This window comes from Lynx canadensis, chromosome B1, assembly GCF_007474595.2.
Source record: "Lynx canadensis isolate LIC74 chromosome B1, mLynCan4.pri.v2, whole genome shotgun sequence".
Classification (NCBI taxonomy): Eukaryota; Metazoa; Chordata; class Mammalia; order Carnivora; family Felidae; genus Lynx; species Lynx canadensis.
In genome coordinates, this window is record NC_044306.2 from 28,419,165 (window position 1) to 28,707,522 (window position 288,358).

The window sequence follows — 288,358 nt, forward strand, 5'->3', positions numbered from 1 at the left end:
ATTTTGTGTAAGAAATCAATAGAACATACAGGGCAAAGGGCAAAACAAATTTGCTTTATTTATCTTTGTGGAGAAAGTGAATTTGGTTTGAAATCATCCTTTTAAGGTAACAATGGGCAGAAATTCAAGCTTGATTTTTTTTTTTTTTTTTTGCAGTGAATGAATTTGCTTTGCTCCAACAACTTTCTGCAGTTTAGTGATGAGAGTGAGAGAGAAAGCCTCATATACAAACGTTAAGCACTTGGGCTGACCTGTCTCCAGTGCTACCTAATCAGCAGGCCGATAATGTCCAGAACAAGAAGGGATTGCCCTGAAAGAGAAGAGTCATCCCTTGCTGTTAAAGGGACTATTTCTGTTGGCAGCAATTTTCACAAAGAGAGAAAACACTCGCTAGATGGAAAGAGAAGTTTCTTTCCGTTGTCTGTTCCTTTGTAACGCCAAAAATAATCTGCTGAAAGGTACTGGGGGAAAAAATCTAATGGACAACTGGTGTTTTGTCTGTACTAGGGCCTGATATTTTTAATGAATTGACTGCAACGAGTGGTTGTTTTTGCATAGGGTGGAAACAATTTAAGATTTTAAGATTTACCAACTAACAGACCCTGTATGTAGCCTGGTGATGATGATGGCAGTGGTGATGGTAAAAAATACTATTTACTGAGGGTTTCCCACGTACCAAGCATTATTCTGCAGGTCATCTCATCCCCAGTAATCTAATGAAGGAGGCACATTTACTGTCTTCATTATACACCGAGGAAACGTCCAAGATCACACAGCTAATTTACAGCAGAGACAGACCATGAACCCGGGCTGATGAGCTTGAAAGATGTGTAAAACATGCCAGAAAAGAGCTCAACCTTGTGAAAATTTCACTTGCAAATGCCTAGAAAATTACGTGACTTGATACTAAAAGCCTAATAATAATAGGACAAAAATGCGTTAGATCTAAAGAACTCTTTTTTCCTGGATCATCATCTTTCAAAAACTTTTATGCCACAAAGACAGCTCATTTTGAAGAGACTACCAAAGGCACTTTTTACGTCTGAAAGTTCTTAAAAGTTGAAAGTGGTGTCCATCCATTCACGTAAGCTTTCCCTGCACGTGTAACATAATTTTGGATGATAAGATTGATGTGGTTGGGCAGGGGGATGAAAAGAAAATAAATGTTTGGAATGAGAGTAAGAAATAATGTGTCATATAAATGTGAGGTAGGCAACCCATTGCTTAGGGGTTTTACATACGTGTAGGCAGAGGTGTTTTATATGTGTATATGTAGACGTATGTATACATAATATAGTAGCAGAGGTTCTTGCGTTACCTAACATGGGTACATGAAGAAAAAGGATATGAGGTATCAGAAGCATTTACGATGCCAAATACACAGTTACTATGTTGTTGCATTTCACATATATGACACATAAAACTGCACTATATTTGTAAAGATATATTATCTCTTTTTTGGAAGGGATTCACCTTTAGACAACTGGGCACTCTTTTTTCTCTTGTATCTCGCATACATTATTCAAACCCTGTCGGCTCTATCTTTAAGATATACTTCTAGTCTTTCCACCGTTCATCATCCCCACTGTTACCCTGGTTCAAGCCACTGTCATCTCTTGCCTGGGTTACTCCAAAAGCCTCTTGACAGTTTTCTTTGCTTCCACCTTGCCCTGTTGTGGCTTATTTGATTCTATTAAAATGTATGACACTCTAGTAAAATCATGACATTCATAAGCTTAAAATAATGCTTTTCATCTCAGAGTGAAAGTCCTTATCGTGGCCTCCCCCACTGCTGCATGATCTTGTCCCTTTTACTCCCTCAACGCTCAGATCTCATCTACTTTCTTTCATTAACTCTGTTCCAGCTGCACTGACTTCCCTCTTGTTCCTTCAACATGCCAGGAACAATCCTGCTAGGAGGTCTTTGCTCTTGATCCCCCAGTAACGCTCTTCTCTCTGATATCCATAGGGCTCATTGCCTCACTTCCTTCAGGCTTTTCCATAAATTCAACAGATCAGAGAGACCTTCCCTAAGGGTTAGGACTTAGTCCTTCTCTCCACACTCCCTATTTCTTCCGTTCTTAGTACCTCTGATAACCGGACATATTCTTGTTTATTGTTTGTCTCTCTGCCCTATAATGTAAGCTCCTGAGGCAAAACCTCTGTTCAATTCACTGCTATATCCCCAGAACATAATAAACACTCAATAAATAATGTTTTTAAAAAATGAATGGGTGAGTTAGTCCTCATGGTAATTCAGGATTGAGAATAGGACAGGAAAGGATCTACCCTTTAGTTAAATTTTTTTTTCTTATATTTATTTATCTTTGAAGGAGAGGGAGACAGAGCGTGAGCAGGAGAGGGGCAGGGAGAGAGGGAGACACAGAATCTGAAGCAGGCCCCAGGCTCCAAACTATCAACACAGAGCCCAACACAGGGCTCGAACTCACGAGCTATGTATGAGATCATGACCTAAGCCAAAGTCAGATGCTTAACCAACTGAGCCACCCAGGCACCTGGGATCTACCCTTTAAAAAACTGGCTTGAAACCAGACTTCCATAACACAAATTTTGTTTGCATATCACTTACAAAATTTAACGTGATTTAAGAAAAGTGATTTGAAGTTTCCAACAGTTTTTTTTTTTTTTTATGAGTTGGTGATAACCAAAGTGATACAGAACAGGAGAGAAATGCATTAAACAATTTGATTATGTAAGCTCCACAAAAGCAGAAACTTTACTGTTTTGTTCATTGACACTTCCCCAGCACTTTGAACAGTGCCTAATATATAGTAGGCACTCAATAAACGTTTGTTGAACAGTTGTACACATTTTGTATATGTTCCCATGAAAATTAGTCTTATGGAAGCACATTCCATGCTCATGGATTGGAAGAACAAATATTGTTAAAGTGTCTATACAACCCAAAGCAATCTATACATTATCAAAACACCAAAAGAATATTTCGCAGAACTGGAAAAAACAACACTAAAATTTGTATGGAACCACAAAAGACCCTGAATAGCAGGGCACCTGGTGGGTTCAGTCAGTAGAACATGTGATTTTTGATCTCAAGGTCATGAGTTCAAGTACCACATCAGTCCTAGAGCTTACTTAAAAAAAAAAAAAAAAAGAAGAAGAAGAAGACTCCAAATAGACAAAGTCGTCTTGAAAAAGAAAAGCAAAGCTGGAGGCATTACAATTCCAGACTTCAAGTTATATTGCAAAGCTGTAGTAAATCAAAACAGTAGGGTACTGACATAAAAATAGACACATAGATTAACAGAACATAATAGAAAACCCAGAAATGAACCCACATTTATATGGTCAATTAATCTTTAGCAAAGAATATCCAATGTGAAAAAGACTGTCTCTTCACCAAATGGTGCTGGGAAAACTGGACAGCACATGCAAAAGAATGAAACTGGGCCACTTTCTTACACCATATACAAAAATAAATTCAAAATGGGTTAAAGACCTACATGTGAGACCTGAAATCATAAAAATCCTAGAAGAGTCTGGGGGCCTAGGTGGCTCAGTCGGTTAAGTGTCCAACTTTGGCTCAGGTCATGATCTCATAGCTCATGAGTTCGAGCTTCATGTCGGGCTCTGTACTGACAGCTCAGAGCCTGGAGACTACTTTGGATTCTGTGTCTCCATCTCTCTCTCTGCCCCTCCCCAGCTCATACTCTGTTTCTCTCTCTGAAAATAAATAAGCATTTAAAAATTGTTGTTTTTTTTTAATTTTTAAAAATCCTAGAAGAAAACATAGGAAGTAACCTCTTTGATATCGGATGAAGCAACTTCTTTCTAGATAGGTTTCCTGAGGCAAGGGAAACAAAAGCAAAGAAAAAGTATTGGGGCTACATCAATATAAAAACCTCTTTCACAGTAAAGGAAGCAGTCAACAAAACTAAAAGTCAACCTATGGAACAGGAGAAGATATTTGCGAATGACATATCTGAAAAAGAGTTAGTGTCCAAAATATATAAAGAACTTATAAAACTCAGCAACCCAAAAACAAACAATCCAATTAAAAAACGGGCAGAAGACATGAATAGACATTTTTGTCAAAGAAGACATACACATGACCAACAGACATATGAAAAGCTGCTCAACATTGCTTATTGGGGAAATGCAAATCAAAACTACAATGACATACCACCTCACGTCTGTCAGAATGGCTAAAATCAACAACACAAGAACCAAGAGGTATTGGCAAGGATGTGGAGAAGGGGAAAACTTTTGCACTATTGGTGGGAATGCAAACTGATGCAGTTGCTCTGAAAAACAGTACAGAGGTTCCCCCCCAAAATTAAAAATAGAACTAACCTACAATCCGGCAATTGCACCACTAGATATTTACCCAAAGGATACAAAAAAGGCTAATTCAAAGGGATACATGCACCCGGATGTTTATGGCAGCATTACCTACGATAGCTAAATTATGGAAACAGCCCAAACGTCTGTCGATAGATGAATGGATAAAGAAGTGGTATATATATGTTATATATGTAATGAAATATTACTCAGTCACAAATGAATGAAATCTTGCCATTTGCAATGATATGGATGGAGCTAGAGAATATTATGCGAGGCAAAATAAATCAGAGAAAGATATATATACTATATACCATATGATTTCACTCATATGTGGAATTTAAGAAACAAAACAAATGAGCAAAGAAGAAAGAGAGAGGGAGAGGGAGAGGGAGAAAGAGGGAAACCAAGAAATAGACTCTTAACTATTGAGAGCAAAATGATGGTTACCAGAGGGTGTGTGGAGGGATGGGTGAAAAAGGTGATGGGGATTAAGGAGGACACTTGTGATGAGCACTGGGTGATGTATGGAAGTGTTGAATCACTATATTGTACACCTGAAACTCACATTGTACCATATGTTAACTAACCTGAATTTAAGTAAAGACTTAAAAAAAGTATTCTTATGGAAGTGAATAGCAACCTACCTCTCTCCTACTACTAATGCCATTAGACAGTTTTCCTACATGGGTATTTGGATTGTCATGTAACAAGTCTAATTTATCAATTGAAATCTTCATGGCTGTGTCTTAAATATACTGAAGGACATATTGGCAACCAGTTGCTCCAGCTTTGTTTGTTATGTATTTTTTGATTTTGACTCCATTTTTTAGCTCACTTGATTTGCTCCCTGAAGTATTTGTTGAGTACTCACTTTGAGCAAGTTAAATGCAGTTACTGAGCATTTGCAGAGCCCCTGAGTGGCAATGGCCCAAACTAGATTACTGGCCATGAGACTATATGGAAGGAGCAGACATGAACTTAATTATGACAAGAGTGTGGCCAGGATTTGACAATTGATTGAATGTGAGGGCCAAGAAGAAGGAAGATTGACTTTCCTTGATCTTGTTGCCATAAGAAACAAGGAAGGTGTGAGGAAGCCGGCAAACAAGATTCAGATGGGGACTTGAGAAAACAGGGACAGAAAAGTTTCTGGTGCAATTCTCATGTTAGGATGTTTGTAATCTGTTTTAAAACAATTCTGTATAGGGGCACCTGGGTGGCTCAGTTGGTTAAAAGTCTGACTTCAGGCTCAGGTCATGATCTTGCAGTCCATAAGTTCAGGCCCCGTGTCAGGGTTCTGTGCTGATGGCTCAGAGCCTGGAGCCTGCTTCAGATTCTGTGTCTCCCTCTCTCTCTGCCCCTCCCCCACTTGCACTCTGTCTCTCTCTCTCTCTCTCTAGAATAAATAAAAACATTTTAAAAAATTCACCATAAAAAAATAAAACAATTCCGCATAGACTATCACTGTGCTTGTTACTTAGATTAAGCTACAACTAAGAGCAGCTGGCATTCTAATCAGGATTGCCAGAGATGGCTATCCTACATGGATGGTGTTTCTGTGATTGTCCATGGCTTGACCCACTCATACTAACTCTACTTACCAGGGTAAATGTCAAAAATGGTCATTTAATGGTAAACTTAGTGACTTACAAACTAGCATGAAGAAAGTTAGAAATGGGTAATTTCAGTGTCTTGATTGGTGAAATGTTTTAGAGACACCCTAGCACTTGCATGAACAGGATATAAAAAGCAACAGATTCCTGTAGAGTGTATTTCTTACGTATGTAACTTAGGCTCAGAGGATTCTTGTGTTATGTTCTGGAATATCTGCCTAGAGTCATTAGGGCATCTGGATAAAAGAAAAAAAGAGAGAGGAAGGAAAGAAGAAAGAAAGGAAGAAAATAAGGAAAGAAAAGAAAAGCAAGCGAGCAGGAATTTCTTTTGAGCTCAGAATAGGTTGTATAGGCTTTTGTGTTTGCCTGCTTCGTGAATCGTTAGATGGTGAATGTGTGTGTGTTGGCAGAATGTGGTCTGAGGGCTTCTTTCGTCACAGCCAGGCACCAAGGTTATGGGGGAGTGCTAATCTTTATTCCAAGCAAACTTCTTAGGTGGCTGCTGTCATCTTTCCGAAAGAACTTAAGTGTTGTGCATACTAAAGTGGCTGAAATCAGTTTGCAACACCTCACCATTGTGTGGTACAAAATAAAAGCAATACTAATCTATAAAATAAGCATAAGTGCAACTATTTTAAAATGTATACCATGACAGCTATCCGATGATTTTTGAAAATATTTAACATATGATTATTTAATTTTTTCTTCTTGATTGGCATCCCTGATTTGTTGGAGCCTTAAGCAAGGCTTAGTTTGCCTAGTACACAGCCTAGGCAAGCCCACAATGTTGAGGCTGTCACTTCAGGTTTCTGGAGAAGAAAGGGTCACTTGGTCATTTTTGTGCCTGGTTACTTGTGTTATCTTTCTCCACGCAAGATGCATCTGATGATAGGGAAGCAGATCAAGAGTAGGGAAAGAAGGTAACTGAAAGTCAAAAGAAGGTTAGATCAAAGAACCGTGAAAAGATCTATGAAAAATTGAGAAGAGTTAGGGGTGAATTGCTGAAAGATATTATTGCTGCCTGGTGCCCTAAGGGCAGCTGACAATAGGCATGATATTTTTCATGTTCCCTTTACACAATGGAAAACCCATGACCTTGCTTTATTTATGAGGCAACTGAATATTCTTACTCTAAAATGAGTTTTCAGACCTCTGTTTGGTATTTGATTAAAGAAAAGCAATTTCTTCATCAGTTTTCAGGCACCCATTTTCTTCAGCACTCCAAATTTTTTTCTTTGTGAATGCATTAAACTATTATCTTTCCATAATATCTCTGAATTTTCAGGAATGGAGAAATATATCACCAAATTTAACGTACAAAACATGTCTTATTTTAATTTTTTTTTTTTTTTCAACGTTTATTTATTTTTGGGACAGAGAGAGACAGAGCATGAACGGGGGAGGGGCAGAGAGAGAGGGAGACACAGAATCAGAAACAGGCTCCAGGCTCTGAGCCATCAGCCCAGAGCCTGACGCGGGGCTCGAACTCACGGACCGCGAGATCGTGACCTGGCTGAAGTCGGACGCTTAACCGACTGCGCCACCCAGGCGCCCCAAACATGTCTTATTTTAGTCTTTCTCTTTAATTATCATTTTCTGAACTTACACAGCTGTCTATCAAAATGTGCAAATTAAAAATCCTGACCTTGACACAGTCAAAACAAGATGTTTGGTACATAACTAAATTACGTGTTTATCTTCATTACACCTTATTCATTATCTCACAAAGAATTTATTTGATTTTTGGATATTAAAAAACTCTTCTTTATAAATGAAGTACTGATTCATGCTACAACATGGATGAGCCTTGATTCCATTTATAGGAAATGTCCAGAATAGGGCAATCTATAGAGACAGAAAGTAAGTTAGTAGTTACTTAGAGCCAGGAAGTGAAGAGGGTGGTGGAGGGGGGAGAATGGGGGTTGAGGGTGAATGGGTATGGGGTTTCTTTTTTTAAGGGAGGGGAAACGTCCTAAAATTAGATTGTAGGGATGTTTGTGAGCCACCCTCTTTTATTTCCTTTTTAAGCCTCGAAATTTGCATGAAGGCGTATATATCACTTTAAGTATTGACATAACAAAATCACATAGTTGCATTTAGAGTCACTTGGTGGTGAGACATACTTCTGTTTATAACGTATCTTTCATAAAGTTGGAAGATGGCCAGTGATTTCAAATCCATACACAGGGTGCAATGTTTTCTCATATAATTAACAAGTGAGAGTTAAATGACTGATGCTGTGTATCTAGTTTTAGCTCAACCAAGAAACCATCTTTAAAACCAGGAACTACAGCATAAAGAAATTATATTTAAATAACAATGCCCCATCTGTAGAAAATCAAAGCCAATTACACTAACCTTTCATTTTCTTTATCCTCATGGTTGAGGACCCCTACAAGTCAAGAGGGCTAAATCCCTGTTGGATTTTTTTCTCCTTCTACCAGTTGTGTAATGAATAAATGCTCACACACAAAAAGAGTTACATTAAAGGAAGTCACTTATGTGAAAGAAAATAACATAGTGTCTAGCATATGGCGGGTATGTGATAAATAAATGATACAGTAGTTTCTGAATAAGTAGGAGAGGGTGTTTTCTGCTAAACAGAAAGCAGGCTTCATCCTGAAGCTCTTCACTAATACATAATTGCTGCTGCTATATTAGGGATTCAGAATATAATTAGTGATTTTCAGTATTTAGACTTTTGTTTATTGGGCAGGGGCAAAAGGCCAGAAGAGAGAAAGCAGATGATCTATTTTTTTGTTAGTGCCTCCACTTTGTTAGCATGGAGGAAAGAATATCCAATCTGCTCGGTAGGTGTGTTGGTGTTTTCAATCTTTGACTCTGGTCTCCTGTGATAACTGTGAGGAAATTTAAAAATGTTCACTCCTCTGCTTTGAGACCTACAAATCAAGAAGTTATAGAAGCAGTGTCCTGAGAGACAAGGACATTTTCCAATTTAGCAGTCCTAGCCTTCAAGCTGATTTGAGAGAGGCGTTGAGTGCACAGACACCAAGCCAAAACGCTTTTAACTGCAACAGTAATGGGAGACAGAGAGATTAGAGAATTCGGAGAAATCACGAAGCACAGCAGGCCATCTCTGCAATTTCATTAAATATCACTGTGGTGTTGGTCTTTGTCTGTCCCTTTCCCGGCTCCTAAGAGCTCCTAAAAACTCTTGAAATTTCCTAAGTGAAAAGAGGTAATATGAGTGGTAAAGGTGTCTTTGGTTATTCACAACAAGTTCCTTTTAACTACACCTAAGTTTATGTTAATGACCTGACTTTTGGAAAGCCCCTTTGGAAGGGGGCTGGTTGCCAGGGGAAACCAGCCTTGCCTGGAAGGGCTAGAAATGGAGTTCAATCAACAACGGCTAACGCCTTAATCAATTGTGCCCATGTGATGAAGTTTCCATAAAAACCCAAAAGAATGGGGTTTGGAGGGCTTCTGGGTTGATGGACACGTGGAGGTTCTGCAAGAGTGGGGCACCTAGAAATAGAGACGGATGGATAGAGAGGGCGTGAAGCCACCCTGCCCCGGCCCCCATCCCTGTGACTTGCCCTGTGTACCTCCTCCATCTAGCTTTTCCTAAATTATATTCTTTTATAATAAATTGATGATCTGGTAAAACAAAAACAGAACAAACAAAAATATCCACATAGTGGGAAGCATCTAACAACATATTTCTCCAGCCAGGAGTGGGGTATCTCCAAATCACCTTTAGGGGACCTCTGCGGACAGACACTGGTGCTATAGACTTCTTAGAATCTGGGAGTGGCAACATTTGTTTTAAGGTTGCATGGGAAAAAAAACGAACTGACCTCCGAACAGAGTGCATTGTTTATTCACTCATTGCATTCTTTCATTTAGCTCAATACATTATAAGCATTAACCACGTGCTCGGCTCTGTCTTAGGTACTGCAGATACTCTATTAAATCAAGACATTAAAGTTGATAGTGACGCTAAGAAGGAGATGCAATAAAGAGGAAGTAAAATATATTAGATTATAGTTGTTTCTAATCTCTTCCCTCACCGCTCTGGAGGAAGAAGCTTAGGTTATTACTGGTCTAAGTTCATGGGGGTAAAGGTCAAAGTGAGAAAAACAAATAAAGAGACTGGAGAGCACTGGGAGATTAGTGAGATTTCATCAGGAGAAACAAGCCTTTACTAGAAGATGACAAAGAATAGATATGGAAAGGGGAAGTGGAGTTGGTCTGAAACTAATTTTGAAGATCTTGAAGATGGATGGATAAGGGCTTTTGTCGCAATCTCAGTGACTATGGAATTACAGATGAGAAAAAAGGACAAAGAAATTTTGTCTGAATAAATGACTCACTCTTTTGGAATTTTCTTTATTGGTCAAATCTATTTCTTCTAACTTATTTTTTTAACTCATACTGCATGGTTTCAGAAAAGGTAAGAGTATGTATGGTAAAAATATCTCATTCATAACCTATCACCTAGTTCTGCTTCCCTAAGGCACCAGTTATTCAGTGTTTCTGGTATACTTGCCAGGAATATTTTCTGTATATGAAAGCAAATATGAGTGTACATTTTCCCTCTTTTCATGCAAATGGTACAATACTATACACAGAGGAAAAATGTGGACACTCTTCTGATACCAAAATTATAATTTTGGGAGAAAATGCACTTTTTGGTACTGAGTATAATCAGGTAAAGAACCAAAGACTTTGCCATAGATAAGTTCCTTTGGGAAAAAGACTCTGAGATTTGTGTGTGGGTTGTTCGAGCTACTTGGTTTCTTAGTGTCTCTCCCTTGATTAATATTCTCTGGTGGAAATTAGTAAACAACACAAAGATCTCCACACTTCTTGCCTCTTCCCATATGTCCATCCACAAGCTTCTTCCCCAGACCTCCCTATCCTCGCTGGTCCAATCCTTCTCATTTTTAAAAAAATTTATTTATTTATTTTTAAAGTTTATTTATTTATTTTCAGAGGTGGGGGCGGGGGAGAGCAGAGAGCCGGGGAAGGGGAGGGAGAGAGAGAGAGAGAGAGAGAGAGAGAGAGAGAGAGAGAGAGAATCCCAAGCAGGCCCTGCACAGAGCCTAACATGGGGCTCGAACACATGAACTGTGAGATCATGGCCTGAGCCAAAATCAAGACTCGGATGCTTAACTGACCGAGCCACGTAGGCGCCCCCCAATCCTTCTCATTTTAAGCTCTTGACCAAACAGTCAAACCACGTGCCAATGGCCATGAGTCTGTATAGTCTTTCCTTGGGCCACTTTCCCTTCACGCAAAGTGAATGATGTGCACCAACAAAAGCTATGCCCATGGGGAAGACTTCCCTTCACCCTTGGTCTTCAGAGCCATCCCTGGGTGGATATGTAGTAGAGCAGCAGTCTGATTTTGACTTATACACACAAACTGAGCTGAATCATCAGTGAACTACGCCCTGTCTTTCTCCTTCTCTGTGAGCTGTCCACAGAGACCCCCTATGTAGCCATAGGTGTCAGCTGCAGGAGAGAGGGTGGGGCAATAGGAGTGAATTACATGGAGCCTGGGTCACCTGCTTGTGCTGCTTACTTTTGCCCTTTTTTCTTGCTTGTGCTCAATCCCAAATGCATCATTTCCATTTTAGAGTGGAATGCTGCTGAACATACTTGACCTTATAACTTTGTGGGTCTGACAGAGCCCATTTCATGATAGGCATTTCTGGATACAGAGTTACTTGATGTCCTATTGTCAAGCACTCTTGTCTTTTCCATGGAAGCTAATAACACACTAGGATCTGTTTTTCAAATGGTGCTCAAACTCCTGACCCAAAGATAAAGAGTCATATGCTCTACCAACTGAGTTAGCCAGGTGCCCCTCAAATGGGTTATAATACCTGCTGCAGATGGTATGATCATACTCCAGAACCCCAGGGGTCTGCATTGTGATTCTTATTTTGGGACTCGTCATAAAATCCATATGGCATACCATAGAGTGTGTTGGGTCAGATGGCAAAATGACAGAGCTGCTTGCAGCCTGGACTTGCTTTGGAGTCCTTTCCTACTCTGATCCTTACTCAAACTGGGAAACTTCCTTTTTATTTGGTAAAATGAGACAAACCATATTTCTAAGTGTAGAATATGGTGCTTCCAAGAACTGGAGATCCCTTCTGGATGTTATGGTTCCATGTTACTCATGAGAAGTGCAAGGCACATTAAATTGCTTTTCACTTTGGAGGTGATATCCTAACATGCCTCAGACCACTGGGTCCTGAATTCTTGCTGATATGGTGGGCCCTTGAATCTCTGCTGGGTTTATTTCCCACTACTTGGAATATGTGTCTTAATAAGGCCTCCAATATATTTGCCACTTCTTGTTCATATGATCATAATTGATGAACAATCATCAATTAATGTGATGTCATCCATATAATGGACCAAGGCAATATTTTGCAGAATGTCCAGGGAATTCAATTCCCTCTGGGCTTTATTTTGACAGAGTGAAATCACTAACAGTCCTGTGATAGGACAGTAAACACATACTGTTGTCTGGCCTAAGTCAATGTGAACTTCCTGATAGTAATGACAAAGAACACATTGAACAGCTCAGTGGTCACATGCCATGTACCAGAGGCAGTGTGAATATGCTCCAACAGAGATACCACATCTGACACTGTAGGTGCAATTTGGCCTACTATTAGGTTGAGTTTGAGGTAGTTCACTGCCATCTTCCATGATTCAATTTCAGTAGAAGCCAGATCAGAGAATTAAATAGATGTATGATGTGGACCACTAATACTTGCATCATTTAGGTCTTTAAGGGTGGAATTAATCTCTGCCACTGCTCCCTGAAATATATTATTTTTTATTTACTATCTTGGCTGAGGGGGTAGTTTCAGAGATTTCACTTGCCTTTTCCCATTTTTATAAATTTTATCCCACAAACCAAGGAACCAAATTAGGGTATCCTGCTAACTATTAAGTATATGTAGTCCAATAATACATATGCATACACATACACAGAGACAGATGTTGGCAGGGTATAAAATATAGAAAGTCAGTTGTACACAAAATATGCAAATATCAGTTGTATTTTTATAGACTAGGAATGAACAATAAGCAACTTAAATTACAAAAATAGCATGATTTGAGATGCCTGGGAGGCTCAGTTGGTTAAGCATCCGACTTCGGCTCAGGTTATGATCTCACAGTTCGTGAGTTCAAGTCCCGCGTCAGGCTCTGTGCTGATAGCTCAGAGCCTGGAGCCTGCTCTGGATTCTGTGTTTCCCTCTCTCTCTGCCCCTCCCCCACTTGCACTCTGTCTTTCTCTCAGAAATAAATAAACATGAAAATATTTTTTAATAACATGATTTATAATAATATAAAATTGGGAAATACTTAAATTTGAAAAATATGTACAAGACTCGTACATTTAAAACTATAAGTCATGAGAGATATTAAAGAACAATTTGATAATGGGTGGAAGACTCAAGATTGTTAAGGCATCATTTCTCCCCAAACCGGTGTATTGACTGAATGCAATCCCATCAAAATCCCAGTAGGCTTTATTGCGGAAATTGAGAAGCTGAATCTCAAATTCATTTGGAAATGCAGAGAACCTAGAATAGCCAAAATCACTTTATAAAGAATATGAAAGTTGGGAAACTAACACTTCCTGATTTCAAGACGTATTCATTAAGATAGTGTGGTATTGGCACCAAGATGGACACATATAACAATGGAACAGGATAGAGTTCAGAAATAGACTGACACATAAATGGGCAACCGATTTTTCAACGATGACGTGATGGTAAATAAGTAGCAAAGAATAGTCTTTGGAAAAAATGGTGATAGAGCAACCGGATATTCCACTGCAACACAATGAAATTAGATCCCTTCTTATAGCATGTACTTTTGTACTCTAAATGGATTATAGACCTAAATATAATACATAAAATTATACAACTTTTGAAAGAAAACATTGAAGAGAATCTTTGTGACCTTAAGTTAGGCATAGAATTTTTTGAAATGGTACCAAAAAAACAATTTATAAGAAAAAAAATGATACATTGAACTTCATCAAAATTAAAAGCTTCTGTTTGAAAGACACTGCTATGAAAATGAAAGGACTAGCCACAGAATGGGAGAAAATGTTTGCAAGTCATAAAGCTGATAATGGACTTGTATAAAGAACTCTTAAAGTTATAACGAAGCAGTAAAAAAAATTGGTTAATCAAAAATAGGCAAAGATTTGTAACTTCACCAAAGAAGATATAGAGATATTACATAAGCATATGAAAAAATACACAACATCACTAGGCATTAGGGAAGTGCAAATTAAAACCATATGAGACACCTTTACATACCTATTCAAATGACAAAAATTAGAAACACTGACCATACCAAGGATTGACAAGGATGTGGAGGAATGTGAAATGGAACAAGCCCTTTGGAGAACAGTTTGGCGGTTTCTTAAAAAGTTAAACATATACTCACCATGTGATCTAGTCATTCCATTCCATTACTAAAGAGAAATGAAAGCAAACGTGTATAACAATACTTGAACACAACTTTTCATAGCGGCTTTATTTTTAAAAAAATTTTTAAGGTTTATTTTTGAGAGAGAGAGAGAGAGAGAGAGAGAGAGAGAGACAGAGTGTGAGTGGGCGAGGGGTAGAGAGAGAGGAAGACACAGAATCCTAGGCAGGCTCCAGACTCTGAGCTGTCAGCACAGGGAGATCGTGACCTGAGCCAAAGTTGGCTCCTACTGAGCCATCCAGGCTCCCTGCAGCTTTATTTTTAGTACCCAAATGCTAAGAACAACTCAAATGTCCATCAGGAGACTAATAAATTTAAAAATCTACTACATCCATACAATGGAATACTATTCAGCAATAAAAAGGAATTAACTATTGATGCACATAATTTGGATTACTTGCAAAATAATTATGCTGAGTCAGAGAACCAAAAAAAAAAAATGAGTACATATGTCATGACTCAATTATATAAAATTCTAGAAAATGCAAACTTACCTACATTGATGGAAAGTAGGTCAGTGGTTGCCTGCAGATGGGGTAAAGGTGAGGATGGGGGTGGGAGAGGGAAGGAAACTTTGCAGATGATGGATATGTTTATTATTTTGATTGTAGTGAGGGTTTCATGGTTGTATACATAATCAGAACCTATCCAATTGTACACTTGGAATATGTACAGTGTATAGTAGGTCACTTATGCCTCAATCAAAGAATTAAAACAAGTATCTCTTTTGACCAAGTAACATTACTTGTCAAGATATGTGTAAACTATAATACAGGACCAAGTGAAACCGTAAAAAACCACGAACAATACAAAGTCTATTATCAGGAGATAAATAAGTTTTGATGGCCTCATGCAGTGAAATACTAGTTATTAAAATAACTATTAATCTCTATACACAGAAAGATGTCTAAGATATTTGAAGTATAAAAAGTAATTTGCTTGCTGGTGGGAAGGTAGAGCCATTATGGGCAACAGTCCTTAAAAAATTAAACACAGAATTACCATATGATCCAAATATTTTATTCCTAAGTGTATGTACCCAAAAGAATTGGGAACATATGTTCGTTTAAAAACTTGTACACAAATGTTCATAGCAGCATTATACACAATAGCTAAAAAAGTGGATATAACTCAAATGTCCATCAGCTAATAAATGGATAAACAAAACATGGTACATCCATACAATGGACTAGTACTCAGGCATAAAAGGAATGAAGCCAAGGTACATGCTACAACATGAGTTAACCTGGAAAACATTATGCTAAGAAAAAGAAGCCAGACATACAAGGCCACATATCATATGATTCCATGTGTGTGAAATGTCTAGAATAGGCAAATCCATAGACACTGGAAGTAGATGAGTGGCCGACGGGGCCTGTAAGGAAAGGAAATTGGGATTAACTGCTATTAGGTCCAGGGTTTCTTTTAGAGGGGGTGAAAATATTCTGGAATTAGATTGTGGTGATGGTTGTGCAACATAGTGAATGTCCTAAAAGAGCAGAAGTGTAAACTTTAAGACAGTGAAGTTCATGTTGTGTGACTAAAACCTCAATTTTAAAAAATCTTATTTTAAAAAACTCATAAAAGGGGCGCCTGGGTGACTCAGACAGTTAAACGTCTGACTTTGGCTCAGGTCATGATTTCACAGTTCCTGAGTTTGAGCCCTGCATCAGGCTCTGTGCTGACAGCTCAGAGACTGGAGCCTGCTTCTGATTCTGTGTCTTCACATCTCTCTGCCCCTCCCCCGCTCATGCTCTGTCTCTTTCTCTCTCAAAAATAAATAAACCTTAAAAATATTTTTTTTTAAACTTAAAAGAAATAAAAGATGCAATGTTAAAAAAAAGTAATTTGGATATTGAGTGAAATTGAGTATAGTGAAATATTATTTTTGTTTAAAGCATTATATGCATATGTTAAGATATGCATATAAATAAATTTGGGAGACTACTCACTGACCTGTTAATAGTTATCTCTGAGGAGTGAAGTTATGGAGGGTGTTTACTTTCTAAATAATTTAGATTATTTAGTGATTTACTGATTAGTACCTAATCATTTAGGTACTATTTGATTAAAAATTATGTAATGTGTATATAACTTGTAATTGTGTAAAATCAAATACTTTTTTAAAAAGTTTATTTATTTTTGAGAGAGAGAAAGTATGAGGAGGGGAGGGGCAGAGAGAGAGGATTCCAAGCAGGTTTCGCACTGTCAGTGCAGAGTGGTTGCGGGGCTCGAACTCACCAACCATGAGATCATGACCTGAGCCGAAATCAAGAGTCCGTTGCTTAACTGACTGTGCCTACCAGGTGTGCTCAAATCAGATCTTTTAAATGGTTAAAGAAATATGCTAGCAGAGTCTGCTAATAAATACATCATATAGGAAATCTGTTTGGTTTTTTTTTTAAGTAGGCTTTGTGCCCAGTTTGGAGCCCAACATGGGGCTCTAACTCACAACCTTGAGATCACAACCAGAGCCGAGATCAAGAGTCAGATGCTTAATTGACTGAGCCACCCAGATGCCCCAGGAAATCTTTTAAAAACAATATTTTGTTACACAAAAATCACTGTATTATTTACTTTTTGTATAAATTTAGCTTTTTTGTATTGAAAGATTTTTCTTTTCTTTCTTTCCTTCCTTCCTTCCTTCCTTCCTTCCTTCCTTCCTTCCTTCCTTCCTTTCTTTCTTTCTTTCTTTCTTTCTTTCTTTCTTTCTTTCTTTCTTTCTTTCATGTTTATTTACTTTTGAGACTAGGAGAGACAGAGAGAGACAGAGGTGTGAGCATGGGAGGGGCCGAGAGAGGGAGACACAATCTGAAGCAGGATCCAGGCTCTGAGCTGTCAGCACAGAGCCCGACACAGAGCTCGAACTCATGGATGGCAAGATCATGACCTGAGCTGAAGTCACACGCTCAACTGACTGAGCCACCTGGGCACCCCGAAAGATTTTTCTTTCAATATATAAGATGTGTATAAATATATATGAGATATTTGTATGTTGAAATATTTAAAAAACTTAAAAAATGTTTATTTGTTTTTGAGAGAGAGAGAGAGAGAGAGAGAGAGGAGCACAAGTGGGGGAGGAGCAGAGAGAGAAGGGGACAGAAGATCCCAAGGGGGCTCTGTGCCAATAGATAGGCCCCAACTTACAAAACACGAGACCATGACCCAAGCCAAAGTCAGACGCTCAACCATCTGAGCCACCCACACGCCCCTATTTTAAAAACTTTTCAAGTAATTTTTTTGGGATATAAATTTGACTATTGAGCTTGAGTATTCATAAATATTTTAATACTACTTTTAAATTTATTACTCATTGTCAGTTCAGACTCCAATTAGGTTAATCTTTTCTACAGTTTGCAGGATAAGGATCAAAATGATTCCTCTCTCAAACTGAGCCAGAAAAGCATCAGCATTTCAACAAGGGCCGAGATGGATTCTTTGTGATTGCAAATGCCTCCACCTCCATGCGGTGGCAGGGGTGGAAGGACGTGCGGAACATGACAGCCATGAGAACATGCCCCCCAGATCCCCTATTGTGGGGAGGATACTTACCTGAAGGCATCAGCTACTGTGCTCTGACTTTTTATCATTGTGTCCATGCCAAGGCCGCATTCTCCTGAGATGTTCCTAATGACTGCTCATGGCAGGGTTCCAAAGGCAGGTCCATTTCTCAAAGACACAGGACTTTTCTGAAGGACACTGTTGGCTTGAGGATTCCTGTTGGCCTTGCCAAAACTTTCTTAGAGCAGTGTTGCAGTCTGAGATCTTTCTTTCCTGCATAGGGGCAGGACCAGCATTGGTCTGAAGGATCTCCCAACTTCCTCCAGCTCCCCATTTTCCCTCACCAGCTTTTGCCCCAATAAATCTCTTAAATTTATCTAATTCTATCTTAGCTTCTGCTTTTCAGATGAGCTGGACTAACACAATAAGTACCAAGAATGATCCAAGAAGAGACTGCAGTTTGGGACCAACCCACTAATCACCCAGTGGGCAAAGAGGATGTTAACCTGACTGATAGGTGGAGTAAGGACAGTCCTAGCATAAAGTGATGACTCAAATGCTAAGTACTTCATTGACAGTGACCTAGGGAAATGTCCTGGCTGAGAGGAATGCTGTGGCAGATGTGATGATTCAGGCATTTGAAAGCTATGGTAAGAACAATGTCCTCAAAGATAGCAGAGTTGGCTGATTACTGCTAAGTTGTATTAATGCCAGCCGAGGGTAATGGGAGGCTCAGAGCCATTAATAAATAGTTAATGGCTAAGTGTGAGAGCCAGAGGGTCTCTTTGGTAGATTACAAAGAGGCCCTTGCCTGCTCCAGTGTGGGAGACAGACACAGTTGAACAGACTGAAAATCAAAGAGAATTGCAAAGACCCCCAGATGTTTGAATGTTCAGCCAAGACAGATCTGTTATATGAAGGTCAAGGTGCTGGTTGGGGAAACATGGGACCCTGAAGGACATGTAGATGGATGCTCCTGAGTATATTGTCTCTGCAGGATTCCCCTCCCCACCCCACACCACTAAATCCTTTAGACTTGCGGAAGTGTCCCAGCTTTCCCTGTTAAGAGCCAGTACTTCAGACACACTAGAAGATGCTGCAGAGACATTTCCCTCACAAGGAACACAGGCTTCCCTCCGTAGCTGCCCTCACCTCTCCCTGTCTGATAACTGAAGATCGGTCCCAGCATAGTCTAGATAGGTACATGCTAGGAATGATGAAGGAGGAAAGAGACTCTACACTAGAAGAGCTGCAAGAATTATCTAGCACATACAAGCTGGAGCCAGAGGCATATACTTTGGACTGTGTTTTCAGAGTGCTTGATAAGGGGCCTGGAATTTAACTCCATCGGGATCTAAGGTTTTATACCTTGGCAAGAACCTTAGGGAATGGGGCAAAATCACTGCTGTGGTAGTTCTTAGAAGTCTTGAAAAAACAATGACAGCAGTCAGTGCAGTGGAAATTTCTGAGTTGCCCTCAGGAAAGGATTCTGAAACAGGACCAGGCTGCAGTGCAAGTCACATTGCTCATTGGTCCCTATGATCAGCAGAAGGAATAAGGAGGCTGAGAAAAGTGGGAACTCTATTAGGTACCCTATGAATAATCAGGCTCCTGCCACTTCAGTGGTTTTTAGGGGGTCCAGTGGTTGAAAACATGCCAGGATATCTTTTCCAAAGTAAAAGACGTTGGTGCACCTTTTGTCCATAAAATATAGAGGAAGCTTAGCACCTGGTTAGCTTTTTTGAGCTCGGGAGACAACACATTCCACAGATAAGAATATTGTCCTTGCCCATATACTGTGTGACATGGAAAACTGTCAGCTTTGAGTAGTGCTCAGAGCAGGAAATGCTCTGTAAGAAGTATAGCAGCCCTGTTATTTGGTTCATATGAATGGGCAGATCCTATGGCTTTGGAAGTGTTAGTATTGAGAAGGGTGCAGTGGGAAAAAAGAGAGCTTTTGGCAAACCCCAGTGGGAGAGTCCCAGTGCAGAATCCTGGGATTCTGGAATAAGGCCAAGTCAACTCATAGAAAATTTGACACTTTTTGAGAAACAGACATTGGAGGGCTAGGGTACTGGTGGAGATGATGGTTGTGGACTATGGGTACAGAACTGCCCTTCATTATTTGGGTTCTGTTGAACCCTCCAAATCATGAAGTTGGATGGGCCCAAAGGTAGTTCACCAAGACATAGAAATGATATAGGAATGATCAAGCCTGAAGAGAACCAGAGATCATGAGAATATTGTATGAACAGGCAGCCCAAGGCCCTTATCTTTAGCACCCTCAAACAGGAGCTAAAGCATCAGCATCCCTCTCCCATCTCACACGTATGCACATATGGGGGTTCTCATAAAACCAGCTGAAGGAGGACGAAAAAGCTTGAGCATAGCTTAGGATGAAATGGCTAGATATATGGGTACAAGCTGAAAATGGGTGGGGTGGCCTTGAAAGGACCAGTGGAGGGGGAAAATCTTTCCAGCAGGTGAAGTTGTAAGCAGTGCACCTTGTCATCCCCTTTGTATGGAAGAAGTGGCCTGAGGTGAAAATATTTACACTTCCTGGACAGTGGTCATCAGCTTGGCTCTCTGGTCAGGGGCCTAAAAGGAAAAGAACTGGAAGATTGGAGCACAAAAGTCTGGGGTAGATGCATGTGGATGGACACATGGGAGTGGACATGAATTGTGAAGAGATTCGTTTTACATGTCAATATCCATCAGAAGGCATCCTGAACAACCAAGAAGACAAAATGACTCAGTCAACTGACATGAGTCAGACTGCCACTGGCCGCTTCACAACGAGCACAATGAGCACATGAACAAAGTAGCCATAGGAGCAGAGACAGAAGCATCCAACCAGGGGACCCATTTCCCAGTGGAGGTGGACGGAGTGGGCCTATGATCCAACTATGACTAGCACACTATCCAGAGAGAGCCAGCTCCAAGGAATGCAGAAATAGCTTTCTAAAGGCACAGCAAAAGGGCCAATGTGAGGCAATACTCTGAAAGCATGGGATGCCATCCTTTAAGATGCAGTATGTGCATTAAACCAGGGACCTCTATATAGTGCTGTGCTCAGTAGGAAGAATACATAAACCTGGGAATCAAGGGTGTGGAAGAAGCAGGTGTGGCTTTACTTACCATCACTACTAATGACCCACTGGGTGTTTGTGCCTCCTATCCCTGCAGCTCTGGGCTTTGCAGTTTGGAGGTTCTAGTCCCCAAATGGGGTGTATCCTTGGCAAAGGACACTGCTAGTATCCATTGAACTTCGAGTTATAGCTGCTGCCAGGACACTGTAGACTCCCTATGCCTAGGAATCAGCAGGTTAGGAGAGGAGTCACCAGCTGGACAGGGTTAATTAACCCTGATCATTAGGAGGAGATAACGATGCTTTACACAATGGAGGTAGGGAGGAAGGAATGTGTGCGTGATCCACTCAGGCAGCCTCCTGGTACTTCCTAGCCCACTGTAACTGCTGATGGACCTGTGCGGCAACCGTAGCCCAATCTGAATAAGCCAGATTCCTCAGGAATGAAGGTCTTAGTCATACCACCAGGCAAGTCATTGAGTCGTACCAAGGTAAGGGGTAATTTAGAAAGGATGGTGGAGGAGGAAGACAAGTTCCATTTGCGACCCTGAGATCCAATGCAACATCAGGGGTTGTACTTTATTCCCTAACTTCTCTTTCCTGAGTTTTTCCTTTAGGAAGAGAGGCCTGTGAGGACCACGGAGAGAGTGCTCCTCTAACTTAGGTGGACACGTAAGTCTGTGCAGTGCAGACAGGAGCCTGTGGGGGCCCTGAAAATGCATCTTTCAGATTTCCTACTTCAGGGAGCATAAGTGACCCACAGACCAGCTGCTATGCTCTGACGTCCATTACCATGTTTGTACTGAGGTTGTGCTTTGCCTAGGCGGCTCCCAGCTGATGACTGAGCATGGCAAGGATACTAAGCAGGCCCATACCTGTAAGACGCTGGCCTCCTCTGAAGGGTGACTTTGGCTCGAGGACTGCCCATTGTTTGGCTGAAATTTTCTTAAAACTGTGCTGAAGTCTAAGAAGTACCTTCTGTACTCCCTTCTTCCCTCCTCCTTAGTTTCTTCTGTCTTCTCCGGCATTGGGTACAGACCTGCATCACAGTCTGATGGCTCCACCAACTCCTTCTCCATTTTCCCTCAATGGCATTTCCTCTAATAAATCTATTGTTACAACCAATCTCATCTTTAAAAAATGTTTTATTTATCTATGTATTTATTTGTTGGTGGGGGGCCCGTGAGCATGGGTGGAGATGGGCAGAGAGAGAGTCCCAAGCAGGCTCTGCTCCATCACTGTCAGCACAGAGCCCACCGTGGGGCTCAAACTCATGAACTGTGGGATCATGACCTGAGCCAAAATCAAGAGTCGGATGGATGCCCAACTGACTGAGTCACCCTTGTGCCCCACATGTAACCCTATCTTGAAATCTGCTTCTTGGAGGACCCAGACAAATACAGATGGCTTCTTTATGTCCGTGAGACATCAGAGGCAGAGTGGCAAATACGCCAACCTTGTATACTAGGTCTAGTCAACTGGTAGTGGCTGCCGGGAGTGCTGAGTTGAAAAAGATTCCAGAGATGTATGTGGTCCACTGGAAAGAATGCCATGATCTATTGACATGTTCTGTCATGAGGGCAAGGGAAGAGGGTTTTGACCTTTCATTCATTGCTACTGATGATTTGGGATATTCCCAAAGTCTCTATCAAGAAAGGTCAAAGTCAGAGGGGTATCTGTTGTATAGGAAACTTTCATTAATGATGAATGACATTATGATAGTGAATGAATAATGCCAAATATAGCTAATTATTACTAATAATGATGACTACATTAGTAATAATGATATTCTTATTATATGAAATAATGATGTAGTACATAATGACTATACAAGATATGAATAACGATAATCCTTAATGATGAATGATAATGATAACATGATATTACATCATTAAGGAGCCTAAAGTGATGCAAATATACTATGTGGTTTGATTACATTGATAAGCAATAACATTTTCACACTGAAAGATGGTGTCATATGGAATTGAAAAAAAAAAGATACAAAACATAAGGATGTGTTAGTAATCTCGGTCTCTGACTTGGGGTGACTGCTCTGATGAGCTAGTGTGACTATTTCTGTTTTTTTAATGGAGCCCCATCATAACATGATTAATATTCATTAATATTTCCTTTTACCTGATCTTATACTTGTGAAGTGATGTTCTGACATTAATTAGATCTTATAAGCAGATTTTCCTACTAGAAAGAGAATATGCAACCAGTTGATGTAGGTATTCTAATTTGTTGAGCATTTATTTCCTTCCTCTAAGAATAATTTTTAGTTTTATTTAATTATTATTATTATTATTATTATTATTTTGTCTGTTTTTAGAGAGAGAGTGAGCACACAAGCAGGGGAGAGGGACAGAGGGGGAGAGAGGAGAGAGAGAATCTTAAGCAGGCTCCACACTCAGCACAAGGCCTGATGCAGGGCTTGATCCCACAACCTTGGGATCATGACCTGAACCAAAATCAAGAGTCAGAAACACAACAGACTGAGCCACCCAGGTACCCCTTAAAAAAATCATTAAAAATTTTTTTTAACATTCATTTTTGAGAGGCAGAGAGAGACAGAGCATGAGTTAGGGAGGGCAAAGAGAGAGGGAGACACAGAATCTGAAGCGGATTCCAGGCTCTGAGCTGTCAGTACAAAGCCCAACGCAGGGCTCCAACTCACAAACCATGAGATCATGACCTGAGTTGAAGTCAGACGCCTAACCGAGCCACCAGGCACCCCAAAAAATAATTTTTAAAAAGATAAAGTAATACATGCTTATCATTAAATAACATAAAGAATATAAGGTAAAAATAAAGATTACTTCTTATACAGTTTCCTTTCAGTCCTGCTCAATGGGAATAACACTTTATTTTTTGTTGTAAATTAATTTTCTTCACAGGATATCTCATGCTCAACATGTTTTCTTTATGACCTTGTTTAAAAGGGATCTCTTGTGTATTTACTCAGAATGAACTAACAAAACTGAGTTTCTTCATACCCCAAATGGAGGGCCAATCCTTTCATTCAGAGTCCTTTTTATTTTCAAGGTCTGGTATGCTCTGCAGAAAGTGTAAGCTTTAGCTACCATTCACAGCATCGAGACCAATTTGGGGAGAATATGTATGTTTGCTCACTGCATTATATGGTTAATTCAGTCTTATGAAGTACCACTCATTTGTTTTTATGTGAATTGTCTTACTTAGTTTTTAGTTATTTTCTAGGAGTCTTTTTACTGCCCCACGGATAAAGTGGAGAGTAAGAAAAGTGACGTTAGTCTTAATGAGAACTCAGTATGCACCTACTTCAATGGTTTTAAAAAAAATGAAGAAGACAAATCTGAAATGATATAGGTTATAGATTGGCTTAAAAATTTTTTTTACTCTTTATTTTTTGAGAGAGAGAGAGAGAGAAAGAGAGAGAGAGCAGGGGAGGGGCAGACAGAGAGGGAGATACAGAACCTGAGACAGGCTCCAGGCTCTGAGCTGTCAGCCCAGAGCCCAATGCAAGGCTTGAACCCACGAGCTGTGAGATCATGACCTGAGCCAAAGTCAGATACTTAACCAACTGAGCCACCTAGGTGCCCCTATTGGCTTTTAAAAAAATAAGGGCGAGATTATTATTATTGGTCATTTTCAAACTCAACACAATTTCTGATGAGAAAAATTAGTTCCCTAAGATGAGTAGGTTAGGTTTTTAATGTACATGAAATTTATTTCAAAAGATGTTTCTCAATGGAGAATATCTGGATCTTTATTGAAAGTGCTTTCATTCATGGATTTACAGATGACACCTTGAGGTTATGATTTCCAAGGGAAATTATTATTTTAGGAACAGAAAACACAACTTGCCAAAATAATGTTGATAAAACTAAAGACAAACATAATTTTGTAACTTTGAAAAAGCTTAAATAATAAAGAGGGAGAGACTACATTATTTTCATAAATGAACCAAACTTACAAAGTGTATTCATTTTATTTAAGGCTGAGTTTTAAAAATAATTTCATACAAAAAAAACCTGATAAATTTTGTGAGAATAATTTTTTAGGTGGGACAAACATGATGGTGAACAATAATACACAAATCTGGTGGCTGTAGGGAAAAAATGAGAGATTTTTCATGTAGATTAAAAAGCAGAGATTTTCCAAAAGCAATTTATCCTTTTATCCTTTCATAAAATTATAATTAAATTTTCTTTCAATTAACAGGCAAAATATTACCGCAGAAGTAAAGATACTCTAAAACATTCATAGATCTACCTACCCTCTCTCTCTTTTTTTGATTAAAGAAGACCTGGAATTATTGCCACACATTTATTATTTGCCAGTTTTCATAAAATGGCATGCTGTAAAGGTAGTTACAAAAATACACAGTAGAAATATCTTTGGAGAGGCTGTGATTTAGTAAATATTGCATTTGTTCAAGACAGTCATGGGGATGTAAGCCCAGTGCTCATATTGGCTCTATTTTTGTCAACTTTATTTTCTGATATTAGAAGTTAGACATGATTTAATAACTATTTGAGGCAGAATTACTGAATATATGCTCTTGATAAAATAAAGAACCCCAGCAACATGGGAATGTAGCCTCAGTCATCAGGCCCACTAGGACAGATAGACAGGTTTGCTCATCTCTTATTTGACATCAATGGTTGTTGCTTGAGGAGTTTTAATAGATTTATTTTGATCTTTTCTTTTTAAATTTAAGGTTACCCATGGGTTAGGCAAAATACCGAGATTAGAATGCAAATTTGCACACTGCCTTAATACTGACTTTTTCTCTAGCTTGGGAGAAACAGCCTTCTGCCCTCTCGAGGAGCAGCTTCACTCGTCCTAATGCTGTGATTCTTAGTGCAGATGCTAAAATTAAAAATCCAATAAGACTAGGCATGGGTTTATCTATTATGCCATCCTGGCATAGGTTATCAGTTTGTCCTGGAAAGTTCCGCTTTTATTATATATTTTTTTGTCTGTATTTTCATACATGTAAAGTGGAGCTTTTACTTTAAATATCAGCATAGAGGGATGGCCTTTTCAATGTCATCTGAGCAATAATAAAGGTTCTGAAGGCATACTAGTTTCCATGCAAATGCTATCTCATGGTACATAGATAATAAAACTTTATTAATAAAATACTAAAATACACAAAGGCACTCTCATGGTACATTTTTGGTTTTCTCAACTTACTAATTTCCAGGTCTGATAGGTCTAGTTTTTGTAGATCCGACATAAACTTGATTATAGAAGCCAGGCCACCTGGATTTAAATTCCCAAAGGTACCACAACTTTGGGGGCACAAAATGAAATAACACAATAAACACATAGTAAAATCAATTTCTGTTTGATAGAAGGAAGGGCCCAGTAGAGCTAATCTGCTTTCTGAAAAATAATTAAGAATCCAAACTAATCACACATATAAACCAGTTTATTAGATTGTCAGTGATACTTTGAGACAAATTCAAGTTATTTTATTTTACTTTATATAAACAGAGGAAGGGAGGAAAGTTTTAAACTTCAAGCTTTGTTCAGCATGTGTGCAGTTAGCATCCACAAAAGCACCATTGGATATGGAAGAATTAGCACCACAGAATTTTAGGACCTAACTGTTAACATGCATCACTGGAAAACTTGGAACATAAAAACTGAAGTGGTACGTGGTATGGTCTATTATAAACAATACAAGGCAATTTATGATTTGTTTCCATACAGTACAATACAATCACCAATCAATGAGAACTTTTTAAGTACAATACAGGACAAAAAACACTTTGTACCCTGTTAACACTAAAACAGTTACAGATTTAAAAACATGTTTCTTGTGAGAGGCAGTGGGTTGAAACTATCCCTCCTCCTCTTTTTAAATTGAGTTAAATAGTTACATGATCTCTTAAGAAAGTATTTTCAAATCTATGTCCCTCTACCTCAGTGCTGACAAATGGTTTTTTTGAAAACTGAAAGGCTTGATGAATTAAAACAAAACAAAACAAAACAAAACAAAGCCAAAACCTGGTAAGAGTCAATAAGTACTCCAGTGTGGTGGAAGATATTCCACATAAGATGAGTTTGAAAATGATGCCAGTGGTGTTGACACTTGTCTTCCCTTCGGTGGAGGGATGTCAAGTACAGAAGCCTTGCATTCACGGTGAACTTCGGTTCATTTCTTTCACACAGTGCCTTTATTCTGGAGTGTAACATAAGAGACTTATTCCTTATTCCTCAACTGTTTTTGTAGTGTCATAGGGCTGTTCCTTATGCTGGATTTGACAACAGTGAAAAGGGTTGGTATTCTCCCTGGATTTAGGGAAATTTGAGCTAAAGAAAAAATATTAATTTAAATTTAGCATATATGAAATTTTAAAGGGAGTTTCACTATTTTCACAGTACAAACCCATAATGAATATCATTGAAAACCTTTCTGTTAGAAAGCATGTAACAAACCCTCAATTTTAAGTTATGTCTAGGCCAATTTTGGCATATTAGAAGATACTGTATAAGAAATGTGCAATAAGAATGGATAGATACAGGTATATTCAGATCTCAATGCACTGATGCCAAGGAAAATATATTTTTACTCACCAAGAGAAGAATATACCTTGAAGCATCTATGCAGACACATGAATCAATCATGTATCTGCCCAACTTCTAATTCTGGAATAGTGATAACAGGGTCATTTAAGAAAAAGTATTCAATTACAGTATGGCAGCAATTTTATGTTGTATATATTTAACAGCAAAACATTTTTGAAAATAGAATCATTATTATACGGTAAGTTTACAATTCACCATTTCTATACTTGTAATACATGCGTTTGTTTTCCCAGTTTAAAAAAAATCCCACTAAGACCAACATCTTTCAGAACAACAATCTAACATTAAACAAAACCTCCTAAGGAAAATATTTAGCATCACAGAGATTTGAGAAAAGTCTGTTTACTCAGCATCACAAAATACTCAATAGATCTACATTTAAGATTGTTCATGCCATGACAATTAACACACCTTTGGGTTAATATATCTTATTTAAAAAAAAGATACCAAGATACAAACCAAAGAATTGACATGGAACTTATTTTTAGTTTCTCCTTGATAAGAGTAGACTGCTAATAAACTTGACTCCTGTCTGTACCATGTAATGAAAACTGCATCTATGAAGCAGCATTCACATTTAGCAAAACATTTAAAACTAGTGATAGAAAAATGGCCACCACAGAGAAAGAATTAAAGATAAGTACAATTATAGACAAATGTTTTCTTCTTAAGTGAACTGCCCCCAAATGAAAAGGAAAGCAAAGTTTGTTTGCTTTGAAATATTCTTGTGTTAAAAAAATTTCTTGGATAAAAGAAAGCTAGCCTATGTTTTATAAATGTCAGAAAGATGTAAGGTTGAGCTTCAGAAAAAATTTAACTTTTGAAAAAAATTATCCTAGGCTTTTTCTGCTGAATCACCTCCCTTGTATAAATCAACTATTAATTTTCTGAAGAGGGTACAGCTATACAGAGCAGCACACCCATAATACTGATTTAAATTTGATAATTTACCAGGCGGGGCTGACTTGAACATAGAAGAAACAAAACTAATTCTCAATGTTTTAGTTTAAAAAAACTCAACTAAACAAAACTGAGTTACGACAGGCTGGCATAATAATTTTGATTGCCCTTATATTTGACCAACACTTAAACACAAGGTAGTGCCAGTTAAAAATAAGATTTAAAAAACAAAAAGCTGACTAAAGATTGTTCAAGGAAAAAGCCTTCAAATTTTACATTTTTACCCCAAATGACTGTAGACTAACTTAGACTAACAGTTTTGCTATTATCACACATACTTTTGTTACTCTAGAGTTTTATTTCTGAATTGTTCATTGGTTCTACCATGTAACACAATTTTCTGTTAAGGTAAAATACTTTGAATTATTATATTATAAGAAGCTTTAGAAAAACACATAAGCAGGATAAATTTATAAAAGGATAAAGAATATTTTATGGGGTTTAGACAAATTCTATACAGACAAATAGCTAGTTTAAGGTAATAAAGTGCCTTCATTTCTAGGTAATTAATTTTTCATTAAAATATTTTAAGGCTTTATAAGAAACTTAACATTATTAGAAGTTTGATAATATACAGGGTTAGGCTATTAATTAGCATTCTTTCATAGGTCTTATTTCATTTAGTCTTTTAATCCATATTAGGTGCTTTTCAATAAACAGCAGCTTAAAATTATAAATTTGGATTATAAAGTCTGAATTCTTTTTGTGAGGAAAAAGAAAGATGTATAATTTCTAAATGCTCTGATTTGTACATAAGACTCGCATGTGGCTTATAACAACCTAGCTTATGTTGTAATATGCAACAGCCAATGCCCCTCAACAAGTTCAACAGAATATTTATCCTATGGCAAACAGGGCCATCATTTCACTCATTTATATATTCTGTCGTCTTTACATTTAAAACGATTGTACAGCCTTAAATGGAAAAGGCCAGAGGAAATCTCAGATAAATTCTTCAAATACAGGCACAATGAGTATTTTTTATTGCAGTAGCTTATGCATAATCTGCACTGATGGATGCCACCATCCAATGTTAAAGCATTTATATTTGTTTTTATTTTACTTGTACCACCCATGGGTGTATCACAGTAAAATACTGGAAACCTAACAGAAGTGTCTGCAATAGCCATAATCATACAGAATTCTATTTTTTTCTTGTCATTTCTCTTTGGAATGAATATACGAGGGTATTTTAAGCGATGCTGTGTAGTTAGTTATGTTGGCAGCCCCAGATTTTAAGATAAATTATGACTCTATGGATGTCAAGTTACTCAATTGGTTATAGTCAATAAAAACTAATTAAAATGATTGAATATTGTTTTTCAGGAGTTTAGCTATTTTTATGAGATTACTAAAGTCAGGTGCCAGATCAAATGGCCATGATACCCAAAATGCTTATCTAACTACCACTGGATTAATTTTAAATTAAAGGTTTTTGAGGTTAGGATGGAGGAGGAAAGTTAAACCTCATTGCAAAGAATGGTTTAAATTAAATGTTCCACATAATTAGAGAAACGGGAAGTACCAGGAGGAAAAAGTGCCAGTATTAAAACTGAGTTTGGTTTTCAGTCTAAAGCCTAGTAAGGGTAACTCCTGGCAATTAAAAAAAATTAAAACAGCATAAATCTCTATAATTGCACATTCCTTTACCAAAGTGCCACAGGTTACCAAAAATTTTTTTAAATGCATCCGATGCTACTTTTCAAAATCAAAGTACATATAAACTTTTACCTTTTTCATAACAGCATAGTAGTTTTACAAATTTATCATAAATATAAGCAGGAAGTAATTATAACCTTCTAAAAACAGTATAGTGTGTTTTTAAAAAATAACTGTTAGAACCTTTGTCATTATGAAGATTCAGATCCAGGTATAGCCAAAGCATTCCCATAATATCCCAAAACATCATGAGAATTTATTTAGGCAAATTTTATTAGTACTCTGCCATGCAGTGCACAGACACAATAGCTTTTTTTTTTTTTAATATTGGTTTAGTTATCTTGTTTGAATCTGACTACATATTATACTTACTCTCTTTAATCACTGAAGTGACAATATATGTGTAATAACTGAGTTCTGAAAACAGTATTAAACACTGAGGTTTCTAGCCTTAATTGCTCATTCCTATTAAGCACGGCAAAAATGTCTGATGCATGGGTTATTAATCTGCATGCTTCTGTCTCTTCATCTAAATGGAAATGTATAGCGATAATCTAATAAGGACAACAGGACATTAGAGACCAAAACACCCAATATATGGAATGAATAAAATAAGCAACTATATAGAAATTCTCCATATCATTAAATTTGTTAAATCAGGGAAAGACAATAAAAAATAAGATCTCTTTACCAAGTAATAATTATATTAATATATATTTGTAAAAATAAGTGGCATGCATATAATGAGGTTAAATTTTTAATGTTTTTATTGTTTGAATGTGATGAAGTTAAGCTACAGAGGTATGTCATTATAAACTGAGACCAAAAAAACAAAACAAAACTATATTCTTCAGAGGAAAAAGAGTGTGTAAGATCATGATTCTCAATGACAGGTCATCTGCCTTCTGTTATGCCACAGGCTAAACATAGCGGTGTAGTGCCTCATTTAATTAGGATGAAAATGCTGGTAAAATGTAAAAATGCTAATAATAAAATAAGTTACTTTGTAGTCATGGAACATTAAATGACTATTGAAAAAGAACTCCTTCCTCTTCCTACAGTTTGATAATCTTAATCTTGGGTGTAAGAATGTCACCATATAAAAGGATATGAAAGAAATGCCCAATTCTATAAATTCTTCACCTTCTGAGGATACAGAATAGGATGTAAATTGGTATCTTAGTCCTCTAGGAGAATTCACAAACTTTAAAAACATAAGTAAAAGCAAAAAGAATCAGGCATGATAAATCACTGATAACACCTCCCCCAAACCCAATATACTGATAGGTTAATCACAGAAAGGTAGACATTCATTCTACATAATTTAATGAACGTTCTTTTAGTTTCTCAATATGAAAATATAATTGCTTGTTGGTAGATAACAGTCTTGGATAGTGGCAGCATTTAAAAATTGTTAAAGAAACACTTCAAATAAACACTGAAATGCAGAAGATTCTTAATAGAAGGTGAAGAACGGGGAAACCCCATGCTATATTTAATTCTTGCATTACCCAAAGTAAGATTGCGCAATCTCTCTTGTCAATACACACAGATATTTTCTTGGCTTTGTAAAATCTACCTAGGAAATTGTATTTACCTAATTTAGCTTTTCCCTGGTAGTAGTCCTTTAGCGCTGACATAAATATTGAAGATACCTATAAGAACCATTCCTACCATATAATTTAATCTTGTTTTCTGTTACTCGGCTATTTTATAGCACTTGTCATTTCCAAAATGCTGCACAACTAATTATGATAGTTACTTCTCATTCTACAAGATGAGCCAAGTTAATAAATTGCTTGTGCAGTGGTGGAGCTATACAGGGTTTTCAGAGATCCTATGTATCTTCTCTGTTAGATAGGCAGTTATCTGCATTGCCCTCTGCTATGTATCTTGAGGCTATGCTCCTTGAGGCCAAAGACTAGATCTCGTTGTCTGCTGTATACCCATACCTATCAGAATGTTTAGCTCGTGTTGTATGCAAAATTAATGTCTGTTGATTTAATGACTGAGAAACAGGACTGAGAAAATAAAACAAAGAACCTCAGCACACTGCCCCTCTCACCTTCAACCTCCAAGTGAAGAGCCATGTTTACCTCACTCTTGCTTCTCCACTACAATAGGCTAAGAGGTATTACTTGTCTTACACAATAGGGTTGTATTACTCACTTTTAAATCTCCCTGGAGAAGACCTTACAGTATGTGTCCTCCAGAGTAGCAATAACTCGACTCTTTCTACAACTACTCCTAAAACAAAATTATTCACCTTTCTTTTGGTCAACTATTTATTTAAAAAAATTTTTTTAAGTTTATTTATTTTTGAGAGAGAGAGCATGCAAGTAGGGGAGGGGCAGAGAGAGAGGGAGACACAGAATCTGAAGCAGGCTCTAGGCTCTGAGCTGTCAGCATAGAGCTAGACTCGGGGCTTGAACTCACAAACTGCAAGATCATGACCTGAGCTGAAGTTGGGCACTTAACCGACTGAGCCACCCAGGAGCCCCTCTGAACAACTATTTAAATTAAAAGTTATGTTTCTGCACACAATAGACTATTCTTAAGCTAATTCAGGCATAAGGAATAGAGAAAATCCTCACTGTTGTAATCATTGGCATGAATATGGAGTCTATCAGAAGGTACCAAAAAGACAGACATACAGCAAAAGGGATTAGGGACTAGAGGTCCTTTAATTTTCTGGAAATTAGCGCAGAGAAGCTGAGATCCTTGAGAAAATAGTGATTTTAATGAACTAGGTTAATGTCACATTTAAACTAGATGATATTGAAAGTCTTTCCAGCTCTAAAATTCTACGTTGTGCTAACTGGTTCCTCTTCTGGTAAGATGAGAATCTACTCAGTATTCAGAGTATATTTTAAAGTAAAAATGATAAACTTGAAAAATTTGATGTTTTGGAACGATTGAACAACTGAGAATATTAAGTTTTTTTTAAACCACCTTTACTCCTTTTTTTCCCCCAACAATACCATGTAAAGCCTTTTAAATCCTGAATAAATATAATTAAATTATATCAATATAGTCTGGATATTACTTTGCTGACAATACTTTATATTGTTAGCAAAATTAGTAGTGAGGAGTTTGCTCCTACTCCTACTACTTTACATGAACATGTCCCCTAAAGAATAAATCTTAAGTACAATTCATGATCTCATTTCCAACTTCAAAGAGAGGAGGTGAAATTATTTCTTGTAAAAATTAGAATTATTGTTTTAAATCACAGTAGTGGAAAAAAACCAATGGCTATGACATTAAGTTTGAATTTCTAAATTACTGTATATGTTTATAAAAACAGCACTATTAATTAGAACACTTTGAGTAGCAACAAAAACAATACTAGTTTCCAAAACTAGGAAGCAAAATCTACTTTTCATTAGCCAGAACCTTAAAAATGTGGTAGAAGGAAAGATGATTCACTGTCAGTGTTAATTTCTGTTAAGCTAGGACTTCTCAACACCCTCCAAGCAGAGTGTATTCCCTGGGAAATCAGGTTTATAATTCTTTATTTCACAACCTAAAACCTCTTTACCCTTCTAACATTAAATTGATATCATTACTCATACTCAAATGGGAAGAAGGGCCATATTCTCATTTTTCCACATGGCAACAAACAGCATTGGCAGTTAATTAAAATTAATTACTACAACTAAAATGATGATGAACTGCTGAGAGAATTCATGCACACTGCTCAAAAGTAGTTAATCATCTTTATAGTTTAGAACATAGATCCTTGAGGTTTGGTATGGCAGCATTGTAAGTCCTCCATACAGGTTATATTATACTGAGATACTCTTTTTTTTTTTTTTAAGAATCTGTCTTTTTTTAAAAAACATATTTATTTATTTTGAGAGAGAGAGAGAAAAACACAGCATGTACACAGGTGGCAGAGGGGCAGAGAGAGAGGGAGAGAGAAATCCCAAGCAGGCTCTACACTGTCAGCTCAGAGCCTGACACAGGGCTTGATTTCACAAACCGTGAGCTCATGACTTGAACCAAAATCAAGGAGTGGACAATTAACCTGCTGAGCCACCCAGGTGCCCCACTAATGAGATACTCTTGATAATTTAAATGTAACTGCTTTTTTATGTAAAATAAGACGAATGAGAAGTAAGACTTAAGCCAAATTGTATACTAAAGTAGGTTGTGTTAAAGGGAAGTGTCACTTCAACATTTTTGGAATTATTAGAATGAAATATGAATGTGGTAACAGAATTTAGGAACCATATGAGAAAAATAAGTATGAGAGGAGAGAAGGAATGTGTATTTAGTGGAGGGCAGAAAGAAATGAGAAAATCAGTGGATGTGAGGGGTTCGCAGAATGGACATAATCTGAAATTTTATTCTCTCAGTAATCTGGCACAACTTCTTATTCGTTTGAGTGCCTTTTTCCATAGAACCGATGCAAGCACTATAGTACTTTATCGTCATTTCTCCCCTTACTGAATAGTTGTATAAACACTGAAAATGACATGATAACATTCCATAAAGCTAAGAAGGTGCTTGTTGTGTGTGTTGTTGATGTGTGCATTAGTGTTCTGGGACCTCTTTGTGGTTCTTCTTATTTAAGAATCTTAAAAGTGGAGATGGTTTGGGATGGACTAGCCGAGGGCCAGCTCAATCCTTGCCATTATGTAGTTAGGTCAAAATTCAGACTTCTTTTTGGTCAGAATAAAATTCTCTTGAATCTCAACAGCAGATAGCGACAATTCATCCTTTAGGATCTGTTGGTATGCAATTTACTACGACTTCCTAGAATCACAGTATAGTCTTCACTTAAACTTATTACTGCTCCCAAATTTTAAAGAATCTTTGCTTAAAATGGCAATTTTTTGGTAAATCCAGTTAGAACTTAAAAAAAATGCGAATGCAATCTGGATGTTGCTTTCATTGTATCTACTTTCCTTCCATTTGTATAAATTATGGAACATAGTGAGTTTGTAATAATAAAACTGAGCTCATAAGGTCTACGTTATTATACAATTTTAAGAGCACATAAAAGCTACCAAGGCATCACCATACTGATGAACAGTGAAAGCATTCCTTCCAGCATGTTTTGATCATGGACCTATCATCAGAAGCATCTTCTCACCTGGAATTATTTTTCACATTTGCTTTCTGAGGTCAAAGAAGAAATACAAAGGGAAAGAAACAATGACAGATCCGCGGCCATTGCAATTGCTGAAGTGCAGTTGCCCAGTGTCTTTGTTGTTAATAGAACAGTTTAGAATCTCCCAGAAGAGTACCTCTTGATGCACATAACAGTAATTAAGGTGGGAGCGCCATTTGAATGTTAGGAGTACTGTCACTTAATATTAATATTGGAGGGTATTTTGTCCCCTTCATTCTTACTGTGGTTTTGCTGCCCCGATTTCAAAGGTAGTCATGTATCAATTAAGATACTTGGTTAAAAAAAAAAAAAGAAGATACTTGGTGAAGATCTAATTTTTTTTGCCTGTTTTTTTTTACAAAAATATTATCCGTAATAAAAAGAAACTATTTAACTGGTAAACTCAACGACATGGATGATTTCAAAAATATTAGGCTAAGTCAAAGAAGCCAAGTACAAAAAACACATGTTCATTTATATACAATTCCAGAATAGACAAAACTAGCCTGTGGTGATACAAATCAGATCAGTGATTGATTTTGGAAGATGGGATTGGGGGAGGGTGGGGCTGTTGACTGGAAAGGGATACACAGAAATTTTCTGGTGTGAGAAAAATGTTTTATGTCTTGATATCCGTCAAAATGGATTAAATGATATATTAAGATTTGAGCATTTTACTGTATGTAAATTATAGCTTAATACAAAATGTGAAGGAGCATTGCCACTAAACACAATGTTCTTGCTGATGCATCAGAGATTAGGCGGCATTTTTCTTTTTTTCATTTTAAGACTTCTGCCTTGCAACTGTCCTATAAAGAATAACATATCCTAGAATGGGATCCACGACTAATACTCTACAGAGAACATGGATTTTATATCAGGGCACTGAACTAAACCAGATTTTTTATTGCTGGAGAAAAAAGAAGACAAATTCTTACATGGACCATACTGAATGTACTGGCTCTAAGAAAAGGATATAAAACCTTTCACGCTTAAAACATAGCCTAGAACAGAAAAAAGTTTTTAAGTTAAATTTGTCACCATGAAAATATTAATTTATAAAGCTATAAAAAATCAATAAAAAATGTGGCTCAAATACTACTTAGAAGTGATCATGGCAGTATGGCCTTCAGTCTTATTTCCCCAAGGATGAGTGAACACAATAGCTCAGTAGTATTCCACTGGTATACTGAGGGACTTAAAACATGGGAAGGAAACAAGATTTTACTTTTGCTACTTTGGTGCATAATCAAGTGTATTTATTGAGTATCACATTTTAAAACCATTTTGAATGCCAATGTTTGGGGCTTAATTTAGGATCACCTTGCCACTTCAAATCTAAGGGGCCATGTGTTCATCAACTTTAAAGAGGTTACATTATCCAATGAATATTCCAATTCCCTAAAGAAATAACCTTATTACCCTATCTGACAATTCAAAATAAATAAGCAAAACAATTCTATTAGTTCTGAGAAGAAAGTAGTCATGCCTTGAAAAGAATTTATCTACATGTGATGCCAAGTATTCATGAGAAAAATTAAAACTAAGATCAGGGGCACCTGGGTGGCTCAGTTGGTTAAGCACCGGACTTTGGCTCAGGTCATGATCTCGCGGCTCATGGGTTCCAGACCCATATTGGGCTTTGTGCTGACAGCTCAGAGCCTGGAGCCTACTTTGGATTCTGTGTCTCCCTCTGTCTCTGTCCCTTCCCCACTCGTGCTCTGTTTTTCTCTCTCTCTCTCTCTCAAACATTAAAAAAAACAACCCTAAAATCAAAAGCCAGATAATAATTTCTCCATTTCATTTCTTTCTTTTCCAATTCAAACCCACCAAATGTTTATATTTTAAACCCACATGTCATACAGCAAATCTAAAATACATAATTTTACTACTCATCAATATCTCCACCTGAGATTAGACAGAAAAAAATGAAAAAAAAAAAAAAAGCAATTTCCCTAGCATAATGCCTGGCCTATGGGAGCAACTCAGTATTTGTTGAATAAATGAATGAATGCTTTTGTTTCCCTTGATTACTATTTCTTACCTCACACAGGGGCTTCTTACTGCACATTAAAAATTCAGTATGATTGAAAAGGAAAAGCATAGACATTTACTTAGTAAAAGACAGCAATGCTCTGAAACCCCTAAACCACATGTCATTATTGCTTCTACTGCTTTTGTTCATGTAAAAATCACATAAATATAAAGTCAACACAATTGTGAAATAATAACAAATTGATAGAATATAACCTAGATTTTTGGCTATAGAATTTTCCTTAAAAACTCAGTTAATGACGCTAAAGGACATGGTTTGCTTCTCTATACTGAACAATAAAAACTTTTGTAATTAATAGAATGGATAGTTGTGAGACATTTTACATAAACATATCTGAGATAGAGATTTAGAGTTTCATTAAGTACCAAAGACAAACAAAATACCGAGTGCTAGAAGATAGAAAGAATATAGCTCAAGATTATATGAAATGAGAAAAGCTCAGTATCAAGATGATGGTCTGTATAAGCCTCTTTATGACAGTAACTGAGGCCAGTAACTATAATGGTTCCTTTACTATCCTGAAACCAAGGGTTAAAGTATGTATTAACTATTGAAAAGCTATTTTTTTTTCAGTCAGAAATGACCCACAACCATAATCCTGCAGTGTTTTCAACTTTAAAGTAAACAAGTGTGAAAACCCTTCCAGCTGACAGAAGAAAATAAATATTCTGAATAAAGTCCACATACTATCTCCTACTGATTTGCAAGCAAAATAATAGAGAAGTAGACTCTGAGTAGTGGAAGGACAACTTACTAAAACCTAGTTCTGGTTCTGAAATGACTGGTTAGATGATTACGAAAAAACCACACACTGTTATAAAATCAGGGTGTGGCATGATTCCAAAGACTGTTTCTGGTAGAAAAAAAAAATTAAAGTTAAAGGCAGATTTAGACAAGAAAATCTTAAATTGTCAAGTCACTAAGTAAACAGGTGAATATAATCCTTTCAGAAGTGGGGTCATTGATCCCCAAATCATGCAAACTAATGACCATCTTTTAAAAAAATATTTTATTTTTAAGCAATCTGTACACCCAACGTGGGGCTCAAACTTACAACCCTGAGATCAAGAGTTGTACGCTCTCCAACTGAGCCAGCCAGGCACCCCATGATCATCCTATTAAAAAATGAAACAAAGCTGTATTGATTCTCACCAGCAATACAATTATGCTTTGATATTTCCCAGCCAGTGGATAGTTTATTCAGTTTCTTAATGGTCTTTTGATAAACAGAAATTTTTAATTTTGGTGAAGCATTAATTCTTAATTTTTTTTATAAAAGTCAGTGCCTTTTGTTTCCTGTCCAAGAAATTTCTGCCTACATAGTTGTGCACTTTTATATTTGACTGGCAATAGCTTCAAGAGATTATAACTAGCTTCAAGAGATTATGACTACTGCTATAACCGAGAGTTTTTGTGGTAAAAGGAGGCTCCCTTCTAATTTTTTTTAATGTTCACTCATTTTTGAGAGAGAGAGAGACAGAGTGCCAGCAGGGGAGGGACAGAGAGAGGGAGACACAATCTGAAGCAGGTTCCAGGCTCTGAGTTGTCCACACAGAGCCTGATGGGGGGCTCGAACTCACAAACTGTGAGATCATGACCTGAGCCAAAGTCAGACGCTTAACCAAATGAGCCACCCAGGCGCCCCAAATTTTACATAATTTTGTTATACTTTCTGGGGAACTGTCCATGTTATGGGTTGGGAAGAATTAATAATGATGTTATTAGTATTTATTAAATGCTTATTATGTGATAGAAACTTTGCTAATTGCTTCAATTTTTTTAAAGAGAATTCTGGTTGGCTATAGTTTCTGTGAGGACAATAAATCTTATCTATTTTGTTATTGGTACATCCTCTGGACCAAGAAGATTTGCCCCAGAACAGTTTATAATAAGTATAAGCTGAATGCTGATTGAATGAATTTTCACAATAGCTCTACAAAGTTAATATAATTTTCCCCAAATTACACAACATTGACAGAATCTGGACTTGAACCCAGGACTGGCTGACGTCAAAGTCTGTACAGCCAAAGTCTGTACTGGGGCCACAAAGACTGCCCCCGATGACTCTGGGGGAATCCACAACCTAGAGATACAGCTAAAATTATTGCCATTACTTATAGGGACAAAGGGAATGGTTTAAAGTTATTGTTGTTTTATTCCTCTCCTAACAAAAAGCAGAAGTGGAACTTCTATGAAGCTCCTTCTTGATAATCTTAAGCATATTGATCTTTTTATATGAAGAACTATGTGATAATTTGTGCAGATTGAGCTAATATGAAACTATTACAGGGACAGAAAAATACAATCTGCATGCAAAATTTAGAACTCAAGTCTCCTAACTCCTCAGTGATGCTGCAAAACCATGGTTAATTGAGAATGCCAGGAGCAAGGTTATTTATTTAATGGAATTTCCTAGTCAACAGACCTTTAACTACAATACTTTTTAATCCTACTGAAATTGAATCCTATTGAATACTGAATGAGTACAATATAGTGAGCATAATTAAATTTTGTATGAATGAGGATACTTCAGTGCTCTAGAATCTATTGTTAACAACTATAATCACCGCAGGGACACCAAACAATAACAACAAAACAAAACTATAATCACCAGATAATGATGTAAATGAAGAATATGTAGGTTCCTGAGTTAATTTCATATAAACTTAGAATATCCTTTTCAAATTATTATGGGGTCATTTATCTTTGCTCCTAAGAGTTTATGAAAAAAATTCTCTAGTTGCTTTTTAATTGTTTACTGAACTGACTGTGAAAAAGAAGTATTTTTATTTCTTAAATTTTGTAAATTACACTTTTTGAAGGCTACACTGCAATCAATGCAGGTGCCATGACAAGATTTGTGATGACAAGACAGCTAGGGATCTGTATTCTAGTCATTAGGATCAAGTTCTGGAAGGTTCACTAAGGTGGGAGCTCAGGAAATAGATTAAAAAATAGTAATGGTCAAAAGAGGAAAAAAGGCTGAATCTAGGCAAATGACTTGTGTATACTGATTACCAAAATATGATTTGATATGCCTTCTGCCAGGGCCAAAACTCAGAATACTGAGTGCAGAATTGAGCCTAAAGATGTAATGAAAACAGAAAAATGTGTAGAATGCATTTCAAAAAACTATTTAAATTAGTTATAAAAGCATCTGCTTCTGTTGGTGGGAATGCAAACTGGTGCAGCCACTCTGGAAAACAGTATGGAGGTTCCTCAGGAAACTAAAAACAGAACTACCCTACGATCCAGCAATTGCACTACTGGGTATTTACCCAAAGGATACAAAAATACTGATTCGAAAGGACACATGCACCTCGATGTTTATAGCAGCATTATCAACAAGAGCCAAACTATGGAGAGAACCCAAATGTCCATCAACTGATGAATGGTAAAGAAGATGTGGTATATATATATACAATGGAATATTACTCAGCCATCAAAAGAATGAGATCTTGCCATTTGCAATGATGTGGATGGAGCAAGAATGTATTATAAGTGAAATAAGTCAGTCAGAGAAAGACAAATACCATATGATTTCACTCACATGTGGAATTTAACAAACAAAACAGATGAACATATGGGAAGGGGGAAAAAGAGAAGAGAGGGAAACAAACCACAAGAGACTCTTAATGGTAGAGAATAAACTATGAGTTGACAGAGAGTAGGAGATGGGCTAGATGGGTGATGGGTACTAAGGAGGGCACTTGTTGTGATGAGCACTGGGTGTCATATGTAAGTGATGAATCACTGAATTCTACTCCTGAAACCAGTATTTCAGGAGTATGTTAACTAACTAAAATTTAAATTAAAAAAAATGTGCCTAATTCACAGAACCAGAACAAATAATTCTGAAATTTGCATGGAACCCCAAAAGACTCTGAATAGCCAAAGTAATCTGAGAAACAAGAACAAAGCTGGAGGTATTACAATCCTAGATTTCAAGATATACTACAGAGCTATAGTAATCAAAACAGGATGTTACTGGCACAAAAACAGACAAACAAAACAGAGAACTCAGAAATAAACCTGTGGTCAATGGTCAATTAATCTATGACAAAGGAAACAGAATATACAATGAGGAAAAGACAGTCTCTTCAATAAATAGTGTTGGGAAAACTGGACAGATACATACATAGGAATGAAACTGGACCACGTTTTTACACCATATACAAAATAAACTCAAAATGAATTATAGATTTAAATACAAGACCTGAAATCGTAAAACTTCTAGAAGAAAACATGCAATAAGCTCTTTGACATTTGTCTAAGCAATATTTTTTTGGATATGTCTTCTTAGGCAAGGGCAACAAAAGCAAAGACAAATAATTTGAGCTACATCAAACTAAAAAAACTTTTGCACAGTGAAGGAAACCACCAACAAAATGGAAAGGCCTACTACTGAATGGGAGAAGATACTTGCAAATTATGTATCTGTTAAGGGGTTGACAACTAAAACACATAAAGAACTGATACAACTCAATAACAACAACACAAAAGAAACAATCTGATTAAAAGATGGGTGAGGACCTGAACAGACATTTGTCCAAACAAGACATACAGATGACCAACATACACACGAAAAGATGCTCAACATCACTAATGATCAGGGAAATGCAAATCAAAATCACAATGAGATCTCACCTCACACCTGTCAGAATGGCCATTATCAAAAAGACAAGAAGTAACAAGTATTGGTGAGGACATGGAGAAAAGGCAACTCTTGTGCACAGTGGTGGGAATATAAATTGGTGCAACCCCTATGGAAAACTATATGGAGGTGCCTCAAAAAATTAAAAATAGAAATACCACATGATCCAGCAATTCTACATCAGGATATTTATCTGAAGAAAACAAAAACATTTAAAAAGATATGTTTCCCTTATATTCACTGCAGCATTATTTACAGTAGCCAAGGTATGGAAGCAACCTAAGTGTTCATCGATAGATAAATGGACAAAGAAGATGTGATATGTATATAATGGAATATTACTCAGCCATAAAATAGAATGAAATATTGCCATTTGTGATAACATGGATGGACCTGGAGGGTATTATGCTAAATGAAATATGTCACAGAAAGACAAATACCATATGATTTCACTTATATGTGGAATCTAAAAAACAAATGAACAAACAAAACAGAAACAGACACATAGATACAGAGAATAAACTGGTGGTTGCCAGAGGGTAAGGCGGAAGGCAGATGGGCGAAACAGGTGAAGGGAATTAACTTCCAGTTATAAAATAAATACATTTTGGGGATGTGATGTACAGCAGAGGGGATATAGTCAGTAGTATTGTAATAACTTTGTATTGTGACAGATGGTAACTAGACCTACTGTAGTGATCATTTTGTAATGTATAAAAATACTGAATTACTCTCTTGTACCCTTGAAACCAATGTAATATTATATGTCAATTATAATAAAAAAACTATTTAAATTATCTGTAAAAACATGTGCTTAATTTTACCAAATTGTGATTTCAAGTTTACCATTTAAAATTTCTATAATGTTTCTTAAGAAGGCTGCAGTGAGAAGTGGGCTCCTTATAAACCTCGGAATTTTATTAGATTGCTAAGTGACATAGTAAATCATTTAAACCTGCCAGGTCCTGTTTTCTTCATCTGTTAACTGAGTTTAGAGATAATGAACAAAATTAATCTAAATCAGTATTCTCATCAGGATGAAATGAGATACAATATGTGAAGGATCTTTGAAAAATATGTGAAATTATATGCAAATTATTGTAATTGAAATTCCATATTCTTTTTACATTTAATTTAATTAGAAATTCCAGTTATGGAAAAACTTTGAGGACGAATGAATCTTTTGTATCAGTAGCTAATTGAATTTATCCATTAGTGACTCTTCTTTGCAATGTATCTACTGAAAATGATTATAGTTTCTGATTTACCAACACAGTAACAGTAGAATCAGGCTCATTTCACTTGGCTAAGATATTGGTGAGATTCGTAGCTGGGAACACTGATGGGTTTTTGTAAATCCAGACATATGGAGAGAAAAGGAGTTTGTGAAGATATTGTATGTGCAAAGAGAGTGAAATAAAATTAAAGTGAGGTTAAATACTAAAGCCTAGAGCAGGGAGGGCAAATATAGGATATGATGTTTACTACTTCTTGTCTTCCTCCACCTCTCCCCACCTCAGTCCCCCATGCACACACAGAAACCACAGCAGTCTTTTATGATGAACCTGCATGGGGCTTCACATTCATCTCCAACCTAGAATTTAGGAAATCATTACCTTGAATACAGTAGTCACATGAGATGAAACACAATCATTATTTTCATCCTTGGACATCAAAAGAGATTTGGAATGGATAAGACAAAATTATTATTTAAAACAGTGCTATTCTCTAAATCTGCATCAGTGAAATATATTTTGAGCATTATAACAGGATGTAGATAATTAAATCATATTTAAAGGATAAATTGTTAAAGGGAAAATAATATTTGGCATTTTATAATGCTTCAAACACACTTCTCATACATACCAACACACTGCTTAGCACATGGCAGATAATCAGATGAATATCCGTTGAATGAAAAATATGAAAGTTCAATTGGCTTCCAAAAGCTGCTCTGAATCAAACAATTTTGGACATGGCACACTTAAAGCTAATAGCAGTGGCATATTTTTCTTTTGTAAATTCTTGGATCTTTAGCCCCTAGCATAGCGCCTGGAACAAGGTAGCCACTCAACATCCATGAGTGAAAAGAACAGGATCATTTATCTATTGAACAAGGGAAAGAATATTTCTGAAGTAAAATTTAGGAGGTGCAGGAAACAAAAGGTCCCATATTCTACTGTATCTTAACCTGTGAGTCAGTCCTTGACATAGTATTTATCAGGTTTTAAAGTTATTGCTTTCATTCATACTTGTCGCCATTTTGATTTGTCTGTGAAGTACTGTGATCTTGAAGCAAGGAGATTTCAAAGGCAAAGCAGGAACAGGATCAGTGGTGATTAAGTGAAGAGAGATGATTTAAGCAATCAGCACAGTGCTAGGTATGGAGGGGAAAAGAAAAGAGGAAGAAACAGTCTCTGGTCTTAAACTCAATAAAAAAGGGGGATTGGGCAAATCAGACAGAGGAACAGTGCACTGAAATACTTCACTGAAGCAACCATATCTAAATGTGAAGGATGCCAAGGAGGAATGGATGGTCAATAAATGCCAGATGAAACAAAGACGATGCGGAGAAAAATATACCAAAGAAAGAAATTGAAGATAACTGTAATCGGAGTTTTTATGACTGCAGGGATAATAGAAATTGAAAGGTTCTTAGGAATCATCTGTTATGAGCCAATCCCCACAAGTGAGGAGTAAACAAGCTGGGGCCCACAGAGGTTAAATGCCTCCCCCTGGGCCAGCTACAAGGCCCAGAGTCAGGGCTTCTAACACAGAGCCCTGACCTCTATACCACACTGCTGCACAACGGGAGGGAAAAGGTGAGACCTTAGGATTCTTAAAATTCCATGAATGCTTGAAATAATAGTCTGAGTAATACGAATAAATTGGGGGAGGGGGACTTTATTAATTATAGCACAGATGTAGTGAGTAATTTGGCAATGACTTTCATTTTATAGTCATTTTGTGACAGAAGTTTTAAAACTAATCATTTAGAATTAAATTATTGAAAATCTAATGTAGGAATCAAATTCTGGGTTTAATTAAGATTGATTTTTTTCCATATAAACTATAAAAAATTTCCATCAAATAAAATGTAGATGTTATGTAGTATAATCTGAAGACAGAAGCAAATCACTTTAACAGAAGGTACTGCTTGAATCCCAGCTTGATATGTCATTAAATGTAATATTTGGGTCTTTTAAAAAAATAAGTCAAACAGTAAATGGTGATTAACAAACCAAATTGCACATAATAAATTAATGACCTGAAGGATTCCTTAAATAGGAGTAGAGTTTAATAATGCTTGGAGAACAATAATGCAAATTAGCTTCAGTTATTATAAATCCAATAGGCATTCTTTATTCGAAGTAAATTTAATATTATAATTGATAAAGTATGTAAATAATTGTCAAAAAATGCTCAGAACTTGGGGAGTTTTCAAGCTGAAGGTTTTACTATATTAGATACAGAGTCTTACTGACAAAATATTAGTGCCTAGCTTATGTTAGAGACGTTAGAGGAGAGGTTAAGTTCTAGGTTGTTGGCAGTGTGTGCCTTTGAGAATTGCGTGGCATGAAACGAATTTCTGTGATATTGGGGTGGTCATGGTGAGCAACGAAGAAAGATCTTAAATAGTGATGGGGCACTGGAAAGGAAAAAGAGTAATTGCTTACTATGTTACTGAACCAGATGCATTACAACTCTTTCACTAAATATTTTCAACTCAAAAATTTTTCCTCGTATTGAGAAAAAATTTCTAAAAAAAAAAAAAACAGAAACAAAAACAAAAGAAAACATTTCTAATTTTATAGTGGAGATCAAGGAAATGATGAGATTCAATTTTAAAGAATTTTCTTTGAAGTAAATATTATCAGTATGTTGCAATAGATCATTAAAGAAATATCTGGGTGTACAAAAATTATGAAATTATTTAAAATTGCTGTAAATAAATAGCATTTGTCTGAAAAAATCATATACACTCATATTATGAATTGCTAAATTCATAAAATGAAGAACGATTCAGTTATCATTATCCAAGAATCACTATCAACTGGTTTTTGTGTTAGTTCCAAGATAATTTAGGCCAAGAACAGGCACATTTTTTTCCATGTTAAAATCCAGCATAATACTCATAATTATAGTATTTCTGTTTATTTAGATGGAGATTGCTTATAGGATTTAAAACTTTATTCATTTCTTTACAAAATTTTAATAACAGAGGAAGAAGAATTTTAAAAAACTTAAAAAATAAGAATTTTAAGAATGTTTCTTGGGTTTGGGTTTTTCTTATTGCCAATGATTCCTGAACTAGCATTTGAAACACCCATTTGCAGAAATGCATTTTTATATATGCCTATTTCTCCCAGATTATATTTCTAATGAAGCTGCTTAGAGGTAAAGTTTCATATTGTACTCAGCAAAGATTTTGAAAGCATTTGGTGAACATTAATTCTGCCAAATTCCAGAAAAATTTCTAATCAACTTCGTAAGTAATGAGAAAATCCTAGAATGTACATAGGAAAAATCTACAGAAATTCCATGATTTAATTTCCTTGGTAATTCTAACCTCACACCTTCAACAAACAAACAAGCAAACAAATATACAAAAACTGTCCCTCTGGAATCCCCTAGGTCTCATGAGCAATAAAGGTTACTCTTCCTTGTAACTCAGAGGAAAGTTTCCAGGACAAAATATACTTCATTTGCAGCCACCCAAAGATTCTAAGGATTGCTTAATAAATATAAGCACAATTGCTTTGCAATTGTAAACCTTTTTACATGTGAGAATTATAACAACACAGGATATATGTATCATACCTGGAGAGCTAAGTAGCAATAATCAATAGCCATAAACCAATCCACTATGGATGGGCGAAGGTCTGGGCAAATATCTTGCTTATTTTAAAAAAGAGAAAAAAGTACACTGGTGGTTGCCAGGGGATGGGGTGGAGAAATTAGACAGTTTTTCAATGGGCTTAGAGTTTCAGTTTTGCAAGACAAAGAAGTTCTGGACATTGGTGGTACAACAAGGTGAATGTACTTAACACTAATGAACTGCATATTAGAAATGGTTAAGATGGTAAATTTTATGTTATGTGCTTTTTAAGCCACAATAAAAAAAATTGAACTAGACCAGAAAAGTGAGGTATTCAGACTGATTAAGGATATTTTATTGTACTCCTAATAAATTGTAAGTTTGTATTTAAAAAAGAAAATTGGGAAAGGTCATTTTTGAGACTTAGAGGGTCATCTTGTGAAAAGGTGAAAGACAAATCACCTATGTACTTAACTCAGGCTGGAAAGACAGAATATTTTGGTTTTGACATCTAGGGAATATGTAACTAGTGGTTACATGTCAAGTAGTTTGAATTTGAACATTGGAGGTGGGGGAGAAACTAGCATTCCCAGCAATCATTGCCCAGAAAGCTAGACAATATGATAGTACGACATCTTAAATATTTGGGTTTATGTATTTAGCCTCTCTGTGTTTAAAGTGGGCCCTAGATATTAGTTGTTAATAGGATAACCAAAAAATCGTTTTGGCTGACAGTATTAAAACCTAAACAATTCCAGCTGGAAAGATGATGTGGAAGAAAGAATGCAAGTCTAAGGCCATGACAAAGAATGGCCCCCACACCATTCAGAAAGAGCAAGATTAAAAAGCCAATTTCTGAACCCCACTCTGGACCAACCAAATCAGAATCTCTGGGGGCAGGGACCAGAACCTACATTTTAAATATGCTGTGTACACTGGGGTGCCTGGGTGGCTCAGTTGGTTGAGCTTCCGACTTTGGCTCAGGTCATGATCTCACAGTCGGAGTTTGAGCCCTGCATCAGGCTCTGTACTGACAGCTCAGAGCCTGGAACCTGCTTCAGATTCTGGGTCTCCCTCTCTCTCTGACCCTCCCCTGTTCATGCTCTGTTTCTCTCTGTCTCAAAAATAAACAAACATTAAAAAAATTTTTAAATATGCTATTTACATGAATGTTTGAGAATGACCAGACTAAATTTTAAAGGGTGAAACTTCTGTCATTTTAATGGCAGTTAGAACTCATTCGAGGCAAATACAGAGTTTAATGTTTAAGGATATTCTTGATGACACCATCACGGCCATGATTCTTTGAGTTCCTGAGAGGTACATTGGAGAGTCTCTCCTGTTTTAAAGGAGAGATTATTGGATTAAACTATCTTCGAAATATTAGAAGAGATATTCTTGAGTGAGTCAAATGGTAGTCTGTGCTGCAAGAACCAGCTGTCTGGCTAAGCTTTTTAGAGCTATAACGAGAACTTTTATAGCTCTAAAGCAAGGATAACAAATAGCAAATATTTGGCATGAAGGCTGTTCTTCTCTCTTTCCCTATAGATGCAGATTTCAAATTCTCAACATAGCACTTTAGGGCAGCCAATCAATTGTAGTAACAAACAAGATGAAACCAATTTGCCAGGACTTCTCTGGGGGCATGGAGTGGGTGGAGGGGGGAAATTGGGCTCTCTTTAAAATTTTACACACACACACACACACACACACACACACAGTCACACGCGCGCGCGTGCATGCACAGACACGTGTAATATTCATGCAGAGTAAAATTTACTTAGCTGAATATTTAGATATGTGTTAACAGCTTATAGACTTGGTGTAATACATTTTGACTTACTCAGATCTCTCTAAAAGATATTATTAGTTGTCCACTGAAATTTGGAAATGTTACAGTGTCATGAGAAAGCATAAGATGCCTGGAAGGAGTGACAAGAAAAAATGGACCCTGCAAGTGAGAATCGAGTTTCATATTGATTCATGCCAGATCCCTGAATTTAGATATTATTGCCACAGCTAACCTTTTGCCCTATACAAAGCCTTGAAAATCTCCAGGAGAAAATCACATATATTATTTGCAGCAATAATCAACTTACTTAGAATCTTGTTCTTTAATACAGAAAACTTAAGAGGAAATAGAGAATTTTGTTGTTTCTTTTCATCTTAAATTAGAAGTGCAAGAAAAAATAGAGAATGGAAATATTTTATTGCTTCAATCTTTAAAGAGAATTTAATCTCGACTTTTATGAAGAAAAACCTCATAATATGCAATAATTTGGTTATCCAATTTACTGTACCATCACTTATGTCTTCCCAAATAAACCTGTAACAGGTACTTTTGAAATAGCCACATAAGTACCAAGTACATTCCTTCATATGGCTGTTTCTGGGGAAAAAAAAAGACTAAAAGTGAAAAGTTTCTTATGAAAATCATAAAAGCTAGACTTAATTTTGAGGGGTAAATCTCATGAAACCTATCTTAACTAATTCATTTAATTAGTACAGCTCATGAAAATTTGAAAATGTCTTTTATGTTGTTTTGCAGTAACAAGGGGTAGGAGGAAGTCATTTTTTTTCTTAACATGTTTTCAGAATAATACCAGAAAATTTGAAATCATGCTTCTTTATCCAATGTGATAAATTAATAGAAGACCTGAAAACAAAAGTTCCAAGTATTCCCAAGAAATTCTCTCAGAGTTGAAAAGAATCTTCAAGGTAATAACAATCCATTTTTTTCTTGATTTATTAATTCCCTTTATGCATCCTAAACTAAGTGCATGTCTATTCTCTGCCTTAAATAATTTCAGCAACAGGGAAGGAACACTACTTCTTAAAGTTGGCCCTCATGTCGAGCTGAAATTTCCTATAAATCTATTCTGTCTGAAGCTGACTCAAATAATAAGATAAATTTTTTAACCTAAAATTTAAATTGTAGCTATAATACAACAGGACACAGAATTTTAAAAATACATTATACAGCCTATAATAATCCTTTTGACTTGGTGACTATCTCTGTTATGTTCATCTTTTTCACAATTAGGAATTCATTCATTGTTCTGGAGTACTCATCATCGAAGGGGTAGTAGTTGGAAACAGAAGTTAATGAACTTGCAGAACTGCCAAATGTCTATATATGAATGATTTGGTATTTCTGATAAAGCATGATCCATTAGAATGACAGCTAGTAAGGTTATATCATAGATATTAATTATATAGACTTATATAAAATATTGTTTTATTAATTTTGATCAATACATTAATTATAGAATGTCCACAGGTTAGCAAGCACAATATAAATTATTTTTAAGTATGTTGGTTATGTTTTCAAATATGCTCAATGAGCATCCAGAAGTTTCTCTAAATTTAAATCAATGGGTACCACTAAAAGTACCATAAAGACATTACAGTATATATCTATAGCTTCTCTATCCTACACACATAGATAAGACATAGGAAGATGATGAAAATATATGCATTTAAAAGAAATTAGTATATTTCTTATCGCTTATATATCCTAAGAGACAATTGGCATTTTAACCTTTAGCCTTTATTTTCTGTTTACTTACTTGGCTTATTTTACTAATTATGAACCATTTGAGCTACATGATACATGTCACAAAATGTAAAATTGAGGGACTAACCTAAGGTCCCTTCAAGTCCTAATGTTTAATATTTCCTAACAGTTGTATTAGTAACCGTTGAGTATAGAAATTATTTACTTTCCATTACTAAGATTTATATACCAGTTATTTGATAAATTAAAAAACATGTTTCAGTCTCCATAAATTTGAATGCTAGGCTTTTCATATAAGAATTCCTAATTATTAGTTCCTATCAGAGTTACCTCAAGATAGTTGTCAAAAAATCAGAAGAAAAGTTATTAAATGTCATGAAAGGATAAAGAGAGAAGAAAATGATTTTTACTCAAAGTCTAGTCAATTGATAAAAAATATTATTTTAGATTTGTAAATTTCTCAAGGCTGAATGAATAGCACTGAGACTTCTTTTTACCGAGATCTTACAGTTGTTATGACCACATTTCTCCTTCCCTGTCTTTTGTAGCTAAGGTAAGATCACATCAACCTGCAGCTATGGTTCTTAAAATGTGGTCCCCACGGCAGCAGCATCAGCTTACCTGGGAATGTGTCAGAAATGCAAATGTTTGGTCCCCTCCTCACCACACCAGGCCAACAGAACTCAACCCAGGAAGCGGGGCCAGCAATCTGTTTTAACAAGCCCTCTGGTTGATTCTCAATCAAACCAAAATTTGAAAACCACTGGCCTGGAGCAACAGAGGAAAATATGTGTCTGTAAATAGGGTCAGTTCAGTTTACTCTGCTGGGGATATGGAAAAGAAGGGGAGACTTGGTAACGAAATACGAAAATCAGTGGAGTGATATAGGAAGAGTAAGTTGGTAAAAAGAGTTTCAAAAAACAATAAACTTTTCACTGATATTGACACGACTTGTTTCCAGATCAATTCAACATGACCAGTTGATTTCGGGTCATGAAAATGAAATAGTAGATCCACAGTAAATAGTAATTTGTCTTCTCTCTGCACTTAAGGGTTAAATTGGGATGATCCATCTATATTGTCATGTGATCTCTTTCCAAAATAGACATTTATTTAAAACGGTTGAGACTAGAGGTTCAATCCATAAAGATCATATAAGTTGTATTTAATAGCACTGAACTTTATCAAACTAGATGAACACTTATATAAGGAGTGTCTCTTGGTGGTACTAGCCCCATATATGGGGATTAGTTTGGGAAAAATAATTCCTAGTAATCTGAGGCAGATTTACCAGTAATACATGGGGGTAGACTGTGCTATATTAGTCAGGGGGTTAGATTTTGGAGTAAGTCTTAAAGATAGTTTGGCCTAATTGAATGAACACAGTCTTTGGCTTGGTGTCAATTTGGGTTCAAATACATTAGTTCTGAAATACTGAACCAGTTTTGAAAATCTCTGGAAAATCATATTAAAATGGTGATGATAAAAAAATGGTGACAATAGGGTTGTTATAAGTAGAATAGTTACAGGGGTTCAGCAATGTTTAATATATGGTAGGTATTCAATAAGTAATGGTTGTTAATACTAATAAGATTGCCTCTTTCTTTTGTTACCACCTTCTCTTTAAAAATGGTCATGGTGCAATTTTCCTAGAGGCTACATTCGTTTCTGAAATTACTTGTCAATCGTGCTAGTCAAAGTATTTCCTGAAGATACAGTGTATACTGAAAAGTTGGAATAACTGACCTTTCAGTCCATACCTTCCCAAGTGAAATGTTTCTATTCATACTAAATTCCTGTACAGAAATACGGTAACAGTATTGATATTAGTTAAGTAGCAGTCCTTTCTGAGTCTATAGATCTAGTTCATAGGGCAATTTTTTCAGTCTTTATTGTGTTTCAGTTGTCATCTAAACAAATAAATAGGATGGAGAGGAGCTGTGGTGGTATTGGGAGAAATTAGTGTTCTTACTATGACAGGGGGGTAAAAGAAGGGAGGACATTTTAAAATTCTATTTTTCATATGATTATAGCATGGTTTAACCTTTAAGGAGAACAGCAATAGATAAAATTCCATAATAAATTCACCTGAACTTTCAAATTATTTTGTTCTATTGAAATTCTAGACTGTCAACCATTGGTATAAACCACATTGCTAGTCTGAAACACCTAGAAATAAAATACAGGAGTTTCTGAAGCAAATTAGCAAATGATAAGGAATTTTTTTATATCTAGGTGTCTTGTACATATCCTTATCCTTATTCCTAAATTATCTTCAAAAATTTTTTTAACGTTTATTTTTGAGAGAGCGAGAGAGAGCACAAGCAGGGGAGGCGCAGACGGGGGTGTGTGTGTGTGGGGGGGGGGACACACAGAATCTGAAACAGGCTCCAGGCTCTGAGCTGTCAGCACAGAGCCCGATGTGGGGTTCGAACTCACAAACTGTGAAATCATGACCTGAGCCAAAGTCGGACGCTTAACTGACTGAGCCACCCAGGCATCTCCTAAATTATTATCTTAATGGTTCTGTTGTTTTATTTTATGGGTAGTTTTGGCACTTATGTATGATCCTTTGGTATTGGTGCTCAGAATGTTTGAATGGGAAGCTAGGGACAATTTCTACAAAACGGCAAGGGCAAATAACTGCCAACTAAACCGTTCTCTCATATCCCACTTAGCTTTCAAACAGCATTGAAGAAGAAACAGTGAAGAACCTAAAATGTACCTGTTATATTGAGAAGAGGGAGGAGAAAAAAAATTTCTAACAACAGGCAATCCACTCTCAACAGAATTTGTTGCGAACTGACCAACAAGATTGCTATTGCAAAGCACCACCAGGCTTAAAGGCTGCTTTATCATATGGACTATTTCTGCAATGGAATTTTATGTGCACAGAGATTTTTGAAATTAATGAAATACACATGTGTATACACACTTCAAAATACACTTTGGTAACTCTTAAGCACGGTCTCTGATAAACAAATGGGCACCAGAAGGAGAGGTCTAGGGAGAAAGGTGTCACTCTTTTCCATGTGATCTATTGACAGTGGTGGCACTGTATACTGGAGGATTCGGGCGCCTAAGTAAAGCATCTGGGACAAAAACCCTTATGTGTTCTCTTCTCCTTCAATCACCAACCTTGGTGGTTTCTCAAGGCTAAAAACAAAACAAACAAACTCATTATGATGTTTTATCTTTGCACACTCTAGTAGTTACGGGTCCTCTAAAGTAGAACCATATCGTTCACAGTTCAGTGCCCTTCCTGATTTCCTTTGTTAAACATCATTATTTGTAACGTAATACGTTCAGTAGACCAAGGAAATAGAGGTCAAAGGTAGTATTTGATTCTCAGGGGCCCCTGAAATGATAGCAGTGGTGTATTACTTAGCCACGTAATTTAAGGTTGTTTCAGGTACAATGCCATTTCAGGGTGTGATGTTAATTTTTAAAATTCTTTTGTCATGCAGAATGTAAGAAATGATTATAGAATGTGTAGAAACAAGTAATGCTTCCAAAGAATAAGACCTCATACAGATAATAAAAGTATTTCTATAAAAAAATTAAAGCATAGGATGATTGTACAGTTAGTGTAAACAGTTTGATCTTAAGAAGGACCAGGAACAAAATTTCATTTTGTGTGGCTGAAGAGATACATACATGTGACAAAACTGCCACTTCTTCCTGTTCTTTTGGGTATAAGCACAGATTGCTGCATTATTTTGTTGTTTTTAATACAGATTGTCTTATACTTTCCAATTCTGGTATTCTGTTTTTTTCTTTCACACTTCATTGATACAGAATATTATTAGAAGTTTAGAGTAGGAGGGAACCTTAGCTTCTAGCACAATCTTGTTCATTTTTTATAAAAGGAAGCCATCCTACTGAAGTTAAATGGTTTACTGAGAGTCAGGCCTTACACTGGAAGAATTAGGTCTTATTATTCTTTCTCAAATGATCTTTTAAAGGTTAAACAAATAGGGATTTGGTCTTGAGAAGTCTTATTTCTTCCATTTTGTTATATTGATTTCTTTTGCTATAGGCAAACAAAATAGTAAACCACTACCTTTCTCTTCCTTGTGTATTTGTTAGCTCTAGGCAACAGCCTCATCAAATCCACAACAAATAATAAGTAAAATCTTGAAGAGTATATATTATACTACTCCAAGAAAAATAAGACACTAAGGATTTCTGAATATAGGTATCTCACAAGAAATTCTGTCTTTAATCAGATCAAATAAACAGATTTATACCACCATTTTGATAAAGACAAAAGCCCACAAAAGCATTTTTTCCCCTAATCTTACACTTGGGAGCAAGTCTAACTTTTAACTACTATGAACATTTTTCTTAGGGATTACTTTTCCTTTTATTTGCGCCTATTATTTCCTGGAAACCAATCAACACTTTGAATAGAATAACACAGAAACTATATAAGGGGGGAAATGAGAGGGCAGACAACTCCTATACAATCTTAGAAAAAAGTCAACAACAGAAAGGAAGAAAATGTATATTTCGTTAATAAGTATTTCCTTTACATTCACATCACAAATTCACTTCACTGTAGCAGCACTAATTTCATTATGAATATGTTTTTATTTACTGGTAGATGTCACTGGCCTTAGTAAGACATTTCTCACAAAGAATATTTGAAAGAAGGTAAAGTTTGGAAAACACAATTTACCTGAAAGCACCAACATGGGAAACTCCTTGATTAAGGATGAGAAATTCCTAATTTTTTAAGCAAAACTCATTCTTGCAGGAGAATTTACCTTCTTTTTGACCCCACTCCTTAAATAAGAAGCAATACCTATAAACCATTTTAAGCTTGAACAAGTAAATACTGGAGAGTTTTACCAATGTTATAGATTCTGTAAAGGATGATGGGTTATTCATCATTAAAATAAACACTTTTTTATGTTTTAAAAATATATATTTAAGAGGGTCCTGTCTTCTAACAATTCTCTCATTTACAAACAGGAAATTATGCCACCAATTACGGAGATATGTTTTTAATGTTTAAAACAGTGCTTGAATTTTTAAAACTTTTTAATATTTAAAAATTTTTAATATTTAATAGTTAAAACTAATTAAATTTAATAAAATTTAATAAATAAAATTTGCAGATATCAATTAAAAAATTCCTCCTTAACCCTCATATTCTTTAAGGTACTTCTAATAGTACTAGATCTTTTCCTCTGGTTGAATTTAATTTATAACTAGATAATATCCTTTAAGGTTCCAGCATGGGACTTTCAATTTTTCAGATAATTTTTTCTTGGTGGTTATTAGAAAAATGACTTTAAACATACACGTTTGATATGAATGAGAAGAGAATTTGATTTTGATTTTGGGGGGGAGGGGTTTTAAAAACTATTAAAGCACTATGCTAACTTTATTTTCAAACAATTTACTGTTTAATACTCTTCCAGCAGAGAATGGAGATGATTTAGTTGTACTTGTAACCTCATAGCCCCAAAGTTTTTACTCTCTCCGCAAATCATTATAGTACCCCTTCTGGTCCCAAAGACACCTGATGGACTCTGAGTCCTTCAGTGGGGAATCCATGCCTTAAACAATCAGGACTAGTGTTACCCCTGTGTTTAGTACTGGATTTGACTAGGTTGCTAAATGAATTATTCATTAATAACCTCATCATAATAAAGATAAAAGCTCATGTTAACAAATCAAAAGATTTCAACAGTCATAGCACAACCTTTCACTATAGTTCCATTACTTATTTGCTCTCATAATGGCAAGGTCTTTGGATAACAATAAGATATTAAAAAATTAGTAAAACTTAAGTAATAATTTATTAAAGCTTTAAATATCAGTGTTTTTCATTAGAGAACATAGTTAACCTAACACTTGGTAAAATAGTTTAATATCCTGCCAGTCCTCAACTGTATTACTTTAGGAAAAAGACCAAGTCTTTTAAGAGAAGGAACAGGGAAAGACAGGAAGGGCAAGGTGGTTAGGGACAGCGAAGGGAAATTAAATATTTATACACTTTAAATTAATATATACACATATTTGCATCTTAAGTTAATATTAATGGGATTCATTCAAAATTTCCTTGAGGTTCCCTTGGTGTAATAATATAATTCAAATTAAGTGCTATGTTAACTAGTACAAGTATGGTATCTAAGTAAAAGGGGAAAAATTCATTTAAAATGACAGATCTAAAACTGATACTACCAGGACATATACACAGGACAGTGTATATATTTTCCTTTGTATGTTTATAAAGAATATATGTATAGACACATATGCTTGTATATTCAGAGTAACTCTAGAAGGATACGCAAGAAATCGGTAACACTGGTTACTTTTCACTGTCTACCTAACCGTAGCGTTTAAATTTTGTACCATACATGTTTTCCCTATTCAAAAATACTGATTAAAAACTACCAAAATAAATTTAATTTTAAAAAACAAGTCAAATTAAGAAAAAAAAACTTTTTTTTAACGTTATAGAAGAAAATATACTAATACATATATTGTTTTTCCAAGATCCACCTACGTAAGTTTTGGTATCTTTACTTTGTGACAGTAAGCGTGACTTAAAAACTCAACTTTCACATGACCTTAAATTGGGAAAAACACATTTTCCCTGTACCTCATCGCTACAGCACTGTGGACTATGGTCTGTCTCAACAGCATACTAATATCCTTATTTTCTTCCTGTGATGGGTTAGCCATTAGCCACGTTACTTGTGAAATTCAAAAAACCTCTAAGAAAACTTCAGAAGGACTATAAGAATCTTTCTTGGCAGTGATAAGTATTACACCTCTGTTATTCTGTTGGCATAGGGTCAATTTTAACTTCTCTTTGTGGTTTACTTTAGATTTTTATCCTGCCAAAGATGTTTGGTGTTTTAGTAAACACAGACTTCAAACTATGTGGTGACTAAGCAAAGCCCTTACATAAAGCTTGGAATAGGATTTTATAAATAGTTCCAATGAAAGACATTTTGAAATAAGCAGGGAAAAAAAATCTCACGTTTATAAAAATTATTTTCAGAACGCCACTTAAAAATTCAAATTAAGTCCTAATCACTTAGATATTAAAATAAACCATAAAACAAAATCTAAAGGAGTGATAGTACATACACCAGCTTTCAATGGTAGCTGCTTAGTAAAAATGAGTGTCTGAGGGTGTATTCCAATTTCATCCTCTTCAAATTGTGCAGCTCAGATAAATGTTTATTTTACTGAAAATATTTGCAAAATTACAATATAAATACATGAATATATTAAGATAGGATGATTATATATAATGTATTCTTATCCATATATATAAAATGAATGCAGTAAATATAGCATATTCTCGATGAATTGTTAGTACACAGTGTTTCTTAGTAAAGTACATACAACCTATTATTAAGCAACAATTATCTAGTTTTCAAATGTACATCTCAGGAAGTTTTTAGGATGAAAGGATACACTAAATCTCCCAATACCCTTTTTGGTTGGTGAAAGTTAGTTCTGCAAATTTTGAAATAATACTATATTGATTTTAGCAATGGTTCTGAGGCTCTTCGCATTTTCTTAATTTGAAACTTTATTTCTTTAGTCTGGGTGTTTTCTTAATGACACTGTATCAGCCAACCATGCCTTTAATTCTTACACAGTATCATGTACTGTCTTTTCATTAGTTGTTTTAACACACATCAACAATGAAACAGAATTACTAAAAAATTTTTTTCTGCACAAATTCCCAAAATTAACTTTCAGGGTATTATGGGGAGTCTCAACTAGATATAGTCTCAACTGTAATACTAATCCGGGCTAGAAGTAGTTTTTTATTGATTTTAGTTCTTAAGAATACAAATATGAACTCTACTTTAAGTGTTCATTAAATGTATTGGGAGTTGTTTCAAAAGCATCTTCTACCCTTCTCCATTACACTGATTTAATGGAAACTTGTTATTATAGCAGTTCCAACACAAACATCTGCATGCAAGAGATCACCCTACAGATTCTAACTACATAGTTATTGAAACACATCCCACCTTTCAAGTGGCATAAATGTACATCTTCTATATACAAAAGGTAAAGTGCATTATTAAATTAGTGAACTGACAGATTGTCTGCCTGGACCATATAGCTTTCAAATAGACAAATGTGAAATTCTCCCATTAGAACCAATTATTTCAAGAGGTTCCAACTAGCTTTTCCACCCTGTCGTTTACTTTTTGGCCATGCTCTTTAGTGCAAATAAGCTTGTGTTTGACTCAAGTTTAAGGGACATGGCAGTTTGGGGTTTTAACAAGGAAAATTATAAAATGTGGCAGAACTTTTAATACTTTTATAATACATTGCATCTTTTGCATATTAAGCAACAGATTAGTGTTGCTTTCAATTGCTAGGAGCACACTGCCAACTATTATGAGGAACCCGTTTCCAAATTTCATACTATTAGCTTATATTACTACAGTTTTGAGTCTATACCACATTATGCTTGGGTTATGTGCAAACATCATCAGTGTTTTAGAATTATACAATGAACTAGTAATTTTGGTTACTAACTTGAATGTTCATTTTTTGACTTCTAACATCCAGTTGCCTTAAGAGTTTAATGTCTTCAAGGCAGGGATCCTATTATTTTGAAGAATACCATGTACACTTGCAGCTCCATTTATGTTACAAATGACAATAAATAAAATGTATATTGCACAGATAAAAATAGTAGCTTATTTTATAAGATACATGGCAATACATGTCCTAATACCAGAGTTTTGAACTGGATCTTATTTGATTATGGCTAATGAATAATTGGGAATTTTAAGTATCAAAAAATTGTAACATCATTTCATTTTTCAATGAATACATATAAAAAAGTGAAACAAAAGGACTGGCAGAAGGCTTAGTGATTCTAAAGTATATTCAATTGCCGGTATATATGCATCTACCAATCTATAGCTTTGAGATGGTAATAACTTTGAAGTATACATACAATGTAGAAGATTTGGCTACTTAACTAATTCTTTACTTAAACAATTAATGCAAAATTAATATTTATATACAATGAATTAAAGATATTTAAGTCTGACATGTATTGTGTATATGTATATATACACACGTATGTATGTATATAGACACACACTCTCAAATCTTATCAGACTAAAAACCAAGAAAGAAATCATTTAGACTTAATGGATATAAGTATTTTACGAGGGAAGGTTTTTAAGAGAGAGTATACAGTCATAGCAATAGTGATAGGAACACTCGAATACTGGAACATGCACAGCTCCAGTTTGCCAAAATCTGACAGGTTGATAATTATTAATAGGCACTATGATGGGCAGGAATAACAATCAGTAGTACAGTAATTCAAGTGCACATCACTCCTTCATATACCAAAAGCTACTTTTTATCAAGTCTACAATAGTTATTTTACAGTTAGGACTGTTTAAAGATCCTTGCTACTTTTAGAGTCTCAACACCCACCATGTGCTATTAACTCTAGTATTTCCAACTATCTTCCAACCTTCGGTTGTTCCATAGTAATCCAGATGGTCCACATTTATGATGAACTAATGAGATTCCTTCACACTACTTGGGGAAACGTGAAATACAATCTGAAAACCAATACCAGCATATATGTCTGGGTTACTGATTGCTTGTTTTTAAATAAGAGAGGCCAGTAATATTATTTTCTTAACTCATAACGTTTTCTTAGTGACCTTACTTAAATGTACTTGGGGACAAACTTCTGAAGGAAAAAAAAATTATTAAAATTATTTTGAACTACTTATGGTATATAAAAGGAGAGCTACATTCTGATCTCAATCCATGCAGCCAGCTCTCATAAATGAGAGCTATATTTGGGGGTTGAAATCAGTGTCTGGCTCTTAAACATGATTATATGGACTTAATGTGTGGGAGGTGAATAAAGCCAAGATAAAAGACAATAGTTTCAATCAGAATAAAATGCAGCTCAACAGATAAAATTCTAGTCAGTTAATACAGGGTGGGTTGGTACACATATACAATATATCCACTTGTTTAAAAATTGCTTAGGTGTTGAAAAATTGCTGTGGCACTTCCTGGAAAGCAATTTTTAATACAGGTAACTGGGTGAGTCTTGTGTAAAGTAAACCTTTTTAAGTATCATAAAGAGCACCTTGGAAAATGCTTGAATTTTCCTTTCAAATATGTTTATAACCAATCTAAAATATTTTCCCAGGCTGAAAATTTATACTCTAAATGCTTTTTAGAAAAAGAGTTGTTTGTTTGTTTGTTTGTTTTTCTGGAATTAAAATACCTGTAAAAGCCAGGTTTATATTGGAAGTGTTGACACGGTTTTAAGGGTAGCAATTGCAAAAGTGCTACTAAAATGTATTATTACAGATGTATTTTTGTATCAGTGAACTGGTGCACCAACCCCTCTGAAATAGTGCTAAAGAAGAAGCATAAAATAGAACACCTTGAGTCCACGATATATTTTGGGGGAAAAAAAAAAACAAACCTCTCACAACCTTCAAATTAGCATGAAAGGCTAAAACACCAAGATTTCCATAGCAAAGCCATAGGATGAAGCCTCCCACTCAACAGTGACATAAAAGTAATTCCTAAAACTTCGGAAAGTCAATAAAAATATATGGTACAGTAAGTAGAGGTAAAGATAGGGTTATAACTAGTTTAGAACAACCAATTAAAACTCTCCCACGGCTTTGATATGGCAACTATAAACTCCAGGGTTACCACAAAATTTGAAATTATAGAATACTGTAGTAGCTGTAAGATTTGACTCTTTAATGGTACGGTTTAATACTGTTATCCAATGAACAACTGATATATTTCTACATGTACTTTTATAAATAAATATATTTGTATTATACTTGAGGTCAATTTCTGTTTCTGTGGTAACTGCCCTACAGGTAAGCTTAGCAGCTTTTAACGAAGTAGGGATGGAATACTTTTTTGGGGAACTTGTTAAATAGAAATTCACACTTCCATATTAAGTATATGTATCTTTTTCAGGATTATGTCATAGTGCAATGTAAATCTTAGTTATGGTATTTAGAAGGTCAGAATGTCACATTTTGTGCTGATTTGCATACTTCAATGGTCTGGAGCAGTTGAAGCAGCTAAACTATTTAGCTCTGGGAAGATTGGAATTCCCATAAGAATTATAATGTTCTACGTATAACATGAGAATCAGACTCCTTGAAGTATAAACTACCAGAGGTATTACTAATAACAAAGGGCCAAAAAAGAGGAAAAACTTCTTCAAATGATTATGGATCAGTACTTTTAGCCAATTTTATGATTTAAAATTTTGCCTGATGGAGTTCAAATTCACTCTAGTCGAGGCATTCTTGTTCTTCACCACTGGCCCTTCTGCCATCCATTCTCTTTTCTTTATGGCTGTTGCAAATTTTCCTCATCTCTTCTTCATACTTGATAAAATTCTCCCCAAACCTTGTCCAAGCTTTGAATGGAACAGTAATAGTATTACGGTAAGGTGGCCTCACCTCACTTACCTTCAGGAAAATTCCATATTTATTAGAGCCCACATCAAAGTAGAACCTTTTATTGTCCACTCTGAAAGAAGTCCCCTCTGGGAGTTCAAGTGGGTCATCATCTCCACCTCTTCGTTCTTCTATGTCCCCTTCGCCATAGTCTTCAATTAGCTGAACCAAGGCATCACGAAACTCGATCATTCCTTGTGCTGGGAGCACAATAGTCTGTTCTTGGCCCAAACTGTGACCAAAATAACCTATCATGCCAGTCCCCCGCATCATGGTTTGTCTAATTCTTAGGAAGCGACCCCGCTGATTTTCCTTTAGGTCTAGATAGTATTTCCTATTGTCCCTCTCTATGTAGTCTGTTTTGAGGACACTATGAGGGTGCTCTTCGGACCCTACAGAGACTGGTGGGGAGGGTGCCGAGTGCTTCTGTCTCCTCCTGGACGCTTGCTCTTTGCCGTGGCCATGCTCCTGTCGGTGGCCTTTCAGGCCCAGGTGGGCGTAATGCTCGATGAAGTCCCCTAGACAGTCCTTCAGCTCCGCTGCCACAGACAGGGACAGAGTCAGTTTACTCTTTCTGATATTGTCCTGCCGGCCTCTCCCTATCCAGACTTCAGCTATCTTTAGGAACCGGCCCCGGGAGCTTTGCTTCACGTCTAGGTAAAACCTCTTTTTCTGGATGTCCACTCGTTTGGAGGCCAGCTCCTGGATTTCGGCTGCACCCCCAGCCTGATTAGGGGTGGCTGAGGCCGCGTAGTGGGGGTAGTGGGAGTGCTGGGCCTGGGGATAGAGTCTACTCTTGCTTAGGCCAGAGCCCCCTACATTCTTGCCGCCGCGGCCGCGGCCGCCGCCGCCTCCCCTTCGCCTGGCTCTTTCCATCTTCAGCTGCAAGTGACAAACAGACACACGGGGTGGGGTGGGGGAGGGGTGTTGAGAACAATCGCAGACGCCCCTCGGCCTGCGCTGCCCCCGCCTCCGCCCGGGACCCCCACACCGGGCCGCGGTGCACGGCGCCCGCCGCCGCAGCGCCCGGCTCCCGCCTCTGCCCGACCGTCGGCGGCGACAGGCGGCGTCTCCCGGCTCCGCACCGCGCACACAGCATCCCTCCGCCGCCCCGGCCTCCCGCTCGCCGCCGGGCCGCCGGCCTCAGGCTCGGCAGCCCCGGGGTCCCCAGCCAGTAAACACTCACAGCGACACTGCCATCACCGCCGCTACCGATGCCCTTCACGACCGCCGCCGCCGCCAGCTCTCGGCCCCTCTGCTGCAGCCGCCGCAGCCGCTGCCCCCCGCCAACTCCCCCGCCGCCGCCGCCGCTCGCACCGTCCCCCGCCGGAGCAGCCGGGCAGGGGCATCGCCTGCGGCGCCCGCCGCCGCCGCCGCCCCTCCTGCGGCCGCTGCGGGGGCCGCCGCCTCTCTTCGGGCACCGGCCCGATACCCGCCGGGAGGGGAGGGGGGGGTGGCGGCGGGGGGCGGGCCGTGGACCCCGCCTCCTCCAGCACAGCTCGCTGAAGGGAAGAGAAGGTCTCGCGCTCTTCCTCGGGGCGCGCCCTGACCGAAGCCCGGCGCGCGGAGATGGACTATGAGTGCGAGGTGACTGGACAGGTGTGAAGATGGTAATGAGGACGGAGGTGGCGAGACTGCTGTGACTTCTCCACGTTCCTCCGGGATGCAGGACTCTGGCGGCCCAGCGGCATCCGCACAGGGACTACATTTCCCGGAATGCTCAGCGGTAGCGAGAGTCCTTGCGCATGCGCGCCGCCTGGCCCGCTGGGCTTGATGGGAGGGCTGCAGCGCACCACGAATGGAGGACGGGGGCGGGGCGGACCTCGGAGGGAGGGGTGGAGAAGATAGGTCTACCCCAGCTGATAATGTGCCGTGGGCGCCGTGACGCCAAGGCGTGCGCTCTGCAGCGCGGGAATAAGGTCTGTTGAGTTGGTGTCCGGCCTGGATGCCTGGCTTCCAGGCCCTGCTGTTGTGGCGCTTCACAATTCATCCAGCTGAAGGAGGAGACCCGTTGAACTGGCTCTTCTCAGGGTAACGTGACTTCCCTACCCCTGTTTCAGCCAGCTCCAGACCCTGGGGTATCATTCTAGCCTTCCCAGACATTGGGGGTGCGTGCTCAGTCCCGAAGAGCAGGCCGCTGGGCAGTGTGTAGGAGGTGCGTTAAAACCCGCGACCTCCTGCCCCTTCCCACCTCCGGAGCATGCCGGAAAAGGGCCCCCACATGCCGCAGGCCTTCCCAGGGCTTCTGTCAGCCAAAAAGTGAGCTTTCCCATTCCCTCCCACCATCAGCTTGTGCCACCGGTTGCCTGTCTTGGGCCCTTGGGATTGTACCCTTCGGATCCAGCCTTTACTGCTGCAGAAATGGAGCCACTCCATATTTTCATAACAAAGTCGAGGGGAATAACCTATTACGTGTAATTTAGCAAATTAAGTTGGATTTCTTGAGTTTAAATCCTTTAACAGTAAGTTTTGAGTAAAGAGCTGAAGGAAAGCTAGTTCTGTGGCTGGGGTGGGGCGGGAAGTGCAAAGGCCCTGAGGAAGCCTGTTTGGCGTGTTCAAAGAGCAGTCTAGGAGGCCAGTAAGTTAAAGCACAATGAGATAGTAAGGGAGAAGTTGGAGGAGGTGAAGTCAGACGGGAAAGAGCTGAGGACAGATAGTGTAGGACCTCATAGGGTATTTTGAAAATTTGGGTTTTCATTCTGAGGGAAGTGGGAAGCTATTGGAGAGTTTCGCCAGGGAAACATCATCATCTGAATGATCTTTAAAAAAAAAACAAAAAAAAAAAAAAACTGGTAAGGGGCACCTGCCTAGCTCAGTCAGTTGAGCCTCCGACTTTGGCTCAGGTCATGATCTCACAGTTTATGGGTTCGAACCCCGACAGCCTGTCAGCGCAGAGCCTACTTTGGATCCTCTGTCCCCCCTCTCTCTCTGCCTCTCCCCTGCTTGTGCTCTCTATCAAAAAATAAATAAAACATTAAAAAAAATAGAAAACACTGGTAAAATATATGTAACAAAATGTGCCACTGTAACAGTTTTTAAGTGGACAGCTCATTGACATTAATTACTCTCACTATGTTGCACAGCCATCACCACTATTTAAAAAAAATTTTTTTTAATGTTTACTCATTTTTTTGAAAGGAGAGAGAGCACAAGCGGGGGAGGGGCTGAGGAAGAGGGAGACACTGAATCTGAAGCAGACCTCCAGGCTCTGAGCAGAGCCTGGCACAGGGCTCAAATGCACGAACCCAGAGATCAGGACCTGAGCTGAGGTCTAGTGCTTAACTAACTGAGCCACCCAGGTGCCCCCATCACCACTATTTTTAAAACTTTTTCACCCCAAGTTCTAACTGGTTAATTATTGAATAATTCCCCATTGCCCCTTCTGCCTAGCCCCTGATAACCTCTAATATCTCTCTCTATGAATTTGCTCATTCTGGAATCATATAATATTTGAGTTCTTAAACACTTTTTAATTTTAATTTTTTAAAAAAATATTTGCGCTTTTGCATCTGGCTTATTTCATTCAGCATAATGTTTTCAGGGTTCACTCATGTTGTACCGTGTATCAGAACTTAATTTCTTTTGGCACACCTGGGTGGCTTAGTCGGTTAAGCGTCCAACTTCAGTTCAAGTCACTCTCCTATGGTTTGTGAGTTTGAGCCCCGTGTTGGGCTCTGTGCTGACAGCTCAGAGCCTGGAGCCTGCTTTGGATTCTGTCTCCCTCTCTCTACCCCTTCTCCGCTCACATTCTGTTTCTCTCAAAAATAAACGTTAGGGCGCCTGGATGGCTCAGTTGGTTAAGCGTCCGACTTTGGCTCAGGTCATGATCTCACGGTTCATGGGTTCGAGCCCCGTGTTGGACTCTGTGCTGGCAGCTCAGAGCCTGGAGTCTGCTTTAGATTCTGCGCCTCCTTTTCTCTCTGCCCCCCCCAACTCATGCTCTGTTTCTCTCTGTCTCAAAAATAAACAAACATAAAAAAAATAAAAAAGTTAAAAAATAAAAAAGAACTTATGGCGGAGTAATATTTCATTGTGTGTTTATATCCGTTTTATGTTCATCTGTTGATGGACACTTGGTTTTTTTTTTTACCACTTTTGGCTATTGTGAATAATGCTCCAGTGAACACTGGCTTACAAATATCTGCTCGAGTTCCTGTTTCCAATTCTTTTGGGTATATATCTAGGAGTGGACTTGCTGGATCATGTGATAATTCTGTTTCAGTTGTTGAGGAGCTAACTGCCCAGTCACATTGGCAGCACTGTTTTACATTTAACCAGCGATGTGGTAAGACTTCTAGTTTCTCCATATCTTCTCCAAATAATTTTCTTACTCTTTCATATAATTCTTATTCCTAGGTGATGAAGTGAAGTGATATCTTATTGTGGTTTTGATTTGCATTTCCTTAGTGACTAATGATGTTGAGCATTTTTTTCATGTGCTTATTGGCTATTTGGTATATCTTCTTTGGAGCAATGTCTGTTCAAGTTTTTGCCCATTTTTATTTTTTAAAGTTTATTTATTTACTGAAAAAATTTTTAATGTTTATTTATTTTTGAGAGAGAGACAGAGTGTAAGTTGGGGAGGGGCAGAGAGGGAGGGAGGGAGGGAGAGAGAATCCCAAGCAGGCTCCTCACTGTCAGCGTGGAGCCTGATATAGAGCTTGAACTCATGAACTGTGAGGTCATGATCTGAGCTGAAATCAAGAGGTAACTGACTGAGCCACCCAGGTGCCCCTATTTGTTTTTGTTTTTAGTGGAAAACACTTTATCACAAAGTGATTGCATACTCAGGAAATATCTGGCCTCACTGTGCTAAATCAATGCATTTGGCTTGTCCTCTGCAGCCTAGTATCTATTTCCACCTTCAGCCATCTTTAAATGGGACGATAAAGGACAAGAGAGTAAAGAGCTGGATATGTTAATAGTCTTAACAGCATGGTGGTTGTATTCTATCAACTTAGTTGGATCCGTTCAGGTAACTTTTTTGTTTCCCTGTACAAGTCACAGTGCTTAATGAAGACTGCTGTGAAAAGCACTATTTTCCATTTGCACACAGCTTCCATATTCCCTGATCCCTCTGCACGGTTTTTAACAGTCACCCTTTATATTCAAAGTCTGCTTTGTATTGTCTTTCTCTCAAAGAGTTTTAAATTTCCTCCAAAAGTCCTAGGTGATCAGAAGCTACAGATATTTTGTAGCCACATCTACCCCTATGACTGGAAAAGGGAGAAATTGATTTTGTAACAGATACACTGAGAAATCAAATCCAGGATTCACTTTGTTCTTAAAACAGAGAATGAAACCACTGACTACCAAATGTGCTTTGATAGCGACTTTCAGTTTCCAAACTTCTGTTTCACTTTCCCAGATTAATTCAGTATTAAGTTTCAGGAAATAAAATAATTATGTAGTTAAACAGAGATACTTATACAAACAAGAACTGTGTTTACAATGTACCAATCTATTAAAATCAACAATAGACATAGATATTTAGAACTAAACCCCCAGCCAAGTAGACTAGCACTCACCATTTGCCTAAGCCCCATCCAATGACCGTAAACATCCTGTTGGAATCTGCTCCAAAAACAAAAGCTTTACCAACCAAATGTCAAAGTAAACAGGTAGTAAAGACCTATTTGATACTAGTAACCAGTGGTATCATTTTCACTCTTTAGGGTTTAAATACAAGTAAATGTTGGTATTTTTTCTTTTAAGTTGGCACTATTATAACTTTTTATTTGGTAGTTTTTAAGAAGTTCCCTAGGTTGCTGGTTCACATAGACTTAAATTTTCTAGCCATAAGCCATCTGAATTAAAGGAAGTACGTAAAGACATTCTACTATTCAGGAAAAAAAAAAACAGCCAAATTTACTATAGTTTACATGAAATGCTATTCCCCTCTCCCCCAAACTATGAATCCATATAATAAAAGCTGTGATAGTCTTGATGTCAAGGTTATAAGATTTTTCTAACTCTGTAAATCATGTAAAGAAGAAAAGTTAAGGAAAGTGTATTTTCAGCACTAAGAATGTTTTAATTAGGAACAGAGTTAGGTCTCTCTTGAAAGGGAGAGTCATAAAAGCTGGTCACATATCTTAAGTTCGCTGAAGAAGTTACTACTTCTGGCTCACTCAACAGTGGAGAAGAGGGTTTGATCAGCCATTTTGCACATAAACCCAAACGTGCTCAGCTTTTTGTGCTTGCTTTAGTTAGCTTGCTCTTGCTGCAAATAGGCCATGACTTTGGCCTGGACTTGAGGCTCATCTGGTTCACACTTCACGAGTTGCAGTATCAGATGTGGGATGCTTGCTGGGGAGCTTGTCTGGTAACTGTCCATGGAGGAATATAACCCGTTATTGACTCCCGTGAGCTGGTGTCAGGGTCTGGGTACTCAGACTTGATGGCCTGGCTAGGGGACTGAAGTATGTTTGGTAACCTTGCAGGCTGCAATGAGGTAGCATTGTCATGCTAATGGAGGATGTTACAAAGGGACTTCTGTCATAGTCTGTAGGAGGCAAGGCCTTTGGAGGCCTTTGGAGGTAAAATGCATGTTCTGAATTGCAGAAGAGATTCTGAGCTCAGAGGGCATTGCTTGGATCACGGGAAACATGGCTTCTAGCTTAAGTCCCCTGGCTCGGATGAGGGCTTTTTTCTGTTTTAGAGACCCATCTGTCTTGTACATTGGCCCAGATTTATTCCTTCCCCTGTGCATTTGGTTGGCCCTTTACTGCTTCTAGCTTCATTCCAACACAGAGACATTTTTTAGATTGACAGTAAGAACAACGCTTTCTCTTTCTCTGTGTTTTATCAATTGGGCAGTTCTGGTGTTCTATACATGTGTACCTTTTATTATTTTGGACTGTGCTTGAAAAACCCTTTGCAGCTTTCACAGGTGAGGAGCCCATAACAGTATCCAAACACTTTATTGCCACACACTGGACAGAGCTCTTCTTGATCTTCATCATAGGAGTAATTCACCATTTTAAACTGAGACACTTGCATGTTTTCCGGCATCTGCCCCTGTTCCCCATGCGACTGAGCCAGTCTCAGGGCTTCAGTCCCCACTTCGGGCAGCATGATAAGGTGGCTCTGGGTGGAGATAGGGACTCCTTGTCTGTCCAGAAGCCCAGCACCTCCCTTTCCTGCCTCATTTACACCTCTCGTGTGTCCAAGAGCAGTCCTTCCAGCCCCAAGGGTGAGGGTGCTGGGAAGAAAGGGGAAAGATGAGGAGAAAAGGGGAGGTGAGTAGGACAGAGGAAGGCTGGGATGAGGGGTGATGACAGTCCCTTTGCCCATTTTTAAATTGAGTTGTTTATCTTTTTGTTATTGAGTTGTATGAAATCTTCATAGTATATTCTCTTTATTAAACACTTACCAGAAATATGATTTGCAGATATTTTCTCCCATTCTGTGGATTGTCTTTACACTTTTGGATAATGTTCTTTTATTCATAAAAGTTTAAAAAATTTTTTTTTTCAACGTTTATTTATTTTTTGGGACAGAGAGAGACAGAGCGTGAACGGGGGAGGGGCAGAGAGAGAGGGAGACACAGAATCGGAAACAGGCTCCAGGCTCTGAGCCATCAGCCCAGAGCCCGACGCGGGGCTCGAACTCACCGACCGCGAGATCGTGACCTGGCTGACTGCGCCACCCAGGCGCCCCCATAAAAGTTTTAAATTTTGATAAAGTTCAGTATATCTATTTTTTCTTTTGTTGCTTGTGCTCTTGTTGTCATGTTTAAGAATTTGTTCCCAAGTCCAAAGTCATGAAGATTTACTTCTATGTTTTCTTCTAAGAGTTTTTTATAGTCTTAGTAGCTCTTATATTTGAATCAATATATTTTGAGTTAATTTTTGTATATGGTGTGAGATAGAGGTCCAAGTTCATTGTTTTTGCAGGTGGAAATCCAACTGTCTCAATATCATCTGTTGAAGAACTTCTTTTTTCACTGAATGGACTTGGCATCCTTGTCAAAAATCAGTTGGCCATAAATGTAAGAATTAATTTCTGGAAGCTCAATTCTGTTCCACTGATCTATATGTTTATTCTTATGCCAGTACAACACTGTTTTGGTCACTGTAGTTTTGTAGTATGTTTTGAAATTGGAAAGTGTGAGTCTCCAACTTTATTCTTTTTTTTTTTTTTTATATATATATGAAATTTATTGACAAATTGGTTTTCCAACTTTATTCTTTTTGAAGACTGTTATGGCTATTCAAGGTCCTTGGAATTCCATAAGAATTTGAGGATTGGCTTTTTCATTTCTGGAAAAAAGGCTGTAGGAGTCTTGATAGATATTACATTGAAGCTGTAGTTAGCTTTGGGTAGCATTGGCACCTTATCAATGTTAAGCATTTCTGTCCATGAACATGGATGTCTTTCCGTTAATTGGTATCTTTAAAATCTTTTTCAGCAGTGTTTTGGAAATATTCAAGTTTTTCACCTTCTTGGATAAATTTACTATTAGGTATTTTATTTTATTCTTTTAGATGCTATTATAAATGAAATTACTTTCATAATTTTTTTTCAGATTGTTCATTGCTAGTGTGTAAAACACAGCCGACTTTTTGTGTATTGATCTTGTATCCTACAACTTTGCTGACTTTTCTTATTAGATCTAGTGGATTTCTTGTGGATTCTTTGGGATTTTTGTATGTAGGATCATGTCATCTGTGAATAGAGATAGTTTTAATTTTTCATTTCCAATTTGAATGTTTATTATTATTATTTCTTTATGTCTAATTTCTCTGGCCAGAATTTCCCAAACAGTGTTGAATAGTAGTGGTGAAAGTGAATATCCCTGCCTTGTCCTTTTTTTTTTTTTTAATTTTTTTAAAGTTTATTTATTTTGAGAGAGATTGAGTGGGGGAGGAGCAGAGAGAGAGGGAAAGAGAGAGTTCCAGGCAAACTCCACACTGTCAATCTTTTCACCACTGAATATATTAGCTGTGAATTTTTTTTTTTATTATTATTTTTTTTTTTCAACGTTTATTTATTTTTGGGACAGAGAGAGACAGAACATGAACGGGGGAGGGGCAGAGAGAGAGGGAGACACAGAATCGGAAACAGGCTCCAGGCTCTGAGCCGTCAGCCCAGAGCCCGACGCGGGGCTCGAACTCACCGACTGCGAGATCGTGACCTGGCTGAAGTAGGACGCTTAACCGACTGCACCACCCAGGTGCCCCAACTGTGAATTTTTTTAAGTGTATTTATTTATTTCGGGGGGTGGAGCAGAGGGAGAGGGAGAGAAAGAATACCAAGCAGGCTCAAACTCACGAACCCTGAGATCATGCCCTTAGCCAAAACCAAGAGTTGGACACTTAACTGACTGAGCCACCCAGGTGCCCTGCTTTGGATTTTTGGTAAATGCCTTTTAACATATTGAGGAAGTTCCTTTCATTATTAGTTTTTTGAGTCTTTTTTTATCATGAAAGAGTGGTGGATTTTTCAGATGTTACGTGTGTGTGTGCGTGCGTGTGTGTGTGTGTGTGTCAACTGAGATGATTATGTGGTATTTTTCTTTCATTCTATTGAAGTGATACATTTGCATTGATTCATTTTCTTATGTTGAACCACCCTTGCATTCCTGTGATAAATCTCACTTGGTTATGGTGTATTATTTTTTAAATTGAATTATCTTTTAACAGAATCACTTTGGCCACTGTTTTGGGAATAGATTGTAGAGACAAGGATATAAGAGGTAATGTGGCTTGAACCAGGATTTTAGCTATGAAGGTGGTGAGAGAAGGTGGATTTCAGCTTTATTTTGAAGGTAAAATTTTTGCTGCTAGATTGGATGTGAAGTGTGAAAGGAGAAGAGTCAAGGATAACTAAGGTTTTTGGCCTGAGCAATCAGAAGAAGGATGGAGGTGCATTTACTGAGAACTGTAATTTATAGAAGGAGTAGTTTGGGGAGACTTTTATACATACCCACTGTGATTTGCCCATTAGACACTCAAGTATTTAGTAAATAATTGGACATACAAGATTGAAGTTCATAGGAGTGGTCTAGGTGGTTTATATAAGTTTGGAAGTTGTTAGTGTGCTATAGATAATTTTAAAGCCATCAGACTGTTACCTTCAAGGGAGTGAATGTAGAGAAGAGAATGGAAAGGTCTATGAACTGAATTTAGAATGCTATGAGGTTTAGAGATTGGGGAGTTAAGGAAGGACTAGCAAAGGTACTGAGAAGGATTCTTACTGATACAGGTGGAGAATAATTGTCACAGATGCTTAATAAAGTGTTTGAAGAAGGATGATGTGGGGGGTGCCTGGGAGGCTCCGTCGGTTAAGTGTCCAACTGTTGATTTCTGCTCAGGTCATTATCTCATGGTTTATGAGCTCGAGCCCCGCATTGGGTTCTGTGCTAATGCTGTGGAGCCTGCTTGGATTTCTCTCTCTCTCCCTCTCTCTCTCTGCCCTCACCCTGCTTGTATTCCATCTCACTCTCAAAATACACAAGCAAGCAAGCAAACAAACTTCTCAAAAAAAAAAAAAAAAAAAAAGAAGGTGGATATGACTAATTGTGTTATATGTGGCTGGTGTATTGAGCCAGATGAGGACTGAGAATTGACTGTAGGATTTGGCAACATGAAAGTCTTTGGTAAACTTAATATGAGCCCTTTTGGTGGAGTGGAGTGATACAGTGAGTTTAAGAGACAATGGAAGGAATAGAAATTGAGACACTAGTGTAGATGACTCTTTTGAGTAGTTTTTCTATAAAGGGGAGAAAAAGAATGGAGCAATTAGCCCAGAGTCAAGTTTGTGTTTTTAAGATGGAAGAAATTGCAGTATGTGTATATGCTGATAGGACTTTGGGACTTTTCTGGTAGACTAGTAGAGAGAGCAAAATTGGTGATTTGGGAGAGAAGTGAAAAGTGCCCGTGAGTAGATGAGAGAGTATGGAATCTAGTACACACATGGAGGGGCTGGATTTAGGCACACAGATAGCTCACAGGAGATATATAAATGTATATGTATCTATCTATACATATATATATATTGTTTCTATATATATATACATATATATGTATGTGTGTGCATATATGTGTGTCTGTCCTGGTACCTATGTCAATATTGATGTCAATGTGTACATGTAGATTTCTCTGCCTCCTTAGTAGCATGGGCAAGTTCCCAATTCCTTATTGTGAGAGATGTATACTATAATATATATATGATTGCATACATTATATGTTATTATAGATTTTATCATATGCATATATATACAGATACTATATATATACATCACCTACATACATATATGCATCTACATCTATATGTAATCTGCAGTTGGCAAGCTGGAGACATAGGAGAGCTGAAGGTACAGTTCTAGTCCAAGTCTGAAGGTCTGAGAACCAGGAGAGCTGATGGTATATGTTTCATTCCAAGTCTGAGTTTAAAGGCAGGAGAAGACTAATGACCTAGCTTGACTGCAATCAAGCAGAGAGAGTGAATTTTTTCGTACTCAACCTTTTTGTTCCATTTAGGCCTTCAGCAGATTTGAAGCTCACCCACATCAGGGAGAGCAATCTGTTGTATTCCATCTACTGATTGAAATGTTGGGGCGCCTGGGTGGCTCAATCAGTTAGCATCAGACTTCAGCTCAGGTCATGATCTCACGGTCAGTGGGCTCGAGCCTCATGTGGGGCTCTGTGCTGACGGCTCAGAGCCTGGAGCCTGCTTTGTATTCTGTGTGTGTCTCTCTCTCTCTGCCCCTCCCCCACTGGTGCTTTGTCTCTGTCTCTGTCTCTCAAAAATGAATAAACATTAAAAAAAAAAGCAAATGTTAACTTCATCTAGAAACACCCTGACAGACATGCCTAGAATAATTTTAACTAAATATCTTGGCTCAGTGTGGCCCATTCAAGTTGACACAATAAAACTAGCCATCATGGCAGAGTATATGGGCATAGATACAATTATGTGAATACATTTCAGGGTAAGGACATATGGAAGTTCTTTTTTAATTGCTTTTATTTTCAGTGAAATCTGAAGTAAGGTGGTCAGCTGAAAGTGAGGATGGGGGAGGAGATATGATAGGTTTAAGCAGAGAGGAAATGATATGAAATAGTTATTTAAAAATTTTGTTTTGAATGTTTATTTATTTTTGAGAGAGAGAGAGAGAGACAGCATGAGGTGAGAAGGGGCAGAGAGAGACGGAGGCAGAATCTGAAGCAGGCTCCAGGCTCCAAGCTGTCAGCACAGAGCCTGACACAGGGCTTGAACCCTTGAACCATGAGATCATGACCTGAGCCAAAGTTAGACACTCAACCAACTGAGCCACCCAGGTGCCCCTGAAATAGTTTTCTTGGAAGGAGAGGATAGGAAATAGATAAGTGAAAAGTTGTAGAATTGCTAGGAAGACATTTGGTGGTCATAAATTTAAGGTGAGACCAGTCAGCATGGTTGGGTTTTTCACTTGCTGCATTCAGTTAGCTGCATAGGTACAGGCATAGAGTAGGCAGAGAATTTGTTTTCTTCAGGCAGGGTGAGAGTTTTAACAGGAGAGAATAATGAAGCCAAAGATGCACAATGAAGTTAAGGGAGTATGAAAGTAAGTGGTTATAATTTTGCAATTTAAACTGCTCAAGGAGGAAGTAAGGACTACCTGGTGGTGAGGAGAGTGGAAAAGTAGGACCATTGGATTATAGGTCCTACTTGGATCAAAGGATTTTTCGAATTGAATTTCTAAAGGGAATGAACTTGGAAAATAGGAGATGTTGATTAGAGAATGAGATGCTTAGAATTGAGATTATGGAAGGATTCAGTCATTGGTAATGACATGGCATCCCTATGGGAACAAATGAGCAGAGCAGGATGTAGGCAAGACAATTGGAGACCTACTCAGAAAACTGAGAGGCACTATCTTTGGAAATTTTGCATCAAACGTTGTAAGCCCTTGGACAAGTAGAGAGGAAAAGAGGTAGGATGTAGATATAAATGATTATAATACTGATGGTGATGGTGATGGTCCATTAACATGTAACTCAAATATCACCAACTTGTTCTATATCCAACACTGAAAAGTTAGATATTGAGTTACATATGGATATATTGCAACTCATAGTCAACCCACAACGCCTTCATGGACTTCTGTTCTTTGACCAAAGTGTTCTTATAAGAGTGGCAGGTGATGGATGGCATCTTTTCTTAGTTGTTAATTTGAAGTCTTTCACCAAAGGCTTCTTTTTTTTTTTTTTTTTAAAGTCATCTTTTAATTTTTTTTTTTTAACATTTATTTATTTTTTTTGAGACAGAGAGAGACAGAGCATGAACAGGGGAGGAGCAGAGAGAGAGGGAGATACAGAATCTGAAACAGACTCCAGGCTCTGAGCTGTCAGCACAGAGCCCGACGCGGGGCTCGAACTCACAGACCGTGAGATCATGACCTGAGCCGAAGTCGGACGCTCAACCGACTGAGCCACCCAGGCGCCCCTCACCAAAGGCTTCTGTAGGAAGTTTTCCTGGCTTTCTGTGTAGTCTTCTTTGCCTTGTCTTCTCTCTCAGGGTTGTGAATAATTTATTGGTGGAAAGCAGGCAGAGAGGTAGGAGTATTCCATGACTTAGCAATTTCATGTCTAGGAATCCATCCTATAGAAATAATAATATGAATGCCTAAAGATACACATAAGGGTGTTCATTGACCATTATTTGTGATAAAACTTGTAAGTAAACTGTCATCAATAGGGAATAGTTAAACAAATTATGATAAAATGGAATTCTGTATAGTCTTTAAAAAATCAGCTCAAGAAGTAGTATTAGATTTTATTTATTCCATCCCATCAACAGGGATGTTATCATTGCAACTAATGAAAAACCCAAGTCAAACTGGCTTTAGCGATAAAAGTTTAGCTTATTTAATTGATATATCCTAAGATACAGTGGCCTGAAGGCAAGTTCAGTTAGAGCTCTGACTATTTTTTCTGGCCCTGTGCTTGACCCTCTTCCATGCAGAAGGCAAGAAAGTGCTTTACTTTTGGAGCAGTTTCTTGTATGGCTGTAAGATGGCTGTGCACATCAACCATGGTGATATATTTCTTCCTTCATGTCTAGCTGGAGCAAAAGCATCCCATCTTATACATTGTAAAGAGAATCCTGAGGACCACTTTGCATTTGACAGTTATGGACAAAGGATGGAGACCAGAGAACTGAGACCTAGGCTTTAGTTCCTGTCCCTGAATTGGTTATATGGTAGGGGGAATAGAATTTCCCCACTGATCTTAAAACAATTGGGTTTCATTCCTGGTACTGACGATGAGGTTATTCTCATCGAAAAAACTTTGCTGTTAACATTGGGGGGAGGGGGGGGAGGGCGAAATGGGTTTGTTACTTCCTTCTTTCTAGTGTTAAGGTAATCAGCCTATTTTTGCTCCTCTCATTCATGATTTTATTAAAACCATGAGAATTTGTTTATCCTCAGCATCCCAAGTTGGAAAAATATAAGTCACTATTGATTTCATTATTTACAGAGGCTCATATTACTCTCAGATTGAAAGAAGGAGGTAGATAAGAGGGAGGGTGGGAGAGAGAAATATGGTTGTTGAGAAACAAATTATAGAATCTTAAAACTCTCCCTTCACATACCTGACCTCAATTCCATTTTTTTCCCTATAGGGATCCCTATTAACTGATACATATCCTTCTGGATTGTTCTTTGCATTTACATTTTGTATTTTAAATTTTAAATAGAATTTCATTTTTATTTTTATAAGTTTTTTTAATGTTTGTTTATTTTTGAGAGGGGAGGTGGGGAAGGGGTAGAGAGAGCGAGGGAGACACAGAATCCAAAGCAGGTTCCAGTCTCTGAGCTGTTAGCACAGAGCCTGATGCAGGGCTCAAACTCATGAACTGTGAGATCATGTCCTGAGCCAAAGTCTGACACCTAACCGACTGAGCCACCCAGGCACCCCTCATTTTGTATTTTAAAATTTAAATGGTAACTACTACTTATACTTAGTTTTTCCTGTTTGACTTTACGTATGTTAATAGAACTTGTCAGTAGTTCTATTGTATTTTTTTATGAACTTCTTATTCTGTATTATGGATGTGTCATTGTTTATTTACTTTTTAAAATTTAGATTCAAGTTAGTATACGTTAACATATAACGTATTGGTTTCAGGAGTAGAATCCAGTGATTCATCACTTACATTTAACACCCAGTGCTCATCTCAACAAAGTTCCCTCCTTAATGCCCATCACCCGTTTAGCCCATCCCCCCATCCACCTCCCCTCCAGCAACCCTTAGTTTGTTCTCTGTATTTAAGAATCTCTTATGGTTTATTGCTTCTCGGCCTTTTGGCTGAGATCAAGTGAAGAATCTCATGGTTTGCCTCCCTCTATGTTTTTATCTTATTTTCCCTTCCCTTCCCCTGTGTTCATCCGTTGTGTTTCTTTAATTCCATATATGGGTGAAATCATATATTTGTCTTTCTCTGATTGACTTATTTCGTTTAGCATAATACATTCTAGTTCCATCCACATTGTTGCAAGTGGCAAGATTTCATTCTTTTTGATTGCTGAGTAATATTCCATTTGTGTGTGTGTGTGTGTGTGTGTGTGTGTGTGTGTGTGTGTGTATACACCACATCTTCTTTATCCATTCATCAGTCAATGGACATTTGGGCTCTTTCCATAATTTCACTATTGTTGATAGTGCTGCTATAAACATTGGGGTGCATATGCCCCTTCGAATTAGCATTTCTATATCCTTTGGATAAATTCCTAGTAGTGCAATTGCTGGGGCATAGGGTAGGTCTATTTTTTGTTGTTGTTGTTGTTAATTATTTTTTTTTCAATATATGAAATTTATTGTCAGATTGGTTTCCATACAACACCCAGTGCTCATCCCAAAAGGTGCCCTCCTCAATACCCTCACCCACCCTCCCCGGCCTCCCACCCCCCATGAACCCTCAGTTCTCAGTCTGTTTTTTTTTAAATTTTTTTGGTAACGTTTATTTATTTTTGAGACAGAGAGAGACAGAGCATGAACAGGGGAGGGGCAGAGAGAGAGGGAGACACAGAATCTGAAACGGGCTCCAGGCTCTGAGCTGTCAGCACAGAGCCTGACGCGGGGCTCGAACTCACGGGCTGTGAGATCATGACCTGAGCCGAAGTCGGCCGCTTAACCGACTGAGCCACCCAGGCGCCCCTGTTCTCAGTTTTTAAGAGTCTCTTATTTTTTGGCTCTCTCCCACTCTAACCTCTTTTTTTTTTTTTTTCCTTCCCCTCCCCCATGGGTTTCTGTTAAATTTCTCAGGATCCACATAAGAGTGAAAACGTATGGTATCTGTCTTTCTCTGTATGGCTTATTTCACTTAGCATCACACTCTCCAGTTCCATCCACGTTGCTACAAAGGGCCATATTTCGTTCTTTCTCATTGCCACGTAGTACTCCATTGTGTATATAAACCACAATTTCTTTATCCATTCATCAGTGGATGGACATTTAGGCTCTTTCCATAATTTGGCTATTGTTGAGAGTGCTGCTATAAACATTGGGGTACAAGTGTCCCTATGCATCAGTACTCCTGTATCCCTTGGGTAAATTCCTAGCAGTGCTACTGGTGGGTCATAGGGTAGGTCTATTTTTAATTTTTGGAGGAACCTCCACATTTTTTTCCACAGTGGCTGCACCAGTTTGCATTCCTACCAGCAGTGCATTTTCTGCATCCTTGGCAACATCTGTTGTTTCCTGAGTTGTTAATTTTAGCCAATCTGATGGGTGTGAGGTGGTACCTCAGTGTGGTTTTGATTTGTATTTGCCTGATGATGAGTGATGTTGATGATGTTTCATCATTTTGCCTGATGAAAAGTGATGTGAAAACACATGATCTTTTCATGTGTCTGTTAGCCATCTGGATGTCTCCTTTGGAAAAGTGTCTAGTCATGTCCTCTGCCCATTTCTTCACTGGATTTTTTTGTTTTTTGGGTGTGGAGTTTGAGTTCTTTTTTGGATATGTCATTTATTTAAGTGTTAATTTACCCTACTAATTACTTCTAGTATTTATGTTATTACAGACTGATATAATGTATACATCTTTGTGCATATATGCATGTATTTCCATAGGATAGATATCATTGCAGGCTTAAAGGGTATGCAGTTTAAAATGTTGATAATGTCTACAAAATGTCTTTGAAAACGATAAGGCTGGTTCCTGTTCTCTTGCAAATATATTGTATATGATTAACCTTTAAAATTTTTGCTGACAGTGGTGTATCAGAATTACAGACAGTTTTTTTGGCCTCATTTATTGAGTACTTTGTTCTTTCTAGAAGGTGAGAAATCTCCTTTATGGTATGTCAGATTTCTATATTTGCATGGATCTGTTTCAGAACATGGTATATTTTATTCTGTTGATTTGTATCTCTTTTTATACCAATTCCACATAATTTGAATTACTGTTGTTTTGTACCATTTCATATTCAGAGTGAGCTTCCCCTTATTGGTCTTATTTTTCAAAAAAATATTTACTACTTTCGAGCATTTTCTTTTCCTAGAGAACTTTAATATAAACTTGTGTGATTTGATGAAAACTCCTGCTGACATTTTTTCTTGGTATTACTTCTTGAGTGTACTGATTTAATTAATGTGGTTACAATTTTGAGACTAACCATCCAGAAACTAAAAGTGTCAAATAGCCCTTTTTGGACATCCTAGTAAACTTTTCTAGTTGTCTTTAAAATGGGTCTCTATGTTTTATGTTAGGTTTATTTCTTGGTAGGTTGTCGTTTTGCTTTTATTGATTTCAGATATAAATTATATTTTCAAATTGATTCTTGCTCATATATGAGCAAGTACTTACTTTGGGTAGGCTTATCATGAATCTGGTCATTCAGAATATTTGTTCCTTTTAATCAAATAAGATACCCTCATGATACTATGGAAAAAATTACTTATTTTAGGAGACTTTAGCTTTTTGATAAGAGTTAAGCTTGTCTCTTGTAAAAGCTGGTTAGTAGTAGCAGTCAACCTCTTTTAAAGTTGATCTTTTTTTTTGATAAAATGCTTAAAAATGGGAGAATTAAGAAAGAGGATGGTTGTTGAATAATTTCTTCATGGGAAAATAAGTAATTAGTATAATTTCACATTTTCCCAAAAATATGTGAAACCAGTGACCTTCTCTCCTAAGCCTACTTTAAATCTTTGTTACTTTCTGACTTCCATTTTCTTATTTCTACATTTTTATGATCTTTTCTTCCATCTTTAGTCTGATATGCTAGGGGAGGGCAGAGATTCACCCCCTTTTTAGGCTCGTTGAAACCCAGAGGATAGAGGGATGGGAGATATTCGTAGTCTGTGGTAGCATTGATAGACGCCATTGGAAAAAATACCAAAGCTTTGTTTCTTTTTCTAGAAGTTTTGACATGCAGCATGAGGCATTGCCTACTGGCACCTGATCTGCTTTTGCTGTTCATTCATAAAATGAAGGCACTGAAGTATGATAGAAAGACAATTGGACTAGACAATAACTTTTGCCTTCTAGGAGGTGTATAATCACAAAATTGCTGATTTTTCCTTTTATTCATTTAAAAGTTTTTCTAAGTTTATTTATTTATTTTGAGAGGGACAGAGACAGCATGAGTGGGGAGAGGGAGAGAGAGAATCCCAAGCAGGCTTTGTGCTGCCTGTGCAGAGCCAGACGTGGGGCTCAAACTCATGAAACCACGAGATCATAACCTGAGCCGAAACCAAGAATCAGATGCTTAACTGACTGAGCCACCCAGGTGCCCCTCTTTTATTCATTTTATATAAATTCATCCTGTTTTAAGAGGTTCTTATGAAAGATTTGCATTGGATAAACTTATGGTTGCTTTCAGAATTATGTATTAGTTTCCCAACGTCTTTTTTACCCAGTCTACATTTTTATTTTTCACCCTTCCTCCCACACTTACTGGTCTTGTGGTAAAATTTATGCATTTTTCTGTCTTTTTTTTTTTTTTTTAAGTCTTTAATGTTTATTTTTGAGGGAGAGAGAGAACGACCAGTGGGGCAAGAAAGAGGGAGGTGGGGCGAGAGAGAGGGAGACAGAGGATCCGATGTGGGCTCCTCGCTGAGAGTGGAGAGCCCGACGTGGAGCTCAAACCCACGAACCGCGAGATCATGACCTGAGCCAAAGTTGGATGCTTAACCGACAGCCACCCAGGTGCCCCATGCATTTTTCTTTCTGTGTGGCATTGCTGAATTTCAACGCAGTGGATTGCAGAGCTTTGCATCCTGAAGTTAAATATTACTCCCACTTAGTTGCTATAAGTTTCTGTTAAATTGCTATTTACTGTTATTTTGATTCTTATTGTTATTTTAAAAGTTTTCGAAACTCTACATATGAAGTTATGAAACTTTTGTTGTATACTTTGGCTATTTTATCTTTATAATTCATTTTTATTTAAGATAAGGAATTAAAAGGATTAACCACACAATTTTATTTTCAGTTATATTTGTGTTACTAGAATGTAGGCACAGGAAACTTCTTTCAACAGGCTAAAAAAATAAGGAAATATATTATTAAAATGTAACGTGAAGGCTAAGGCAGGGCTGATTAGTTAATCTGGCTTTGTCCATTGACTGTGACCCCACTCTCGTCTTTGCTTTTTTCTGTGTTTTGGGTTTCTATTTAAGATGGCTTTCTTCTCCAGTGACTTCCATTGTAGTAGCAGAATGGCTGTAGATGGCCCAGACTTCACATTCTCAAATCTCTTCAAATCACTTTCTTACCAGTGCAAGACAGTATTATCTTCAGGAACCTTCTTCTTGTGTCTCATTGGCCTAAATTAGGTTGTATATTTTATTTTTAAGCCAAATTTGGGGGAATGCCTTGAGTTTAACCCGAGTTTCTGAATCATCATTGTCCCAAAGGGCATGAGGTTACCTTTAGATCACTTGGGTTTCTCATGGGAGCTGGGAGTGAGGGCAGTTTTCCTGAAGCATACTGGCTTTGTGGGTAAATAACTAGTGTTTTCTAAATTAAATTTATGGTACTGTAAAAAGGGTGCAGGATGGAATGGATGGTGGGCAGGCAACCATCAATGTGTACTTGATAATGAGTCCGATGAAATTTCATCTCAGGCCATGTGAAGTAACAGGAATAAATGTGAAAGGAAAAATAGGCAGCCTAAGCAAGTTTTAAATTGACTTACTTGAAAACTTTCTCTGCAGTTTCTCCCATTTTATAATGGTTGATTTCAGCTGACTGGCTGTAGCTACTTACAGAACAGAGGAAATTCATTAAAAATAATGAATTATTCAGTTGGATAGTGAAATTCAGTTATAAAGCACTTCATGAGCTATGGACTCAGTTCAGGTCAAGTCGTGTTCCTGGTTTATGGGCAGTGCGGCTTCTCACAATGACACAGCATAGAGTGAGGCTTTATCCTTTCCCCTGTTGCTAGCGTTTTAATGGCATTTTATTATATTTGATTGGTTTCATTTACACTTTATTTCAGTTGACTTTATTAACACAAATTTTTATTTATACCTTATTAATATGAATCATATTATATAATATTTGATAGTTATGAAAATTTGGTAGGTATCTATAATAAAGGAATGAGTCTGTCAAAAAAACATTCTATTACTTTTTAAAATTTCAGTAACTTACTATAGCCAAACCAAATGCTAATAGGTGGTTTTATTTAGCTTTTCTAGTTTGCTTGCCTGGGTTATTTGGGAGGAAATGACGATTAGCAGAAGTCTAGCAATGGATTAATGAAAGTCTTGAAAGCCTCTTTAATTAGGGATTTAATGAGGGCTTTGTCATGGATTGTTTGGTTTCTCTTGTTTTCCTCTACCCCTTCCTATTCCTAGTAGTACATTGAAAAGTAGAAAGAATTCTCTAAAACAGTACAGAAGAATACCTTATAAATTACATCTTCTAAAATGAATTCTGTAAGTACCACATGCTAACCAATTGTACCACTGGAACTCCTAAAGTGAATTATAGATTGGGTATATGTGCATATGTGTGTGTGTATGTGTGTGTGTGTGCATGCACACATAAACTAGTTGCTAGTATATTACTAAGTATAGATACACTCAAAGGGTGAGGTTACAATTTTTAGAAAATATGTAACATAATAAATAAAAAGAAATCAAGCCCAGAATCTTTTAATGTTTGTTTGTTTATTTTTGAGAGAGAGAGTGCACAGGTGCTTGTGCTTGCAAGTGCGAGCTGTGCGAGGGGCAGACAGAGAGGGAGAATCCCAAGCAGGCTCTGTCCTGTCAGTGTAGAGCCCCGGGGTGGGGATAGGGAGCTTGATCTCATGACCCGTGAGATTATGACGTAAACCAAAATCAAGAGTCAGATGCTTAACCGACTGAGCCACCCAGGCACCCCTAAATCTAGATTTTTTTTTAATTGAAGTACGGTTGACATATAATATTATTAGTTTCAGGTGTATGACATAGCGATTCAACATTTACCATTGACCCTTGAGCAATATGGTTTTGAATGGAGTGCATCCACTTGTGCATGAATACTTTTAATAAATATAGCACAATACCATAAATGTATTTCCCTTATGATTTGTGTCTTTTTTCTTTCCTCTTTTTTTTTTTTTTTTTGAGAGAGACAGAGAGTGGACAAGAGCAAGTTGGGAGGGGTAGAGGGAGAGGGAGAGAGAGAATCTCAAGCAGGGAGCCCAAAGCAGGGCTTGATCTCATAACTGTGAGATCATGACCTGGACCGAAATCAAGAGTTGGATGCTCAACCAAATGTGCCACCTGGGGGCTCCACCTTACGATTTTCTTAATTTTTTTTCTAGCTTACTTTATACTTATGCAAAATATTTGTTAATTGTTTATAGTATTGGTAAGGCTTCCTGTCAACAGTAGGCTATTAGTAGTTAAGTTTTGGGGGAGTAAAAAATTATGTGGATTTTTGACTGTGTGGTGCGTTGGTGCCCATAACCCTCATATTGTTCAAGGGTCAGCTGTACACACATTACAAAATGTTCACCAGAGCAAGTGTAGTTACCATCTGTCACCATACAAAGTCATTCTAATATTATTAACTATATTCCTTATGTTGTACTTTTCATGCTCGTGACTTATTTATTTTATAATTGGAAGTTTGTACCTCTTAATCCCCTTTATCCATTTTGTCTGTTCCTCAGCACCCCTCCCCTCTGGCAACCACCACTTTGCTTTTTGTATTTATGAGTCTTGTTTCTGGTGTTTTGGTATGGGATTTGTCTTTCTTTGAATTATTTCACTTAGCAAAATACCCTCCAGGGCCATCCATGGTGTCTCAAATGGCAAGATTTCATTCCTTTTTATGGCTGAGTAGTATTCCATTGCACACCTTTTTCATTCTTTTTTCATTCATCCTTAGATGGACACTTAGGTTTCTTCCCTATCTTGGATATTGTATATAATACTGTGATAAAAATCGGGATGTATCCTTTTGAATTAGTGTTTTTATTTTCTTTGGATAAATACCCAGTCGTGATATTCTTGGATTGTAGGGTATTGCTATTTTTAATTTTTTGAGGTACCTCTATACTGTTTTCTATAGTGGCTAAATGTACAATTTACATTCCACCAACAGTGCACAAGGGTTCCCTTTTCTCCACATTCTTACCAACACTTGTTATTCTTGTCTTTTTGATACTAGCCATTCTGACATATGTGAGGTGATATCTCATTGTGGTTTTGATTTGCATTTCCTTGATGATTAGCGATGTTGAGCATCTTTCTTGTGTCTGTTGGCCATCTGGATGTCTTCTTTGGAAAGATGTCTGTTTAGATCCTCTGCCCTTTTTTTTTTTATCGCTTTTTTTTTTTTTTTTTTTTTTTTTTTTTGGTGTTGAGTTGTATGATTTCTTTGTATATTTTGGATATAAACCTTTTATTGGATATATCATTTGCAAATATCTTGTTCTACTCAATAGATTGCTTTTTTGTTTTGTTGGTGGTTTCTTTTACTGTGCAAAAGCTTTTTTTTTTTAAATTTTTTTTTTTTCCAACGTTTATTTATTTTTGGGACAGAGAGATACAGAGCATGAAGGGGGGAGGGGCAGAGAGAGAGGGAGACACAGCATTGGAAACAGGCTCCAGGCTCCGAGCCATCAGCCCAGAGCCTGATGCGGGGCTCGAACTCCCGGACCGCGAGATCGTGACCTGGCTGAAGTCGGACGCTTAACCGACTGCGCCACCCAGGCGCCCCTGTGCAAAAGCTTTTTAATTTGATGTAGTCCCAATTGTTTTTTGGTTTTGTTTTTTGCTTTTGTTGTCCTTGCTTGAGAAGTCAGATCCCCAAAATATTGCTAAGATTGATGTCCAAGAGTTAACCACCTGTTTTCTTTTAGGATTTTTATGCAAACCCAGAATGTTTAAAGTTCATTGCATTGTTGATTAAATTTGGAAGACATTTTGACTAGAAGCTGCCTCTCAGTAAAAAGAATATAACTATATAGATGAAACCCAGAGAGTCTAACCAAAATTAAGGCATTGATAACCAAATTGAATTGCTGAAGCACTTAAGCTGCTTTGGTTTTATAAGCTCTCTGTGTTAAATTATTTTGTAAATACTTATTAGTCCCATTTTATAACTTATAAGTCATTGAGACTTTTTTAATTCATTCTTATTTTGTATATACACAAAAAGGTGAGTATGTGACTATTACTGTTGTAATTTAGATTATATTTGGAAACCTCCTAAATATACTTTTACAGTATCAAAACTATATTTTGGGTCAGGTCTAATGGGTAAGAATGAAGTCTTTTTGGAAAATGAATCCATTTTCTCTCCTCTATTTGAATTTATCATTTAAAAGAACGTTCTGTTGATGAAGCACTTCTCTGCCTAATTAATTTTTAATAACTTTATATACCTTGTCTAGTTGGCATGGATTTGGTATCTTCACTTGATTCCTGTCAGTACACTGAAGGGAATGAGGTATAGTAACAGTAGAAGATCTATCACAATTTCTCTTGTAACTGAACTCAAGGGATTTGCCTCTTGGGGTGCATTAAATTGAACACAACCCAAGGAAGTGTTGAAGGCAAAGAACTTTTTATTACCTGTTATAAGTAAGGAGTCGGGGAGCTAGCTCTCAAAAGCACTGTCTCCCTGTGGGGTTGTACAGGAAGCTTTTATTCTGTGTATTTGGGGGTAGAGGCAGGGAGCTTGCATATACTTTAAGGAACTTACACATATTCTGTTACTTAGGCACTTTAGTTCAGTTGTGCATACCTAGCATGTCAATGTGCTAGTGCATACATACATCGTCTGTTCAAAAAATGGCAGAAAACCTCTCCCATAGGAGGAAATCTTTGTATTACAGTGAGCTAACCCAGGACAACCCGGGGCTTCAGGACAACCTGGGGCTTCTGTGCAGGTCCTCAACTCATCCACAAGGGCTCAAACTGGTTCACATAAGAGGCTATCAGATGAAACACCCCACAAGGGACCACCAGGTGAAACAACCTGGCTGGGTGTCTCCTTGGCCACACTGCTGGTTCTGTAAAGCTGAATACATTCCTTCCCTGCTTTTGTCCCTTCCCTTTCTCCCTTCTGCTTGATTGCTATCAGAACTGTGATTTGAGTAACTTTCTGTTGCATCCTAGCTAACACTATCGATATACCAACTTATGTATAACTGTAGATTAAAAGACGTAACGTCCTGTTTATCACTGCTTATCTTTATATTGATGCCATGGTTGGTAAGGCAAGTAATATAATATATAATAATAATGTAATAAGGCAAGTAATATATTAGGAATTTAATCCCATATTACAGATGAGGAAACGAAAACAGAAAGTAAAGTGACTTGTCCGAAGTCACATGGATACTAAGTGGCCAAGCGTCAAAGTGTAATTTTCCAAAATATTAAAGACCGATTCTCATACAAGTACAGAATCAACAGATGTCACATTCAGTTCACTAATGAGGGAACCAGCAGGAGATAAAATTTGTTCAAAGAGGAACAGAGATTATATAGTATATTAGGGTTCTCCAGAAAAACAGAACCAGGAGGATATATATAGATATACAGAAAAAGATTTTTTTAAGTTTATTTATTTATTTTGAAAGAAAGAGAGGGAGTATGCGCAGGAGCATGAGTGATGGGGAAGGGGCAGAGAGAGAGGAAGAGAGAATCTGTCAGTGTGGAGCCCAACACAAGGCTGGAACTCACAAACTGTGAGATCATGATGTGAGCCAAAATCAAGACTCGGACGCTTAACCGACTGAGCCAGCCAGGCACCTCTAGGAAGATATTTATTATGAAGGATTGTTTCATGCAATTATGGAGGCCTAGAAATCCTGCAGTTTGCTGTCAGCAAGCTGGAGGTCTAGGAAAACCAGTGGTGTGGTTCCAGTCTAAATCTGAAGGCCTAAGAACCAGAGGAGCCGGTGGTCTAAGTGCCCCTCCTAGGGGGGGTCTGAGAACTGAGGAGTGTGGTGTGGGAGGGCAAGAGAAGAAGGACGTCTCAGCTCAAGTGGAGAGCAGATCTGCCCTCTCTCTGCCTTTTTGTTTTATGGAGGTTCTCAATGGATCGGATTATACCTACTCTTGTTGGTGAGGGCAGTCTTTACAAAGTTCTATTCAAATGCTAGTTTCCTCTGGAAACACCCTCCCAGACACACCTAGAATTGATGTTCAGCCAGCTCTGGGCCAGGTAACCCCTTAGCCTAGTTAAGTTGACCTGTAAAATTGACCATTACATGTAGACATTGGAGAAATAACTTTGGAATAAGATTGCTGGGTCAACTACAAAGCTATCCCTACAGACATTTTCTTTTCTACATGACAGAATTCAGTTGCTTCTTAACCAGACAAAAACTTACAAGTTAACAAGTAACTTCACAGAGTCTCAGTTTTTAATCAGTAGTAAATAGCAAGTCATATAAAGGTATATTCTCTAATGAAAGTTATCTTTGGACGAGATTGTGTTCCTATATGACATTGAAAGGGTGTACTGCCTTCTCTTTTAACTTAACTTTTGGATAATTTAACTTTTGGATAATTTTTCTTGACACAAAGCAACGTGGGAGCCTAGGTTTTCTGACTCCAAGCCCAGATTTCTTTCCATTCTAGTCTTCTGCCTCTTCATAATATAATTTTTTTTAAGTTTGTGTGTTTATTTCAAGAGAGAGAGCACACACAAACAGAGAAGGGCCAAGAGACAGAAGGAAAGAGAGAATCCCAGGCAGGCTCTGCATTGATGCGGGGCTTGAACTCACAAACGAACCGTGAGATCATGATCTGAACTGGAAATCAAGAATCAGACGCTTAACTGACTGAGCCATCCAGGTGCCCCTTAATAGTATAATGTTTAATATGAGAGTAGTCTGCTAACTTTTGCAAAATCAGTTAGTCTTTGTTATTAGTTTTCCTTTGTGATAGAAATTCCTTTGTTATATGGTGATGGTCATAGAGTTTTCTTCCTCAGAGAAATATTGTGAAACTTAATGGATATTTGTAAAATTTGCATAAATGCCCAAAGTGAAAAATTGAAATTACAGCTTATATACCATGGCTACTTAAAAAAAAAATTTTTTTTTTTTTTTAGTATTTATTTTTGAGAGAGAGAGACAGAGCACAAGCAGGGGAGGGACAGAGAGAGAGAGGCAGACACAGAATCTGATGCAGGCTCCAGGCTCTGAGCTGTCAGCACAGAGCCCGATACGGGGCTTGAACTCATGAACCATGAGATCATGACCTGAGCTGAAGCTGGATGCTTCACCGACTGAACTACCCAGGCACCCCATACCATGACCACTCTTTTATGACATTCGGTTAGCAGATTTCAGAGTCATTGTAAACATTCTTGATTTTTGACTAAATCAAAATTTATAAAAACATTTTATCAGATTAGCCTTTACATATTTTGAACAAATAGAAGTGAACTATTTTAGATAGTAGGTAGAAATCTGTTCACGTTAAACAGTATAATTGCCTATCAAACACTGAACTACTTACTAAAAATTTTTTCCTGGACATGGTTATCTGTAGGTATCATGTAACTTAACAGTGTTTTGTTGTTGTTGTTTTTTTTTAAACACTTTTCAGAAAGGTTGGGATTCAGTTTAGCCCTCAAGCAGTTAGGCAAGTCGGTTACCATGGTAACAGTAGGTATTAATTTGCTTAGCTTAGTTAAAGGTTTTAGGAACAAAGACATCTCTGAGCTGCTCCACTGAAACCCAGCTTTCTAAGAAACAGGAGTTTGTCCATTTTCTAGAAGATGATAGCATTCTAAGTGGGAAAGTGTTGTCCTCTTTTTTTTTTTTTAAGTCTATTTATTTATTTTGAGAGCAGGAGGCAGAGAGGAGAGAGAGAATCCTGAGCAGGCTCTGCACCATCAACTCAGAGCCCCATGCGAGTCTCCAACTCACGAACTGTGAGATCATGACCTGAGCCAATGTCAAGAGTTGGACACTTAACCGACTGAGGCTGACCCAGGCACCCAAAATGTTGTACTCTTAAGACGAATTTCTACTCTGACAGAGTGAAGTAGAATGTGACTTAAAAGCTCTATAGATGATTAAAAAGCTATCCCTTCTTAGTTAATATGATGCAGTTGGTCTTAATTTTCCTGTATTTGGTCTGATTTAAATCTTGAATCTTATAGGTGTATTTCTGTTGCTGTGAACTAAAAGGCACTTGAACCGCCCTCAGTAGACAGCTTGTCCTACTGTCTAATTGATGTCAAATAAAATCATTTAAGATGAATGTTTTCAAAACATCATTTATAATTTCGGGAGATAATCTCTTAACATTTAATTGGCTAATATTACTAACCCTCTATAGTAAACCCACTCATTCTGCTATCATTAATTTCATTTTGCAAGTGATGTATCATAAAGATTTTACTAAGAAGTTGTATTCTTATTAAGTATTTTATCAGTGTATTATGGTAATTAAAAAATAGGTGTAGTTGTTAATACCAGTAGCACTGGACATTTTCCAGTCATCCACCATTTTGTTTGTCTTCTGTCGTAGGAGTTGGCTAACTTCTGGAGCACATTTGATTTGCTGCTTGCTTTTGGTTTGAGCTAAATGGTTTTCACTGACTATGAGCTAAATGGTTTTCACATTTTTAAGTGACTGAACAAAAATCAAAAGAAGAATAACATTTTGGTAAATTTTATAAATCTAGATTTCATTGTCTTTAAAGTTTTATTAGGACATAGCTGTGTTTACTTAAGTATTACTTATGGCATTTGTGCCACAATGTCTGAATAGAATATTTACTATCTGACTCTGTAGAGAAAAAGTTGGCTCTTATTCTATAGTACAAAAAAAATTTAAAAATTTAAAAATTTAAAAAAACAAAAACTTTTCCCTCTTTTATTGGTTTAGTTTTCCCTCCTGATTGCTGAAAGTAATACATGTTCTTATCAAAAATTTGGAACGTTTAGAAAAGTATAAAGAAGAAAATTGAAAACTATCTTCAGTGGTGGGATAACAACTAATATTTTGGTATATATTGCTCCAGACCTTTAAAAATTTATAATATGTAAATATATGTATATGTATGAATGGTTGTATATATGTATATGTATATGTACATGTCTGTATAGAATATGTATATATACACATAGAAAAATACACATTTATTGTGTAAATTTAGAGTCTGACTTGCTTTTTCACTTGATAAATTATAAGAATATGTTTAAAAAGCTTTTTTTATATTTATTTATTTTTGGGAGAGTGCAGGCAAGGGAGGGGCAGAGAGAAGGAGACAGAGGATCTGAAGTGGGCTCTGCACTGGCAGGCTGAAAGCAGTGAGCCCGATGTGGGGCTTGAACTCATGAGTTCGAGCTCATGACCTGAGCCAAAGTTGGACGCTCAACCAACTGAGCCACCCAAGTGCCCCAAGAATATGTTTTTAATGGCTGCATAGTGCTCTGTTTTATGGATGTACCATAATTCATTATTTAACTATTTTTACCGTTGTTGGACATGTCTATTTTCAACTCTTTATCATTATATATATTGTATATTACGTTATATAATATATACCTTAAATACTGTTGTATATAACAAGTATGACTATCCTTGTATATAAATCTTTCTGAGGAGTGCTGGTTTTTTTGGTAAGATTAATTCTTAAAAATGAAACTATGTGTAAAATGGTATGAGAACTAGACAGATATTTTAAGGGAAATGTTGGTAGTGTGGTAAAATACTTCCTTGGTCTGCCTTCATGAAGAAGATGGCTTATCTTCCATGTAGCTTCAGCTCTGGTTCAACATAGTAATTTTCACACCAGACCATCAAACCAGTCCTTTTAATAATTTGACTGATAAAACATATGGTTGATACTGATGGTAGGTGGATAGGAGGAGCTGGGTCAGTGCCTCACTCTGGGCTCATAGTTTTTACTCACAGTTCTACAGCTTGGGAAAGTAAATTTCTTGTGAGCGTGCTGCTAGCATTATTATGGAAGCCATAGAGAAAAGTGGAGTGATGCTCTAGGTTGGTGTGAGTTGACACAGTAGACTCAGAAATGGAGGTACAAAGGAGATGTGCTCCATTCTTAGGATAATTCACTTGCTACTGCCCTGACGAAGTAGGTGGTCCAGCCAACCTCTCTGTGGTCTTTGCATCCTTCTTTAAAGGAAACTCCAGGGGGGCCTGGGTGACTCCATTAGGGGTTTAGGCGTTTGACTTCGACTTCAGCTCAGGTCATGATCTCACGGTTCGTGGGTTTGAGCCCCGCATCGGGCTCTGTGCTGACAGCTCAGAGCCTAGAGACTGCCTTGGATTCTGTGTCTCTCTCTCTCTCTCTCTCTCTCTCTCTCTGCCCCTCCCCCGCTGACACTCTGTCTCTCTTTCTCAAAAATAAATAAACATTAAAAAATTTATTAAGGAAACTCCATTTGTTAGCATATTCCTAGGTTTTGCTACCACTCTTTCTGTAGTGTACCTACAAAAATAAACCCAAGTATTTCACTCAAATAATGATTTGTAACTGGATATTGACTTAAAAAAATTTGTAGGGATACCCACACCAGCTGCTAGTACTGACCTGTCTATAGCAGAGGTTGTAAATTGGGAGGTCTGCAGGCCAAAATTTGGCCTGTAGAGTAGTCTTGGGTATTGCTATCAAATGGAGGATTGCACAGGAACGTGCGTTATTCATGTTCTTTGGAAAAATTGGAAGGCCTGGCAACACTGTGTCCATGTTGACTATTGGCAAGAGTTAGCTGGAGCAGTTAGTTGCTTCTAATTTGTGCTGTAGCATAATGAATGGGCATGCAAGATTTTGATGGTTGCATACTTTTTATAGCGTTCAAACATATAAAAGCATTTTGTGAAACATTCAAAGATTCATAATAGGTGAAATTATATTTGAAGGTTATTCTAGATGGCGATCCTTTTGTAAACTACTTGAGTTAAGTAACATGCATGGCTCTGCATAGTAAACATGGTCATACAGAGTTGTGTGCTGTGGCTGTGTTATGTAGTAACTTCCTCCTGACTTTTCCTTTTAAATAATTTCCATTCTAATTATTATTTTATTTTATTTTATTATTTATTTTTATTCCTTTTAGGAGAGAGTGCGAGCGGGATGGGCAGAGAGAGAGGGAGAGAGAAAATTGGACAGCGCACAGCCTGATGGGGGGCTTGACCTCATGAACCATGAGATCATGACCTGACCCAAACTCAGACACTTAACTGACTGAGTCACCCAGGTGCCCCTCTAGTTATTATTTTAATTGTATATGTGTATGTTATTTAATAATTGGGAAAGCTATATGTGTTTGTGTACATGAAATTCTTTATTTTTGTCTCAATTTTCATAATTATCTTACTGCTAACAGAAAAGATCATGATTGTTAGCTAATTCTTATTGGATTATATTTAGTATTTTCTAACAGAAAACAATGAATTTTGTTAATTTTCTTGCTTGTTATTTAATTTTTATTTATTTATGATGGCCTTTTTGATGTGATAGTTTGTGAAACCCTGATTAGAATGGAGTTTCATAATATGTTTATTTAATTTAAACTATTGCTTATATCTAAAAATAATAATTGAACATAATGCAATTCCATTGATTCAGTAAGGGAAAGATAGGCCTTTGAGAAACTCACTTAAAGTATTTTTTAAAAGTTTTTTTAATGTTTATTTATTAAAAAAATTTTTTTTAATGTTTATTTATTTTTGAGAGAGAGATAGAACATAAGCAGGTAGGGGCAGAGAGAGAAGGAGACACAAGATCCGAAGCACGCTCCAGGCTCTGAGCTGTCAGCACAGAGCCCAACAGGGCTCAAACTCACAAACTGTGAGATCATGACCTGAGCCGAAGTTAGATGCTTAACCTACTGAGCCACCCAGGCGCCCCAGTATTTATTTTAGAGCAAGAGAGAGACAGAGCACAAGCAGGGTAGGGGCAGAGAGAGAGGGAGACACAGAATCTGAAGCAGCCTCCAGGCTCTGAGCTGTCAGCACAGAGCCCAATGTGGGGCTTGAACTCAGGAAGTGTGAGATAATGACCTGAGTTGAAGTTGGATGCTTAACCGACTGGGCCACCCAGGTGCCCCTCACTTAAACATATTTTTGATTACAGTGTATTTTACTTGTTTTAAAAATTTAAATTATTGGGCCACCTGGGTGGCTCAGTCAGTTGAACATCTGACTCTTGATTTCAGCTCAGGTCATGATCCCAGGGTTGTGGGATTGAGCCCAGTGTTGGGCTCCTCACTGAGTGTGGAGCCTGCTTAAAATTCTCTGTCTCTCTTCTTCTGCCCCTTTCCCTGTTCACGTGCTCTGTCTCTAAAAAAAAAAAAAATTATTAAACTAAATGAAAATAAATATTGCAGTATGTTGTTTTTGTTTACTCTTTTTAACTAAAGAAGTACCTTGGGATAAGATTTGTTTAAAAACTTGAGAATTCAGATAAACTCAATAATTGACAAAAAACTTTTCCTAAGGAATTAAAGACCGTATTTTAAGTACTTTATTTTTGAGTGCTTTATATTGAAATAAATTTTATTTCTGCAGATATTTACTTACCTACTGTAATGTCTAATTGATTAAAGCTGGAAAGTTATCTGATTCATGAGTTAAATGTAATAGTAAATATTTCTTCAATAATTAGGCTATAAAGTAAAGAAATATCTCAGAATTATATGGTGTTTCCCCAATTCTTTACTTTTCAGACTAAATCAAAACAAATGGGGTGTCAAACAAAATACTGTGGTATGTTTTCATAAATCTGAAAATAGCTTGAACCTTTGAAATCATCTTTGAGCACAAAATAAGAACAAAATACTTTTTAGATTGTGATAATCAGATTGAGCTCAAGAGGCTGGTAAAGCCCAGCCAAATTTGTTCTTATTTCCTGCCTGTGTAGAACACTGTGTTTGGGATCAATAAGGCAAAGGAAATGTAAAAGGTGCCATTTTAAATTATTCTATTATAAGATATGTTTAAGGGATGCCTGGATGGCTCAGTCGCTAAAGCATTCAACTTCGGCTCAGGTCATAATCTCTCACGGTTCATGAGTTTGAGCCCCACATCAGGCTCTCTGCTGTCAGCACAGAGCCTACTTTGGATCCTCTTTTGCTCCCCTGTGTGCACATTCTCTGAAAAGTAAAATAAACATTTACCAAAAAAAAGGAAGATATGTTTAAGATTTGTCAAAGACATAGAAGACAGTACTCATTCAAAAGATTATTTAATGAAAAACTTGTTAATTGCAGATGTGAATCCATCAATGTTGGTAATGGGCCTTGCTTAGAAAGCTGTATAGAATCCTTGAAGAAAAATGCCTGAAAGGACATTATTTGCTGGGCAAAGAAGTTTCAAAACTAAAATATTCAAGGGAATATTTGGAAACATACAAGATATTATGGAAACAGTGGCAGTTTGGGACTGGTAATAACAGTAAGGTTTAGGCTTTACCTTAAGTTCAATACTCTTCTAAGTATTAAGTAGTCTTATTCACAGACAAGCTCCTGTATATTAAAATTGGCCTGTAGTTCTGAGTTCCACATTGAATGAAGTCATAAAAATGATGAACCTAATGAAATCTAAGCTGCTATAGTACCTTCTCTTCAGCCTTAGGTGAAGAAATGTTAGCTATTTCAGTTATGAAGTATCTGTCCAAAGGAAGATTTATAAGCTCAAAGAAAATTTCAGATTATGAAATGGTGAATGGTTCTTACTTTGCAGATTTGTGGAAGTATAGTTATGTCTTCAATGAATGGTGTCCTTAACTAACCAAATTTTGAGCACCTGAATTAACTTAAAAGTACAACGATCGCGCGGAAAATATATTAACATGTACTGACAAAGTTTATGGCTTCAGAGTAAAAAATCAGCTTTGGGAGGGTGAAGTTAAAATAGTTTTAGAAGTGACATTTAATTGGTATCATCTGAATCCTAAAGATGAATTAATAATACGTATAGAGCAAACTCTGCGTATACCTGTGACAGAGCTTTAACACAAGTCTATTGAAATACTTGATATAAAAAGATCATTTGTATTCCAGACTTATTTGTATTATCAGAAGGAATTAACATATTTCTCAGTAGAAGCAAAGGAGAAGCTGTTAGATTTAAAGAATTTTAGCATTCTTGAAGTACAACTTAAAGAGGTTGGATTGTTGGAATGCTGGTTAATAGTGAAAAAGAAGTTTTCAGCCTTTTGGAACAAAGCATCCTCTTTTGCCATTTGCTACTACTTACGTTAATAAAGCTTCTCCGTGATGGTTGCTATATAGGATATTAAGAAAATGTTGTTAAAAGGTTTTAATCAGGAGTTGTATATAGTCATTTTAAGCAGAAAACCTGATATACAAAAGGTGTGTTCATCTAAACAATTTAGTTTCTTGTTTAAAAAGTTTAATTTTACAATGAAGATATAATGAAGATATAAAATTTTTACAAAATTTCACAGGTACACTCCCAGATCCCCTTCCCAGTATGCTATAAAAATATTTTCATTTTCTGAATGTGCTGTGAAGTTGAAAATGTTGTGGACTCCTGGGGTAGACCTACATTTCTAAATGAAGTGAGCATCAAGAATCATCATGTATTTGAGCAGAGTTGACAGCCATCAAATCCCTTAGCTGAGTTTTAACCCTTGATAAAAAATAATTTCTAAACAAAAAAAAGAAAAGTCTTTATAAGTATTATTGCTAGATTTAACAGGAAGTTGCAGGGTGCCTGGGTGGCTCAGTCAGTTAAGCATCTGACTTTGGCTCAGGTCATGATCTTGCGGTTTGTGGGTACGAGCCCGGTGTTGGGCTCTATGCTGACAGTGCAGAGTCTGGAGCCTTCTCCTGATTCTGTGTTTCCCTCTTTCTGCCCCTCCCCCGCTCACACTCTGTCTGTGTCTCTCAAAAATGAATAAACGTTAAAACAAAAACAAAAAACAGACTCAACAGGAAGTTACATTAATGAAGGAACCGAAGATGGTTGAAAAGGAAAGTTGCAGAGTAAGAAAGGAATTGAAACATAATTCCTTAAATAAAATACTCGGTGGAATTACTGTGGTAGAACAAACGTGGCTGAAAACAAAATAGTATTTGTTGAGTGAACTGAACAACTGGTTGGAGGATGCCTACTTGATTTTCCTGTCTTAGAGGCCTTCAGAGGAGTTGTAAGATCAGTGTGCTGGTGGGCTAGGTCTTGAGATTACAACTTGGGAGACCTGTGCATAGAGGAATTGCCTCTTAAGGCTTCAGTGGAAGACTTACAGTCTTTGTCCCATTCACAGCTTCCTGAGGGACCCTAAGAGCAGATGACTGCTGATGGTAAATAGAGTTTTACAAGCAAAGAAAAATAATAGTCCGACTAAGGAAGCCCCCATCAGTGGACAGAAGGCCAAAGAACACCAGAATGGGACATTCCTATTGGAACAGATATTTGAACTAAATTATAACTTTTACAAAAGAAAGAAATAATAAGCACATTTAGGGAGACTCAACTTGAGCACAAAGAAACTTTCTGAAACTAACGATCAAGTTCTTAACATTGTAAAAATCCAATAGACAAAGTGAAAGAGGACTATCACCATTGAGAGTGAAATTAGCATCTTGGAAGTCATGTGTAAGAAGTATCTTAAAATTAAAGAGTTGGTAGTCAGGAGGGAAAAAATAGAGTCTAGGAGATGAAATCCAGGTAAGAAATTCACCAGCATGTGAATAAATGCTGTAGCAGGAAAAAAAGGAATAGATAATGGCAATCAATAACTAGGAATAGGATTATATTGGTTTACTGAAGGTGCCATAGTTAAGTATTACAGACTGTGATTTAATTTATAGTAAATTTATGTGATTTAGTTTATAATGAATAGAAAGAAATTTGTCCTCGTAGTTTTGGTGACTAGAGGTCTGAAATCAAGTTGTTGGCGGAGCTGTTTCCTTCTCAGGGCTGTGGAGGAAGGATCTGTTTCAGATCTGTTCATCACTAGATGATGTCTCTAGATGACTCTTTCTCCCTGTGTTTCTTCACATCATCTTGCCTCTATGCGTGCCTGTCTCTGTCCACATTTCCCCTTTTTGTAAGAACACCACTTAGTTTGGATTATAGATCACTGTAATAACCTTGTTAAAATTTGATTTACTGATGTAAAGACTCTGTTTCCAAATAAAGAGCCACATGCTGAAGTACTTACTGGAAGTTAGGACTCCAACATATCTTTTTTGGGGGGAGGGATACAATTCAACTTACAATGAGGGGGAATTTTTCTGATTTGAAGAAAAAGATGTGAAAAGGAGTCCTGATCCCAGGGAGAATAAAGTTTACACTTGGGCCTCTTAAAATATAAACATCCATGAAAGTCTTTCAAGCTCCCAGATGGGAAATAGAGATTACTTATAAGAGAAAAGCCATCATGGAACCACTGGATTTCTTATTTGCAGCATCAAAAGGTAGAAGACAATAAGAGAATATTTATAGACTACTGAGGGACGGTTGTACTCAGCCAACACATCATTCTCCTATCTGTTTGAAAAAATACATTTTCACATATGCAGGGGATCAGAGTTTATTACCTACATATTCTACCTGAAGAAAATAATTTGAAGAGTTCTCTGTATTATGTTGAATGAAATAAGTCAGAAAGATATCATGATTTCATTCATATGTGGAATTTAAGATAGAAAACAGATGAACATAGGAGAAAGGAAGGAAAAATAAGATACAAACAGGGAGACAAAAATGATAAGACTCTTAACTGAGAACAAACTGAGAGTTGATGGGGGTGGGAAGTTGAGGGGGGATGGGGAATATTAAAATGGTTGATAAAATTTGTAACACAAATGTTTAGAAAATAGTAAGGATTCTTGAAATAGAAGAGCAATACTAAGTAAACTAACAGGCTATAACTAAAACCATATCATATCAAAAAACAGTATGTAGAAGGGTGGGGAAGTAAAAACACTCTGACTTTTGCCTTGCTAGGGAGAAGGACTGTGCAAATGTAGTGTCTTGGTGGGGAAGGGATATTGTCATGTTAATTTGCTGAGATAGTAGGATGGAAAACAAATGAAATTTTGTCATTGGTTGTGGGAAAAAAGTATGAATGGTAATTTTGGCCAATTAGAAAAAATGAAATAAGAGTAAAAAGAAACTGAAGAAAGTCCAAAGCAAACCAAATCAAAGTACATTACAGATCTTCCTTGAGTGAGGACTTCCCTGATAGACCAAAAGTCTGTCTTTCTCTTTCTCTTTCTCTTTCTTTTCTTTTCTTTTCTTTTCTTTTCTTTTCTTTTCTTTTCTTTTCTTTTCTTTTCTTTTCTTTTTCTTCCTTCCTTCCTTCCTTCCTTCCTTCCTTCCTCCTTCCTTCCTTCCTTTAAGTTTTGAGAAAGAGATAGAGAGCAAGTGCAGAAGGGACGGAGGGAGAGGGAGACAGAATCCCAAGCAGGCTCTGTGCTTTTAGCACAGAGCCTAATGTGGGGCTCAAACTCATGAACTGTGAGATCGTGACCTGAGCAGAAACCAAGAGTCAGACACTTAATCAACTGAGCCACCCAGGTGCCCAGACCAAAGTGTTTCTTATATCTAACCTCCTGAACATCATAGCTTAGCCTAGCTTAACATAAATGTGCTCAGAACACTTACATTAGCCTACAGTTGGGCAAAAATTATCTAACAGAAAGGCTGTTTTATAATAAAGTGTTGAATATCTCATGTAATTTATTGAATGTTGTACTGAAAGTGAAAACCAGAATGGTTGCGTGGTTACAGGATGGTTGTCAGTGTGTTGGTTGTTTATCCTTGTGATGGTGTTGGCTAACCGGGAGCTGTGGCTCCCCGCTGCTGCCCAGCATCACCCCAAAGGATCATACTACATATCACTAGCACGAGAAAAGATCCAACTTCAAATCTGAAGTGTGGTTTCTATTGAATATGTATTGCTTTTGCACTGTTGTCAAGTTGAAAAATCCTAAGTCAAACCATTGTTCATCAGGGACCATCTGTATTTATTTCAAAGAGGAATTTAAAGTCCTTTAATGGTACAATATGAAGTGTTATGAAATGAGAAAAGACTTCATTTTAGAGAAAGACTGGTCAAAGTGGTTCGTACTCAACAACATAACATCTAAATATATAAGTTAAAAATTCTATTAATCGATGACTTGGATCCCTCATGAGAATAGCCTTTATGTGATCAGTGATTAAAATTCTCATGTATCTTGGGGCACCATGGTGGCTCAGTCAGTTAAGTGTCTGACTTTTTTTTTTTTTTTTTTTTAATGTTTATTCTTTGAGAGAGAGAGAGAGAGAGACAGAGTGTGAGCGAGGGAGGGGCAGAGAGAGAGGGAGACACAGAATCTGAAGCAGACTCCAGGCTCTGAGCTGTCAGCACAGAGCCCGATGCAGGGCTCAAACTTGTGAACTGTGAGATCATGTCCTGAGCCAAAGTCGGTTATTCAACCAACTGAGCCACTCAGGTGCCCCATGTATCTGACTCTTCATTTCAGCTCAGGTCATGATCTCACAGTTCCTAAGATTGAGCCCCGTATTGGACTCTATGGTGACAGCATGGAGCCTGCTTGGGATTCTCTCTCTCCCACTCTCCCTCTGCCCCTCCCCTGCTCTCTCGCTCTCAAAATAAATCATTAAACTTTAAAAAAAAATCCTTATGTATCTTGAAGAATTTCCCTGTTGCAAATTATTCTACAACCTTAATTTTCTGTATGCTTTTTATCTGCTGAAAGCTGAGTAAATTTGAGAAAGATAATAGGTTTGTAAACAAGTTTACTTTCAAATTCTTTGCCTGGAAGCATCTAGACAGAATTTTGTGTGCAAAAGAGAGTATTTTACATCTGAAAACTAAGCATTTCAAGTTAAAACAATTTTAGTGTTATAGGTGGCAGTAGGGAAGAGTTACTGGAGTTTTATTTCCATTTTGGTAGTATGAATGAATGAATTACAAAATTACAAGATTTTGTAGTTGGTTTTATAGAGTTGTGTATTATTTGTAGGAACCTCAATTTTCTGGCAGTTTTGCAAATTATCTACTCTGTGTATAGCAAAAACTTGTTTTTCAGCTTTATAAAAATAATATTTTAAGATTAAGAACAGACCATATATAAAAGTAGACTTTGGGACTAACTTTTAACTCTCTTGTTAAGAGTTTTGAGTTTGTGACACATATACACATATTAATAACTACTAATGTTTGTAAAATGTTTTACAGTGACTAATACATATATTTTATATGTTTTATCTTAGTGCATATAATACAAGTGGTAACACCCATACTTGAGTTGTCCATTCTGATCCAGTGATTCATAGATCTTACCCAATGTCAAAATTTTGCTAATGATTCAAAGAATACAGGCAAGCACGAAGTGCAGATGGCATATTCTTTTTTTGGAGGAGCCCGAGACTGTCAGACACAGATTCCAAAAATGTCCTTTTCTTTTGCAATAGGACATGTTATAGTTTTGGATTAACAGAACAGTTTTGAGCATTGTGTGCAAAAAAACCCCCCTTTTTTTGCACAAAAGAAATTGTTTTGGTTTTGGAACTCCTCTGTTTTATATTGTCTTTATTACACAGCTTACTTGACTACTTCCCATTTTATAGCCATAAATTAATAAATCCATAATGTTAGGCGTATTTATGATAAGCAGTCAAGATAGTTGAGCTATATCTTGCGAACAGCACTTTCTAGATAGGTATTCTTTGGTATTTTTCTGCTAGTAAATGCCATTGATAGGTTTATAGGGCTACCCTCTGGTTTTAGGTCATTAGTGTTTTATTTATTGGGATCCATTGTTGAGATGGATCATTTAGGTCATTAGTGTTTTATTTATTGGGATCCATTGTCTTTCATTTACCCTTCCCCAGTTGGGAGAGTGTATTACTAGCTTCCTGTTAACCCTTTCCTTCCTAATGCATAAGAGTGGTGGAGTTGGTTCTATTTAGAAAATTTTGCTAGAGTAATCTCTAAACATTTTCCTTTATAAATTATCAGTATTCTCAGTTTTGGGGGTTCATGCTTGAGAAAATGAGCAATTAAAATGGATACCTGATAATGCTGTTTAATTTCTTCAGGGTTTATATTGCTAAGTATTAAGAGGGATAACAGGCTATCCCTAAATCATAAATAGTTGCTTTGATTATTTCATATTAACATCATGTTTCTTCATAAGAATCTTTAGGTATATATTCAAAACTGCTGTCCCTTTACTGGAAATTTGAGTTAATAGAAACTAAGGTTGGAGTTGGAAAGATTTTATTAAGAACTTAAAGCTACTTCAGTTTAGTATGTTAAGTCACCTGAGGGTATGGATCCATTTGCCATTAACAAGAAGAGTATATCATGGTTCTATTCATTGTGTTTTCCGTAACTATTCTTTTTTTTTTTTTTTAATTTTTTTTTTCAATGTTTTTTTTATTTATTTTTGGGACAGAGAGAGACAGAGCATGAACGGGGGAGGGGCAGAGAGAGAGGGAGACACAGAATCGGAAACAGGCTCCAGGCTCTGAGCCATCAGCCCAGAGCCCGACGCGGGGCTCGAACCCACGGACTGCGAGATCGTGACCTAGCTGAAGTCAGACGCTTAACCGACTGCGCCACCCAGGCGCCCCCGTAACTATTCTTGAAGTGTGGTTTACATGGGAAGAGCCCTCAAAGCTAGTAATAGATTTTTAAAAATATCCCCTCTAAAACTCTTATTCTTAGGGAAATTTGTTCAGTTACTAGGCCAAGAACTTAATTAAAACAAAAAACAAAAAACAACAAAAAAATCCCCTTACTATCGAAAAGCTGTTCTCAGTCTAAAAATTCATTTTTCAAGTAGACTTGTGAATAAGTCCAACAGTTTGCTGAGTTTACTTAGATCTTAGGAGAGGTGATAAGAAAATTAAACATGTCAAAAATTTGTAAGAATTTATACACCCAATGATTGTCTTTGGTAGTGAGATAAAGATTATCTTTGATCCTTTGAAAGGATCAAAGTCATAGAATAATAGGATTTTGAAATTGCTAGGACCTTCGAGCTCAATTAAACTGGCTCACTCATTTTAGAAAGAAGAAATAGTAAATGTATAGTTATTAGATCTAGCATATTATATCTGTTTCCTTTTGTTTTTCAATTCCATCTCTTAAAACCTATATGTGGGCCAAATGCCATAACTTTAAATATGCATCTTTGTTTCTTCATTCATATCCACAGGCCTCTCTCTGAGTTTTCTTTCAAAGATTGCACTGTATTTATTCACAGAGTAATTGTGTTTTGGATTTTGCTACTTGACCTTATTAAAGATGAATGAAAAAAAATTGGAAACAACTCCACAGCAGCGGAAACTTCCAGAATGGATGTCTATGCAGAATGAGAGATGTCATGTAGAAGAAAGAAAGGTATGCAGTTCACTAGTTCTTCTTTTGTTTTTTTTTGTTTTTTTTTAGTTTATGTTTGAGAGAACGAGAGAGAGAGAAAGTGCGTGAGCAAGTGGGGGAGGGGGAGAGAGAGAGAGAATCCCAAGCAGGCTCCTAGAGAACTCACGAATGGTGAGATCATGACCTGAGCTGAAATCAAGAGTCAAGCACTTAACCTACAGAGCCACCCAGGTGCCCCACCAATTCTTATTTCAGATGGGAAATTTAGTGAAATTTCACTGTAAATTGAGTCAGTCTTCACTTGTAAGTTTCAGGTCATTATTTTAATTACAGTTGCTGTTGTGTGATTTAACCACAACTACTTATTGAATGGTGGAATGGGATTAAATTTTAATTGGGCTTACAAAATGGGAATTCTTGCTGTGTACTTTACCTTTTTATCACATTTGTATGGTTAACCTTACTAGTATGTTCTAATTTAGATAATTTAGACAGTATTTACTATGGGAATTTTTGTGGGTATTAAGTTTAAGTTTTCATAGATTCAAGATCCACCAGCCAGTCTTTAGCATTTTAAGTCAACATTATTACATCTAGAATACAAATATAATTATAGAAAAACATTAATAAGTGCTCTTATGAAAATACATAGGATTATAAGTTTACAAATAAGCTCTTTAGAAAAATAATTTTATTATGGATGGCTTCATTTTTGCTACATTGTCCTTCTGACTTCATTAAGTCTCTAGAACATTAGTGATAAAACTTAGAACTATAATTTGAATGCTACACTGAACTTCATGATTTCCATAAACATTTCTTATTTAATGTGAACTTTATTTGTGCCTTTTGGAATTTTATTTAATTCAAGGCATCTGTTCAGAGGAGTATTTTTGAAGATGTTCTCCCCTTCTTAGAGTTCACTGGATCCATTGTTTATAGTTATGAAGCTAGTGATTGTTCTTTTCTGTCAGAAGATATTAGGTAAGAGATTTGAATTTCCTAGTTTCATTTGAAGATAACTGTTATGACAGTATTTGTCAGTATACTGAATTTTACAGTTAAGATATGTTCTATAGACAATTATTTCTACATGTGGAATATCACTTGACGAGTTCTAATTTTACATTAAAAAACCCTTAAAATCATTGGATTAAATGTGTAATGTGTACCTGTTTGTTCATTCATAAGCCTGTCTATTACTTTCGCTAAATTTTTGTTGCTTTTGCTACTTCAGATATATAGAACTATTTTTTTCAAAGTTTGTTTTATTTATTTTGAGAGAGAGCATGTGTATGTGAGTGGGGACAAGGGAGAGAGATGGAGAGAGAGCAGGCTCTATGCTATCAGCACAGAGCCCAACATGGGGCTCGATCCCATGACTGGGAGGTCATAACCTGAGCTGAAACCAAGAGTCAGATGCTCAATCAACTGAGCCACCCAGGTGCCCCCAGATATGTAGAACTATTGAAGACATTGTTAATTAATGTAAGACAAAAAAAATACAAGAATTATTCAACCTCCAAATGCTCCATTATATTTCATTAAAAATACCAACCTAGTAATATAGAATAGTGGTTGTGATCACCTCTCTTGCATTTAGTGAGCAAAAATTATAGTGAATGATTCTTAAAAAGAACATTAGAAATGACTGTTAGTATTTTTTTTAAGTTTATTTATTTTGACAGAGAGAAAGAGAGCACGTGGGGTAGGGACAGAGAGAGGGAGAGAGCCTTTCAAGCAGGCTCTGCACTAACACAGTGCAGAGCCTGATGTAGGGCTTGAACTCACAAATCATGAGATCATGACCTGAGCCTAAATCAAGTTGGATGCTTAATGATTGAGCCCCCCAGGTGCCCTAACTGTTAGTATTTTTTTTTTTTTTTCAGTTTATTTACTTAGAGCCAGTGGGGAGGGACAGAGAGAGAGGGAGAGCAAGAATCCCAAGCAGGCTTTATCAGTGCAGAGTCCAGTGTGGGCCCAGAACTCACAAACGGTGAGATAATGGATGACCTGAGCCAAAACCAAGAGTCGGACACTTAGCTGACTGAGCACCCAGGTGACCCCGGACTGTTAGTATTTTTAAAAATTGACTTGTTAAATTAGTACTCTGCATTAATACAATGTAAGGCACTTGAAGCATTTTATAAGGGGAAGTAGTAGAGAATTCATTCAGATCTTCTTTGAAGTTGTTACACTTTTTATTTTTTTTAACTGTTATACATTGCAGTGGTTAAAAGAAGCAGAGTTAAGTTTAGCTATTTATTATTATCTCCTGGTGGTAGATGAAGTCTAGAAATAGTATTCAGGTGTCCTCACTCCTACTGCATACAGTTAATTGGCCACTTTTGGGTCTCATTATATAGAACAAAATTTGTCTCACAGAGAAAGTAAAATTTGTCATTTACGATTGTATATTAACTCCACCATGTTAACAGTGCTATAGCATGTCGTATCTGAAGGCAGTAAGCATAAGTGATTTGAGGAATGTAGTTCTGAGAAATTCTGTGTGTGTTAGGAAAGACAGGCAGGTTTGTTTTTAGCCTCTACTGGCCACCTTAAAGATTTTTGCTATCACAGGTTTTCAACCATTAGATTATGATGTGCCAGGGGCACCTAGGTGGCTCAGTCAGTTGAGTATCCGGCTTTGGCTCAGGTCATGATCTCACTGTCTGTGAGTTCGAGCCCCGCGTCAGGCTCTGTGCTGACAGCTTGGAGCGTGGAGCCTGCTTCGGATTCTGTGTCTCCCTCTCTCTCTGCTCCTCCCCAGCTCATGCCTTGTCTCTCTCTTTCCCTCAAAAATAAATAAACATTAAAAAAATTAGATTATGATATGCCTTTCTATAGTGCAGTTTGTCTTAATCCTGCTTGGGGTTTCATTGAGCATTTTGGGTGTGTGGCTTTATAGTTTCATCAAATTTAAAACATTACTTTAGATTTTTGTTGTGTTGTTCCCATCCTGTACTCTCTTCTCCTTCTGGCAGCCTCTATACACATAGGTTGGATTGCTTAATCCTGTGTCACTGGTCTCTCCCCTTTCAGTCTTTTATTGTTTCCTTAATTCTTTTTATCTCTGTGCTTCAGTTTGAATAGTTCCTTCTGCTATGTCTGCAATTTCGCTTTTTTTCCTTTTGTAGTGTCTATCATCCCATCCTGTAAATTTTTCATTTTATTGTATTTTTCATCTCTAGAAGTTAGTTTTGTTTCTTTTTAAAAATATCTTCCATTTTGGCTCTCATCATATTCATGTTTTCTTTTAAATATTTGAACATATTCATATTTATAATGCTTGTTTTAGTGTGCTTACGTGTTAATTCAGTTATTTCAGTTATTTTATTTTTTTATGAAATGATTTTTATCCTGGTTAGGGGTCACATCTTCCTGTTTTATCCTAATGGCTGGCAATTTTGATTGGACATTGTGATTTTACCTTGTTGAATGTTGGATTTGCTTTTTTTCAAAGAAAGGAGCTTTGCTCTGTTAAACAGTTAAGTTACCTGAAGACCAGCTTTTACCTTTTGAGCCTTATTTATTTTGTTATTTATATTTTATTTTTTTAAATTTCTTTTTGGGAGAGCACAAGTGGGGGAGGGACAGAGACAGGAGGACAAAGGATCTAAAGCAGGTTCTGCACTGACATGCTGACAGCAATGAGCCCGATGTGGGGCTCGAACTCAGGAACTAAGATCATGACCTGAGCCAGAGTCGGATGTTCAGCCGACTGAGCCACCTGGCTGGATGCCCTGAGCCTTTAGTTTTAAGCTTTGTTAGGGTAGGTCTTTAGAAGTCTTTACTCTGGGAGTAATTTAGCACTATAATAAGGTGTGACCAGTCTGGCCTTTTTGCTGACTGCCCCAGGTGATCAACAGGAATCTCTGCTGTGGCTTTTCAGAACTTTAGTGCCTCTTCCCAGTATGGTAAGCACTAGGAATTGTTCATCTGATGATTCCCTGGTTGTTCTTTGTTCAGTTTCTTTTTTTTTTTTTTTTTTTTAATTTTTTTTTTCAACGTTTATTTATTTTTGGGACAGAGAGAGACAGAGCATGAACGGGGGAGGGCAGAGAGAGTGTCCAGTTTCTTTCTTACCTAGCTCCCTTTTCTCCAGAAACCACCCACAGCTTCTGGGTCCTCTGTGTCTTTGGCTCTGAACTCTGTCTCCCTGACTCAGTGCTCTGCTCTGGATTCTCCTCCCTGTTCTGTTGTCTGGAAAGTGTTCCACATAGAAAACAAGGGCAACAGTGGGGCTCCCCCCCCATTGTTTCCCTTCCCTCAGGGAGCAGATTCCTTTACCGCCTATTGTTCAGTGTCTGAAAACTATTGTTTACCTATTTTGTCCAATTTTCTGTTTGTTCATAGAGGAAACATATGTCTGATCCCTGGTACTCCATCTTGTCCCAAAGCAAAGTTTGAGATTTTTTTTGTTATGTACATTTTTAATTTTTAAAAATTGTAAAAAGGGCAAATGTAAACAGTAATGGAAAATAATATAACAAACCCCATATTCCTCCCACATAGCTTTAGCAAATCTTAATATCTGTTTTTTTTCCAAATCTCTACTAAGAAATGTTACAATGAAATACAGCTGAAGCCCCAGGTATGTCCTTCGTGATTCTCCCCTCCACAGCCCCCTGAGATAACTTCTATCATGAGTTTAGTGTTTAGCATTCTGTCATATGTTACATGTTTTCTGTTATATCTATACATTTTTTTTTTTAGAGAGAGAGAGCGTGTGCAGGTGAGTGTGCGTAAGGGGGGGTGGGGCAGAAGGAGAGGGAGAGAATCTTAAGCAGTCTCCACATTCAGTGAAGATGTTGCACTGCACTTGTGGGCACTTGATGTCCTGACTGTGATGTCTTGACCTGAGCCAAAGTCAGACGCTTAACCGTCTGAGCCACCCAGGCGCACCTGCAGTGAACATTCTTAAACATCTGTCTGGTTGTGCACATATGAGAGTTTGATACATTTATGAGAAAAACTTGCAGGGAACAGTGTTTGTACATCTTCAGCTAAGAGGATTTTACTAATTTAACGTTCACCAGTATATGAACGGTCCCACTGGTAGATATCTTTATTTGATATTGTGAGGCTTGAATTATTGCCAGTCATATATTTATGAAATTGTATTGATAAATTTGCATCTGATTTTGAGTGAGATTTTTTGTCTTCACATTATTTACTTGGATTTATTGGCCATTTGGGTTTTCTTTTGGGAATTGCCTGTTCATATATTTCATTTTCTTTATTTTACTGTATTATCTTTTTCTTAGGGACTTTTCAAGGAATTTTTAAGATTTTCTGGCTATTCATTATCAGTTATTTGTATTATAGATATCTTCTACCATATGTGGTTTGTGTTTTAATTTTTTTGAATGCAGAAGTTAAAATTTTAATGTATTTAATTTATACTATTTTTTCCCCCTTTAGCATGAGTCTGTCTTTTGGAGATGTGGTAGGATTTGACATGGAATGGCCACCAGTATACACTCCAGGGAAGCAGGGCAGAGTTGCACTGATTCAGTTATGTGTGTCAGAGAGCAAATGTTACTTGTTTCATATTTCTTCTATGGCAGGTTGGTATCTCTTTTCTTTGTTTCGTTTTTTAACTTTTTAAACTTTATATTTTTTAATACAAACTTTGTATTTTTTAAACTTTATATGGTTGATAGTTGTATTATGTCAACTTTATCCCTATAAAATTAAGCTTTTGAATTAGCTGCTGCTTCTTTCATTGGTTTATATTCATTCATTCATTTACTCCTTTATTTCTTTAAATATTTATTTTTATTTTGTTTTTTTAAATTTATTTTTGAGACAGAGACAGAGTGACAGAGGAGGGGCAGAGAGAGAGGGAGACACAGAATCTGAAGCAGGTTCCAGGCTCTCAGCTGTCAGCACAGAGCCCAATGCAGGGCTCAAACTCATGAACTGTGAGATCATGACCTGAGCCGAAGGTGGACGCCTAACTGACTGAGCCACCCAGGCACTCCTATTTTATTTTCTTAACTAGGTTCCACTCCCAGCATGGAGCTCCAATGTGGAGCCTGATGCAGGGCTTGAACTCATGACCATGACATCATGACCTGAGCTGAAATCAAAAGTTGGAAGCTTAACTGACTCAACCACCCAGGCAGTCACCCCTTTTAATTAATTAATTATTATTATTATTTTCTTATTTATTTTTATTTTATCATTTACTTTTATTTTTATTTTTATTTTTTAACTTGAAATTTATTGAAGTATTCATTTTCCACCTGTCTCATTCATATCCGTATTTTTTTTTTTTTAAAGATTTATTTTGAGAGAGAGCACAAGCAGGGGAGGGGCAGAGAGAGAGAGAGAGAGAGAGAGGGAAAGAGAGAATCCCAAACAGGCTCTGTGCTATCAGTACATGAGAAACATGAGATCATGATATGAGCCCAGATCAAGAGTCAGACTTGCTTAGCCGACTGAGCAACCCAGACGCCCCTCATATCCCTCTTTTATTTAATGTTTACAACATTCCCGTCAGGCATTGATATTATTCCTGTTTTAAATAATAGAGAACTGAAATTTAGAGAGGCTAAATGATCTGGAATATACTGTTAGTGTTAGCAGAGGAAACATTCAAACTAGTTGTTTTTGTTATTTGTCAGGATTTTGCTTTAGGTAAGAAAGGAAATACTCAAGATGAATGTGCTTCTGAATTTAAGCTTAACATAAATATAAATTTAAATATAAACATAGAGTGTGTAAGAAGTAGGAAAGAAATCAATAATACTTGAAAGGACCTATGGAAATAATAATAAAATGTTACAGTTTTTCCTCAGGGATTAAAAATGTTGCTTGAAAATGAAGCAATTAAAAAAGCAGGTGTAGGAATCCAAGGAGATCAGTGGAAACTTCTAAAGGACTTTGACATCAAATTGAAGAGTTTTGTGGAGCTGACAGATGTTGCTAATGACAAGGTAGGCATAAGGCATGCACTTTTGATGAGCCTGGGTGTTAAGTGTTGATTCACCATATTACACACCTGAAACTAATATTACACTGTATGTTAACTAACTGGAATTTAAATAAAAAATGGGTAGATGTAATACATATATTATTTTCATAAAGAAGATAAATTTGTGTTTCACCGAATGTCCTGTCTATCTGAATGTTAGATATTTTGAAAAAAATAATTTAAGCCGTATGTTAGTGTAACACTAAAGAAGTCACAAATGAGTATTCCAAAATGAAAACCTTTAGTTCTAACCTGTTACCTTAGCAAAGTTGCTTTAAGCTGGTTCCCCCCCCCCCCCCCCCCCCCCCCCGCATTTAGTACTCTTTGACTTTGTTTCATATATTTGCAAATTTAAGTATTGTATTTTAAGTTTTTCTCATTGATCCATTTATACCAATAATTTTTTTTAAGGGAAAACATAATGTAGCTCTTGTGGAATGATGCTTAGTGGAAGTTTGGCCATCAATTCCATCACTCTTATTTCACTTATTTTATTAATGTAGTCATTAGGTTGAATTCTCATGTTTGGCCAAGTATTCATTGGACTAGGTAGAAAGCCTACCAACCTATCTAACTTTTTTCCATTATAGTCCAAGAATTTTAACACCTACATTAGGGAAACTCCAGAGTTAAATTCATATAATATGGACTGCAAATGAGGTTTTTAATGATGGTAAGTTTATCAAGGACTATCTCTGCTAAATATACTATATATATATATATATATACACTATATATAAATATACTATCTATTTTAGTATAACATTTCCAATTTTATTTGTGACTTCGTCAGTTGGTGGTATCTAGGAGTACCTGAAAATGGAAATAATTTTTTGCAGTGTTGATCTTTCATTACTTCTAGCTGAAATGTAAAGAGACCTGGAGCCTCAATGGTTTGGTTAAACACCTGTTTGGCAAACAGCTTCTGAAAGACAGGTCTATCTGCTGTAGCAACTGGAGTAATTTTCCTCTTACTGAAGATCAGAAACTGTATGCAGCCACTGATGCGTATGTATGTACCAAAGTTCTTTAGACTATGATGTATTTTTTAAACTTTATAACAAATCACTGTAGAAAAATTTTGTTGTAACAGTTGCACAAACTCAAATATTTTATTTTATTTTTTAATTTTTTTAACATTTGTTTATTTTTGAGAGAGTGAGACAGAGCACGAGCAGGGGAGGGGCAGAGAGAGAGGGGGGACATAGATTCTGAAGTGGGCTCCCGGCTCTGAGCTGTCAGCACAGAGCCTGATGCGGGGCTCAAACTCACGGACCTCGAGGGGTGCCTGGGTGGCTCAGTCGGTTAAGCGGCCGACTTCCGCTCAGGTCATGATCTCGCAGTCTGTAGGTTCAAGCTGTGCTGACAGCTCAGAGCCTGGAGCCTGTTTCAGATTCTGTATCTCCCTCTGTCTCTGACCCTCCCCTGTTCATGCTCTCTCTCTCTCTCTCTCTCTGTCTCAAAAATAAATAAATGTTAAGAAAAAAAAATTTTTTTTTAAATAAAAAAAAAAACTCACGGACCGCGAGATCATGACCTGAGCTGAAGTCGGATGCTTCAACGACTGAGCCACCTAGGTGGCCGCAACTCAAATATTTTAAATCAGGTTGGCATTAATTGTCATGAAGCCAAAATAATGTCCAGTTTGTATGTAAAAAATGTAATCTCTCTGAAAACATGGAATAGTAATAAGCCCAGGCTGAGTAAACAACAAATGGTATTGATGATGTATTTGATTTATAAGCAGCTTAAGAATAAAAATAGTTTCTATACTGAAACTGGCCTTATTTCTTATATTTATATTTAAAACATGCTAAAAATTTAAGTAAATTGCCTCCAAATTTAGCTTTCCACTGCTGTCAGATGTATTTTCATATTTACATATTTGTACATCATGAAATTTGGACTTATCTTTATAGCATTATTTGTTTTTTGTCTTTGTTTTTTCAAGAAATACATCTTGTGTCACAGTGGATTTCTTATTCCCTAATTTATACGTTTATTTGTAGATGAATATATTGTTGTTTTCCTTTTTGCATCCGTTTTTAGGCATGGAGCCACCATTTTTTTATAAACAAAAAATTCAGTTTTTTTCAGGAGATAGGGTGTAATTTTCCTTTATGTTCTGTTAATAAAGTGGGTTTTTTTGTTCTTTTTTTTTTGTTTTTTGAGAGAGAGTGACTTGAGCCAAAGTCAGATGCTCAACTGGCTGAGCCACCCAGGCATTCCCCTTTATGTTCTGTTAAAAAAAAAAAAAAAATTGTAAAACTTGAGAAATTGTGCAAGTTCTGTAGCATTTTTATTCATGATAATTCAGTGTGAGTTTGTTGTTCCTCTTAACAGTGCCTTGAGTGAGGGCTGTTCATATGTCGACATTCCCAGCTGATTTAGTGAGATATGGGGAAGTGGATATGTGTTGTCAAAGTAGATTTTTCTTACTTGTTTGTGTTTTGTTGGAGTCTACTTATAAGTTATTTGATTTGGATAACTCCTTGTAATATTGAATGCTAAAAAGTAAAAACTTTGAACGTTTATTTTAGGGCACAAGTCACTTGCTTTCTCTGTTCTCATAATCAGTAAGGTGATTTAATGAAGGCATAGATCTTTGTGTAACATAATAAGTTGAATGCAGCCTTTTAGGTGCTTTGTGAGTCACTACTGTGGATTTTTCTAAAGATGGGACATATAGCTTCATTTTTAAAAAAAATTTTTTTAACGTTTATTCATTTTTTGAGAGACAGAGAAAGAGCACAAGTGGGGATGTGGCAGAGAGAGAGGGAGACAAAGAATCTGAAACAGGCTCTGGGCTCTGAGCAGTCAGCATAGAACCTGACACGGGGCTCAAACTCACGAATCATGAGATCATGACCTGAGCTGAACTCAGACACTTAACTGACTGAGCCTCCCAGGCACCTCATTCATTTTGGTTAGTTTTAGCAAAAATAACTTCTCTGTTTTGTTTTGTTTTTGTTTTTTTTTGTAGGCTGGTCTCATCATTTATCGAAAATTAGAGAATTTAAGTGATGCTGTGCAAATGTTTGCTATAAAAAAAGGTATGTGATGATCTAAAAATAAAAGAAAATTTGAATGTGCTCTTTTGTGAGGTTTATCTCCAAAAAGTCAATATTCACACGTGTGCAATCTATTTAGTATTGTTACAGCCTCTTGAGTGTCTGAGCCATGCTGATATTAGGGTGTGAGATCTGTCTGGCCAGAGATTAGAGTTTCAGGCATGTACTACTTTGTCACATTGCACTTCATTAGGCTTCTTCAGCTGGGGCTTTGTGGCTTTGATAATATCAGTGATACAGCCAGTTATCTCCCAGGCTGGAGATGATGTACATCCTTGCTATAAATATTTGAAGTGTACCAGTTACTTCATAGTGTCCTGGTTTAAATTTCTAAATTTTCTCTAGGGTAGGATAACCACTGTTTTTCTCCAGAAAGAATGACTACTTTGTTCAACTTCAGTGCTTTTCTTAGCTGTCTTGATAGGTCAGTGATAACAGACTTACATGGATAGTGGAAGAATGTGGGTTTCCATGTCAAAAAAGCCAAAGGGGAATCTATGCCATGTGACTTGAGATGTACGTGGTTCCCCATGTTTGAAATGTAGATGATAGCTAAATATCTATCACAAGCATAGAATACTTGTGAGCACTAAGAGGGACAGAATATTCCATGCACCTATATTGATTTGTATAGAGTTGTTATTCCTATTCTTGTAGCTTCTTTGGAGATAGAAAACAGTTGTGTTTAAGATGTTAATTAAAATAGTGATTTTGTTAAATAAGTTTAAAGATATGGCATGATCTCACTTAAAATTATATTGTACCCTTTATACGTGCCATTGAGAAGGGATCCATATCCTCTGTGGTAGACCCTCCTTCTTTACCTATTAAGGTAGAAGTCTCCTTATGCTTTCTTTCTTTCCCTGGAAAGCCACTGCTAATGAATGCTTGCTGACTCTCTATAGCCAAAGGTACTGTGGCTAGACATTACCTTGATTAACTGAGCACATGATACGTTTTTGAAGCTGATCTGGAGAATAATATAGAATTTATTTAAATCATAACAGACTTAAATGCAACAGAGAGGATTCATGGTTTTTTGAGTTTGTGGTTTGTGGAATTACTTCTAGTTTATGCTTGTAATTTTGTCCCCAATTAAAATGTTTCCAAGAGATGTGTAAGATATTTCTTATTAAGTAACATATAAATTGCCACTAGAAGTCCTGGTATCTGTGTACCTGTCATTGCAATACTGCATTCTTTGACTCTCACTTTTATTCTTTATTGTATTACGTGTGTGTGTGTGTATTGTGACATCTAAGGTGAAATACTTTGACTAGGATCCTAGTGAATTGTAATGAAGATTACTACTCTTTATTTTTTTCTCCCTCACTGGCTTCCTATTATGAAGCCAGAGTTATGCCAGCCTCATTGTCCTTTAATTTCCTTGGTGTATTTATAGATGATATTTTCAAATGACCACTTTTGGTTGTAAGATGGTATTTTTTCTTCTTTTTTAAAGAATTACAGTGGATTATAACATGAGAAAACAAAAGGATATTTGCACATTGTTTCTCACTGTTAAAATAGTCATTTATCCCAGGATGGTAGCTAATAAACACTAAATGATATAGCAGGTAAAAATGCACTTATTCATTCATTAAAAATTGTTGACCACTTTATGATGTGGAGTTACAGTAGTGAATAAGACAGTTATGATCTGCTTCCTGACAGGGAGACCTACATTTCTTAGGGGCTATAGAGATGAACAGAAAAAGGCAGTTGCAGTATAGGGAGAGGAGTCTTAGGATGTGGGAAAACAAGGCACTTTGGTTAGCACCTAGGAGAGTCGTCCAATGCATATTGTGGAAGTATTGCAGGGTTTCCTGCAGAGAGTGATGTTTCATGTACACCCTGAAATAGGAACAGGAGTTAGGTAGCTGAAGAGTAGAGGAAAAGTGTCACAGGCACAGGGAATAGCAGGTACAGAAAGAGATCATAGTATCTATAGGCAACTGAAACTAGTTCACTATGGTGAACTGTTGAGTATGACGAGTGAGGGATGAAGAGGAAGCAGACCAAGGGAAGCAGATAGGCCATGTTTACATTAGGAGTTTACATTTCCTCCTAAGAATTAGAGTTTTAAACAGGAGTGACATGAGTAACATTAAAAAAAAAAAGAATAACTTGGGCTGTAGAGTCGAAAATGAATTGTGGGAGGGCAAGGGTCATAGTGGGAAAACTTGTTAGGAGGCTGCAAGAGCAATCCAAGGGATAGGGGGTGGTGGCCTGGCTTGGATGGTTGTATTGAGGATGGAGAGAAGGAGATAGATAAAAATACATTGAATAGAGCAGTAGAATCAGCAGAATTTGGTGTGATGATGAGAGCCATGCATCAAGGATCATTCCTATGTTGTTGGCATGAGCAACAGGGATGAAACCCATTGAAGAGAAGGAGCAAGATTTGGAGCTGAGGAGTCAAACAGCTGATTTTAGATGTCTTAAAGGGAGGATGGCTGTGAGATAGCAGGTGTGGGTGGCCAGGCAGCACTTAGATATCCAGGCTGTATCTCAGAGGATGGTTTTAGTTAGAGAGAAAGAATTGAGAGTTAAAGGGGCCCCTGGGGGTGGCTCAGTCGGTTGAGTGTCCGACTTTGGCCCAGGTCATGATCTCACGGTTCATGAGTTCGAGCCCCACGTCGGGCTCTGTGCTGACAGCTCAGAGCCTGGAACCTGCTCCAGATTCTGTGTCCCCCTCTCTCTCCACCCCACCCCTGCTTGTGCTCTCTCTCTTTCAAAAATGAAGAAACATAAAAAAAATAAAAGAATTGAGAGTTAGAGATAAAGGACTGGGACTAAGAATTTTGAGGAACTCTTAGTATTTAATGTTTGCATGATGGGGGGTGGACAGCAAAGGAGTTGCCATAGGCAGAGAAGAAAATTAGGAGGTTTGATGTGCAGAAAGCCAAGTGAAGAGCATGTTTTAAGTAGGAGGAGCTATCTCTTAGTACGTTCTGCTGAGAGTTTGAGAAACTGAGGACTTAGAATTAATCACTAGTTTTGGCAACGTGTTAGTTGTTTGTAACCTTTTTACTCCAACAGCTTTGGTGTACTGAGTGACAAAAGAGTATTCCAGGGAGAGAGTGGTTATTTGTGCATTGTGCTACTAAAACAGAAAAGGGTCCCCAGGCTTTGGTAACAAGGAAGTGCTAAACCATAGCATGAGCAGAATGATGTGAATGGAAATCATATGAACATGATAGAGGACTTATTAGAGCTAAGAAACATGAGAAAGCATGTGTAAACAACTTTTTTTTAGATTGGTTTGGAAAGGGGATATTCATTCATATCACATATTTGATGGGTGTTTATCATGGGTCAGGTATAGTTTTGGTTGGTGGGAAAATGCATTGAACACAGGAGACAAGCGCTTCACTTCATTTCACAGAAATGAGGGAATGAGCCATGTGAATATCTGAGGGAAGAATGTAGCAGTCTTCGGAGGAAGAGCTGAGTGTCTGAGGGTGATTGCTTGCCTTATTTAAGGAGCAACAAGTATATGTTGTCGTTAAGCATCTGAGTTTGGCTCAGGTCCTGATCTCACAGTTTGTGAGTTCAAGTTCCACATCCCGTGAGCTCGAGCCCTGCTTCGGGTGAGCTTGTGCCCCGCTTCAGGTGAATGTGAGCCCTGCTTTGGGTAAAACACTAGCCCTGGGTGAGGCCCGCTTCTCTCTCTCTCTCTGCCCCTCATGAGATTCTCCCCCTCTCTCTCTTTTTGTCACTCTGCTCTTCACTTACTTGCACCCTCTCTCTCTCTCTCTCTCAAAAAAAAAAAAAAAAAAAAAAAGGACCAATGAGGATAACTGAAGCAAAATGCGTAAGGGTGAGAGTGGTAGAAAGTGAGGCTAGAAAAGTAGCTTGGGCCAGATCATTTAGGTCCTTATAGGTGATGAATGCATATTTTATTAAGATAAATACAAAGTAGAATGATGGGAAACCCAAGAGGATTTGGGACAGGAGAATGATATGCTTAAATTTTAATTTAAAAGGATTTTTTTTCTTTCTTTCTTTCTTTTTTTTGGCTGCTGTAAGAGGGCAAGTGATTAGGTAGGGAAGTCTATTAGGCTACTATAATAGTCCCAGCAAGAGATGACAATTAATTGTTTGGGTTAGGCTGGTAGCAGTAGAGATGGTGGGAAGTGGAAGGTTGTGTATATGTTTTGAAGGTATGTATTGTGAAGGATTTGCCGATGAATTCTCTGTAAGGGGTGAATTATAGAGACTGAGGACAATTAAGATATTTTGGTTGGATCAGCTGAGTGAATGGAAGGATCAGTTATGATAGGAAGGTCATAGGAAGAATGAGCTTGGGTGAGAAAAATCCAGGTTACAGTTTTGGATATGCTACATTTTAGATGCTTATTGATACCCAGGAACATTGTACTTGGAAGTGTGACTCGAGTTCAGGGGGAAGGGTGAGGTTGGAGATGTGACTTTGGGAATCATCAAGGTACAGATGGTAGTTAAAGCAGTGCAACGAGGAGCGCCTGGGTGGCTCAGTCAGTTAAGCCTTTGACTTCAGCTCAGGTCATGATCTCACAGTCTGTGAGTTCGAGCCCCGTATCAGGCTCTGTGCTGACAACTTGGAGCCTGCTTCGGATTCTGTCTCCCCCTCTCTCTGCCCCTCCCCTGCTCATGCTCTGTCTCAAAAATAAATAAAAACATTAAAAAATAAATAAAGCAGTGAAACAAGATGAGATGAAATAGAGAGTGAATAGAGAGAAAGCCCAAGTATTGATGTCAGGGGCACACCCACATTTAGAGATGAGGAAGAGGAGGAGAGTGCAGCCAAGAGGACCTGAGAAGGGGCAGCAGTGAAGGACAGAGGGAAACAGGTGTAGTGTTTGGAAGGCAAGTGAGGAATATGTTTATAAGGAAGAAGAAGTTATCAGCTGTTTTAAATACCTCTGAGTATTTGGGGGAGATGTGGAACTAGACCCAACAATTAGATTTGACAGTGTGGAGACCGTGGGTAACCTTTCCCAAAGCAGCTGTGCTGCATGGGTGGGGGTGAAGGCTTGGTTGGAGACAGATTAAGAGAAAATGGGAGTAGAAGGTTTGAGACAGTGCGTATGGACAACACTTTCATGGAATTTTGCTGTAAATGAGAGAAAATGCAGACTCATTAGCAGATTGGGGGTGGGCAGATGAGATAGTTTTCTTTTTGTATTTTCTTAGCGTAGTGAGAGGTGAAGTTGTTCCCCGAATGAAAGGAGGGGCAAGCAGGTGTTGGAGGCTTGGAGAGAAAGAAAGAGGTATGAAATGGTCATCTTGATAGTGGGAGAGTGGGAAATGTAGAATAATTAACAGTCATTACTTCAGTGGAGATCTGTGTTAAGAATTTAAAGCAAGCTGAGTCATCATGGCTGGGTTTTATTTTCATTTATATTAAACTCTTTGAGTATAGGCATCTAGTAGGTAAAAAAAGCTGGTTTTAATTAGGGTACGAGTTTTCCTACATAAGTACCATGGAGGGAGGAAGGAGCAAAAGAGGGGAGAGTCCAAACAGGGGAGTGATTACTAGAAAATGGGTAAGAAAGGAAAAAAAGACATGGTGGGGAGTGGATGTGGGAAGGATAGGTGTGTAAGGAAATTTTCATTCTGAAAGTGTGAAAGAACAGTTATATTGAGGAAGGCATTTTAGAAAGAAAGCCAGCATGCTGGTGTTTGGAGGATGGAATGCTTACAATTAAAGTTTGGAAGTAGTGACTTTATTGGCAATTATAAGGTCAAATGACTATAGGAATAGGTGGCTGAGGTCAGCTGAGGAAAAGATGGTTGGAAACGGAAGGATCAAAGCACTGAGAAGGCCACCCTTTTAGGCGGAACATCTGTGAGTGGTAATCACTAGGAATGACCACAGGAGTAGTAGTAAAGGGAAAGACAGTGAGCCAGGCAGTAAAACCTTCAGTGAATGAAAGGTTGTGATTTTGAGGTTACAAGGTGCAGCAAGCACGACTAGCAGATGGTGTAATCCCATGTCACATGCATCAGAGGAGCTGGACTTTTGAAGGACAAGAGAAGACAGTGAGGAAGTGTAAGAAATTCTAAGCAGGGGAAGGGTTTGGAAAGGAGGGCAGGTGTGGTGTGGATGGGGAACGATGCACCAGGCAGAATGAAGCTGAGGGTTTGGAAGATGATTGCTGATTGGAAAGGCTTGTATTTTATTTTGGTCCTAATAACTAGGGAAGTGAGGAATGGCAGTTGGCTAAGGTTATGTTTACCAAACTATTTTTCGTAAGTAACAGCCCAAGTGATGTTATGCTGATTTCCGATCTTGAAGTAATGTAGATGGGTTCAGATTCTCATTTCCACCGTCTTCTGATTAGGTTGATAACCACTGGTTGTAATATGTATGAATACAGATCATTTGAAATTTATTTAAAATTTAAGTAGTAAAAGTTTGAAAGGGATGTAAAGTGACTAAGGTGATGTGGAGATAGGATAAAGAAGTTCTTTTGTTGGAACTCACTTACAGAAAGAAAAGGAAAATGTGAGCCCTGCTTTGTGGTTTGAAAAGTGATGTTGATTGTTTTTTTCCAGAGGAAGAAATGCTATCTAGTGATGTGAAGAAACAACTGATTTCAGTATCTGAGGATATGATGGATCTGGCTAAGCGTCTTCCTGACACTTTGAAAAAATTGGAAGATCCACAGAGGTTAAATATTACCTGTTTTTACCAATTGTGTTTGTTCTTACTGTACATTCCTATTTATAAAGAATTACTTTTCATTAAGGTAGATTCATAGCAATTTGCTTGATTCATAGAAATATACATGGACTGATGTGTAAATTTGAGAAATACCTTTCCAGTTGTTACATTGCAGATCAAAAGCTTAAGGCTTTTCTGTCTGCTCTGTAGGATGTTTTATGAAACAAAGTAAAATAAAATTCAGAAGTTCACAGGAAAATATTTTAGATTCAATGTTGTCTTTTTCTTTTGTTTATGGGCATCTCTCATTTAATTATATTTACAGTTTGGTCACCTAAAATGTATAAATAAAAACACTTTTTATATTTAGTAGCTTCATTTTTCTGGTTTTTTTAATCTGATTATTAAATAGGAATTCTACCTAATCAGGACACTGTTAGAACAAGAGGCATTCAGATTTTAAATGTAATTTTATAGCTAAAGCCCTAGATAATTTGAGATATTTGGATTAATAGAGGTTGGATTACTGGTGCCTTGTAGCTGACTCTTTCAGGGACTAGGCCTTGCAGGAGCCTTAATTGCTGAATGACTTCCTCTAAAATCAGGAATACTCTTGAACATGGAATGATTACAATGTAGTAATATAATATTGAGGCAAAAATACTTTGTAGGAATGTCAGCAGTTTGTTGAAATAGAATTCTGATTTTGACAAAATGCAATGTTCATGTATTTTTGGGGGATGAGATTTGTGATATATGTTGACTGTGATATTTCAAAATATGATACAGAGAATCAGATCTTTTTCAAAGTCCTTTTTCCCCCTAGTTTGTTTTAGTGGTTTTTATGTAACAGAATTTCTGAAAGACTGACTGTCAAATGGGGACAGGTACCAGTAGAGCCATTTCATATTCAATTTTACATTTTTCCCTCCATGAAAGAAAAATAATCACTGTTTACATGGTATTTACATGTATTCCAGATTTTTGTTCCAGCAGTTAGACTGTCTATTAAATGTAGATTATGTCTCATTAATGCTTTGCTTTGTAATAACAAAGCTATATAAGTGTTGTTAAAACTTGAGAATAGGAAATACTGGATTCATCTTTAGTAAAGAAAGATCTTGTCAAGTTTCAGTGTCAAACAAGGACTAGTTAAATTTCTTATTTCAGATTCTTTGTGAGAAGTCTGCATAATACCTAACTTACCAAATTACACATTAGAACCAAGGGGGAGCAAAAAAGGCCTCTGAATGCCAAAATACATGCCCTAAGCATGAATTCAAACTCACTGAAGTACATAGTGGATGAAACCCATTCAGAACCTATTTGCTTTTTGTTTATAGATACAGTTTGATAAGCTTGGATATCCAGTTAAAGTGAAAACCAGGCATGGATAAGGAAGGGTGTGCACATGACCACACCTGGAAGTTAAAGGTGGCAATCTGTGAAAGAGTGGAAAAAACTATAAAAATTAGAAATGAGAACTTTAAAAGTAGAGTCAATTGAGGTCTGTTAGAGAAGGGGACAGTTTTATGCTTCAGTGAACCTGGAAGGTATTGGATTGTACAATACTTCTTAGCTGTTGATTTAAATTCATTGTACATCTCTTGTATTGCTGTCCTGTCCTTGGCATTCTTTTGGGTGCTGATGCTTTCTGTAGGCTACTAATGTGCATAATAACAATTCCAAGAGAGAAGGAAAAGTATATTATGCCTTACTGAAGAAGATAGCCTTTGATATTTATTAGAGTAAATAGTTACCTCACGTGAGGCATGTCATCCTCTGATGTTAGCACGGAATAAATAAGCTCTTACAGTCTTGTCAATCTGTATGTCACTGTTGCTGTATTTATATGTTACAACATTACCATGCATTTAACAACTTAATGATGTCACATATCTGTTTCTCCTAAACTATTTATGTGTGGTTCTTATATTTGAATACCTAAGTATAATGCTAACTGTTCTCCATAAGATTTGAACAATTTTAGAATGTTAGAATTAGTGAGTTTTTAGGTTTTGAATTTAATTTCGATTTTGTTTGTATTGATGTAGATTTGTCAACTTAAGCTTGAGCCCAACTTTGGTGCTATTTTTAGCATGGGAAAAAATCATGAAACAACTCAGCATTTTTGATAGTTTATTCCCATAAATGATCAAATTTTTATTCGAATCATCAATATAAAACTTTAAAAGTCATGTCAGATTTTATTATTAATTTCAATACAGAAGAATTAGAAGAGCTAAACAAAATTGTTAACTAAATAGTAAAAATGTCTCTTTGCTTATCATATTCTCTTTTTTCCCTCTAACTTCCACTTTTATGAAGTAACTAAAAATTGTTTTAATAAACCCTATTACCAACAGACAAGATAGTGTGTCTCATTTTACACGCTAGGGGATCCTGGGTGACTTGGTTGGTTAAGCATCCAACTTTGGCTCAGGTCATAATCTCACGGTTCGTGAGTTTGAGCCCTGTGTTGGGCTCTATGCTGACAGCTCAGAGCCTGGAGCCTACTTTGGATTTTGTGTTTCCCTCTCCTTCTCTCTGCCCCTCCTCTGCTCACACTTGCTTTCTCTCTCTCTCTCTCTCTCTCTCTCTCTCAAAAATAAACATTAAAAAAAAATTTACACTCTAGCTGTGGTTTCCCTTTGCAGGTTTGGTTATAAATAGATGTTTAAAGTCACTTAGTTAAAATGCTATTATTAGCAACTATAATTAACGAGTTAAGAAATTCTTATCATGGGGCACCTGGATGGTTCGGTTGGTTAAGTGTCCAACTCTTGGTTTCAGCTCAGGTCATGATCTCCTGGTTCATGAGTTCAAGCCCCCATCAGGTCCATGCTGGTGGTGTGGAGTCTGCTTGGGATTCTCTCTCTCTCTCCTTCTCTCTGTCTCTCCCCTGCTCATGCTCTCTCTCAAAATAAATAAACTTAAAAAAAATTCATATCATATTTATTCACATACAGCCTCTCCATATTTTCTTATTGGTCCACTGATGGGAAGTTTTTTTCTTATTCCAAAGAATATATTCTAGTTTTGTGATTATTGACTATGCTAAACAGCATCATTTTTGAATTATAACATAAACACTCTTATGTGTTACAGTTGGGACTAGTAATTGATCAGCAAATTGAAAAAGTTAGTTAAAATGTAGGATCATAAAAATTTTCTTTTAACATATTAGTATATATTTGTTTCTCAGTCTTTTTATATTTATCATGGCTTTTTCATTAAATATAGGACTGCTCTTTGGAGTTTCTTTTTTAACTCATGCCCGTTGTGTATCATTTGCAATTTCTAGTTTTAGTTTCTTTTTTTTTTTTTTAAATTTTTTTTTCTTTTTTTTTCAACGTTTATTTATTTTTGGGACAGAGAGAGACAGAGCATGAACAGGGGAGGGGCAGAGAGAGAGGGAGACACAGAATCGGAAACAGGCTCCAGGCTCTGAGCCATCAGCCCAGAGCCTGACGCGGGGCTCGAACTCACGGACCGCGAGATCGTGACCTGGCTGAAGTCGGACGCTTAACCGACTGCGCCACCCAGGCGCCCCTAGTTTTAGTTTCTTTAAAATTAGGAGTGAAAACTTAAGACACTTGAAACAATCTGAATGCAGAGTCCTAGGAGTTTTTAAGATTTTTCCTCCAAACTTTTTTGGTTGTTTTGACTATAGTTAATGAGAACTTTTTTTATAAAAAAGGAAATTTGCTGAGTCTTTCAGCATGTTCAACTTAAAACAAATTTTTTTTTGGTGGTCATATATCATCGATTTGACTTACATTTAAATTAATTGCCACAAAAAGTGTAACTGGCATAAATAATTAGTTTGGGACTAAACGCTACTGACACTAGTAAGCCTATAAGTCAACAAGCATATTAGCATATATGCTTAGTACGTGTACAAGTTAAATACAGAAGTGTCTTACAGTACTAGAGAGTAACCCACAGGCATAAGCATATAGTGGTTATTAGGGAATGAAGAATAATTTTAATCCAATTTGTCTTTTAAGTGAAGGTCAGGCTAGAAAGCTTGTACTTACTAAAAAGCATTATGACTTGTGTTCATAGTTATTGCAGTTAAAGTTGAATTACCCTTTCTTAATTTTTTTTAGGATTTCTACACTATTAAATGATATTTCAGAAAATCTGTATTCATGGAGGAAGACGATATTTGGTTCAACTGAGACTGAACTGAGGCCCAGTGCTAATTTTCACTTACCACCATTGGAAAATCCAACTGCTGATGGAGTACAACAGAAACAAATTAGAGAACATGAAAGTTTTACTAAAGTTACAGATGAGACGTGGGACACAACACTTGATATAATTAAACATGATGAGGAAAATGTACTTGGAAATGAAGTAAAACAAAGAGAAGATGAGCTTGAAGATGTATTAGAAGAAGACCATAAGTTGAGAGAGAACACAGAAAGAATTTGTTTGCACTCATTAGATATTACAGAATATGAACTACAGATTTTGGAGCAGCAGGCTCAGGAAAAAGTTCTTAGTGATGTTACTTGCAAATCTCCTGAGGTACTAAAAAAAAAAAGAGAAAACAATTTTCATTCACTACTAGGGGTTTGCTGATGTTTTTCTGTAAAAGGGCAGATAGTGAACATTTTAGGCTTTGCAGACCACACGGTTCCTGTTGTAACTGTTCAGTTCTGCCAATTTAATGTGAGAGCAACTATAGACAAATGTAAACAAATGAGCTTGTTTGCATTCAAGTAAAACTTTACTAACAAAAACAAAAAGTGGGCTGAATTTGACACGTGAGCTCTAGTTTGCTGCTTTGACTGAGTCTAATAAGCAGCAACTTACGGTCTTACAAGGAAAAGATTTTAAAGTGTCAGTACACATTCATTGTACTTTGCTATTTTAACATTTCTCCTGATTTTTATATAATAGATAACTCTGGGTTTCTTTCTTTTTTCTTTTTTCTTTTTTTTTGTGGATTTCCTATATACCTACTAGTGTTTACTCTTCCAAATTTGCTTTGGAAGTAGTTTTATTTCCTCATACAGATTTTCTTTACTTGCTGTTGTAAGAGGGTTTCTAACAAACTGATATTTTTGCCTGACACTACCCTTTCCTGGCATCCAGAGAGTCTTGACCTGTTTTTTTCTTAATTGTTGTTAAACTTCTATATTCTCTGTCAATTTCATGTTTAGATTTCTTATTATGTTCTGATTTTATTAGTTTAATTTGTGAGGTAATGTTTTTCTCCTGGCTGAGTTAAGGATATTTTTTGAAATAATGAGGTTGTATTAGAAAAATCTTTGTGTTTCTTTTATTGTAAAGACAAACCATAAAAAGAGACATCATATAGCCTATACTTTTGTCTCATTTGTTTTTCCTTAGTTTAGAAAATTACCTATGATGTCCATATTTGGCAGAATTTTATGCATTTTATTTTGCAATAATGAAGTTTTACGTTTTTAAAATTAAATTTGAAAGTCATATAATAAGGTTATTTCCCTTTTCAGTTTTCTAGTGGCAATCAAAATCTTAGTATTTGAGAAATTCTCTGTTTGGTAACTATATTAGTAATCACTTCTACCTACATATTAATGCGTTTTATTTTGGGTGGCTCAGTCGGTTAAGCGTCCGACTTCAGCTCAGGTCACGATCTCACAGTCTGTGAGTTCGAGCCCCACGTCAGGCTCTGGGCTGATGGCTCAGAGCCTGGAGCCTGCTTCTGATTCTGTGTCTCCCTCTCTCTCTCTGCCCCTCCCCCGTTCATGCTCTGTCTCTCTCTCTCTCGCAAAAATAAAAAAATAAACGTTAAAAAAAAGAAAATTTAAAATGATTTTCAAGGGGCATCTGGGTGGCTCAGTTGGTTAAGTGTCCAACTCTTGATTTCAGCACAGGTTGTGATCTCATGGTTGTGAGATCAAACCTGGCGTGAGACTCTGCACTGGGCATGGAGACTGCTTAAGATTCTCTGTCTTCCTCTCCCTCTGTCCCTGCCCTTTTCATGTGCATGCACGTGCTTGCTGTCTCTCTCAAAAAATAAAAATAAAAAAAAAATTTAAAAAGTAAAAAAAGATTTTCAAGCTATTTTCACCCCAACCACTTGTAAAACATATTTCCCTTTTAGGAAATATCTTTTGCTAATGGCTACATCAACCTTTTACCTTTTGGAAATTTCATATTAGGTATACATTTTAAGATGATAGGTTTCATAAAATGATATAGAATGATCAAAATTTAATGATCTCACTGCCATCTTTTACCCCAATTATTGCCATTCTTATTGTGTAATAACCATTAGCAATTTTTTTCTTTATTCATTAAAGATCCTATTTAAAAGTGTAAAATAATAGTAAAAGAATTTTTTTCTCTTTCTATAAAACTTACTTTAAAATCCTTTTTGAAGGCTTAATTTTTGCAGGTTAATTATGGCTAGACTTCCCTTTCCTACTTTCAGTTTAAAGATTGGACTTTTTTTGGGTCCTTCTGCATTTTTTTTGTGCAGGTTCCCATGCTGTTGGACCCTTGCTTCCTGGGGATTGCCAAATTGTAAAGTTTCCTCATATCCGAACCTTTGCAATATCTGAATAAATAACATATCTGATACAGTTTTTCAAATATGTGTAGGTACTGTTTGTAAAAGTGATTAATCTAAAGGTATTATTACAGTCATAGCAGCTTTTTTGTGAGCTCCTAAAATCAGTAGATATAAAAGAACACCTGTTGTTCCTGGAATGGAATGGGAATGGGAAGGGAATGGAATGGAATGGAATGGAATTTTTCAACATTGTAAGGAGGTTCTTGTACTCAAGTCGGGAAACACAGTTTGATATTGTTTAACCATTGTCGAACTTGTCACTTTGTACTCACTTTTAGCTTGTGGGGGGTTTTATTTCAAGTCAGTCTGTCTTGTCTATCTTTCCAGTTACATTTCCTTCATTCTCCTTTTCTTTGGTTCTTTGTTTCTTTGCATCTATTTATTCCTCCCTCTTTCTCTTCTTCCTTACCACCCTCTCTCCCTTTCTATCTCTGTGTCATATAAACATATAAATATGTATTATAAATTTATCTACTGGAGAAGAGAAAGTTGTCTAAAGATATCTAATGCATAGTAACTTTATTTTGTAGAAAACAGGGTATTGAGTCAATTACATTGGAAAATTAATGTTTGAAATACTATTTTTTAAAGGATTTATTTTCCAAGGATAATGAAGAGGATGTATCTTATGTAATTGAAAGTGATGAAGATTTAGAACTAGAGATGATTAAGGTATGTTTGAAATTATGGAAATTTGCTTCCAGTTCCTTAAAAAGTGAATTTAATTAAGTAAAATATTACCTAATTCTAAATGTCCTCCCACAGTGTGATTACTGTCAATTACATAATCATTAGATTTTGTTTTTGTTTTTGTTTTTTAATTTTTTTTTTAACATTTATTTATTTATTATTGAGAGACAGAGAGACAGCGTGAGCGGGGAAGGGGCAGAGAGAGAGGGAGACACAGAATCGGAGGCAGGTTCCAGGCTCTGAGCTGTCAGCACAGAGCCTGATGCGGGGCTCGAACTCACAGATCACAAGATCATGACCTGAGCTGAAGTCAGACACTTAACCGACTGAGCCACCCAGGCGCCCCTAGATTTTGTTTTCCATTTCATATTTCTTTACATCTTTATAATGTTTTAGTAGTACACTAATTTTTACATATTAGAAAACATATTTCTCCCAGGTCACTTCTTTTAAATCTTTTCCTGGAAAATGGGTAGCAATTTTGCCCTCTGCTATTGAAATAGGTTTCTTTTTCTTCCCATCTATGTGTATCCCCTTTGATTTGGAAGCTTTGTTGTTATACATTCAGTATTGTTCTTCACTTGCTTTGAAAAAGTCTTATTTACTATGGATATAGTTATTATATATAATTTTGTAATGTTTTAAGTTGTTTCATCTACCCCTATCTTATTATCACAGTTGAAAATACTATTTTATAAGTCTGTTTTCCATCATTTCACCCAACCTCCAGTTTCTTTGTCAGGTATGAACTAGGGATGGACAATAAGAAAGCAAAGCTTAAATTTATCCAAATTAATTGAAAATGAAGAAAAACACAGAAGTTCATCATAATGTGTACCTTTTATTCCTCATCTTTAAGATGATGTGATTTTTTTTCTTTCTAATGAAATGAGTTTAGGGTCCTGATTCTTTAGTTTTGAGCCAGAGTAGTGGGTAGTGACTGGGAATGTGGATTCTGAATTAATTAATTAATTAATTATTTTTGGATTCTGAATTTAGATGTGGGTTCGAATCCCAGCTTCTGCATTTATTTGCTGTGTGACTTTGGGCAAGTTTCCTAGTCTTTTTGGTACTCAGTTAACAGCTGTAACTATTATTTAAGGTGTCATTTGTGAAGAGCTTAGTACAGAGCCTGACATTTCTTAAGTGTTTAATAAATATTAGCTAATAGCAATAATAGAATGTAAATACTAAATCGTACTCCTTTATTGATTAACCATTTCTCTGCGGAATGCTGTTCAAGTAGTGCATTTGGAGGACACTTGCAGACTTCCACAATCTTACATTGTATATTGAACCTCTTAGAAGGCAGTCTGGATGCACATATGAGAGAACTTTATTTTCAGAATGCTTCTCTAAGCATATTTGTTGACTTGAATGAAGAATCGGGAACAGAATCACTCTTTCTTTTCCAGGCCTGAAATGAATACACTTTTAAAAAAGCTATTAAACGGGGTGCCTGGGTGGCTCAGTCGGTTAAGCGGCCAACTTCGGCTCAGGTCATGATCTCGCGGTCTGTGAGTTCGAGCCCCACGTCGGGCTCTGTGCTGACAGCTCGGAGCCTGGAGCATGTTTCGGATTCTTTGTCTCCCTCTCTCTGACCCTCCCCTGTTCATGCTCTGTCTCTCTCTGTCTCAAAAATAAATAAACATTAAAAAAAAAATTAAAAAAAAAAGCTATTAAAGTCAAATATATTAAGTGGACAGTTTAATAAAAAGAGAAAATGATAACTGTGGTTTAACAATTCTTCCTGTCACTTCTCAGTAAAAAACAAACAAAAAAACAACAAAAAAAACCCATATAGATGAAACAATTTTGAAATATCCTAACATTCTCTAAATAGATAATCTTCATTTAGGGGAGAAAATCCAATATTGTCAAGCCAAAATAAAGAGTAGCTTTATTTCACATTTGTAATATTCCTTTCCTAAAATTATTACAATATTTTATTGTTGTTTTCACAATTCACATAAACACATTCACATAATTCACAAAAAATACATTTATTATTTGTTTATTGTTTAAATGTTATGCTGACACATGATATGGAGAAACTCATAAAATAATAGTCAAACCTGCATTTACCTCTTGGCAATTGAAAACATTGAAGTATGATAAAGGAAAAAAAGTTTAAAGTTTTTTTTAAACTTCGTTTATTTATTTTGAGAGAGAGAGAGGGAGAGAGAATCCCAAGTATGAAGCCTGGGATCCCACAAACCATGAGATCATGGCCAGGGCCAAAATCAAGAGTTGTTTGCTTAACCAACTGAGCCACCCAGGCGCCCCAAGAAGAAAAGTTAAAAAAAAATTTTTTTTTTTTAATGTTTATTTATTTTTGAGACAGAGACAGAGCATGAATGGGGGAGGGTCAGAGAGAGGGAGACACAGGATCTGAAGCGGGCTCCAGGCTCTGAGCTGTCAGCACAGAGCCCGGCGTGGGGCTTAAACTCCCGGACCATGAGATCATGACCTGAGCCAAAGTTGGCCGCTTAACGGACTGAGCCACCAGGCGCCCCCAAGAAGAAAAGTTTTAAATTCAAATTTTATTCAAATTTTGGTAACTTTCCCCATAGGCAGTTCATTATATGCTATTAATGAACCCTGTTTATGCTGGAAGTATTCCATCTTTGGCCTTGTGCCTTACAAACCACTCTTGAGTACATATTTAAACCAGAGCACACATGTTCTTTTGTGAGAGTGGTTGCACATCTGTTAGCTTTGAACAAAATTGTAGGTTCTGTTAATAATACTCCTTTTGTGTTTGGTGAAAAAGATACGACACTGTCAATGGTTTTGCTTCTAAGGTTTCTTTTAAACTTCCAGTCTTTAGAAAATCTAAATAGTGGCACGGCAGATTCAATTCATTCAAAAGGCATAAAAATGGACAGAAATCTGGATGTTCCTTTTGAAGATGATGAAGATGAGTTTGAAACTATTAAAGAAGAAGGAGATGATGAAGGTATGTGCTGTAATATGTTTGCAGTGACTCACCTCTGGTATCTACCGCTGACTTTAATTTAGGGTCCAGTTTTTAAACACTTTGGAGGCAAGAATTTTGTGGCATATAATTAATAAGGTCCTAAAACCTTGTTATTAAGTCCCTTAGTGCTTTGGTCTTTATAAAGCATAATTCTTACTTTTAACAAAAGTGTCATAATAGAAATGTTGTGTTATTTGGCGCATATGGTAATATATACATATATATATTATATATTCAAGAAATATATTTTATATTCAAAAAATTAATAGGAAATAATTAATAAGAATCCTTAATTACTTATATTAAACATTATCGTTAAAGACATAGATATAGTTTCTGTTCTTCAGGAATTTATTACTTAAAGCAAGTGGCACAATGTCAGACTGCAAAACAGACTAATTTTCATACTGTGTATGCCAACTATCATAAGGACTCCATGAAATGACCTCCTGTTATTCAAGCGTTAAGTAGCAGAATTCATTATGGCAAACCATGGGGTCTTCTCGTGAAGTAGAACACTCTCTAGAGTTAGATTCATCAATGTTATAATGTAGGAAAATTAACATAAATATTGTAGGTGGAAAGTATATGAAGATGGTAAAGAAAGTTTGTTTTCTTATATTAAATCAAGGCATAGTATCTTCAAATCAATTTAGTTCTCTGTTTGGAATTGTTAAAGCTGAGAAGTATAATAAGTTTTCATTTGTTTATAGGTAAATGGTCTTGATACTTTGCTCTTCTTGGCCACTCATGAACTGTTCAACCTGAGTAGAAAATAAAAATCAGTTGAGTAAAAGTTAATGTAACTCCACTCTGCTAGGCAGTTAGAATTTTGGCCAAAGATTTGGTGGAGTGGTAACTAAAATAAGATTTAATTTTATCTCTGGATTTTATTTGTGACCATTTATTTTTAAAAAAATTTTTTTTTCAACGTTTATTTATTTTTGGGACAGAGAGAGACAGAGCATGAATGGGGGAGGGGCAGCGAGAGAGGGAGACACAGAATCGGAAACAGGCTCCAGGCTCTGAGCCATCAGCCCAGAGCCCGACGCGGGGCTCGAACTCACGGACCGCGAGATCGTGACCTGGCTGAAGTCGGACGCTTAACCGACTGCGCCACCCAGGCGCCCCTATTTGTGACCATTTAATTTCTGATTACTATTAATTGAAAGTTGGTTGTATTATACATTTGCGTTGGTATATTGCTTGCCCGTGGCTGGGTCTACATGTTACGTTTTAGAACTGTAGCAAATTCCAAAACATTGTTTTCTTATAGTGTTGGCAAAATATGAACCACTTTGTAGTAGAACAACACAGTTCTAATCCTTGGTATTAGGTAATAATCAAAGTGTGTAACTGGAGTCATGACTAGTATCCAGAGGGCCAAATTAGTTGGATTTAAAAGACAGGAAACCGTAATCTTTGTTATTTATCACGGTATTCTTTAAAAAAAAACATTTTTTGAGAGAGAGAGAGAGAGAGTGCACAGGGGAGGGGTAGAGAGTGAGGGAGAAACACAGAATCCAAAGCAGGCTCCAGGCTGTGTCAGCATAGAGCCTGATGCATGGCTCAAACTCAACTGTGAGATCATGACCTGAGCCAAAGTCAGACGCCTAACTGACCGAGCCACCCACGCGCCTCTCACCAAATTCTTTAAAAGAAGCCAATGAAATAAAAATTTTTATTCCCTATCACTTATATTTTAACGTAAATGCCATTTTACTTTTATTTTAAGACCATTCATTACCAGGACCTAATGAAATGCAAATTAATTTCCTCAAGAAGTACTTTGGCCATTCAAGTTTTAAACCGTGAGTATAATCTCTCCTAATTAAATTGCATATTCATAATTTTTTACACAAAGGAAAAATGGCAAATAGTCCATCCGTATAATAGTAATAGCACAACTTCACTGTAGTTTGTATATTCCACACTATATTTCCTGTGACTACAAAGTTATTTAAAAATAATATTTATATAAAATTCATATCTGCAAATTGTTTTTGTAAGAGAGGAAAATGGTTTTCTTTACCATAGAGAGTTCTGTGTAGAAACTAGTTTAAATACATCAATAAATTAATCTAATTTAACACTGACTTGTTTTTCATTAAATAAATATCTGTGTGTCTGTTTTGTACATCTTACTGTCCAAAGCATGCTGATATAATGGAAATTCATAAGACAACAGTTGGAAGAACAGTGATAATCTTACCAGTTTTAATGTATTCAAATGTATTTATGTCTAAGGGGCACATTTATAAGTATTAAAAGGAGATGAATAAAAATGAGATGAAGAACAAGTAAATTAATAAGAATGTAAAAATCTAGACTGGATTTTTCCTATTCTGGGAATTTAAAATTTAACCCATGGAGACATTTCTTTCCCTTTTTCTTTGATCTTAAATGTTTTTTTTATTAAACTATGTCCTACATACAGAAGAGTGCACATGAATGTACAGATGAATGAATTTTCACAAACTAGGCACCCTGTGTAACCAGCACTCACATAAGAAAAAATAGGTCATTATCAGCACATCAGAAGATCACCTTGCCTATTGATTTTTCCCTCAGTATTTTATTTAAAAATTTTCAAAGATAGTGTAAAGTTGAAAGAATTTTTTTTACTATGCATACCTGTATATTCAACATTTTACTATCCTTGCTTTATCATGTATTCATCTGTCACCTCTCTATCCATTCCTTAATCTATCCAATTTTAAAAATGCATTTCAAGGTAAATTGTGGACACCATTACACATCTCCTTAAGTACTTCAGCGTATAAATCATTAACTATAGCTATATATTTATGATTTATTTCTTTGATGTAAAATTTACATACGAGGAGATGGTCAAACCAACCTAAGCCTCTGGTCAAATATGGGACATTAAAGTCATTCCAGAAAGTTCCCTCATTTCCCTTCTCAGGCAGTCCTTGCCCCTGGAGCATTTCTTTTATTTATTTTAAATCACTGATGATTCTATTGGATTTCTGGTACGAAACTTAGAATTTATTTTATACTTTTGATATATGTAATGAAATTTAATGCATATACCAATTGAAACTCGTAATTGTGAAATCAGCTTGAATGGGAGCTTGATCACATGGGACTCTTTGTTTTAAAGTTCCAGGGTTTATACATTTTTTGTATTGAAGCTCAAAAATGTAGAACAAATTCTGTTGGAGGTAGCGAAAAAATTAAACAGGTTTCAACTTGTCCTTGGTTTTTTTGTTAGTAAAACAAAATAGCCTTTTGCTTTTTACCCTGCAGGGTTCAGTGGAAGGTGATTCATTCTGTACTGGAAGAAAGAAGAGATAATGTTGTTGTGATGGCAACTGGTAAGCTGTACTCAAGCAATAATGTAGTCCTCTAAAATATAAAACTTAAAGGTTTTCAAGGGTGTAATCTTTCACTGTACTCTCAAAATATAAATACAAATGCAAATGATTTAAAATTCAGAAGAGAGGGATCTGAGATTAGATGCTCAAATTTATGCACGAATTAGCTGTTAGGAGGATAAGAGGATAAAATGTTAGTGGTTCATCTCAGCCAACTATGTTGTAAGAAGAAATCAAAGTACCAAGTCTTTATTTTTGTTTCTATCAGTGTATTATTTTTATTTCCAGGATATGGAAAGAGTTTGTGCTTCCAGTTCCCACCTGTGTATGTAGGCAAGATTGGCCTTGTCATCTCTCCTCTTATTTCTTTGATGGAAGACCAAGTGCTCCAGCTTCAGTCAGTAATGTTTTCTTTTTCTTCCATGAAGGAAACATGTAATCTATCCTGTATGTTAAAATCTAGTTCCCAGTAACACATTTCTGTGAGTGTTGCTCTGTCTTTATTAGTGATACATGACCCTTTGGTGGAAGGACTTACCTTCTTTCTTGAGTTCTCTATAATCCAAGACTACCAGATGGCCCCAGTAAAAATTTGTGTAACGGCAAACTCTAAGCCAGTTTACATCCATATCTCAAAAGTCTTTTCTCTTTTGGTTACCCTTACTCTTTAGCTTGATATGAAGTGTATACATGGAAGTATAATTTTAAGTTACAGAAACATTTTAAACCTCTTTAACTTGAGCTTACAATCTTTTTGAAAAACCTGCCTTAACAACTTGCTTTGTCATATGGCCTTCGAAGGAATTTGTTTATTAAATCAGTGAGTTATAAAAAGAATGAAGATTGCAAAGAAGAGGATTGTTCATCATTGTTTCTTTATTCCTTAAGAATTAAGTTGATATTTGTAGTGTGTACATGACTCCAGAATATTTGTTTTTCTTCTTATAGAATGTCCAACATTCCAGCTTGTTTTCTGGGATCAGCACAGTCAAAAAATGTTCTAGAGGATATTAAATTGTGAGTAACTTATATGATTTCTGATTAGGTGGTTGTGTCTATGATATGTGAGAGAATTTTGTACACAAAAGATTTTTATTTAATTCATGGACAAATTGTTCCTGATTAAAAAATGTGCTTTGTTTTTTATAGCACATTTATAGAACTGATAATTAAAAAAATTTTTAAGACTTAAAAGAAATCTATTATTTTTAGTTCTTGGACTGTGAATTTAGCATTGTAGTCTTAGAATTGTAAAATTTTGGTTTTGAAAGTAGAAGTAGGAGAGTATGTATCTAGTTTTGTCTCATTTTTACAGACGAAGTTGAGGCCCAGAGCGAGTAATTTGCCTGAAGTCACTCAACGAATTCATGGCTGAGCATGGACTGGATTCTAAATCTCTTGCCCCACCAGTCCTATCATAGCATAATTTCTAACAAGGATAAAATCTCAGATACACACAAAAATATGTGTGTGTATGTATATTAACAATGTATATATCTTATTAATATACACACGTATACACATGTATTTACTGAGTTTTGATAAATGCATACAAATGTATAACCCAAACCCCTATCAAGATATAGAATGTTACTGTCACTCCAGAAAGTTCCTTCACGTCTCTTCCTATTCCATCTGTCGTTCTATCTCCATTCTAAAACGAACCACTAATTTTTTTCTACCATACTTTTGTCTGTTCTAGAACTTCATATAAATGGATTCATACAATAAAAACTTTTGTGTAAGACTTCTTTCATTCAGCAAAATGTTTTGAGAATCCTTCCTGTTGTTGCACATATCCATAATTTTTTTGATATATCAGAATGAAACGTCATCGTATGAAAAGACCACAGTTTGTTTTTTCATTTCCTCAGCAGTAGATGCCTAAGCTGTTTGTAGTTCAGGCTACTACTAATAAAGCTTCTGTGAACATTCCTATAAAATCTTTTTTAGAACATACGTTTTCTTTCTTTTAAACATTTTAAATTACCTTTATTGAGGTATAATTGCAATACAATAATTTTTACATACTTAAAATGTGTAATTTGGTGAGTTTGACGTATAAATACCGACAAAACCATCACTGCAATCCAGATGCTGACCCTTCATCCATCATCCTCAGTGTTTACTTACACCCTTTGTAATGCATTCCTTTCACTTATTCCTACCTTGTCTACCCCACTCACCAGGTAACTACTGATCTACTTTCTGCCACTCTAGATTAGCTTATGTCTTCTAAAATTGCACATGAACAGAACCAGTCATACAATATGTGCTCTTGTTTTGTCTGGTTTAAATCACACGGCATAATTACTTTGAGATTCATCCATGCTGTTACATGTATCAATAGTTCGTTCCAGTTTTATTGCTAACTAGATTACGTCATAAGGGTATTGTCATAATTTGTTTCATCTGTTCAACTGTTGATAGACATGGCATTGTTTCCAGTTTGGGGCTGTTACAAATAAAGCTGCTCTGAACATTTGTATGCAAGTCTTTGTATGGACATATGTTTTCATTTATGTGTTTATTGGTATGTGTTCATATGTGTTGATTGGTATAAACCAAGGAGTGGAATCACTGGATCATGTCGTGAATATATATTTAACTTTTTTTTCTGATTGAGGTAAATTTACATAATAGTCATCATTTTAACCATTTTATACAGTTCAGTGGCTTTTAGTACATCACAATGTTTTACAACCATCTAACCGTCTAATTCCAGAACATTTTCATCACTCCAAAAAAACCTCAGTATCCATTACGCAGTCACTCCCCAGTGTCCCCATCTCCCTCCCCCTTCAACCCCAACACCCTTTCAAACCACTAATCTACTTTCTGTTTCTATGATTTGCCTACTCTGGACATTTCATATAAATGGACTCCTACAGTATGTGGCCTTTTGTGTCTGGCTTCTTTCACTTAGCATTAGTTGTCAGTATTTTATTTCTTTTTATGGATGAATAATATTCCATTGTACAGACATAACATGCTTTGTTTAACCATTCATTAATGGTGGACATTTAGGTTGTTTCCACTTCTGGCTGTTATGAATAATTGTACTACAAACATTAGTGTGTAAGTTTTTATATGAAGATTGCTTTCATGCTTTTGTGTATATGCCTATTAGTGGAATTGCTGGGTCATAGGTAATTCTATGTTGACTTTTTAAGAAACTGCCAGACTTTGTTGAGAGTGCTTTGTACCATTTTATATTCCCACTGGCAAGGTCTGAGAGTTCTAATCCCTCCTCCTCTCTGCCGTTGCTTGGTATGGCCAGTCTTGATTTTAACCATTCTAATAAGATCTCAATGTGTTTTTAATTTGCATTTCTTTAATGACTACTGAATTTGAACATCTTTTCATGTCCTTTTTGGCCATCTGTAGATCTTCTTTTAGAAAGCATCTATTCACATCTTTTGCCCATTCTTTATCGTTGTCTTTTCCCTTACTGAGTTTTGGTAATCATTTATTTATTCTGAATACAAATTCTTTATTTGGTATATGCTTTGCCAACATTTCTAGTTTGTGACTTCTCTTGTCATTCTCTGAACTGTTCTTTTGAAGAGCAGCAGTTTTTCATTTTGAAGTCCAGCCTGTCAATTTGTTCTTTTATGGATTTTGCTTTTGGTGTGGAATCTAAGAAGCCTTTGCCTAACTCAGGATCACAGAGACTTTCTTTTATATTTTCTCCTAAAAGTGTTACAGTTTTAAGTTTTACATTTAGGTCTATAACCCATTTAATGTAAATTTTGTGTATTGTACCAGTTACTGATTACAACTTATTTTCTCTTAAGGATATCCAATTGGTTCCAGCTCTCTTTGTGGAAGATACTATCCTTTCTCTATTGAATTGCCTTTGTACCTTTGTCAAAAGCAAAATGACTACATACATGTGGGTCTTTTGCTACAGTCTTTGTTCCATCAATCTGTTTGCCTATCTGGATTGGTGTCTTCATTACTGTAGCTTTGTAATAAGCCTTGAAATCAGGTAGTGTAAGTCTTCTGATTTTGTTCTTTTATTTCAAAGTTTTCTGTCTTTTCTAGGTCCTTTGTATTTCCTTAAGTATTTCAGTATATGTACTGCCAAAGTGAACATTCCATAAGTATTTCAAAATTACCTTTTCAACTCAAATGCCAGTGGAATTTGATTGGATTTACCTTCAGTGTAGATTTGTGTTGAATTAGTTGTCTTTATAATTATTATTACTACATTACATTTAAGAAACTGAGGCACACTGAAGTTAAAATCACTTAGCTTGTAAGAAGTAGAATTGAGATTCAAACCTTGGGCAGGCTGACATCAGAACTTGTTATTTATACTGTTTTCCTATGTTAATTAGAATATTGAATTAATTTCATGAGATTAAAAGCATATCTATTTTGTTCCTAATTGTTTTGTTCCTAATTCCTAATAAAAGCACTATGCCTAGCACACAGTAGATGAAATGTTTTAAAGTCTTTTTATATAGGAAATTAAGTTTTCGTTCTATTTAACTTCATGTCTTCACTTAGTAGAATGAAAAGGAGACTCTATATATTTTAAATGCCCTAGACCTAAACTTTATTACAAACATTGTTTAGTTAGGATTCTGTCTGCCCAGAATAGAAAAAAGTCAAGCTAGCTTAAGCAAATAATGAATTTTATATTAAGGATATAGGAATGTCTCATGGGTCACACTGAACACGAATTAGCCAGCCGTTAGGAAGAGACTTTGAATTGGGTATCAAAAATACAATAAGGCTTTTTTTTATCCATGGCCTCTCTGTGTCTCCTCAATTCTTCTCTTGGAGGAGATAAGCATTTTCTGCTTTTCTAGTCATAAGGTAGAGAAGACTGCCCTGCAGCTCCTTTTTTTCACAAATTACGGGTCTTGTCATTTGCAGAGACTGACTGGTTGTTCTTGGTTGGAACTCCAAATTCTAGGACAGAGACCAGTTGATGTGACATTGATACAGTGCTGAACTCTGGCCCAAGAAGATATATTTAGGCAAGAGAGCAAAATACGTAGGAGAAACATGGGCACTATGGATTTAATCACGGGGAGGGAGTCGGTGGTAGGATAATGGGTTGTAATTCTCCAAGAAGGAGGATGGCATGTGGGTGGATTGCCAACACATAGAAGGTTTACCACAGGCTTAACTGTTTAACTCAAACACTATAGTTTTGGGGCTAAACTGCTGGAAATCAGGACCTGGCTTCTAATGTCACCTTAATGCTGAGGACTTCCTGAGTACTCTTTGCCACTGTTTATTTTGATGTGTTGAAGTAGAATCAGAGAACTAATACATGTGGATATATACACACACTTGTAATGTTCATTTAGTTTTGAGTGGTATAATGTATTATTTAAAAATTTATCAGGTATTATGGTTTTAAGTTGTAATTCATTGGATGATTGTTTTCTTCATTGTAGTATATTTCCTTTTCTATTTCTTTTTTTGTTTGTTTATTTTTCAGAGGCAAATATCAAATTGTGTATGTAACTCCAGAATTCTGTTCAGGTAACTTGAGCCTACTCCAGCAACTTGAGGCTAATATTGGTAAGTGGTATGATAGGATCTTTTTATAAGTGCTTATTTAATTGAGTTATCCTTTAAAGTTAAATATATGAATGGATATTGGATTTCACTTCTGTTAAAGTTTATTTCAAACATTATTTCCTCCAGGAAATCTCTGACTTTGCAACTTGGTGTCTTCCTTGTCTTATTCCAAGTACCTAAAATTCCTTCTGCCATAGAAATTAGGCTCCTGTATTATAATTGCCTGTTTATAGATCTCTTTTCTTCTGCTAGACTATAAACATTTTGGGGGCAAAAATGCCCTAGTGCAGTGCCTGGCACACAGTAGGAATTTAAATGTATTATTAAATAAATGTTGATTTTTAGATTCTGTGAAATTATAATTTCCTTTTTTTCATATTCTGAATCTGAATTAAATCAACATAGTTGTTCTCCACTCTTGTTCATGAGAATCACTTTTCAAACTTGAGAACAATGTAGTATCCTCCAAACCTGAAAATTCTGATTCAACATGCCTGTGGTGGGACCCTGGCCCCTGTGGTTTTTCATGAGTGATTCTGATTTGTAGTCAAGGTTGAAAACCACAGTAACTTTGATTATTTGCCACCAGCGAGTGTGATTTTAAAAAGTTAGATAGTAAGTCAGAGCTAATTTCCTAGAAAATGTAAATACAGAATTAGTCAACAGCTGGTGCCCTTTTTTTTTTTTTTTTTTTTTTGTACTTTAAAAATTTTTGTCTGCTTTTTTTTCCTTCTTGCTGGCTAGAATAAGCTATCCAAGAATTGCAATCATAGCGTAGCTCATCATGCAAACATTCAGCTCAACTAACCAGTCTTAGTTTTCTAATATTATTTGGTCTCACTGAATAATTATATATTAAAATAATTCTGGGTAGGTAAATTTTCAACATTGCAACATCTCATTTAATGGTTAGTAGCATATATTTCTACGAATGCATTTAATAATTTTTGTAACAACTTAATGAAAACAAATTTGTGTCTTTTTAGTATGTATTAAATACCAACAAAAGAATGAGGGCAGAAGTTAACATTTGATTAAATACGTTATCAAAGATATTATCAGTATCGTATCCCTTATTGGCATATTTTTGCCTTTCATGGAAGACAAATTTGGTGTGTCCTCTATTCAGTTGTGTGGAACTCTTAAGGATATTTCACTTCAGATTAAGCCTAAATACCCTAGGTGTAGGAATTTTATCGTTTTCTACCAAAAGCTGGATCTGTGTTCATGGGGAGCTGCATATGTTTTGTTCCATTTCAATATTTGCTTTGTTTCTGTGATGGAGTTAATTAGTTATTAGCTTAAAAATTTGCTTAGATCCTTTGACAACTAGTTCTGATTCTCTATTTTTATTTTTTTGTAATGGATTAAATTATGAACACTGCAGTCATTAGAGCAGAATACTCTGCATAGGATGGATGAAAATGCTCGTTTTGGTTGACTCTCAATGTTGAACAAAAGGGCATAAATTCTTTTTGAAAGATTTTTCTTTGGCTTTTGTTTGCAGGAAATTGTAAAATGCTTGCAAAAGTGAATCTGCTCAGAATTCTGTTTGTACAGTAGTCTGACATTTAGCTAATCAGATTTATGCTTTTTATGTTACATTATTTAAGTAGTATGCATGTGTAACAGAAGCAGCAAACATAATGTTATATGGAGACTCCTTAAAACCAAACACACTTGTAATTGTCTTTTGACTTTAGAAATAAGTCTTGAGTGACAGATAAGCCAAAATGAAATATGTATAGGACTTGGGCAGACACTTGGACTTGCAAATTTAAAGTAAAAATCGTTGGGGCGCCTGGATGGCTCAGTCAGTCAAGTGTCTGACTCTTGGTTTTGGCTCAGGTCATGATCTCATGGGCTGTGAGTTTGAGCCCCACATCGTGCTCAGCACTGCTGGTGTGGAGCCTGCTTGGGATTCTGTCTCCCTCTCTGTGACCCTCTCCCACTCTCTCTCTCTCTCTCTCTCTCTCTCTCTCTCTCTCTCAAAAATAAATAAATAAACATTAAAAAATATAAAGTTAAAGTTAGCAAAAGCTTGGTAAAACTGATGGTAAGGGACAAAGTTCAGCTCCATGAAGAGGTATTTAGTCAAACCTATAATTTTTTTTTTCAAACCTATAATTTTAAGGAAGGTTTTAAAAGAGGAGCCATCATGTTTATTTTAACCTATTTCATTTAAAATCTGGGTCATTTAGTTTCTAAAGCCCAAATTAGTGGTAACATTGAATTTTTCCCAGTTACACAGTAGCAGCCAGAGAATTTTGATACTAATCAACCTGTATTCATATTTAGTAGGTTTACTGTTTTGCTTTCTCTTTCATCTCTGTTGTTATTTGGTAATCTCACTGAATTATAATTGTTTATTTGCTGGTCTGTCTCCTCGGGTGGAATTGTGAGCTTCTCAAGGTTACAGTGTACATTTTATTGATCTTTTCCTAGAAGAGTGTTTGGATCAGAGTGGGCATTTAATAACTGTAATAGTTTAGTGTTCTGTTTTTTTTTTTTTAATTCGGCTTTTATGCCAGGCCCTGTCTTAGCATTTTAAGTGAATGATCTAATTTAATCTTCAGAGTAAGTAAAAAATGTTAAGTACTATTATTTTCTACCTTTTATTTGTGGGAAATTGACCATCGGAAACTTAAGTAACTTGTTTAAGTTAATACAAATGTTAGTGCTGGAGCCAGATTCTGCGTCCAGGTAGTCTGACTCTAGAACACATATTTGTAATTGCCCTCCTAATGGCAGAAAATGATTAATACTCAAATAAGTATCAACTGGTGATCATCTCCATTGAAGGACAAAATTATTTTTGTCTTAAGTATTAATTTGGTAATGGAAGGCGAAAGCACTACTGTCATTACTTTGAAATATCTAAAGACATTTTAATGGATGGTTACACAATAAAGCCTGTTCTGAAATGTATTAGTACACACTATTGATTCTGTTTCAATGTGGGTGTGTGGTGGGGGGCAGAGTGGAGGGGTTGCTAGGGAAGGAAAGAACGAATTATGTTCCTTTTTACCTGCATGGTACATACTGAGATTTAGTTCTTACCATCTTACAATAGAAAATGTGGATGTCATCCTGTCTTCCAATATTGGCATTTCAGAGGAACTCTCTGCAGTATGATATGTGATCAGTCATGGACAATGATGTGCTTCATCTCAGTAGGAATGTGCTCTTTCTGTCTCTTTTGTTGGCTAATCGATAAGATAAAATTGAAAGTATTACCAAAGAGAGAGAGAGAAAAAAAAGCAGCTCTTCTTTTTTAAGACAGTATCATTGCAAGTGGTTCATGAGTGATAGTTTTGAGGACAAAGTAATAGTAAGTAATTCATTTCTTTGAGGAATAATGATGAAAGCTGAAATCTAATAAATAATGTTGTTTGAATCAATGTTTCCTTCTTTTATCCATGTGCCTTTATCCATGTTTCTCCCATCCTCTGTTTCATAATGATTTTTGGTGTTACCTGATGTTGTTTATGCTTATATTTTTATATGAACCAAATACTTTGATTTATTTATTTTCCTTTCTGTGATATTTATATATTTGAAGTAAAGGTGATCATTGATTTAGATGAATTTATTGCTTCTTTTTAAACTTTATTTTCCCCATTTTTATATTTTTCACTTTATAGGTATTACACTTATTGCTGTGGATGAGGCTCACTGTATTTCTGAATGGGGACATGATTTCAGGAATTCATTCAGGACTTTGGGCTCCCTAAAGAAAGCACTCCCCACGGTAAACTTGCCAAGTGTGGTGTCTTGAAATGACGTTCTTAACAAAGGAGAGTCCAGGATTTGGGAATTGTTATTAGGCTGAGGGCTTCTCTATGAAGGGCAAATGGATGGTGTAAGCAGAGGAAAGATTTAAAAAAAATTCTGACTTTGACTTTCTTCTAAGGTTGGCATATAATTTATTGAGGTATACCACAAAGCAGAGATTGGTATACTTTTACTGAAAGAACCAGATAATAAATATTTTAGGCTTTATGGGCCATGTATGGTCTTTGTCCATATTTTTCTTTGTTTTTTTTTTCCACAACCCTTTAAAAATGTAAAAACTGGGTCACCTGAGTGTTTCAGTAGGTTAAGTGTTTGACTTTTGCTCAGGTCATGATCTCTTCAGTTCGTGAGTTCGAGCCCTGCACTGTCATTGCAGAGCCTGCTTGGAATTCTCTCTCTCTCTCTCTCTCTCTCTCTCTCTCTCTCTCTCTGTCCCTCCTACCCCCTCTCTCAAAACAAATAAATAAAGTTTAAACAGATGTAAAAATTATTTTCTTGTGGGCCATAACAAGGCTATGGGCCATATTTGACCTGTAGAACATAGACTTTACTTAAAAAAAAAATTTTTTTAACATGTATTCATTTTTAAGAGATAGAGAGCATGAGTGGGGGAGGGCAGAGAGTGAGGGAGCCACAGAACCTGAAGCAGGTTCCAGGCTCTGAGCTGTCAGCACAGAGCCCAATGCTGGGCTTGAACCCACGAACTGTGAGATCGTGAGCTGAGCTGAAGTCAGACGCTTAACCAACTGACTCACCCAGGTGCCCCGACAGACACTACTTGAGAACATGTTTAGGTCTCCCATGCTGTCTCAATGAGGTGTTATGCAATGTCCTTTTCCTCTAGGATGCTGTGAAAGCATGGTTATCTTTTCTTGCATCATATTGAAAACCTGAAAAATGAACTAAAGAGGTTTTAATAAAGTTTTTAGTATTAGAACTCCACTTCTTCCCTAATTATAAAGAAGAGCAAATTTCTAAATAAGTACATGAATGGCATGTTTTATATGAATGGCTTGAAAACTGAAAGTAATGGCAACAGTTTATTTTTTATATTAAAGAATTATGTATTCACAGGCAGTTGTAAAAAAAAAAATGTACATTGGGGGTCTGTGTACCTTTCACACAATGTCCCCAATGGTAACATCTTGCATAACTGTAGTACAATGTCAAAACTAGTTAGTCTTCACAATTTATACTTATTTCACTGGTTTTATAAGTACGTGTGTGTGTGTGTGTGTGTGTGTGTGTATTGTTCTGTACAATTTTATCCCATATGTAGATTTGTAAAACTATCCCAGCAATCAAGATACAGAACTGCTCCATTAACACAAGCCTCCTGAAGCTGTTCTTTTCCAGCCATCCCCCCCATCCCCCCCCCCAACCCTAACTTCTGGTGTCCACTCATCTGGTCTCCATCTTTATAATTTTATTTTGAGAATGTTCTATAAATGGAATCGTACAGTCTGTCACCTATTTGAATTGTCTTTTTCCACTCAGCATAATTCCCTTGAGATCCACCCAAGTTGGTGTGTAAATCAAAAGTTCCGTTTTATTGCTGCATAGTATTCTATTGTGTGGCTGTACCACAGTTAGTTTAACCATTTGCCTGTTGAAGAACTTTTGTGTTGTTTCCAGTTTTTGCCTTTTACGAATAGTGCTGCTGTGACATTTGTGTACAACCCAGAAGTCCTTCATTTGGCAAGTGTGTAAACAAACTGTGACCATAAGTTTTTATTTCTTTAGGGCAGATGCCCAGGAATGCAGTTGCTGGTCCTATAGTAAGTGCATGTGTAGGTTTTTTTTTTTTAATGTCTATTTATTTTTGAGAGAGAGAGAGCACGAGCAGAGGAGGTGCAGGGAGAGAGGGAGACACAGAATTTAAAGCAGGCTCCAGGCTCTGAGCTGTCAGCACAGAGCTGGACACACGGCTCGAACTCACGGACCGCAAGATCATGACCTGAGCGGAAGTTGAGCACTCAACCAACTGAGCCACCCAGGTGCCCCATATGTAGTTTTTTAAGGAACTGCCAAACTGTTTCCAGAGTGGCTTTACCATTTTACATTCCTGCCAGCAGTGTTTGAGTGACTCAGTTTCTCTCCATCCTTGCCAGCATTTGGTGTTAGCCATTTTTTTTTAATGTTCATTTATTTTTGAGAGAGAGAGAGAGGGAGAGAGAGAGGGATGGAGTGTTAGAGTGAAATGGAGGAGAGCAGAGAGAGAGGGAGACACAGAATCTGAAGCAGCCTCCAGGCTCCAGGCTCCAAGCTGTCAGCCAAGAGCCCAATGCAGGGCTCAAACTTATGAACCACGAGATCATGACCTGAGCCGAAGTTGGACGCTTAACTGACTGAGCCACCTAGTTGCCTCTGTGTTAGCCATTAAATACAGTTTTTTAAAAAATCTTATTTTAGAGAGAGAGAGCATGAGCAGGAAGAGAGGCTGAGAGGGAGAGAGAGAGAGAATCTTAAGCAGGCTTCATAACCAGTACAGAGTCCCACCTGGATCTTGATCCCATGACCCTGGGATCATGACCTGAGCTGAAAGCAAGAGTCAGACACTCAACTGGCTGAGCCACCCAAGCACCCCATATATGGTTAGCCATTTTGATAAGTGTGGAGGATTAGCCTGTTGTGTTTTTAATTTGCATTTCTTTAATGGCTGATGATGACATCTTATATACTAATTGCCTCTTTTGTGAAATGCTTGATTTAATTGGATTTATCTATTTCTTTATTTATTTATGTATTTATTTTTACTATTGAAAGTGTTTTATTGTAGATAGGTATGAATCCTTGGTCAGATACATGGTTTGTAAATATTTTCTTCCAATTTGTAGCTGTTTTTTCATTTTCTTCAAAGTGTTTTTCACATGGCAAACATTTTTAGTTGTGATAAAGTCCAGTTCATCAGTTTTTTCTTTCATTGTGCTCTCCACCTAACCCTAGATCCTGAAGATTTCAAGTCCATGTTGCATTTTGAGTTATATTTCGTGTAATGTGTGAGGTTTAGATTGAGGCTCATTTTTTTGCCTGTAGATGTCTATCTAGTTGCTTGAAACCAGTTGTTGAAATGTCTGTCTGTCCCTCTTCTATTGAACAGCTTCTGACACTTTGTTAAAAATCATTTGGGTATATTTGGATGAATCTATTTCTGGGTTCTCTAGTCTACTGTATTAATTTTGAATGAATAAACAAGGTCGACTTATGTTTAGGTTTGCCACATAGTAGTGAAGCTATCACATATGTCGTCAGAGTCCAAGATTTAACAGTTGTGTGACTAAACTTAGAAAAACAGACATTGTAAAAAAAGAAAGAAAGAAAGAAAAAGAAAAACCGAGATTGTTTGTTACTCTTTTGGTAGAGTGTAGCTCATTTCCATTGCATATTAATTATGCTTCTAGGTAGCAAAAATTTTTTTTATGTTTATTTTTGAGAGAGAATGAGCAGGGGAGGAGCAGAGAGAGAGGGAGACAAGAATGTGAAGCAGGCTCCAGGTTCTGAGCTGTTAGCACAGAGCCCAACATGGGGCTCAAATTCATGAACTGTGAGATCATGACCTGAGCTGAAGTTGTACACTTAATCAACTGAAGCACTCAGGCGCCCCTAGGTAGCAAAATTGAGAGCTTCTTTTTGTTAGCTCTTCTCATAAAAATGTGGTTAGAACAGACATTAAAATAAAATAAAATAAAATAAAGTAAAAACAAGAAAAAAAACTTGAATGTACCAGTTACAAGTATATACTGAGAGAGAATCAAACTACACTGAATTGAGCTCCAACTATGGGACTGGCCCTGGGGTCAATGCTTTCGTCTTGGTTAAGCCTCACAACAAGCCAGCAAGATTATTATCTTAATTACCTTCTTGAAACAGTTTTTCACCTGTCACCAAGTTAGCAGATTCTCCTGGTTCTCTTCCTTCCTTCCTGTCTCTTCATACTCTGCTTGTTTCATCTAAGCTCCCTGCACTTTTAACATTGGCCTGCCTGAAACCTTAGTCCTTGGACTTAATTCTCCTCCTTATTTGCACTTACCCACCTAGGTCATTTGATCTAACATATGGCTTTAAATACCATCTATATGTTGACAACTCCCAAATTTATATCCCCTGACTCAGTTAACACCAGCAAGGTGTGAGTGATGCAGTTTCTTTGCCTCTTTGCTAACATTTGGTATTATCACTATATTTTATTTTAACCATTTTATAAAATACACACACACACACACACACACACACTTATTTAAATGTAACTGCCTACTCAACATCACTCTACTTAGATACTTAATAGACATTTCAAACTTACTCTTGAGAGAGAGAGGTAGAGAGCAAGCATGGGCAGAGAAAGAGAGGGAGACAGAATCCCAAGCAGGCTTCACACTGTCAGCACAGAGCCTGTTGTGGGACTCGAACTCACCAACTGTGAGACTGTGACCTAAGCTGAAACCAAGAGTCAGATACATGACCGACTGACCCACCCAATGCACCCCTCCCCCATGTCATTTAATAGCAGCCTATCCTTCTGGTGCTCAGGCCAAAAATTTTCAACTCTTCGAGGTTCCTGGGTGGCTCAGTCAGTTAAGCATCCAACTCTTGGTTTCCGCTCAGGTCATGATCCATGGTTCCTGAGATAGAGCCCTGAATTGGGCTTCTCACTGGCAGTGCAGAGCCTGCTTGGAATTCTCTTCCTCTTTTCCCTCTCTCTCTCTCTCTCTCTCTCTCTCTTTCTCTTCCCTTCCCTCACTCTCTCTCAAAATAAATAAACTTAAAAAAATTTTGCAACTCTTCCTTTTTTCTTATGCTCTACCTCCCCCATGTTTATGTATTTATTTATTTTAAACGTTTTTATTTATTTATTTTTGAGAGGCGGTGGGCCGGAGGGGGGCGGGTGCAGAAAGAGAGAGGGAGAGAGAGGATCCCAAGAGAGAGGATTTGTTCGGACAGAGCTCAACTCGGAGCTTGAACTCATGACCTGAGCTGAAATCAAAAGTCAGGTGCTTAACCCACTGAGCCACTTGGACGCCCCTCCACCCATTTAAACAGTGAGGAAATCTCATGAGATCTTCAGGATATGTACAGAATCTAATAATTTCTGTCTTGATCTCTGTCACCGCCCTGGTACCAGCCACCATTTCCATCTCCCTGCAGCAGTAGCCTCCTCGTTGGTCTTCCTCCTTCCACTCTTTCCCTCTTTCAGTCTATTAACCCAGCATCTAGAGTGATCCTTTTAGAATAAGTCAGATAGGTTATGTCTTCTTTTTTTTTTAATTTTTTTTTTCAACGTTTATTTATTTTTGGGACAGAGAGACACAGAGCATGAACGGGGGAGGGGCAGAGAGAGAGGGAGACACAGAATTGGAAACAGGCTCCAGGCTCCGAGCCATCAGCCCAGAGCCTGACGCGGGGCTCGAACTCACGGACCGCGAGATCGTGACCTGGCTGAAGTCGGACGCTCAACCGACTGCGCCACCCAGGCGCCCCAATGTCTTCTGCTGAAAATCCTCTAGCAGTGGACCTTTTCTCTCTAAATAATGACAGAACTCACTACCATGTCTTATGTGGTCTGGTCTTTCATCTTGTCTTTGACTTGATTCTCTACTTGTCTCCTCATTTGCTGCGTCCTGACCACATTCTCTTTGATATTCTTCAACGGAGCATGCTCTCGCAATAGGGCTTTGTTCCCGCTCTTCCCTCTCCCTGAATACTCTTCACCCAGATAATTCACATGGGGTGATCCCTTACTTCTCTCAGGTCTTTGCTGAAATACTACTTTTTCGTTTAGGCCTCCTGGGCCACCATATTAAATTTTTAAATCAATTCCTCCCTCCAACATTTCAATATTCCTCCTATTCCTTTGCTGTTTTTTAAAAGCACTTACCACTGTTTAACTTACTGTGTTACATTTTGTCTGTTGTCTGTGAGTCCCCACTAGGATATTCTCTGTGGGGACAGGCTGTTGATAATCTTGCTCGTATCATCAAGAATAGGACCGGGTACATAGTGGATGCTCCATAAAATACTTGGTTAAATGAATAAATGAATTCTGATGAGAAAGCCAAGAATCAGAGAAGTCCCCTTCCCACGCGGATAGTGGTGGAGTTGGGCCGTAGTTTCACAGTGGGACACTGCTAGTTTCTTAAACAAGTGATTTGAAAGAAGTAAAAAAAACATAGGTATAGTTTCTGCTCTGAAGTAGCTCATAGTCCAATAAAGGAGTTTAGATCTGTACCTATAAAAGTAGAAACAATAGTACCAAACAGTAAATGGTGTGTGGAACAGTACAAATATTAATAGAATAGATTAATATAGAATTAGTTTAGATTAATAATAGACTAATAATAGATTAATATAGAATTAGTATAGAATTCTATAGAATAGAATTAATATAATAGAAATATTAGCAGTGTTAATAGCAGTTAGTAGTATAATAGAGGAAAAAGATATATGTGTGGTAAAAGTCAGTGGGTTCAGTGTGCCTCAAGGTCTGCTTTCCATTAATTTAGAATGCTTTAAAGTAAGCTTTTGGAAAATAGGAAGATTGCTTTCTGTAATCCTTTCCCAGGCCTTTGATTCCAAAAGGATTGTGTTAGAGGAGTTTTAAGTATTTTATGCAGTTCTTAAACACTTTTCAGTGGTGAATTAAATCTTTTATTCTATCTGGCTGTGGACTCCATTGGATCATTTTCATTTCTTGTGATGGTTCAGTATAGCACAGGGTGTTTGTCAAGCAATGGCTGAGAAAACCTTTCCCCCTAGTGTTTTCACAAATCCTGCTGATTAGCTAGGTGGCGAGAAATGCCACCTGGTGGTTGTAGGACTCTCATTTTCCTCACGGTTGTCTGTGCTTTTCTCCTCTTTCTAGTTACAGTCACACTGGGACAGCTGATGCAGCTTCACACCATATGATTTCAATGAGTTTAAAAATAGCGAAGAAATCACTAAACCACTTGGCATAAAGATTCCCATGTGGAGAGAATGAGACAAAGTGAGTCTCAGAAAGAGCAACCAGGCAGAAAGCTATACACCAGTCTTAAAATTCTGTAAGATTCAAGGAGAAGGAACCGTGAGATCCGTGAGACATGTTGATTCTTTCCATTCCTCCCTCCCCCAGCCTTTCCCAAAGATGGCATGCAGGCACTCAGTAATTACTTGGACTGAGTGAATGGCTGCATGAATGAAGCATGATATTATGCAGTACCAAGTGAGAATTAGCAACACGACCCAAATTTAGAAGCAGATGGAATAGTCATACTTCTCTGAATCTGTAGGTGCTATACCATTGAAGTCTAGGACTGAATCATTCCTAAATATATAGTCATAAGATTAACTTATATTTTTTTGCCTGTTTTAACAAAACCTGGTACTTATTTCCAAAGAAGCCAAATTTTCCAACTTAAAGAGTAAGAGTTTTCATGAATTAAGAACTTGATATGACTAGGTGACACCATAATTTATTGCCTAAATCAGTTTGCTTTGGAATGTTAGAGATTACAAGCTATTAATATTTATGCTGTGAAGACAGCATAAACCAGAGTGTCCCTGGAAACCAGGATGTGTGATCACCTGTCTCATAACCAGCCTGTGTGCTATTTCCAGGCTTCACTCTCATTTATAAATTTTAAACATCATAAGGTACCACAGACTTCTAAGAGAACAGATTCTATTCATTTCTGAAGTGGAAGGAAATAACTACTTTCTTTTAATTTAATATATTCTAGGGACACCTGGGTTGCTCACTTGGTTGAGCGTCCGACTTTGGCTCAGATCATGATCTCACAGCTTAGGGGTTGGAGCCCCACGTTGGGCTCTGTGCTGACAGCTCAGAGCCTGGAGCCTGCTTCGGATTCTGTGTCTCCTTCTCTGCTTCTCCCCTGCTCGTGCACTCGCTCTCTCAATCTCTCTCTCTCAAAAATAAATATTAAAAAATTTTTAAAAATTAATATATTCCATTACTTCTATTTTCTAGTTGTGGAAGCAGCATTCTTAACTGTGACTGGCTTTCTAGAGTGCTTGAGGCAAAAGAGTGCATTTACGGTGATTTTTTATCATTAGCGGGTCGCTGGCATAGGGCATTTCTAGTGGCAACATGGGAATTTTGAGTTAGAAGAGAGTCTAACATTGTGGAGCCCAGTACATATCATATTTTAGAGAAAAAAACCGAGGCCAAGAGAAGCCCTCGCCGAAGTCAGTGGCAAATCTTGGATTAGCGCCTAGGGCTCTGGAGTTCTTGTATAGAATTCTTTCCCATTATGCGATGACAACATCAGTAATGGCTGAAACTTTTCGGGTGCTTACTATGTACCATGCATTATGTGCAGCACATTACATGTCCTGTTGTCCTCTGGTCTTCACAGTGACTTTATGAGATTGCTGTTATTGTTGCCATTTTATAGATGAGGAAACCAAAGTTTAGAGAGTGAAATAACAGCTCAAAATCTCACACCTCGTTAGTGACAAAAAAGACAGGATTTGAACTCGGGCAACTGACTACATCAGATATTTTTCACTACCATGCTGCTCTTTTGCCTGACTTTTCTATTAACTTCTTCAAGAGGTGTCCTGTTCCATTGCTTAATTTCTTATTTTCAGAAATGCATTGCCTATTCACTCATACATTATACTGTTTAGAAAAACAGACCATACCCTCTTATTCTTTGTATCCTGAAAACATCTGTCTTTCTCTGTATATGTAGTTAAGCAACAAGTATTTTCTTAGTGCATTTATGAATTGTTTGAATAAAGCACTTAAATTGATGAAAATGCTTTGTTTTTGTAAGGGTGAGAAGACATTCCTCAGGGCACCTGGGTGGCTCAGTCGATTAAGCATCAGACTTCAGCTCAGTTTGTGAGTTCAAGCCCCGTATTGGGCTCTGTGCTGATAGCTCAGAGCCTGGAGCCTGCTTCAGATTCTGTGTCTCCCTCTCTCTCTGCCCCTCACTCACTCACACTCTGTCTCTTTCTCTCAAAAAAAATAAATAAACATTAAAAAAAAAAGTGAGAATGTACATGTCCTAGGAGCTTCTAATGTTTGAACTTTCCATATATATGTATATATATTCTCTAAGCTTGGTTAGAGAAACTAAATTCTTTATAAATTGGCCTATTCATTTATAAGTTGTTATAGATGGCACTCTCTAACTTCAGAGAACAGTCTGATTATAAGCCAAAACTCAAGGAAGTTAATTTGGGGGGTTAATTTTTAAATAATTTAATTAAAAATTTTAAATTTAATTAAAACATTTAATGATATTTAATACATTTAGGGGCACCTGAGTGCTCAGTTGGTTAAACATCCAACTCTTGACATCAGCTCGGCCACATAATCTTGTGGTTTGTGGGTTCGAGCCCCATGTTGGACTCTGTGCTGGCAGCATGGAGCCTGCTTGGGATTCTCTCCCCCTCCCCCCCCTCTGCTCGAGAGAGAGAGGTTGCTCTCAATCTCTCTTTCTCTCTCTCAAAATAAATAAATAAACATTAAAAAATACTTAACACATTTCGGGGTGCCTGGGGTGGCGCAGTCGGTTAAGCGTCCAACTTCAGCCAGGTCACGATCTCACGGTCCGGGAGTTCGAGCCCCGCGTCAGGCTCTGGGCTGATGGCTCAGAGCCTGGAACCTGTTTCCGATTCTGTGTCTCCCTCTCTCTCTGCCCCTCCCCCGTTCATGCTCTGTCTCTCTCTGTCCCAAAAATAAAAATAAAAAACGTTGAAAAAAAATTAAAAAAAAAAATACTTAACACATTTAAATAATTTCATAGAATTTAAGGATAGAGAATGCAAAAATGCAAATAACTGGGTCACACTGGTTGTGGTCTCTTATTTTTTTCCATTAAAAAAAACTACTTCCAGACTTCATTTTTTTATATGAGCTTTGAGATAATTAAAAAAATTTTTTTATAATGCTTATTTATTTTTGAGAGAGAGAGTGCAAGCTGGGGAGAGGCAGAAAGAGGGAGACACAGAAACAGAATCAGGCTCCAGGCTCGGAGTTGTCAGTAGACAGCCCAACGCAGGGCTTAAACCCACAAACCGCAAGATCATGACCTGAGCCCTAGTCGAATGCTTTAACCACCTGAGCCACCCAGGTGCCCCGAAATAATTTTTAATTCAGTAAAGCTATATTGATTGTAAAAGTACTTTGTAGTGTTTAGTAAATTGTATCTTGTTTTCCAAATTCTATAATTGCTTTTTTACAAATTGCCCATAAACTTTCACTTACATGAGGATGATTGCTTAAACTGATTTGTGAGTTACATGCAGGGCATCTAAAGAGCTATTTTCTGAGGATATCATTTATTTTGTTTGTAAGAGACCACAAAAAGTATTTTTAGAAAGTTGTATTCTTGGATATAGAACAGCTTAATGATTTAGGAAGAACTTGAAGACTTACTCCATTTTTTTCTGAATATAAAATAATAGCATAATTAATTATAGCTCCCTGTGATAATAGGGACAAAAATATTGAATATAGTTTCATGGGAGATATATTGTTATCCTACTTTAGAATTTCTGAAAGATTACATGTTCATGTTTTTCTTAGTACCTTGCATGTCTCCTGTTTTGGCTGCTAACCTTTTAAGTTAAGTCTTTTCTAGACTAAAAATAGAACATGAGTTGGTTGCTCAAGGAACCAATTAATAATAGATGTTTCATTTTATGTACTCCTCTTATGTATTGTATGCAATCATTAACTTAGTGAACTGGAGAGAGGTTATCCAGGTCATTAAGAGCTGTGTTTCTAGATCTGAGAAGCCATAAACCAATATATACAATATAGGAGACAAAAAAAAAAAAAAGACTTACTGCTTTGTATAGTTAGATTTTCAGTGAATGAAAGGGTTTATGATTTGTGAATCACAGATTAATAAAAAATAAGGTATAACATATGACTTATATCAGCAGTATTATAAATGTAATAAATGTTTACAAAATAATAAATGAAGAGTTAGATAGCTAATAAGTAGGTAGATTGTATTGAAAAATCGTATGGATTTAGTGTTTTATTTAAGTGATTTATGATTTTTTTAAGATTTTTTTCATGTTTATTTTGAGAGAGTGAGTTCGTGTATGCACACAAGTGAGGGAGGTGTGTGAGAGAGAGAGAGAAATGGTGGTGGGAGAGGGAGAGAGAGAGAGAGAGAGAGAGAGAGAGAGAGAGAGAATCCCAAGCAGGCTCCTCACTGTCAATGCAGAGCCTGATGCAGGGCTTGATCTCACAAATGGTGAGATCATGACCTGAGCCAATGTCAAGAGACAGATACTTAACCAACTGAGCCACCTAGGTGCCCCAAATGATTTCTGATTTTTAAAAAGTAAATGTATTATGAAGGCTGAGAAACAAGTAAGTAGGAAGTTTTCTTTTTCTTCTTTGAAAAAGTAATTTTAAAGTTATATTTTTAACATTGTTCCTCATGTAATTGTTGTCCAGTCTCTTTGTGAGAAGGTGGTAGAAATGTTAGGAAGTAATGAGTGCTCTCCTTTCTGACAAATCAGTTTTATTTCATTTAGGTTCCAATTGTCGCAGTCACTGCTACTGCAAGTTCTTCAATCCGGGAAGACATTATACATTGCTTAAAACTGAAGAATCCTCAGATTACCTGTACTGGTTTTGATCGACCAAACTTGTATTTGGAAGTTGGACGAAAATCAGGAAACATCCTTCAGGATCTAAAGCAATTTCTTGTCCAAAAGACAAGGTGAAGAATTCATGGTTGATAAATTTTGGTGAACTATTTCCTTCTTAAATTTTTGTTTTATTTATTTATTTTTTACTATTTTCTTCTAATTCATATTTAACATATTTCAAATTCTACTTAGCTTTGATTCAAGTCAAGTGTGATGTCGTATTAACAAGACAGTGACTGAGTAAATAGCCTATTTCTGAAGTCAGAAACTAATTCATCTGGTATTTTTCTACTTAATTTTACTTGAACAGGATATATGCTCTTTTTTTTTTTTTTTAACTAAACTTTATACCCAATGTGGGTCTTGAACCAATGATCCTGAGATCATGAGTCACATGTTCTACTGACTGAACCAGCCAGACACACCGATACTCTTAATAATTGATAAGTAAACAACAAAAATAACTGAGTCTTTTATCTGAATTCTATCTAGTTTGCTAATTATCTGACTAATTGAGTATTAGGGAATTTTATTTATTTATTAAAAAAAAATTTTTTAATGTTTATTAATTTTTGAGAGAGAGAGTGTGCAGGGGAGGGGCAGACACACACACACACACACACACACACACACACACACACAGAATCTGAGCTGTCAGCACAGAGCCTGATTTGGGCCTTGAACCCACAAACCGTGAGATCATGACCTGAGCAGAAGTCGGACACTCAACCTACGGAGCCACCCAGGCACCATGAGTATTAGGGAATTTTAAAAGCCATCTTATTGATAAGTACTTTTGAGCCCTTACTATGTGCCAAGGACTCTCGTAGGTGCTTTATGTAAATGATGTAGTAATCCTTGTAACTGCTCAATAAGCTACATATTATTTTCATTTTACTGATGAAGAAACTGTCACTAGTACTTTGTCCTGTTTGTTTGGTTTGGAGGCATTTTATATATATGCTAAGAAGCTTTCCTTTGCCTTATTTCCCTGATCTGTCTCGTTGGTGAAAATCGTATAACTGTCATGTTATGAAATGTGTTAAGTCAGAATTCGTGAAAATAATGTTTGTCCTACCAACACAAAGATAAAACAAGTCTAGGCAAATAGAGTTTAAAGAACATCATTAGTTTCTTCCTTAAGGACTACTGGGGTCCTTTAGGATGAGTTTTAATGTAGGATTTGTTATTGGCTGGATTGTACTACATTTAGATTAAAACAAGAAAGTAATGGGGACGCCTGTCTGGCTCTGTCAGTAGAGCATGCAGTTCTTGATCTCAGGGTTGTGAGTTCGAGCCCCACATTAGGTGTACAGATTTCTTAAAAATAAAATATTTTTAAAAATAAATAAAAGATAAAACAAGAGGGGTGCCTGGGTGGCTCAGTTGGTTAAGCATCCGACTCTTGATTTCAGCTCAGGTCAGGTCATGATCTCACAGGTTCGTGAGATAGAGCCCCACGTTGGGCTCTGCACTGACAATGTGGAGCCTGCTTGGGATTTCCTCTCCCTCTCTCTCTACCTCTCCCTGGCTCTGTCTCTCAAAATAAACATTAAAAAAAAAATAAAACAAGAAAGTAATGAATATATTCTGAGTATTTTGGCTGTGCTAGAGATCTCTCTGAAGTGAGTACTCATTGCACTTAACTTCTTTTGTACCCTAGAGGGAAAACATTCTCTTGAAGAAGGCTGCTTATTGTAGGCTAGAGTCCTTTTTTTTTTTTTTTTTTTTCAACGTTTATTTATTTTTGGGACAGAGAGAGACAGAGCATAACGGGGGAGGGGCAGAGAGAGAGGGAGACACAGAATCGGAAGCAGGCTCCAGGCTCTGAGCCATCAGCCCAGAGCCTGACGCGGGGCTCGAACTCCCGGACCGCGAGATCGTGACCTGGCTGAAGTCGGACACTTAACCGACTGCGCCACCCAGGCGCCCCTAGGCTAGAGTCTTTTAACAGTGGGATCATTATCTATTCTCCTAATCTTTGATCTCCTCTCCCATCCATATTTTTCTCAATCTCAGTGGCCTTCCCCTAATAACCTTTTTCTTTTGAAACTGTTTGCCTTTGTGTGTGTGTGTGTGTGTGTGTGTGTGTGTGTGTGTGTGTCACACTGTGACATTTTATCTTTTGGACTGTATTGTCCTTTTATGATATCTTATGTAAATGTTCTCTTACCATCTTCCATGTTAATTCTGCCAGTGAAGGTCCCTTAGCCCAGACTGTTATCAAACCCCCCCCCCCCCCCATCCCCAGGGTTCCTCCTTGCTTCTTCTATACACAATTTTCAGATTCGCCATCTGAAAGTACATCCCTGAGTCTTGGCATTTCTCTCTGGTGCCTCCCTCTTTCCTGAGACTAAAGGCCAGAATCCTTAGCCTGACATCCAAGACTATCCAAGATTTTTGTATTTAATATGACGTGGTTTTTCTGAGAGCAAAGCAAAAAAGATTTTTGCATCCCATTTTCAATCCTTCAAGAACAGTATGGTAGCAGCCAACCACTGAGAGTGAGAATGCTTTCTCTAGATTATAGGCAAAGAGAAATTTTTCCCTTAATGAGCAATAATTAGATGGAGGGTAATTAAGACTTCAGAGTGTTGCCTTTTATTTCCATTTTATTCCCTTTATTTAATTCTACCATTTTTTTTCTAGTCATTGAGCTAACATGTTTGTTAAATCCTGACTTTGTTTTCTATAATCGCGATACATTGAAATTGGGTAGACAAGCCTCTCATCTATCTAATTTAGTGATTAGATGAAGACAGATTTTTTTTCCCCTCCCAGAAATTGTTGTGAGGAAATAACAATGTTTAGTAAACCACTTGGTGAAGTAATAAACCCCCCCCCCTTTTTTTTGAAAGAGAGAGAGATGAGGGGGAGAGAGAAAAAGAGCGCAGGTGGGGGAGGGTCAGTGGGAGAGGGAAAGAGAGAATCTTAAGCAGGCTGCATGCCCACTCCCAAAGCGGGACTCTAGATCTCACAACTGTGAGAACGTGACCCGAGCCAAAATAAAGAGTCAGAGGCATTGCTAACTGAGCCACTCAGGCACCCCAGTAATGAATCCTTTTGTAATAGAGATTTTTACACCTTTGATTCTTCTGCTCTATAAGTTCATATTTTTGTGTATTTTTTACCTTTTTTTTAGTGTAGAAAGTGATACACAGTCTTAATATCGATGTGAACACTACAGATGCGCATAAATTCCAGAGTACTTAGATCTTCCCATCTGATTCCTCACGTATCATCACTGTTGATGTCTGGGCACTTTATATATATACCCTTTATATATACCCTTCTGTTCTCTGACTGTGCCGTGGAGATGTGCACTGCCAGCTTTTTTGTTGTTAGCTCTGTGCAGAAATAGGTACACAGTATATCCATTTTTTAGGCAATGTTCTCCTTTGATTTAAAGTGTCTTTCCTAAGATACATGTTAAAATCTGCAATTATTACAGATATATCTCTTTCTCCCTTTATTTAGTTCTGTCGATTTTTGTTTCATGTGTGTTAAAGCACTATTAATTGGTACATACACATTTAGGATTTTCATATCTTCAATAAATTGAAATGTTAAAGCTTTTTTTTTTTTTTTTTTTTTGCGTTTATTTTCGAGAGAGAGACAGAGCGCAGGTGGGGAAGGGGCAGAGAGAGAGAGGGAGACCGAGAATCTGAAGCAGGCTCCAGGCTCCGAGCTGTCAGCACAGAGCCTGACGCGGGACTTGAACCCATGAACTGTGAGATCATGACCGAAGCCATGATCATGACTGAGCCACCCAGGCTCCTCAATAAGTTGCAACTTCTATCATTCTTAGTAAAAAAGTGTCTTTGCTATCTTTCTGCATAATGTGAGGGCACATTAAACAAGGAGGGCACTTGTTGTGATGAGCACTGGGTGTGACATGTAGGTGAAGAATCACTGGATTCTACTCCTGAAATCATTATGGTACTATATGTTAATTAACTTAGATGTAAATTTTTAAAAAACTAATAAATTTTAAAAAAGGAAAAAAAATTGGGGCCCTAATGTGTAGGATATTTCAATATTCACATTTTGTTGAAGAAATTTTTCTTCTTTGAGAAATGTGTGGGTTTTTAAAAAGTGTTTGTTTGTTTACTTTTGAGAGAGAAAGCATGTGTGAATGAGCAGGGGAGGGGCAGAGAGAAAGAAGAATCCCAAGCAGAGAGAGTGGGAGAGAGAATGCCAAGCAGACTCTGTACTGTCCGTGCAGAACCTGATGTGGGGCTCGAACCCATGAGCCCTGAGATCATGACCTGGGTCAAAATCAAGAGTCACACACTTAAATGACTGAGCCACCAGGTGTCCCATACTTAAGTTATTTGCTGTGAAGTTTTGTTACAGAAGCCCATTTGGTCGCTATCAAAAATTGCTTTGAGTAGATTATTCAGTAAAACTCTTGGAGTCAAATTACTACCTATTTTTTCTTCTCTGTTTAAGTATGCAGTGACTTTTGCCATAGTCCTTGTTAAAGGATTTAGATCCACACGATCTTTTATTGTTTGCTTAGTTAATTTCATAGTACGAATGTACATAATGATGAACATTAGGTGATTTTTTCACAATTATAGTTCTGCTGTGAATATTTGTGTCTATGTGTCTTTTGGTAAATGTGTAAATGTATTTGTAAAATAGATTCCTGAAGTTGAAATTGTATCAAAATGTGTATGCATTAAAAAATAAATAAAACAGGCACTTGGGTGGCGCAGTTGGTTAAACATCTCTTGGTTTCAGTTCAGGTAGTGATCTCACAGTTTTGTGAGTTCAAGCACCACATCTGGTTCTGTGCTGGCAGTGCGGAACCTGCTTGGGATTCTCTCTCCCTCTATCTCTGCCCCTCCCCTGCTAGTGCTGTCTCTGTCTCTCTCAAAATAAATAAATAAACCAGTTTTTCCTAAATACAAAATAGCACATTCTTTTTCTTAAGTCAGCATAAATGAATGTATTTATGTAAATGACTGTATCGAGAAATCAAACCTTTTCATTTTTAATAAATAAGCACAGGTTTCAGGGCACTCGGGTAGCTCAGTTGGTTAAGCGTCCGACTCTTGATTTCGGTTCAGATCATGATCTCACTGTTCATGGGTTCAAGCCCGCATGGGGCTCTATGCTGACGGTGCAGAGGCTGCTTGAGATTCTCTGTTTCCCCTCTCTCTATGCCTCCCCCTGCAAAAAAGAAATAAATAAAAAAAACCTTTAAAAAAAAAGCAGCACAGGTTTCTAAAACAGACTTTTGAACAGATGTTTTCTATAATAGTTACAGTCTCAAGATTACTAGTAAATACTTCTTTGAACTATAAAAATGATCTTTAATGTTATAAGAAGTTACTGCTTTTTTAGTAAACATACATAGAAACTCATTTTTTTGATCATGAGAGAATAGGAATAATGTAATATAAATCGTATCCATTCTCCTATGTAAATATTCACTTATCTTTCTCCTATAAATGAAGACTAATTTTTCACCTAGTGCTTTTGCATTTCTAAAAGTATGAAAATTGCGTTTCAGTAGTTTGTAAGCTTTTATCAAGGCTTTTACTTAAATAAATAAACTTGTCTCTTGTTTAAACAAAAAAATGAGTCAAAAGTGTTTGGGATTTAGTATAATTTATTTCCACATTTGACTTTCCACATTTTTATGGAGTTAAATATATCCTTTTTTCTATATGATTTCTCTTTTTTAGTGTTTTACTAAAAAAATTAATTAAAAATTTAAAAATTAAATTAAAATTGAATTAAATTAAAATTTTAAAAAGAAAGGGGAAATTCAGTAAGGCAAAACTCAAACTGGTTTTGGAAACTCAAACTGAAGCCTATATATTTATGTTTGTTCTCTTGGTTTTGTTTTTTTGTTTTGTTTTAGTTCCACCTGGGAATTTGAAGGTTCAACTATCATCTATTGTCCTTCCAGAAAAATGACAGAAGAAGTTACAGCTGAACTTAGGAAGGTGAAGTTAGCCTGTGGAACATACCATGCAGGCATGTGTGTTACTGCAAGGAGAGAGGTTCATCACAGGTTCATGAGAGATGAAATTCAGGTGTGAAGATCCATCATCATTACTCTCTATTCTTCCATGGATACAGATATTTGTCTAATATTTGCCATATCTTTATGGAATACTTTGTGTTGAGTTTAAAGAAGTCTCTCTCATAAAGGGAATTAATATATAATGTGTAAGATAGATATATGAACAAACTACTGCAGACTAGTCTTAATAGGAGCCTGCACATAGAGATTAGGTGCACAGAGGAGGGAGCGCTAGCTGTTAAGGTAGCTTGTACTGTGGGGATGGTCCATCCAGGAAGAAGCTATTTGAGTGGAGAGTGAATAGAAGTTTGTTGTATGCTAGGCCAGTAGGTGATGAGGGAAAGGGCATTGGTTATGGAATTCCAGGAAAAGGGACTAGCATGTGCAAAGGCACTGTGGTATGAGAGGGCCTGCTAGGTTCAGGAAATTGGGAGTATGAAATGGTTAGAAAAGGAGTGTGGAGTAGGAATGGTACAAGGTATAGGTAAAAAGGCAGGGAGGAACTGTTAGAAGGTCACAGGAAAACAGCTTAAGGGGTGGTTGGCCAGGTTATGGGTGGCCTTAAAACCTGCAGAGAGGCAGGCTGGGATTGATGTGATGTGCCTGTAGTTTTTCTAGACTACTTTAGCCTTAGAGTTTTTTATTTAACTTTTCATTTAAATTTTAATTCATTTTTTAATAGTTAAAACAAATTAAAGTAGAATAATTCTTGTTGAAGTTGATGTGAGGGAGAAAGTGTTCCAGGAGTCTTCCAGTCTCCCAGGACAGTCCATGCGGCAGAGCTCCGCAAAATAGAGTTTGAAAGCCATCATGAAGACGACTCTGTGTTTTTGAGCAAGATAATACTATTCTAGAAACATTGGATTAGCAACCCTAAGCAGGATTGATTTCAAGGAGAAAAACAATAAAGTTAAATGGGTATCAGTGACCTTACTGTGAAGTGCTCCAACTGAGCTTCCTGTAGCGATTGGAATCCTAGTTTAATGGGTGTTTTGCAGAATATTTAGGAAGATTTAGATACAAACCACGTTGGTAGGTTTAAATTAACAGCTTCACGCCATCAACATCATACCCAAGGTCTGTCACTGTAAGCCTGTGGACTAGCTCTCCTCTCAAGAGAGGAACTTCTTTGCATTTTCGGCTCAGTTGGTCTTCCATTTCCCCTCTGCCTAGCTCTGTAGGTGTTGTTCAGACAACCTACCTCAAGTATGGTTCGGATGTACTGTCTGTGAAGCTCACTGTGCGTTGTCATGCTGTAACACATTCCTGCCCTAAAAGCACCTATTCTCTTTCTTCCTCTTCTTTCCAAAGGTAGTAACAGCTATCACAACTGCTTAGAGTTCCCTAAATTCTTACATGTGTATACTTTTATTCTATTATCTCAGGAATTTGAAAGTTACCAGATAAAATTTATTGGCTGCTGCTTACTGAATCTTAACAATTGATGTTTGAGCCATTAACTAATCAATGATTTCTTTCATCTTGTTTTATTATTAGTCATTTAGGTAGAAACATCTTCTACAGATATGAGAGATTGCAAACTTTACCTGTTAGGTTGTGATGGGAAACTTTATTGGATGCATCTGGTTTCCGGTGAAACCTGTGTTCACTGAAACATTAATACTTTGAAATATGGCTTTAAAAACCTCACAGTGGGGGCGCCTGGGTGGCGCAGTCGGTTAAGCGTCCGACATCAGCCAGGTCACGATCTCGCGGTCTGTGAGTTCGAGCCCTGCGTCGGGCTCTGGGCTGATGGCTCAGAGCCTGGAGCCTGTTTCCGATTCTGTGTCTCCCTCTCTCTCTGCCCCTCCCCCGTTCATGCTCTGTCTCTCTCTGTCCCAAAAATAAATAAAAAACGTTGAAAAAAAAAATTAAAAAAAAAAAAAAACCTCACAGTGATCACTAATTATACTTAATATCTAGAAAGGTCTATGTATGTATGTGCCACTATATATTCCCTCTCTATGGCAGGATGTCAAAAAGTTTTATCCACATTATGAAAATTAATAAATTAATATTGATGGTGTCACCCTAGGCTGACATCAGGAGTTCTGCTGTATATGACAACTATTTAATAAATAATTCAGAAACTTCACATTTGCATTGAGAGTTCTCAAACATCTTCTCAAGATGATGAAAATACATTTCCTCATCTATATAGAATAGTCTGATGCTCTTAGAATTGATTACCTTCCATTGAATATTCATTGAGTGCCTACTGAATGCATACATGTACAGAATTCTGGATGTTCCTTCTCCTCTCTTTCTGAAGTTGATTTATACTGTGGTGTGGACCTAAAAGTACAGCTGACCACCCAGCTCACTACCTTAGCTCTTAATGCCTTAGACTGATTGATGCTTAGAATCTTAGCATTTTCTATTTTATAATTTTAGAGAAATGTTTTTCTTTCCTATTATTCTTAACCATCTCTAACCTCATTCCGATGTAAATTTGCATTTTTAGTTTGTGACCATTCGTTCTTACTCTTAGTCCTAATTTTTAGTTTCAGGTCCTTTCATATTTTATTTGCCTTTTCAAGGTGACTTGACTTCCTTTTCTTCCTGGGATGAGGCTGTGAATAAATTATTTGATAAAATATCTGTATTTTCACCTGAGCGTTTATGGTATTTTGAAAATCATGCCTATAGAATAGGGTGATCTCATCTGAAAAGAGTATCATAAAGGGGCACCTGGCTGGCTCAGTAGGTAGAGTATGTGGTTCTTTTTTTTTTTTTTTTAAGTTTTAATTATTTATTTTGAGAAAAAGAGAGAGAGCATGAGCAGGGGGAGGGCAGAGAGGGAGAGAGAGAGAACCTCAAGCAACCTCTGCATTGTTGGTTTGGAGCCTGACAGAGGGCTAGAACCCACAAACCGTGAGATCATGACCTGAGCCGAAATCAAGGGTTGGACACTTAACCGATTGAACCACCCAGGTACGTGGAACATGTGGTTCTTGATCTCAGGGTTGTGGACTTGAGCTCTAAGTTGGGTATAGAAATTAGTTAAAGATAAAATCTTAATAACAAAACAGTATCATATGATGAAAATTACATCTTCAGAGTTCTCACCGCACACACATACACACACAAACACACACACACACGCAAATAGTAACTATGCGAGGTAATGGATGTTGTAAGTAATTTTATTGTGATAATCATTTTACAGTGTATATGTATATAAAATTATCACATGCATCTTACATAATGGTATATATCAATTATATCCCAATAAAGCTGAAAAAATTTGACTCAGAAATACAGTTTAAAAAACCCTTAAAATTATGTTGCTTATTTACTCTCAAATATAACAAAATAGCCCAGTCTTTTCACTCAAAGCTTATCTCTATACCCAACATGGGGGCTTGAACTCACAACCTTGAGATAGAGTCTCATGCTCCACTGACTGAGCCTGCCAGGCACCCCTCAAAGCTTTTTCTTAATAAATTTCTATTCCTATCTTTTTCTTTAATCTTTCTTATACTTCGTTTTATCTGTTTCTTTCTCCTTTCCTTCCCTCCTTCCTCCCTCCCTCCTTCCCTCCTTCCTTCCTTCCTTCCTTCCTTCCTTCCTTCCTTCCTTCCTTCCTTCCTTCCTTCTTTCCTTCCTTCCTTCCTTCCTTCCTTCCTTCCTTCCTTTCCTTTCCTTTCCTTTCCTTCCTTCCTTCCTTCCTTCCTTCCTTCCTTCCTTTCTTCCTTTCCTTTCCTTTCCTTTCCTTTCCTTTCCTTTCCTTTCCTTTCCTTTCCTTTCTTCCTTCCTTCCTTCCTTCCTTCCTTCTTTCCTTCCTTCCACTCTTGGTCCATCTTAATACATTTTTTTTTTTTTTAAATAGCACTTTAATTTATGTTGGTTACACACACAGTTTAAAGAACCAGCTGGTTCTATAGTGCTAACAATGAGAACAGTAGCCTCTCACTCTCCTTCCTTCCCCACTTCTGTTTCCTATTCTTGTCTCTTTTAGTTTAATCTTTTGGTGTTTACCCCTAGATCTTGCAATGATTGCTTTTACTGTTACTACTTAGTTTTTTATATATTAGATTTAGGCATTGCCACTGACTTCCTATTATGAGGAATGAAAGTTTAGCTTCCTTTCACACCCCTTCCTGCCCTTCTCCTCACTCCATTTATATATTTCTAACCCACTTTCCTCCCAACATTAACAATTTGGTTAGATCAGTATATATATGTATATATGTTTAAATATTATATATTTACGTAATTATTTCTCTGCAAATGCTTTTATTTCTAAGCCATGTAGTATATAGTTACTTTTCTCGTACATCTTCTTTTGCTGCTAATACTTTAAAATTTTTTGGTTATTTTTGTGTTCTCACTAATTCTTCCCTAGAATTTCCCCCAATCATGTAAATCTTATTTCAGTATGCTCATACATATTAGATATCTACTAATTTTATCTTTTTAAAGATGCAAAGATAAATTCATGTTTCATTTTACCATCTTTAATGAGAAGTTTTCCTTCCATCTTATAATAATGCTAAAAATATTAAGATAATGTGCAATCAGGTAAGGACTCTTGAAACGTCATAATAACAAAGACTCTTAATATAATAAGTACTTTAAGAGTCTGTTGTGTGTCTTGTACTCATAGGTGTTCAGAGAGACCACTTTATTTGCTACTTAAGTGAGGAATTAGAAATCCTGTTTTATGGTTGCCAGTCCCTGATTTGTAAATTGTGCAGATGATCTTTTAACCTGTGATTGTTTGAAATTATATGAAGTTCAGTTCCATGCCAGGGACTTTAGTTAATGAACTAATTAATTACTTTTACCACAAGGTAAAGATGTAAGGCTTTGGTTCTGCTACATATTTGTCAAACTACATTGTTGTTTATTCCTAGTGTGTCGTGGCTACCATAGCTTTTGGCATGGGCATTAATAAAGCTGACATTCGCAAGGTCATTCATTATGGCGCTCCTAAGGAAATGGAATCCTATTACCAGGAGATTGGGAGAGCCGGCCGTGATGGACTTCAGAGTTCTTGTCATGTACTCTGGGCTCCAGTAGACATTCAGTCAAATAGGTAAAAACATTTCTTGCTTTCACCCTTGCGGATTTCTTTCTTTCCACATAAGCTTTGAAAGTATTTGTAGCAGCCTCCAGACTTTCAAGTAATGTGTTAGGTGCATTTGAAACCAAACCCAAACAAGACATCTCAAGAACATTCGTGGTAAGTGTTGCCACCCAGAGGAGATGACCTGATGTCAGCTCTACCTCATTTAGTGTGAGGAATTAACTAAATGGGGACTATACTGGGAATGGAACATAGATCGTATGGGTGCTTTCCTAATCGTGTATGGACAAACTATTTTCTGTCTCCCCAGGTCCTCTCAAGTTTGATATGTGTTCAGCCATAGTTTCTTCAGATACCGTTTATTTTGTTATTGGTTCTTTCTTCCCATGCTACAGTGGTACTTATTCCAAGAGACTTTTTACCAATTCCTGTTTGTCTCTCCTTACCATCTGTTTCTTTTGTTCTATGAAAGAATGCCAGCTCTCATTGACTGTGAATAATCATGTTGCACTGTACCCATTCACTGTACTGATTGACTACCATGAAAAAAATGAAAGAGTTCAGTGTTTAAATGTAAGAAAACTTAAAGCAAATCTTCGTTGGCATGTAAATTCTATGAGATTTATATAGGAAAGGAAAACTTCATCTTGCAAAAATTTTAGGGGCAGCAGTTAGCAACTGATTCCCTCTTCCAGAGGGGCGATAAAACCTCAGGAAAAAAACTTATATATGGTAACTGATGGGGCTGTTAAGATGAGGTATTTTCAAAATGCACCTCCATGTAGCTGAATAAATTGAGCTCTTGAATGGACATATTAGCTCATGTTATTAAAATGATAAGAGTGCCTATCCAATCCTGTTTTTATTTCATTCATCATTCAGCAGTGCTCTGTTTTGAGTGCCCACTATGTTCTAAGCATTATGCTCTGTGCTGGGGATACAGTGATAAATAAATGAAAACAGATATGGTTCCTGTTTTCATGGGGCTTGGAGTATAATGGAAATGGAAGATCTTAATCGCAGAATCACACAAGTATGAATACATAGGGTTCATTTTCTGTTCTGCATTTGTGTTTGAAAATTCCAATAGTGGAAAGATTATTTATTTATTTTTTATTTAAAAAAAATTATTTAATGTTTATTTTTGAGAGAGAGACAGAACTGAGCAGGGAGGGGGCAGAGAGAGGGAGACACAGAATCTGAAGCAGGTTCCAGGCTCTAAGCTGTCAGCACAGAGCCTGACGTGGGGCTCAAAATCACGATCTGTGAGATCATGACCTGAGTGAAGTCAGTCGCCCAACCGACTGAGCCACCCAGGCTTCCTGAAAGATTTTTTAAAAGAGATCATGCAAATCCGTGTAAGATTGCAGCTGTGTTAAGTACAGGGAAGGAAAGTTACATTGAGTAGTGTATAATAGGGTGTGTATTTACCAAAAAGGTCAGGTAAGACTTCTTTCAAGAGGTGGTAGGGTAAGTTGATCTGAAAGAAGAATAGAGATTCATTAGGTAAACATGTTTGATATAAATTTTAAGCTTATCATTTTAAGAGTAGTGGTAGCTTTTGTTTCTTAACACAGTCAATAAAACCATCCCCATAAACAGAACATTACTGTTTTTCTCTTGACTCTTGTCTATGTAAACCTTTTTATAAACTAAAATAATCGGTATAGAGTATAGCTCTGCATGATACTATTAAATTTGGGATTGTATCAAGCGTATGCTGATTCCTGCCAATTCTGATTTATTTGTACATTGTGATAAAAGGTGCTGAATACTTAACAGCCCGAGTTTTATATTATGACTTTACAGGGTCATTAGTAGATATAGTTCCTGTTTATCTGAGTCTCAAAAGATACATTAAATGGTTATCTCATTAAGATTTCACAGGAAGTAACAGTGATTACTAATCAAATAACAGTGCCAGAAAACCCATGCTTGAATCTTGAGTGTAGACAGGTTGTTCTTTGCAGCCATCCTATGGGAAATAAAACTATAGGATTTAGGACAGATCTGTGTCATCCTTGTGACAAACCTCTTCTTTAGAAAACACAAAGTTTGAGAATAAATAGAGTTGCTGGTTCTCACTGAAAAGGTTACTGTAATTTATAAAGTTCAATCTCAATTTAATAGATCTTCCAACTGCTTCCATCTGATTTCTATTTACGGTATTGCTTTTAGAATCTTTCTCTTTTTTCAACTTATTTTTATTATGTGGAATATTTTGCTTTATTTTAATAGTCTTATAAGAAGAATAACTATTAACTGAATTTGCTTTTAGATGGTTATAATTTCATGTTTGTAGATTTGTTACTGACACTGATGACAAAAAGTAGGTAAATGTAGGTCATTGAAACCAAATATAAGGGAGTCTATAGTACTTAAAAGTGTAGGCATTGTTTTCTTTGTTCTTTCTGAGGAGAAGGAAGTGAGAAACAAAGCAAAAAAGGAGCTACAGTTGATCCTTGAACAACTTGAGGGTTAGGACTGCCCATTCCCCAGGCAGTTGAAAATCTGCATATAACTTTGACTCTCCCAGTAGCCTACTTGTTAACCGGAAGTGTTAGGGATAACATAAACAGTTGATTAGCACTTATTTTGTGTGTTAAATCTATTATATACTATACTCTTACCATAAATAATCTAAAGAAAATAAAATGTATTTTAAAAAATCATAAGAGAAAATACATTTACAGTACCATACTGTATTTATAAAAAAAACTTCACATGTAAGTGGACCCATGCAGTTTAAACTCGGGTTGTTCAATGGTCACCTGTAATTTTTAGCCCATGAGCTAGGAAGAATGAGATTAGTAAGAACTAGAGTTAATAGAAGAGACTTTTAGGTAAATTATGTGGGAAGTCATGGTGGTTGGTGGTGTTAAATCATAAAAATGTTTTTGAATAAGAAATCATTTGGGTGTTCAAACTTTCCAGAACTCACTTAACTGGATTCCCTGTTGGTGTAATCTTTGAGAATTGTGCAGAGGTGTTTTTATCTGTCAGAAGGTTGAATAGTCATAATATTAGTGAGGTCCATTTTGATAAGGATCAGGATTATGAATTAGATCTTATATATAAATATTTTCTTTTGAAATATCTGAAATGTATTCAATTCAGACTTCTGTTTATTATTATTATTATTATTATTATTATTATGATACTTATGTTTATTCTTGAAAGAATTCTTGGAAAGACATGCCAAGGGAGATTGTCATCTTCTGATATCTGATATTCATGGGGTTTCTTCAAAGAAGACTAGAATTAACAGAGTCAGGATGAGTCACAGCAGCATTAACTTTTTAAAAACAAAGATGTCTTGGGGCCCTTGAGTGGCTCAGTAGGTTGAAGTCCAACTTCAGCTTAGGTCATGATCTCACAGTTTGTGAGTTTGAGCCCTGCATCCGGCTCTCAGTGGAGCCTGCTTGTCCCCCCCCCCTCTCTGCACCTCCCCCACTCACTCTCTATCTCTCTCAAAAATAAATAAACATTTAAAAAAATACGTCTTTAGCATTTCTTTTTTTTTTCCTAACTTGTTTTATTTTTTATTTTTTTAAATTTACATCCAAATTAGTTAGCATATAGTGCAACAAATGATTTCACGAGTAGATTCCTTAGTGCCCCTTACCCATTTAGCCCATCCCCCCTCCCATAACCCCTCCCGTAACCCTCAGTTTGTTCTCCATATTTATGAGTCTCTTCTGTTTTGTCCCCCTCCCTGTTTTTATATTATTGTTTCCCTTCCCTTATGTTCATCTGTTTTGTCTCTTAAAGTCCGCATATGAGTGAAGTCATATGATTTTTGTCTTTCTCTAATTTCACTTAGCATAATACCTTCCAGTTCCATCCACATAGTTGCAAATGGCAAGATTTCATTCTTTTTGATTGCTGAGTAGTACTCCATTGTATATATACACTACATCTTGTTTATCCATTCATCCATCGATGGACATTTGGGTTCTTTCCATACTTTGGCTGTTGGTGATAGTGCTGCTATAAACATGGGGGTGCATGTGTCCCTTCGAAATAGCACACCTGTATCCCTTGGATAAATGCCTAGTAGTGCAATTGCTGGGTCGTAGGGTAATTCTATTTTTAGTGTTTTGAGGAACCTCCATACTGTTTTCCAGATTGGCTGCACCAGCCTGCATTCCCACCAGCAGTGCAAAAGAGATCCTCTTTTTCCACATCCTCGCCAACATCTGTTGTTGCTGAGTTGCTAATGTAACCCATTTGACAGGTGTAAGGTGGTATCTCATTGTGGTTTTGATTTGTATTTCCCTGATGATGAGTGATATTGAGCATTTTTTCATGTGTCGGTTGGCCATCTGGATGTCTTCTTTGGAGAAGTGTCTATTCATGTCTTTTGCCCATTTCTTCACTGGATTATTTGTTTTTTGGGTGTTGAGTTTGATAAGTTCTTTATAGATTTTGGATACTAACCCTTTATCTGATATGTCATTTGCAAATATCTTCTCCCATTCTGTCGGTTGCCTTTTAGTTTTGCTGATTGTTTCCTTCACTGTGCAGAAGCTTTTTATTTGGATGAGGTCCCAGTAGTTCATTTTTGCTTTTGTTTCCCTTGCTTCCGGAGACGTGTTGAGTAAGAAGTTGCTGTGGCCCATAAGAGACTCTTAAAAACTGAGAACAAACTGAGGGTTGATGGGGGGGTTGGAGGGAGGGGAGGGTGGGTGATGGGTATTGAGGAGGGCACCTTTTGGGATGAGCACTGGGTGTTGTATGGAAACCAATTTGACAATAAATTTCATATATTGAAAAAAAAAAAGTTGCTGTGGCCAAGATCAGAGGTTTTTGTCTGCTTTCTCCTCGAGGATTTTGATGGCTTCCTGTCTTTCATTGAGGTCTTTCATCCATTTTGAGTTTATTTTTGTGTATGGTGTCAGAAAGTGGCCCAGGTTCATTCTTCTGCATGTTGCTGTCCAGTTTTCCCAGCACCACTTGCTGAAGAGATGTCTTTATTCCATTGGATATTCTTTCCTGCTTTGTCAGAGATTAATTGGCCATATGTTTGTGGGTCCATTTCTGGGTTCTCTATTCTATTCCATTGATCTGAGTGTCTTTTCTTGTGCCATGTCTTTACCATTTCTAACAATTTTAAATAAGTTCAGTATTATGGAAAAGATCAGTTGTAATTGTTTGAAAGAGGAACTTAATTCTGATGTTTTATTGGTGTCCCATAATAGCCTATAGTACAGAGATAGTTTTAGGAGGATGGGAAGTCCTCTGAAGAGTAAATAGGGATGAAGGCTCATATTTGGATCATGAGCTTCTTTCAGTATTGCTTACATAGGTGTTTTTAGTTTCTCATATAAAATAAATAAAAATAATAACTTTTTACTGGGAAAATGTAAAATTCATGTATAGTGGAAAAATTACCAAAAATCATGTAGCATATAAATCAAAATGAAAAACTTTAGGGTTTAGAGTAATTTTTCAAAGGCAGCTAAAAAATTGAATCTTAGGCATAGGCATAGAATTCTTTTAAAAGTAATTTTCATAAAAGTCAGAAAAATGCTTGCTTCTCGTGTGGGTATTGACTGGCAAGGGACACAATAACTTTCCGGGATGATACAAATTTTTTTTTATCTTGATGGAGGTGTGGGTTCTATAGGTTATGAAAAATAACAATAAATTTAAAAGTAAGAAAATCACTGATGCAATTTTATTTATTAACTTGTAATATTTGTAATTGACAGGAACCTCCTTAGTCAGATACCCAGTGAAAAGTTTCGATTATATAAACTAAATATGGTGGCAAAGATGGAAAACTATCTTCTTTCCAGAAGATGTAGGCGACAGTATGTATTATTTTTCTTATACTAATTAGTAACAGATTTATGAATGGTGCTCCTTTAAGAAAAAGTTTTGCAAAGTGATTAGAAATATTTAAAAATAGTATTTTGTTGGTGTTATGTATGTGCTGATTTTTAAGGCAACTTTCTTTGTGCTTCAGTAAACTGAAGCCAGATAATGAGATCTCAGGTGGATCAATTAGTAATGATTTCACCTCATTATTTTCAGCAATAGTTTTAATATATATGGTTTTGTTCTTTTATTTAATTTTAAATTTTCTCTTGGGTAGAATCATCTTGTCTCATTTTGAAGACAAACAACTACGAAAGGCCTCTGTGGGTATTATGGAAACTGAAAAATGCTGTGATAATTGCAGGTCCAGGTAAAGATTTTTTCTTCTACGTAGACTTTCTAAAAGTCTTTTTCTTCCCTTTCAAATAATTTTCAATTGAGTTTTCATTGAATGATATGCATTGTAGTTTTTAAAAAACAAAATCTTTATTTAAATAGAAGACAAAGCAAACAATATTATTTTACTTTATAAATAGGTGTAAACCAATAAAATGATGGATCTAAATCTATCAGTAATTATATTAAATGTAAATGGTCCAAAGGTACCATTTAAAGGTAGACATTGTTAGAATTGACTTAAAAATATGACCCAACTAGGGGCTCTGGGCTGGTTCAGTTGGAAGAGCATGTGACTCTTGATCTTGGGGTCATGAGTTTGAGCCCACATTGGGTGTAGAGGTTACTTAAAAATATATGGGGCCCCTGGGTGGCTCAGTTGGTTAAGCATCCAACTCTTGACTTTAGCTGAAAAGTTCCTGGGATTGAGCCCCACGTTGGGCTCTGTGCTGAGAATGTGGAGCCTGCTTGGGATTCTCTCCCTTCCTCACTCTCTGCCCCTCCCCCACTTGGATGCACTCTCAAAATAAATAAACTTTACAAATAGATAAATAAGCTTTAAAAAAGAACAAAAATGTAATCCAACTATATCCTGTCCATAAGAAATTCACCACAAGTATAATTATATAGGTAGGTTAAAAATAAAAGGCTAACAATTGTATATCATGGTAACACTGAGCAGAAGAAAGCTGGGGTTGTTATTTTAACATTAGACAGTGGAGCCTTTGGAAAAAGAATATTGCAAGGGATAAAGAAGGACATTACATGATGATAAAAGTATTATTTACCGATGAATCATAGTTCTCCACAGAAAGACACATACATATGTATATGTATACACACACACACACACACTCACAGTGGTTTTAAGGAATTGGCTGATGCAATTGTGGGGATTGGCAGGTCTGAAATATGTAGGGCAAGCTGGCAGGCTGCAAAGTCAGGCAGGATTTCTGTGTGAACAGTTTTGAGTCACAATTCCTTGTTTTCCAGCAAATCTCAGTCTTTGTTCTTTAAGGCCTGCTTTTGATTGGATGAGACTCACATTATCCATGGTAGTCTCCTTTTTCTTAAAGCCAACTGAATGTAAGTGTTAATCCTTATCTGCAACGTACCTTTGTAACGATATCTAGGTTAGTGTTTAAGCAAATAATTGGGCCAAGTTGACACATAAAGTATCCAAGAATACAGAATCCTAAATGTGTATGTAGTTAACAAAAGAAGTGACAATTAAAAGGAGAAATACAGAAATCCATAATTACAGTTGTCAACTTCAGCATCTTCTCTCAGTAATTAAATGAACTAGTAGACAGAAAATCACTGAGACAGAAAAAATGAACAGGACTATTAACAAACTGGATCTAAGAACACTCCGCCCAACAACAGTGGAATAAACATTCTTCCCAGGTACAGACAGAATGTTCACAAACATAGATTATATTCCAGGTCATAAAACAAACCTTAATAAATTTAAAAGAATTCTGTTCATATGGAGTGTGTTTTCCTACTATAATGGAATTAAACTAGAAATCAGTAACAGAAAAATACCAGGAAAGTCTCCAAACACTTAAAGATTAATAGCACACTGCTAAATAACCCATGAGTGAAAGAGGAGGTCTCAAGGTAAACTGAAAATATCTTGAACTGAATGAAATGATAATGCAAAATGTATGTGATGCAGCTAAAGCAATAATGAGAGGGAGATTTAGAGCATTAAATACTCATAATAGAGGAAACGTTTCAAATCTGTAATTAAACTTCCACCTTAGGAAGCAAATAAGAGCAAAGTAAACTAAAAGGAAGCAGAAGGAAGTAGATAATAAAGAGCATAAATGAAATAGAAAACAAAATCAAAGACCTCCAAATCACATTCTTTGAAAGAGTCAATAAAATTGATAGAAACTTCTAATGAAAAAAAAAGAGGAGACACAGGTTCTTAATATTAGGAATGAAAGAAGAATTTCACTATAGGCCCAACAGACATTAAAAGGATAGTAAGGAAACAATATGAATAACTCAGCGTGCATATATTCAGAGGAAATGGACCCAATTCCTTGATAGTCTCAAATTAACAAAATTCACCCACAATGAAATAGATAATCTTTAATAGTAACCATTAAATGATAACAGTTATGGTTATTAACAGTATTTATTATTGTCATTAATAAATTGTTATTGTTTTTATTTCTTAGTAACAAATATTAATAAACAGTATTTTTATTATTGTTATTATTAATAAATAGTAGTTACTGTTAAAGAAATCAGGTCGTTGTTAAAAACCTCTGGAAATAAAATTCCCTCACCAAAATGGTTTAAATGGGAAATTCTACCAAACATTTAAAAGAAGAAATCATGCCAGTTTTACAGTATGAGCCCATTTATATGATTTTCTCTCAAAAGTAAGACTATAGTATAGGAATGAAGAAAATCTCAGTGGCTGCCAGCGGTTAGAGGGAGGTGGAGGGTAGGATTACAAAGGGCTGTTAGTACAAGGGACTCTCTGAAGTGATGGAGTTGTTATGGGTCCTGATGGTGCTGGTGGCTGATTGTGATAGTTAGGTGAATCTATGCATATGAATCAATAGATGTGGTTAAATTTGTAGAAGTTTACACATGTTCAGGCATACAGTCAATTCAATTGTGTATTAATTGAAAAAATAAAATAAAAACAAATGGTATACCTAGTTGGGTCAGCTGTATACCTAGGTGTGGTAGCTGTGTTACTATTAGACAGAAAAGTAACTATTAGGGATGGAGATGATCTCTGTGCAGTGACAAAAAGTTGCTCCATCAAGAGGACAGAATTGTTCTGTGCACCTCAAAAAAAAGAAACCCCAGGGGCGCCTGGGTGGCTCAGTCGGTTAAGCGGCCGACTTCGGCTCAGGTCATGATCTCGCGGTCCGTGAGTTTGAGCCCCGCGTCGGGCTCTGTGCTGACAGCTCAGAGCCTGGAGCCTGTTTCGGATTCTGTGTCTCCCTCTCTCTGACCCTCCCCCGTTCATGCTCTGTCTCTCTCTGTCTCAAAAATAAATAAACATTAAAAAAAATTTTTTTTTAATTAAAAAAAAAAAAAGAAAAAAAAAAAAGAAACCCCAAACCCTACAAATATACAAAGTATAAATTGACAGAACAGCTGGAAAAATCAACAAATCCACCATTAAAGCAGAGGAGTTTGATATAATTTTTAGTTATTGACAGGTTAAGCAATCCAACAATGGTGAGCTGTAGAAAATGTGGTCAACATAGTAACAAGTGATTTATTACACACTTGGTATTTAGAACCTCGTACTAAGCAGTTAGAACAATGTATCTCAAACATTTTCACTTCACGATCCACAAATCTAGTAATACCTGTAGGCACAGTAGGCTGTGCACTACTTGAGGGCAGGTTCTGTTCAGAACCGAGGTTAACTATACAGCACACTGGCTTGGAAGCATGGAATTAGAGACTGCACTTCTCAAACATACATGGAAAATGGATAAAAAATTTGACTCTGTTAGAGCAGAGCATGGTAAACAAATCCACTTTGCTGTCTGTGTGGATGACCGAAACATCTGGGAATGCAGCATACCCTTTGGTTTATATGTTGTCTATGGCTGTTTTTGCAGAGTTGAACGCCTAGTAGTTGTGACACAGAGACCATATAGCCCACAAAGCCTAAACTATTTACTATCTTGGCCCTTTATAAAAGTTTTCTAGCCCCTATGACTAGACTGTAGTGTTGTCTCAGAAGTTTTCTGTGTAATGGTATTGAACACACCACTTTTTCTTTTATTAAAAAAAATTTTTTTTTAATGTTTATTTATTTCTGAGAGAGACAGAGAGACAGAGCGCAAACAGGGGAAGGGCAGAGAGAGAGAGGGAGACACAGAATCTGAAGCAGGCTCCAAGCTGTCAGCACAGAGCCCGACGTGGGGCCCAAACCCATGAACTGTGAGATCATGACCTGAGCTAGAGTTGGACCCTCTGCCGACTGAGCCACCCAGGCGTCCTGAACACACCACTTTTTTTCTGATCACAATGTATTTGAATTAAAGGAAATAAGAGGACGGGGTGCCTGGGTAGCTCAGTCGGTCAAGTGTTCGACTTCGGCTCAGGTCATGATCTCACGGTTCATGAGTTCAAGCCCCACGTCGGGCTCTGTGCTGACAGCTCAGAGCCTGGAACCTGCTTCAGATTCTGTGTCTCCCCCTATCTCTGCCCCTCCTCTGCTCATGCTCTGTCTCTCTCTGTCTCTAAATAATAAATAAGTGTTAAGAAAATAAAAATTAAAAAAATTTGAAAAAAAGGAAGAGGATAGAAAAATTCTCATTCCTTTGGAAATTAAAAATAACACTTTTAAATTACTCATAAATCAAAGAAAGAGAATGGAAATTAAAACATTTTTAGAACTTTAGTGATATTTACAATAATACTTTATTAAATTAAAACTTTAAGATCTTTACATTAAAACTTCTAAGATCCAGTATAGGTGGTACTTTGTGAGAATCAGATAGCTTTAACTATTCATATTAGAAAAGAGAATTAATGATCTAATTATCCTACTAAAGAAAATTAGAATAGGAGGATAAACCTAAGCATAGTCTCTACCCCCCCCCAAACATATTATTATATCTGGAATATTGAATATATTCTTATTGCTATTTCAAAACTATTTGTTATAAAGAAAGCAATTGAATTAGATAGTTGAACTGTATTAGTTAATTTTCTCTAAGGAGTCCTTTTGTTCTCAATCTGCTTTAAAGAATTCTCATTTGTATTAATGATAATTCCAAATCTACCTAAAGGAAGGCTTAGGAATGTAACTTCTAAATGGATTCAAATGAGGTGCAGTTTATCTTTGTGTCATATTGTACAGGCATCAGAGTTTAATAATTTATTGCATAGGAGATTTGGTTTTTAAGTTCCTTTTTTTTTTTTTTTTTTTTGCAACAAACTTTTTCTTCGATCACAACCTAACCCAAAAGTCCAATATTTAAAAAAAATTTTTTTTAACGTTTTATTTATTTTTGAGACAGAGAGAGACAGAGCATGAACGAGGGAGGGGCAGAGAGAGAGGGAGACACAGAATCTGAAGCAGGCTCCAGGCTCTGAGCCATCAGCCCAGAGCCCGACGTGGGGCTCGAACTCATGGACTGTGAGATCGTGACCTGAGCTGAAGTCGGCCGCTTAACCGATTGAGCCACCCAGGCACCCCCAAAAGTCCAATATTTATATAATCAGTCAAGTGGAGCTTTTCAAGCTATAATTCTGCATTCTGCTTGCTTGAACTCCTTCCTCTTCTTCCGTTTATGGTCTGAGTTACCAACTGTGAAACTTATGTTCTAGGGCACTAGGGTTGAGAACTCTCAACATAACGTGCAGAGCTATATTGTGGTTTATATTCCATGTTTTACACAATTCACGTGGTCTTGGCTGTAATGAACTTTATTTGTAGCTTATGAAGCAGTTGGTGTATTTGAGATTTTTTTTTTTAACTTGGCTAATAATTTCAGTAAATCTTTTTATTTCTAAAGGTACTTGCCTTAGCTAAACTTTCTATCCTATTATTACTTAGATTGGATCGTTGCTTTTCCATTGATGACTCAGATGATACCCCACAGGACTTTGGTCCACAGGCATTCCAGCTATTATCTGCTGTGAACATCTTAGGAGAAAAGTTTGGAATTGGGCTTCCGATTTTATTTCTCCGAGGATCTGTAAGTGTCTGTGAATCACCTTCATTGTTCTTCTTGCACTCCTGTTATACTTTTCTTCAGAGGTTTGCTGTATTAGAATTGTAGCTTTGGCCTTAGATGAGTTGTTAGAAACTCAGAGATCCATATTAAGTTCCAATTAAGCACTGCATTCATTACTTTTGACAAAACCTGTGTGTTATCATACCTACTCCTGTTTTCATATTTCAGGTTGATGTGCAGCTCTGCACCTCCTTCTAGAAGCATTGTATTAGCTTATTGCAGTTGGTTGGATGAATCCCTAACCTGCTCTTTCTTAGGATGCTTAAGAAAAGTTAACTTTCATTGTATCAGGAGACAAATAGAACAAAATTGTCTCTTTTGTGCCCAGGAAAGTAGTAAATGCTTTGAACAAAACTTTACCTTTAGCGATTATTTGTAAATGTTTCAGTTCAATAACAACATTTGGCAGTATATTTTTTCTTTACTTCTATTCTGCTTATCACAGATATTTAAAATTCCAAAGTTTTTGTTTGACCTTACCAGTGAATAAATAGTGATAGTCAATTCAGCCACTTTTATTATTTTTCCGCAATTAGTGTGCCAGAATTATTCTAACAGTTGCAAGTACAATATGAGTAAGTCATGACCCTTAAATTCTGTAGTCCTTTGGTTCATATGATTTTATTCCTGATTTAGAAGACTGCAAAGTAAAGCTGAGTTATTAGGTATTAATATTAGTTAAATAAACCAAAAGTGGGAGATAGAATCCTTCACAAATTTGTATATTTATTAAAAATATACTTAAAATATGGGGCGCCTGGGTAGCTCAGTTGTTTGGCCGACCGACTTCAGCTCAGGTCATGATCTTGCGGTCTGTGGGTTCAAGCCCTGCGTTGGGCTCTGTGCTGACAGCTCAGAGCTTAGAGCCTGCTTCAGATGCTGTGACTACCTCTCTCTCTTCTCTTCCCCTCCTTGTGTTCTATCAAAAAAGTAAAAAAAAAAAAAAAAAATACCTAAAAGTAGAGATGAGTATTCTCACTTTGTATGTAGAATTTAAAAAATAATTTAAGGGGCGCCTGGGTGGCGCAGTCGGTTAAGCGTCCGACTTCAGCCAGGTCATGATCTCGCGGTCCATGAGTTTGAGCCCCGCGTCAGGCTCTGGGCTGATGGCTCAGAGCCTGGAGCCTGTTTCCGATTCTGTGTCTCCCTCTCTCTCTGCCCCTCCCCCGTTCATGCTCTGTCTCTCTCTGTCCCAAAAATAAATAAATGTTGAAAAAAAAAATAATAATTTAAGTGAGCATTTATTTGTTAAATACTTGAATGCTTCATATAAATATTTATATCGAGTTTTTTTCTTGTTTAGAAATAGACAAGTTAGTTGTGAAATATTTTTAGTGGAATATTGAAAATATGTTCACTTTTCAGGTAGCAATGTTTTTAGATTTTGAATGGAATTTAAAATTTGTTCCCCATTCCCATTCTAATTTTGTTATCAAATCACCAGTTTGATTAGAAATTTAATAGTGTTACCACAGTTAATTAATTAATTAGTGTTCCAAGTTAAGGAACTTGGATTTAGCTGCTATGAGTGCTAATATTTTTTTTCTATCTTTTTTATTAAAGACTTGAAATTGCAAGGGATAGATTAAGTTTAATTGAGATCTGTGAAAGTTTCTTCTGTCTCTGTCATCTTCAAAACCTGTATATCCCAGTTGAATGTGTAATTTATAAAAATTATCCTTGTTTAATTTGGTATGATCCAGCAGTATCCAGTATCAACAAAGAAGTGTAAGTGGGCTCCTAGACAAACTTGAACTGGTCACAAGAGGGATCGAATTTCACCTATTATTTGAAAACCAAGTCAGACCTCTTATACTGACAGTCTCTTCTGGGAGTCTTCAAATTAAGAAGTTTATTCTTTGTGAAATTTTATACTACCCTTGCTAGGTAAAAGTGCAAAACTTTTCAAAAAGTACCACTTAACAAAAATTTGTAGACATTAACTACAAGGAAAATAAGGCAATTTTTTTCCTTCCATTTCAGTGATCTTGGTACCTACTGGGATATTATTTAAAAAATTATAATTATAATTCCTTTAGGAATTTGACAAATTGTCCACCTTAACTAACTTAGAAAAAATTGATATCTTTGTAGTTAATTTTGATCTGTAATATGATAAATATCTTAAACTGAAAACTCTTGGCATTTTAAAAAGATGTTTATATATATATATATATATAACAAAAATGATTTAAGCAGCATATGTTTCTCCTTTCTTACACAAGATATTTCTAAATGGTATAAACAGTTATGCAGCCATTCAGGCATTTGTGAATGGAGTTTAAAATTTGCTTTTTTGTTTAAAAAAAAAAAACACATTTTTTTGATGTTTATTTTTTAGAGAGAGATTGAGAGAGAGCGCGCGAGCGTGAGCACGGGGGAGGGGCAGAGAGAGGGAGACACAGAATCGGAAGCAGGCTCCAGGCTCTGAGCTGTCAGCATGGAGCCCGACTTGGGGCTTGAACCCACGAACTGTGAGATCATGACCTGAGCCGAAATCAGATGCCTAACCAACTGAGCCACCCAGGCGCCCCTAAAATTTTGTTTTTAAAACAAAGTTTTAATTAGAGGTTAAATAGTAGAAATGTTGCCTAATGAACTTTGTTTTAGCTGTCTAAACATCTCACCACATAAATATTTTTAAACACCCTGTGTGAATGAGTGGTAAGATATGCAGTTATCATGATTTTATAGAACAGAAACATAGTCCTTAATTTTAATAACCAAGACATTAAGTGAAACCGCATTTTTTTTTTTTTTTATTTTTTTATTTTTGGGACAGAGAGAGACAGAGCATGAAAGGGGGAAGGGCAGAGAGAGAGGGAGACACAGAATCGGAAACAGGCTCCAGGCTCTGAGCCATCAGCCCAGAGCCTGACGCGGGGCTCGAACTCACGGATCGCGAGATGGTGACCTGGCTGAAGTCGGACGCTTAACCGACTGCGCCACCCAGGCGCCCCGTGAAACCGCATTTTTAATCACATTATCAAAGTGATAAACCTTGTCATGGCTCCAGAGTTAGGTAACACTTTTGATAAAAGATGCTTTGACTAGGCAGCCACTAGCAAACTATTGGTAGTTTTAATCACCCTGTATAGTTTTAAATCTATCATACAGAAGAGGGTTATCCATTTAATTTTCTGGGTAAGCTATTTTGTCTGATTGAAATATAATCCTAGAGATAGATATTTTTTAATCTTTTGATTTTATTTTGCACTTAGAATAACAGCTCTGGGAGTGACTTTGTTAAGCCCTGGAGTGGCAGCTCTGAACTTCTTTGGCTTGTGGGAATTGGGAAAAAGTCAAAAGGAACAAAGTGAAAATGCAAATAGAAACTAGGCTGGTTTTGTTTGCACTTAAATAACATGGAGATTTAAAACTTGTTGAGTTAGAGCTTATACCTATTTTTTCCCACTAATTATTAAACATCTTTGTGTGTGTGTGTGTGTGTGTGTAAGACACTGTGTTTTGTGGGGAATCCCAAACCTGAATTACATGAAACTCATCATCTAATAGGAAAGGTGTTAATGGTAGATAGATAGATAGATAGATAGATAGATAGATAGATAGATAGAAAGAAAGAAAGTATAGTGTAGCATTGAAAGAGATAAAGGACATATGAGTAGATCTGAGTCCTCAAGAGAGTGCTTGTTAATAGCTGAGAAATTAGAGAAGTCTTTGTGATTCTGCCACTATCACCGGAACTTCTTGTTTTGTGGGAGATACAGTAGATTTTGGCATTTAGAGATGGAATGAGGGAAGAAAGATGGAGGAGAACGTGACATTCCTACCACAAAAAATGACCACACAAAATAGTTGTGATTTTTAAAGAAGTTACTTCAGATAAGTGGCAAGTGCATTTGTTTTCTCTGCTAGGTAGAGGTTCAGAGATTTTGCTTTTATCAGAAAGTGATTCTTTGGGTCGTGTGTCCCAGCCAGTCTTCTCACTTCATTCTAACTCTTATCTGCTAATTAGTAGGTTTCCACATTCCTTGATATGCCAGTTTGGTGTTATTATCCCAACCTAATTTTTAAAATAAAAGAGTGAGATAATTTCCCTTTTTGAGTGTGTCTTAAAGAACTGTAGACTCCTAAAGCAAAAAGACTGTTTCACCCTGTGTATCGCCTTATTTTACAGTGATCAATGCTGAATCCCTAAGAGTTAGAGGACCTGCTCTGATCATACTATTACCTTGTTGCAGAATCAGGATGAGCAAGCAGCCCTCCCGACTACCGTTTAGTGCCTTTTCTATTTATTATGCTGTTCACAGGCGATTTTACACTTTTGTTTTTGGGTTCAATGATCTGGAGAATGAATGCGACTGGTATGGGATGTGTGTGTAAAATGTGTGTAAAATCAGTGCTCAAATCCAGTAGTCTCTATAGCAGCTTTCTGGGCATGAGGATTGCCATGGACACAAGACAACGTAAATTTATTCAACAGTACATAGCATTCATGATGATTATTGATCGTGAGGGGAAGGACAATTACTCCTTGCTGATTAGAAAAAAATCTCACTGTTTCCTACTATTAAATGTGTCCATTGCCTTCAGGCTTGCTTGCTTTCTTTCTTTCTTTCTTTCTTTCCTTTCCTTCTTTTCTTTCCTTCTTTCTTTCTTATGAAAGGAAAGGCTAGAGGAATAATTTTAGTGTTGAGATTGCTAATAAGTACTGGTTAGGCAATTTAATATCTTTGGTGTTACCAGTTTGCAAGCAATAGAATCTCCTACTATTAGTATAAGCTCCTAGCAGAGATAGAGTGCCATTACAGGTGTTACAGGGAAAACCGACTAGGTACTAAGTCATGGATTTTCTTTTAGATTAAGAAATTCAGGTTGAGTTAAAGCATCAGCTGTTAACTAATAAGAAGAAAGTTAATGTTTCTGAGCCAGGCTCTGTCTTGGGTACTCAGTCTTCATCACATCCCCAGGAGATAGATGCTATTGTTAATACTTCTATAGCAGCTGAGGAAATAGAAACCCAGATAAGTTAAGTAACTTGCCCAAAGTCAAGAATCTAGTAAGTGCCAGAGCTGTGATGTGAATCCAGGTAGTCTTTGCTGGAGTGACTATGATCAATGTGTATGTGTATATATATGTGTATGTATATGTGTATGTATATGCATATATAGTATCTATGTTGTGTATGTGTGTGTTGTATTAGGTATATTTGTGTGTGTGTGTACACATAATATAATAATAAAAGATTAGAACTAGTAGTCTTGAGGTCTGTGTTCTAGTTCTAGGACCTTAGGCTTCCACTAAACATCTTTGAGCCTCTGATTATTTGTTAGCAACATGAGTAAAAAGTGACCAAGTAGATCAAAGAGCTCCAGTGTTCCTTCTAGCTCTGAAAGTCTCTGATGTTTGATTTTAAACATTCTGTTTAAGTCAACTCAAAGTCAGTTGGCATAGGTAGGGATTTTTGTTTGTTTGTTTGTTTTAACATTTATTTATTTTGAGAGACAGAGAGAGGCAGAGCATGAGCAGGGGAGGGGGAGAGAGAGACACACACAGAATCCGAAGCAGGCTATAGGGATTGTTAATAAGGAAAAAGATACCATGTTGTACCCGGGTGTTTCTGTTTCTCTAAATCTTGTTCCAGTAAAGTTTTGGTAAATATAATTATCATGATATTAAAGCTCATTACTTAGCCATTTTAATAAAAAGACTTCTATTTCTATTTTTATTTTTAAGATAAATAGAATGCATGTTACAGACTCTGTTAACTAAACCTATCAGAAGCCTATGTGTTAAGCTCAGTATCTGGGCACCAATGTGTCTCTGATCAGAATTCATTCCAGTTTAATCTGATTGCAGCCTAGATTTCCTTTGTATGAGGAATCGGTTTTAATTAGGCTCTTTCACTTGTATTCACATGTTTAACATTCCAGAATGATAAACTGGTAGCTGTAACATTCTCGTCAGCTGAATAAAACCAATACGTTCGTAATAGCCTTTATAGTGCTTGAGTCATGTCTGCTGGAACTCATCCTATAAATTGTTTTGATTTTGATCCCTGGATTTTTAAATGCACTGGTTGTTAAACCTTCATGGAGTATAGGTGAAATGTAAAAATGTTGAATGGCAGGCTTTGCCTGTTTCTAAAATTTTAGACTGCGTTTTATATTAAAAATTTTTAGAATATAGTAACCTCTTGACATATTCAAAGGATGAATGTTTTTGAAACATAATCTAAAATACAGAATTTATATTATCTCAGGATCACTCTAAGTAATTTAAACAGAAAAGTATGTATTACTGTGCATTAAATAGCTTATGGTATTGTTAATAACATCGTACTGTATAGTCGATCCTAAGAGCTGCTGCCTCTTCTGTGACAAGAAGCTATCTGTCAGCTTGGCAAGCCACTGCTACAGCACCAGACCCCAAAGTGCACCAAAGAGGGAGCTCTAACAATCAGGGAGGTTCCCCTTCTGCTTGCTCTGGTAATCACCCTGCAGTCGCTATAATCTGTATCCAAAAAAATGGATGCCTCTTGATACTCAGGAAGCCAGTAGTTGTATGCTGGGTTCTGTGCTAACACTTCCTCATAAAAAGCAAACACCTCCATGATCCTGCATACCTGCAAAAAATAGTGGAAGAGTATCCGTAGCTCAACTTCCTGCCTATAGATGTCATGAAAAAATGCATCTGAATAGTGGAACTTAAATCATACCCAGAACTCTAGCTGCAAGGGATTTTGAGAAGCAGTATTTGTAACTTTCCAGATTCTGCAAGAAAAGAAGTCACAGTGGATGAAGGTTAGAATGACTCTTGAATTACCATCTGCCCTATTCACCACAAATACATTAGAGAGGAGGAACTTTCCATAAAGCACTTTGTCCGTGTAATACTATAGACATTTAAAGGTGGTACTTAAATGTGTAGGGTATGGGAAGGAGGTAGTGAGAGGGCAGAGCGAATGAATGGAAAAGTACTTTGTGGGGGGGAATGTGGGAAGAGTCATTTCCATTAGAAGACAAGAGAATTGCACGTGACAGACTAGCTTCCCCAACATTGTTAAAACTTGATGGCTTGCAAAGAATCTTCAGTTTGGAATCCTCTCTTCACTTAGGAAAAAAATAATCTCAAAAACAGCAACTGTGTAGCATGCACTTGCTTTTTCTGGGGTATCTCAGTCAAGCACCTAAATCAGAAGTGATGAAGTAAACTTTGCAGTACCTCTTGAACAAAAGCACCACAAATGCAGCCATGCAGTGGGAAGTGAGTTGTCATGTACTCACTGATTACTAGCTGCTGGATCACACTGCCTCTTAACACCCAAGCTCCTAGTCTCATACTGCAGATGATGATTTCTGTTTTCAGACAATATATGTTAATAAAAGGTCTAAATAGCCTAGGTTAAATATTACAAACATATCCCAGCCTATGCATTGTAAAATGCGTGTGAATTATATGCAGAATTACCTGCCATTATTTTAGACAGAAAAGCAACTCTACTTTGATTATATATTTATTTATGGCTTAAGTATTCAGAACAAGCAGGATGGGCATAAAATTTCATACGTTTTTAAAGCTGAGATTTAGTGTTAAACCCCAAAAATGAATAGACAGTTCTGTTTCACTTATCCTGTTTAACTCAATAAGCATTTTTAGATATTGATTTTATTCCTAATTTCAGAATTCCCAGCGTCTTGCAGATCAGTATCGCAGACATGATTTATTTGGCAATGGCAAGGATCACACAGAGAATTGGTGGAAGGCTTTGTCCCGTCAGCTCATGACTGAGGGATTCTTGACGGAAATTCCTGGGTCTTCCAAATTTATAAGGATTTGCACTCTTACGAAAAAGGTAAACAATGTAGAAGTCTACCTGTTTGATTTAATTTTACTCACTCTTCATTAAGAGATTCTTCTTGTATTCAACAGGGTAGAGACTGGCTTGATAAAGCCAAAACAGAATTTCCTAAGAAACTTATCCTTCAAGCTAATGAAGAATTGTGTCTAACAGAGTTTCCTCAACCAAGGTTCGTTTTTCAGGTGTTTTTTTTTTTTAACTTCTGGATTTTTTGTAGTTGAAATGTCAAATTATACCAATTTACAGACACCACAAAGGTAAAATGAGTAAAGATTGTTTTAGCATACCTCTTTTAGCTAGTTTGAGGGTGGGAGTCAGTGGGTGAAAGAGAAATCATAGAACATTTTCTTGGTTGATAAAAAGTAGGTGAGGTGTTTAGAAAGCTGCTTTCCCATTGGTTAATGAAACAGTGCTGAGATCAGTGTTGAAGAGTCAATACATTATATTTCCTTCTTATGTGTAGAAGGTGGGAAGGGAATATACTTGTTGCCTTCTTTTTAATATCTTTACATGTTGTTGATCATTTGGTTTTTTTCCTTTTTTAAAAAAATTGAGATATAATTGACATACAACATCATGTAAGTTTGAAGTGTATAACATATTGGTTTGATAGATTTATACACTACAGTATGATTACTACAATACTTTAGTTAAAACTTCTAGCATGTCAAATAATTATTTCTTTCTGTGTTGAGAACAACCTAGTGTCATTGCAACTTTGAAGTTTATAATAGTGTTGTTCACTGTAATTGTTTATAATTGTGCATTAGATTGTCAATTTTTCTTTTAAACTTCAAACACCTTAAAGAGCTTTAAGCTTAAACTTTAAGGAGCTTTAAACTTAAACTTTGAAGAGCTTAAAAAGCACATTCCAGAGCTTGTTCTTAAAAAAATTATTTTAAAAAATCCTCAATTCTGAAACAGTAATGAAATCTCATCTGCCTTTCTAAGAGTGGAGGTGTGACGATATTAGATAATTAGATAGTTACACTTTGACATTTGAGATAACTTAATTTTATTATTTTTCAGTTCTAAAACCATATCACTTGGCATGCAACAGTGTTCCTATACTCAAGAACCAACTGAATTAACTGCAGAGAAGGTTTGTTTGTTAAAGAGGTGGTTCTTATTTATTTCCTTATTAAGTGAAATGCTTTATATAACAAAACATAAACTTTGGAAAGAGTAGTGAAATGAACAATAAAATATGCAGTATATAATTTCTGGGATCAATAGCAGAAATATTTGAGAAGTAACTTATTTTGATTTTTTTAATGTTTATTTATTTTTGAGAGAGTGAGAGAAAAAGCACAAGCAGGGGAGGAACAGGGAGAGAGGGAGACACAGAATCTGAAGCAGGCTCCAGGCTCCGAGTTGTCATCACAGATCCCGACATGGGGCTCAAAGCCACGAACTGTGAGATCATGACCTGAGCTAAAGTCATATGCTTAACTCATTGAGCCACTCAGGCACACCTATTTTGATTTTTTAACTTTTTAAAAATTTAATTAATTAATTAATTTTAATGTTTATTTTTGAGAGAGACAGAGACAGAATGTGAGTGGGTTAGGGGCAGAGAGAGAGGGAGACACAGAATCTGAAGCAGCCTCCAGGCTCTGAGCTGTCAGCAGAGAGCCTGATGCGGGGCTCGAACTCACGATCATGAACTGAGCCGAAGTTGAACGCTCACCTGACTGAGCCACCCAGGCGCCCCGTATTTTGATTTTTTTAAAGCCTATTTTATAACTCATTTGGCCTGGAGTTTTTTTCTTTTTTACACATTATGATACATATAATTGATAGAAAACAAATAAGTCCGATTCCTAAAAGTTCTCAGTAAAACTATATACACACTCACATACACACATGCATACATATGTTCTTCTTTTATGTTTTGGGTCTTAGATAACTATTACAGATTAAATACCCACAGGTAGACTTCACGTAATTGGAACACTGGAGTAATAGGAAAATGTGGTGAATTAAATTTTTTGGTAAAGTTTTTGTTTTATTAAAGTATGCAGAATGTAACTGAATCATTTTGTAACTTTGGCCTCTGCTGCGTCTCAAATAATTGTTTTGATCATATATTCTCTAGATTTGGGAGGAATAGGACTAACTTCCAGTAGCATCCTAGAAGTTGATAATCTAAGAGCTTATTTTCAGGTGATTTATTTGATGACTTAGAGGAGAAATTGTAATCGTGAGATTTTATATCATATTCTTTTCATATTTAAAAGTTTTTGAAACTTTGGATTTTTTTAATGGACCTTTCTATGTTTAAAAGCAGTCTAACTTGGAGAAGATGTATTCTTACAAAGCATCTGATAAAATTTCTTCTGGCAGTAACATTCCCAAAAGAAGGTACAGAGTTGAAAATTTTTATTTTCTATACTTACTATATCAATACCTTTTTTCTTCCTTTCCTAAAGGTAAATATCTGTCAGATGTTGGGCTATTTCAATTGGCAGAAGGAAGTTAAAAGTTGAAGCATAAGCCTCCAGTGTTAGAATTATTGAAGAAGACCTATAAAATGATAGTATTAACATTAATTTAATAACTAACACTTCTTGGGTATTATTGTTTGCCAAACTCTGTACTAAATGCTAAGTATATTATATGTAATATCTTATTTAATTCTTACAACAGCCTATGAGTTAACCACTACTATTTATTCCCATTTTAAAGTTGAAGATACCAAGGGTGAAGAAGTTAACTAACTTGTTCAGTTGCACATAGCTCATACCAGAGCTGACTTTCAAATCTATATTTGTCAACCTCTAGCATCTAAGCACTCATTATATTTGTATAAAATATATATTTCCAGCCCACTTAAAATACATTATATGGCAATATAAAATGGTAAATATGAGAGTTGGTACAAATAATGAATGTACCTATTGTACTTTGGAGCTTGCTGTCTGACTTGCTGACTTAATGGAAGTATGGAGAATGTACAGAATTACAGAAGGTCTGAAGATGGAGAATTTGAAAAACTTGTCAGGACCTTTATACACAGATTATTGAATGGACTATGTTTATATATGTACCAGGTGAAAATAAATTAATGTGCTCTGATGCTGTTACTTTCTTTTTAAAAAATTTTTTTGAGTTTGTTTTGAGAGAGAGAGAGCGAGCCTGGGAGCATGAATGAGGGAGGGGTAGAGAGAGAGGGTGAGTGAATCCCAAGCAGGCTCTGCACTGTCAGCACTGAGCTTGATGCGGGGCTCGAACTCACAAATCGTGAGATCGTGACCTGAGCTGAAACCAAGAGTTGGACACTTAACCGACTGAGCCACCCAGGCGCCCTGATACTGTTACTTTCTAATGGATTTCTCACTTAGAGAATACTACTTTGGATCTGACAGACATTTACTATAATACGTCTTCCCCTCAAAACAATTTCTTTTTGTTTAGATATGGAGTAATTACTACATTTTATGTAAACAAAAAGGTTAAGTAGTGTATAAAACAATATATCCATTCAGTATGCGGAAGCATTTCTTCATTTAAACATTTACTGTGGTTTTGCTAGGCATCTTCTTGTGCCAGGTATTATTCTAGACAGTGGGATTGAGTGGGGAAAAACAGAGACATAGGCCCCCCACCCCCCGGGCCCTCCCAGTGTTTATACTCTGGTGAGATATACAGGTAAGGGAACATAAAATTACAATTCAGGGTTGTAACACTTTGGAAAAGCAGTTTGGAAGTGACACTTGATCAAGGCTTAAGTAGAAGTGAAGTGAAATGAGGGGAAGTTTTCTGAGCAGAGGAATGGCCCATATATTAAAACCTGAAAGCAAAAGAAGGTATGATACAACGAGGAACTCAACAAGTATGCTAGCATTTACCTGGTAGAGGGAGGTGAGGGAGTGGTAAATATTTAAGACTGGAGAATTAAATAGGGTCCAGAATATCCAGTTTCCTTTCAGGCACTCAACTTGATCAGTTGAGATGAGATCTAAGAGGATTTTCAGTAGGATAGTGACATCAAATTTATGATTGAGAACAGAGGTTGGCATTTCCATAGAGGATCAGATAGTAAATAATTTAGGCTTTGTGGGTCATGTGGTCTCTGTCTAACTACTCCACTTGGCTGTTGTAGCCTTAAAGCAGCCATAAATGATATGTAAAGAAATGAGTGTGGCTGTGTTCCAATAAAACTTTATTTATGGACACTGAAATTTGAATTTCATATAATTTTCACATGTCACAAAATGTTCTTTTGATTTTTTTAAATTGTTTAAAAATGTAAGAAACCATTCTTAGCTTACAAACCTTATCAGAACACATGGATTTGTCCCATGCACCCTAGTGTGCTGACTCTTGATCAGTGACTCTTGCTGTGGAGGGATTAGAAGCCTAGAGGATCAGAGTGTAGAGACACAAATAAGGCTATTGCAGTAGAATTTTCAGGAGAAGATGGGAACATAGATGAGGGAAGTGGCAGTGGGCATGGACAGAAATAGAACTGTAAGATATTTAGGAGATAGAATTGTTAGGACTTGGTGATTGGAAAGTCAGGTGGGCTGAGGAAAATGGAGAAGTTGAACATGACACTTAGGTTTCTGTCTTTGATTACGGGTAAGAGTGTTGTCCCTCCCTTCACTGGCAACATAAGAGGAACACCGATTTGAGAGATTGTTGGATATTAAGGGGACGAGGAGTTTATTGATAGATGTACTGAGTTTGAGACACCTGTGGAGTAGTCCAGATACTAATTTTAATGTATGGGCTTAGTGTAGAGAAGTGAGAGTTATGCTTACACATCAATAACTATTATTTTAAAGTTCATTTGAATTTTTATGAAAATCATACATATGGGGGCGCCTGAGTGGCTCAGTTGGTTAAGCATGGGACTCTGGATTTTGGCTCTGGTCCATGATTTCATGTGTTGTGAGATTGAGCTCCTCCTGGGGCTCCACGATGACAGTGTGGAGCCTGCTTGGGTTTCTTCTCTCTCTCCCTTTCTCTCTGTCCCTCCCCAGCTTGCACACACTCTCACTCTCTCAAAATAAATAAACATTAAAAAAATAATACATGTACATGGTTTTAAAATTGGTACTTAATGGCATGTCACAAAGCACACCAGTTCACACCCTTCCCAAACCTACTTTGTTCTGTTCTGTAGAAGCAGTCATCCTCAAATCTTCCAGCTGGGCTCTCTGATATTTGCCACCATATTTCTTTTTTTTTTTTTTTTAATTTTTTTTAACATTTATTTATTTTTGAGACAGAGAGAGACAGAACATGAACGGGGGAGGGTCAGAGAGAGAGGGAGACACAGAATCCGAAACAGGCTCCAGGCTCTGAGCTGTCAGCACAGAGCCCGATGCGGGGCTTGAACTCATAGACCGTGAGATCATGACCTGAGCTGAAGTCGGACGCTTAACTGACTAAGCCACCCAGGCGCCCCTGCCACCATATTTCTAAGTGGCATACTTAGATTACTGGTTTTGGACCAACTAGTTTTGGAAATTTTTTTGTTGACATTCTATAATGGTGGATTAGGGCTTATCCTCCATATGCCTTCCCCTCATTTCCCTTCCTTCATTCCCCTCTTGACTAAAGCAATTACATTTCAAGTTTTGGTCAGATTAACAATTTGTTTTTATGTTATTAAACTTACTCAAACATTATATACTACTAAGCCAAACTTTGTTACTATGGCCACCACTACCTTATTTTCCTTGATGTTAGTAATTGTCTTTTTTGTTTTCTTTGCTTGGTTTTTAGTGTTCTTGTTCCTTATTTTTCTTTTCCCTTGTTTTTAATCTCTTTTTGTTTATTCTCTTGGAGAGTTCCTTGACTTTATATTCCCTTCCATCGAGTAAGATTTTAATTTTATTTTTCAAAAATTTGATTTCTAAGAACTATTTATTGTTCTCTTCTTTCTTTAACATAACAACGTTTTCTTGTTTCGTGGATACAACATCTCTACTTTTTGGTGATTTTCATAGTAGTAATTTTGAACTTTTCTTCTGTGCACTTGTAATAACATTCATAGGCAAAGTATTTTTTATTAAATGTTCTCCATGTATATTTCTGCTTTAGGGCTATGTTACCCAAAATTTGTTAGTATAGATGATAAAACTTATTTGTGAAATCATTTAAAATACCATTTTGCAAACAGTACATTAGTATGAAGATTTTTATAAATATTAAGATAAAGGTCAATGTAATTATATTATTTAAAACATTTATAATTATCTTGAGTAAACTGATATTACTAATTCCTTGAACTGACGTATCTTTTCTCAGGCTTACATCTACTTATTTTAGTGATAAGATTTGGTAATTGTGAAAATCTTACTTTACACTGTAGATTTTGAATTCTTGCAACAGAGAAATTTATAAACATTTCTCAGGTATCAAACATGTTCCCCCCTTTCCTTACCAAAGGAGGGCTTTATTTAAATGTGGCATCTTTTATATGGGCTATTCCATATAATTTCATTTGTGTAACTTTTTCTCCTTATAATTACTTTATCAGTGAGAAATGCTTGTTAAAGAAAATGGTTTTCTATTTTGCTGCCTCTCACCTTCCGTGTTGTTTGCTAATTGGGTGTTTTTTATCCTTTTGAGGAGCCAAAAGCGGTAGTATTTTCTTTGGCTTATTTTTGTTTGATTCTGAAGAAAAGTATGAACAATTTGATTAATTCCATGCTAATGTGCCTCACCAGCCAAAAATTAGTGATATCACAGTAAAGAATCATAGATTCTTTAGCATCTATCACAGTGAAGAATCAATGGATTCTCTCTTGGTCAAAAAAGAGTTATTTTCATTATAGATAGGGAGTATTAAAGCATTTAGTTGAGGATGAGGGTAGGGAAAGTGCTGTTTTTAAGCATACTCATTTTTGATGAATTCCAATTACAGTTTTAACTTTACCATTATAATGAATGCATTTGATTGAAATTATTGAAAATCTAGGCTGTTGTAGATCACAATTATGTTACTGGTATTATGAAGAATAAATGTTACTATTGACTTGGAACAATATTCTCATTTTGGGGGTTAAATAAAAAGTGATCTTGGAGAAAGAAAAGCTTTTATCATTTACATTCTTGTAAATGTTTTAGCATCATGGTACATTCACCAGGAAAATCTTACAAGTCCTCAGAACCTGTTATTTCAGCTGAAGAGCAGAAGACTCAGGTATGGCTTTTGTGAAAAGGCAGTATTTGAAAGGATAGTTGTGAACATATGCATGCTTAAATTTTTTTTGCCAGTATTTTAAAAATTGTTCTTTAGCAAGGAGTCTGAGATACAGTTTAGTTTTCACCCTAAGGGAAAATGTAATATCTGAAGCTCTAAAAATAGAAGGCTGGATTTTTCCAAGTACATTTGAAAAAAACAAAAAATGTTGAGTTGTTTTCTTTGTTCTTTGTTCAGACTATGCTGTATAGCAAACTGGTGGAAGCAAGGCAGGAACATGCCAATCAAAAGGGTGTTCCTCCCGCTATTCTGGCAACAAATAAGATACTGCTGGATATGGCCAAAATAAGGTAAGCTGTCTGTTTGCATATGTTCTAACTTATTTTCTTCTAACGTAATGTATTTGTAACATGGATTGTTAAGTGATAGTATGACTTTGGGTCCAGCTGTCGTGTCTGTGCGTTGACTTCCCAGTCTCCCATGCTGCTGCCCACAATGTCACCACCGAGCTACAGGCCCATGTTTCTACGTCAATGAAAATCAACTGTTTTCAGGAATCAGATTCATTCTATATAAAATCTAACTCTTTATCCACAAAGCCTCCATACATGCATTTCAGACAACTACCAAAACTCTTTCTGAATATCTTTTTTAAATTCATACCATCATGTTCTCAGTGATGGACGTTTAAAACCCCGGGTATTATTTTCACTCTTCTAACATGGATCCCCGTCTTTGTCTTATTTAAATAGTTTTGAGACTTTTTCATGTAAATATTCCTTATGTGTCTGTGTATTCTCTCCTCTCTCTTTTTAGTGACACCCCGTTAGTTTGGACCAGTGCTCCTGGACTATTGCAAAAGCCAGTTACTTTTTCCTTCATCTCTCCCTCTCTGTTTCACCTGATAATATGACACTAAATCAGTCTTTATCATGTTGTACTTCTGCTTAACTAGTTCCCCACTGTCTGAACTTCTGTAGCTTATAATTCAGGCCCCTCCATTTATGGACTGAAACCTCCTTTTCCAGCCAGTCATACGATTTTGAATGGTTTATCTTACCTAGGCTCTTTACCATTTGTTAAAGACCCACTTTCAACTTCCATATATTTATTTACAGTGTTGCTTCTGCCTTGTGGTTTCTTTGATTCCCCAAAACTCCTTTTAGGGAATCCTTTAAGATCTGGCTTTATTAATTATTTTTTCCATGAAGTCTTATATGCTCTTTAACTGCAAAGTAATTCCTCTCGCTAGAATTCATAAAGGACTTTAAAATTAAATTTAGAAGAAGCTTCTATGGCACTTCTTACACAATGCTTTACTTACTTTTTTTGTTATTATTATTATTGGTATACATGTGTTCTATCTTGCAGATTTTAAACTCTGTGAATAAAGACACTATGTTCCTCATCATTTTCTGTCTTCCGAAGCACCTAACACAATGCCTAGTAAACACAAGTTGGTCAATAAATATTTAGAAGAAATATTAACAAAGAATAGTTGTTTGGAAATTGTATTCATCATTTATACTTTCTTTTAAAAAATTGTTCTTGTCACTAAATTTTATCCAAAAGGTGTTACTTTAGTGTAGAAATTTTAATAATAGAACATAGCGCTTATATTTTATAATAATTATTTCATTAAAAGTAAATATTCAGGGGTGCCTGGGTGGCTCTGTCAGTTAAGCTTCTGACTCTTGATTCTGGCTCAGGTCATGATCTCCTGGTCATGGGATCGAACCCCATGTCAGGCTCTGCACTGACAGTGCAGAACCGGCTTGGGATTCTCTTTCTCCCTCTCTCTGCCCCATGTCTCAAAAATAATAATAACAAATAAATAAATATTCCAAGACCACACTTTAATATTTAGTGAAGATGTTTGAAGGAAAAAGAATAATCATGAGATTGGCAGATTTTTAGAAAGTAGACAACATACAGTCTCTTGGATATTGGATACAGTAAGAAATAGTGAGTTAAAAGCCTAAAGTAGTTAGCAGGTTTGTTGTTACCGATAAATACTTCGTAAATAATGAATGGGATTTTCTTTTTTGTTTCTTAGCCTGTCGGTTGTCCGCAGTTAAAGCCTCATAGTTATTTATTTTAAGAGAGAGAGAGTGAGAGAGAGAGCACACGTGCATGAGCCGGGGAGAGACACAGAGAGGGGAGAGAGGCAATCCTAAGCAGGCTCCATGCTGTCAGCGCAGAGCCCAATGCAGGACTCAATCTCATGAACTGCGAAATCATGACCTGAGCTGAAATCAAGAGTTGGACACTTAACTGACTGAGCCTCCTAGGTGCCCCGGGCCTTTTTTTTATTATTTACAAAAATAATAATAAGATCAGTCATAGAGTAGAACATTAGTTTCTTCATGATAATACCGTATTTATCAGTTAGTACCGTGTTTCTGTGGTGACAATGGTGGTGGTGTTTTTATTCATAAATTGCTAAAATGGCAAATCTTTAAATGGTGGAAAGCAAAGAAAGACATCATAAAATATGAGTGCCTGTATTACACATTGTTTCTGATTGTTGGAAAAATATATGTTTACTGTTAGTATGACACTAAATATCAGCTATGTTACTGGAGTGATAATGTTTTAGTGGTTTGTTGACCTTTTAATTTTTTTGAATGACAGACCTACTACAGTTGAAAATGTGAAAAGGATCGATGGTGTTTCTGAAGGCAAAGCTCTTATGTTGGCCCCTCTGTTGGAAGTTATCAAACATTTCTGTCAAAAAAATAGCATTCAGGTAAAATACTGTGATTTTTCAGGAACTGTGAGAATAAACATTTTTTAATAATTTTAGAAACACCTTTCAACAGCAGTATTTTCTCCATTTACAGTTGGTCCTTGAACAATGTGGAGCATTAGGGGCGCTGAACCCCACACGATCAAAAATCTACAGATAACTTTTGAATCTCCCAAAACTTACCTACTAACTAATAGCCTACTGTTGACTGGAAGCCTTACTGAGAACACAGACAGTCGATTAACACATATTTTTTATGTTATATGTTTTATATTCTTACAATAAAGTAAGCTAGAGAAAAGAAAATGTTATTAGAAAAATCAAAGAAGAGAAAATATATTTATGGAGCTGTACTGTGTTTGTTGAAAAGAAAATCTGCATATAAGTGGACCTGTTCCATTCACACTGTATTGTTCAAGGGTCAACTGTATTTTCATTTCCACACTGGACACTTAAAAAAGCGATTCAGATTGTTTCTATAGTAAATCACTTATAAAAACATGTTAGTTACCTATATTTATTTATTTAATTTTTTTTTTTTTTTTTTGAGAGACAGAAAGAGAGCACGAGTAGGAGAGGGGCAGCGAGAGGGGGAGAGAGATCCCCAAGCAGGCTCTGCACTGTTAGCACAGAGTCTGACATGGGGCTTGATCCCATGAACTGTGAGATCATGACCTGAGCCAAAATCAAGAATTGGATGCTCAACCGACTGAGCCACCCATGCGCCCCCTCTCTTCAGTCTTCATAGTGTTTTCTTCCTATCCTTTTACTTCTTGCTTCACTGTAAATGACCGTTTCCACAGGGACCTTTGGGTTTCTTTCTTTAAACTCCACATGTAGACTCTATTAGTCTGTGTACTCCAACATAGAAGGTGAGGCATTGTGAGGTGGTAGAAAGTCTATTAAACTCAGAATCAGGGAATCAAGAATTTAATTCCACCACTGTCTGCCTGGGGAAGCCAAACGTGTTCTTTAACTTCTTTGGGTTTCCATTTCCTCACATACAGGATGGAAAGCATACTTTCCTTCCCCATATTAAAGAAACAATGGATGAATTAGAAAGATAAAAGATAACAGGGTGGGAATAAAAAGTTGGAAGAGTTAAAAATATGGAAGGAAGTATTTAAAAAAATTTTTTTAGGTTCATTTATTTATTTTGAGAGAGGGGTGGGGGAGGGGCAGAGAGAGATGGGGAGAGAGAATCCCAAGCAGGCTCTGCACTGTCAGCACAGAGCCCAACATGGGGCTCGATCTCACAAACCATGAGATCATCACCTGAGCCAAGATCAAGAGTCAGACACTTAACCGACTGAGCCACCTAGGCACCCCTGGAAGACAATATTAAAGGGCTATTTTTACTTGTAAGAATCTCCTGTAAGCTTTGGACAGGCACATTTGGATCCCACTTTAGAAATCATCCTTGTAATCTTAAAACTCTGATATGTCTTATCACAGAATAGTTGTGTTTGGGGGAGTATTATCCTTCTCTGTGAGCTTGGTTTTATGTATACTAGTGTGCATATGCAAATGTAAATGGTTATATTGGAATGCAGATTCATTAATTTATAGTGAGAAATGCAACTGGAAAGTTTCACTTGACCCAGCCAGTGTGTTTTCCTCTCCTATTGAGGAAAAAGGGATATGGGAGGCCGGCTTATCTGACAGTTGCTTAGCATGCCTGGAATATAACAAGGGGCATTCTGATGGTGTCTGAAGTTGTCTCTAAGCATCAAGGCAGGTTGAGGCATTCTCATACATTACTTGCCCGGGAAGCTGTCCTATTCAAATCTAGTTAGCCAAGGCATCTTCTCCTCTAGACAGTGCTTAGATAGGCATTGCCTACTTCTGTTGTTCTGCCTTTCCTATGTATATGTTTCCACAATTGACCACTGTCTATCCACATAGCTTTTTATCTCATAGAATATGATTTGATGAGACTTTTGCTCATTAGAATCACATTCTAGCCCTATCTTCTTGAGATTACTGCTCTCATATTACTTTGCTTCGTGTTTTGGATGTTTCTAAACCCTTTGGTCACAAGTTTACAGATGATACCATGATTTTGTCCCCTAAATAATAAAATCTGTATGGATTATCAGCATAACTTATAGTGGTCACATTTCCAAAACTTTGGTATAGGAGTGTCGCATTGTTGCCTCCAGCTTTAGACCGTTATACAGACATACCTAGAAATCTGGCTAATGAAGTTTGATGTTAGTTAGGCATTCCTAGGAATTTAGGTCCAAATTTGACAGCGTTCAGGTCTCAGATGGAAACACTTCATTTAATAAAAAATACTCTTCCTTGAAAATTTAGGGGTGCCTAGAAACAACGACTTTAGGTCATTGGATTGTCTGGGCCTCTCTGTTCACCAAACTGCAGTTGTGCTAGGTATCTGTGAACTAATCTACAGACTCATTTTTTATTTAGGATAGAAATGAACTTCTGTGGGTTAACAGTAAGCCAAGTTCTATTGGATTTAATTCTTTTAGTTTAGTATTTGTGCTTATGTTTTGAAAGGTAAAGTTAGGAGAAACTTCATGTATCTATGTGAATCATATATCATGTAATTCTACCACTAACTCTCATTTGGTCTTTATTTCAAGATATTTTCTTCATTAATCTCATATTTTCAATCCTTTCCCCACTTTTTTTCTTTTAAACATGTCCTAAAGAACTATATTGAAGAATTTAGATAATGCTTCAAGTTTAGAGCCACAGTTTGTACATATCTTTTTAAACTATATGTATATAGTGATGATATATTTACTTATGATATATTAGAATTTGTGGGTGTGGTATCTGAGTTTGAATTTTAATTTGGTTTATTCATTCATTCAACATTCACTTCCAGGGATTAAGAAATTTAGGGTCAGAGTGGTCCACATTATAGTTCATTTGTTATTCCCTCTTATTGGCTAACGGGGAGGCTAGACATTTCTGGTCCTATAATCATGTTTGCCATTACAAATATTTTATCAAAAAACTTATTCCCTCTAGCCTTATTTTATCTTTTTAGATAAATAGATAAAAACAAAAACAGGGGCACTTGAGTGGCTCAGTTGGTTGAGTGTAGGACTCGATTTCGGTTTGGGTCATGATCCCGAGGTTGTGGGATCTACACTGCCAGCACAGAGCCTGCTTGGGATTCTCTGTCTCCCTTCTCTCTCTGTCCTTCCTCTGCCCTCTCTCGTGAGCATGCACTCTTCTCTCTCTCTCTCTTTCTCAAAAATAAACAAACATTAAAAAACAAAAAACGAAAAAACCTTTTTTGAGCTCTTTGTAAAAAGTGAATTTTTTACTGTTCTTTAGAGACTTTTCCCCCCAATGCCTAATGACCATATTAATACTCTATCATTATATTGATATTATTATTGATCATTTTGTTACACTTTAAATTTTGTAGACAGACCTCTTTCCAAATACAAAACTTCAGGAAAAACAAGGGAACAGTCTGGTGCCGAAAAATGGAGCATGCTCCCTTTCGCAGTCTGTGGCCATCACGTATTCTTTATTCCAAGAAAAGAAGATGTCTTTGGTAAGTGTTTTACTTTCAAGTTAGAGGGGATTGTCAAATTTATGTAAACATGTGTTTTATCAGTTTTTCAAATATTAAAGTTGTGACTTGGGATAAAATTCTTATAATCAATCCTACAATATTTTCTATTGTTTCATTTTATATTTAATCAAAAAAATTTGTTTTTAATGTTTTTATTTATTTTCTGAGACAGAGAGAGACAGAGCATGAGTCAGGGAGGGGCAGAGAGAGAGGGAGACACAGAATCTGAAGCAGTCTCCACGCTCCAAGCTGTCAGCACAGAGCCTGATGCGGGGCTCGAACTCAAGGATCGTGAGACCATGACCCGAGCTGAAGTCGGATACTTAACTGACCGAGCCACCCAGGCGCCCCATATGTAATTTTAGACTAGAATGTCATTTTCTTTTTCTGCTAAGGCTACTGTTGTCAATTAAGTAAAAACAGCAAGTATACTTTGACCATGATTATTTTATAGAGGTTGTATAGAGGTACTGTTAAACACACTTACAGCTTAGGGATATTAGAGCAGCCATATTTTAAGACTCTATTTTTTTTAAAGCTGGGACTAATAGTTTAATAACTATTAGCTTATGTATTGATAAAGAATTATCTCCAAGATACATTAAAGGGGAGATGCAGAGCTGTTTGAAAAACATAAATTTGTGTGTATATATATGCATTTTTATTTATTGACATATCCTTGTGTATTATACAGAAATGCATAGAATATCATTGGAAGGATGTCCAAGAAGCTAGAAATAAGTTTAAAAAAAAAAACACTAACAACAAACTTGTTTTCCACTCTGTATCCTCTAATACTATTCTGTTTTTTAAACCATGCCTGATGGTCTTTGAAAAAAATCTTCATTACTGTGAAAAATGGCCATATTAATGTTTTTTCATATTCAGTGTTCTGGCCTAAATCCTTAAGGCTGTTGAGGTTTCTTAAAATATACAAAATGAAGAGTATATCTTAGTGAAATAGAGACAGAATTAGGTTTCCATCTAGGTTTAATTAATTTGAATTCCTATCCTGTCATTAAATTGATTTGGAAAAGGCTATATGGTCCAATACCTACTTTTCCTATTCTCTGTGTCTATTTCTTAGTCTACATTACACTTCTTATTCTGGTTAAAGTCCAGTGTAAATATGAAAAACAGTCCATAGTTTGTCTTCATCACTTAATAGATATTCTAATTAAACAGTCAAATTTCTAAAATTAAAAGTACCAAAGCCATTACAGAAGAAACCAAGTAATTCCATTGAACTATTTTTGAAAAAATTTCTTATTTAAATAGTAATTTACACATGTGTGTTAAATATGCTTATATATACATAAATTGAACATCAATATCTATGGCATAACTGAATATGGTACTAAGAAAATTTGGCATAGCTTCTATAAAGTACATTCTAATACTATGCCATGATATGTGGTTTCATGTAGTTTAAGTATTATATTACATATTCATGGTTAAAAATGTGAAGAATGGTGTATTTTCATTAATGTCTTATGCTATTATTTTGTTGTTTGTTATTGTGTAATATCATGGTACAATTATCTGTTCTTCCCACGGGTCTGAGAGGGTCTGTGCCAGCTAACCACAAAATTAACCATACCTAAGGACTAATTAATCTGGAGCAATAATACAATTAGTTCTAGGTAATTTGATGCCTGGGATCAAATAACCCTGATATTATGCACACATGGTGCATACTGTGTAGTAGAAAAAGGTAGACATTTAATTAAGGTAATTTAAAATCTACCTTTGAAGGATGTAAATAGCGCTTCAAATGTTCTATTCCGTGAAAGTATCGACATTCACGTAAATACAATCCAAATTCATACTTCAAAGATATATTAAGAGAGTATCATGAAATAATTTAGAGCTGACTAAACTTTCTGAGTATTTAAAGCAATGTTTTATCTAATGTACATCGTAAATGGATTTGGAACTACCTTTGTTTAAAAAGCTACATGAATCTGTAATGCTGTCCTAAATTTAAAACAATTCATCTTAAGTTTAATGCTAGGCAAGAGATGACAGAATAAATTGTGGTTATTATTTTACGAATAGAGCCAATATAAAAACCTTATTAAAGTCTTCTCAAGAACCTTTTATAAAATGCACCTGGAGCCTTACATTATCACTAAGCGTTTTAGGACTTGTCTTCTTGGAAATTCATATAACTGAAATACCATGTAGTAGTTCAATTATAGAATATTGGATTACAGTTTCCTCTATTTTCAAAAGGCTGTGGCAGTCAGTAGACTTCCACAGAATGATTACTCTCTACTACTGATAGGTTTTTAAAGTGAATAATTATAGAGGGATTGAGGAATGAGTTCTTAGCTAAAGCTGGATGATTTTGTTTTATTCAATACAGTAAGTATAAAAAGTAGAACTGGAGATGTATAATGTGGGCAGTTTTAAAGAAATAGTAAACTTGAAAATTTGGAATGAAAGTTCAGTGCATTGTTTATTTCTCAGTGAACATTTACTACCTGAAGGTTTTGGACCTTTTATTTGCATACAGTACCGTGCAAACATTTGAAACCTCACTGGTTGTTTTGTTCCTGTTTCTCTAGATGAGGATAGCTGAGAATAGGATTCTGCCTCTCACAGCAGTTGGCATGCACTTATCCCAGGCGGTGAGAGCTGGCTGCCCACTTGATACGGAGCGAGCAGGCCTGACTCCAGAGGTTCAGAAGATTATTGCTGATGTTATCCGAAACCCTCCCATCAACTCAGGTGATCACTGTGACCCTCGTCTACAGCCTTAATGACTTGAGTCACTGAACCCAGATGAAGTAAACAAGCAATCCACTAATATTTTTCACTTCACCAGCATTAACCCTTTATGCTACTATGAAAACTTACTTTGGTAATGCTTGTTAATTGTTTTTCAAAACCAGTCTTTCTTCCCATTACCACTCAGAGGAGACTGCATCTGAGAAATTCTTGGTTTCCTTTTCGGCTTTAGAATACAACTTCCACTACCCCCAAGACAATGAACTTTCATCCTTTTCTAACTTCTGCCTCACCCCTTGAAAACAACATGTTTTTTTCCCATGTTCATTTCCCGTATTGACTTCTCACTTCCCCTTGAATCTTACAGATTCCTTGTCATTTGTTTCACTGAAGTAGCCTTATTCTACAATTCTTATTCCGTACAATCAGTGGTCTCAGTCAGTGTGATGTTGAAGGGCTGGTCCCAGGTCTCTAGGCCCCCACGTAGAATGGTGTCCTCTTGTCACTTTGCTGCAGAACCTCAGCCGTGCTGAGACCAAGTTTCTTGCCCTGCAGAAACTTAAAAATTATGATCTGTTTTTTTACAGAATTAAAGATGAGCTACCTCAGAAGATTTTTCTCCCTACATGTGCAACCTGGGCATGTTAGAATTCAATAAATCCGATAAATATTTCCACATTCTTAGGGCAGAGCAGTAGACATACAAAAAGCCTTATCTCCAAAACCGCAATGCAAATACTTAAGTTTTTATTAACTCAGATTCGTTACCACTTGGGAACAACTAGGCAGTTCCCCCCCAAAATTTGGAAATAAGGGAAATAAGATCACCTTCTGAAAGCACAGTCAATACTATATTAAATTGGTTAGAACAAAGATATTAAAGTCACCTTAAAAGGCAGCAATAATTCTAGGTTTGAGGAAAGCTTGACTGAAGGCCTAAAGAAAGGACACCTTCATCGCTTCCATTGATCAACTATGGAGGCAGAGGGGGAAGACAAAGACAAAGAGGCAAGTGTGGGTAGTAGTCATCTAAATTATTCCCAGAGAACTAAAATTTTTCTTTCTTTTTACCTTAAAAGATTGATTATTTATTTATTTATTTATTTACATTTCTTTCTTTCCTTTGGATAATATCTGTGCCCAGTGTGGGGCTCAAACTCACAACCCTGAGATAAAGAATCACATGCTCTCTCAATTGAGTCAGGCACCCCTAAAATATTTGTTTTAATTATCCATATGAAAGTTGTACTGCCAACTATTTCAAAAAAACAAACATTCAAGTTCTGATCCTGGCCAATGAGACTTCAAGTATATTAAGGGCCTATTGATTAGTTATCCCAAGATCTTATTTGAGTATTTGAGGAAGACATTTCAGCAACTAATTCTGCTTCTATATCACTTCTTGCTTTCTGGTTATAATTTGAGTTCTCAAGTAGATCTGTCTGTAGGGAAAGTATGCACTAGTCTTGCTAATCTGGATACTTATCTGTGTGATTAATTGTGAATTCATAATTGTAAATCAGGGAATTGACAGCTCGTGAGCATGGCTAATGTGGATCTGTTAAGGTTAAAGTAGGTCTCTAAATCTGAAAACCTGAGTGCTGTATCACAGACTGTGATAAAACATCCAAGCTTACTTAGCCGTGAATCATCTTATGAGAAAGCTAGGCAGCTGTCCTGGTCACATTCCCATTGTTCCAACTCCAGCAGCCACCTACCTTGAAATTAAGGTAGAGGAAGGAAAACCGTAATTACTTTGTAGGGTTAGAACTATGATTATATCAAACCTCTCTTTCTCCAATGCAAAGTAAAATAGTATTGTAAAGGAAGTCAAAGACTCCGATGCCTTCTTGATTTTAATACTTGTGGAATTATTTTTTTCCTTTGTGTATGTATAATCTCTCAGGACTTAAAGAAATGTTTGTCTTTTGATAAGGCTGTTGGGTAGTAGGTGGTATTCTCTGAAAGAGTTTGTGCAGTTTTTTTCCTTTTTCCTTTTTGTTTTTTTGCTTCCTGTTGACCATCGTGTTTGGTATCATTGGCTACCTTCCTTAAATCCTGAAGACTGGCGAATGTGTCAGCCTGGTCAGTGAGAGCAAAGTCTCTGGTGACTGCTGACCTGTTTCAATGTAGGCTTACCATTTCATAGCTATGTGACCTTGGGCAAATTACCCAATCTCCCCAAGCCCCAGTTTTCCTCATCTTAAAATTTTTTTTTAATTTTTTTTTAATTTTGTGTGTGTGTGTGTGTGTGTGTGTGAGAGAGAGAGAGAGAGAGAGCAAGCAGGGGAGGGAGAGAGGGAGACACAGAATCCAAAGCATGCTCCAGGCTCAGAGCTGTCAGCACAGAGCCCAATGGGGGGCTCAAACTCATGAACCGCAAGATCATGACCGAAGCGGTAGCCAGATGCACTGGCAGCGCTGTGCAGAGGTGCTCAAACCCATAAACTGAGAGATAATGACCTGAGCCGAGACCAAGAGTGGAATGCTTAACCGACTGAGCCACCCAGGTATCCCTTGGGCAGATATTCTTGAATGACATAAAATAGATGTTCTAATTTCGATTCATTATTGGCAGAGGGAAATGGTAGGGAAGGATTTAACATTCTAGTATTTAGCAAATTATTGACAACATCTATTTTATTTTGGCTATGGTAAAGAATCCAGGTGTGCCTAATTTGCTTTACAAATCATATAGTTGTAAAATTACAGGATTTTAGACCTGGAAAGGAAATTGGAAATCATTAAATTTTCACTGTGCTAATCCAGCCCTGTTTCAGAGATAGGAATTTGAGGCCTAGAGAGTTGCAGATTGTTTTAATATCATGTCAAGATTAATGACTGAGCAAGTTTTTCTTTTTACTATACGATGTTTAAGCGTACTGCCAACTATTTAAAGAAAGAAATATGCAGTTTCTAATCCTGGTGTAAGATTTGGGTTTATAAACCTCTCATTGATGGGTAAAATAAATATACTTACATATAATCAGGTTAACATATTTATATGTCTAGTATCTTTAAATATTCTCTAGTCTCCTCTACATTCTGAGTTTAGCAATTTTCATTTCTGATGTCAGACAACTTTTTAAATTAAGAAATATTAAGGGGCACCCGGGTGGCTCAGTTGGTTAAGCGTCCAACTTCAGCTCAGGTCATCATCTCACAGTCCGTGAATTCTAGCCCCACACCGGGCTCTGTGCTGACAGCTCAGAGCCTGGAGCCTACTTCAGATTTTGTGTGTCCCTCTCTCTCTGCCTCTACCCCACTCATGCTCTGTCTGTCTGTCTGTCTGTCTCTCTCTCTCTCTCTGTCTGTCTCAAAAATAAAAAAATATTTTAAAAATTAAAAAACAAAACAAAACAAAAAACATTTGTCTTGGGGCTCCTGGCTGGCTCAGCAGTTGAGTGTCCAGCTCTTGATTTCAGCTCAAGTTATCATCTTGCGGTTTGTGGGATCCAGCCCAGTGTCCAGCTCTATGCTGACAGAGTGGAACCTGCTTGGGATTCTTTCTCTCCCTCTCTCTCGCTCTCTCTCCCCCTCCCCTGCTTGTATATGCACATGATCTTTCTCTCTCTCTCAAAATAGATAACAACAACAACAAAAAATTTGTCTTTACCACTATATACTGAATATAGCAAATAAATTTTCATTTAGAGATTCATACTAAATTGAAATTCTACATAAAGAAAACTTTGAAATCTACTTATTAAACATTTAATTCATCTTTCTGCCTATACACTCTATGTAGGTTATACATATAATGTGAAAAAATATATTATTGTAGTTTACTTCCAAAGCCAAAATTGAGAAAGTTAGATTTTGAGAACTATGAGCTCTAAATTTTATTTCTTTGATTGTATATTTATAGTGTGTAAGATAACACTTATTGAAATGTGAAATTTTACTTTTGAATTTTTGTTTTTCCTTGATACGTGATAAGAGAAATACTATTCTCTAGTCAGAGAAGACATTTTTGAATTATAAATTGTAATAAGAAATGAAGATGTACGTACTACATTAATGACTCAGATGCGTTATTTTCATGTTTTATTTAACTGTAGCCATATTATATAATTTGGTGTTTTAGTGAACAGGTTTGATTGGCATTTAAATTCTGCAAAATACTGAATTGAGAATTTTCTATTATTTTATTATGGCCTAATCTTATACCTGAAAACAGAGTATTTGTGAATTGAGAAATCACATGTATTATTTTCATGCTGTCTTATTTGCTAAGTAGGTTTTGTCCTTGTTATTTAATATTTACAGAAGTTTTAAAACTTTTTAATGTTTTAGTTTATCCATGTTTATGTAATTTTAAGATTTTTTATGGAGTTGAAATTGTAACTATGCTTAATAAATTAGGCAAGACATTTAATGAGGTGTCTGGATAATATTTGAATAATCTCATTCTTCCATTGTTTATGTGCATGTAACTGGAAAATTAAGGGTGGCTTCCAAGGGACCTGCCACAAAACTAGGAGTAATATGATCTCTTTTAAAGCTTTGCAGCCAGTGTTCATTATTCTCCAGTAGAAATTTTCAGCACTTACTTGCCTGTAAAGCTAGGGCAGGAGATGTATCTTTAATGCTAGATGCCCCTTATTTGCATGTATATGTTGTAGGATGACTTTAAGATAAAAATATTGGGGCGCCTGTGTGGCTCAGTCGGTTAAGCATCCGACTTCGGCTCAGGTCATGATCTCGCGGTCCGTGAGTTCGAGCCCCGCATCAGGCTCTGTGCTGACAGCTCAGAGCCTGGAGCCTGCTTCACATTCTGTGTCTCCCTCTCTCTCTGACCCTCCCGCATTCATGCTGTCTCTCCCTGTCTCAAAAATAAATAAACGTTAAAAAAAAAAAATATTTGAATAATCTCATTCTTCCATTGTTTATGTGCATGTAACTGGAAAATTAAGGGTGGCTTCCAAGGGACCTGCCACAAAACTAGGAGTAATATGATCTCTTTTAAAGCTTTGCAGCCAGTGTTCATTATTCTCCAGTAGAAATTTTCAGCACTTACTTGCCTGTAAAGCTAGGGCAGGAGATGTATCTTTAATGCTAGATGCCCCTTATTTGCATGTATATGTTGTAGGATGACTTTAAGATAAAAATATTGGGGCGCCTGGGTGGCTCGGTCTGTTAAGCGTCCAACTTCAGCTCAGGTCATGATCTCACGGTCCGTGAGTTCGAGCCCCGCGTCAGGCTCTGTGCTGACAGCTCAGAGCCTGGAGCCTGCTTCAGATTCTGTGTCTCCCTCTCTCTCTGCCCCTCCCCTGTTCATGCTCTGTCTCTCTCTGTCTCAAAAGTAAATCAACGTTAAGATAAAAATATTAAGGGTACTTACAGAAATGTGTAATGTGAATATAAGGATTTTCTAATTATATCTAGAAATTATATTCAAATTATAGTACAATAACTTTATACATTTATTAATCATTAACAGTGGTTTAAAACTATAAGCAAATGTTTACACATCATACTTTTATGAAAAGAAGACATTCTAATTTCAGAAACACATTGTTTCAAATGGAATAAAATATCTCATTTTTCCTTTCAAAATAATTCGTTGAATCTATGATGCCATGATAATTCAAAGTTATTGAACTATGTTTCCAAAGAATTCGCTTGTATAATGTACATTTACAGTATGATGAAATTAAGGATGTATAGTTTATTTACCCAGGACTTAAATACCCATAGAAGAAAATAAATGTAATATAATATAGTCGTGTTAGTTGGCTGGAGTACAGGAAATTTTGTATGGTTTTTCTAGGGCAGCACTATCCAAAACGAAATATGATATGAACCATACATGCAATTTTATTTTTTTAATTAAAAAAATTTTTTAATTGAAGTATAGTTGACACACAGTGTTACATTAGTTTCTGATGTGCAGCAAAGAGATTCAACAAGTCTATATATTATTATTCACATATGCAATTTTAAGTTTTCTAGTAGCCACATTAAAAAAGTAAAAAATAAAATAGAAAAGTAAAAATAAACAGATGTATGAATTCTAATTATATAATTTAATTAACTCAATGTATTAAAAATGTTACCCATTTTAGCATAAAATCAATATAAAATTATTGAGATATTTTGTTTATTTTTTGTACTATGCCTTTGAAATTGTGTATGCATTTTATATTTACAGCATATGTCAATTTTGATAGTAAATTGTAATCGAAAATACTTGATCTGTATTTAGCTTTCATAAATTGATAGCTGAATAAAGTAGATGAAGATACTCCATGTGTTCCAAATGTATGTAAAATTTTTCTGATAACTGAATCAAGTATCAGTTTTCAAATTTAATTTTAAATTAAGTTTGCTTAAAATTAAGTATTGAGTTACTTAGCCACACTAGCCACATTTCAGGTAGCTACATGTGGGTAGTGCTTATATTATGAGATAGCACAGTTATAGAGGTAGTTTGCCAATCTTTCCAAGTTTTTGATTAGAATCAGTTTCACATTTTAAAACTTTGAAGTTAGAGTAGAGGCTAAATCATTGATACCCCATGGTCTTAGTTTCCATTAGCTGTGTAACCTTTTCTCTTCCTGTTGCGTTTTTTTGTAACTGCAGTGTTTTTTTTGTTTTGTTTGTTTAAGTCCAAGAGTAGCAAGATAAGATCTTTGAAAGGAGAATATAAACCTTGAAAAGTGGAATAACTGAAAGACCACCTTTTCAGGGTGGCATTGTGAATTTGAATTGGGTGTCAGAAATGTTTTATACTAGTTTACATGAAGATGAGTGAATAGATTCCAAGCTGCTTAGTTTTAAGCTACTCCTAGAACATTTCACATGAATGTGATGTTGGAAGTGTTTGAAACATAAGTAGTGGTCTGTGGGAGATTGCTAAATAATTTGTAAAAGGTGTGAAGACACAACAACAGTTGAATCGGTTCTGTTGAGTTACAAAAATTAAAAATTCCTTGTTATTTCTTTCTCAGAAAACTCAGTTACTATGCATTTTAAATAGTGTGTTCTGTTATGCTACACTATCTATTGAAAGGATCTTTTTTTTATTAGCATTTTATTTACAAGTGTGATTACCTTCTGTCTTAAGAATAAGTCATTTTCATGGGGCACCTGGGTGGCTCAGTTGGTTAAGTGTTCGACTTTGGCTTAAATCATGATCTCATGGTCCGTGGGTTCAAGCCTTGTGTTGGGCTTTGTGCTGACAGCTCGAAGCCTGGAGCCTGCTTCAGATTCTGTGTCTCCCTCTCTCTCTGCTCCTCCCCCACTTGCACTCTTTCTCTCTCTCAAAAAATAAACATTAAAAAAATTTTAAGAATAAGTCATTTTCAAAAATGATTGTAATTGATATTTGGAATTTGAAGCATAATTCCTTTAGAAACAGTTCTGTAGATAGTCGTTTCTCAGGGCACCTCACAAAAAACAGTTTGAAACATAATTTATATGAATTCGCTGGCATTGACCTGACTTTGAGTCTTGGAGGCAAGGGCTAATTGCAGGTGGTGCACGGGTGAGGGGAAGACACATTTTACTTAATTTCTGTTTGTAGGGCTGTAGGCATTTGAAAGAGGAACATTTTCTTTGGACACCCTCCTCCCTGCTTTCTACAAAATATTTCACTATTTTCAGCTCAAAGCTTTCTAAAATGTTCTGTGTAATTTATTTTTAAATCTTATTTTTTCATCCTTTACAGATATAAATAAAATCAAACTTATTAGAGCATTGGTTCCTAAAAACATTGACACATACCTTATCCATATGGCAATTGAGATCCTGGAAAAAGATGGTGACAACAGACGGTTAGACCAGCTTTCCTGTGATTCCACCAGAAAGAGATGTTTCCCCAACTCTGAAGAGAGCTGTTCAAGTTCTAAGAGAAGCAAGGAAGAAGTAGGTGCTAATACCAAGGTGTTAATTATATGTAGAATTTTCATACAGTGTCAGTTGGTTCAATTTGCATATTCTAATACTAGAATGCTGTATTTTTTAAATGTATAAATTCTGATATAAGGTTACTTTTTAATCTGTGCTTTATTTCTTTTGTTTTTCATAAATCTTATTTGAGGAAAGTGATTTTTTAAATGACAGAAAAAGGGACATGTAGCCCATCTATTTAGCTTTTTGTGTGGATTATCAGCTTAAATTTTACATCTACCTCATCCTGGCTATATGTAGCCTGACAATTCTCTTTCTTTCATAGACATAGTTAATATTGGCTTTGAGCATTTGGCAGTTTATGTAGTTAATGAAAAGGAAAACAAATTTTATTACAAATACCCCCCAAAGTCAGTGTGTCTGTCATTCTGTCATTCATCATGCTTTGTTCCTGTTATACTGAATCTTTCAGGCACAGGAGTAATTGTTGTACATGGTCCTGAGTATATCCCAGCATACTTTTTGCATGATCAGAGAAAGACCATGAGTTTAGTATTATTTTAGATGGTATATTTATTAAAATTAAATGCTTTGGAAATTATTGCTCTGCATGTTGGATGAGATGACTGTTCTTTGGTAATGATTCTATTAAATGATTGAATAATTTGAAAATTTAACCTTCAGTATCTTGTAGCTGAAATTATATGACTACATGATAAAAGTTGTGAAAACTAATAATTAACTAGAAAGCATAGTAGTAGGTGGTTGCTAATATTTATGGTAGGGCATTAGGGATTCCATTTCAGTTCTAAGGTAGTCCTTGTGGGATTTCCAGCAGTTAAATTGCTTTTCTCAATAGTTTAAAAATGAGAGGAACTGGTGTTTTTAAATTCTGTACTTCAGTTAGGTTTGCATTTAGACATGTCCTAGATAACCTAATGAAATTGGATTAAATTGGACTTCTTTTCATTATTTACACAATTGAGCTAGCTATAAGAAGGACATAAAAGAGAATATATGTTGGGATGGTGGTAGTGAAATTTGGCTTCTGTTTCCCAGCCTTTTATTTCTGAAATCTATACCAAGTGCCTAAAACCTTAATTTTTATATTTTATTTTATTAAAAAAAATTTTTTTAACATTTATTCCTTTTTGAGAGACAGAGCATGAGCAGGGGAGGGGCAGAGAGAGGGGGGGAGACACAGAATCTGAAGCAGGCTCCAGGCTCTGAGCTGTCAGCACAGAGCCTGATGCATGGCTCAAGCCCACTGAGCTCAAGCTCACTGTCAAGATCATCACCTGAGCCAAGACGCTTAACCAACTGAGCCACCCAGGCACCCCTAAACCCTTAAATTTTTACCAGCTTCTACCTATCAGTAAAGGAAAAGGTCTAACTTGTTATTTTTTCCTGATTATCGGTACACATTTATGTGAAATACTGTATTTAATAACATATTAGCATTTGGCTTTTCCCTTATCGAAATAGCATCAGATGCCAACAACAGAGTGGGGAGATTTAGGGGGACTGGGTGAATGGGTGGAAGTCATGCTGAGCCTACTGGATGTAGTCCTCTCCCCCCACCCCCATTTAGAGGAACAAGGTTATTGGGGCTAGGAGGTGGATTAAGAGAGGAGTGAGCCAGCCAAAGTATTTTTCTTTCAACCTCCTCCCAAGTACAAAGTATTCTACCCTGAATACTGTAGAGCTGGTTTCACGTATTTCCTATGTGAACACTCATCTTTTCTGCTAACCTGGATTGTATCTCTTAGTCTATTTCATCATAAGATTATGAGTCTTCTGATACATAATAATGTGAAAACAAATTCTTTGTATTAGTTGATGCGTTGTAGTTTTACATGTGTTGTGGTTGCTGTAGAAGTTCAATCGTGCCTATGTTTAATGAAGGAAAATTAATTATGTCCTGATAATTGGCAGTTCTGATCCAACATATGTAGGTACACAGTGGGTTCTTTAAATACATCTTTTTTTAATTTTTTTAATTTCTGGAAAGTTTTCTTAAATAGTACTTTTTAGTATTTGTCCCACTGCTTTATATTTCTTCTTCAGGGACTCATACTGTGTCTATATTGGATCTTCTTTGCCTAGCTTGCATTAGTTGTCACTTCTCATGACTTCTTTCTAGTTCTTCATTTCTCTTTAAAATTTTCTTCTTTTTCCCCTTCTGTATCTTTGGGCAGAATCTGTTATGTTTATGGCTATGTTCCTCGTAGTTTAATGTTCGCTTCTATACACTTTTTTCTTTTGCTTCTAATTCTTCACTGAACTTCCCTCCTTTTTGAATTTTTCTGATTTTGTTTTATGACGTTCTTTCATGTTTTGAGGAAGCTTCTTCATGTTTTTCAGCTCATTTTGAGAGGTTACAGTTTTATTCTGTATCTCAGCAAGTCTTCTGGTGTCAAATTTGACCTTAATACTTTCCTATTGTTCATTTTCATGTGAAAGTAGTTTTCCTGTACTGTCAAAAGAAGGCGTGTTTCAAGATAGTTTTTCCAAGCTTACAGGGCACTCTCTTCTGTTATTTTGTGTAACATTCAAAATATGGAAACTTAGTTTATGAGATACACTCCTCTGCTACTCTTCCCTTTGTCTCTCTATTACTTGTCCTGCTTGATTTGATTGTATCCAAGGGGTTCTCCTAGAAGACAGCATTAGCTGGTCAGGAGTGTTTGCAGGAAGCCATGACTCTACCACTGTAGACTCCTTTTAGTCACTTGCGGTTGGGTTGGGCAGGAGCCCTCGCATTTTCAGATGCTGTTTTCACACTAATCTACCATGGTTTCTGATGACTACCTGTGGGCTACTTTGGGGTTCTTCTCTTCTCAGGTACCTCACTGCTTGCCTCTGCTTTCTCTCCTACACAAGTGGTACTGTGCAGGCCTTATGGCTGTTGGTTTGTCCTCATGCACTATAGTTTGGATTTCCTTGGAATACCTTTAAACTTAGTTTCATTGTAAATGTAGATGATGAGTTTTTGGTTTTGCTCTCCATTTTGTTTTAATGGTGGCATTCAGAGAGATTAAAAAACGATGCTGCTGCTTCCACCATCTTCCCAGAACCCTCTCCCCCAAATCACTTTTTCCTTCTCATTTTTCTTCACTGCCTAAGAAAGAGTATATGTGATATTTCCTGCCCTGCCACTAAGTTTCACTATAAATTAAAATGTACAATATTATTTACATACTGTTTTGAGATACTCAGAAAAATGCCTTATGAGTGATATCATTATTGTGAAAATTCAGTACTTCAGAAAAATTAGAACTTTCTTAAGCTTTCTTTTTTTTTAGGCATAGTTTTTGTTTTCTCTTTTTTGTTAAGAAAATAGTGCATGCTGTTAACTGTTTTGTATTCTATAACAATTCTTAAAGTTGATAGAAAACAACCTTGTGATTTTTCACTGAAAGATAAAAGTCACAGAATTTCACAAAGACTAACTTCTTGGAATCAGCCAATCAGCAATTCAAAAATAGATTTATTTACAGATTCTCATTCATAGGTAAAATTGTGAATAGAACATATATATTTCTGTTTGCTTACATATGTATGTGCACATACAATCAACAAATGAGTTACTGCTTTGTATTCTCAACTTAATAATATTTCTTAATAGAATTTGGAATATAAAAAAGATATAAATTCCCCCTAAAATGTTATTATAATCGCTGGGAATTTTAGTTGTCTACTGCATAAAGGAAGTAGTCACTGAAAGGCATTGTTTCTGTTAGGTGACTTACTTCTCATAATTTAAGTCTCTCCAGATACTTATTGTTGAGACTCAAAAGATGCCCTCAGCGTAAGTAAGCGTTTTCCTTCTTTCTCAGTGAAACAAGATCATTATTGTAATTGTATGGTAAATGTTGAAGATTGTATTTCATAGAAATGTTATAGAAGACAAAACACTTTTCAGTGATTTTAGCTACTAATTAATGAATGCCAAGAATAAATCAGAATGTGTTTTGATATCGTGCATTTATTCTCATTTAACTTTTCTAAGTAATCCAGTGATGCTCTGTACTGTTATTCTCATTTTCTATGTGAAGAAGTTGAGGTGAAACTAACATTCATAAGGTCATACATTTAGCAAATGACTCAGTTAGAACTCCAACCTAGTCTGTCTTGTTTCAAAGTCCCTGTTTATTCCATGATTTTTGGCTGCAAGACTTAGGGTTTTTTTCTCTGCTCTGTTACTGTTCAGATGTCATGCTCTGTTTTACTTTTTGGTGTTGTTATAATCTTAACTGATTTCCTTTTTCCAACACACACAGGCATTCAAACTGTAATTGTAAGCAACATAGGCTTCAGAGGATTGTGATGTTAAGATCTTATGGGAAGAAAAAATATCTCTGGATCAGTTTTCTCTCTGCCCAAATGCCTTTGTCTGTACCACTTTATATCCCTAATATTTATTATTTTTGAGTCAAATATAGTGTCATACTGTAGATATATATCTAATCTGTTCTCCTGGGCTTCTCTTCCTTGTGAGGAAATGGGTACCTAGGGGAAAATTTGCTGTCTCAGCCTCTTTTTTTCCTTTAGCTTTTGCTAAAGGGTGAACAACTCTTTCTTTTCCATTGCATGTCTTTAATCAAGCTGAAATAGCTAGTAGTTTTTACCTTTTCTAAATTCATGGTTTCACAGTTTTCTGTTAAGGATATTTTACTTTTTTTCCCTACCCTTAAATATTTTGAAACCATTTTTTAAAATTTTTTAATTTTTCAAAAACACTTTTAATGTTTATTTATTTTTGACAGAGAGGCAGAATACGAGCAGGGGAGGGGCAGAGAGAGAGGGAGACACAAATCTGAAGCAGGCTCCAGGCCTGATGTGGGGCTCGAACTCACGAGCTGTGAGATGACCTGAGCTGAAGTCAGACACTTAACTGACTGAGCCACCCAGGCATCCCTTTGAAACCATTTTGAAACATAGAAAACATAATAAAACATAACAAGTAATTGATGAACAATATATAGGTAGAGTTTTCATTCTTGAAATTAAATAAATTATGCTTTTTACCTTAAGGTAACAGACATATTATACCTTAGATGAGCTCACCTTTTCATAAATCTTTCACATAGTTCAATAACTAAACCAACTCTGCTAGACTCCAAGGTATACTCCTGTCAGACTGATTTTTTTGTCATGTTAGTGTGAGCTCTGTGGTCAAACTGAGATAACACTAATTAATACCATTTTAGGCTTATGGGACATAACTTAAAATTGTTTTATCTTTTTCAAGTGCAGATCATAAGGACACAGCCACTGCCTTTGGGTTCTTAAAATTTTTTTTTCAGGGACTTTTTGACTTAGGGTTTTGAGGCTTCATTTGGTGTACAAATAAATCCCCTAAAATTGTTAGAAGTGGATCTCCAGTTTTTAGCAGATTCTCCAAAGAGTCTTTGAACCAAAAAACAAAAATTGTTTTCATTTATTCACTGGTTGTTTTTTGAGTATCTATTACGTTTTGGCAACTCTGCAAGGTGTCGGTGGTTGCTGAAACCACTCTGTAGTCAGTCTGCCATTGGAGACATAGAAATATATTTTTTCAAATGCTTAATGTGATTCTGTGTGTGTGTGTGCGTGCGCGCGCACATGTGCACGCACGCCCAAGCAGATGCCTTCCTCTGAACATTAAATTAACCATGTTGGTCAACCTAGAGCAAATATACATGAGACATAAATCTGAAATAATAACCCAGTTCTTTCCTTCTCAAATGTGTGTGTATGCTTAAGTGCCTAAGAATAAAAACACAAGATGGCAGGCATTTGCCTAAAGAGATGATACAGTGATTTTGTCTCTGTTTTCTTTATTTACTTTTCATCCAGAAATAAATCCTGTAGCTCTCACTATTTTGTTTTACTCAGCAAGGGCAGGGTGGTGGGTGTATATTCATTCAGTAACCTATGTTACTTTTTACAACTGACATACATTTTCAATATTATAAATATGTCTTTTTCTCTTTCTTTCCTATAGATTTCACTTGTAACCTCAATGAGAAAATTACCTGAGTGGTTTGCCAAAGAAAATGAGACTTCAGCTGAGACCAGCAAGCAATCAATGGCCAAAACAAAAAAGAGAGGTCTTTTTAGTTAAATTGGTGATTGCCAGAGGAATTATGTGTGTCTTGCTGTATTATAAGAGGGGATCTTGTTTCATTTCTGAAAATAGCAGGGGCCAACATTTCAGTTTAAAAATTATTCTAATCTCTAAAGTAAAACTCACCTATTTGTTGAACAGCTGGCATCTCCTTGTACAGTTACTTGAGTCTTCCGAGAGCCTGAGTGAGTACATCATAGAATAGAGTAATAGTTTCCTTTAAGATTGCTTTAAGAAACTCTGTTACTGCTCAGTTTTCTAATCTCTTTATTTCAACAGTATATTTGGAAATTTTAAGGAGTGGTGATTTGATATAAATAACAGATTGGTAGTTGTGTGGTGATTGTGTGTGTGATATAAATTCTTCATATATTACCAAAATTCATTCTTGTGAATTAAGGAAGCATAGTTATTTTACAATTGTCCTTGCTATCTTTAGAAAAAACTCTTACATACATTGATAAATGGTATTAGTAAACCAGACCAGTGAAAATGAAGCATTTTGGATTCCATGTAAGTAGGGAAAAATAATATTACAAAGGAGACCAATTGCATTGGGCATCTGTGCCCTTTGATTTTATATACTACTTTTTTTATTTTTCAAATAATAAATTCCTTCATATTGAATGTTACAAAGATATATATATATATATATTTTTTTTTTTTTTTTAACTTTTATTTGCTTAATTACTTTGAGCACCTTTAGTTTTTGAGGATGTTGGATTCGATTCTAATACCTCTTTATGTAGTATGTGCAACTTTAGTATCAAAACCCATACTCTGGCACTGGGTTTTATAAACCATAGTTAATATAACTTTAACCAGTTCACCATATGGCCTTTAACTGACTTTTCTGTGACTAAAGATAATTGTTGTTAATAAAGAAGAAATATTGCAGAAGAAGTAGAAAATCCAGAGAAACGAAAAAAATAAAAATAAAAATCGCCAGTGGTTTTACCATTAGGTAATCAGTTGACCCCTTTTGTGTATCCTGCTAAACCTCTTTATATTCACTTTATTTCTTTGTTATATGAATAATACATGAATGTATTTACTTTGTAAACACTTAAGTGAAAACACAAAAGTCCTCTGTAATCCCATTTCTCACCATGTCAGTACCAGCCCCTTTCCAGAAGGTAGACCCTATTAAATGTGACCTATAGCTCTCTAATCATTCTTCATTCATTTACATGCTTTACATATACATCTACACCCCCATTCTTGCTTTTCAACATGAATCAGAGTCCACTACGTGCAATTTCCTGCAATAAACTCTTTTCACTTAATATGTTATGAAGAACTTTCCATTTGAGTATATATATTGGTCTGTCTCATTTTTTATAGCTACATACCATTATATCTGATGAATATACTATAAAGTTATATAATCACTTCTCTCGGTGATTTTTGTCATTTTTCTAAATTTCAGATTATGTCTAGAAGTAGAATTAGTCAAATTTATATTTCACTTGAAATGCTCTGAACATTTTTTTTTCTCATGTCATTAAGTTGTTTTCCACAGATCCTTTTTTTGTGGCTTTCTATAGTACAGGGATTCTGAAAGTGTGTGGTCTGCAGACTTTTAGGAATCTTTGAGCCCCTTTCAGGGGACCTGCAAAGACAAAACTATCTTCATCATCTCAAGACGTTATCTGCCTTTTGTCCTCTGTTGCGATATGTGCTGAGTCGTGAGTAAAACCACTGGTGCTTCAGTGCAGATCACGGCAGTGACACCAAATTATTGATTTTATTAATTCTCAGTCCTTAACACACTTTGCTCTGTACCAATGTGTGATGGTGCCCTCCAGGAAAAGCACTTGTTTAATTGTTTGAATTGTGAATTGCATTAGTTCTTTTTTTCCATGGAATACCATTTTTACTGAAAAGAATGACAAAACTGTGATTGGTTATTCAGACTTGGGTGTTTGGTGAACATTTTCTCAAAACTGAATGAAGCCACCCTATCACTTCAAGGAAAACTGATGGTTATTTGTTGCCAGTGATAAAATTTGAGATTTCTGGCGGAATTCATAGTTTTGGAAAACTTATGTCTGCTAACAGGAGTTTGAAAGCTTCCCATAATATAAAGACTTTTCTAATGAGATGTTAATCCTGTGATTAATACATTTTTTGTTATCGTACAATGGTTTTTGTCAACATTTAGAAGATCTGCATAACTCAGTGAATTAATATTTTCTGGATGACTAATATATGATCTTATAAAATCATGCATGGGGGGTAAATGATTCATTCAAACCACACAATGGCCCAGTGGATTTTAATGTAGCAGAGTAGGAAAACGTTCATTTATACTTTCAGATATAAATGTTTCAGATTACGTACTGCACCCAATCTTTAAGAAACTACAGGTGTCCGGGACACCTGAGTGGCTCAGTCAGTTAAGCGACTGACTTTGGCTCAGGTCATGATCTCAACGGTTCATGAGTTCGAGCCCTGCGTCAGGCTCTGTGCTGACAGCTCAGAGTCTGGAGCCCACTTCATCCTGTGTTTCCCTCTGTCTGCCCCTCCCCCTCTTACACTCTGTCTCTCACTCTGTCTCAAAAATAAACATTAAAAAAAAATTTTTTTTAATAAAAAAAAACTACAGGTGTCCAGCTTTAGTATAGTTCCAAAGAAGCGTGTCTATAATTATCTCGAAAAGCTATTAAAATACTCCTCCCCTTTTGCAACTACTTGCCTGTTTAATGTCATACTTTTCTTCAGAAACATCAACCAAAAGAATGCATATTGAAACAGACTGAATGGGGCGCCTGGGTGGCGCAGTCGGTTAAGCGTCCGACTTCAGCCAGGTCACGATCTCGCGGTCCGGGAGTTCGAGCCCCGCGTCAGGCTCTGGGCTGACGGCTCGGAGCCTGGAGCCTGTTTCCGATTCTGTGTCTCCCTCTCTCTCTGCCCCTCCCCCGTTCATGCTCTGTCTCTCTCTGTCCCAAAAATAAATAAACGTTGAAAAAAAAAAAAAAAAAAAGAAACAGACTGAATATAGAAGCAAGTCTGAGAATCCAGACACCTCTGTGAAGCCAGACAATGCCATTCTTCTCACTATTTTGTGGGGGATATTTTTTAAAGATGTATTTATGTTACCATGTGATGGATTTACTGCTGCTTTTTTTTTTTTTTTTTTAATTTTTTTTTTCAACGTTTATTTATTTTTGGGACAGAGAGAGACAGAGCATGAACGGGGGAGGGGCAGAGAGAGAGGGAGACACAGAATCGGAAACAGGCTCCAGGCTCCGAGCCGTCAGCCCAGAGCCTGACGCGGGGCTCGAACTCCCGGACCGCGAGATCGTGACCTGGCTGAAGTCGGACGCTTAACCGACTGCGCCACCCAGGCGCCCCGTCTGCTGCTTTTTTAAAATTAATAAACATTTCTTTAAAATTTCTCAGTTTTAATTTCTAAAATGGTAAATAGTGATAGATATAACCAACATTAAGAAAAACTCTTTTGGGTCCTCAGTAATTTTTAAGAATATAAAGAAGGTCTGAGACATATGCTGACATAGTATTTTCTTATATACACATACTATGAATTATTTAGCTGATTTCCTATTGTTGCACATTAAATCACACTCAATTTCTCTCCTATTTTAATGCACTGCTTTGAACATTCTTGAAATGAAATATGGTAAGAACTGATTAAGAACTGATGAACTGGACTTTAGTCTCCCAGTTGTATCATCATTCTTCAGCAATTCTTGGGCCACAGGCTGGCCTCAGGTTCATTCTTAAAAACAAAGGGTTTCTGGGGGCACGTGGGTAGCTCAGTCAGTTAAGCATTCAACTCTTGATTTCAGCTCAGGTCATGATCTCAACGATTTGTGGGATTGAACTCTGCATCAGGCTCTGCACTGACAGTGTGGAGCCTGCTTGGGATTCTCTCTCTCTCTCTCTCTCTCTCTCTCTCAAAATAAATAAATAAAAGCTTAAAAAAAACAAGGGGTTTCTTTTAGGGTATTTGTCTTATGCTATCTCCTCTACAAAGTATTCATTAGGATCTCTTTGTGTTGTTTGTCATTTGGAATTTTGATTATGGAGTCAGACAACACCCTGACATTTATTTAGAATTTATTAAAAAAAAAAAACAAAACCTGTGTTAGAATAAGAAAAGAATATAGACTAGTTAGAATAAAAAAGAATATAGGATTCTTCCTGTCCAAAGAGGTTGTAATAGAAGTAACTAAGAACATGAAAGATCCAGTGGCATGGCTATAAAGTCATTTTTTTTTAATGTTTATTTATTTATTTTTTTTTATTTAAAAAAAATTTTTTTTTTTTAACGTTTATTTATTTTTGAGACAGGGAGAGACAGCATGAATGGGGGAGGGTCAGAGAGAGAGGGAGACACAGAATGTGAAGCAGGCTCCAGGCTCTGAGCCATCAGCACAGAGCCTGATGCGGGGCTCGAACTCACGGACCGCGAGATCATGACCTGAGCCGAAGTCGGATGCTTAACCGACTGAGCCACCCAGGCGCCCCAAATGTTTATTTATTTTTGAGAGAGGCGGGGAACTGAGGAGGGGCAGAGAGAGAGGGAGACAGAAGACCCAAAGTGGACTGTGCACCAACAGCAGAGAGCCCAATGAGGGGCTCAGTTCATGACCTGAACTGAAGTCGGACGGTTAACTGACTGATCCACCCAGGTGCCCTCTAAAGTCTTTTTAGAGATGACTAGACATTTATCTGTCTTACGTGAAGCAAAGAAATACAAAATCAACAAAAACACTGAAGAGAGTTCACTGCAGTCTTAATGGAAGCTGAAAACTTAGGAGTCTTGGCCACCTGAGAAAGTGCCACATAATGAATTTTTCTTAGGAAGGCAATCCAAAGATCATTTGGGATAAAGTACATACATCCTTACTAGGTAAATGTATTTAAACTTTGAAAAAGATTAAAAATAAGTAGAACATAAATTAAACCTTTGGTAATAATATTTTAGGATTAAGGAATAATAGGTATATATTTGATATTGTGAGCATTTGAAATGCTGGAGATAATTTAGCTTTTAGAGGAACAGCTTATTCCTGTGAGTTCAATTTAAAATGTATCATTGAAAAATTAGCATATGCTTGTTCTTTTAAAGTTGAAATTATACCAAGTTTAACACATTATTGGAATATTTAATAAGAATTAAAAAATTTGTTATTGCATGAAATTCTATCACCAACAAATTACACTTGTAGGAGGAAGAAAAAAGATCTAATATTATGCTTACTGTTAATACTAGGGTTAATATTAATATTAGTATCCATTCATTAAGCCCAGAGCTTTCATTATTTTTCAGAAAATTAATGAAACTTCAGCCTTACATCCAGCTTCATCTTCTAACTCAATTTAAAAGGATTAATGAGAAGCGTGTACTCAGTTATTCAATACTTCTGCATTCAATAAACGTTGGCATTCATAGGATGCTAGAAAATAGACTGGCTTCACAAGGAAGGAACAAATAGAAGAAGAAAACACAACATGGATCCCATGCTTAAGAGACAAGAAGATATGCTCTGTGAAGAATTAACAAAAAAGCATCTCACAAAAGTATTTTCTTACAGGAAGCAAGATATTTTGAAGAAGATATTTACATCATGAAGTCTATAAGATACAAGAAAACAATGACCAATGTGAAAGAAAAAAAAAAAAAAGGAGACCATATAAAGGAATCATGAAGCTGATCATTCATTAAGCATTTGCCGTGGCCACACCCTGGGCAGTTAGCCTTCAGTACAACCTGAAGTTAGAATCATGTATTTGCTTATATTTGTGTAAACAGAATGTGAGAGTGGGGAAAAGAAAGATCACAATATATGTATGAATATGTAATCAGGTGGGGTTAGGGGCCATGTGGGACTTTCCTTATTATTTTTAAATTTTGACTGAACTTAAAGTTGATAAAAATTTTAAATTCAGGCTGTTTCTAGCAGGTGTATGATGGCACCTTTTTAGCAAAGTGGCATTCCTGCTTCTTCCCCATCATCCCCTCTGTGGGAGAGGAGTATTGGGTGAGAGAGAGAACTTTCACAAGGGAACGCAGTTTGTGGAGGGCAACAAACTTTTCGTCTTCTCTTTACACCAGAAAGGAGGCTTTTCACTTGAGCCTTCCATCCTTATTCCTAGAAGACTGAAGGTGTTGGAACAGTGCACTAGATTAAGGAGTGTGATCTCTCTAAAAGCCTCTGAGCTGCTTCAGCAGAATACCCGTTGCTCCTGGCACTTGATAGAGCAGGATTATGACTGCAGATGCCAAGGGGCCAGCTTGCTCATCACCATGTGGCACAGCACGGATGTGCTAATTTTCTGTGGGTTGAGTGAGTGGACTTCCTGGAAGGAGCCAAGTTTAAAGGCCATTCTGAGAGTACCCTCAGAAGAGGGTCACCTATGGGGTATGGGAATCCCAGCAGCAAGAACACACTTGGCAGGAGGTTGGAGAAAGGTAATCCTTCCCCCCAACCAGACCTGCAGAAGGACCAACTAATGCACCCCTAGAGAGCTGGCATTTGGATATCTGCCAGCAGATTGAGCATCTGCCAGTCAATTAGCCACAGAAGCAACCAAAAGGGAATAAGCAATTCTGCTAGTCAGTCATCAGATTTTCTTCTTCCTCCTCTTCCCAACCCTAACTTCAAAGGGTTAGTGCATGGAAGGGGGAGGTGACATGGAGGAGATAGCTACAGCCATCAGTCTAGCATGAACTGGGGTTGGGGTGGAGGTAAGAGGAATTTGAATCAGATGTGCGATTGAAGATGGAAAACTGAATTGAGACTGTTCCAATATCCCAAAGAGATGGAAATTAAGCTGAGATATAAAAGGAGCAACTACCTAGTGGGACTAAGGGGTATTTGACACTTGGTAGGAGTTGCAAAAAGTAGAGGTTTATGTTTATACATATATCTGCCCGTAATATGGCTGTAGGAGGGCAAAGAAATGGACTCAAACACTCCTAATGGTTAATGACATTTCTTATATTGGGGGAGTAGAAGGAGAAGGGTGGAAGGGCCAGATATTTACATTGTTATAATCTCTTAGATCTATATTGGGGTGCCTGGGTGGCTCAGTTGATTGTGTCTGACTCTTGATCTCAGCTCAGGTCATGATGTCACAGTCTGTGAGTTCAAGCCCTACGCTGGGCTCTGCACTGACCGTGCGGAGCCTACTTGGGATTCTGTCTCTCCTCTCTACCCCTCCACCACTTGCTCTGTCTCTGTCTCTCTCTCAAAATAAATCTAAAAAAGAAATTTAAAAAATAAATCTATATTGCTTTTTAAATTAAAGCTAAGGTAGGAGGGCATCCCAGGATGATGGCACAACAATAGGTTTGCTTCCACCTGGTCCCTGTTTTAACTTCCACCTGCCTCTCTTGCTGGCTAGGACTGGCAGGTGAGCAGGGTCTCAGAGTGCTGACTCTTGCTGGTGAGACCAACACCTGGAAGTGGGGAAAGCTAGGTCAAAGGTAGGAATGTGAAGGATACCAAAGAGATGCCTGGACATGCAGGGGAAGGTTGGTCTAGGTTTTCTGGGATGCGTCAGACCTTTTGGATTCCAAAAGAACAGATCAAATTCTTTTCATTCTCCAGGTAGAAGAACTCCATGAGATTGAGAAGGTCAGGGGCCTATCCTATTGCTTTGACAGGTATCTGATGACCTACCTCCTTTGAGACTTCTAGGCAGCAGAGCCTTTGTGAGAGAACATCCCCTGCCTTTTCCAAGAGGTGAGGAATCCTTAGGGTCAGGGGTCATCCTCCCTTGAAGAAGCCCATACCTGCCCCCCTTTCTAGACCATGTTCCCAGTACATAGGACCCAAGAGTGCCTGGCCTAAACATTTCTGAGTCCCTAGGAGCCTCTGACCTTGGTTTAACTCTTTGGTGTGCTCATTTCTCATCATGAAGGGTGGTTAGAAATGGCTATTTGCAGGGGTTATGGACAAGGCTTGGATGTCTCGGCTGAGTGTTCACATGTATGCACAGGAGTTCTTTGTGGTGAAGAAAAGAGCCAAGGGCAGGAAGAGTGAGCTCTGTCCATGAGTGGATTCTGTGTACACAAATAGCACAGTTTCCCTTTATAACTTCCTCTGGACTTTAGTAGGTCAGCATATGTTCAATGAAGTCTGTTTTTACTAGCCGTTTTACTAGCTATGTGACTTTGGACAAATAGACATTCTGAGACTCAGACAATTTGTAACACAAAGAGAGGTTGCTGGGATTAAACTCAATTCATGCAGACCATTTGACAATGGTTGGCATACATAGTTGGTATTCACCCAGTTGGAGCTGTAGAAATTTCTAAGGGAAAAGGCAGACTTTGTCCTGGGTATCCTGAGGAGGCAATCTATCTCCCTAGACGTTACTTGGGCACTACTCGGTGAAATCACTGTGGTCCAGTGTGTGCCCCTTATTGTTCTTGCTCAGAAATTTGGGGTGTCCACACCCAAAAATGGATCCTTCTTTCAAGAGTAGATTCAGGCTCTCGTTCAAGTTGACAGGGATGGAACTAAATATTCAACAAATTATGTGGAGTACCGGCTGTGTGCCTGGCACTGTCCTAGGTGCTAGGGATACCACAATGGCAAAACAAAACATGTTACATGGTAAACATTACATGGTGATAAGCCATAGGAGGACAAAGCAGGGAAGACAGTAGGGAGTGTTTCAGTCTGGGTCAGAGAAGACCTTGCTGAGATGTGAACTCTGGAATTAGCATGGATTTGGCAACTTTTGCTGTGACCTTGAGCAAATCAATCCTCTGTAAGCCTCATTTATTAATAGCATTTTAAAGAAGAGGAAGCAGTCTTAGATGGAGAATTACACAAAGTACAGCATTTAGCATAGTTCTTAGCACTGTGGGAATAATGAACGTTAGCTATCTCATCCTTTGTCTATAATAGGAAAGCTATGGGAAAGCCACATTATAATCAGAAGATTGCCTAGTGGTTCAGTCAAAGAGAAGGGAGTTGGGTAATTTTGGTATTTAAAGAAAGGCGCCAGGTAGATTTCCTGATGTACTAAAGTAATTGTTACTTTTCATTTAACAAAGGATACAAAGGGATGGGCATTCCAGAAGCTTTTAAGAAAATAACTGGAATAATAAAATATTTGGAAGTTGATGAGATATTCTGGTTCATGAATTGGTTTTCTGTGAAGACATAGCCTTAACATTTTTGAATAGAAATTACTTTTAATTTCCTCTGGGTTCATTGTAGCTGATTAAGGGTAGGGATATTTAAGCTTGGGAGTGCTGACAGTGCAAGACAGAAACAAAGAGGGAGAAAAAGGCATCTGCTGGAACTATGTAAGCATTAGAGAAGATATGGGACTTGATAAGCCGCCCAGACCCTCTTTGACTTAGATCCTAATGGGGCAGTTTAGTACTTTTATTGACTCACTTGAATTTCATACAGTTTTAAGCATCCACCAAGAATCAATCATCAGTTTATTTCTTGCTTTTTCTCCTGTGGCTCATTTTCACACTGGGAGTGACGGAAGGAATATTTACCTAGCTGGTGAAAGAGCACCACCTACTGGTAAATTTAGGTAATTTCAGGTTTATGGTACAAGGGCGGGGGGGGGGGGGGGATCGTTTGTTACGCTTTTGGCCGAAGTTTCATGGCTACTGTGTCAAGATGGAAAGGAAGAGGTGTTTACTCTGGGCCAGTTTCTATGAGTCACAGAGAAGCTGGAGTCTGTTCATTCATTTACAGAGCAGCAGGCATTTGAATTAAGCCCGTTCATCAGTTCCTATGCACAGGACATAATAGGCTTTACTGTTCTCAACTGGAAATTTTCCACTGATATGTATTTAGAAAGTTTTGTGTCTCCTCACAGTCCAGAAAAGGGCTTCTTAAACTTTCTTCTCACCTACCACACCATCCCAATGTAGAGAATCCCACAGCCTTATATAGAATGAGAACGATGCTTAGTCCTCATTTGACAAATGTGATGATGATGTCTAGTCTCCAAACCTAGATTCTAAGTGTCTTGAAGATAGAATAATAGCACTCCTGTAGAGAGCATCTCGGAAGCCTAGGGTAAGTACTGTACTGTTTATCATCCTGGATGAGACCTGCCATCAGGCCACCCATCCCCAGCTGTGATAACTGCAGTCTCAGGATTATCTTGTTACGGAATGAGTTGTGTTCCCCCCAAATTTGTATGTTGAATCCCTCAGACTGTGACTATATCTGGAGGTCGAGTCTTTCAAGGGGTAATTAAACTGAGGACGTTTGGAGATGGGGAGGGAACATGCTAATCCAATATGACTGGTGTCCTGAGAAGAGGAGATTTGGGCAAGGACACCCCCAGAGAGGGAAGACCATGTGAGGACACAGGGAGAAGACAGCCTACAAGCCAAGGGGAGAGGCTGCAGAAGATATCAACCCTGCTTGCTGACCCCTGGATCAGCCTCCAGAACTGTGAGAAAATAAATTTCTGTTGTTGAAGCCACCCAGTCTGTGGTATTTTGTCATGGCTGTCCTATCAACTGAGTTCCTCAATTGTTCAAATTCATCCTGAAAACCTGACTATCGCACAGTCTTTCTCTGAGCAATGTTTTCCCTTCACACACTCATTCTGTGGAGTCCCCAGTGTGGGAATTCTAGCCTCAACCTATGTCTTCCCTTTTCAGACTTCCGTTGGGAGATGCTGAGCTCATCCAGAGCAACGGAAAGGGGAATGGAAGAGAATCAGCCAGGAGTAAGCTCCTTGACACTTGAAGATGCCCTGTCTGCATTTTTAGGGCTCTCAGAACCTCTCAGCCTAAAATCAAGGCCTTTTGCAACTTGGCACTAACTAACATTTTGTTAAAAACGAAGTTGCAAATAGAGTATATGTTCATCAGAAAAAATAGAAACACAATTAGAAAAATAAATTCTTACGATCTGCCCACCCAGAGTTCACCGTAGTTGCAGTCAGGGGTTTGCTTTTTGGCTCAGTTTGAAATAGGTTTTGACATTTCGATATGTTCACATCTTTTATTTTATTTTATTTTATTTTATTTTATTTTATTTATTTTATTTTATTTTATTTTATTTTATTTTATTTTATTTTATTTTATTTATTTTATTTTTCAATATATGAAGTTTATTGTCAAATTGGTTTCCATTCAACACCTAGTGCTCATCCCAAAAGGTGCCCGCCTCAATACCCATCACCCACCCTCCCCTCCCTCCCACCCCCCATCAACCCTCAGTTCTCATTTTTTAAGAGTCTCTTATGCTTTGGCTCTCTTCCACTCTAACCTCTTTTTTTTTTTTTTTCCTTCCCCTCCCCCATGGGTTTCTGTTAAGTTTCTCAGGATCCACCTAAAAGTGAAACCATATGGTATCTGTCTTTCTCTGTATGGCTTATTTCACTTAGCATAACACTCTCCACTTCCATCCATGTTGCTACAAAGGGCCATATTTCATTCTTTCTCATTGCCACGTAGTACTCCATTGTGTATATAAACCACAATTTCTTTATCCATTCATCAGTGGATGGACATTTAGGCTCTTTCCATAATTTGGCTATTGTTGAGAGTGCTGCTTATAAACATTGGGGTACAAGTGCCCCTATGCATCAGCACTCCTGTATCCCTTGGGTAAATTCCTAGCAGTGCTACTGGTGGGTCATAGGGTAGGTCTATTTTTAATTTTTTGAGGAACCTCCACACTGTTTCCCAGAGTGGCTGCACCAGTTTGCATTCCCACCAACAGTGCAAGAGGGTTCCCGTTTCTCCACATCCTCTCCAGCATCTATAATCTCCTGATGTGTTCATTTTGGCCACTCTGACTGGCGTGAGGTGACATCTGAGTGTGGTTTTGATTTGTATTTCCCTGATGAGGAGCGACGTTGAGCATCTTTTCATGTGCCTGTTGGCCATCTGGATGTCTTCTTTAGAGAAGTGTCTATTCATGTGTTCTGCCCATTTCTTCACTGGGTTATTTGTTTTTTGGGTGTGGAGTTTGGTGAGCTCTTTATAGATTTTGGATCTTAATTTTTTTTTTTAATGTTTATTTTTGAGAGAGAGACAGAGCTTGAGTGGGGGTGGGGCAGAGAGAGAGAGGGAGACACAGAGTCTGAAACAGGCTCCAAGCTCTGACTGTCAGCACAGAGCCCAACATGGCTCGAACAGTGGAACAGCGGGGTAGATCATGATCTAGGCCAAAGTCAGATGCTTAACTGACTGAGCCACCCAGGCTCCGCTAGAGACTCTTAAATACAGAGAATAAACACAGGGTTCCAGGAGGTGAGGTGGGTTGGGGGATGGGCTAGATGGCTGATGGGCATTAAGGAGGGCGCTTGTTGAGATGAACGCTGGGTGTTATATGTAAGTGATAAATCACTAAATTCTACTCCTGAAACCAATACTACACTATATGTTAACTTGAATCTAAATAAATAGAAAAGATATTGCTGTTTGCCTCTGCACAAGTTTTCAGGCAGGAGAATGCAAACGAGCTGGGGTCCAGGGAAGGTGGAAAGGGAAACAATGGTTCGATTCTACTGTAATTTTCCTATCAATGGAACTGCTAGGCAATCAACTAATCAACTGTCTAGAAGGTTTTAAAAAAAACACACAACACAGTTTAATCCTATATAAATAAAAGAATATGGGTGAGATGGGTGAAAGTGGCCAAAAGGTACAAACTTCCAATTATGCAATAAAGAGGTCTTGAGGATGTAATGTACAACATGAGGACAAGAAAAAAAAGAAAGAAAAGGAAAGAATATTTTTCTTATTATCAGGACCTGGCTCTGCTATCAGGAAGGCTAGTTCCTGCTATTGAGCTGAAGTATATTGATCTAATCTTGTTTTTCATGAGTGCTGAGGCATTCAGGTGGCCCTCACCACATTTCAAGGTCTACTTTATCAGCTAATGGTATTACATGATTAAATTCTTTTGTTTATAGTCTCCTGAAGATAGAAAGGCTTTTTTGCATTTCTTTTTCAAATTCCTTCCACCATACACTGTCTCTTAGATGTCAGTTGTTCACCCTCCTCCCAACAACTCTCCTCTAAATTAACTTTAAGTAGCAAGATTATGGTGGTTGTGATAACAATGGTGGAGAAGGATTGGAGAAGTAAAGCCAACAATAGAGCAAGATCGGCAAAATGGAGTTCCACGGGGATAAACAAGCAGCTGATGGCTGGTTAATGGGTTAGGCATAATGAGAATAAACAAAATCTGAAGTTCTTAGTTTTCTCAGATGACCGTCAATTCCCAGAAATGCCCTGAGTTTCCACTGTAATTTTCTAATTAATGAGATGAACTCTGCCCTTCAAAAATGTCATGATCAGATTATCGTAGCCTTACTAATTAATCCCACTCTTACTGCGACAGGTCTCTCCAGCTCATAAGCCAGGATCCCAGACTGCTGATCGGTCAATCAGTCTGCTCAGAATTCTGTCAAGTGAGCCAAGATATTGATTTATAAATAAAATAATGTGCTACCTGGCTTTGATAATATAAAAAAGGTAACTAATTTCTCAAGAGTGTGCTAATTCAATATAACATAATAAAGAAAATTGTCTTGCAATTTTAAAGCTATGTGATTTCAGAAGCTACCAATTAGCTTGCTTCCAAAAGTTCAATTCCTCTAATTGGGGAGAACTTGTTTAATTCCGATAGCTCTAAGCTTGACTTTTTGTGACAAAATGCCCTAGATATGTTAAGGAGCCACTAGCTTAATAAGCATTTTCTTGCCAGATAAATATCTGGGATGAGAAATAGAAGTTGAGTCATCTTTATCTTTTTTTTTTCTGTGATCCAGTGCTACTACATGGATGTGGATGTGCATGTTGATGTGGATGTGTGTTCACTTACAAGACTATAAAATTTCCTTTACATCAAACTCCTGAGACAAAATGAACCAATCATGAATGCCAAACTTGAACCAGCCAGGTTAATTCCTTTTTTTTTTTTTTTTTAATGTTTATTTATTTTTGAGAGAGAGAGAGAGAGAGAGCATTGGTGGGGAGGGGCAGATAGAGAGGGACACAGAATCTGAAGCAGGCTCCAGGCTCTGAGATGTCAGCACAGAGCCTGACATGGGGCTCGAACCCACAAACCGTGAGATCATGACCTGAGCTGAAGTCAGTTGCCCAACTGACTGAGCCACCCAGGAGGCCCCAGGTCAATTTCTTGAATAATGAATTGAATTCCACCTTCCTAAGAATTTCTTAAACCCTGAGCCAAACCAACTTTAAACAAAAATTTCTGAGTTTGATTTTACATGTATTTCTTCCTTTTTTGTTTTCATTTCCCTTCTCTTTTCCTTTTACCTTTTCTTTCTCTCCTTTGCCCTTTTCACCTTTTCCTTGATTCCCAACTGAAGTTATCCATTTTTATCTCTGTTATGTTCATCACTCATTCAATCATGTATTTGTTCAGTAGGTATTTATTGAATATATTGTTGGAGTGGACCAGGTACTGGGAATTTAGTGATATGCAAAATTCAGCTCCCAAAAAACAAATATATACATAATTTTGATAGGTACAATAAAGTAAACAAATAGGTTGCACATCTTCTTTGGTGAGTTTTCTTGCAGACCTTTGCCCTCTTTTCTTTTTGTTTGTCTTTTAGATTTTTTTTTATTTTTTATTATGTGAAATTTATTGTCAAATTAGTTTCCATACAACACCCAATGCTCATCCCAAAAGATGCCCTCTGCCCTCTTTTTTAAATTGGATTGTTCATGATCATATTATTGGGTTTTAAGAGTTCTGTGTATATTTTGGATAATAGTCCCTTATCAGATATCTTTAGCAAATATTTCTCTAAGTGTGGGGTGTATCTTCTCATTCTCTAGACTATGTCTTTCACAGAGCAGTAATTTTGGGGGGGGGGATTGCAGCTTTGGTGTTATATCTAAAATGTCATCATCAAACCCAAAGTTACCTTGATTTTCTTCCATGTTACCTTCTAGGAGTTTTATAGTTTTGTGTTTTACATTTAGGCTTATAATCCATTTGGGGTTAATTTTGTGAAGGGTGTAAAGTCTGTGTCTTGATTCATTTATTTGCATGTAGGTGTCCAGTTGTTCCAGCGCTATTTGTTGAAAAAATGACCTTTTCTCCATTGTATTGCCTCTGCTCCTTTGTCAAAGATAAGTTGACTATATTTATTTGGGTCTATTTTTGGGCTCTGTGTTCTGCTGCACTGATATATTTGCCTATTATTTCACCAGTACTATACTGTCTTGATTGATTTGTCTTGATATGGTGTTGAGTTGTCCTGAAGCTTTATAGTAAGTCTTGGAAGTCAGGTAGCATAGGTACTCCAACTTTGTTCTTCTCTTTCAATATTGTATTGGCTAATCTGTGTCTTTTGCCTCTCCATACAAAATTTAGAATCAGTGTGTCAATATTAACACAGTAACTTTCCGGGATATTGATTGGGATTGCATTGAATCCATAGATCAAGTTGGGAAGAATTGACATTTTGATAATATTGAGTCTCTCTATCCACGAACATGGAGCATCTCTCTATTTACTTTTTTTTAATTGAAGTATAGTTGACACACAGTATTATATTGTTTTCAGGTATACAACATAGTGATTCAACAATGATATATATGATGGAATGCTCACCATGATAAGTGTAGTTACCATGTGTCACCATAAAAAAGTATTACAGTATTATTGACTATATTCCCTAAGCTGTACTTTTCATCCTCATCCTTATTTTTTTTTTTATTTTTAAAAAATGTTTATTTTTGGGGCGCCTGGGTGGCGCAGTCGGTTAAGCGTCCGACTTCGGCCAGGTCACGATCTCGTGGTCCGTGAGTTCGAGCCCCGCGTCGGGCTCTGGGCTGATGGCTCAGAGCCTGGAGCCTGTTTCCGATTCTGTGTCTCCCTCTCTCTCTGCCCCTCCCCCGTTCATGCTCTGTCTCTCTCTGTCCCAAAAAATAAATAAATGTTGAAAAAAAAAATTAAAAAAAAAATGTTTATTTTTGAGAGAGAGCAAGCATGAGCCGGGGAGGGTCAGAGAGAGGGGGTGACAAAGGATCTGAAGCAGGCTTTGCGCTGACAGCAGAGAGCCCAATGTGGAACTTGAACTCACGAGCTGTGAGATCATGACCTGAGCTGAAGTCAGCCACTTAACCTACTGAGCCACCCAGGTGCCCGATGACTTACTTATTTTATAACTGGAAGTTTGTACTTCTTAATGCTCTGCACTTACTTTGCCCATCCTCTCCCCACCTCTGTCAACCACCAGTTTGTTTTTGTATTTATGAGTCTATTCTATTTTTCTTGTTTGTTAGTTGGTTTGTTTTTTAGATTCTACATTTAAGTGAAATCATATGGTATTTGTCATTCTCTGACTTATTTTGCTTAACATAGTATCATGTAGGTACATTCATGTTGTTGGATGGCAAGATCACATTCTCTTTTTCTGGCTGAGTAATATTCCTCTGTGTGTGTGTGTGTGTGTGTGTGTGTGTGTGTAAAACATTTTTTTATCCATTCATCTATCAGAGGACACTTAGGTTGCTTCCATAACTTGGCTATTGTAAATAATACTATAATAAACACAGTGATTGAATATATCTATACAAAATACTGTTTTCATTTTTTGTAGTTAAATACCCAGAAGTGGGATTACTGGATTATATTTATATTTTTAATTTTTTGAGAAACTTCCATACTATTTTCCATAGTGGCTGTATCAATTTACATTCCCACCAACAGTACACAGGGGTTCCCTTTTCTCCACATCCTCACCAATATTTAACATTTCTTATCTTTTTGATAATAGCCATTCTGATTGGTGTGAGGTGATATCTCATTGATTTTCATTTGTTATTAGTAATATTGAACATCTTTTCACATGTCTTTTGGCCATCTGTATGTCCTCTTTGGAAAAATGGCTATTCATTTCTCTTTGTTCATTTTTTAATCAGACTTTGTTTTTGTTTTTGTTTTTTTTTGATGTTGAGTTCCATGAGTTCTTTATATATTTTGGATATTAACTACTTACTGGGCAAATAATTTGCACCTATCTTCTCCCATTCAGTAGGTTGCCTGTTCATTTTGTTGGTGGTTTCCTTTGCTGTGCAACACCTTTTTAGTTTGATGCAGTCCCAATTGTTTTTGCTTTTATTTCTCTTGCCTGAGGAGACAGATCCAGAAAAATATTGCTAAGGCCCATGTCCTAGAGTTTTGTGCCTAAGTTTTCTTTTAGGAGTTTTATGGTTTCAGGTCTTATATTTAGGTCTTTAATCCATTTTGAATTTATTTTTGTATATGATGTAAGAAAGTATACCAGTTTCATTCTTTTACATGCAGCTGTCCAATTTCCCCAGCATTATTTATTAGAGACTGTCTTTTCCTCATTGTGTATTATGTCTCCTTTGTTGTGGATTAATTGATCATATAAGCATAGGTTTCTTTCTGGACACTGTTCTGTTGATCTCTGTGCCTGTTTTGTGCCAGTACCATACTGAGTTGATTACTATAGCTTTGAAATATAATTTGAAATCAGGGAGCATGATACTACCAGCTTTGTTCTTCTTTCTCAAGATTGCTTTGGCTATTCAGGGTCTTTGGTAGCTCTATTTAAATTTTAGGATTATTTGTTCTAGCTCTGTGAAAAACACTGTTGGTATTTTGATAGGGATTGCATTGAATCTGTAGGTTGCTTTGGGTAGTTTGGACATGCTTATAGTTCTTTGATTTCTTTCATCATAGTTTGTAATTTTCCTTACATAGATCTTGTACATATTTGCTAGATTTATATCTACATATTTCATTTTTTTGGATGCTAATGTAAATTATTTCAAATTCCACTTGTTCATTGATGGTCTATAGGAAAGTGATAGGTTTTTATATTTTAATCTTGTATCTTACAATCTTGCTATAATCTCTGATTAGTTCCAGGAAAGTTGGGGGTTTTTTGCCTATTCTTTAATTATTTTTTGTAGACAATTATTTCATTTACAAACCAAGACAGTTTTATTTTTTCCTCTCCAATCTGTATACTTTCTTTTCTTGTTTTATTGCATTAGCTAGAACTTTCAATGTGACATTGGAAAAGAGTGGGGAGCAGACATTCTTGACTTGTTCCTGATCTTAGTAGAAGAGCTTCTAGTTTCTCACAATTAAGTGTAATGTTAATTATAAGTATTTGTGTAAATGTTATTTATCATGTTGAGGAATTTCCCCTCTATTCCTAGTTTGCTGAAAGTTATATGAGTGTTGGATTTTGTCAAATGCTTTTTCTGTATCTATTGATATGATCATGTGCTTTTTCTCCTCTATAGCCTTTTGACGTGATGGATTACATTAATTGGTTTTCAACTGTTTTCACTTGGTAATCGTGTATAATTCTTTTTATACATTGTTGGATTTGATTTGCTAATATAATATCGAGGATTTTTGCAAGAATGTTCACAAGAGATATTGGTCTGTAGTTTTCTTATAATGTCTTTGTCTGGTTTGGGTATACTAGGGTAATGCTAAATACATAAAATGAGTTAGGAAGTATCCCATATTTTCCTATTTTCTGGAAGTGATTGTAGAGAACTGGTAAAGTTTCGGAGAACTGGCATAATTTCTTCTTTTGAATGTTTGGTAGAATTCATGAGTAAATGCATCTGACCCTTAACTACCTTTGAAAATTCATGTTGTAGTTTACCTGGTTCTTGGTATGACAAGTGACTTTTAACATTGTCTCCTGAAAAAAAGAAACCCTTGTGCACTTTTGGGAGTGCAAACTGATGCAGCCACTATAGAAAACAGTATGGAGGTTCCTAAAAAATTAAAATTAGAATTACCTTATGATCCAGTAATTCTACTACTTGATATTTACCTAAAGAATATGAAAAAACTATTTCAAAAAGGTATGTGTACCCCTATGTTAATTGAAGCATTATTTACAATAATCAAAATGTGGAAGTAACCCATCTATAGATGAATGGATAAAGAAGATGTGGTATAAATATATACACTGGAATATTATTCAACCATAAAAAAATAATGAAATCTTGCCACCTGCAACAACATGGATGGATCTAGAGGGTATAATGCTAAGCAAAATCAGTCAGTCAGAGAAAGACAATTGCCATATGATCCCACTCATATGTGGACTTTAAGAAACAAAACAAATGGACCAAGAAAAAAAGAGACAAACAAAAAACCAGACTCTTAAATACAGAGAACAAAGTGGTGGTTATCGGAGAGGAGGTGGGTGGGGCATAGATGAAATAGGTGAAGAGGATTAAGAGTACACTTATCATGATGAGCGCTGAATAATGTATGCAGTTGTTGAATCACTATATTGTGCACCTGAAACTAATATAACATTGTCAATGATACTGGAATTTAAAAAATTGTCTTCTGGACATTTTGGATATTATATTATGAGACTTGGAATGTTCTTTAATCTTCTTCTCATCAGGCAATCCCCCTATTGAAGTGTAGCTGGAAGGCCAGGTGGTGTGTTAAGCTTTCGACACAGGCCCCATTGATACCCTTGTAGAAAGAGTGAAGCACTGACTCACATTGCTTCCTTCTAAACAGGTAGGGTGGAAGTTCAGCTTTTCTCCTTGGCCCTCACTGATATTTTCCTGGTCAAAGACAGACGCTGGCTTATTCCATCCCATAATTTCCAATTGGAAGTGTAAAATCAGCTCCCCACTGGGCCCTGCTGCCACCAGGGAGAGGAGGAAGGTGAGTGGAATGTTGACCAATCCACCTGACATTACTTAATTTTCCCTAGTTTACTGAAGAAGTGGGGGTGGGAGGGCAGGAACTTTGCATGGCATCATTCAGTCTTGTTAACTGTCAGGTGGGGTTGAAGGCTCAACTCCCCTAGACTTGGCTGGCACTCTCCTGGTGGGGGAATCAGGACATCGTGTACTTCTTTCAAGGGGCGATGAAAGATCAGCTCCCACTTGGTTCAACTGACACCAACACCACTTCATGCCTGCTTTTGAGAGATGGGGTGATGGTGGGTGGCAGATTGACTCCCTGTCAGCCCCTTTGAGACCACAGGGAGATGGGGATGGTGGTAGCTTTTCCTTTTGGTGTTTGGCTGGAGTCAGGCAGAAATTATGAAAAAGACTTTCTATCGTTAGGTCACGCTTTTCTCAGTCCTTTGTCTAGGAGGAACAGACTTTTCTTGAGTTTTATTCATCTGCGCCTGCTGGTGATTCCCGGTTGGAGGCTTCTGCAGCACTGTGTCCATGATTTAAGGGTGACAACAAGGAAACCCAGTGTGATGGTCAATTTTATGTGTTAACTTGACTGGATCAAGGGATAGCAGGTAGCTGATAAAACAATTTTTCTGAGTGTGTCTATTAGAGTTTTTCTGGGAGAGATTAGCATTTGAACAGGTAGACTGAGTAAAGTAGATTGCTCTCACCAGTATGGGTGGGCCATTACCCAATCCATCGAGGGCCTAAATAGAACAAAAAGGAGGAAAGGTGAATTTGGTCTCTACTTGGCTTGGAACACCAATCTCCTTCTGCCCTTGCACTTTGGTGCTTTTGGTTCTCAGGCCTTCAGAGTAGGACGTATACCTTGGCTCCTTGGTTCTCAGGCCTTTTGGTTTGGACTGGAACTACGCCACTGGACTTTCTGGGCCACTGGCTTGCAGATAGCAGGTGGTGGAACTTCTCAGCCTAAATAATCACGTGAGCCGGTACCTCATAATAAGTCTCTTTGTGTATATCTGTATACATACGATTGGTTCTGTTGCTCTGTAGAGCTTTGACTAATGTGCCCGGGGAGTTCACCACTATGTTTTCTCAAGTCTTGAAGTCCCTGGGCATTCCACTTTCTTCTTTCCACTTTTCAGGGTCCTCCAATGCTTTTTGTGTTGTATCCAGAGCTTTTTATAATTTATTTATTTTTTATAATTTACATGCAAGTTAATTAGCATATAGTACAACAATGATTTCAGACAAATGCCCCCCCTTGGAAGAGGAACAAGAAGGGCTTCTTTTCTAACCCTTAACTTGTAAGGGCTTCTATGGGGCCATTGGTCAGCTTTGAAATGTATTCTCCACAGCTGGGAGACACAGAGGACTGGGGTCTGAAAGCTGTACAGGAATTCCAAAGTGAGAGAGAAAAGGCTAATAGCTGCTCTGGTGGCAGAGCCAAATGAGGCATGTGGTGTGCTGGGAGCAGCCTGCTCTCCTAGAGTTTGTCAGGGTAGCACAAGCGTGTGATTGTATCCTGTGGACACATGTGGACCAACAGGGAGGGAGACCTGATGTGGGTTCTTTTGAGAGACTGTCACATAGTGTTGACTGGCAGCATGAGGAAAACTCAGCATATGGAGGCTGGCACTATACTTCTGGGTGCCCAGGAGTTGTTAAGAGTTCCTTGGGTCATGGAAACTTCAGGGAACTTCTAAGAGCCCATGGAAAGCACCACTGCAATCCATGTGTAATTAACAGCCAGACCCATCTGGGAATACCAGTCAAGCAAGAGTCCCTTATTTTCTCACTTGCTGCCTCCTGTTTTGACCCAGGAAGTTTCTGGAACTATGGCTTCCCCCTGGGGAAGGAGGCAAGCTAGGAGAAAGCAGAGAGCAGAAAAACCACACACCCCCTCCCCCACTTCTGCTTGGAAGCCAGAGAATTTATTGGTTGGAGGAAATGGAACACTAAATTAAGTTTTGGAACTTTCACTGTTGTGTGGGACTTGTTGTCTTAATTTTTGATTTGAGCTATTTTATGACTAAAAGTGAATGAAGGATATTTTGTTATCTTCCAGAAGTCCAGCAAAGTCATGTGCACCTACACTTAACCACCTTTGCCATGGGTTCCCAGCACTTTCATGCTGTTTCGTCATCTGAGAATGCTCTCCATCGAGCAAAACTCTGCTGTCCCTTCAAGGCCTAGTTCCAATGTCACTTCCACCATGAAGCCTTCACTGATCTACTCAAATAGAAACTTTTACTGGCTCCTTTGTACACTCTTAGCCCTTTAGTTATGCTATTGGTTTAGCACAACATAAACCCTGTGTAGAATTTCACCACAGTCTATGCTGACTAAAACTGGTGTAATTTGCTAACACCAGAACAAACCAGTTCACTCTTTTGTATTTATGTTAGTTTCTCTGTGCTCATGGGAAAAGTAGAGAAATATCACTTCAAAACCTGATGGAGGGCGCCTGGGTGGCTCAGTCGGTTGAGCATCCGACTTCAGCTCAGGTCATGATCTCACAGTTCGTGAGTTCGAGCCCCGCGTCGGGCTCTGTGCTGACAGCTCAGAGCCTGGAGCCTGTTTCAGATTCTGTGTCTCCCTCTCTCTCCGCCCCTTTCCTGCTCATGCTCTGTCTCTCTCTGTCTCTCAAAAATGAATAAACGTTTAAAAAAATTAAAAAATACAAAACCTGATGGAAAAGGAAATTAAATTCTTAGCCCTGAGGCCAGTGAAATTGTGTACTGTCATCTTCACCATCCCAGCAAGACCCAAACGCTTTAGGAAACAGGATCACAGCTGAAGTGATGATTTTTTATTTACCTTCCTTCTTGTGACAGACTGCAATGCATCAATTTATTCCTGCACTTTCTGTGGATCTTTGCCTTTTGTGATACAGTGCTTTGCTCCATTCTGAGAGCCCCATCCACAAGTAATGTCTGCCAGGGGATACATAATACTGTACAAAATGGAACAAGTTATAGAAACAGGTCGTATAAAATGTCAGAACCTTGTTGAGGTGGAGAAGTCACTAAATTGGAGACACCATGACTCTGAAATCCAAGGGTTCCAGAGTGTTGATGAAACTGGGGTTATGCTTTGTATAGTATATGATGGTGGCTGAGGATTGGCTGCTAAGTGAACCTATTCTTTATGTTTAAGGTAATAGCCACAGTACTATCACCTAACACTAAATAAAAAGAAGTAGGATGTGCTGGCACACTTGGGTGGCTCAGTCAGTTGAGTGGCTGACTTCAACGCAGGTCATGATCTCCCAGTCTGTGAGTTGGAGCCCCGTGTTGGGCTCTGCACTGACAGTGGGGAGCCTGCTTGGGATTCTCTCTCTCTCCCTTTCTCTCTGCCCCTCCCCCACTCATGCTTTCTCTCTCAAAGTAAATAAAGGTTTTTTTTGTTTTTTTTTGTTTTTTTTTAAAAAGAAGTAACATGTGCCACATTTAGAGATGACGGTGTCATCCCTGGTTGTGGCTAACTCAGTGATAGTGTTAGAAACAGAGTTTGGTGGGGCGCCTGGGTGGCGCAGTCGGTTAAGCGTCCGACTTCAGCCAGGTCACGATCTCGCGGTCCGCGAGTTCGAGCACCGCTTCGGGCTCTGGGCTGATGGCTCAGAGCCTGGAGCCTGTTTCCGATGCTGTGTCTCCCTCTCTCTCTGCCCCTCTCCCGTTCATGCTCTGTCTCTCTCTGTCCCAAAAAATAAATAAACGTTGAAAAAAAAAAAAAAAGAAAAAAAAAAAAAAAGAAACAGAGTTTGGTAAGAAGGAAAGGAAATTATGGAATAATGGAGTGTTTTCCCCCAGCTACTCCCCAGTGAAAACTTAGAGCATATTCTTGGCTAAATGGTTCAACCTTATGAATTTCTTCAAAGAAATTTACAGTTTAAGTACATGAAAAAAATTCCAATGACTTAATTAAAAAAATGAGAGTCCTGGGGCGCCTGGGTCGCGCAGTCGGTTGGGCGTCCGACTTCAGCCAGGTCACGATCTCGCGGTCCGTGAGTTCGAGACCCGCGTCAGGCTCTGGGCTGATGGCTCAGAGCCTGGAGCCTGTTTCCGATTCTGTGTCTCCCTCTCTCTCTGCCCCTCCCCCGTTCATGCTCTGTCTCTCTGTGTCCCCAAAAAATAAATAAACGTTGAAAAAAAAATTAAAAAAAAAAAATGAGAGTCCTTCCACCCCACAAAGGAAGGGAGATCTTCTAATACCAAAATAAAAAACAGAAACAAAAATAAGCCCTCTCTAGAAATGACCTCAGTGGACAGCTTGGCATAAATAATAGTTAAGTGGTTGCCAAACACCTATGACATGTCTTAGTAACTTTTAATTATTATAAGGATCTTCCATATATTCTAAGCTTTATAAGCTGAACTCCAAACAATATAAACTAAGAGGAAAAAATAATCCTGTTGCATAACACAAGGGTTATACTTTCTAACATCTTCCAATGTCAGTGTGGTTCAGGTTACTTGAGTTTTAGCTAAATCTGTATAAGAATGACTTTCTAAAAAATTAATGTGGAAATTAGCTATATTTTAAGTCAAAAAAGCAAGTTTCCAAAACCTGCCTTAACCTATGAAGATTTGAGCTGTCTGAGATAGCAGGAGATGAGGAGAGGCTGAATGGTTTGCTCTGAGACCTGTGAAAAAGAGGAAAGATCCAAATCTCAAAGCAGTACACTTTTGGGCATTAAAATTTTTTTTTAAGTTTATTTATTTATTTTGAGAGAGAGAGAGAGAGAGAGAGGGATTGAAAGCACATGCGTTGAGTGTGGGTGCAGGGGAGGGGCAGGGAGAGGGGGAGAGAGAATTCGAAGCAGGCTCTGTGCTGTCAGTGCAAAGCCTGATATGGGGTTTCAACCCACAAACTGTGAGATCATGACCTGACCCAAAATCAGGAGTCAGAAACTAAACTGGCTGAACCAATGAGGCACCCCCACTTTTGCACATTCTGATAGGATCTTTCAGTGCAGTACAAAGAAGGATTTTCTATTAGGATATTTAGAAAATCCAAGAGATGGATCTATTCAGCTCTTCAACATTTGAAAAACCCCGTTTTCTCCCACAAATGATGTAGTCTTCTGTAGGCAAAACATTTTGAGAAAATGTTTCTGTGTATGAACTTTCAAAGCTATTTTCTGAGCTGTTAAGCATTTTTGTTTTGTATTGAGCACTTTGTTATAAAGAGTAAATCACTTGGAAAATAGATGATTCCTTTTCATCGTCTTACTTTTAGTGTGAATGGAAAAGATGGCTTTCAGCTTTCACTAGTTAGGCATTAATAGTGTCACTCTTCCTGGCTTTCTCTCTCACCCATTTTCTTTATTTATCTATGGGGAGGGTTTGTTTCATTGCATGATTTATGTCTTTCTGTAGAAATAGTTTCTGTTGAAACTGACAGGAATGAAACTTTCTAAAGCTTTACTGTGTTCTCCTCTAGGAACTGCTGGTGGGTAAAATAACATTTTATTCTCCAAATATAAAACCAGCTTTGGTAGGTGGGGATAGGGTCATACCGTCTCTAGCAGGAAATCACTTGCAAAGCCAACTTAATCTTAGAACCATGAGGGTGAAAGAATCTTGAAGTGTCTCCTAATCTGTCTCCTATGTTCTGGTAGGACACTGTGTAAGCAGCCTCCCCCACCCCCAACCCATTTAGTCTTATTTTACTTCTTCTTGTCTCCTTTTCTCCTTTCTTCTCCTTATTGGGGTCTTCCTATTCTCTTCTTCCATTTTGTTGCCCCTTCCCATCTCCCCATGGAACTTTTCAGCTCTTTCCAGATCACCCCTGAGTTAGTTCAAGGGAGAGGCCCCCAGCTCAGAGGTCACAAGATTTATACCTGGAGCAGGTAGGAATAAGTCCAAAGGAGTTTATGGGTTGACCCATACTCTGGTCAATTCCAATTCAAGAACCAAATCTCATGCACTTATACAGGTGTCTTAAGGAAATCACAGTTTGTGGTATGAATGAGGATCAGGCTGGGGCCCAAGTCATCTTTGAAAGAAACTCACCTGGCCACCCTGACCACCCCTGACATTTCTGGGTCTGTATTTCTATTAGTTCACTTACTCAGAAGGTGGTCACATGAGCCCTCAGGGGTTTGTTCTTTCTTTATTGACTCAACTGTTTCTATCTTAGTGCTGCCAAATACAGCACCACTAGAAATTAGCACTTTATTTATTTATTTATTTTTTGAAATTTATTGTCAAATTGGTTTCCATACAACACCAAGTGCTCATCCCAATGGAATTAGCACTTTAAAAACCTTTTTTTTAAAATTGTTAGTGGTTACTGAGGAGTAATTTCTTAGAGATTTTCTCTCTTAGAACAATATTTCTGGTACACAAACACACTACAGTGATTCCTCTTTATGGGGGATGGACTTATTCTCCTAGATTCTGGGAGTGTTGCCAGAAGACAGCCTTCAGACTTCAGCATCCTATGGAAATGACCCATGGATGTTCTTGGGGGAAGGGTGTTCTTGAGGGTAGGATGTTATTGGGGTAGGCTGTTCTTGGGGGAGGATGTTCTTGGGTGGAGGCTGTTCTTGGGGGTAGGCTATTCTTGTGGGGAGGCTGTTCTTGGGGGGAGGCTATTGTTGGGGGTAGGCTGTTTTGGGGGGTAGCCTGTTCTATTGACCAGTTTCTAAGGGAATAGAAGGCTGGGCATCCTTGCTGCAATGAAAGCCAGTCCTGAAAGGTCATCCCAGCTCCATTGTATCCCTAGGGTGTGGCTGGGGCCTTTGTTGAGGCTGCATCATAGCTCAGTTACTCTCTGCTCAGTTCTACTTCCTTCCCCTCCCTTCCTCAGGGGTTGAATCCAAGAGCTTTCACTAATAAACTTAATGTATAATAATCTCTGTTTCAGAGCCTGCTTCCAGGGGAGCCAATTGTAAAAATTCTCCTTTTCTAGTTTTACTGGGAAGACAATTACAAACAAAAACTAAAAAACTAAAAAAATTCTCTCATAAGTGGCTAATGTAACAATACTTTACACATCTTCTTTGGTTGGGCCACAAAAATGAATAGGTAGGAGGATCCCAAACAACTGGGTAGAGGAAGAGATTTAAACTTTCTCACCAAAGGGGTGCCTGTGTGGCTCAGTTTTTACAGCTCAGAGCCTATAGCCTGTTTTGGATTCTCTGTCTCCCTCTCTGTCGGCCCCTACCCCCTCATGCTCTGTCTGTCTCTCTCTCAAAAATAAATAAAACATTAAAAAATTTTAACTTTGTCACCAAAAAGAGGTTTATGGAATGGATCCAACACCAAGATAGCAACATTGGAGGCAGCTACCTGCAGGACTGAGGGCACAGCCTAGAAAGATTGCCTCAGTTTGAATTCTTGCTCTGCCATTTACTAACTGTGTCTATGTGTCACATTCCCCTCATTGTAACATGAGGATAATAGTACTTACCCTATGTTGTTGGAGACTGAATATACAAATTGGCCAATATACAGTGGCCAAATCATATATAAAAATAGAACTCTGACCCACTATCCATAGCAATCGGTCCAGGAAACCAACCCATTATCTACTGCAAACAGCCCAGGAAGCCAGCCTACTATCTATAGGTCAGACTTATGGGAAATCAGACCACTCTTTCTAGAAAATAATGCTGTAGGCCAAACAACAAGCCCTGTAACAATTGGCTCAAAACAGCCAGGACTTGATTAATAACTGATAGCTTCCCTAGTTTTTGTCTGTTTCCAGCTTAGGACCACCCAGAGAAAGCCAAATGTACTTCCTAGCCAATCCCATAGGATGCCCTGAGTCCAGTTAGTTTTCCTACGGCCTCCTCATGCCAACAGCCTCCAGTAATGGCACATTTGAGGCTGTCCTCTTTCCCTCACCTCTGCCTTTGAGTCTCCACCAAATGCAAGTGATAGTGGCTGATCTCTTGCCACATATAGCAAGCTCTGAAAAAATAACTTCTGCTTGTTCTCATTTTGGTGGTCTTTCTTTACGTCACAGGTTTGACACCGGCTTTGTACTGCAGTGCCCACAGTGGCCCTTTGTGTCCTGCTGTTGGAGGCTTGTTGAGTCCATGAGGACGCAGTGTCAGTCCTGAGTCTGAACTCTGCTGTGTTGAGTTCCTTGACTATTTTTTCTCAGTTTGGAACTGGGTTTTGTTCTAGGTTCCCATTTTTGGGGGCATCATTGGTGGAGACAGGCCTTTCCTTTTCTTTTTTTCATGTTATTTATTTATTTATTTTTCGAGAGAGAGAGAGAGAGAGCACATGAGTTGGGGGTGGGGGAGGGGCAGAGAGAGGAGAGAGAGAATCCTAAGCAGTCCCTGTGCTGTCAGTGCAGAGCCTGACACGGGGCTTGATTTCATAAACTGTGAGATCCTGACCTGAGCTAAAATCAAGAGTCAAAGGCTTAACCAACTGGGCCACCCAGGTGCCACCCACCCCCCGGCCATTAGTTTGCATCACTTTTTGCTCTTTTGCATTGCTGTTTTGTGTGTACTATCTCAAAGTCATAAAAAAAAAAAAAAAAGAGTCATGGAGTAGAATACAGACATAGGCCCCATAAGCTTGTTTGTTTGAATCTTTGAATCTACCTCAAAGACTTTGCAGGTCTAACTGTACTAGCATCTCTTTGGGCAAACTTTGCTGTGAGTCACCAATAAAACTGGATGAGGTTTTCCTTACATGTTAGTTTTCTGTCCAGAGAGCTTGGCTTTCATGAAGAGAGAGCATTGTCTGGTTTTCCCCCAGGGGTGGAAGGGGGTAGGAATGGGGGTGCTGATGGTCAGGTCTGCTTTCAGAGGCAGCCAACCTAAGGTTGGGAAACTGAGGCACACAGTGCACAAGCATTAGATTCCTGCTGACCATTGTCACATTTCTTGAGGTTGTCTAAGTCTAAATTCTCTCCTCTGCCAGGAAAAATGCCTACATTTTATATGTACTCTTATTACAATCCTAATTCTCGTGCCTGTCTTTCGAAATGGCATAACTTCACCAAGGCTGATTCGGACCTTCAGTGGCCACTCAGGGTAACATTTGATTTGAACAAAATTGTCCATTTGAAAGATACCTTAGAAAAGAAAGAGAAAAAGATTTCATAGGCCAAATGGGCAGGGTTTTCTGACTGGTAGGCAGTTGCCTACAAACAAAATTCTGAGTCAAAAATTGCTTGATTAAAAGATTCTTTGACCAATGCTAACAAGCAGTTGGGCAAACGTTAACAAGAACAAGCTAGACTAATTCCTCTGGCAACTCTCTCCCTCCTGTTCTTCCATTGCCTCCATCTATCCAGCTCTCCATCTTCCCCCTTATTCTTCTGATGAGAAATCTCTCTTTCTAAGTCTTTTGTTGATGCTTTTGCAAAGCAACTTCTAGGCTCCTCGTGTGACTTTGTGGTTCCTCATGCAGTGTAAATATTACTCCTGACTGAGAACACAGAAGAATTTTCAGTCAGCCAATTAACCTCTTATAAGATACTATTACTCCTTACAATTCTACCACTCAATTTCTGCCACTCTCCTGCACCTACCAGAAGAAGGGGAGCCTCATGATTGTCTTGCCTCAGTTAGGGAACTCAATGTACCTCCCTCAGATTTTCTAGAAACTCTTTTTGAAAATACTAACCTAATATCATTTGCTGATGAATCATATCTCAAAATGAAACCAAGCAGGATGTACAGTCACTAATCGAAGACTTCAGTCCTTGATCTGCAGTAAAATTGGTCCAGATGAAATAACTTATTGCACTCACTAGAGCTTGTCAACTAGCCAAAGACCAGAGAGTCAACATATGTACTGATAGCAAGTGTGCTGTTGAAGTAGTAAATGACTTTGAGATGCTTTGGAAACAAAGAGCATTTCTCATCTCTGCTGGAACCCCCAATAAAAATAGATAGTAAGGTGAAGAACTTTTAGATGCACTCCTATTTCCTAGAGAGTTGGCTATTATAAAGGTTGAGACCTATGTAAAAAGATAATATGGAAGCTAATGGAAATGTTCTAGAAGATCACTATACCAAACAAGCTGCTGTAACCAAAGTTATGATCCTGTCTAAACCTTCAAAGGATAAATCTCTTGAGGGATTCAAAGTAGTCATTATAGATATCAACATTTAGTCCCTGATTTTGAAAGAAAAAGATTAGAAAAAATCTGGTTGTACCCTTCACTCAGATAATCTCTGGTGTTCTCAAGATGGCTGCTTAGTAGCACCAAATGGCTTTAAATGGATATTAGCTAAGTTTCTCCACTAAACAACTCATCACAGAATAGACAAATTGGTTAGTATCTTCAATCAACATTGATAGGGAAACTCTAAAAAAGATGCCATAGAGTATTTTTGGGTCATGTGTCACCTGTTGACAGCATAATCCTGGAAAAACTGCAAACATAGGACATAGTTAGGAACCAAAACCTCAAGGTGTCTTGAACACTTTCAGATGGATTTTATCCAGCTTATACTCACCATGGGATTCAAATATGTTTTAGTTATTATATGCCTATTTTCAGAAAGGGTTGAATCATAATCTTGACAAAAAGTTATAGCCCTTACAATCGTTAAAAAACTGCTGGGTTTTAAGTTTCCAAGCTAAGACTTCCTACTTTCATATCAAGTGATTGAGGCACACACTTTATTGGAACCATCATAAAAGAACTCTGTAAGGCATTAACCCTTGCTCAAAAACTACACTGTCCTGTGGCACCTGGGTGGCTCAGTCCATTGAGCGTCTGACTCTTGATTTCAGCTCAGGTCATGATCTCATGGTTAGTGAGTTTAAGCCCTGCATTGGGCTCTGCACTGACAATGCAGAGCCTGCTTAGGATTCTCTCTCTTCCTCTCTCTCTCTGCCCCTCCCCTGCTTGTGTGTTTGCTCTCTCTCTCAAAATAAATAAATACACTTATAAAAAAAACCTACACCTACCACTTACAGTCTCAATCTGGAAAGACTGAAAGGACCAATGGTGTCCTTAAAACAGTGAATTTTCAGAAACTCTTTAGCTCCTTGGCCAAAAGTATTCCCACCAGTCCTTATGGCCATGCAGTCCACTCTCTCAGGGACACATTTGTTATCCACCTATGAATTAGTAACTGGAAAGTCTGTGCATTTAGGATTTCATCTCCATCACTAGGCTCTGCCCTGCTGCATGCAGATATGGCAAAATATTACAAAGGATTCATGTACGATACCAGGTTCTATCACCAACAGGTTAAAGCTGCCTTTCCCACAACACTTTCCTAAATAATCTCTTCATGATTTTTAACCAGGAGATTTCAACTATTGGAAGAGACCTCAGAGAAAAACTGCTTTTGAAACTTGCTGGAAGGGACCCTATCAACATTAACAATGAAGACAGCAGTGAAACTCCAGGGAGTTAATCCTTGGGTCCATGTTTCACAACTAAAACAGAAATTCAGAATTCCACACAATTGGAAGGTTACTCCAATAGGGTAAGTCAAACTGAGGATTGTAGAAACAGTTGATCTTCAGAGGTAGACGCTGACCCAAGACCTTCAGAACAAGCAGATGACAATTTATATTGGGAAGATTCTGCCCAAGATGTTGGACCAAGACCTCTATCTAATTCCTGTTTTATCTGCTTACTTATAATAATTCTCATTTTATATAGATCCTTGTTCTTTTCCATTCATAATGACCCTTTTTTTTTTTCTTTTCTTCCCTCTTTATTACAATTGTTAGGTCAGGACATATTCATATCAACACCATTCTTAGATTATCCAAACAATAACCACTGCTCTCAATCTTATTGACTCCTGGACATGCTATCCATCATCAGACCCTGTGATAAAAACCTCTGGACAATTCTGGTTTCATCAAATGAGACCATAGTGATTTTTAGCTGATCGCATTTCCACTTGTATCTTCATGGACAACTGACCTTAAATTAACAGTGACTTTGATATACTCATATATGTCAGATAAAGAAACCATAATTACAATCTATTGGTCAGACCCTAGGTAATTCTAACTTTGAATACAACAAACTTCACCGGGCAATGGGCCAAATACCACCTAGAAGAGACTAATAGAGATCCAAGTATGTAATCCAACTAATGGAAGGTCTTGGTTCCAAGCTCATGTCATGAATGACTCATTTTTTCCCCTGTATATCCATGTACTCCTACTCTATAGTACTTCCTTATGGCCAGGACATCTGGTCTTGTTTGCCTTTAGACTAGCACCTCATACACTTTAGGAATAGTATTCTGAGACTTGTTAGAGATCTAAATTCTAGAAGTTACCAAGTTTGGATTCTGACCTGAGCTTCAAAATGAGGTCACTCTTGATTATTCAGGCATACTATATTGGGGAATTACTGACTCCTTGTTTATGTAAATAATCAGAGCAGTGTTCCCATTGGTGGGAATCACACAAAGACTGTAGGAAACCTGTTGCTAACTCTGGCAGAAGTTATTAAGGACACTGTCTCTGCCCTAGATAGAATACAGATCAGTCTCAACACAATGGCATATGTCATGATGAGTGATTGCATTGCTCTAGATTTCTTGTTGACTAGTCATGGTGGTGTCTGTGACATTGCTAATACTTCTTGTACTTGGGAAACAGGCAAGGTAGAACAGGATGTACATAGTAATATACATTGAGGAGAAAGTTATTTGACTTTCTATGTCCTATGGGAATTGTTTTCTTGGCCTGGATTGAGCAATTGGGATTCCTGGTTTTGAAGCAGCTTATATGGATTATTAATTGTTCTTGCTTTTGTCATAGTGGTCATGATGCTGTTTCACTGCATTCTATCCAGATTCTTAAATGTTTTTATGCAGCTTCTCTCTCACAGATGATCACCATGATATAACAACAAAAAGGTCAAGAAGATCTTGCAATACAGTTGACTGTGAAGGCAAATAGATAGTTTGAGTAATAAAGAGATTGGTGGTGACAGAGGGGTTACCAGGAGTAGGTATGATTCCAGTTTAGTTTCACTAAGTGGCCCTGAAATTTCTTTTCACTTTCTGTCATATTGCTGTGCTATGATATTAGAAGTGGGTTTCTGATTTTGTTACCTATGATCTGTGTAGCTTAATCTAAGCCAGAAAATCTGGCTTAATTAGAAATGTGGGGCTGTGCATGACACTACTGGAAATGGGAGAGGATGACTATGGTGGCTGACTTGGGGTTCTGGTAGACTGGCCTTGGTTTTACATTATCATGGATCCTAGAAAAATAGACAGTGGCATCAGAGTGTTCCTACAAGGTCCCAGGATAGGCCTCTATTGTCTTCTTAATTTCCCTAGATCCTGAGGTCCTTAGTTCTGATAACTGGGACCCTGCATCACCAAGGAGGATAAAATTTAGTGACATCTTGGAGTTCAGGATCCTGTTCTGGGCTTCAGAGTATGTCTGGTGACTTGGAGCTATACTTGGACTTATTTTCCAGAAACTACTCATCAGAAAACAGGAGCCTTCTTACCATGAGCCTGGCCTATTGCCAATAATCTTGTTCAATGTTACTTACTCCTAGGTAACTACCCCTTGGATTTGGCATCTCTATTTTGGTAAAAAAGGAAGAAGACCTAGTGAACCTAGTTGCACACTGGTTGGAGAATATAACATCTTACACAACCAACCCAATAGCAGGCCAGCTAGCATCGAGGTTAGACTCTGAAATGAAGGCATTAGGACTTGGCCTTCAGTCTGTGTAGTCAACAAGGTAGCTCTTGGGGAAAGGGAGACCAATCCTTCACTGAAACGAGATTAACTGGTGCTGAAAAAAACAACTCTAAGAGTATGTAAACACTTACTAGTTGAAGAAAGAGAGTGTAGGAACACATTTCTAATGAACAGGGATTGGAAGGAGATACTTAGAAGTAGCTTCAAAGGGTGACATTTTGGCTTGAAAATTGAGGAATCAGAGTGGGGTTTGACAGTGAAGAGGCTAGGTTCTAAGATGTAGCCAAATGTCTTTAAGAACCACCATCCATTGGGAATGAGCCTTTCCTCAGAGAGGCCTACAGGAGTGTCCAGTGATGTAGAATCAGCTTGTAGTGGTTCCATAAAAGAAAGTTTTGTGGTGGGGAGCCGGGGTGGCTCAGTCAGTTAAGTGACCAAATTCGGCTCAGGTCATGATCTCTGGGCTCGTGAGTTTGAGCCCTGCATTGGGCTCTCTGCTGTCAGTGCAAAGCCTGCTTCAGATCCTCTGTCTCCCTCTCTCTTTGCCCCTCCCCCACTGTCCGTTTGTCTCTCACTCTCTCTCTCTCTCTCTCTCAAAAAAAAACATTTAAAAAGAAAAGAAAGCTTTGTAGCAAATTAGAAGAGACATTTTAAGAGAAAAGAAACTGCTAGTGACAGCTGATAGCAAAGTTGGAGACAGAAGGACTATTTCATATAACCGGTGACTCTAAGTCATCAAGAATGCCTAAGAGTAGCATGCAGAACATTGGGAAAGTATATAAACTCTATACTGCATTTGTTTATATTTATTTAGAAAGATATTTTGGAATCAGGTGTATATACATCAGGGTTCTCCAGAGAAACAGAACCAGTAGAAACAGAACCACACATAGTGCGCACGTGCGCATGCACACACACACACACACACACACACACACATCATTCATTCATTCATTCATTCATTTATTCTAGGAATTGGTTTACATGGTTATGGAGACCAAGAAATCCCACCATCTGCCATCTGCAACTGGAGAACAAGGAAAGTTGGTGTGTAATTCACTCTGAGTCCAAAGGCTTGAGGACTGGAGGTGCTGATGGTGTTGAAGTCCTGGAATCTGAAGGCCTGAGAACCAGGAGCTCTGATGTCAGGGGACAGAAGAAATTGAGGTCCCAGTTCAAGAAGAGAAGAAGAATTCTCCCTTTCTTCATCTTTTTGTTCCATTTATGTCTCCAATGATTGGATGATGCCTACCCATATTGGTGAGGACAGATCTCTGTACTCAATCTACTGATTGAAATGCTAGGCTCTTCCATAAACACCCTCACAGGAATGCCCAGTATTTTATCAGCTACCTGGGCACTTAGGCCAGTCAACATGACCCATAAGATTCACCATCACAAAGTGGTTTATAACCAATATGTGCTGAACAAGATGTGTTAAATGGGGTATTACAAAGATTCAGTAGAGCTGCTTATTATATCTTTCAAAGCAAGCTAGCTGTCACATTGTCACAAGCAATTCAGTGTAAGCCATCCTATGAGGACTCAAAATGATGTGGTCCTGGTGTTTAGTTCTTTGATTTTCAGGAAGGAATAGTCAGGGGCACCTGGGTGGCTCAGTCGATTAAGTGTCCAACTCTCAGTTTCGGCTCAGGTCATGATTTCGTAGTTTTGTGAGTTTGAGCCCCATGTCCGGCTCTGAGCTGACAGCACAGAGCCTGCTTAGGATTCTTTCTCTTCTCTCTCTGTGCTTTTTCATCACCATTGGATGGCAGAATTGTGAGATTATACTCCTTCAGAAATCCTAGATGGATGATACTCTGTGTTGTAAACAGTTGAGTTGGATGTAGCCAAATGTCATGGTTAGAAAACTCCAAGTTTTTTGTTTTTTTCTTTTCATGAATAAGCACAGATTTTATTTTACTTATTCTATTTTATTTTTATAAAATAAAGAAGTAGGAGGTTTTCCAAACCAAAACAAATGGGATAATGAATTCTAAGTTTTTATAGAAGATAGCATGGTCATGATATCATTAGGCTTTCCAATTTAAACAGAAGAAAAAAAGGCATCTAAATTTAGGTAATATTAGTTTTTGGTGAATCCTTCAGTTTAGAGTGGTTGTATCATATACCCTTCAGCAACCAAAGAGACTCATAATGTGGGATATTTAGGCAAAGGATTAGATGACATCTACAAAAACCTCAGATTTTGATTTTGAATAGTTGATCTTGAATAATAACCTTCAGAGAGCAATTAGTTAGCAGGGTCAGGTGTATATTATAGCCACCCCTGGTCTGTGGCATTAAAGTGCCACAATTCACCAGAAAAGTATTTATTTTCCTTTCCATTTTTAAAAAACACAGGCGTTTGTACTGATGCTTTAACATATGAAACAAAATAAAAATCATAAAAGCTAAACTGATTGCCTACTTAAGGGAATCTTCATGAATCAAAGAGTTACTCTTTAAAAAAGGTCATAGACTATACTCTTCATGTTGAAACTGTTAGACTAATTTTAAGGATTGGGTTCTACCATTAAAAATGGTTATTTAATAATTTTCAAGGAAGGTACTCTTTCTTTGGTGTTCTATTATAATGATTATTAAATTAAAGAATAATAAAAAAACCGTATATAAGCTAGAATATTTGACAAGCTCCAATTGCTTCTCACCCCAACTTCTATTTTTGACTTTTACTATTCCTTTTGTTATTTACCATCATATTTCCAAATAGCATATTTATATCACTATTTGTTGACCTCCCCCTCCCTAATTTCTACTTGTTAGATAAGTACTTGGTACTTTATACTCCCCTACACATATAATACCCCATGCTACCAATATTATCACGTATGATAAATATTTAAGTTTATTTATTATGACTTTGTACATATCCATAGATGAGCATGTAGTGTACTACAATTTCATTTACTTTAAAAACATGTTTATTTATTTTTGAGAGAGAGAATATGTGTACAAGCAGGCCAGGGAGGGTCAGAGAGACAAGAAGAGAGAGAATCCCTAGCAGCCTCTGTGCTGTGCAGAGCCTGACTTGGGGCTCAATCCCATGAACCATGAGATCATGACCTGAGGTGAAATCAAGAGTCTGATGCTGAACCGACTGAGCCACCCAGGTACCCCTCATTTACTTTTTTGTACAGCTTTAGGTTTTCATGTATTAGATATAGCATTTATTATCAAATTTCGAGCTTTTTTATTGACCTATTTAGTTTAGTCCCAAACTGCATCTGTCAGAACTATAAATTTCATCACAATACACTCTAACACACAGGTCATGTTTTCTTTTTTTCTTTTCTTTTCTTTTCTTTTCTTTTCTTTTCTTTTCTCCCTTCCCTTCCCTTCCCTTCCCTTCCCTTCCCTTCCCTTCCCTTCCCTTCCCTTCCCTTCCCTTCCCTCTCCCTTTCCTTTCCTTCTTCTTTCTTTCCCTCCCTCCATTCCTCTGTCCCTTCTTCCCTCTCCCTCTAGCTACCCCCACCTTCTCTCTCTCTCTCTTCCCCCCACCCCCCATCCCCACTTGGTGACTTTCTGTAGCCCTGAGATCTGCCACAATCTGGATAGATTGTCTCCAAGAGGATTTTTGAATATTGGTTTTCCTTTTACTATCATCTTAGAAATTCTTTTTGCCTCTTTCCTGTGTTGAATTACATGACTTCCTCTTTCTTAGTTTACTCCCATACTTGGTCAAGCACATTCTCTAGAAACTTCTAGATAAAGGATTCATGTCACATTAATTTCTTGAGATTCTGAATGTTTGAACATGTTTTCATTCCACTATTATATTTCAGTGGTTTCAACTATGCATTAATCTGTTCAGGATGCCATAACAGAATACCACAAACTTAGTGGTTTAAACAGCATTTATTTTATCACAGTTCTGGAGGCTAGAAGTCCAAGATCAAGGTTCCAGCTGATTGTTTTTGGTGAGAACTCTTCCTGGTGTAGATAGCTGCCTCCTTGCTGTGTCCTCATAAGGCCTTTCTTTGGTAAGTATGGAAAGGGAGAAAGAGAGCTCTCTAGTGTCTCTTCTTGTAAGGACACTAATCCGATCAGATCAGGTCCCACCCTTGTGACCTCATTTAAAAGCGGCTCTATCTCTAACAGTCACATTGGGGATAAGAGCTTCAATGTATGAATTAAAAAAAATTTTTTTTAACACTTATTTATTTATTATTGAGAGACAGAGACAGAGCATGAGCAGGGGAGGGGCAGACGCAGAATCTGAAGCAGGCTCCAGGCTCTGAGCTGTCAGCACAGAGCCCGACGTGGGACTCGAACCTACAAACCACAAGATCATGACCTGAGCCAAAGTCATACGCTTAACCGACTGAGCCACCCGGTGCCCCATTCAATGTATGAATTTTGATGGTTCACATTCAGTCCACAGCAAACTATATATATGTTTTTTCTACATTAGAAATACTTTTTCCTAAAAATTTTGAGGGCAATTTTCCACTATCTTCTAGCTTCCAGTGTTGTTGAGAAATCTGAAATCATTTCATTACTGAACTCTTTTGTCTTTCTGGAAACTTTTAAGATCTTCTCTTTACCCCTAGGCTTCTGAAATTGCACGATGATGTGTTTTGTGTGTTTTCTCATTCACTGTGTTGGGCACTTAGTAGATATTTTCAATTGAGAAGTTCATACTCTTAAGCTCTGGAATATTAAAACACTTTTTCTTAGATAATTTCTTCTCTATTTCTTTCTTAAAATGAGATTCTATTTCTCTGATTTAGATCTGATCTGTTCATTTTCTTACTAAATTTTATTTCCCATATCATTTTCTTTTTATTCCCAATCTATTGAGTTTTTGTATCTGTGTATATAGCCCTGAGGCAAGGCAGTGTAGGTATATTGATTTTCCTACTATAGAAAGGCAACTACTTCTGATTATATTTAATAAGAATGAGAAAAAAATTACTAAGTGCATGCTACTTGTCAGCGGCTATGTTAATTTGCTTCAGTGATGATATTGATTTGCAGTAGTGATTGCCTTTTACTATTTGCTACTATTTGTGATAATCTGTAGCCATCTTTGTGCTCTATCTGGCTGTTGCATTGGGCAAACACAAGTGTTAAATGGTGTGTTAAGAATATCATCCCTGGGGGCGCCTGGGTGGCGCAGTCGGTTAAGCGTCCGACTTCAGCCAGGTCACGATCTCGCGGTCCGTGAGTTCGAGCCCCGCGTCAGGCTCTGGGCTGATGGCTCGGAGCCTGGAGCCTGTTTCCGATTCTGTGTCTCCCTCTCTCTCTGCCCCTCCCCCGTTCATGCTCTGTCTCTCTCTGTCCCAAAAATAAATAAACGTTGAAAAAAAAAAAAAAAAAAAAAGAATATCATCCCTGGTAGCTGAAGTAGTCAAATTCATAAAAACAGAAAGTAAGATGGTGGTTGCCAGGAGGTGGGGGTAAGGAGAAATGGGGAATTGTTTAATGGGTATAGAGTTTAAGTTTTGCAAGATGAAAAGTTTCTGGGATCTTTTACACAAGATGTGAATACTCTTAACACTACTGAACTGTATACTTAAAGATGAGTAAATTTTATGTTATTTTTTTTTACCACATTTTTTAAAAAGTAAAAAAAAAAAAAAAGGTGGGTGGAGGGAGGAGCCTGGGTGCTCAGTGGTTGAGCCTTCAACTTTGTCTCAGGTCATGATCTTGTGTTCATGGGTTCATGTCAGCCCCTGTGCTGACAGCTCAGAGCCTGGAGCCTGCTTCAGATTCTATGTGTGTGTGTGTGTTCTCTCTCTCTCTGCCTGTCCCCTGCTCACACTCTGTCTCTCTCATCAAAAATAAATAAACATTAAAAAAAAGTATAAAAACAAAAAAAACAAAAAAAGGTAAAAAAAAACACCATGAATTATCATCTCTGCATTTCTCAATTATTTGATGGTGTCACTGATTGCTGCAGTTACCTCAGGGATGTTGTATTGTGTATGGTTTACTATCTTGGAAAGGGCTGAGGCAGTTCCAAAGGCTTCCATTCTGCCCTGCCCACACAAATAGCCCATACTTCAAAGGCCAGGGAACTAAGGTGGAGATTCTAACAGTTATTAAATATATCTATTCCCACTCTACATTCTGCAATTAGGGGATAACCATAGATAGAGTGGGTCTCTCTGGTCCCATTTGGACCCACGGGTGATCCACATGGGCCAAGACTCCATTTATCTCTTGACCTTGTTAAGATTCCACTCTGCTGGTGAATCACAGTGGTATATTGGATCTCTGGAGAATAGGGTCACTTCAGAGCCAGTATCTACTAACTCCAGAAGATCTGGTGTTTCATCTTCCCCAGTGTCCAGCTTAACTGACTGTCGGCATCTCTGGGAAAACCTTGAAGGTGATTTATGATAGATATCTGTGACTGTATTGCAGGATCCTCTCCAAAGTTCTTGCTCAATCAAGAGTTCTGGATCTGTGAACTTATTTAGGTGTGGGAACTAGTTAAGAGACTGTGAACCCCTTACTGCAGCAATTTGAGTTAGGGGTCTGCCTAGCAGACCTGGAATTTTTCCACATGTAAATGCCAAGTGGCATCCTTTGTAGACTTTATTTCTGGAGATTTCGTGATCAATTAGATGATCTTACAGAGTCCTGTGAGTCTAAACCTTCTGATAACAACTTGGTCCTTGGGGCGCCTGGTGGCGGCAGGTCGGTTAGCGTCTGACTTCAGCCAGGTCACGATCTTCGCGGTCCATGAGTTCGAGCCCCGCGTCAGCTCTGGGCTGATGGACTCAGAGCCTGGAGCCTGTTTCCGATTCTGTGTCTCCCTCTCTCTCTGCCCCCTCCCCCGTTCATGCTCTGTCTCTCTCTGTCCAAAAATAAATAACTACCACCTATGCTCTCTGTTCGCCGATCTCAATCATTTCCACTGAAACAGGGGGTGTAGTTCCCTTGCTGCAACTCCCCTGTTGTTGGTAGAGGACAGCCATCACAGAGCTTTTCCAAGATGTTGGTTACCACTCTTCCTCACAAATAAATATCTTCCCTTCTCATTTATAAATATCTTAATTTCTTAATGTCTTAGTGGAGGGAGCATCCTCAGTTCCTTCTAGAGGGTAAGATTAAGTTAGGGGTGGCTGAGTAGGTGGGTTAAAATAGATCTGGTCCAACATTTCCATCTCATTGAAATTTTGGATTCCTTCTTCTATAGCAAGCCAGAGAATTTGGGGGATTTTAACCTTATCGACTGCTTGTCACTGTTGAGTCTAGGCTTCAATGAACCGGTCCAGTAGGGTGTTAACACCACTCCTGGGTGCTGAAGCCAATTCATTTAATTCTAATTCCTGCACAAGTGTACCCATGTCAATAAATCGGTCCAATCAAGCTTTATGTTTCAGTTTCTCTGGTATCACACTCTTCAAATCACTTGCATGTGTGCTTTTCAGAATCCTGAGATAGACATTTCACTCCTTTGGCTTGGCTCTATTAGTATTGAACTCCCATCATGAACTTGGAGGCAAGAAAATGTTAATGGGCTGGATCCCATTACCTTGGAGAATAAGCATCCATTAAATTTTTTTTTTTTTAAATATTTTATTTATTTTTGAGAGGAGAGAGGGAAGAGAGAGAATGAAGTGGGGGAGGGGTAGAAAGAGAGGGAGACACAGAATCCGAGGCAGGCCTCAGGCTCTGTGCTGTCAGCCAGAGCTCGACATGGGCTCCAACTCATGAACCATGAGATCATGACCTGGGCCAAAGTCATACGCTCAGCTGACTGAGCCACCCAGGTGCCCCTATAAGCACCCATTTTTAAAGCACGTGTTCCAGATACAGTCACTGAAAACTTTTTCTCTCTTAGAAGGTTGCATCCCACAAATGGAAAGTGGGGGAGGGGTTGGCTTTACTGTTAAGGAAGGTTCAGAAAGATCTGGGGTTCAAAGCTTTCAGCCTCATTTCTAACTACTCAAACCACCCCTTCCCATATCTCAGGTTCTCACTTCTTTACCACCAGCCAATACCCCTGTGTTGGTGAAGAGATATGGCAGAGCTGATCATTTAGTAAGTTTTATAACTTACACCTCCTAAAATTAGGCCTGCTCTTGGTCCTTAGCCACATCTTCTATATGACTGTAAGATAAAGGACTCCTCAAATTCTGCCGTAGAGGGGCGCCTGGGTGGCGCAGTCGGTTAAGCGTCCGACTTCAGCCAGGTCACGATCTCGCGGTCCGTGAGTTCGAGCCCCGCGTCGGGCTCTGGGCTGATGGCTCGGAGCCTGGAGCCTGTTTCCGATTCTGTGTCTCCCTCTCTCTCTGCCCCTCCCCCGTTCATGCTCTGTCTCTCTCTGTCCCAAAAATAAATAAACGTTGAAAAAAAAAAAATTAAAAAAAAAAAAATTCTGCCGTAGAATCTTCCCAATTTTCCACTGGCGTTTTGAGTTGGACAGTCACAAACTCCAATTTCTTGTTTTCTGTATATATGTTCTCCAGGGCCACCAGGATCCAGCTGGCTCTCCAGTCTTTATAACCCCCCTCCTCCAAATTTGATAAGCACTTATTATTGTCATAGCAGTGATATGTCCTAGAATTAGTTTTTTCTCAGTAACTTGCCTGTAGTACCTCCCATGCCTTGTGATAATTTGAGTAATTGTGTTGTCAACCATGCCAGGGATTACTTGAATCCCATTTTGTCTTAACAGAAAGTTATCTGTGAACTTTTCAGATCACAGAATTCCATTCTAAAGTCTTTTCCCTAGGTCCACTCCAGGCACCAATTACTACATCAGTCGGGGTCCTGTCAGAAAACAAATGGTATGCTCAAAGTAGTTATTTTGAAGAGGATTTGATAAGGGACTGTTTATAAAAGTGTAGGTGAGGTTTAAGGAAACCATAGAGGATAAAGTGGTACTGTGGATTAGTAATTGTGGGGAGCCAATACCACTCTGGTCTGAGGAGGCAAGGGGCAGAAGTGGTTACTGGGACTGGAGAAAGAAGCTCTGTGGAGAAAGTTTCCAGATAGAGGCTTTGACGTTTGGGGGAGGAGGCAGGCAAGTCAAAGCAAACTGGAAGGGAGGGAAATGAGGGGGAAGGGAGAGAATAAATCCCTCAAGTTCTTTCCTTCTCGCCTCAGATCTCTCCTCGGTGTCTTCCATTGGCCAGATGCAACTGGAAGCCAGGGAGCAAAGGACCCCATTGATGTAGCGTCTTCAGTAAACCTCCTTCTGGTAAACAATGCTGGGAGAAAGGTTGACAGTACATATAAGAAGGCAAATAGTAGGCATTCGGCATAGGCATTAACTGTAACATAGTCTAAATACTGGCCTGCCTAGCAGGAATCAGCCTAGTTTCTCTCAGATCTGTGATACGTACATGCTATTCTGTATTATCTGGTTTAATGAATGTGTATAAACTTTACGAAGAATTTTCTATTTAAGTTGATGTATGTCTCTTGAAGAAAGTCCTATTAGAAAGTAGGGGTCCCATTTCTTAAGAGTTCCATAAAGCCTCATTTATTCCTCTTAATATAGAAATAATTTCCAATGTAAAAATAATCTTTTACTCTTTGAAATATTAAAAAAATCACAATGAAAAGGAATTTTACTTCAATTTAATAACCCAGGGGCTTCTTAGCATTCAATAACAAAAATTCAACTGAACAAATTTTAAAGATCTAATTGGATTTCTTAATTGATTCATGAATTGGGCAGTATTCCATCTGGCAAGTAGAAGAGAGCTCCAAAGGGCTACAGAGAAGGAAAGATTTTTAAAGGTAGAGAGGAAGTAATCAGTAATCAGGCAATGGGGATAGAGAGAAGAGACAAGTTTTAAAGATATTAAAACGCTTTGTTCGTTAGGCCTTTAGGACTGGACTGAGGGAAGCAAGCTGGAATGGTGCCCAGCTTCTCCCTTGGGAGAGCAGTTGTATGGTGGTAGTTTAACCAAGAGAGGGATTGCTGCAGGTGTTGGAGGACTGGGTTGAGAGATACTCAGTTCTGTGTAAACTGAGTTTAGAGGTACTTCTGAGACACTCAGGTAGTGATGTAGAGACAGGCTTTGGAACATGGTGGGGAGAACTTTGGGAATTCAGGAGTAAGTTCCAACCTGAAGATGCAGATTTGGGTTTGGGGTTGTTCCCATGACGTGGATAGAGGTGGTGATAATTCTAATTTTCTTTAGAAACGTTCTAGCAATAAGACAAACAGAAAAATCATGCATCTCAGGAGAGGGGAGATAATGTTCTACTTCTGCTGAGGAGACAAAAGGGGTTGGAAGAGTAGACTTTGGTAGGTTACGAGGGGCATGGTCAACTGGCTCACAGTTTTTGTCTTGGGCTGGCTCAGATGGTGGTTCCTGAATAAATGAAGTCTCAGGGGGCACTGAGCTGCCCCCCACCGGGTTCAGTGTGACTCATTCTCTGTGACAGCTGGGTATTGAGGAAGTGCTGGCCACCTGCCTCCCTCAAGGGCTGTAATTAGCTCAGGCTTTTCTGCCTTTTGTCATGTTAAATGGTGCCTGCCTCTGCTTAACTTTCAGGAGGTTTGCACTTAATCCGTGAGAGAAAAGAGTGACTCACTCCCCCTTTCCAGGCTGCTCTTAGAGAACTCAAGCTTTCTTCAGTAGACCCCAAGGGAACCTCTCCAGGATCAGTAGGAAATTTATCTTTATTCCTTTCAAACTAGTTCCCATTTCCTGGTGAGAAGCAGCCCTCTGCCTGCTTAATGCTTGATTTGGGGGGGTGCTGTATGGATTTCTCCTGTTAGCTAGGGCTCTTCCTTCCCCGTGTAGTATACAGGTCTCTCAGAGCTTGATAAGTAGCTGAGCTTCACATCTTTCAAACTCACCGATTGTTTGATAGCCTGTTTATATCCATCCACCCTCCAAATGCTCCCACGGTAATGGCCATGGAGGAATGGAATGAGAAGAGAATCTGTCTGCAGAACAAACGTCCATTTCAGTGACCACTCAAGGTCACCAGAAGGTTCGCTTCCCAAGGGCTTTGGGACTTCTCTTTCCATGGATGTACACTTTGGTCTCTGAGTTGATTTACTAGAAAAGCCTTCACCAGATGTGATGCTGAAAGGCCATCTGCTCTAAGGTTTAACATGCTCTATGCCTTCCGGGAACAGAATTTGTGATCTGTAACAATACTCTGTTTGAGGTCACCTTCAGCTACCCTGGTTGTCGTTACAGAGCAGCAGAACAGTGAAAACAATAACTTTGTCCCTTAGGAGGTGATCTAAAATAGTTTTAAAGGACATTTACAGTTAAAAAGTTTTAACCTGGACAGCTTTCCTAAGGAGCTTTTTAAGACACCATGGAAAGAAATGAGTGGGGAATCCAGAACTTTCCTTTTTTTAGCTTCTTGGAGCAAGAAGATGGGGATCTACCCTTCAGGCCTTTCATTGTTCTGAGCCCTGTAGCTCAGAAGGGCTGGCATTTCCGCTAGTGGAGTGTTGCTATGATAGAACTTTCCAGAGGAAGCTCCTGTTGTATCTTTACATGCAAGAAGTAGAATTTCCTATGTTTTCTTATACCCAAAATTCCTCAATATTTTCTCTGAAATGACTGCCAGCACCAGCAGATGTGATAGAAGTGGATTTTCCTTTGTGGTCAGAAGCTCTGGTTCATGATTCATCCCTATGTTTTTGGGTATTAAAAGCAGACTTGAGTTTAATAAAATATCTTAAATAACCATGGAAATTTACCAAAGATGTAAATTAGGGGTGTGATTATATCTTAAATTATAGGTCTCTGTTTAAAAAAAAAAAAAGTTTCTCTTGTGAGACTGTTGCAGGATTTTTTATCTCAATACCCGGGATTCGCTGTCTCGCTGCTTCGAAGAATGAAGAGGTGGACACAGAATGCGCAGCAGGCAAAAGTTTATTAGAGTACCAGATCAGAAAGTAAGAACAGTATGAAAACTCTCTTTACAGAAAAGGGACATTCGAAAGTGAATGTCCGTGGACTATAGGCAAGGTCCTTGTTTTATAAGGTTCTGGTCAGCACCCTCTTCTGTTCCCCCTTGTTGCCTCTCAGGTTCTCCCCTTATTGGCCGGATAATTCTAGGTGCTGGGTTGTCCATTCCTGATTGGTTCGACTCCCCTGTTTGAGGAGTCAGACTGGTCATACTATCTTATATATAATGTAAGTTTTAGGGTTTACTTGTTTTAGTTAGGTATTTTGATTTTCAAATTCCTGAGGGGAATGTGAGGGCAAGTAGCGGTGTCTGTTACATTCTTAAGAGGGACCTTACCCCTGAGGGTCAATGCTCCTCCCAGCATTGTTTCAAAATATGTGTTTTTTTCCACCCAGGACCTCAGATCCTAACCTTTCCCTCTCTGCCTATTTTATCCTATCTTTCCCTATTATAAGACCCCCTAATAGGGCTTAATTATTTGAAATTTGATTTGCACACATTCAGATATATCTAACATACAAAGAGTTACTTCAGTTTTGATACATATCTTGTTAAAAGATCAAGTATGTACTTTTAAGCCAAAAAAACAAAAACAAAAAAAAAAAGAAAAAGAAAAGAAGAAAGAAAGAAAGAAGAAAGAAGAAAGAAAGAAAGAAAGAAAGAAGAAAAGAAAAGTGGTCCATCTATTTGTTGATTCTAAGGGCATTGATTATCCAAATATTAACTTCATTGTTTTATGCCCAATCCTTTGATATCTAAGACACATTTTATGCCAACCAACTTGTTAGCTAACAAGTTGTAAATGAAATTACTTTTCCAATAAAAGTTAAAACTATGGTGTTTTTTTTTGTAAGCAGTCTTAAAGATCCAACTTACCGTGTCGGGTTGACTTAACAGGAGGCAGCTGAAGCAAAGCACTAGGTGTATTCGCCGTGCTCTGCACTGGGTGAGGGCGAATGCCTGGCAGGGTCCCACCAATATCTGTGTGTCAGTCACACACATGGAAAGAACTGAGTTACAGGAAGGCACCCTGCAGAACAAAGATCGTGGTTGCCTTTTCCATCTCATGACAGTCACTTCTCTGCAACTAAATGGGGAATAAGGAAAGTGTTGAGTTTGTGGCTTGATCTGCTGTTTGGTAAGAGTTGGTGGAAGATTGCTTTGTGTGTTTTGGCTCTCTCCACATGGTTGTGTGACTTGATATGCAGGTTTGTTGCTCTCAGGAGCTATCAGAGTATGTTCCACATTTTTCCTTTTCCTGCCTCACAGGGCAAGCTTCCATGTGAAGACTCCCTTCTAGCAGGTGTCCTTTAGATATGACTTCATCTCCCCATGGAGGGAGACTTTATATTTGTCTTGGAGTTCCCATTCGAGTCCTAGAAAAACTCTGAAAGGAGTCTAAAGCTAATGGAAATCTCTTCTCTTGAGAAGTTTTGGTTATAAGAAGTCATCTAGGACAATAAGTGGAAGAGACATTGATTACATTGAAAAAATATAGTCTGATTAAAAAAATTTTTTTTGACATTTTGTTTATTTTTGAGACAGAGAGAGTATGAGTGGGGGAGAGGGGCAGAGAGAGAGAGGGAGACACAGAATACAAAGCAGGCTCCAGGCTCTGAGCTGTCAGCACAGACCCCCGTGCAGGTTTTGAACTCGTGAACCCTGAGATCATGACCTGGGCCAAAGTCAGACGCTTAACAGACTGAGCCATTCAGACACCCCTACAGTCTGATTTATTGATGAAGAAGAGAGAACTTTGACTTGAGTATTCGGCGAGGTTAAAAAAAAAAGTACTCAGTGTAGCCAGTATTGTAAAAAGAAATAGAATAAATAATATTTGATAAATTGGGCAATAAATTGGGCGTGTTTATCAGGAGCTAAAATGTTGATTGGCACTGTGTAACTATATAGATGAAATTGTTGGTGGGATTTAAATATTTTGCAGCTGTGTGTATGTGTGACTGAGTGTGCAGGCACACGTGTCTGTGTGTGCATGGTGAATATGGTGGGTAGAATTGAGCATATAGGTTAAAAAAAAGCCATTGGGTTTTCTCCCTTAGAAACTGTGGATGTGATGAAGAACTGATTTATTTTTCACTTTTCAGTGGTGGTGCACAAATTTTCTTCAAACATGATCCAGTTTCTACTTGCTGTTCTTATAGAGAATTAAGGTTTAATTCCTAATCTTAGGTGGTGGGTAAGTGGTTCATTAACCCTGCTGTTTAATGGAGTCAGACCCACCAGCAGCCCCTTGACAGGTTTTCTCCCTTACAGCCCCTTTGATGTCCTGAACTGACAGTGTGCTGTGTGTGTTCAGGACTCACATTTTGCAATGTAGTGACACCTGATCATTTATTGAAGGTGAGAGTATTCTCATGAAGGTAGTGGTGTTTGAAAGTCTAAGGAAGCCAAGATCAGCCCTAGGAGCCCTCTGGAATTAGTGCCGCTCATTTATGGTGTGAATAGAATCCAGCTGCATGAAGGCACTGACTGTGGGCTGCAAAGTGAAGGGTGGTGATGGGACCAAAGACAACAGTCAGACCCAGCAATGCGCAGGAACCTAAGAGAGAAAGCAGAGTTTTGAAAGAAATTGTTGACCTACTGAAAGCAAAAAGGAAAAGCCTCCACAAATGGTAGCTTCCTGGGACATGTGGGAGGTGAAACAATGAGCACAGCTCCCTGCTTTCTGCAGGGTCAAGGCTGTCCCTTGGCAGACTGGCGGTGGGGATGACGATGAACCAGGTCTGGGGCCACCTGCCTGTACGAGCCTCCTGCCTCTTTGGAGAACTTTGAATCCTTGGGGGTCTCAGGCTGCTTGTGGGGTGCCCAGGGTTCTGTTGCTATGTACCAATATTGGGACAAGATTCATGCTCCAACATTTCCTCCTTCAAACGCAAAATTTACTAATCTAAAGACATCTCTGTTTTGAAAGTCTGCAAACTGCTCTAGGATGGGGCAACCAGTAAGTTAATTCTTCTAATATGTTAATTACCTCACCATTTACATTCTTTCCACAAACACACTATCTCAGCACAGTCAAAGGCATGCTTCATTTTATAAAGACTTGAGAATAACTCTTCCAGCAACATGGAGCTGGAGAAGATGTTGGAGATAGGTCAAATCCAATCCTCCCATTTTATAATCAAGGCAAGAGAGACTCTTGAATTGAAACCACCCTATAGAGTCATACAACCATTTACTGTCTGGGCAGAAACCAAATCCTGGCCTCTTGACTCTGCATCATATGTGGTGAGAATCAGAGCCACAATAGCATACAAGCAAGGGATTTTCGTGGTTTTTGTTAGCGTATGGGTACTTTCCAAATCACCGAGCCCCTGCTACGTGTAGGACGCTGTGCTTGGAGCTGGTAATAAAAGAGGGGTAAGATTTTGATCCCAATTTAGAGGAGAGACAGTAGAATATACTTAAGAAATCATTCACAATCCTAGGGAATAGATCTATTTTGATGTGTGGAGCAAAGAATTACCTCCTGAAAAACTGGGTCTCATACAACTCATATTTCCCTTAATTTTCGTTACCTCTGCATTTTACAAGTCAAATGTTATAAATTCAAGGGTCCACAAAGTGTGCTTGTTGCCTCTTTTTTTTCCTCCCTGAGGGTGATAATAAACTAATTTAAATAATTCTAAACCCTGACACTCAGAAGAAAATTGAAGGGCCTGTACCTGGAATACAGGTATCTCTAAGATTCAGGTTGTCCCAAAACTTAAGGAGGAATAGAATTGGTAAAATCGGGTTTTAGGCTTGACTGCAGAATAGGAACACTGAGAAGTAAAGGAAAATGAAGAAAATGCCAATTGAGCTGGAGGAAGAAAAGAATTTCCTTGGGAGAAAGACTGAAATCTTAGAGATCAGGCAAGACAGATCTGAAATATGTGGGCTCTGTGTTCCTTTTGGGACTGGACTTGGGAAGGGGGGATCTTATGATGATTAATAGATTGTTGAGTTGTTTGAGGAGCATGCCAGCTAAGTATGAAGATGATGGGAACACAAGGCTCAACTGGAAAGTGGACATTAAAAGTCTTTAAAATATGTGGAATGGATGCCGAGGGTGGGGGAAGAGAATTTCAGGTCATATCCGGATGCATGCAGGGACCACCTTGCAAATTTCCCTATTTTGCTACATTGGAGGAGGTCGTTCGGAGGATGTGACCTTTGCTTGACCCGTGGGCTGGACCCATGCAGCCAGAGGCTCCTCCTACCTCCTGGGCCCTTGGAAAGTACATTCTGCCCGCCGCCCCCACCCACAGCTGTTTGCAAACAGCCCTCAGAGAGTAATGTGTTATTGAAATCACCTGGGCGCTACACGTGACTGAACCCAGTTAAGGCCTCTATATAAACTCCTAAGAAGGCAGTAGGGGGTTGGGTGGAGATTTAGTCAGCTTGTGGCTGCCCAAGTGATCCTCACAGGTAAGTTCTCCCGTTTGTCACCTGCCACTTACCAATCTGGCATGTTCGGGCTCTTTCCTCAGTTTCTCCCTGCCTTCTGACGGAGGTGGGGGCGGGGGCAGTTTCACGTTTCGCCAGGGAAGCTCCTCAAGTTTTGAATCCACATGTTTGAAGACAGAAGTGTCTCCCACGTCCTTGCGGGGGGGTTACGGTGTGCACAGGTCAATTAGATTTCCGAGAAAGGGGACGTGGAATATCACGATTACTTTTGTGATGGCATAGTTCTCCTAATGTGATTCTGGGTTGTTGTAAATACTGGGTTTTGAGAAGATGGTTCAGTTAGGAGGAACTATGGTAGGGGCTGGTCATCTGTGTTTTCTACATTTTTTTTGGTGCCTGGGGCTCTAAGGCTTGGCGTCGTTATTTTTTCCTGTTTACCCTGACTTTTGGGCGAGTAGTTGAAGGGAGAGATCTGGGTTTTGTGAATTCAGCTTGGGAGGTGAGGAGGGAGCCCATTCTGTGAAAGTTAGGCTGTGGCTATGAAAGCAGGAGCCTGACTCTACCCCGGCCTTGCGGTGAGATTCTTTAAGACTAAGCGGAACAAGTTTGGGGATTAATTTTTTTCAGCTGCACTCTACAGGAGGATTTTATTTCCAGAGTCCACTTTCTCTCTGGATATTTACTATTTGAAGGAGTTCTTATTGTCTAAATTTGGTGCCTGTTTATATTGCTGCTGAAGGATTTGGGGACTTAAGCATGTCCTCTGTGCCCCTTGACCACTGTCTTGGGAAGCTGTGTTAGTGCGGCGGGGCATAATTTGAGATGAGAAATAGGGAATGAATTTTGGTTCAGGGTGCAGTTTGGCCTTGAAGTTAATGTAATATATGTTCAGTGTTGGCCATCTCGGAGCCTTTAGGTACGAAAATCTTGTCTGCATGAGCCCAAAGAAGATACATAAGGAGCAGTAATAGGTGTAGGCAGAGAGGTCTCATGAAAGTGGAAGCAAAACTGTCCTGGGGCACCTGGGTGGCTCAGTTAAGCGTCAAACTTCGGCTCAGGTCCTGATCTCGCGGTGTGTGGGTTCAAGCCCTGCGTCAGAACCTGGAGCCTGCCTCAGATTCTGTGTCTCCCTCTCTGCCGCCCCCCCCGCCCATTCTCTCTCTCTCTCTCTCTCTGTCCAAAAAAAACCCCCATAAAACTGCCCTGGTATCCTGTGGGTTTTCTTCCTTGAGAGAGCCAGATATCTAATTCGTGTGGACCTGCTGTTCGTGATGAGGTTTTTGCCGGGATTGTGGGGTTCGTGGCATCCAGAGCCAACAGCAGGAAGAATTCTTGAAGATGTCTTCGGTGCAAAATGGCGATTTTATTAAAGCATGGGGACAGGACCCTCGGGCAGAAAGACCTGCCCGGGACTATGGGGAGAGACTGGTTATATACTATGGACTTGGGGGAGGGTAAGGTCCAAGGGAAGTTTCCAGAGGGATTTCCATATGCTAAAGAAGACTCCCAGGATACTGGAGGCCTAGCTGTTGTCAAGCTAAGGTTGTTTTTCCCTCTAACAGAGCATTAGCATTAAGACAGCAGCGAGTTCCTGGAGAAACTTTTGCTCTGCCAGCCTCAAGTAGCTGTCGATGGGCTGCAGGTTATAAGGAAATTCAATTTTATCTGCCATTTCCTTCTGCCTTTTTTTCCCCCACATCACCAGCTCTGAGGGAAAAGGTTAAAGGGTGTGTGTGTGTGTGAGTGAGAGACCGAGTGAGAGACCGAGTGAGAGACCGAGTGAGAGACCGAGTGAGAGACCGAGTGAGAGACCGAGTGAGAAGAGGAGACCGAGTGAGAGACCGAGTGAGAGACCGAGTGAGAGACCGAGGTGAGAGACCGAGTGACAGAATATGGTGCTGCTGAGAGGTGTTGGTGGTGAAGGGAAGGCTTCTTTGTTCTTATTTTTGGATGTTGTGAAGGGAATTTCTTCCCCATGATTCTTCTTTCAGGGAGGGGCTAATCTGTCTGCCTCTCTGTCAGGAGAGGTTTAAGTGTGTCAGAGGTCACTGCTCCTGCATAGCATGGTTTCTTGTCCCTTCTTCTTAGAACACCCTTCCCTTCAGGCACTGTGTTTCTCAGCTTCACAATTTGGTTTCTCTGCTCTGGGTTTCACCTGATTCTTTTTAACTTCTTGTTAAATCAGTAGGTAATCTAGTCAGGTCAGGGCCTCCTCTAGGCCATCAGGATTTGTTCAGAGGTGATTATTTAAAAACTGGTAATTTGTGGGGCACCTGGGTGGGTCAGTGTGGTTATATGGTCTGACTTTGGCTCAGGTCCACGAATATCACAGTTTATGAGTTTTGAGCCCTGCGTCTGGCTCTGTGCCTCACAGCACAGCTGGAGCCCGGAGCCTGCTTCAGATTCTGTGTCTCCCTTCTTTCTTCCCTCCCCTAGTTTGTGCATGCTCTCCTCTCTCTACAAACATAACAAAAATATGCCAAAAGAAAGGGCATATTCTCTGATCTTTGCCCAAGAAAGCCCCCACTGTTATGTTTTTATTAAAATTTAAAATTTTTCTGTAGTAAAATTAATCTTTCCTTAGGCCTTCTAGATTTTGTGTTCTGTTAAGTGTTTTCCACCTTGACATATCTACAGTGTTGGTGTGTGCATATGTATTGTATGTATATATACCTATGTAGATATCCTACATATATTCTCTACATTCATTTCATTCTTTGGTCTACCTTATATTGTTGTCAGGAATATTCTGTTTGCTTCCTCAAATTTGCCTAGCTGCATTGTCTCATGCACCAAAAAACTGCAAAAAATAAGAATTTTTGTAGAGTTGATTGGGCAGCAGTATGGAGAATGGATTGGAGGGATGCAGAAGGGACATGAATGGGGACTGAAAAATCAGGGCTGTAGTGATGTAGCAGCAACAGAAGAAAGGGGAGCTTGGAGGTATGGTCACGTGGTAACCTGGCCTGACTTAGTGACTGTTGGGTGTGAGCATGTGGGACAAGCAGCAGCAATGGTGGGTGGAGGTTGGCAAAACTGGAAGGCTTTGGATGGGCACCTATATGCTGAGACTTTGAGGGGTGGGACATTGGGAGCGAGGGAGGACACTGACCTTTGTACAAATCTACCCACAAGCTCCACTATCCATCTGTTTCTATCCCTGTCTCAACAAGAAAGTCCAAGGAAAACCCACTTTAGTTTCAAGTAACTATTGTCTTGGAGGTAGAAGTTGTAATTAGCAGTGATTGAAGCTGGAGGAAAGCAAGTGGTCTAGTCTCTAATCACCCAAAGTACAGCATGTGGTGTGTGTCTGCAATTTCTGTGCTAGCCACTGGGTGGCGAGCTCAGTTCACAGAAACCCACATCAGCGCAACAGAAGTTCTTGTTCTTTACCGTTGTAACAAAGACTGTTGTAGCAGCCAGCATTGGCTGCTATAGAATGAGAGGATAGAAACTTACAAAAAATTCTTTTTATTGAATAATCAATTTGACATTTACTGCTTTATGTGTGCCTTACAAAAGCTTATTGCTTTTTTTTTTTTTTATTTTCTGTTCCTCCAGGACACTTGATTTGAGAAAGCAATCAATAAAGATTAGTTTAGACAACCAGCTGCCACAATGACCTAGTGATAAAATTCTGTTCCTTAATGAGACAAGATGCTTTTTATTCCAAGACCATACATATCTAATGTACCCCTTGGTCCTTGCTATGGAACGAATTGTGTTTCTCCCCTATTCCCGTCAATGTAACTATATTTGGTGGTAGAGCTTTTAGGAAGTAATTAAGGTTATAAGGGTAGGGTCCCAATCCTATACTACTCTTGGTCTTAAGATAATTGAATGTTTCAGGATTTTTATAATCAGTAATATTAGGGAGTTGAAGTTTTAAGATAGAAGAATAGTATATTTTTCTCATTTTTTCCCCCAACAGTCTTAAACAAAACAACCCCCCCAAAACTTTTATATATATTTTACATATGTTTGTTAAATTTTCATTTAAGAAATGATTGGGTTCTCACTTGCATTAGAGAAAATTTGACAATCTATGGCAAAATTGGAGCCTTTCCCAATTTTCTCCTATGTTTGCTAAAATCACTTAACTGGGGAGAAGACCATTGAATCTGCAGTTTAGAATGAGACCCAAGAGTACATATTTCTGGAAAGCTAAAGTATTGCCTTAAATCCATCCCAAGGTGTCAAAGATGGTTTCTTTTATATGCAGATCTTTCAGGAAAGCAGAGTCTAAGTGGTAGTAATAAAGAAAAGGGGAAAGGTGAGGAAAAGTGTAGAGGATGAAGGGGAGAAAATAAGACAAACTTTGCTCTTTGGAACTAACAAGGTTCAGACCTGATCGGTAGACTCCGGATTTTGTGTTTGCTCACTTAGAAAAGGCATACCCTCAAACCTGGACCATCCACGTTTTAACTTTAGATCAGAATTTGAGGTCAAGTTCTACACTTAAGCTTTTGGACAAGGTGCTTGCTGATCCTTTTTCCTGATCTGTAAGACTAGCTAATGTCTACTCATGGAGTTGCCCGGAACCCTAAGTGCAAGGATGCCTACAAAGCCTCTAGGCTTGTGTGGTTGAGTTTGTGCTTGGGATTAGTTGGTGGGGGTTTGACATCATAGGAATATAGCCTTTGGGAGGCAGACAGTCTGGCCTAAATCCAGCTTGGCTGCTGACGAGCTAGTCTGTTTGAACGATCCGTGTTATAAATTTCTTCATTTGCAAGCTGAACATCCTAATACTTGCTGTTGTGAGGATAAGACCTGTTCTTTGTGGTGAGGGCTGCTTAGTAGGGGTGCAAGCAGCAGCAGCTGAGAACTGTCCCCCATTATGCTTGGACCCTGTACTTGGGGGAAGAAACCCTGGATAGATGGTGCAGAAGCTCTCTTCTGCTCAGGCCTCTGCACTTGCTTTCATACTGTCCTCCTCTGACTTAGACCTGATCACGCATTCTTGTGTTCCTCTGTCTATATCTAATGCAACATCTCTCAGTTTTTCAAGACCCAGGAGTCCTTTTGATAATTTTTTTTTTTTAAAAGGCAACCTTCTTATTTTCAGACTTTGATTTACTTCCCCTCTGTCCAATCCCTACTCCCATCTAGGCATTACCTTTCAGGGGAAAATTTCCCATCTGGGAGGCTTACCATTGCCCAATGCAGAACTTCCTAGTCCTGGGCCAGGGCACTTGGGGCCTCTGGTGGCCTGTAGGGGTGGCAAGAAAATGATCCCCCCCCTCCCTCCAAAAGCCCCCACCCCCTGGAGCTGGGTAGGGAACAATCCATCCCCCTTATTTCCAGGTGAAGTCTCCTATTAATCCTACCAGTTCCCTTTCAAACATCCATTCTCTAGGGGCCCTTTGCTAACCATTGCCCTTGAGGTTGGCAGAATTCCAAGGTGACCTCCAGTGACCCGTACTCTTGTATAATCTACTCCTCGAGTGTGGGCAAACCTGTGACTATGATAAGGTATTGCTCCTGCGACCGCATTACATGGTACTTTTATACGGCAATGGGGTAGGGATTTTGCAAATGTAATTAAAGTCCCTAATTAGTTGATTTTTGAGTTAATCAAAAGGGAGATTATCTTGGGTGGGCCTGGCCTGATGAGGTAGCCTTTAAAAGTGACCAGTAGCAGGCATTCTCCTGCCAGCTTTGGAGAAGCCAACAACTGTGCTGTGAACTGCTGAAGCAGTGAAGAAATAGCCAGGATGGTGCAAGAAAATCTGGAGAGAGGAATGTGCAGCATTTTCAGGAGGAAGCAGCCAACTACTTCAGAGAAGTGAGTTGAGACCAGGGCTGAGAAACCCACATTTTATTACCTGGCGAGCAGGTGGTCAGGGTGTATTTGGTGGAACGACGTGGATAAAATCAGGTTGTGGGGATGTGAATAGTGAATGCAAGACCATGAGTAGATCGAGCAAGTGCAGGTGCATCTTCCAAGTAGCTCTGCTAGGAAAGGAGAGGAAGGGGGCAGTAGTAGTGGGGGCCCTAGGATGACCACAACATGGTTTTCATAATGGGACATGCTGAGAAATGTCGATGCTACTGGGAAGGACAAAACCGTGAGAAAGAGGAGAGAAGGGCACTTCATGGCATGATGTTCCCAAGGAGGTAATCCCGAACAAAGACGGAGACCTTTTCTGTGGGTAGGAGTGGGCTAGCTCTTCCCCTGTGCTTGGAAGGAAAGCTGTATTAGGTTTAGGGGCAGATGAGTTTGAAAGGGGGAGTGATTGGTTGGGTAGGATAGGAAGAAGCATTTTTACTGATGATCTCTACTTTCTCTGTGAAGTAGGAAGCAAAGTCATCCACTCATGAGATGGTGACTGGTTTGTGGAGAGCAGGGAATTAAAAATAAAAATCTTTAAAATTTCATGATTGGGGCGCCTGGGTGGCTCAGTCGGTTAAGCATACGATTTTGGCTCAGGTCATGATCTCATAGTCTGTAGGTTCGATCCCTGCCTTGGGCTCTGTGCTGATAGCTCAGAGCCTAGAGCCTGCTTCAGATTTCCCTTGCTCTCTGCCCATCTCTCCCCCCTCACCCCCACTCAAAAACAAACATAATGAAATTAAAAAAAAATTTTTTTATAACACATACAGAAAAGTGCATAAGTCATAACTATACTGACCAATAACTTAGAGTGTGAATTCAACGATCTAACCACCACCCATTTAAAGACCTAGAATATTACAGCAGCCCAGAAGCCCTTCCCATGCCCCCACTAAGCAACAAATGCTTCCTAAAGGAACTACCAATTGACATCTAACACCATAGATGAATTTTGCCTTTTTTTCTTTTTTTTTGGCACTATCTGACTGGAATTATATGGTATCTGTTGTTGGACACCTGATTTCTTGTACTCAACATTGTGTTTGTAAGATACATCCATGTTAGATACTGAAGTAATTAATTTGCATTGCCATCTAGTATTCCATTTACAAATATATCACAATTTGTCTTTTCTAATGTTGATAGACATTTGGATTATTTTCACTACCACAAATACAGACTGCATACCTTTTGGTGTACATTTAATGCTTTTGTGTTTTAATAGAAATATAGGAGTGGAATTATTGTATATTATACATGTGTTCAGCTTTCAAAAATACTGCCTGGGGGGAGGTGCATGAGTGGTTCAGTCTGTTGAGCATCTGACTCTTGGTTTTGGCTCAAGTTATGATCTCACTAATTGTGAGTTTGAGCCCCACATTGGGCTCTGCACTGACAGTGTGGAGCCTGCTTGGCATTCCCTTTTTCCCCACTCTCTCTGTCCCTATCCTTCTTGTTTGCTTTCTCTCCCTCAAAATAAATAAAATTAAAAAAAAAAAAAAACCTGCCTGGTAAGGAAAGATCTAGCAGCATTCCTGCAATCATTTTTCTCCCTTTAGTGGGGATGCCTGGGAAAGAAAGAAAAGAAAAAAAAAAAAAAGACCCAGGTAAATGCTCTTGTAAACATGCTAATGAAAGACTTGCAAATACACTGATGGTATTTACTCTTGTGAGAATTCTTATCTAAGGAATGCTTTTTAGCAGTATGTCATTGAATAGTTAAGATTGCTTTTTGCAAATAAACCTGGTATATGTGTCCTTAATGGGATAGGATTTCCAAGAAAATAGTACCTAAGCTATTGAATCATCAGAATATAAAATACTGATGTTTCACAACTGAAATAGCTCCCGTTTGTGATGGCCTTCTGCGCTGCTCTCAGCCTCCTAACATGACAAGGAAGAATGTGGACAGTGGTGTTGGTGATCACCAATCTGTTCTTGCTTTGCTTGTGTCTCACAATTACCCTTCTCCTTGGCAATTATCTGTTGTTACAGAGGAAGCTCTCTGATTCTTCTAAATATGATTGGACTGTCAGATTCTTTGTGTTTTCTCACTACCAAACAATATTCTACGTGATTGCTCCAATTTATCCTTCCAGTAGCATGCAGGACCGTTGTAATTGCTTCCATTCTTGGTAACACTTGGCAATGCCAGTCTTGTTATTTTAGACAATCTGGAGTGTGTGTAGGTCCTTTGACTTTGTTTATTCTTTCTCAAAGTTGCCTCAACTAATTCTTTGATTTCCATCTAAATTATAAAAGCAGCTTATCAATTTCCATGACAAATCTGCCTAAATTTTGATTGAGATAGTATTAAATCTATACACAAATGTGGAAGAAAGGCCCCTGTTTCCACTACTTAGTGCTGTAAGTTGAATTGTGTTCCTCCAAAAGTTAGGTTGAAGTCCTAACCCCAATACTTATGAATATGATCTTATTTAGAAATGAATCTTTGCAGATGTAATCAACTTACAATGAGGTCAGATTTGATCAGGGTGGGCCCTAAATTCATTGACTGATCTCCTTTTAAGGATCCCATAATCTTCAGATTTCTTTCTTATCAGATATATATTCAATAACGACTATAAATTCCTTTCTAAGTACAGATTTAGCCATGTTACATATTTTTTCAATATGTTTATACCTTCATTTTCATTTGCTGATTTCCTATGTCTTTGACTCATGGGTGATTTTGAAATACATTGTTTAATTTTAAAAATAAGGATAGCTTCTAGTTGTATTTCTGTAGTTGAGTCCTCATTGAATTTCATTGTGATCAGAGAACATATTTGGAATTTATTGAGACTTGCTCTGTGGTCCGACATGTGGTTTATTTTGGTAAATATTCTATATATACTTGGAATGAATGTGTCTTTGTGGTTCCTAGGGTTGGTGTTCTATATAAGTAGATCACTTTGTTTTTCAAGTTTTTTTTTTTTCTGTTTAATGGATTTTTTTTTTTTTTTTTTTGGTCTGCTTACTCTATCAACTATTCAGAAAGGTATGTTAAACTCTTCCAGTATCACTGTGAGTTTGTGTATTTTTCCTCTTTATTGTATTTTATGGAGTGTGTATGAGCAGGGGAGAGGGGCAGAAAGAGAGAGAGAGAGACAGACAGACAGAGAGAGAAGGAACTTTAAGCAGGCTCTACACTCAGCACGGAGCCCTATGTGGGGCCTGATCCTATAACCCTGGTATCATGACCTGAGCTGAAATCAAGAGTCAGAGGCTGAACCAACACCAAGGCATCCCTATCTGTCCTTCTGATTTTGTCAACACTTATTTCATTTTTAGGTTATATTGGTAGATGTATACACGTTTAAAATTGTTCTAACTTTGTGCCAAAATGGTACTTCTATCATTATGAAATGTCCCTCCTCATCTTACAATAATGCTTCTTGCCAAAAAGTTTACTTTGTGTGATATTAGTATAGGTACACAAACTCTTTTGGTTAGTGTTTTGTATAGTATATCTTTTTTTCAGTTTTTTACTTTAGGCCCTTTGTATTTAAGGCATGTCTTCTGTAAAAAAAAAAAAAAAAATACAGAATTGGGGCGCCTCGGTGGCTCAGTCGGTTGAGCATCTGACTTCGGTTGAGCATCTGAATGCCCCACTCGCATTCTGTCTCCGTCTTTCTCAAAAATAAATAAACATTAATAAAATTTAAAACAAATACAGAATTGAGTTTAATTTTTTGTTTTTCAAATCTATCAATGTTTGCCTCTTAATTGGACTATTTAGTCAGGCTAATTTATTGTAATTACTTTAATAGATTTAAAGACAAATATTTTAGTCTTTTATATTTTTCCAATCCCTTTTAAGTTCTTTTCTCTTTCAATTGCTCTTCCTCTTTTGTAGATCTGGTGCTAAGTTCTCTGTTTTTGATGATGGATTTATTGAATTTTTACCTTTGAAAGGTATTTTTATTGTGTATAGAATTTTAAAGTACTTTGAGGATATTATTCCATTATCTGCTGGCTTTCATTATTTCTTTTGAAAAGTTTTTGCAAGTCTTTGTTTGTATTTTGAAAGTAATCTTTAATGTTTTTATATTGGCTGCTTTAAAAATGTTTTTTTAAACCTTTGATTTTTAGCAGTTTTAGTTCTGTAAATAAACTAGGTACATCTTACTCTGATGTACCCCAATAAGATCTTCCTGGTATTTATCCTACTTGGTATTTGTAATATCTTTTGAATCTGTGGTTTGATGTCTTTTATTTTTAGAAAATTTGTAGCAGTATCACTCTAAATATTGCTTTATTCCCATTCTCCCCCCCCCCCCCCCCCCCCCCCCCCCCCCCGCCCGCCCAGGAGCCTAATTACATGTGTTAAGTATTTTTTGTACTCCTTTGGTCTTAAACTGTTGAGGTTTTTTTTTTTTTTTTTCGGATTCATTTCAGATATTTCTTTTTTAAAACGTGTGTGTGTGTGTGTGTGTGTGTGTGTGTGTGTGTGACAGTTTTAAGTTCACAGCAAAATTGAGCGGAAGGCAGATTTCCCATATATCCCTTTGCCCCTACGAATGCATGGCCTCCTCCATTATCAACAACCTGAACTAGAGTGGTACATTTGTTACACTGATGTATCTACAATGACACATCATTATGTGACACACTTAAAGTCTATAGTTTACCTTAGGGTTCACTCTTGGTGTTGTATGGGTTTAGACAAATGTATGACATCTGTGCATCTTCTAGTATCATGCAAAGTATTTTCACTGCCCTAAAAATCCTGTGTTTTACCTATTTACCCTCTAACCCCATCCCATTCCCTAGCAACCACTCATCTTTTTACTTTCTCCATAGTTTTGCCTCTTCTGGAATGTCATATAGTTGGTATAATATGTATGGAGACTTCTCAGATTGTTTTTCATTTTGGCAACATGCATTTAAGTTACCTGTATGTTTTTTTTTTTCATGGCTTGATAGCTAATTTCTTCCTAGCACTGAATATTCCATTGTCTGGGTGTGCCACATTTTATCTGTTTACCTACTGGAAAACATTTTGTTGCTTCTAAGTTTTGGCAACTATGAAGAAAGCTGCTGTAAACGTACATGTGCATGTTTTTATGTGCATATAAGTCTTCAATTCCTTTGAGTAAATATCAAGGAGCACAATTACTGGGTTGTATGGTAAGAGTATGTTTGATTTTGTAAGAAACCACCAAACTGTCTTCTAAAGTGGCTGTACAATTTTGCATTCCCACCTGTTGCTCCACGCCCTTGCCAGCACTTGATGTCATTGTTCCAGATTTTGGCCACTGTAATGAGTGTGTAGTCCTACCTCATTGTTTTAATTTGCATTTCTCTGATGATCTATGTAGAGTATCTTTTTATATGCTTATTTGCCATCTGTCTATATATGTATATATGTATATATATATAATCTTTTTTTTTTTTTTTTTTTTTTTTTTTTTGCTGAGGTGCTGTTAAGCTCTTTGGCCCATTTTTAATTGAAGTTGTTTTTATTGCGTTTTAAAAATTCTTCGTATATTTTAATGTTCATTTTTGAGAGAGACCGAGTGTGAGCAGGGGAGGGGCAGAGAGGAAGACACAATCCGAAGCAGGCTCCGGGATCCCACCCGTCAGCACAGAGCCTGATGCAGGGCTTGAACCCACGAACCATAAGATCATGGCCTGAGCTGAAGTTGGATGCTTAACTTACTGAGCCCTCATGCGCCCCTATCAGAAGTGTCTTTTATAAATATTTTCTTCTGGTCTATGGTCTATCTTCTCATTTCCTTGCTGGTGTCTTGCATGGAGCATAAGTTTTTAATTTTAATGAAGTCCAGCTCATCAGTTATTTTTCATGGATCATGGCTTTGGTGTTGTATCTAAGTCCTTATTCCCATATCTGAGATCATCTAGGTTTTCTCCTATTTTGTCTTCTAGGAGTTTTATAGTTTTGCATTTAACATGTAGACATAGGATCCATTTTGAGTGAATTTTTGTGAAAAGTATATAAAGTCTATGCATAGATTTATTTATTTGTGGATATTTAGTTGTTCCAGCACCATTTGTTGAAAAGACTTTCTTGGGGCTGAATGATGAGCAGGGTCAAGTATGCACGTACGGGCTGTGGGTACTGAGACTGGCATGGGTGGGACCTGCATCCCAGTGAGTGGGTTGGGTGGTGTTTCCTGTTCTCTTCCCTGTGCAGCTGTAGCTGGGGCCTTGACTTGACCCAGCCCGACTGTGGCTTCAGCTTTGGAAGAGTTACAGGAAGGTCTAGAAGAAGTGAAAGTGCTGCTGGAAAAGGCCCCTAGAAAAAGAGTACGTGATGCCCTTAGGGCTGAAAAATCCAAGATTGAGACAAAAATCAAGAACAAGATCCAGCAGAAATGAGAGAAAAGCAGAACTTCTTGACTATGAAAAGCCAGATGCTGTGATTGCCCCTATTACAATGGGCTACACAGTGAAAATCAGTAATTACCGATGGGATCAGTGAGATAAGTTTGTGAAAATCTACATTACCTTAACTGGAGTTCATCAAATCCCCACTGAGAATGTGTAGGTGCATTTCACAGAGAGGTCATCTGATCTCTTGGTAAAGAAACTAAATGGGAAGAGCTTTACTCCATGATCACAATCTCTTAAAACCCATCTCTGGAAGGCAGTTCAAAAAAAAGTTAAGAAAGCTGAAAACATGTGGTGGGACTACCTGACTCAGGTTGAAAAAGAATGTAAAGAAAAAGAAAAGCCCTCCTATGACACTGAAAACAGATCCTAGTGAGGGATTGATGAATGTTCTAAAGAAACTTACGAAGATGGAGATGATATGAAGTGAACCATTACTAAAGACTGGGTGGAATCAAGAGAGAAACAAGCCAAAGGAGACACAGAATTTTGAGACTTGAAAGTCATTTGGGGACTGTGATGTGGAAATACTGACCCTTCCAGTGAGGAACTGTTAGTGAGCTGCAGAGATAAATTTGACAGATAACTACTTACATAGCCTTCTTCTAAGTAAAGGCAATGAATTCTTCCTTTTCCTACTGGAGGATTTATTTAAATATGCTTATTAAACACTTCCCCCAAAGGTGATTTCCTTAGTAATCTGGGCATTTCCGTTCAAAAAAGGATACTGTGTTCTTGTGTGAAATGTAAAAAAGCAAGTCTTGCCTAATGATAATGCCACATTGTGTGTATTTTTGTTCAACTAAGAGGTAGAAAACACTTTAAAAGTTCGTTTGCCTGTAAGTTCCTGACATCACCACCCACCAATGTAAGAATAAGTAAAAATAAAGCCTGGATTTTTGCATTAAAAAAACACACAAAACTTTTTCCCCCCCCTGTATTGCCTTTGCTACTTTGTAAAAATATCAGTTAAATATATTTCTGTGGGCCTATATCAGGGCTCTCTATTCTGTTACTTATTTTTTAAAGTTATTTTGTTAATACCACACTGACTTGGTTACTGTAGCTTTATAGTAAATTTTGACATTGGGTAATGTCAGTCCTTCAGCTTTGTTCTTTTTCATTATTGTTTTGACTCTTCTGGATCTTTTATCTCTCCATAAACTTTAAAATCAGCCTGTCCACAAAATGCTGAAATTTAGTTTGGGATGATGTTGCATCTATAGACAAAGTTGGGAAGAACTGATGATACTGAGTCTTCATATCCACTGGATATTTTCTTTTGAATTATCTTCTTGACCTTAATTCTATTTTAAGTTGACTAATTCTGTGTTTTTCAGTTTCTAAATTTCTATTTGATTTTTTTTAAAAAATCCTCTTCAGCTGTGAAATTTTCCATTTTGCTTTTTTATATTGAATGCATCAGCCAGGGCTATTTTAAATTTTATGTCTGGTAAGTTCAGTGTCTGGATTTCCTATGAGTCTGCTTTGTTGTCTTAATTTTCACCTAAATTTCACCACCCTTAATTTTCAGGTAATTCTTATCTTTTTGATGCCTTTTAATTTTAGATTAAATGTTATATATAGTACATAAAAAATTATAATGAGCAGTTGAGGCTCTGGACTGTGTTCTCTTTCTCCAGTGATGATTTACTTTTGCTCCCGGAGGACAGTGAGATCAGGGACTGATTACCTCAACTTAGATACTGAGATATGTCAAAGCTAAGCATCAGTCTTTGTGAGGACAGGCTTCTATTGACTCTCTCAGAAGAGGGAGGGATCTTCACTTACCCTCAAGAGTAAATGGCCTGAATGTGCTCATTTCTGAATCATTTACCTTTGACTTAATACTATTCATGGGGCACTTGGGTGGCTCAGTTGGGTAAGCGCCCAACTCTTAGTTTCAGCTTGGGTCATGATCTCATGGAGGGTTCAAGCCCTGCATTGGGCTTCATGCTGATGTTGCAGAGTCTGCTTGGGATTCTCTCTCTCCCTCTCTGCCCCTCCCCTACTCTATCTCCATCTCAAAAATGAATAAATATACTACTCAAAAAGTGGTTTAGGTCTAGTTGACCTTAACCAATTAACTGTGGCAAAGGTAAGGGGACCACTGTCCCCAGTTGTGAAATCACAGTTGGATTTCATCCCTGGAAGTGGGCTGACTCCACTTTCCAACTATTGCATGGTAGAAAGGATCAGGGATAGAACTACAGTTTGTTACACATGCTGAACCGTAAAGACCATTAAACCAAGAGGTGGGAAATCTGAGTTCTAGGCTTGACTTTACCAGTGATTTTAATACATAGGCTTAGATGAGGTATATGGTCTTTAAACTTGAAAGTTTCAGTAAAGTGAAGGAGTAGGATTCTGTTCCATACAGATACGCCTCTATTTTTAGTGTGGGCCAAATGGGATCTCATATCACTTCAGAGGAATAGCCTACTTGTTATTTGAACTTCTGTATAAGATTTCACTTGATTAAAGAGCTTCTCAGCTAAAGAAATGTTGAAAAACTATCTTTAGTTTTATTCTTTTATAGATGAAAGTTAATAGTCCAAGTGTAATTTTTACCTGTTCTTAAGTTTTTAAAACAAACTTTAATTACAGCCCTACTTAATCTCCTTATAAAAAAGACAATGACCACAAATTACATTTTAAGGGGAAACATATAAAATCAGAAACTTTATGATGATACAATGTAATACATCCAGGTTTGCCAGGAACATGACATAAATGTGTACTCTCATGAAATATAATGAATGATTATAATCTTTACATCCTACAGTTATAAAACATTAGCACTTAGTTGATTTGAAGGGGTGTGGTAGGTGGAATTCTAATATGGCTCCCAAGATTCCTGGACCCTGTTGTACATACAACTTCTCTCAACTGTTGAATCAAGCACTAATGTTAGTGGTGCTCACAGAGATTTTCCAAATGTCACTAAGGTAGGTCACAAATGACCTTAAAATGGATAGTTTATTAGGTGGAGCTGATGTAATCACATTGTCCATTTAGTGAGCTTAAGAAAATTTTTTTTAATGCTTATTTATTTTTGAGACAATGCGAGAGAGTGCAAGTGGTGGAGGAGCAGACAGACACAGAATCTGAAGCGGGCTCCAAGCTCTGAGTTATCCAAGCTCCAAGCACAGAGCCCAATGCGGGGCTTGAACTCACAAACTGTGAGATCATGACCTGAGTTGAAATCAGATGCCTAACAACTGAGTCATTCAGGCACCCCATTTTAGTGAGCTTTTAAAATCTGAGCCTATAGGTTAGAGACTGAGGAAGTTCAAGATTTGAAGCATGAGGGAGATTCATTGTGCAATAACTTCTTTATTGCTAACTTGAAGGTATGAGGGACTACATGGCAAGGAATGCAGGTGTATTGTAGGAGCTGAGAATAGCTTCTGGCTGACAGCCAGCAAGGAAACGAGGACTTCAGTCTTACAACCACAAGAAACTGAATTCTGTCACAACCATGTGAGCTTTAAAGATGTATCAGCCTGGTAGGGCTGCCATAACAAGTTGCCACAGACTGGGTGTCTTAAATGACAGAAAAATATTTCCTTATGGTTCTGGAAATGATGATGTTGGCAGGGTTAGTTTCTGGTGAGGTCTCTTTTCCTGGCCTGCAGATGGCTGCCTTCTCATTGTTTCTTCATATGGGCATTTGGGATAGTGAGGGGCGGAGGGCAGAGAGCAACTGAGAGGTTCCTGTTGCCTCTTCCTCTTAGAAGAACACCAGCCCTATCAGATGAGGACTGTACCCTATGATGGCATTTAAGCTTAATTACCTCCCTAAAGTTTCATTCTTCAAATAGTCACACCGGGGGGTGAGAACTTCAATGTAGGAATTCTTTGGGGACAAAGTTGAGTCTATAACAGAGGAAGACTCTGACCTCTAGGTTAGAAAAAAAACAGTCCAGGCTGACATCTTGGTCTCAGCCTGGTGACACTATGAGCTTTGCTAGGCCTGGACTTCTAGCTTCCAGAAATGGTGAGATAGTAAACCTGTGTTTAAAGTCACTGAGTTTGTGGAGGGGCGCCTGGGTGGCTCAGTCGGTTTAAGTGTCCGACTTCAGCTCAGGTTATGATCTCGTGGTCCGTGAGTTTGAGCCCCGCGTCGGGCTCTGTGCTGACTGCTGAGAGCCTGGAGCCTGTTTCAGATTCTGTGTCTTCCTCTCTCTCTGACCCTCCCCCGTTCATGCTCTGTCTCTCTCTGTCTCAAAAATAAATAAACGTTAAAAAAAAAAAATAAAAAAAAAATAAAGTCACTGAGTTTGTGGTAATTTGTTATAAAGCAATAGAAAACTGGGGCACCCAGGTGGCTGAGGCAGTTAAGCATCCGACTTTTGCTTTAGGCTCAGGTCATGATCTTGGAGTGTGGTGAGTTCGAGCCCCACACTAGGCTCTGTGTTGACAGCAAGGAGCCTGCTTGGGATTCTCTCTCTCCCTCTCTCTCTCTGTCCCTCTCCCACTTGTGCCATCTCTGTCTCTCTGAAAATAAATAAATAAAACTAGGGGCACCTAGAAATTCTAGGCTAATCTCATTTTATTTATGAAGAAAACTGTACCTAAAGAAGTGCAGAGTAAAGCAATTGTGGAAGTTTACTCTGCCAGTTAGAGCTGGTGGGAGACCGGCACTTCCCAGGAAGCTCAGTTTAGACCTCTTTCCACTCTAGTGTTTACTTCTTGACCTCCTGCTGATATAGCCAGTGAGGCTTTATTCTAAAAAAATAACACTTTTGCCTCAAACTTCCCTTGTTGTGTCTCCCAGAACTATGTACAGGTCACTAATCAGGATTTCTGTTCTGTGTCTTTGGTAATCCCTTTTATCACTTCACTCCCGACTTCTAGAAAGGTCTTCCTTCTGGTTCACTTATGTTCAGGGTTTATGTAAATATGGTGTGAAGACCATCTCTATTTGATTCACCTCTGGTGCTTGCTAAAGATGCCAAATCCTGACCCTGTTCCCGAGAGATTTGGCTTCAGTAGGTGTCGTGGATGCACAAACATAGTTACATCCTTTTTGCTGCAGCGTGTGCCCTTCCCTACTTGTTGGCTCTTCAGAGGAGAGTGAAAACATCTGTTCATCATTCTATGCATAATAAGCCATAGCATAATTTTGATTACCTCATTCCCACAAGATGCCGGTGAGATGGATTTATCTTATCATTGGAGAGTGTCCAATGTTAGGAACCTTCTATTCTTACCTCAGCATTCAGCTTGTTCTTCCCAGGCTGTCACCATCCCCTTTCCCTTTATTCTGCTTGCTGTCACCAAACCCATTACCGCCAAAAAAAGAATGATTATTAGGAACCCTCTAGCTGATCCCCCATGATTAAAGGTCTTCAGGGTTTTCATATAGATGGTTTGCTTTTGGAGTGCTGGTAATATCAGTAGATTTGTGTTATAGACTGTAATCAAGGTTTAGACTTGATGTCTTTCTTGGGTGCTGGGGGGAAAAGACAGTACAATATTTTGTTAGAAATGAAAGTTAACTACTATCCCCTGTCCCCCACCCCAACCTTAAGGTGGTTGCTTCTGAGTCCCTGGTGTGAGTGATAGGAAACTTCTGCTTTCCTTATTTGGTTCTCCGGTCATCTAGGTGTGATTGCTCTTAATACTTATATTCCCTTTTCTCAGGGTGCTTGCTGTCTATTTGAGCAGATGGTCACACAAAGTTCATTGGCCCATTCTACATATTCTGCAAGAGATTTATGATTCTTGGGGATCCGAATGCCGTAATATACTTTGGAGTAAATGAGCAGGAGGATTATTCTATGGGATATTCTTTAGGTAAAGATACACACATTTAAAATGGCAAAGTCCTTAGAAAATAACTTTTAATATTGAACGGTAGGGTAGGATTATGATCTGGGTGAAACTTAAAAATACCTAATCTGTAAGCCAGCCTTATGGGGCATAGAATAATTCATTTCTGTTTACAGCTGCATCCAAAAGTGGATAGTCTGGACTGGCTGATAAGTTACAAGGTCTTCTTTTCACTGTGGGCATAGTTGTCCCAGACTGTTCACATGGTTGACCTTTGGAGATAAAGGGTCAAGAAGAATTCAGTGGATTAAGGTATTTACAAATTCTAGTGATGTTCTGAAACTCCAGGAAATAAAAAATATACTGCAGGCTCTCAGTTGCTCAGTGGTGCAAACTTACTGCAACCCGAACCTCTGCCAACTTAAATCTGTTATGCCACAGGCCATCAAAAGTGCCTTTAGCAGGAGACTGGCTAGGTTAGCTGGGGTTCCAGCCATTGAGTGGAACAAAGGGGAGAATGAAGTCTATTCCTGAGAATGTACTCTTGTTTGACCAGTGTTTCTAGATCTTTTTTTCAAGAGAAGTAAACAATCTGATTTTTCTGAGATTTATTGGTTTTAACTGTTTACAACTAATCTGATTTTTAGAAATACTGGGTACCCATCAAAATACATCTGTGAGCAGGCTTTGCACTTTTAGGCCTCCAATGTGCAATCCAATTACTCTAGTTCTTCATAAAAGTAAAGAAAGTATCTGGAGAAGGTGTCCTGCCTTGAGAGAGATTCAGTGACAACTTAGAAACTATGTCTCATCACCTGAGTTTATTTTTATTAGCTCTATGGAAATGGCTTCAGCTGGTTTGAGCTAGAGTGTCATTAAGTCAGTTAAAAAAACAAAATCCTCTACTCCTCCACTCTCCCCAAACTATAGGCCTTTTATCTTATTAATCATTTCTCAAATGTATGTTACTGTGGTGGATGCTGTGATGTACCAACCATATCCCTGTTCTGGACTGAAGCACTCATTCCCCTAGCTGCCAGGAATCCTGGCTTGTCACAGCTCACAGCTGCATCTCTTTGGGGGTTTCAGGCTGAAGGTAGATGCTTCACCAAAAGTGACACCTTCTTCTGCAGGTGGGGGACAGGGGCAACAGACTGAATTCAGTGACTGGTCAATGCAGGGGTACGAAGGCCTGGACAACTTGTTGCAACTTGGGATAAGTCTGAAAGTCCAACCCTGGTCTAGAGCTCCTCACAGGATTGGCAAGGCCTCTGGTGAGAAGTTTTGTATGTCGGAACTGATGATAGGAGATGCTGTTACACAACTGTCCTTGACAGGGGCTAGGTGGGCCCTGCTTAACCATCTGAAACAAGATGAGGGCCATTATTGTAAGGAGCAGTGGGGTTGGAGCGGTAGTGAGGTGGGCCTGAACTTCAGAGAGCTATGGAGATGGTGTCTAGCACACAGTGTTATTGGGGTCCAAGTAGATGATGATTAACAAGAGCATTACAGATGTGATACTATTAAGAGAAATTAGGGATGGATGATCAAGAGGCTGATCCCAGTTAACCAAATAAAATGTCACTATCCTTACCCAATTTTTGGACTGAGTCAAGTCTCAGACACAGAAGCCATTGCCTGAAGAAGGTGATTCCCCTGAGGGAAAATGTTGAAGTGTTATGACAAGTGTAAACGTTAAGGAATTTCTCCATTCTCTTTCAAAGGGATGATGGCTATTTACTCAGGTAACCCAATACTGGGGAAACCCAGAAAAACCCTAGGAAATATTTCAAACTAATTAAAAACGAAAATACAACACATTGGAAGATGCAGCTGATGTCATGTATAGAGGGAATGTTTTAGCTTTAAATGTTTACATTTGAAAATTAGGTTTTATTGGAATGGACATACTTGGAAGTTGGTAGCACTCTCCTGTTGTTTCTTGGCCTATGGTTAAGAGCTGTCATGTGGGGGAAGCCTAAAAAAACTGTCCTACGTCTTGGCCAAGAGAGTAAATAAAAACACAATATTACAACCTAGAGTTGTTTCTGATATTAATGCCTTTCTCCAAACTTAAAAAAGGCAGAAATGGTCTTCATCAAATCCTCATTTAGTTCACCAGTCTTTTTTTTTAATTAAATTTTTTTTAACATTTACTTATTTTTGAGACAGCATGAATGGGGGAGGGGCAGAGAGAGACGGAGACAAAGAATCAGAAGCAGGCTCCAGGCTCTGAGCCATCAGCCCAGAGCCCGACGTGGGGTTCGAACTCACGGACCGCGAGATTGTGACCTGAGCTGAGGTCAGATGCTTAACCGACTGAGCCACCCAGGTGCCCCTAGTTCACCAGTCTTGATAATGAAATGGTTTCTGGCAGATGATCATGGACTACTGCAGATAAAATCAAGTAGTAGCATCAGTTGTGGTGGCTTTGCCAGACATACTTCTTGCTAGAGCAGATTGACAAAGCCTCAGAACTATGTATGCAGCCATCAATATGGTGAATGTCTTTTCATCCTTATCAAGAAAAGGATCAGAATCAGTTTTCACTCATGTGGACTAGATAACAGTATATAGTTGTGATCTTGCCACAGGACTATGCTAACTCTTCCATCTGTTATAATACAGTATGAAGGGACTTAGACTATCTGGACACCATGCAGAACTTCACATCGGCTCCTTATGTTAATAAGTTTATTAGGCAGAATGGGAAATGGGTAGCAAGTACTTGGGAAGGCACATGAATTCCAGGGGTGGAGATAAACCCTATTTGTTGACACTGGGGAATGAAATCAATATGCAAAGAGAAGGGTAGAAAAGCAGAACCTAAAGGAAGAATAAAGTAGAGGAAGAGGAGGGCTGTGGAGGAAAGAAACATGAGTATGCCTTGTCTACTCTTGGACTTTCTAATCGTGTGAGTCAGTGAGTCAGTTTGGTCTAGAGCTTGATTGAGTTGAAGTTTTCTCACCTGCAACCATTGATGCTCATGACAGTCTGAAGAAATTCATTTTCGTAGAATTAAAATGAAGACACATTCTGGTATTTTTTTCTTTAGGGCATATGTATCTTAGAGACTTTACAGCATTTTCAAATGATGTGGACCCATATCCCTTTCTCTCCATTTCACCCTGTTATTGAGAAGAGAAAATGAAGCAATCTCCTTTATACAGATCTCATGCTTTCTCATGCTTTCATTTTTATAGACTAGGAGAAATCTCAGTAGAAAACTGGCTCTGATACCTAATTGTTAGAGTAATTACTCTGAAATAATTTTTGCTAACAGTTTAATAAGCATTACCCTATATATAAAAATTATGGCCTAAGCAATTGAGCAAATCAACTTATTGAATTACATAGGAGTATGCACAGTTTATTTTAGAGGGTTCATTAGCAAGACTTTTTTTTTTTTTTTTAAATTTCTTTGGTGGCAGGAGTAGAATTTAGTGATTCATCACAGGTAAAACCCAGTGTTCATCTCAAAAGTGCCCTCTTAATACCCATCACCCATTTAGCCCATGCCCCCACCCACCTCCCCTCCACCAACAGTCTGTTCTCTGTAGTTGAGTCTCTTATGTGGTTTACCTTCTTCTGTTTTTATCTTATTTTTCCTTCCCTTCCCCTATGTTCATCTATGTTGTGTTTAAGTTACACATATGAATAGAAATCATATGGTATTTGTCTTTCTTGAATTGACTTATTTCACTTAGCATTGATACTAGTTTCATCCATGTTGCAAATGGCAAGATTTCATTCTTTTTGATCACTGAGTAATATTCCATTGTGTGTATGTGTGTGTGTGTGTGTGTGTGTGTGTGTGTGTATTATATATAATATATATACATTATATACCATTTTTTCTGTATCCATTCATCAGTTGAGACATGTGGGCTTTTTCCATACTTCGGCTATTGTTTACAGTACTGCTGTAAACATTGGGGTGCATGTTCCCTTTTGAATCAGCATTTTTGTATCCTTTGGATAAATACCTAGGAGTGCAATTGTTGGTCGTAGGGTAGGTCTATTTTTAATTTTTTGAGGAACCTCCATACTGTTTTCCAGAGTAGCTGCACCAGTTTGCTTTCCCACCAACAGTGCAAAAGGGTTCTCTTTTCTCTGCATCCTTGCCAACATCTGTTGTTTCCTGAGTTGCTAATTTTAGCCATTGACAGATGTGAGGTGGTCTCTCACTGTGGTTTTGATTTGTATTTCCCTGATGATGAGTGGTATTGAACATCTTTTCACGTGTCTGTTTGCCATCTGAATGTTGTCTGTGGAAAAGTGTGTATTAATGTCTTCTGCCCATATCTTCACTGGATCATTTGTTTTTTTTAGGTGTTGAGTTTGGTAAGTTCTTTATAGATTTTGGATACTAACCCTTTATCTGATATGTTGTTAACAAATATCTTCTCCCATTCCATCCATTGCCTTGTAGTTGTGTTGATTGTTTCCTTTGCAGTACAGAAGCCTTTTATCTTGATGAGGTTCCAGTAGTTCATCTTTGCTTTTGTTTCCCTTGCTTCTGGAGACACATCTAGTAAGAAGTTCCTGTGGCTGAGGTCAAAGAGGTTGCTGCCTGTTTTCTTCTGTAGGATTTTGGTGGTTTCCTGTCTCACAATTAGGTCTTTCATCCATTTTGAGTTTCCTTTTCTGTATGGGGTAAGAAAGTGGTCCAATTTCATTCTTCTGTTTGCTGCTGTCCAGTTTTTCCAATGCCATTTTCTGAAGAGACTGTCTTTATTCCATTGGATATTCTTTCCTCCTTTGTCAAAGATTAGTTGGCCATACATTTGTGGGTCCATTACTGGGTTCTCTATTCTGTTCCATTGGTCTATGTGTCTGTTTTTGTGCCACTTTGCTGTCTTGATGGTTAAAACTTTGTAATACAGCTTGAATTCTGGAATTGTGATACTTCCAGCTTTGGTTTTCTTTTTCAACATTACTTTGGCTCTTAGGGGTCTTTTATGGTTCCATACAAATTTTAGGATTGTTCTAGCCCTGTGAAGAATGCTGGTGTTATTTTTATTAGGGATGGCATTTAATGTGTAGATTGCTTTGGGTAGTATACACATTTTAATGATATTCTTCCAATCCATGAGATATTTTTCCATTCTTAAAGTTAGATGCATTATGGATACTTTATAGAAATTTATTTCTCTTTTGTTGAAAAGAGCACTTGGTAATACTTGCTTTAAACGTTTTCTGGGTTAATATTATTGTGGCTAATCTCTAAGGCAATAACCAGTTAGCAGTAACAGTGAGAAAAAGATTCTGTTCACAATAGTAATAAAAGGGAGAAAAAGTCTATGAATAACAATAAAATGAAATGTGGGAATCTCTATGGAGTAAATTATAAAACTCAACTGAGATATAATAGAATTGTGACAATGTAGATATAAAATGTTCTTGAAGGGAAGCAGGATTTATGTGAAAATGTCAATTCTTTCCAAATTTCAGTTTTAATGTAATAAAAATTCCAACAGGATATTTTTTCCTTGAAAATTGCCAAAATATCATTTTAACATCATGTGAAAGAACATACATATGAGAAGAACAGCACTAAAAAATGCTGGAAAAAAAATATAATGAGGCAGAAGCAACCTTCCCTGGATTCTACTGAAAATGTTAGCATCTCTTATAAAACTATAGCAATTAGATCTGCATGGTACTGGTAGATAAATGAATCAATAGATAATTTAGAAAAATAACTTGATGCAAATAAGATTTAATGCCTGAAAAGGAGGCAAAACAAATCAATAATAAAGGGTAGGATTATTAATTACATCTAAAATTAGAAAATGTTTTCAAGTTTTGTTACTAAAAGATCATCTATTTTCTGATGGATTAAAACACTAAATGTCAACAAAACATGAAAATGATAGAAATATAGATGAATGTTATCTGATCCAGGGATGGGAAAGGATTTGTTAGCCTAGAGGCAATGAAAGAGAAGACTAATAGACTTGACTTC

General features: G+C 37.6%; 2 protein-coding genes and 3 pseudogenes across 8 annotated transcripts; 3 read left to right on the plus strand and 2 right to left on the minus strand.

The window, feature by feature from the left end:
- Window positions 1–26,418: 26,418 nt before the first annotated feature.
- On the minus strand, window positions 26,419–63,118 carry PURG (purine rich element binding protein G). 3 transcript variants are annotated; one of them, XM_030312306.1, is made up of 4 exons: window positions 63,047–63,118; window positions 61,873–62,742; window positions 59,632–59,633; window positions 26,419–27,323 (listed from the first exon to the last, which is right to left on the minus strand). In XM_030312306.1, exons 2-4 carry the CDS (start codon window positions 62,734–62,736, stop codon window positions 27,221–27,223), a joined length of 969 nt encoding a protein of 322 aa, XP_030168166.1. In that variant the 5' UTR covers window positions 62,737–62,742; window positions 63,047–63,118; the 3' UTR covers window positions 26,419–27,220. The 3 variants fall into 3 exon arrangements, with proteins under 3 accessions (XP_030168166.1, XP_030168165.1, XP_030168164.1); XM_030312305.1 differs by lacking the exon at window positions 59,632–59,633; XM_030312304.1 differs by lacking the exon at window positions 26,419–27,323 and having other exon boundaries at window positions 57,651–62,742.
- A 587-nt stretch (window positions 63,119–63,705) lies between these two features.
- WRN (WRN RecQ like helicase) lies at window positions 63,706–216,171 on the plus strand. Of its 5 annotated transcripts, none has more exons than XM_030312307.2 (34): window positions 63,706–63,891; window positions 102,452–102,636; window positions 103,487–103,599; window positions 108,040–108,185; window positions 109,411–109,559; window positions 110,460–110,609; window positions 112,581–112,650; window positions 119,212–119,326; window positions 123,433–123,856; window positions 126,486–126,566; window positions 129,408–129,543; window positions 131,300–131,375; window positions 132,835–132,902; window positions 133,191–133,299; window positions 133,851–133,919; window positions 138,364–138,446; window positions 142,091–142,197; window positions 153,741–153,928; window positions 159,733–159,907; window positions 164,757–164,938; window positions 170,644–170,745; window positions 171,030–171,122; window positions 176,706–176,847; window positions 184,532–184,702; window positions 184,780–184,877; window positions 185,738–185,810; window positions 186,996–187,072; window positions 191,792–191,867; window positions 192,105–192,217; window positions 194,502–194,616; window positions 198,023–198,154; window positions 200,746–200,908; window positions 208,581–208,777; window positions 214,752–216,171. In XM_030312307.2, the coding sequence occupies exons 2-34, from the start codon at window positions 102,541–102,543 to the stop codon at window positions 214,869–214,871; spliced, it is 4,209 nt and encodes a 1,402-aa protein (XP_030168167.1). In that variant the 5' UTR covers window positions 63,706–63,891; window positions 102,452–102,540; the 3' UTR covers window positions 214,872–216,171. The 5 variants fall into 5 exon arrangements, with proteins under 5 accessions (XP_030168167.1, XP_030168168.1, XP_030168169.1 ...); XM_030312308.2 differs by having other exon boundaries at window positions 63,735–63,891; window positions 102,500–102,636; XM_030312309.1 differs by having other exon boundaries at window positions 63,767–63,891; window positions 186,999–187,072.
- Window positions 67,934–69,002, minus strand: LOC115512928 (annotated as a pseudogene).
- On the plus strand, window positions 77,140–77,279 carry LOC115513257 (annotated as a pseudogene).
- A 47,904-nt stretch (window positions 216,172–264,075) lies between the features above and the next one.
- LOC115512930 lies at window positions 264,076–277,113 on the plus strand (annotated as a pseudogene).
- Window positions 277,114–288,358: the final 11,245 nt, after the last annotated feature.

Coding starts and splice junctions, on each gene's coding strand:
- PURG (XM_030312304.1), bottom strand. CDS start 62,736: ATGGAAAGAGCCAGGCGAAGGGGAGGCGGCGGCGGCCGCGGCCGCGGC.
- WRN (XM_030312307.2), top strand. CDS start 102,541: ATGAATGAAAAAAAATTGGAAACAACTCCACAGCAGCGGAAACTTCCA. Junction 164,939..170,643: donor GTAGACATTCAGTCAAATAG/GTAAAAACATTT, acceptor TGTAATTGACAG/GAACCTCCTTAGTCAGATAC. Junction 184,703..184,779: donor TTTGCACTCTTACGAAAAAG/GTAAACAATGTA, acceptor TGTATTCAACAG/GGTAGAGACTGGCTTGATAA.